Source organism: Prinia subflava, chromosome 1 (assembly GCF_021018805.1).
Source record: "Prinia subflava isolate CZ2003 ecotype Zambia chromosome 1, Cam_Psub_1.2, whole genome shotgun sequence".
Taxonomy (NCBI): Eukaryota; Metazoa; Chordata; class Aves; order Passeriformes; family Cisticolidae; genus Prinia; species Prinia subflava.
Window position 1 is genome coordinate 139,778,152 of NC_086247.1, and position 288,358 is coordinate 140,066,509.

A 288,358-nucleotide genomic window follows, 5' to 3' on the forward strand; every position below is an offset into this window, starting at 1 on the left:
GCTAATAAATATTTTCTTTCTGCTAGATAAATGCTTTGGCAGCAACTGATTTTTCAGAAAGAAAACCAGAAGTGCTTGAAAAACACCCTCTAAATAGTAGAATTGTGTAGCTAGAACATATTCATCTCTAATTCATCAGTATTTTACTTAAGTAAAAACTTTTCTTTATCCTACTCACATTATATGTTCATCTGAGAATGAATTTTTACTTGCTATGGAAAAGAAAATATATTGTAGATTTTGTAGAAAAGGAAAAAAACCTGTCAGCATCCCAAGAGCTTCAATTTATCAGTCCAGATTCCTCATGTGTAGGTGCTCAAGACTGCTAAGGCTGCTTTCCAAGCAGCCTCAGAGGTAGTTTAAAGTCAGGAGGCTCCACATACTGTGGCAAAATTAGTTAATTAACAAACCATATGATTACAGGGAATTATTTTCTTTAGCTGACTTGTATTTTTGTTGTTAATTTCTATCCAGGATAAAGCCCCCTGATTATTACAACTGCCATAAAATAATTCTAGCTTAGCCCTTTAGTTACTAGACAGGAGTTGAGGAAATGGATGAAGGATAGCAAGAGTGTGGGTATATTAACTGTGATTATTTTAAAACAGAGAAACTGCTGGGATCTGACGTGGCTTCTGTGGGATCTCACTCTTCCGAGCTGATGCACTGCTATTGACTGTAAGCGTTCACTGCTTTGTCAACTGGCAGAACTCAGGGAAGTACCTGAGGACACTGGTTACAAACCAAGGAGGATTCACAACTGGTTCCCAGCATCTAAATTTTATCCTGTTTGCACTGCATCTTCTCTCTTAGCTGGATCATCCAATCCTGCTTTAAAGCAAATCCCACAATCTGTGACACTTATCTTGAATCTGCTGTTGGTGGAGGATGGCAGCTGTTCTCTCATTTAAGCAACTGTTCACTTGGAGATATTAAGCAGCTTCCATCTGCCTGGAAGTGTCTACTGGAAACCCAGTTCAGACAAGGGTTTAGAAAAGCTCTCTTAATGGGCCACTTAAATTCAAAGCCCTCAGGATCTCTGTGAAAAGGCAGCCTACCAATCCACAAAAGCATTTTGAAACCAGACTTGTTAAGGAAACTGCAGAACATGAAACATACTGAGTGCACACAACCAGGTTAATGCACATGTAATTAAATATTGGCCTAATTTGGGAGCACTGGTGGTGCTGTATAGAGGTCAGTGTTCCTAAAGGTCACCTTCCTGTGTGACATTCATTTGGCATAGTTTAGAATAGCTCTGCAGTCTGGGAAACATGCACAGGTAGAAAGAGCGATCTGAAGGGAACTTTGATACTGTCCAAACCAGAAATTGGTGATTAATCTATTCTATAAGGTTGACAAACCAACAGCCAAAAATGTCAGAAACTCTCTTTTCTGTTCAAGCTGCTTTGTCTCAGTTGCTGTGGACAAGTAATACAGAACATGTTCAGAACAAATTTCTGCATCTTTTCTAATGCAGGTATTGAAAATCCTCAGTGTTCTAGGGGAACTGACCAAAACATTAGGAAGGGAGGCAAGTTCTCAAATGTTCCAAATAACATCTCATCCATTATGGAGGTGATTCTGTAAAGCCAGTATCAAGAGGAACAGACAACATGAGCTGCACATGCAGGTGCAGCTGCCTCTTGTAGCTAATCTTGGGCCAGGTTAGGTGGTTCTCAGGCTGTTTTGGTTCCCTGAGGTGGGACTCTGTCACGAAGCACCACAGGCTAAATTACTGCACACCTTCCCCTCCATGAGTCTGCTCTCATTGTCACCAACTGTAATAGCCCAGATGAGAGCTGTGGCACTCCCAAGCAGCTCTTAGTAAAGCTGCTGTTTATTGCACAGATGAAATTACAGCATTCTTGGGTTGTGGGTAAGAAGAGCCAGCCTAAAGTTGCCAGTCACAACTGAAAGCATGCTTGAGAGACCCTGAAGATCTGGTTACAATCCATTATATCTTTTTCTGTACTGAATATGCTGATTTACAACACCCAACCAGTAAAAGACACAAATCCTACAGAATCTACATACAGCCTATTAGAAGTACTCCATTACCATACCGTGTTACATTTTAAACCCTAAAAGCTACTTTCTAGACCCCTTTTTTTCTTTCTTGCCACATTGGTAGGGTCTCTCTGAGCCTTGGACCCTTCGGCATCCCTTCATTTGCCAAGGACATTGTTCAATCAACAGGGATCTTCCCTTCAGCCCACTCAACCATTGTCTTTTCAGTTGTTCCATAACTGACTGGCTTGGCATCTTATACCTCAAGACTTGCTTTCATTTCTATTTCACTTCTAGGTTTCATATTCTCAGAGTCTTTGGCCAAGCAATCATATCTGTAAGACTTTCCTGTATCATCTTCCCCAACAACCAACTATCCGAAAATGCTCCTGCTGCCAAATCCAGGAGCCCACAAGCAGCCAGACTGCAGCAGCTCTGCATCCCCAGGTGCAGCCAGGTGAGCTGGAGTGTTCATTCCCAGCAAGGCTGTGCACACACAGGACATCTGTGCACACACAGGACACAGCACTGGGACACAAACAGGGACAGCAGCCTCCTCCCTGCCCCCTTGGCCCACGGGTGGGAAGAGCAGGCACACCTACAGTGCCCATCCCTCCTGTTGCTGGGCTGGCACAGTCAGCCTGGACAGGAGCTGCTCCTGGATCTCTGCTTCCCTCAAGAGACAGACAGACAGACAGACAGCTCCCATCCTGCCCTCACTCCCCTTTCCCACTGCATGCAAACCAGGCTCCTTCTGCCCTCGGATGCTAAAGGGATGTTCAGAACAGATTCCCACAGTGCTTCAGCACAACTGAAGTACCAAGAGCATGGAATCATACAGATTCCATGAATATACTTCATATTTAATTACAATGCGTTTGATAATCTATCTGAAAACATTATACTCTTCAAAAAATTCAGAAGACTTTATTTTCCTACAAAACACAGCAATTTTTTTCATTTGCTATGTGTTGTGGAAGAGTACTGACCAAACAACAGCCCATTTGCTGGAACAGTTATTAAACTACAGAACTTTTTTAGCACACAAGCAAATGAGCTTAGGGGGCTTTACAGCAACAGCCCCTGCACATAACAAGGTTCTGCACCCAACCTCTGGGCATTTTACAACAGCTTGTGTTTCTTGACCAAGATCAACTTAATTCCTTTCAGGGCATATTTGGGATTATTACAATTATTACCTTGCAGAGACACAATTCTCAGTTTTTTTAAATAGTATCGATTTCTACAAGATAAAGAGACAGGATCAAGGATTTTAAGGTACTTTTATTTAATAAATAACTTCAGTAATAGCACTGTAAAAAGTGAACATCTGTTAAAATAAAAAGGCACTTAAAACAAGAATATGAGTATGATGAACTTTGAATGGGCAGAGGCAAATATACATGTCAAGAATGATGTGTGACTCGTCGCATGACAAACTATGCAATCTTAGCTACAGGGTAAAGGCAAATTTACAGCTAAGACTGCTCAAAAAAAAAAAAAAGAGGAAAAAAGCTTGTGTTGATACAAAAATATTACAAAAAGAATCGCAACCAAATACGTTAGAAAGATTAGAAGGTGACAAAGCACCAGGCTTGAAAGCAAAGAAACATTACAGAATAAAGACACAGCATCACGTAAGGCCCTTAGGTGATCTGAGGATGTCTTGGTAAGGTACTTCATGATACTGCCACCCAGGGCTTGACTTTACAAAGAAAAACTAAGCAAGTTACCAGTCAGCAACTTCTTCAGTAATGGCACATGTTTTAAAGCTATTTTTTCCTTCTAACATTCTTCTCAAAACCTTTCATTTTAACCACAACCTGGCAATATGCAACTTGAAAATGAAAGATAAGTGTGCACACGCTTTTCAGTCTCTTACACTGCTCCCTTCCAGCTTACTCAACTTACCAAATACTTAATCACACACCTAGCAAGTCAAAGACCAATTAACCACCAGCTCCATGCTACATGAGTTTAATTACATCTGCAAACTCAAGCCCTGATTTCCCTGTAAAGCTAAAAAGTTTAATACTAAATGGCTAGGCAGAGCCCTCATGCTGATTGCTTTAACCCCTTCCCTCCCAGTCATGCCATGCAGCATCATGCCCTGCACAAGACCTGGATTCACAGCATGGGAATGGGAAAGGTCAGAAAGGCACCATGTGACCTGGGCTTACTAGGCAACACAGTCTCAAGTTTTTTTTTGTCCAACCTCTGGCACCAAGTACTCTTATTTGCAAAAAAAAAAAAAACCAAAACAAAACCAAAAAACAAAAAACCTGAAACAAAAAACGACAAAGAAAAAAAAATTAAAAATTTAAAAATAAAAAAAATTACATATGGTACATTTTCACACAGGAAAACAAACCTATATGTAATGAATTAGTAAAATCACTGCAGTTTGCCCTAAATCTATCTTACTGTGACTACAAAAGTTGCTATACTGCATACAGTGTTGTGAAGTTATACAAGCAGTGTTCATTTTCCCTCATATTTAGGATTGACCACAGTCGTCACTGCACTCTTGTAAATAGGATTTTCACCCTAGAAAAAGAAGAAAAAAAAAATTAATATTTAAAGATAAGAAAAAAGATGCATGTTTGCAAGAAGCATAAAAATTAGCATAAGAAATTATAAATTAATGCTTTGTTTGTACACACAAACAGCTTAAGTCAAACTAGTTTTCCTTCTAGCAACTTGGACAAAGGCATGCACAGCTAATAAATAAAGCAAAGGGTTAGCAGGATCCTGTTCCATTTGCACCACAGAATTCCTCGGAGGCAGCTGAACCTTGCAGGCTCATCTCGGGGCTGAGCCATCACCCAGGGCATTTTATAAAGATTAGAATTGTAAACAACATTGTTTGACACCAGGACTGACCACAGACCACATTCTGCTATAATAAACATTTAAATAGCTTGTCTTACATTATAAGTGAATTCTAGAAACAACGTGGAAAGACTTCTAGTATTTTGCTAATACACAGTCAATATTTACAGTGAACATTCAGTACTCGTCATTCTCATTTTATTCCTGCAGGTCTCCCCACTCCCATAAGGGCAAAATGTACAAATAAAACAAAGAAACTTCTGTACTGGTACAGATGCTGTAACAAAAAAATGATTTCTACTGGTATGAGACAATCCTACAGAACAATTGCTTACATCCCTCTTGCTGAGATTTAAACCCCCCTAAATTAAGCTTATTTTAAGCTTCCTTTTTTCCCAGGTTTCCTTCTATCTCAGTAAATCTTACTCTATTTATGATTTCCTTGCATGCCTCAGATGAACAGCTTGAACTCAAAATTAATAGATAAATCTTCACAGGAGAAAGGACCACTGGTGGAATGGCCTGGAGCTGCAGCTTTGAGCTCTTATCACAGCCTGAATCTCAGCTTAAATGAATGTTTTCTGCCAGCATGAAGCTCTTCTGTGCATACACAACTGATTCCTGAGAAAATTCAGCTCAGTGCAGATATCAGCTCAAGTGCTGCTCTGGCCAGGGCTGCATCTGACTTCAGCAGCAGTAAAGGAATTTCTGCCCCTTCAAAATTCCTTCCCCAATCTGAGATGTGCTATACAACCATATTAATTTAACTCTATTAATATTTGACTCTATTTACAATATTTCAGGTTAAACCAATTTTTTCCTGCCCTCAATTAAAGGACACACAAACATCAGGGGTCTATTTTTCAGGGTCATAAACCTGGAAAATCAGCTAGGAATACCACAGAATGTGCCAAAGGCAAGCAAGAACCTCACTTGCTGAGAAATTTTCAAATATTGTCCAAGTTCTCTGTTCAGTCTTCTCAAGACCTGAGTCAATGTCCCCTGGACAGAGGTGAAAGAGGAGCTGGCTGTTCAGTGCTGGCTGTACCTCACAAATACAGCAGAAGAGCAGAAGTCCCTTCCCTCTTCTGTCAGTTCCCAGGCAAATGCTGTCTTGATTTCTACCTACTGGTCTGGGAAGGGCTGAGGAGTAAGATTTGGTCGGGTTTTTTAAACTTTGCATCGTGGAGAATCATGTGATGTGGCTGGTTCTCAGATGGACTAATTAATCAATGCAAAATTACGACCTTCCCCAATATTTTTAGCAAAAGGTTTGCAATTGTAACATGTAAATGAAACGGGAAAAACATCCAAGGATGAGGGATTTAATGCAGTATTGAAGTATCTCTTTATGCCTCAAAGCTCTTGGCAATCGATGTATATTGCTTATTTCCTTGACAAGTTTTAATGGACAATTCTTAAAAATATAAATATAAACCAATAAAGGTTATGATACAGAGGAATCTGTAAGTGTAAGAAGCTGCATCATATGCAGAGTGGAAGTTATTGTACAGCTCTTCCATGGCAAGGCATTATGCAATACTTGTAACACTGTGCTGTCTGCCTCCAGCATTTTACAGAACAGACTCCCCCAGCACATACAGGGGGCATACACTCACATCTTCCAGCTGTAGAAGGGAGATAACTTCTACCAGATAGTCTAGGAATGGGTCTGAAGGTAAGGACTAAAATTTAGAAATTCGCTAGATGCTACTCATACAACTAATTTGAATCTGAAATCAGGCTTAAAATACGATTTTTAAAGTAAGACTGCAAATTTTTTACTATATTGCTATTTGAAGAGAAGTCAGAATTAAACTTTTCATGCTCTTGATTTCGCATAAGTGCTGTAAGGATACTGAAACTCTGTCCTGCCTTCCCTTGCACTTGCCCTTCTCAGAAGCACACAGTGGGATTTAGGTCACTGGATAAAACACTTGACTAGCTGTCTGCCCATGTCAAGTCAGTGACTCAGTTACCACCACAAATAATGGAGATTTAGTCAATATTCACAACTTTTCAGCTTAACCCAACCTGACATTTGCAGAAAGCTCTTCATTAAAATAAATATCCACTAACCCAACTTGATGCTCCCCTCACTCAGGGCCCCTCACAGCTGGCACAGGGTCCACATTTTCACACGTTAGAAGCATTCCAGTTTTTAAACTGGTCACTAAAACATGGGATTCCAAACTTTCTGTCTTAGACAAACAGTATGGTTTTAAATATCTCCTTTTCTTTATGGCACTGCAGAGAACACAGTGCTTTGAGCATGCCGAGTTAGGGAAAACACATTTGCCACATGCCCCTACAACTGAAAACTCCATGCACATTTAAACCAAAATTAAAATTAACAAACAGTAACTACATACAAGACTCAGTGAAATACTGAGTAAAATAAAGATGGAGGTACTTTTAAAAAGTATCTTCAGCCAACAATAAAGAGCTATGTTCTTGCAACAACATTCACTTTCAACTAGACTGGGCTGTTCAGAGGACAACAGTTCAGCCGAGTGTGTAAAGATGAAACTATGACAGAGGATGCTCGATTAACCTTATTCCTTCCTTCCTTCTCAGGAATAACAGGCGCTCACTGTTTCAAGTCACTGAAGTTAACACCATGTAGTGGGTTTAAGACCTAAGTCACTGTAAGGAACAGAATTAAAACTCATGCACACACATTGTTCAAGAGCTGGTTGTGACTATTTCCAGTCCAGTGCTATTTCCTAGGAACACGGGGCTGTGCCCAGCCCGGCCCCGCGGTGGCCACCCCAGGGATGGACACAGCCCCGGGGAGGGACGGACACGGCCCCCAGGGACGGAGGGACGGACACGGCCCCCAGGGACGGAGGGACGGACACGGCCCCCAGGGACGGAGGGACGGACACGGCCCCCAGGGACGGAGGGACGGACACGGCCCCCAGGGACGGAGGGACGGACACGGCCCCCGGGAAGGGAGGGACGGACACGGCCCCCGGGAAGGGAGGGACGGACACGGCCCCCGGGAAGGGAGGGACGGACACGGCCCCCGGGAAGGGAGGGACGGACACGGCCCCCGGGAAGGGAGGGACGGACACGGCCCCCGGGAAGGGAGGGACGGACACGGCCCCCGGGAAGGGAGGGACGGACACGGCCCCCGGGAAGGGAGGGACGGACACGGCCCCCGGGAAGGGAGGGACGGACACGGCCCCCGGGAAGGGAGGGACGGACACGGCCCCCGGGGACGGAGGGACACAGCGAGGCCGCGGTCAGGCCCGGGCGGCCACCAGAGGGCACGGCCAGCCCCATCTCCATCCATCCATCCTCAGAACCACCAGGCAGCGCTCCCTGAACACAGGAATTGATACAAGAGGGATTGCAAACACGGCATCTCCGCTCCCACGCCCAGAGCACCTTCAGCACTCGGCACCAAGGGAAGTTACAGGCACAAAATCCAAGCCAGGAGAGAAGTCCCTGTGATTTTAAGCGCTTTGAATTGTTCGTGGTTTTTTTTTAACCAGTAGCTACTAATAAGGCTAACCACATTACTGCAGACTTAGTGTCTAATATAAATGTTTATCACTTGTGAAATACAAGTGACTGAATTTGGAGACTGAAGATGCTTTGAAATGCACAAGCTAACCCCATGCAGGAGTGGTAATGGCATTCACTACAACCAGCAGCTTTGTGTTTTGTGATGCAGCTTTTCAGTCCAGAAGAAATTCATCCTTAGACTTGTTTGAAGCATGACTGCACCAAAGCCTGTACGGCTGACTGGGGTAGAACCTGGTGAACAGAACTCTGTTTGACCCAGCTGCCTTGAGCATGGACCCCCGGATGCCGTGGCATCATCTGCACCACCACGGAGCAGCGCCAGGGAATATCCGAGTACCTGGTCCATGACAAACTGCACGGTGCTGCAGTTCCTCACCACAGAGCCCCAGCTCGGGTGTGCACAATGGCTGGGAGAGAGGGGAAACATCACACAAACTGCACAAAGTTAATTTGTGCATGCACATACCTGGAGGGAATCCACTGTGGTGTAATTTTAATATAATGGGGTTTCAGGTGACTTTCCTGCCTTGACATTACAAGGAAACTCTTAATCTAAATGAGAGGCTATGGCAATAATCTAAAGCCACCAGAAAATCTTATCCATAGGGAAAAGCAGGACCTTGTTTTATATCTCAAGGCTCACCTACTCTGACAATTCTGACCTCCCACTTTCTGGTGGTCCATAAGAATAAACCCACCTCCCTTCTCTCCCCAGACTCCTAAAATTTCTATGAATACAGAAAATTATAAGGTCATGTTTAAAAAAACCCAAACCACACCCTTTCACACTTTTAACCTTCACATCTGAGTGAACCAAAAAGGCAGAAGGCAATCCTTCCATTTACACCAGAGTAAAGCTTTTTGCAGGAAATAAATTTTGAGGAGAATGGCAGCAGCAAGGATATTACATCCTGAAGAGTCACAGGGTAGAGAACAAGAGCACAGAATGGAAGTTGCACACAGTATGGTTTGTTAGGTGCTTGTCCTGCATGCAACAGAAAATACACAATTAAGTGAACAGCAGAACAGGGAACAGAGTGGATGGAGTATATGAAGTGTTAGAAAGGACCAAAAACCCCATTTCCTCCCCAGAATAATTGGCTCTGGGAAGAAAAATGAAAAGGAGGTGAATGTGATTGATGTAGCAGGCAAAAGGAACGTTTTTTACAATCCATTTTGGACACAGTGGAAAGTCAAATGATTGCAAAGAGAAAAGGAAAGTATATTTCACCAGGAAGGGCTCAGAATGCTACACAAAGTATTTGGAACTGTTGTCACTGAGAGCAAATAAGAGCTTAAATACTCTCAGTTTCTGCTTTCTGCTTCTCCCCTTATTTTTTCTTTACAAAATCTTTTGAATGCAACACTGAAAAAGGGAGACGGCAGACAAAATTAGAGATACAGAACCTTCCCCTTCCACTGGATTCTGAAAAAAACTCCATGGATGTTTACTGGATGTTCTGCCTTCCCAACTGCTTCATTCCCCTCCCTCTACTCTCATTAGCACTACTTTCTCTTAGTGTTCTTCCCTATCTCAGCTCCCTTGCACTCCTTCCCCAGCAGCTGGGGGTCCTGGGGACAGAGAACCCCTCACGCAGCCATGGAAGGGCAATCTGAGTCTGCAGAAGGAATCTACTCATCACTTCTGCTTCACTCACTTCTCCTGGATACTGCTGCTACTTCTGGTGTGCTGGGTGTGAAGAGAACTGAACTCAGCAATTCCCATCAAATGAGGTGCTCAGGCTGAGTTTAGGAGGGAGTAAGAAACTGAGTGAAAAATGCACCTAGAGGGGACAAGAATATTTCCTCCTGTCCTATTAATGTTTAGTTTCTATGGACACCCTAAGGCTGGCTAGGTTACAAGGACTGTGATATTGCCAGTTTCAATAGAAATAAGGATGAAAAAAGTAAGGTGCATATTTAATTATAAAATTAGTCGAGTATATGCATTTCATACCTTAATTACAGACTAGGTCTATACTAGGTTAATAAGTCAAGGCAGTTGACAAAAAAAGTAATGCTACTCTGCATGTTCACAGAGCTATTCTAATACAAACAGTGATATTTATAGGCTGGGATATTTTAGGAGTATCTAATCTAGTTTAGCAAAAATATTGATTTTGAGCAAACTGACTGCTTATTTGAAGAAACAGAAGACAAAGCATCCCCTGTGTGTCTCTCTACAATCCCAAAATATTCTTCAGTCTTAGGAGCTGTTCTATTATGTATCCACACATCTATAAAATAAATTTAACATCACTTTAAGAATAGTTTAAGCCAGTACTGGCAGTATTAGTAAGTAAGCAATCTCGCTGTCAAAACCAGTTAAAAATTTTTCAAGCTGCATTCTTGAAAACCCCACAGTCAAAGCAGCAGTAGATACACTGAGCAAGACTCAAACTGTGATTAACTGACTGTGACACACAGTGAGTTTGAAGTGGCATGCAAAGGGGGAAAAAAGGAAAGAAAATGAAAGGAGATACAAACTGAGACTTAGAGACCAGCTTTACGTCCATAGTTTGGATTCTTGAAATTGTTAATAGGGCTCTTGTATATTGGATTTTCTTGCTGAAGTAAAAGAAATGGTCAATGTCGAATAATTCACCAGGAAAAAAAGCAACATTCTCAACTAACACTGAAAAAAAATCATGCTATATATAAAGCGTTAATAATTTTGTTCCCCAGTATGAAATTAATCAATTTTCTTAAATAAAACCAAAAGGCTTCCCAGGGCAATTAAAAAAAAACTATTTTCTTATCAAGCACATGGGGGCGTTGACTTCTACAGAACTGTAGTGAAGGGGTTCTTGATTAGCAGACTCCTGACACTGCCCAGAGGCAGCGACTCTGTATTCTGTGAAAGCCTATACAGACCATAGAAAGCCATAGAGACCATTTCTTGCACATTTCTCTGTTGACAAAGAGCTGGGAAGATTTCAACAAAACAGCACTAACCACGATTTTGTGACTTTATGGAAGCCTCCCAGCTAACCCTGTGTGAGTATTTACAAGATTTCCTCAATGAGTGCAAAATTTTCTTCTTTGCTTTCTACAGAAGTGACTCATCTTTGCAATAAATGTTTTAATCAAATGTTGTAAAGTGTGGTAGAACTGCAAAGCTGAACTGTTCTGTCACCATCACATTTCCTCTCTGAAATGTTATTTAAATCCAAGTTATTACTGTTTTCTGCCTCAAGAAATACTTCTCTAAGAGGACTGAAACATAATCTGAAACACTTGAAAGCACATGAACAAAAATCTTCTATTTCTCCTCTGCAACTGCAGCTTTTATAGATAGAAAAGCTTCTTGACTCACCGTATCCCACTTAGCATTCATCTTCTCCTTTTCAAATTTAGCAAATTCTCTTCTGTCATGAATGATCATTAGTAGTTTCCAAATCAATAATAATGCAAGTCCAATAAGAACAATTCCAGCAACCACACCGGCTACAATGGGAATGATGTCAGGACCACTGGGGCACTCTGGGGAGCAAAGTAAGGAAACAGGATCTTACAAAGTGGTGAAAATAATACATATCCAGAAGCTGTTAATGTCTTTGTACTGAAAATTTTGTACTGAAGCCAGTATTGTGAATATCAGATATGCCAATACTACTTTCAAATAACAGAATTTTTGGAATATGTCCATCCTGTAACATTCCAGTTTATTTTTATCCTTCTAATTTGTGTTTGATCTTAGCAACAGAACAATGTGTTCTGATGATAATGTTTATACACTGCTAACACCCTAAGGTATTTGTTTACAGTTTAAGAGTAAAATAACTGGCAATTGTATTTAAACATGCAAGAACTCCAAGTCAAAGCTGTTGCAGCTGAAGCACAAATGCTGACCAGCAGAACAGGCCCCACATACAGAAAGAGAATATCCTGAGATGGAAGGGACCCACAAGGATCATGGAGTCCAACTCCTGGCCCTGCACAGGGAAGGCTCAAGAGTCACACCAGTGCCTGAGAGCATTGTCCAAACATTTCCTGAACTCTGTCAGGTTTGGTGCCGTGACCACTTCCCTGGGGAGCCTGTTCCAGTGCCCAACCATCCTCTGGGTGAAGAATATTTCCCTAATATCCAACCTAAACCTCCCCTGACACAACTTCAGGCCATTCCTTGGATCCTGTCACCAGTCACCACAGAGATCAGTGTCTGCCCCTCATCTTCCCCTCACAAGGAAGCTGTAGCCTGTGATGAGATGCAAAGTGATTTAAAGTGGCTGACACAGAAATAATAATCCTCCAAATTAATATCCAACTCCACTATTAACATAAAATTCCCAATAATCACAAACTGAAGAAAGGCTTTACACAGCTTAGTGCACAGACTGAAGGAGTGAGAAGCAAGTTAATCCAAATTCCCGTGCCATAGAAGAACTGTGGATAGAAAACAGCTTCTCCCACACTGCAGACTCCCTATCTTCACAGCTGCCTCTGCAGAGTGAGGGAAGTGGGAAGGGACACGACAGGAATTCCTTGGGAGCCAGTAAGGAACAAGTGTCTGCTCCACAGAACACAGCTCCACCGGCCAGAGCTTGTTCTCTCATCACCTGTATGGCACAAATTAAGGCACCTCCTTGTGCATGCTGGGCTTGATTCACCTCTGAGCTAAGGCAGCAGAAGGTTATACATGTAAAAAAGGTCAGATCCAAAAACATAGGGCATGTATGGCTTGTCCTAGGAGACAGAGCTCACGTTCTTCCTCCATACTGTGGACTACTTTTGTAGAGAATTTAAACCATTCTGAATTGAAGCAGTATTTATTTCTAAGAGCCACTAGCCACTGGACTGTGTTAAGTCATGACCATCAAAATGATCAATTCTGAAAATTCCTCAAGTACATAATACAGCACTAAATCTCTAAGGTGTGCATTTTCTATCAGGCTTTTAAAAATCAGGAGACCACAAACTGCTAATGTACAGAACCATAAATTTTGCACAATTAGATGCAATATCCAGTGATTCAAACTAACAATACTCTTGGTAAATAAATGGTAAATTACTGATGGAGCTATTTTTCTCACTTTTTTTCTATCAGAAGATTGATCTATTAAGAATTAACTAAAAAAAAAGATTTTGGGATCTATTACTGAAGGTACCAGAGTAAAGTAAAAACAAAGGTTCTCAACATAAAATAATTCAAGTGATTTGTAGCATAGTACACAATTTCATGTAAACTGATCCCAAATTATTAAGAAAAGGAAAGAAAAAAATGAACAAAACCCCACAGACACCATTGTTTATAGCCTACAGCAGAAGCCTAGTAAAAAAAACTTACCAAAATTTATCTAAATAGTACTTGCTAAAGGAGAGATCAAATAAGCCAGAGAGTACATCAAGTGCAAACAGGAAATGTTTCAACAAGTATACATATCTGATTTCTCTTTTGTTTTTTTAAAAATAGAATCTGTTTCTATCAGCCCAAGGGTTTGAAGAATCTAGAGAGATGTATGTTTTTCTAAAGCCACTCAGACATGCACTACTGTCCCTCGGGGAACAGGAACCTGTTCTGAAGGCATTTAACTCACCCGAATCATGCAGAGGTGCCCTGCAGCACCCAACTGCACAAACGAACAACAAAGGAAGAACAGAGGCAACACTGTGTTCCTACCTGGGGTCTCCACCACGTGGACATTGGCTTCACCATTTGAGTTGACAGAGTAAGTGAAGTAGAACCAGCAGTCATCAACGTCCTTCTCCTTGCAGTGAGACAGGGGGTCGGGCTGGCCGGGCTGCGGCAGCTTGTCGCGGCTCTCCACGCGCGTTAGGTTGAAATGCATACACTCAAACGAACACGTCTCCTTCTTCTCCCCCTTGTCAAAGGCTCTGCACTGAACACAGTCCCTGGGCAAGAACAAAACAGAAGCAGTGCTTTTCAATGTGTTTTCATGGAAGATTTTCTAGCATTTGATCTGAAGAAAGGTTAAGGAGAAAACATAGGGAAAAAAGCCCAAGAAAACCAAACCTTTTTCTGTATAGGTTAGGAAAAAATACAGCAAGACATGGCTTTGTCCCAGTCAGAACATTTATGTACCTTGAAATTAACAAATGCCCTTTTCATAAATTCCTCTTTCCCTGAATGACCCACAGGCTTCAAGGATAGAAAAAAACCCAAACTTTTTCAACACCTCTACCTAGGAAATGAATACTCTCAGAGAAGGCACTGTAAGAACAGGGTATTCACAGTGGAACACACACAGGTTAAAAAGAACAAACTCAGTGACAAGCTTCACAGTGGGGTATCACTGAATAATTCATTGGAAAAAGAAGATTGAACAGGATTTTTATACTAAAAAGACCAAGGTTTTGCCTCAGCAGAAAGCGAGTTGCACAGGAACCCGCTCAGCCACTAACCCTAAACTTATTTCAAGGTTTCCATGCAGAAAATGCTAGGCTTCTAAAAACCTGGACTTCCAAAGGGAAGGATGCAAATTTCACTGGCCCACACAGGTCTAGGTTTAGTTTTTGACTGTCAAGTTAATAATTTCAACAGTACTTCTTTTAAGCAAAAAGCTTAGTTTAAGTTTTAAGTATCCAAAGCTTTGTTTTAAAAATCCTCACATATCACAAACTCAAAATGCACAGAAGCTGGGACTTGGTTTTCTGGGTACGCACTTGTGTTCTGCACAGACACCGAGGCAAGTCTGACACATTTCACACGTGGGGCCTTGGAATTTGGGATCTGTGCAGTTACAGGTGCCACATTCACAGGTTCCTCTTCCATTGCAGATCTGCCCATTAGATGCCATACATGGTGTAGTGTCCAAGGAACAGTCGCAGGCGCTGCCAGTGAAGTTGGGGAAACACTCGCACACCCTGCACTTGCAGATCCCGTTCCCTGTGCAGTGAAAAGGTATTGCAATCAAATCAAGTCTAATGTAAAAAAATCTGTGACTATGAGAAATAATGTTTACCAGCACAGGGTAGATAAAAGAAAAAGAAACCATGGTGGAGAGATAATGAGGAGTCTAATGAATTAAGCGGTACAGAATGAATTTTAGCTCCTTGAAAGACTACTTGCAGGCATTTCTCCCTTCTTCCCCGTTCTCCTATACATTTGGATTTCCTTTCATAAACAAAATAACAAGACTCAGGAATATCAGATCAGGAACAGTATAATGTGATGACCATATCCCTTGGGTGCAGAACATTACAGCACTGCTTCAGTTCCCAATCTTGTATGCATACAGATAAATCGACCACTCCTGTCTTCCCATCTATCATTATACAAATGTATAAAGCAAGGCTTAAAAAGACGAGGAGTACACTAACTCAAGTACTCAAAACACAGAAAAATGAAACAGCTTTGGCTCCACAGGATACCAGTGTTCAGCTGCTGTACTTCTGACCTCACATACACAACCCAATTTCATGCTCCTTACACTCTCTGCGCAAGAAACAAGATGCCTTTATACTGATCTGGGTGACAGGGAAAGATCTTTGGCTACACCCCTCCTTCTCCAAAGAGAATAACGTGTTTCAGTCAACATTTATTGGTCACCTTTTATTCTGGAACATCACCACCACTGCTCCCATCCTTTGTGAAGCAATAGTGGATTCTGACCAAACCAGACAAATGAGGTATTCTCATTATTCAGTTAGAGCTTAGTGGCTTTTCTGTTTTATTTTTGTATCACAAACAATATCGAGATAGTAGTTATACTCCTACTGGATACTTTCACATGCAAAGCAGCAAAATAGTTTAGATACTGGCTGCTGAATGGTTTCTTAAATTGCTTTTGATTTCAGGAATTAGCTATCATTACAGTCTTGCTTCAAGTGCTTAAGGTGTTTTTCTGGATCTTGCACATTCTTCACTTATCTTTCAGAACAGTGTCAAGCAGTTCACTGGTATCCTGTCAAACACCAAAGTCACCAAAGCACTCACTACTTACTACAATTAAGCTGAGGGCATTCTCTCTTTCTGTTGACACAGTGGTTACACTGAGCCAGTAAAACATTACAATCTCAGGACAGCTGTCTCAGCCTTCTTTACTGTAATACCTGAGGGTATTTCTGCAATAAACAGCAGAAATCAAGTTCACTTTACACCCTTCTTGAAGCTGTGATTCAAGGAAGGTGAAATGTGCATTAACAGACTACAAGTTCAGAGAGCTGTTTTATTAATAGACAAGTGTTTGCAAACACTAAATCTGTGAGTATCCTCATCTGTTATCAAGTGCCTTTGATCTTCTAGCTAAGTGTCCCTACTCTGCTGGGTAGAGAAGACAGACTTGTAAACTGCTGTCCAGCTTTGCCTGCAGAAAGCTGAGGCACCTCTTACCTCCACAGATTAATCCATTTGATCGATCACAGTTGAAGTTGTCACATTCACAGTATTTTCCAGAATACACCTCGTTGGTGTTTTCCCTTTTCTTGCACACACATTGTCCACAAATGCATTCTCCATTGTTACTGCAGATTTCTGTGCTGTTCTCCCTCCTGCAGTAAGCATCCATATCCTCACTGTTTACTTCATCTGTGCTACATTCACACAGTCTTCCAATACGTCCTTCATTACATCTGCAAGGCAATTACAGTTACATGACTGAAAATGTAACCTTAACTGAAAGTCACACAAAGAAAAGGCCACAAGAACAGCACAAAGCACAGGAGTAAAAGTGACTACAATCTCAAGGGATGTTCCAACTTAAACTTCACATGAGGTTTCCAGCTGACACCTATGTACCAGTTCTTGAAGGCACTGCAGCAAACTGGACTAAATTGCTTTTATGCTGATTATCTTACCTGATATTCCAGGTGAGAGACTATGTGCCATCCTGTCTAACTGAATTGTCACATAATCATTATTAATCCCTCTCTCATGTGACAGAACAATTATTTCTCAAGTGACAGCAACTGTTCCCTGTATCTGTTGTCATCTTTCAATGAAAAGGTTTCCTATGAACAGCAATTAAGCAGGAGAGTAGATGATCTGCTGCCAAATGGAGATATTCAGGGATCAGCACTTCTTATTATCAGTAAGATACTGATGAGCAAATGGAGGGTGCTCTTGTTCCCATCAGTGACTGACAGATTGTTACATAGTGTCCATCAGAGAGGACAAATCATTGGGAAACAGCTACATTTACAAAAACAAAAGGCTGTGCTTCCCCACAGGCCTATTCTCACTCACATGAAACCAAGTGGACACCAGTGACAGTGACAACAAGTGTAAGAAGTTTTTCTGTACATAGATGGGAAAATCTGTTCTCTCTACTTAAAAAGGAACACCAAAACCTGATGTATATCCCTTAAAGTACTGACTCAAGGCCAAATTTGAATTCTGACTCATACAACAATGCTGGTCTAATGATCTATATTTAAGCATAGGGATTATTTGCAGAGATATGGCAGCATTTCAAAGTATCCTAAAAGAAACAGGCCTGTAACAGCAATTCTTGTTCTTTTACTGAAAAAAATTAGTAAAACCAAGTAAACCCTAATTAAGGAAACAAAGATCTTTGTATTTCTCTTTTGGAAAATAAAGAAAATGACTATTTATTTACCTGCACGCACCACATTCAAATGTCCCATTTCCTGCATGGCATGCTGGACTATTAGGTTCTCCTTCACTTTGACACTGACACTCACAGATGAACTGGAGATTAATTTCCACTTCTTCAGTGAATCCCAGTGGTTTAATTTTAATTGTTTCATTTTGTTCTTTCTTTGGACATTCATTAGCTGTTATATTAATCTCAAATCTAACCTGCAAAGAAAAAATGGAGTGTCATGTTACTATAAGCAGTTTTGTCTGTACTATTAAAAAGAAATGCTGTGTTGGACAGTAAGGACATTTTGTATTTGAGCAGCAGCACATATACTCTGAGTTACCTCATCTCCAATTGAAATGTTAGAACACTTCCTTCCATCTTCTTGTGTGTCATTCACTCCATTCTTGCAGAAAGACTTGTAACTGATTGTCACTCCTTTTGGTAGCTTAGTATTTTCCAGGATAACCTCTGAAGAAAGGGACTGAAACAACAGTTATTATCTAACTTCAAACTGTGTTGCAGAAGTGTTTTGTTGAAGAACAGACATTATCCATCTATGTAGTCTGAGTTAGCCCAGTCTGAGGACCCACCCCACAGGCACACTGGAATTATTTAAGCTCCAGTGTGCTGAGAAACACCAGCCCAGGGCTGCCCAAAGCAGTGACCCCTTCTCATGTCTGAACTTACAAGGTCAGGACAGGTTTCCACAGATGTTGGAGGCACTCCTTTACCCCACAAACCCCAAAGAGAAGTGAGACTCATTTACACACAATGAAGAAATGAAGCAAATGAAGAATGATTTCAGAAACGCAGAAGTGAAGCAATGAAGAAAATATTGTGGGACCAAACCCAGCAAAATGGCCTTTTTTGCTAACACTTGGAAAGAAGGTGAAAGTGAAGAAGCTGAAGAAACAGTGTGGCTTTTGGTTGTGAATTTTATTTTTTGAAAAGGAAAATGTGGATGGTAAGTTTTCTTTCTAATATCATTTTAAATGGCTCTAAGAGCATATCTTTTTACTCATCTAATCTCTTATTGCCATAGAGTCTCAATGTTTAATATGGTTTAATAGAAATGGAGTATGTTTATAGTGTAAAATACTAACTAATCCACCTTGGAGTCTCTGCTTGAAAAATTTAGGAGCAAGAAAAATTAATACATAAAATCTGAACTTACATTGTATGCATCAATGATCAGCTGAATCACATTGCTGGAATTTGAAGACAATGTTCCCACTGCTGATTTTGGTATCAGATTTTTCAGTTCCTTTCAATAGACAAAAACAGAAGGGAAAGTACAGTCTTACTAGCAAACAAAGTATAATTGGCAGTATAAATGGTGATACAATGTGTTAGTGGATTAACTAGTGAAATACTTCAGAAAACAAAGCTGTGTTGCCAGTGATGAACACAATTTTTGAGGTTATACACAGCCCTACTAACACAAACAAACATCCAACCTTTTCTTCTCCTTTGCATTTTAACTCTGCATTTGGTAACAGAATACTAAGCCCTTCTCTTGTACAAGTGGACCACAATCTCTCTTCAACCACACTTGGAATACATTAAAAATAGGCAGGCATCATTTTCCAACAAAAAAAAAGAAAAACAATTTGAATATAGTTTATAAAAGAACCCCAAAACCAAAAAAACAGGTTAAAAGAAGGAAAAATATGCATGTCCTTTATAGTCATTTCCTATTGTGCAATCACATCCAGCAGTTCAGTTAATTTTAAACATGGGGCATATAAATAGAGCACAAGAGACAAAATATGTTCTTTCATAAGTGTGTCCCCTGATTCAGTGTCCACACCCCCCTCAGCTATTTTGCTGTAAAAATGTTCACAAAAATTTGAACTGCAAATGTGTTCTCCACTCACTCATCTCTATAAAGAGCAGCAAGGAGAAGGGGCACTTTCTCACTGGAAATTACAGAGTCAATTTTGATTTGAAGAAATAAAAACAAAGCTTAATAATAGAGTATGTGGGTAGCAAAATATTACTTCCATGATCACTTACTTCCAAAATTACTTTAATTTCAAATAAGTCTATTTTAATGACTTCAGAGTAGTTTCTTTACCTTATAGACTGCCTGAAACTCTTCAGTAACAGCAAAGATTGTCTGAATATTGTTCTCACTAAGTTTCTGTACCAGATGAGCAATAGAGGGATAATCCTAAAAAAAAAATCGAGCATAAAATTAATTTCAAATTTGAGGCACGTTGCTAGAAAATAATCAAAAATACTCTGGCCTCATAAATACAGATCGTCTTTAGAAACATACATCCAGCTCCTAACTATGTTCATGTCAACAGTTCTAAAGCAAAACAACCTCTGAAAACAAACAGGCATTGGTAAGATTTCTTATATGCCTCATGAAGATAGGCTTTCTTCACATGTTCACTATCACATTCCATGCCATATAAAAAGTTAAATCCTTAATCTTAATGTTCTCAGAAAATTATCTTCAGTCCCTCAAAACCACTATTTTTTGCACTGTTTCACAAAGAAATGATGAAGTAAAACTGAATTAATTTTAGGTTTTTACTGAACAATTTTCACTCAAAATTAGGAATATACCAACACACAAACTTGGTAAAGCTTATTGTGGTTACCCCATTTGGTAAATGTTTCTCTTTGTGTTTTCTGTCTGATCTCCCTTCCAATAAACCACAAAGGCAATGTTAACCATAATCTTACCATAAACTTTGCATCATAAGATTTCAGTCTTAAAAAACTATTCAAGGAGATATTTTGCAGTATTTTTCACTAGTAAACTATTCTGAAAATGAAGACTGGTGAAATGATAAGATAATGAAACAGCCCCCAGTTTTCCAGTGGACATACAAGCCCATCACTTAGGAGTTGGACTCTATGACCCTTGTGCATCCCTTCCAACTCAGAATATTCTGTGATTCAGTGTGGCATACACGATTATTAGTCATCAAAAAGGTTAAAATCCAGCAACACATAATCATAGCCTGAAAGTTGTCATTTCTTGAAATTTTCCAATTAAGCCTGGATTAATTCTTGCACATTTGCTTTAGTTTAGCTAAAGTCACTTGATGTAAACAGATAAATTTTCTAAGACATAATGGTCTGAAACTATACCAGATGAATGGGTTCTTTTGAGTTTAAGTATCATAAAATATTCATTTCCCTAGAAGATGATACAAAGACTTACGTAATAGTGGCTCATTGTGTACACATTATTTTCCAGATGACATTTCCCATCATTTGGCAGAACAATTCCACCAAGTTTACCATCTCCTGCAAAGTGGAATCCAGCATCCGTGGAAAACACTAACAGTCTTGTAACATTCCTCCAGCCAATTTGTTCCTTGGGAAAAACACAAACAGATTTTTGGTATTTTGTACCAATTTATTTTAAAGCATTGGAGACTTGAGAGAGAAGTGTATGGAAAAGTAGACAGACTTAGGAGAAGCTACATTGCAAAAGTGTCACCCTGGAAAACATTAATTCATGCAAACCTTGGAAACACTTGTGTTTCATTAAACGTCTGCTCCAAAACAGCTGCTGCAGGTTGTTCATCAAAGGCAAAAAAGATTCTTTTTGAGACAGACCCTGTTCAGTTCTCACTGGAGTATCTGAAGAGCGACAGGGATCAGAAATCAGATCCACTCCCATGCTGTGACCAGGCAGCCCCAGGGCCCTGGTGTGCAGCACTGACCTGCCCAGCATTGGACTCTGAAGAACATCAGGCTTTGCCAGCCCAGTGCAGATCTGCACCCAGCACACACAGTGCTTGCCAGAGGACTGCCCCATGAGCATCCTGGCTCACAGCTGCAGAGACTGATTATGTAAACTGGCCCTTCCTATTTCTTTAAATTATTCCATGGAGCTGAAGCCATAGCTAATTCAACCAAAGACGACCATGTAAAAGTGTCATACACTGACAAGTTACCACCAAACACAACCCTAGAAGGCTTATGAAAAATGCTGCACTTTAAAATCAATACTCCAAATAATTTCAGAAAGTCTTGAATCCATTGATCAACAGCAAAAATAATATGGTAACAAAGCAATAAACTTGGGTATTGCTATTTTGGGTGTCCATTTGGTACAGGTACATAGAGTAGTCTGTCAAAACAACAGTAACAAAGTATCTTTAGGCCTTCAAAATAAGTAAAAAACCCAGTTTTCCATCTACTTTCTGAGAAATGAATAGAAGTCACAATACACCAAATTTCTGCAACCACGACCACAAGAAGCTTACAGACCTTTAAAATAATATGAGAACAATTGCTTACTCAGGATCTCATATGCTTTTAAGCAGAACATGACTCTTCCTCTACTGCAAACTTTAAAGTCTTTGTCTCTACGTGCTGTGATCGAGACCTCTGTTCAGCACTTTCACACTCAGTTTCATTCACTCTCTGAATTCCTCCTCACCTGCCCTGTGTTGCTTGCAGGAGGTGACATATTCAAATGCCAGCCACCACGAAACACTAAGGCTGCATTCAAACAATTTAATCTAATAGAACAGTAAAAAAAAAATAAAAATACACACTTACCCCACAAACTGCAACCTGCATTATTGCATCAAATCCACCTTCAGGAGAATCTAAGTTTCCAGAAATGTGCTGTTTACCTACAAGTTCATTGAATTTGTTTCCTTCACTGGTAAGGCTGAGCACATTTTTATAGCTAAATGGACTTGTACAGTTCTGGTCCCCTGTACAAGGATTTCTGAGTTTGGCTGGTGTTGTACTTATATAAGGCATCACAGTTTTCTCTACAAAAGAGCCAAAGCCTAAGACAAAAACAATAAAATCCATGTAAGCTGAAGAATGGAAGTCTCATTTCTATTATCTCACAACAGAATTCAAATGCATTATAGCTGAACTGACATCAGAAATAGCTCTTATAGTTGTTTATGTCCCACCTTCTCCACCAATGCCAAATACTTCTATGGTGTTCAACAGGTCCTATGTATTAGAACATCTGCCATAATACTGCTAAATTGAAAAAAAAAATACTCTTCATATACAATCATGTGAAAAACATCAGGAAGGAAAACTTGGGGGGGGGGTTAATTATTGTTTTTTTAGAATACACAAATCTTTCTTACCAATCCGAAAGTCTGAAGTTATTTTTTCCATCTCTAACATCAGAGCTGTTCCGAGACTTTTCACATTCTCTAAATCATCTTTCATAGAATAGGAGAGGTCCATAAGATAATACAGGTCAATGGGGTAGTCTTCAGCTCTCTTGAACTTTAATGAAAATGTCTGGGGTTCCCCTGTTTCAGAGATTAAACAACAAACAGAAACCATTAAAAATTCCATAACTGCACCGGCAAGGAAAATGCCTTTCTAAGGAAAGTCTTGTAAATCCTTATGAAGGTTCTGAATTGCAGGTGAGTTATTTTTTTCTTCTGTTGACTGAAATGCTTAACATCAAATTACGATGAAAAAAATATCAACAACTGTTTCTTTCAAATGTTCAGCTTCATATTTCTGAGGTACTTTATCTCCCCACAGAAAAATTAGCATGCCAAAACCAAAGCTTCTGGTAGTTGCTGCAATTTCAAATCTTCATACTTGCAATCATTCTAACAAAGTTCCTGTAAGACTTTAATAGTACAAATTTTCTACACCTATTTTCATCCAAGACTATTTCAATAATTCTCAAAAGTTAAAAATCCACATTGTTTTAATAGATTTGTAAGAAAAAATGAGTTCTGGGTGAAATACAGCAAGTTACTTCACATCTACGAAGCTCAGAGCACAGAAATGGCAGTGAGAAAATAGCAAGTTAGTATTTGTTGTGATTGTAAGCCCAGACCCTGCATTTTACCAAGAGAAGAATGCAGTCTCAGTCTCTGATGCTGAAAGGTAGTGCAGAAGGATTACACACACACCACACACCCCCTTTCCCAGAAACTGGAACTGTATCTTTTGCCTATTTTACATGAAATAAGGAATTAAATCCATAGGATTTCCCACTCCCCTTGGTCATTGAGCTTAAATGGTAGTATTGCTGCTATTTAAGTTTGCCTAATAATTAGGAAACATTTGCTAAACATGAGCAAAATTAATAAAGTGAGAAAAACATTAAATGGGCAAGTTGAATAGCATGTGGATCACATAGCTATATAACATGGTTTTCACAAAAAAAGCCTCAAGCAACAAAACAAAGGGGGAAAAAAACCATAACACAAAAAACCCAGCACAAAAATCTGTTTAGATTCTCCTTAGCTAGTATTTCAAAAAGCCTACACAGAAAGTACTCTGCAAGTACACAGTCCCTCAGAGAACTTATACCAATGGAAGTGCTTACAAACATCTTTGGGTAATTAGATTCTGGTTGCCCAGGTCCCTGCTATGTTCTGATGAAGAAACTTCTGTGTCAACACAGGAACAATAATTTGCTTTAAAGCAAAAAAGTTCACATTAGAAAGAAACAGGAGCCATACCAAAATTGCAAAATCATTTTCATTTCTTTCCTCTCTACATCATGCTGAGCCTGCTTCACATCACCTTCCAATTATTACTGCAACTACCATCAAGCAGCTGACCCAAGTACAAGCTCTTCTTCCAGGAAAATACAAGGCAGCTGTTCTGCCCTGGGTCTACAGTACCTGAGAACTCTCCTGGAGGACAATCTCCACTGTGCTCAAGTGAGCCACCAGCCCTGCTCCTCCTTGCCCCCCTCATTTGAATGAGATAAAGTTCTCTTCAGAGGCTAGAAGTGGTCCACAACTACTTTGTTTTCTCATTATTGTGGTTCTGTGTCCACATCTTTAGCCTCTGGAAGGTATTTTACATAGCAATCCAAAAATTGTGCTGCATAACTACAAAACCACTTTGTTCAGACATGCAGACTTCAGGCAACAGCAGTACTTCAAGCAAAAGGAAATGCTCTCATAACTTAGAAGTTTTTGCTGACTACTCTACTTTCATCCTACAAGCACACTGTAGAAAACCAACTACAAAATACTGAAAACAAAACAATTTTACCTTTCTGATATATCTAACAATCCATGTTGTATCAATTTTCTTCTGAGTTCTATTGAGAAAATAGAACAAGTGATAATATCTAATCTTTCTTAAAAATCAAATTTGGCAGACCTAAGCACCTGGAGTTGAACTGAATGGCTCTACTATCATTGACATTATCTGAAAAATAGTCATTTCTATAACAAAATGGTTACACACGCAAATAAAAAAATGCAGACACGTGGTGGTGACAGAAAAATCACCCCAAAACTAGAACGAAACTGTCCTTACCAACTCTTAGATGCAGTGATAATTTCTGTGGCTGGATTTGTGTAATGGCTTCTGGTCTCAGCTTCTCTGCAGCACCCTTCTTACGATTTGTTACTTCTCTGTTTTCGAGCACCTGCTTGCTGCCTCTGGGGTTTTCTATATCCTCCATAGGGCAGCCTTTACTCTTCAGTGCTGCCAAGTCATCACACCGGGCAGATGTTGGCTCTCCTTCTTGCAAAAAGTCCTAGAAAACAAAGGCAAAAGAGTATCAAGTTTACAGCTACATGCAAGTTGTTATATTCTACCCACAACTGCTCTTTGTACAATCATCACATTTTTTTTTTCTAAAGTTCAGTAATAAAACACACGGTCTTGAAATATATGAAATGATACTACATACATTCAGTGACTACTATTTACTTCCAGGAGTTTGCATCTACTTACACTTATCTGTGTATAAGACGCAAGCAAGAGGAAAAAAAATAAAGCCCAATATCACCTCCATCAGAAGAAGGACATCTGTTTAAATTGGCTACTCTAAAAGTAACTGCAAGTAGAAAAATCTTTCATTTTCACATAGTTACCAATAACATGAACCTACTTATACAGTCTGCTTTTAACATTCTTTCCTTTTAATTAAGATTATGTAAGTGTACCTTGGTACTCCACAACAAAGTAATAGCTATATGCTGACAGAGCAGGGCAAAGACAGACAACTCTTATTTTGGGGCAATTCAATCTGAAAGTAACACCCATAAGCAAAACCAATCCTTAACTTTGTTCTCAACAACAAATTATCATTACCTCAAACCTTAAAAAAGCTTTAACCTCAAATATAAATAAATAAGGCTTCTAATTGTGAAACTTGGCAATTCTGATTCTGCCCCCTTCCTGAAAATATGCATCTAAATAAATGCATACTAAAGCTCGTCAGTTTTTGGTGACACAGACCTACAGGAAATCTGATAGCTCAAGACCAAATTATAAAATCAGTCAGTTTAATTAAATGCTGCAAATTTATAAGCTGGTTTGGAGAATAGCATGTAGGCAATATATAGAATAAAGATAAATTATCATCTCCTAGCAAGAAACAGGAAAATTCCTCAGTTTCCAATATCAAACCAAAGAAGAACTATAGAAAACATTTTCTTCTAACTTGAAGAAGATGCATCAGCATACACTGGTTATATCTTATACTTCCTAGTTTCCTGAACTTAATTTTTCTTAACCTAAGAACATACCCTTTTTGTTCCATAATGGAACAAACTACTCACCAACACAAACCTATCTCCTACTCCTCAAGTCTACCAACAGAAAACTAAATTTTGAAAATCTTTGTTTTAGAAGAAAAATCCCCTTCAATCTCTTTCCCTACTCCACCTACATCTGTCTAAAATGAGCTCTTACTCTAATGTCACTGGAAGAATATAATTAAGCATACTCAGAGTCCACATTGGAGTAATTTTAAATAACTATGAGACAGCCTATAGGGCCTGTATATAGTTATGATTTAGAAAAGGGGAAGTAAACACATTGTGAAAAACATTTATACTCAAATCAGAAAAACCATAGTATTTGATTTTTAAAGTGCAAATAAGTATCAAATTGAAGAACTAAAGGAAACTATTATTCATGAAAACAGACCTTTCTATGTGGGTAAAGTATTCACTAAAGTTTGAAAACAAAGGGAAGAAACCAAACCATAAAAAGACTTTGCATTAAAAGTTTTTGCAACACTTACTGTTTTTTTACACCAGCCACAGTTTGGTCCTGCTTGTATACATTCCCCACATGACTTTGCATTAGCTTTTATGCAGTCACTTCCACCTAGAGAGGAAGGCAAATCTGTCACTTCATTTGTAAAAAGGTGTTTACAACAACAGCATCTCACTCTGGTTTTGTAAACTAAGTTCCAACTACAAACAGGTTATTACCTACTGCCATTAGCATTTGTCTAGTGAGGTTGTATTTATGCATATAAATAACTGCTAAACAGACACAGTTTTAAAGTAGCAATTAAATACTGCAACGCAAGCAAGTGCCTTACCTTGCTGGGCAAATCCATTCCATATCAAGCAACACAGGACACCAGCACACGTGAGCAATTTGAAATTAGTCTGGAAGACAAGAACAGAAACCAAAGCGGGTGATTTACTGTAATAAGTAAGTGCAAAAAAATAATTTCACGAAGCTGTGGACATACAACTGTGTTTCAGAGGAGACAAGAAACATGGAACAAATGCAAATCTAATTATCTCAGTTGTACCAGCTCACAGTTTTCCCCTAATACAAACCATGTTTGTGGGCTACACTGTATTTTGAAGACATCAAACAGGGTAGCTTTTTAAATTATTTTGAAATGCTCTTCTGCCAGGTAAACTAGCAAGCTATGAGAAATTCGGAAACATTGCTCACCCAGGGGAAGAACCCAGACCAATCTTTTAACACCTTATAAAAAAATACTCATGCTCTGGATGTTATCAGAGAGACACTTCTAAATAAAGCCACCACAGCAATAGGGGACGGAAACAGAGCTTCTACACTCACATCTCTGCTTCAAGATAAACACCAAGGCCCTTTACAAAATATTTTCTTCAGAATCTTCAAAGGGCATTTTACAGATTAACTTTGCACTTAATACAACAAACAAGAAATTTCCTCTCAAAATATGCATCATAAAGCATCCCTGACATAAACTCTGTTTTTTCTTCTTCAGACAACAGAAAATTAATGAATACCACCCATATCAAAGAAAAAACCACTTTGTTCAGCACTATAAGTATTAATGAATGGCTAAATTTCTTTAAATTTTTTTCCACCTTAATAGCAGGTAATCAGTCTGGGGCAGTTGTCTTTTAAATTTTGATACTATTTTAAATTCTATTTCTTTTTTATTCATTATATAAGAGTTCTGAGAACTTAGATGGTAATGGCCAGTTTAAAGCCTCTCCCAGACATCCTGGAAACAAAAGTATTCTTAATAACTTACTAACTTTTTGTTCTAAAAAATATCTTGCACTATAGCCAAGGAAAAGTGAATTTGGCAGGATCTCCTGAACTGAATATGTAATTTTTCTAGAAGAGGTACTATTTTTCGTATAAATTAGCAACAAAGTAAGCAATGCTGAAATGAGTCCAGCAGTTGAGCTTTGGTTTTTGCACACTGAAACACAATTGTTACTTTGCACATCCAGCCAGACCTATCACAGGAGGGATGGTCGCTCCAGAATCTGATGGGGAAAGTTTCAAACAGAAGCCAATCCTTTGCTAACAAATTGTATCCAACAACAGTATTAGACGGCTCATATTTTTCTGATAAATCATTTTGGCTCACTTTTCAGTGGATGCTATGGTTAGAGGACAGGCAGTGGAGTTTAGACACCGGAGAATCAAGAGAATATGCTGTTGAACTACTTTTGATAGATGTCATGCATAACCACAAAAGAAATGACTGGTTAAAAAAAAGAGGGAAAAAAATGAACTGCGAACCGTATCTTAACTTACGAACACCACTTACTGCATGTAAGCAAATCAAATTTCTCTTTGCACACTGCTGCAAGTGACCAGTCCTTCATTTACAAAAGCTCTCTTCCAGGAATACTCTCTTATTAAGTCCCTTTATAAACCATCACCTAAATTCAATTTGTGCAACCACAAACCTCAGTCAGAGGGGAACAGTGACCCAAGGAATGCGAGCAGGTGGAAGACAGATGAAGAGACTGAACCAAGGCTTGGGAAGTCAGTGGTTACATGGTGAGGAGCTCACCTGCCACAGCAGGAGTCTGGACAGCAAGTCCTCACCAGGCTGCTCAACATTTAGGCTTTTCCTTCCTGGTTTTATGGTAGGTATGTGGTGTTCAGCAAAGCTTGCTTCCCTCAGGTGAAAGGATATTTTGCTACTCAAGAAGCAGTTTTGCTTTTAGTACAGCCCTGAACGGGGTGGGTTTTTCAGGAAGAAAAAAGCCAAGCTGCTGGCAACAGGTGAGTACTATCTTTTCTGTCAGCCTCGTTCTGTTAGACGAGAAAATTATAAACAGTTCACCTTTTTAGGGCAGACTAAGAGTGGATGCACAGCCAGTCCACACAGACTATATAAATAAGTCAGCAAAGATGTGACACAGTGCTAAGCTATGATTAAGACCATTTGGAAGAGCAAGGTTCCAGTGGAAATGCATCCCATGACGAGTGCGGCTCCGGGCAGCGTCCCGGCGCAGGGAACACGGGAAATGTCCGTTCCCATATATGGCTGCGGCGCTGCCTCTCCCGCAGCGGCGCACGCAGCTCGCTTCCTTTCCCTCCACAGCCGAGCAGCTTTTCCAGCTGCCAAGCGCTGGGAAACACCAGCAGAGAGAGAGCTGCTGCTGCTTTGGATTCAGCTCTGATTGCTGTCCCGTGCAAGCAAAGCCATGCACACCCTCGTCCTCCGGCCCTCCGTCAAATGCATTCCCCTGCAGGTCCCCAGCCAGCACTGGGAACTGCCCTCTTGCAGATTTTTCCACTGAGGGAATAAATCCAAACAAATAACTCCCGAGTATGCTGGATTGCCAAAGGAAGCCTTTGGAAAGCCTTGGTGGAGCTACAACTGAATGTGGTGTCAGTATTCAACCACAGATGACTACAACAGAAAAAAAAAACCCCAATTGTTACAAGAAATAAATTACTATTTTTACGCAACACTGAAGTATTTTCTATTATTATACTTGTTCTCCCCTTTCTAAATCCTTGAAAAATATTCCAGAATCATTGAAAAGGAGTTTTTTTCCTCCCTGAAAATAATGCAACTTAAAGCCAAGTGACTGAAATCTCTTTAATAAAAACTGTATCACTACTTGGATCCTTTTTAAAAGGCTGCAAATGCTGTGCTGTTGAAAAACTGATTTTAAATTTTTTTCTGCACATTTGTGAATCATACTCTGTTTTTGTTAAATATTTTAGGAAAACAAACATGGACATAACCTTAAATGTTTAGATTTAATGCTTTCCAAGTGGTTTTTTTTTGCTGTCTCGACAAACAGTAATGCTTGAAGAAAAAATTTTTTTTTATAAAATCAGCTTTGATGGAAATTTCTGGAGCTTTTAATATGAAACGAAAGACTCATTAAGTGACCACAAAAAGAAGGAAGGATTTTTTCTCCATAGAATTCTGAATTTGTAAATTAAGTATTTAGAACTTTCACATTCTACTAATCATCAAGATATTTAGAAATTAACCACTCCACAATACTGAAGCCTTTTCAAATTTATTTATTGGAATGGCACTAGCATCCCTGCAGAAAATTAACTGGGCAAATAGGATCAAGAAAGGGAAGAGTTTTACAGATATTTATTCCTCTGAAATTAAATACTGATGGCTATGCTGCTCTCCTCTCATCACTCTACAGTTCAGCACTGCCATGGGCCACAGTTTATACAGATATTAAGGCAATATTAACAACAATGTGCTAGGCTCCTGCAGTATTATTCCCCTTGGCTGAGCTGCTCCTCATCTCACCCGGAAATGCAGTATCCACCAAGCTGATGGCAAGCACAGGAAAACACCACACGGCATCTGCCCCTGCTGCATTCTGAACCGTGCCTTATTGCAAAGCTTTCCATTGAAACATGCAACCAAACCACGGGGGAAACATTTCAGTGTGCAGTGAGAGCTGAGCTGCCACCTTTCTGAGGCAGCATCCCAACACTCACCTTCCTCATATCCCCACACACCTCTCTAAGTGCACTTATAAACCTAGAAATGAATACACAACTCACACTCCTGGACTCGCATTCGTGCTTCCCGCAGCCTGACGCCTCTTAGCATGAGCTGTACTTTCATGGCTTTAAATCCTGGCTCAGAAATGCTGCACAGAACTGGTTCCTCCCAGAGCTGATGTTGCATTTACAGCCACTTTCATGTAGTGCAAGGATGGAAAGTCACTTAAGAGAGCTGCCCCATCCTCCTTGTTGATTATTCGCTCTTGTTAATCAACCTCCTGGCTGATTATTCTTACTGCTTTCCTTTTTGATCAATGCCAGCATTACTATGGCCACCAGGCCACCAAGAAAACATCTGTCTGAAACTAGTCCAACAAAGAAGGAGTCTTGTTTTCTTCCACCTGGGTACCAAATCGCTTATCCTGGTGTGGCAGAAGTGGTCAGATGAAGATGCAGAAAAAGAGAAGATGGAGGAGGTGGGGAAGCAAAAGCTCCTGCTGCTCAGCCACAGCCTGTGGTTGTGTGCTGGACTACACTGGTCACACAGCCAAGCCCCCACCCCCAGGCATGAAGGCTCTGGTTAAAAAAGGAGCAGGAAGAGACACGTTTCTAAAATAAGCAGAATGAAATAGTCTCTGGAGATGCCTGTTTCAGAACTCGATGGCTACCCTGTAAAACAGTTCCTTCTTCCCTCCCTCCAGAAGGTTTTCTGGCAATAGCTGAGGACCATACTTTTCAGTGTGAATTTAATTGACCGGCAGAATGAATCCCATTGACATTTCTGAAAAAAAAAGTGGGGGGGAAAGAAGAGACTGAAGAACCAAACAACCTTAGTGACACGGGACAGCAATCACACTACAAACCTCTAGCAATGATCTGCAGATACTCTTGACAGAACTCCCACAACACATGTCATTAATTACAATCCCAAGTTGCCTGCACATGAAACAACTCTAAACATACCTGCTTGTACAATTATTCACTGTAAAGAAGCAATTCACTAGAAGTGAAAGCAGTAAAATGGTATCTTGCTGTTCTGAGAGAAGCATACCACCGAGTGAGGCACCAATAGTTTTACACAAAATTACTTTTGAGGAAAGCTTTCAAGCCTGTGGTATAGATTTTCCCACAAATCTTAAATTGGTAGTTCTTCATTTATCACCTTCACAGCTATCTTATCTACTTATTTAGGCAGTGTTACTGTGATACTGAAGTACAGTTGGAATACACTGCACAGTAAATTTCAGGACCACCATTAAGAGACTACATGATGCATTCCTCATTAAGCAAGCAGAGATTTGGGATAAACACTGGTGCTTGAATTGCCAGCAATTTTAATCGAAGAACCCAATCCTAAACTCACCCTGCAAAACTATTTGTTCCCTGGATGCAGACCAGCCCCGTGATGGCTGGCCTTCACAGAGGCCCAGCTCCTGAGCTTGCTTCATCAGGGATGAGCTAGCTAGCTTTCACCATGTAGGAAAAGTGAATTTGATGGGAAAAGTCAAGATGGACAACAGAAGTGCAGTCCCAAGAGCAGGACTTTGCAACACACCAATCCAAATGGTAATGCTCAAGGTAAGCCTTCCTCCAACAGCCTATCTACAGCCTAACAGCACGGCTCAGGACCACAATGTTCCTTCTGCCCCTGGTAACTTCACAGACATGAACGCAGCAGGTTTTGGACTGCTTGCAGTAATATGGAAAGAATGAGACGTTATCCCAGACTGAAGTGCAAAATAAAAAATTCTTTAGTACTGAAATAACTTTTACACAAGAAGTTCAGCACATCAAGACTGCTTACTCAAAATGTTTCCAGAGAAAACTAAGACATAACAACTTTTGCTACCATGATGCTACAGCATAAAAGAACTAACAGTATTTCACAGTGGACTTAACTTCTGCCAGTTATTTCTAAGTTAATAGAATAAAACAAGTCTCCAAATATTTATGAGAATCGCTTTCATAAACACTGCTTTAGCAGGGCACCATATATTAAAATAATAAACCAGTTAGGACTTAAGTTTCAATTACAAGAGAGTTAAAAATCTACAGGAAACTGATTTTCTGCTTAGGTTTGGGAGACCAGCTCCGTCATTCCAGTATGGTTCTGTAAGGTCACCTGCCACAATTAGTGTATGTCACTGTTAGTTCAGAATATTCCCCTGGCAGGCTTGGGAGTCCAAAAAGAGATGAGAATACACATTTCTGCATGCCCAAACCATAAGAAAAGATATCACAACTCTACAAGTCTGACATCGAAATTACTGTGCCCTGCTCCCATGCCCAGCAAAGCAGACCAACATGAAGAGTAATGCAACTGCTAAGACTCTGAGTTACACTACATTACTACCCACAGTTTATTCATACAGCTCTAAAAAATTTCCCATGAAATCAAGTAGCTTAAAATTCACCAAAACGGACTGAATACAGTGGGAAAAACCAGTAGGTGTTAGGTTCTAAAATAGCCTCTTGTCTTTTGCTGAAATCCCAGCATGGGCACCTACATCACACGGCCTCTTCAGCAGAAAAATGAAATGTTCAAGTACAAGTACGAGCAGGCTGAGGCCACAGCTCATGAGAACAGAGCTGGAAGGCTGTTCATGGTAACATCCTCTGTCCCCAGAGTATGGGGTGTTGTTAGTCTATATAGGACACAGCTGCTTCAAGACTGAACCACTAACTTCACAAGCACTCACATGGTTTGACCATACTTTTGCTTTTACATAGAATTTGCTGGTATTTTTTTCTGGGTTTCACAGGAGCTCTCAACTTTCTGACAGTTCTAAATAATGGAATGAAAAGCAACTGGGTATTTTTATGCAATGTATTTTTTGGTTTTGATTTGAATTATGGAATAGAAACAAATCTGCCCAGTTTAGGTGTCTGGCTGTAAGGAATTGTGGAGGGGAAGATTTTTCTTAATGGAAAACATAAATTTCGTCTATAATCAGAAAAAATTCAGGTAGCAGTTTCAGAACAACTGCAGATGATGAAGTTTTCTGGTATCTGACATCTCTCCACAATGAAAAAAATAAAATGAAGTAGATCCAGTTGGAACATGATAAAAGGTGGTATTGGATCCCAGATATTTTACAGTACTGTGGCACACACAGGAAGTGAGATAACAAGGCTCCAGTCCCTCCTCAGCCCCAGAGGGTTTGCATTCCCATTTCCTGGGAATGCTCGATCATCCTACAGGATATACTAGTAAGAGCTTTAATTAAACCAAAGCTGCTACACAGAACGAAAGGCACCGAGACAGAAAATGAACTGACAGTTTTGTGTCTAGTCTACCTAACTGAAGGGCTCACATAGCAAGAGGTAGATAAGAAGGTGTAAGTGGAGTTCCCTGTAAGTTACTGTTCCCTGTAATATTTACAGATTTATAGCATATTGTCCACAAGAAAAAACAGAGACTTGGGTTCATAATTTGGAGTATGAAATTTATTTTTTTTCACCAAATGCCCTACTCTGAAGGAAGCTGAGGGGAAACAGATGTATGTTCACACTCAGACACATCAGAGAGCCTCAACTGCAACCCCCCTGTGTCGTGGATGATGACTGACTAGTGCACACTGGGCTGAAATCCCTCTCTTGCAGACCTGACCAATCCAAACTATATGGACTTCTCTAGGGATTCAAGTTAAAAGTGAATACAAGGCGCTAAATGTAAGGAACCAAAAGCAGCCAGAGAGTTTCTGGAAAGCCAGAAAAACCTATAGAGTGTAAACTTTTATGAAACACAGCAAACCTATTAAAATAGGGTAAATTACATACCATGCCTGATTTAATTGTATTTCTGTATGTGTATCACTGTACTTCTGTGTTTCCACTAGCAAAACTATTGATAATTTCTCTTTATGACAAACTCCTGCAATCAGCTGCACACCTAAGTAATACTCATCACAAGTATTACAAGTGCCATAGCAAATTGTAAAGAAGACTACCGCTACTAAAGCCCACCCATTTATTCACAGAATATTCTAGAAGGGACATGCATGGACCACTGAGGTCCAACTCCTGTCCTGCACAGGACAATCCCAAGAATCACACCATGATTTGTCTTTACATGAAATAATTCTATTTCAGAATTCATACATGTCGAAATTTCATGCTGACGATGCTGACAGAAGGTAAAACAGGAAAAAGATGCACAGGGGCAAGTTGAAGATGCAGTCACTGACAAAGAGCCTTCCTCTTTCTAGTCAGCAAACCCCAAGTGCAACCTTGATCTCTTCCCTTTGTTCTCAGGCCTTTTGGAAAGTACTGTGGTGGAGGCAGGATTAACACTGGTTAGTCAGCACCACTTTTGAAGGAAGGACCTTTTTTCAAAAAGTGTGTTGTGTACACACTGCCATGCACAGCTTGTAATTCATGACTAGATCTTCACAGTACCAGTGTACCACAAATCATTACCAATTTAAGAACTCTACTTTGCTGTATTAACCATCCACGTCCCTGGCTTGGTTTTTACACACATAAAGAGACTATTTGTATAACACTTTCTTGACCTGTTGAATCATAATTTGAAGCCAAGATTCCACAGCTCAGGAGTTGCTTTGGAAAGCATCTCAACACTTGAAAGACAGGTAGTATTTAGACATGGCTCACAAGAACAAGCAACATGTGCATGATAACCACATATACAAAACTGTTCAAGAGCCAGGTCAGGTACTCTTTTTCATGAAACTATTCCTTTTTATTTAAATATTTTTACCAGGCAGTTATCCACAAACTGCAATTTACTTCGTAAACTCTGACAGCTATATTTTGGAAAACTAGAATAACAAACAGGTGTACTGTGCTTAATGTTCAACACTAAATTAGGAGAGACATACAATGCTGCATGTTCTCCATCAGAGCACTCAGAGACTTGCAGCTACACCTCATTAAAACATCAGCAATGTGCTTTACGTGTTGATTACCTATGGTTTATTCCTAGTTTAAGCAATAACATTTACATCTCTGACAATCCAGTTTGCAACTACATCTTGCTGTACACTTCTGAACCTCTTGTGCTTATGAAATCCCTGTGTCTGCATCCTGCCCTCATAACCCAGGGACTCCTAAAAGAATACCATGAAGCTCTTTGAATTTTAGGAAAGGACAAAACAATAGAACCTGTTCCTGTGCTGCTTATGCTGGCATGCAAGCACCCTGCGAAGGCACCTCTCCAAGCCTAAACCACTAAAACACGCCAAGCCCATTGCTACCGATACTGCGGTTGAAAGTGTTTGCTGCATCTACAGCACCTCTGTACATGCACACCTAGAAAGCTTCCTCTTTAAGGATAAATATACAATGTGGACATGTGCCAATAACAAAAATATGTAGTTTTTTCCCCCCGTAAAACTGTCACTGTCAAAAACATCCCTTTTCCACACTTTCAAACATAAGCTTCCAATAGCTCATCACAACCTTACTGACTCAAGGCATGTTGTCCCCAGAAATTTGTAAGAATTATCACCGCACTCAATCTTGCTGTTATCAGTAGGAATTTTTCTGTGACAAATATTTCAGGATTTTCATTATTACAAGCATCTCTTCACACAATTCTGATTAAAACAGAACTTTAAAAATCTGTTGTTTCTGTACTTTTCAAATGCTTTTAGAACCATGAGTTGTTTTTGCCATAATAAATTTCTTCTCTAGTCCAAATATAACACCATTTTTTCTGATGGGAGAAAGCGTAAACTGCATATTTAACTTGTTTACATAGTTTTTTCCAGCCTACAAGACTTCTTGGCTAAGTTTAGCACAGACAGATTACAATCAGGAATACCACATAATGATTTGAGCCATTCTAGTAGAAAACATGGGGGTCTGTTCTGTGTGGTAGTATTAAATTCCTGCACACTCTGCACCACTTACTACTCCCATAAAGACACTATTTAATTTTGTGCAACTTAAACCTCACATTTATCCACATGGGGAAATGAAAAGTTTAGTTAAGCATATAAATATAGCTCTTACACAGCTGACTGTAACTGATGCTTCCGAGACTGTACTGCCTCCATGACTGCCACAACATCTGGCTAAACTTACTTTAATCCAAGCTTTTCTGTTAAAGGAAAAGCAGAACAGAGGCAAGTATGTTCTAAGTAAAAAGCTAGAGAATAAATGCAATGTCTCACTCCTATTTCTTTAATGAAAAAACAATTGCAATGTGTTGCTGGCTATTGCTGCAGGTACTGCAGGAAGCCAGCAGCTGGCACACCACAGAGAGCAAACTCAGCGGAAACTCATCTGTCGTTACATGGCAGAGTTCACCCACCAGGAGCTAGCATTAACACTCAGGGTACAGTTTCAACAACCAAAACCCAGATGAAAGCTAAATGCAGCTGAGAGAATTAGCAGAGCTGCAGCATCTCCAAACCAGCAACCTCTGACCCTGCACTACCACTCAGGGACCTCCCTCACCTCTATCCCAGCTCCACTTGGACCTTGAGCCATCGCTTTCCCCTCCAAAATTCAAAAGCCACTTTCTGTGTGCCTCAGTGAAAACCAGACCTCCACATGGACAGAGGAGTGCTGAGGAAACAGCTTCTAAGAAGGGGCAGGTGCTGCCCCTTGAAAATTACACTGGGCTCTCTGCTGCTAAACCAGCCTAAATTCAGACTGTCACAGGCCAACCATCCTAAGCTGATCTTGGATGAATTGTTTACAAATGCTCTGTAACACAGCCAGCCAGTTTGGGGAACTACTCTGATTTTATTTTTACAGTTTATCAGAAAAAATTAGTTGGCCAAAAATTTCATGCAAGCAAAGAACAAAATACTCAAGGATTTTAGGTTTGTTGTTGTTTGTTCATAGTTCAGAATTTGACCAGCAAGCATATAAAATAATATTTACAAATAATATTCAAATATTTAACATCAAGTTTTTTAAAAGATTCACTATTCAAACACAATTTAGAATGAGACTTGTACTGAAACAACTCTCATCCTCAACATTATTTTAATGCCAGGTAAGTGTCCAGAAAAATGATCATGCAGAAATAATAAAAAACTGGTCATCCCACAGAATGACATACAGCCTTATAAATCTGTACCTGTGAGATTTTGAATATAATTTAATTCTCTATATATTTAATTTTTCATACGTATGTTATATATTTTTGTGTACGTAACTAACAATGATTATTAATTCAATGGCAGTGATAATTGGCTAGGCAGAAGCACAAACTGAAACCAACAGTGGACTTCATCCAGATCTCAATGCAAATTTGAGCACTTGCAAAAGACTCATCAGTCTCAGGAAAAAAATAACTTCAATCTTAAAAGATTTTTTTAATTAAAAAATCAAAACCAAAACCACCCAGACTCATCACGAAGTACTTCATAAGAAGCAGTCCTGGCCTGAAAAATCCGCCTATTCATACACTTCTGCTGCTTTCCAGAGGGGGATTTTAAGCCTGCAGTCCTGCTTCTAAGAGCACTGTAAAACAGAAGATGAGGTTTCTCCTGGTAGCCAAGTACCTCTACCAGTTTGCTCCTAGTGAACCCAGGAGACAGCTCAGCTTCTCCAGACCCTAAAATTCCCCCCTTTGCACCCTTCATCTCTTTGGTGCCAACTGCAGACCATACTTTCACCTCTTAGCTGAGCCAGCCCAACAAGCTGAGCAGTAACACCTTGCTGAGTGATTTCTCCCCTCATCTAGCAAGTTAAGATGGATTACTCAAGTCAGAAGAGCACTGAAGCAGGCATGAGCAGATGCTGTGAGGTTCCATGGCAGTTTATGCCAACTTATCTCTGGACTGCCACGGTGCCACCCGCTCTCGCTATGAGTTGCAGCTTTTCCCGTTCCTCCCCTGGCTCTGAAGCATGTCCCTTGCAGTGCATGTGGTCTCCCAGCTGCAACAGCTAATCTAGCTGAAAATTTATTTTTTGCCAAGCTGTTTTTCAACCAGAACAGTTATTTCAATAACTTAATGTACAGCCCTAGAACTTCCACAGCTGATGCAAGCAGGATGGCAAAACTGCACAGCTACAGGCAGGAGGGACAGTTGAGACCTACAGCTGGTATAAATTGCTGCAGAACCACATTCCTATGAAAATTAAACACAATTTTAGCTGAATTCATGGTTCAAAAGCCACTGGAACATTTTGGTAAATTTGAAAACCAATTGTCTGCTGCAGAGTTTTGAGTTATCACTAATGAGTGAGCTCTTCTTTCTTCTAATTCTGCAGAGACAGCATTACAAATGTTAATCATATTAAATACAGATATTATTAATTTAGAAAGTGAAACTGCATTGTGAATTATGCACCGAAGAGAGGCAGTATCTGTGCAAATTCTTTTATTACTATCCAAACACTCTCCAAACCCGACAGCTGGCAATGGTAAAAATGCTGGCAGCAATCTTACTCATATAGTTACTCCTTAAAGGTGAAGTTGAGTTTTTCACTTAAATGAGATATCTGTAACATGGCTGTGTGACATTTTAGTCTAACCTTTGAAAAGTTATGTAAACAATATGTGTAGTGGAGGGAGATAACACATACATAGAAAAAGTGTTTATTGCTGTTTATTGATTTTGAGTTTTTCACAACCTATAGCTGATATGCACAGCATGTTCTTCCAAAAAAGGAAATTTGCTGTTTCCTTTTTCATGCTGAGGTCCACACCCAGGAAAAAAATCACACTGAAGTTCTTGTACATTAATTTCGCATTGATTTGTATTTGCATAGAAGTGACAAAAACAACACAAAAAAAAAAAATCACTCCCCATTTTTGAACTCCACAGTAAAAGCAAAGAACAAGTGTTAGCTTCTAAAATGTTACACTTTCACATGTTTTGGAAATGCACATAAATTATACTCATATGTAACTGAAAGACAGATTTTTAATCTATTCTGACACAAAATCAGCAAATTGATAATTCAAGAACTGCCAAGCCTTGTCTTTTATGCAGATGGGCTCTAGCATGCCCTTCAGCTTTGGGACAATCTCCACCTGGCATCACAAAGTCAGCACAATGACACACACTAATTACAACCTTGGAAAAGCACAAAAGAAACCTCTGAGAAGGCAATTCTTGACTTTATCCTAAGCCCACTGAAACTAATTTCCTAATACACAAGAAAGTAAAACATCAGTGTAATAAGAAAAAAAGCCCAGCCAGAACTCACTGGCAGCACATCAACATGCTTACCCTAGCCAACCTTGTGGATAATGATAGCAAAGATTTCCTCATTTCTCCTTTTCATTAACAGAAGAGGGAGCATTTCACTTGCTGACTGGACAAGCATAAAGCCTTCAGCCACTCTATTCTTAAATATATGTTAGGAATATCAGAAGTCATCCTGATACAAAATTTATTCCAAATTTCTTAATAACCAACTACTGAAATGTGTCATCTTTTGACAGCTGTGAGAGTGCTTTGATTTAACATGAAAAAGATTACATTCTTTTGTATTTATCTCCACTTCAGAAACACACCTTCCTTTTAGCTGTACTCATCTTTATACAAAACTTCTTTACCCAAGATCTGGGAAACCAGACAGCTGAGGGTCTAGGATGTTGCCAATGTTGCTCTAGCTGGATGTTGCCAATTTAAGCAGCTGGATTTGTGGAGGATGCTGGCCAAGCTAGAGAACGCCAGGTCCTTCAAATGACCCCTATGGACCCCAGGATGCTCGGGTTACCCCACTGCTCACGGGGAGAGCATCCTCTGCTTCGTGGAAGATCATCCCCAGCAGGTCTGGCCAGCCTAGGAGGACCCAGAGCAGATGAGGACAGATCAGACGGCTTTGTAGAGCAGCTTCCTGCACAAGGGGAGGATGTGACTCTTGGTGCCACTGCCCGAGGTTAGCACATGTTAAGCCACATTAAACTACAATTCCACCAAAGAAAATTAAGAAACACCAGAATGACAACTTATCCTCCTTTTCCCCTTGCAGAATGGACACATCCTTATCTCAGTATTTACTTCAAGGTCAAGATTATGCCAAACTACACATCCCAGTCTCAGGTTTGTTTCCCAAAGACCAAGTATGCACGGATATCCAAGATACCACCTTTGACTCATCACTATTTCCTAAGTGAAATACTGACTCTTTCTAAATGAATCTAACACAATTACTTCTCTTCTAAATAACCACAAATCAGTCATCTTTAAATGACGGTAAGTTAAGTGTTTCAGTTCAGCCCAATATATAATTACTTTTTTTCATTCCACCACAAAGGATGAGAAAAGAAGAAAGATTTCTCTTTTTCAGTTCAGCTTCCATATCAAAAATGATTTACTTATACATCTGTAGTTAAAAAAAAGTATTAATAGCTGTAACAGAAAATTAACTACATGCAAGTACTTCTTCTTAATATAAATACTACAAAGAAATTTATAGTTTAAAACAACAAGAATTCGCACAAACAACAGCCCTTCTTCCTGCTTTTGCACTAGAATGTACCAAGAGCAGAAGTTAAAACTAAATGAGTCAAAACTAGGACTAAGTTAAGTATAAGTAAGTGATGTCATACAAAACACAAAGCAGAAATAAGAGAACTACAAATACGATGCCAGTCATTTGGGGGAGGAAATACTGGCATTAGATATTTATATTTTACAGTTTATGAGCATTATAAAGAGAAACCTGCACTTAAACATGGTCTTACAGATTAGAAATTTTGAGAGAGCGACTTTTATAGTCTAATGATTTGCTGACAAAACATGAAAATTGCATTAAGAAAGATTCACAAAACATTTTTCTGCAATAGAAAGGGATGAAAAGGATGGTGAGGAAAGATGAGAATCTCAGCTCTTACAAGTAATAACAGAGTTAAGATTCCAGCCTCAGCTTTGTTACTCAAAACTTTCCCCTCCAATAAAACCACAAGAATACTAATGGTATTTTGTTGCTGCTGTTGGAAAAGAAAAAAAGCACAGAAACTGCTTTTAAGACAGAAAGCATGTTTCATAACCCATTTTGCAGCTGACTGTAAAGAGAAATGAGAAAGATATAGCAAAAAAAAAATCACTAATATATTAAAAAGCCTCTGCTCAGTGACATTCCAAAGATGATAACAAGTAGGGACTCTATCACCTTTTGCTAAAGAAAATGTTAATATTATAGTTCCCCTGCCACATGCTTGGTTATGTGCAAGTTTTGTTATGGATTAGAGACTTTACCATCTCTCTGAACATATCAAATCAATTAATGGGAGAATACAACAGCTCAGGAAGTCTACTAACCACTCTGATTAGTTTATGAATAGAAAAGTAAGAGAAGGTGGTTATCACAAAAATACAGGAAGTTTAACAATATTCTGCTAAAGAGAGCACCTTTAGTAATGAAAAAGGCAATCATATTATTTAGTGATGTATAATGAGGTGCTAGTGCCTCATTTTTCATTCACAAAAGTTAAAATTTTAATTTTCTCTGTAACATTCCCAACAGAATCTGTTCAGCAAGCTTACATGTGTCTTAAATCGGGCTAGAAACTCACACAGCTAAAGGACACGACAATTTCTTATAATGAAGCTGTATATACTTTTTACTGGTACTTACACTAATAATCCACATTATTTCCCACATGGTGGGAGAGAAAAAAGTTCAGAGAAAAAGTCTTCCCATAAATTTATTCTGCTTTGTAGTTTTAGGAGTTTAGGTTACTGGATGACACCTATGCAGGACAAATTACAAAAGAAAAAAAAAAAGATATAGAATTTGTCTTCCCATTTGTGGGTAAACACACAAATGGCTTTTTAGGCTACCCCAGAAACGCCATAGCCACAATAACTGACAGATACTGGTCAATATTGTGGTCCCCTCTGGTTACCACATGACAAGGAACATCATCATTTTTAGAAAGTTGGCAACACAATACACCACAGAGCAGAGCAAGGAGGAACTGCACAGAAAAAAAGGAGAACATATCTACTGTAAATGACAACATTCAGCAGCATTACAACTATCCAACAGATTTTAATTTTCTGACACAAAAGGAGGATTAAATCAGACACAGGCATTGCCAACATCTGTTCAAGAGACAGAACTGCAGAATTTCTTCATCTATTCGTTTGTTCTCAAAGCTGTGATACTCCTTCCCTCTCGAAAAGCAAATAAACACCCTCTTCAGAAAAAAACCAGCTAACTCTCCCATACAACAAAAACTTATTGTCATGTGCAGCTTTGAGATGTGTTTGTCTAAAAAACATCCCTGCACACCTACGGCGGAGCAGAAGCCTGACAAACCTGGACTATGGAACCAGCAGCGTTGTCACTGGCAGTGAGAACACTGCTATTAGAACAGGACTTCAAGGCAAGGCGAGTGGGGCGAGTGAAACAATTTGTAGAATCAGCAATATAAAGACAGATGGGAGATGAGAGGCAGGAAAACACAGACTGAACTCCGAGTTTGCTGCTGCTGGGAGACTGGAAATTTTCTACCAGGCGCAGAATATAGCAGCTGACTTAAAAATCTAGTCACAGGGGAATAGTACACATACTGGAAAGTACTTTTTAATGACACTTCCAAAATAAATCTAACTACATATTGCCTTAATTACATTTTTAAGATTGATTTAATTTATGTAATTGCTTTATGAGCTCTACCAATAGAAGCAGCTTAAAAGGCAAAGAAAAAAAAAAAAGCACTCTCAACAAAGCTTCCCTCTCAGAGAGCTGACAGCAGCTCCTAAGAATTAAAAGGATGCCAAGGGGATTGGCCATCCTGAAAAAAAAATCACTTGACATTCTAGAGAAGCAAAAGAGGCAGAATAGGCTCTGCTATTGTAAAGTATGGATTCTGTCTTTTCTGGATCTATCTAATCAATGTCTTTTCCAAGTGCCATATGAGGTGGCATGAGCAATCTTAAAGCTAGTGATTAATACTGATTTAACTTCATTTATGTGATGTCTCACTGATTACAACAGTCTCTCTTACATGGAAGGGGTACAAAACACATTTGGAAAGGAATGAGGAAGAGGAAGGTCAGGTACACCAATGGCCAGCAAGCTCCATCCAGCCTTCCTCCACAAAACCCACTCCTCACACCATGTGAGAACCACCAGAGACAGCAGCAGCACAGCTCACACATGTACCACCTGTGCAGCAGTGGCAGGTGGCACAAGCAAAGGCTGCACGGGGCATCATGAGCAGGTCCACACTGAAGAAACACCGGCTCTGGGACCAGGAGAGGAACAACAGGGACTCTGCACGGCTGTCCACTGGAAGGAAAGGGAGCCCGATGCAGAACTAGAGCCCTTGCTTAGCAAGAAGGTCCTTAACAGCCTGCTGAGCAATCACAGCTGCAGTAACCTGTTTCAGTACCAAGAGCCAACCACGAGGCCTGCAGCAGACTGATGAGAGGCTGGGAGAACCACAAGCGAAGTGTGCATCACATCATTCAACTAAATCGAGACTGAGTGGAAAGGTAGGCATGACAACTATTCACAAACAACTGACGGGCACTCACAGCAGCAGCAGCAGAGAATTACACTCAGGGCAAGGGAGACCACAGCACGTGCCCACCCCATGTGCGCGTGGCTCTCCCCAAGTTTGCCTTTCTGCCACCCAAGTTATCTACTTCCTGAGCTGCTGCTATAGCAAACAAGCTTTTTTCAAATCTGAACTACAGCAGAGCTACTCAAGGAGAGGCATAGAGAGAGGAATGAAATCATGAATCAGGAAGAAAGAACAGCAGGGAAAGTTCTCAGACAGCTTTTTTTCAGCTTTGGGAATCACTTCCCAAAGGAAGTGGTGTAAGGCAAACCACTTGAGTCATTTAAAACACTCAAGACAAAACACAGAAATTCTGCATTCCCATCACAAATTCACGCATATTCTTACAGACACAAGCAATCCTCCAAATCAGTCCCTCACAAGGGTGGGCATTACTGGGGACATGGCACAGATGAGATGCCTGAACACAGCAGAATGGGCTCCCTGGCTGCACCCAAAAGACCATCAGAGTTTTAACTGCTGACATTTCATTTTGAAATAAATATGGTTTATTTATCATGTGGCTGCAAACAGATACAGCACTTACCAGCTTCACCTTTGATCAAGTTAGGATTATGCCTGCCTGTCAGCTTTTCACCTTTCAGCTGCCACATCTTTGAAAAGGACAAAAGTTGAAGGTGTTCACATCTTGAACTTGTCTTGTCTTGCCAACCTATTGCCAATGGCTCACTGTTTTTGCAACCCTTATAAACAGAGCCTTAGGCACGCTTGCAAAATGCTACTTAATCATTTCCCAGAGGCAAGTAATATTTTTTGTGACAGGAGAATGAATCATCGGTTTCGTCGCTGGGATGGATGTGGACAATGAATGTCTTTGCTGCTCTTAGTCTTGTTTAATTTAGTCTAATTTACATCTTTCTAGTAGTATAATACTACTTAAAGAACCCCCGTACAAACAACCAAGAACAAGAAAACCCCCTCACTACTACCAAGCTGTCTCATTTCTCAAAACTAATTTTTCTCATGCTACCACCATCACCTAGCAAATGATCTGTGTGCCAGGAGTACAAGTTATTTAAATCTGTTTCCACATATATAAAGTCCTGCTTCATTTCAACACCTTAGCACACAAATATCATTAGCCGTGCGTGGTTCCACTAATCTAAATGGGGACAATCCTTACTCCTACAGGTTTGTGTATCTTGGCATGAACAGGACTGTAGCAGCAACGGCAAATCTACCAGAAAAATCAACATTTTCACCCAACAGTTATGTGCACATGTGCTGGCATGAATGGACTGTTGTATTCTATCAAGGACAAACGAAGCAAACATCAACGCCGATCAACTTTTTTTCATAAATAGTCACAAAGACTACCTAATGAGTTTAACAGGCAGTCAGATACTTATTCCATAACTTAAAGACATCTGACATGGGCCTAAACAGTGACTCAGAATGGATTTCCCATCGCTTCATGTTTCCTTCCAACCACCAGTAAACGAAGGCAGTAACAGGAGACAAAGCACTGCACTACTGCTGTAAGATTTTTCAGAAATCCCATGTGGGACATGACATAGAGGCCTCACACTCCCACTTCCATCCCGACACAACTTTATAGCAAGCTATAGAGGCTCAGAGCCAGTTTGGGCGGATGGAGCAGCCAAACGCTGCACTGCGACCATCCCGTCATTCAAACTGCACATATCCCGCTCTCGGGTGCAGATACGTGCAGGTCAAACCCTGGGTACTCAAGTTCCTGCACTGCTCACTCCTCTCGTACCCATTCCTGTGTCTCCAGCGCCCGCTTCCCGCGGAAGGCACCTTCCCCCTCCGGACGCCCGCCCTCGCCCGCACTCCCGGGAAGCCACCCGAAACTTTCCCAGCCCAGAGCTGCCCCTTCCCCGGGAACCACAGGCGGGAGGTGGCGGCGGCACAGGGCACGGCACCGGCACGGGCTCCGTCCCTCTCGGAGAGGAGAGGTCGGGGCGCTGCCCGGGTAGGGCCGGCCCGAGCGGACAAAGGCCCGGCCGGCCCCAGCGGCACGGGAGGCCCGAGGCCGCCGTCCCGCCGGCACAGGAAGCCTCAGGCTGGGCCCGACACCTTCCCGCCCACAGCGCCGGGCAGGCACGGCGGGAGGCGGCGCCCCGTCCTCCGCCCGGGACGGGCGCCGAGGGAGCCGCACGCGGGGCGGCGGCGCCCGGCGCGGGGAGCGGCGCTCGCAGCCCCGCGCCGCCCGCCGGAGCCCGCCGGAGCCGCTGAGCCCCGGGGCGGCCGCAGGCACCGCTCGTCTCGCTCCGGGCTGGCTGCGATCCCCGCCCGTCCTCTCCCGTTACCTGGGCCATGGCTCCGGGCAGCGGGCGCGCTCCGGCCCGCCCGGCTCGCTGCGGCTCCCTCTGCCCCGGCGTCCTGGGCTGGGCTGGGCTGGGCTGGGCTGGGCGCGGCGGACGCCCGGGCTCGCTCCTCGCTGGCTGCCCGCCGCCGCCTGCTCCGAGCTGCTGCGGGAGCCCGGCCCGCGGGGGAGGGGAGGGGAGGTCCGCGCTCCGCTCTACCCGCCCCGGAAACACATTCCTCCCCGCTGCCGTCAAGCGGGCCGGGGAGGCGTCTGCGGCGCGGCGGGCAGGCACGGGGGAGCCGCGCTTGAGGCGGGGCTCGGTGCCCGCTTCCCTCCCGCTCCCCTCCGTGCCGCCCGCCAGCGCCTTATTTGGCGGGGTTTGCCAGCGGCCCGGCCGGCGGGCCCAGCGCTGCAGCCGCTGCCTGGGCGGGGACGGCTGGGGCTGCCCGCGGCCTCCTGGCTGCCGCCGGTGCCGAAAGGCTCCTGGAGCCCAGCCCTGTTCCAGAGGGGTTCTCCTGCTCCCCTCCGTGCCGGGTTCCACGCGGAGGCAGCGGGGAGCCTGGGCAAAGCGGGATCGCCCGCCCCTCCTGCTGGTGCCGCTTCCAAAAGTCACTAAGTGTTTGATGGGTGTGGAAGTCACTAAGCCATGAGTGGGCTTGTCTGGTGCTAAGACATGCTCAGAGCTGAAAAGAGGCTTTCCCCAAGTCCCTCGGCCGGAGCCTGCTGGTGTTCGGAGCGTGCCCTTGGTATTTTAAAGTGTCCCTTAAAGTAGGAACTTTGGAAATTACCGATTAAAAAATTTAAAAAGCATGCCATTCGACCCCTTTTGAAGGTTAGGTGTTGGGAAACGCTATGAACTCAGCTCAGAGCTTTAGGCACTGTGCCTTCATGTGTGGCTACTGGAGCCTGTGCCAGTTCTTGTTTTTGTATGGTTAACTTAACCAGCAGTGCTACAACTTGTTCATAATTTTAATCATTTTTCCCCTGCTTGCTTTCTAGCTGCCTTTTGAAATAAGAAAGGAATGATGTTTCTACTTTACTCAAAGTAAAGTGATTAAAAGTGGCCTGTGATCCAAACCCATGTTCCACTTGTGCAGTGCAGGGGTTTAGGGTGCAGTCTTGTAACAGCTGTTTGAGCAGAAGCTTTTAATGCTCGTACAGCTGTAATTGCAAAACTGTTTTAGTGGTGTTGGAAAATGAGCTTGAAGTGACAGACTGCTGCTCCAAGCAGCTCCATCAAAAGCAAGCAGTGCACAAGTGAAATAGTAGATAACTAACTTTGACATTCAAAGATAAGGACAGCAAGGACTATATGTTTCAATAGGTAAATCAATATATAATATGCATACTGCTAGGAAAGAAGAAAGCCACCAGAAAGACAAGTTTTAAAAATGGTAAAAATTAATGCCATGCAAAGTAAAAGCAAATGCTGGAGGAATAGTGATCTGCCAAAAACATAGGAAATTTAAATATTGGAAGATAAAAATTACTTTTATCCAAGGTATTCTTATCTGCTTCTTTATTGCAGGGAAAAAAGCACATCTGGTGTTAATTACAACAAGGTTGTGGATTTTGATCCTTGTAGGGGCCATTCACTTAAAAGATGGACTCGATCCTTGTGGGTTTCTTCTAACTCGGAGTATTCTGTGATTTTGCCAGAATATGCAAATAGTGAGCAGCCATCCACTATAGTGTACCGCAAAGAAGTGGTGCCAAAAATGTGCTACCAAGATGACTGGGGCTCTGAGGAGTAAATAAAACTGCTCAACAGACTAGTTCAAGTGCTATCCAATGCTCTGCACAGACCTTATTGTGTCAAGTAGCCAGTGGCTGGCTGTGCTGAGCAATAGGAAATCAACAGGAAAAAGTCTCACAAATGGCTGAAAAAAAATCACTGAATTATTTGGCTGCGTTCTGGACTCCTTTGGAGAGCACAGATGGGTATGAAAATCATTTATTTTCCAACACTTCTGAAGTACTAAATATGTCAGAAAAAAATTGCTGGAGGTGTCTGAGCCAGTAGACACAATTGTAGGTGATGTCAAAATGTTTAATGTAGCATCTCTGTACTGCAGTGTACATGACATCTGGGAGAATGAGTGAACAGTTTTGCACAGGAGGGCTCTAGAAAAGATGGGTTTTTATGGATTGAGTGGGAAGCTGGGAAGTGTTTGGTTCACTGTTAACTTATCTGGCAGATACAGATTTTATTATAACTTTTACATAAAGATGAATCCCAAACCAGGTTTTGGTCCAGTGTTGTCTTTGTAAAGAAGCCAGCTCTGTAAATCAGGGGTGCCCAGCTGCAGCTCCAGCTCCATATCCCTGTGCCAGGAAGCTCTACTGCAATCCCTGCCAGTGCCTGGCTGGGAACCTTGGGAGTGAGGGGTCACTTGGGTGCCTGGGGAGCCACTGCCTCCAGAGAAGCAGGAACTGGTTGGTAGGAGAAGCTGCAGCAGCTCCTAACCAGTTATCAGGTTATTTCCTTGGCTGCAGTTTCCCGTTCGCCACATGTTGCTGCCAGGCCGCTGAACTCTGACTTACTAAAGCGCACACAGCCAGGGAGGTGTCACCCTGTTCTCCAGCATGTACTCCACTCCTGCAGCTTGCAAAGGGTTTAGAGGGAGAGATTTTTCAACTGGGGCCTCAGTGATAACAAACACAGGACTGCCGTGGTTTGCACATTAATACCCAAATGCAAATGTCTCCCATCAGTGCGCTCATTAGGTGGCTTCATAATCTCACAAGCCACTAACACTTCCACCTTTACTTTGTCACACTGTACTAGATATCTCACTCACCTCTGCCCCAGGGAGTGGTAATTTATCTGTACTGCTCCACTTTCCTAACAAACTTTGTTACTGACAGCAGAGTACTTTTCCTTTCCACCCCTCTTTTCCTTCCCTGCCTCTTCAAAATGCTCCTACCCTACTTAAGGTATTTTTTTCTTTCCAAACTAAAGAAAACCAAGTTATAAACCTGACGTAAAAAATCATGGTCTAATCACAAAAGATAGATTAAGGATGGGAGAGAAAACAGAAAGTCAAAGTAATTTTCCCAAGGATAGCAATGGAGCCAGGAAAAGAAAGCAGATCTGGGAACACATCAGACTGCAGCCACCTGGGCTGAGCTGGCTGCAGGAGTACCCAGTTTTCCTGGCCGGACCTTGGAGCAGAGCAGCAGCAGCTGCAGCCGCTGTTTTATTCCAGCAGCAGCTGTGCAGTCGCCAAGGGGCACAGAGAGACCTGCTGGCAGCTGGTCAGCACTGGGCTCTGGCTTCCAGCGTGGAGGATGGAGGAGATGTTAGGGCTTGGACACAGGATTCAGAGAGAAGGTATTATTAGAAGGGTCACTTAGTACAGGAAATGATGGTGCTAAGTGGTTGTGGTAATTTTTTTTTTTTTTTTTTGATAACAGCCTCTATTTGTCTCCTCCTGAGGGACGAGCAGCACTTCTCTGGAGGCAGGCAGGGAGCATGTCCTGTCAGCCATGTACAGCGTGCCCACGGTATGGAATGTTGTGTTTACACTGGAGCCATGTTCTCCTGCTCCACACAAGGAGTGAAGTGAGTCACAAATGTTCAGCCAGGAGACTGCCATGGGTTGTATCCTGCGGGCAAAGGTTTGCTCTGCCAGATTGCCTGCCTGCTGTTCACGGGAGCACTATGTGGCAAGTAGGTGCAATAAAGCTGATATATCAACACCTGGTTTATGATCAACACTTAGATCTCTGCTTGGCTCAATCGACAGTCCTGTGTTTAACATGAGCCTGAAAAGGTCGGAGTCCGCCAAGCCCTTCCTTCAGCTCAGCAGCATTTAAAAAGCAACTTGTCAGGCAAGAAGAAAGGAGAGGTCGGCAGAGCACATGGCCCTTCTGGTGGGACTGTGCCCTTGCTGGCACAGAGCAGGCTGTGGGAATAGAGGGGCTGAGGGATAGCCTTTGTTACAGCTGCACTGTGCCTTCTGATCCTTCCTCTGGCTCGTTTTCGCACTTTTTCAGCTGAAGAGCTGCTCTCCCCTCTGTGTGTGTTGGGTAGGCTGAGCTGTTGCTGTTTAATGTTGCTGCCATTAGCATACACATCCCTTCTTGTTTGTCACGTGAAACTTATATCTTCCAAAGCACTTTTGTGGGACTCCTATGTCATTGTGAAGATCATTTGTTTTATGCAGAAATTCTGTAAGGTATTTTGATCCTCAACAGGCAAGGCAGGAATCTTTTTTCATCCTTAGTCATGAACCACAGGTTGTCCCCTGTGTTCCAAAGTGAAGTGAGCAGGAGTTAAGTGAAGAGATTGAAGTCTTTGAGATTTATGTTCGAGCACTCATTATAACACAGGGCAGAGAACTTCTGCACCAGCTCCTTATGTTGCTCGAAATGAAGCATGTTTTCTAGAGAACTAGATTTAAAAACTTCAGGCTTGAAGATATTTTAGTGTTTAATTACCCAAGAAAAGCTGCCTATGGGAGATTAAAAATATCCCCAAAGGATGGTAATTCTGAATGCACAGTAAATTTCTGAGATTCAGCAATTAGTTAATTCTTACCATGTGCTGCCTTTATTCTGTGAGACTCTGAGATCACGTGCTTACATATTCTGTTCCCTCCTTCTCAGGGGATTCCCACTGTTTGGACAAGCAGCTCATGCTCATTCAGGGAAAAAATGAATTCCCCTGCCCCCAAAGAAATGAGCAAGGACGATTGCAAGAGCTTTCCTTGAAGAATTCTTCGGCTTCAGTTTTGCCCAGAGGGACATTCTGCAACCTCAGTGCAGTAGTTATTAGTGCATAAAATTACTGAAATTTAGACTTTTGCAGGGGAGACGATGGATAGAAATGAGAAAGGAGGATTTTGGTATCATCAGCTGCAGAAAAAGTAGGAGATGGTAACAGTCTACTGGTACTGAGGGTTTGTCATGAGAGTGGGAATAAGGACATATTTCATGTTCATTGATATATAGGGGAAAGAGGAGCTATGTGGAAAACAGAATTTTTACGCAAGACTAGTAGGCAAGAAAAAAGACAAAAATAGTCTGAAAGAAATAAATAGTAATGGTACCATTGGGAAAAGAGATTTGGGCAAATAGAATCACTATTGTATAAGGTGATTGGCAGTTCCAGTAGAAAACAATGGAAAAAAAGCAGAATATTTTTCTTATATTATTTCTGCCAAGTAGAAGAGTCCTATATTGAGATTGTTTTGAAACTCCCAATTTGTCCCCCCATTATTACACACCTGAAGTTATTTTTCTGATTGTGTTTCTTCAAATAATTTCACTGACTCTTTTTAGAAGGTTTTTTTTTCAAGGCTCATATCTAAAATGCTTTGGCAGTAATGATGTTTGGATGAAGATGCCAGAGATTTAAAGCCAAAACCTCTTGCTTGTGCACTCTCAATGATCCCCATATGATGTCATCTTTCTAGAACAAGTGTCATCAATATTCTTTTTCTTAAGAGGTTGTGTCTGGACATTAATAACAGTTTTGCTTGAATATTGATGTATCCCTCTACCTTGCCATTTAAGCAGAATCTAATACAAAGCAATTCTAACTTTCTGTTGTCTGTCCCCCCAGGTTTTCTTGCCTTCTTTATGATTCTGACAGCAGTTGCAGTTATTTTACAGCAGTAAGCTGTGTAACTCGCAGGACTCATCAAGCAAATGATTGAGTTTCTCAGTCTATAGGTGCAGGCTCTTAAATTAAATTCATCATCAGGTAGGGAGTATTTTAGTTTGCTAGTATCCTTGGCAGTAGGATATTCTGGCCACAGCTGACATATTTAGAAACACAAAGTTCTGATTTTAGCTGGGTGTGATGAACAAAAAAGGAATGAAAGTGAAAATACAGTTGTTGATGATACAACAGAGAGATTCACAAGCAGTTTGGAGAAAGGCTCAAAAAGAACAAGGTTGAACATTGCAAGGAGGTGATCTGATCACTCTAGTACAGGTTAAAATGTATTTTAAAGTTACTATGATTCTAATGCACATGTAGGCCGTTCTGGATGTGCAATTGCTCAGGTGGTAAAAAGGCATTTGGCTTTCAGCCTTTTGCCTCACAGCTTACTCAGGATCTGTGGTATTTTCTGTAACCACATACTTGAGTATGTGGCATTGGCTTTCTGCTGTAGCTGAGGTTTAGCTAAAATTAAACTGTCTTCAGACTAGTAAACATAAATCTTAATTCTCTTTGCTTATCTGATACCTGTATCACAAAAATTCTTGTACCATATATGATCCATCCTCCATCTTACCCTGACTTCCTTTTTATTCTCCCCATTTTAATCTGTGATCATTCAGATTTCCTCACCTGCTTTGAACAGTCCTCTGTTTCTGCTCTGCCATGTGGGCTCTGGGCTGTTCCTTTCGCCAGTGGCACGTTCACCCTCGTGTTCACCCATTCCTGCTGCACTGATCTGTCCCTGATTCCCATGCAGAAAAGATGAATTCCAAGAGCTGTTGAGGCACACAATGTCTTCTGAAAATGAACCTGCATGTTCCAAGAGAACTCCACCAAGCTACTTTCTGATTGGAGTCTGCATGCTATAAACAGAGCTTTGGAAAATGTCAAATTCTAGTTTCTATCAAATATACATGTCCAGTCTCATAAAGTAGCCTCATTTACAATGCTGTCATAAGAAAGGCCAGGGATGCCTCTCAAGGCTTTAAGACCTTTGCCCTGAGGATGGGAAGTTGCAGGAATTATTTTAACTTCAGTTTTTGTATCTTAGTTTTACTCTATTGAAAATGGCAGGTCTGTTTTTACTTTCCAAAGGCAAACACAGAACTTCAGGAGAATTATTTTCTTAGATGCCTTCAGCCTGATGCATGAATATTGCAGAGCTGTATAATAGGTAAAATTGAGTTATAAACAGAAATTTGGCCTTTACTGAGGGCAGTAATACTTACATACTAATTTTGTAGGTTTATGGGGATATTGCTGAAGTCATATTAATAAATTTCCTAGAACTGAGATGGGTAAAAAGCTGTAAATTGAAAAGAAGATGCTGTTCAATTTAAATAATTCTCTGACATAGCTGTAAGATCACACGTAAATCTTAAATTAAAATTGGTCTGTGCTGTGTAATTTCATTGTCTAAGCAGATCTGACTAAGTTTAAAAGCCATGATTAATAGTCATATATATTAAATTAGCTTTGAAACATATCCATTTTGATAGTTTATCTTTTGACAGCATGTCTTAAAAAAAAAAAAAAGTTGTCATTTTTGTCCAAACCCCCGTTCTTTAATTTTTTTTATTTATGAAAACATCATAAAAGGCTAGCACCTTATTTAAAATTAATTTGCTTTCTTTTATTATTTTTCAAATATCAAAGCAGAAGTATTATATTGGTGTAAATATCTATTTGTGGACTATAAAACTATTCTACAAGGCATCCTCAAGAGCAGAGGATGTACTCAGGCCAGTAGATTCCCAGCTTGGTAAAGATAAGAGCATCTTTTCACCTTTCCACAGATGTGCTGGCCCCATCGCTGTTGTCAGCTTGACAAAGAGCCCCAGCCCAGGATCCCTCCTGCAAACAGCCAGCACCAAACCTTCCCTGAGATCTGTCTCAGCCAGAGGCAGCTCCTTAGATTCTAGGCTGAAACCAGCCAGTGGACAGAGTGATTCATGCTGCCTGAAGATTAGTGCCTGAAAAGTCTTACATCTCTCTCCCCTGACTGTAACAATCAGTTTGTACTTGGCACTTAACTCTCCATGGGCAAAGTGAAGTGTGGAGAGCCCTCCCTCCCTTTTATGTGCCACAGTAATGGATAATGGACCTGAGTACTGGGAGAAATGTGTGCAAGCAGCTGCAGGAAGTTGTGAGCTCTCTGCTAAGTAGATTAGAGACTGTAACCACGTCCTGAAGTTTTATAAACTTCTTACTCAGTTCTTATTCGGCAGAACTCTCTGTGGAACATTTCCACTTAGTCACTGGCTGTTCAGCACAAATGATTGATCAGAAACATTCCTCTAATGTAAATCAGCCTTATCTTGTTTAAACACAAATATAACTTCTACCAGCCAGGATGTTATGCATACTGGGAGTGGGAGGGATGCAAACAGCTGGAAGCATTCCCTGTGCACTGAATCCACATTGCCATAGTGCTGCTTTGCACACTTGGAGAATTGCTGTACAGAAGGAGCAGTTCACAAAGAGTTTAAAATGGTTTGGCCTTAAGAGCACATGATTTGCTTTTCATTTCATGCTTTAATTTCAGTCCTCTACTTGGACTAAAAATAAGGAGTCAGAAATGTTAAATATACCGGCATTTTATTTATTTCAGTAATTTCATTGCCATCTTATAGTAGAGAGTACCTACCCACTAAATACTGGTTTCACATTTCAGAGATTTCTTTTATGCTGCTGGGAGATGTATTTTCTGTCTTTGAAAGTACCATAAAAGTACAGTGAACTGACTGAAGCTGACTCATGGTTGGGGCAGATGATGCTTACAGCTCAGCTGATTCTGGATAGCATCGTGGGTTATTTATACAGCATGTTTAAGGCTTTCAAGTGACTTGTTTGTTCTTCCTTATTTAAAATTTAATTTTATACCAGGCAGGCCTTGGGTATTTATTTAACAATTTTATCTGCTACACCTCAACCTTTTACTGGAGGTAAACTGAATAAAAGTGGTGTAATTTTTGGTTTTTTATATTCTGTTGGGAAAGGATGGTACTGAAGTGAAAATAAAGGTTGTCATTCTTGTTGTCTGCACATTTTTGCTTTAGTCATACTCTCAGCCTTGACTTCTAAGTGCAAACAGGAACTTGAGTCACTTGTGGGAAAAGGTGCAGACTTGCTTGTGACACTTCACCTGCAGTGGAAGGTTTGTCCTTTGCTCTTATTCAGTTGTTGAAGTAAAACCAAATGACACAGCACTAATAAATCCATATACTGAACTACTTGTATCACCTTACTCTCTTTATCTTACTGAACTTACTGTCTTAAGAGCACTGTGGTATTTCTGGATGTAAGCTTTTTCCTGGGATACAGAAAAGTGAGCTAATTTAAAAGATTTTTTTTTCACTTCATCATTTTTATCATTTTTTCTTTTCGCAGAAGTCATTGAATCATCTAGTAAAAGAAATACTCAGTTATGAGATAATTTATGTCTAAAAGAAAATCCTAGGATGGTTATATTTAATGTCTTGATGTATGATGGAGGAGATCTCATCCACCAACTACACAATATGCAGTTAATTTCATATAGGAGTTCACTGACATGACACTCTCATGTGGTATTTAAGGTTTCATATCCTTAAGCTTATATCCAGTGATAGAGTGTCCCCTCAATCATACAGAGTGCTTTCCTGGCTGAGCAAGGAATGTGAATTCTGGTGTCTGGCTCCTTAAATTTTAGATGTCACCCCCTGTCATCTTCCTTTCTTTCCAGTACTGGTAAATAAAAGACAAAAATCTATGTGATTACATTTCTTGAAGTGAGGGAAAAGATGTGAATTAATTATTGTGTAAGTGGAATCTGAATTTTGATCTATTTACGTTTGTACATATATATGCATATACATAGATGCATACATATATGTATGTATACATATGTGATTTATAAAGGTTTTTCTCTTGTGCACAAAAATCTTTTTTTAAATTCTATCAGAGTGGTAACTCTCTATACTGTCTGGTTTTAATGCTGATTCAGAACATTTAAATAACTCATCTAGATGAAAAGCCATTTACTGATTTCTTAAAATTTTATAGGCTAAATTCTACGGGCTAAATTCAGGACAAAAACAGATCTGCTTTTGATTTCTTCAGCAGTGTTGTTACAATATTCTCTGAGAAGAGTAACAAGTTTCATGTTAGCATTTAAGTTCCCATGTTTCATACCCTCACTGGTGTACCCATTTGTTCTAGAAATGAGTAAGATTTGTTGCTCTTTATTTTGGATACGTAATTGCTCTAACTTATGCTGCTGTATGACCCTGAGATCCCAACACCGTTCATGATTTTTCTAGGGAAAACATGAACTTTAGTGAACACATGAATTCATGAGAAACTAGTGAAGCCTCTTCTGCTAAGTGCTTGTATCTTTATGGTTTGCCTGCTTTATAAATGAGCTATGGTAGCATTTCATTTTAATATCAAAATTTATTGCTCAACTAAACCGCTCTTCCCTTCTGCTGTGGGGCATTTGGGCAGCAGCATGCAGACTGTAGTATTTATGTTGCTGCACCCTGTTCCTGACAGTGTGAAGGATGGTGCTGTGCTTCTGGCATGGCTCAGCAGCCCTGGGCTTGTGCCATTTGCTTCATATTGGGCCCCTGGTTTGAGTTATCTCAGCGAGGAAATGTCCCTTGGTAACTGCCAAATCTTTTTGTTTCACAACCCTTTTTCTGCTGGTGCCCCAAGTCCCCACTCCAGGTCAGCCTCCCCACAAAGCCTCAGCCCAGGCTGCTGCTCTCAGCCTTGCTGCTGCTCTAAATGTTGTGCTTGTCCTTGAGTGTTTTTCCAGATGCTCAGCTGCTGCAGTACTTTTGGCTACTGGTGCTGCTGGACAACTCCGGTTCAAAATACATTCTTCTGTTAAAAATATTCCTCAGGCAACCAAAAATATTCACGTCTCATCTCTCTGCATTTGCTAGAGATCCACTTACGGGGTCCAAACACTATGGGACATACAGACATACACCTGTTTCTAGTGATGAGATGAAAAACTGTTCATGTTTTCATGTTAATTGGGCTAAAAATGAGCCAGTAGTGTAAAAATATAATATGGCTGTGCAAAATTGAGGTACTGCATATATACTACTTTCTAATATACTACCACCCACTTGAAATTATTATTCAAACGTGCAAACTGGGTAACCCAAAAGAAAAGCCTGGCCACCTGTTCTCTGTGGCCTGCTTATTCTGTTGTTCCACCATCCTTTGAAAATTATTTTATTGAAAACACTTCTGTGAGCTAGCTGGCTGTTTTCCTGGAAAATAGCTTCTGAATAAATAATAGGATGTGGTGGAAACTCCATGGAAACTGTGGGGTTGTCAGCTCTGTTTCCAGCTGTTGTCCTCATCCACATCTCCATTGTAACCAGTGGATCTATTAAACTGTAAATCTTGTGGTTTCCTCCCTGACTGAATTCCAAGTCTTTTCCTTCTCATTTCTACTTTTTTTGACAATTTTTGTTAGATCTTTTACAAGTCAATGAACTTTATCCAGAAGGGATGACCATCACTAATTACCAATTTGCTTGTAATAATTTGGTAAACCTGTTAATCTAGAATCCATTGGCCTCATAGACTCACTTAAATTGCAATACTAAAAAGGGAAATTAGTCAAAATCAGCATGGTTTTGATTTTTGCAAGATATCCTGTGCAGCTTTTTTTGCAAATGATGGGCTCATTTTATTCTGAGTTCCTAAATCTTGAGTTCCCTGTGAGGTTTGGTATCTTAGTCAGAGTATGTATTTAATATAATACTTATATAAAGAAAAAAAGAGGCAAATGTAAGTACTTTAGAACAATTCTATTTCACATGACAAACCCGACTTTTTTCTACTACCTTAAATACATTATTCTATGTTATATTTTGTTTTGAGTTTCTGTTTTCATAATATAAAACTAGTTCCTTATGTTTTATGTTCCTCAGTTCTTTAGACAGTGAGAGAAAATAACACCCTGAAGGTCCTGGCAGAGGCTTCTGAAGATAGAAACTGCACAATAGGTGTGGTGTGCTTTTCCTCTGGGCAATGATTCTGCAAGGCAGGGCAGCGTTGCTTCATGTGGGATTGTCTCATTTTAAGACTATTAAAAGAGTGGTTGCATTATGATTTCTTTTCCCACTAAATATTGCCAAAACATTTTTAAAATGGGATTTCATTAAAACAGGTCAGACTTTGTCCCACACAAATAATTAGAAAAAAGAGGCAGCAACTTTTTGAAGTGAATTAAAAGTACCTGAGTTTAGTATACAAAGACACTGATCTTCCACTGGAGAGTAGGGAAAAAGCATGGCTGGCATGGGCTGTCCTCCTGTCTCTCGTTTTCCTGAGCAAGAAGAAAGATGTTTCTCCCCTAGTTTTCTAATAAAACTATGAAAGAAAATTGAAATAGTGCCAACAGACCTGAAACTCTAGTATTCTTCTTCATTGCTGCATTAAATTCAGTCCAGTATGGAGAAATGTACCTCAGGGCTGAGCATCAACTGAGTTTACTGCAACTCATTAAAAAGAAGATTTTCCATTTGCAATACATCTCTATCTCTATCTAAAAAAAAAAAAAAAAAAAAAAGGCAGCTTTTTTTTCCCTTTTTCCTGAGCTTAATCTGAGAACACTTTTGTGAGCCAGAGGTTGCTGGGCCTGCCTGTCTCCCAGCTCAGAGCTGTACCTGATCACAGGGCTGTGAATTCTGCTGCCTCTGCTGTTGTCTGGCCCTCATCTGCTGGGCTTCCTCAAAACTCCCACTCTGCTGAAGCTCTGCCGAGTAAGAGATATTCCAGACAGACCATTTCACATGCAACAATGCAGAGTATTTTTTGACAAAACTTAGTAGCAGAAATGATTTTATAAATAGCTCTGTCTCATCTTTGGCTATGGCACCAAGCATGGAGATAGGAGATACTATCTTTTAGTGTGACCTTGGACTAGTTTTAGCTTAAATAATTATTTTAATAGGGCTTGTAAGTGGAGTTTCACTTTTCTGACCCTTCATAAAATTTGTGGTGCAGATATCAGCTTTCTGGAACTTGCTAGCATCCTTTCCCTGGCAGGAGTAGGAACAGGAGCTGTGACCCTGGGCCAGATGGCTCTGGAGCAGGACTTTGAGGGAAGTGATGGTGCCTGCTTGCTGTGGTTCTTCCCAAGGCCATTGATCGTTGCTGGAAACACAAAATAGATCGAGTGGCTGTGCTGTGATAATTCCTACTTTTTTAGTGTACAAGGTGTATAAGCCTTACTGAACCCTCTTCTGCTATTGAATAATAAAATATTCCCTCTTCCTGTAGGCTTGCTTCCAAATACATTTTCTGCTCCTTACCACAACATCAGCTGATTTTGGAGCCTTTGTGTCTGTGAGGGCATTTAACAGATTTCTCGCCTCTGCACATTTTTATAAGCACTTTATTTTCTGAAGAAATTTGTCTCTCTGCTGAGTTTTTTTTTCAAACTATATAAGAAAATTAAACTATCTAAATATGCAGAATTTGGTTGGCAAATGGAGGGAGGAGGATTAACCTCTTCAAGTATTCAAACATTGACATCAAGGAAATAGAGGAATTTGTTAGGAGTATCCAAGACCTTATGCTAGACTCAAGAATAACTAAAACCAGAGCAAAAATGTGGTTTTGGACATGTACAAAGAAAAAGCCTCCAAGGTTTACTGCTTTGTAGACTAGACTCCAGAAATAAAACCCTTTTGTCTCATAATTTATAAAGTTTTCTGGAATTCTGCAGATAGAAGTATGCAGTAGAAGGAAGGAAAAGTGACCCAAGAGTCATAATTGCAGTTCTCTAGGAAGAAACAAATTTGTTGTTGGTGTCATTTATATGATAGCAATCTACAGACAGAAAATAAGACTTAAGGGAAAAGCTCGCCCATGCCCTGAGAGAATTGTAGACTAAAGCTCTGATCTGCAGTTGGGTCTGTAGAGGTGAACCCGGAGACACAGGACTGTGGAATTCCAGTGCCTGGAGAGCTCTGCAGAGCCACAGATGTGGCTGCAGAGTAAGATCTGTGTCAGGAGACCCAGCTTCAGCTTGTATCTGCTGGGTGCAGGTAGCACCATCCCGGGTGTTGAGGTGTTTGATCTGGAGCTCTGGGAGCCTTAGTTGCTGATGACATCACCCATCTGCTTCATCTTTCCCATTCAATGTCTTTGTCCTGTTCTAAAAAGTGGCAGAGATGCCTCTTTGCTGGTAAAAGAGAGTCCCAGCACTTTCAGAGAGCTCAGGATCAGGTACACAGGTTGCTGGTGCGTGTTCAGACATCCTGACATGATACTAGAATGGACTTGTCTGCCTGACTAATCTGATCTGTGAGCAGAGAAGAAACTGCCCTTCCCCGTAATTTTTTCAAGTAACTTGTCTGAAAATGGTTGGCTCTTGAAAGTGTTTGTGGCTTGGCCTCTGAGTCCCTTTCTAGGAAAATGAGAAGCTTCTGCAAACCGGATGATTACAGGACAATGCAAAACAAGCCCCAAACCTGTGTTTGTTGTCTTGTTATGGGACTTGTGTACAAAGGCTGTACAGAAAACTGCTTGGGGGCACTTATTTTAGTTTAGGACATTTATTTTCTCATGTACAAAAAATGTTGGCTTTCTCTTTTTAAAAATTGTAACTGGAATTTCTCAATCCTATACTTACCTAGGGAACGTATTTGAAATTATATGAAGCCTGCACTGTTGAGATGGATGTATGAGATCAGTAACAATCTCTGTACTGCTTTCTGAGGCAGTGTTACATGAATTTCAGTACATTAAGCATTCAATTTTTTTCACTGTGGGATCAGAAATGCACACAGTGTTGAAAATGCAGCCACACCATAAAATTACCTATTTTTAAGATGTGAAATTGTATCTAGTGAAGCTTTCTCGTGACCTGCACTCACAGTTGTACTCCTTAGTTACTCATTAAACCCACCTTAGAGCCTCCGCATGCAGAGGGACATATTTTCTTCCCTGTTCCATATCTTCACATCTCTTTCTCTCTTCCTTCCTTTTCTATTTTTCTTGCACATCAGTTCCTCCATCATCTGTTCAGTTCAGTGCATTCTCCCAGCCTGAGCGGAAAAAATTTAAAAATCCTGAAGGAGTCTTACAGGATGGAAGCAGCAGGAAATGAGGGTGAAGAAACAAAAAGGAAGCTCTTACTCATGAAATGATGTGGCATTCTAGGCAAGAGGGGTAAAAATATGGTGAAGAGAGAAAGAATGTACATGCTTAAAATCCAGCCTGAACTGGGGCCAATCCTTTTCTGCTCCTTCCTAGCTTCTGCCTTGCTGAACTGAGGACTTTGGCCTTTATCCCTACAGTTAATGGACAGGAGAAACACAACCCCCCATGAAGCCAGCCTACACCAAAAAGGATGTGTACAATATGCTTATTTTTCAGGGACATCAAGAAATAACCTTTGAACTGAAGTTTACACCAGTAAACAAGACAAGAACTTGAGTTCTGAGAGTGGATTGTGAGAGTAAATATTTCTGCTTGAAATATTTTTTACATTCCAGAAATAGCTGTGGTGTTTTATATGAGCTGTAGATATGCAACCCATTCTAAATTAGTATAATTTTCTTTTCAAAATGTAGTGTTTATCCCCCTTCTGAATCTTTAACAAGTATTTTAAATAAGACTTATAACAATTTTCCTGTTGGACATGTACTGTTCTTTCAGCTCACGATTATTTTATTCAGAATTATTTTGGTTTTCATCACTGGCTACTCTGAGTATGTCTGTCTTTTGCTAACTGCTGTAACTAGTGTTAAATGAAAAATGATCTGAACTGGCTTCCAGTAGAAATTAGCTTAGTTGCTGATGGCTCTACAGCAGTGGCCAAACGAAGCACAGAAAGGTTTGCAGAAGACACAGAAAGGTGTCTAGGAAGGCTGGGAAGGCTCTGTGGTTAACTGGAGATGAGTTCTGTGGTGTCATGGTTATGTTCCTTGTAATATCTGAAGTAGCTGAGGAAGAGCTTGTTTATTCATTTCTGCACACCAGCCAAAATTACTGCAGAAGCAACAGTCAGAGCTTCTGAGGTTTCTGCAAGCCAAATACCATTTAAGATATCGTAGTCACTGTTTCAAATGCTTCCTAAAATCAAGTTGTTGCAGATAATATCCATGAAATTGTTTTCTTTTTTATAGTAAGAAACAAAGTGTCTTTGTTTGTCAGACGTAATCCCTTTTTATAACCCAGTTCTTCCATTGTCTAGACCCTATTACTGGTAGCTTCTATTAGTGGAGCAAATTGTCTCTAATTTGGAATTCAGAGTGGACAACCTGTCACTATTTCTATTTTACCCTTTAAAGAAACAAATCACTTTTCTGATCAGCTTTTGAGTGTGAAAGATTCTCTCATAAACCACATTTAATTCTGTTCTGAATTGCTCTTTTCCCCTCCAAACAGTAATGATCACATGAAATAGCAACACAGAAGACCTGTACACCTCTCACCAGTCACTAAAGACTTCATGTTTGTGTGGCCATAATATCAAATTTAATGGGTCCGTGGATATGTCAGTGAAAGAGATTCATAATGTGAGAAGTAAGATACTGTAATTCTTTACTCAGCCCAGCTTTGTGCTCAAACAACTGACCTGATGGGGCACTGAAAGGACTTCTTTCACACACTTGTCCCCCATTGTGTTCTGCAGGGGCCTTCACAGCATTAGGAGTATCTGACACAATTCCTGCTTTGTAGCAGTCCTGCTTACACCACTTTGGGTCCAAAGTAACTGAAATGCTGAGTCTCTTACAGTGAAAGAGGCTCTTTATTCATACACTGTAAAGCCATAAGGGATCCTTGAGATCAAACTAGATGATCTCCTACATAACACAAGCCTTGCATAAATTCCTATTTGAATAAAGCATATCTTTCAGAGAGCTTTTCACTTTTTGCTTGAAAGCCTCAGCTGATGAGGAATCTGCCACAAGCAGCTCTTGCATGTTCTTTTACTGTTTGCAATTTACAGCCTCAAGTCTGTTGCCAGTGTGCAGCCTAGATCACACTGCTCCTGTTTCCAATCTGCTCTTTTTTCCTCTGGACTGTGACCAACTCACATTTTTTACTTTTTCTTGCACAGTAGATAAAACAAAATGTAGAGTAGAATAATACCATATGTTTGGAGAAAAAATGTTAGTAAAAATACTACTATTCAATTTCTCTGTAGTTTTATTAAAATGTATGCTACTAAGTTTCTACTATCAATTTTCAAGATTTACAGTAGAATGTTAGTGAGAAACATTTAGGTGTGTATGTGTCACAGATGCAGGTAAACCCCAAGGGCATTTTCAGAGGAACTGGTAGGAATTTGACTCTGAGACCTCAATGCCTTTGTAAAGAAGTGCCTTTGAAAAGTAACCTTTCAGTCACTTGCCATCAGCCCAGTACAACTGAAACAGGTCAGCATCAAGTGCAGGTATTAGTGTGGCTCTGAAAATGGTAGAGCTGCATCAGCATTCAACTGGTCCCAGGCAGAGGATTCTGGTGCCTGAAGCTGCTTCTCACTGTCCTTGTGTGTGACACAGGTGTGTTTAAGCATTCCCATGCTGTTGGGAAGCTTGCAATCACTCTTCATTAATTTGATGTGATTAATGATGTGATGATGTTAAAAAAACATTTCAAGCAACAATTACAAAAGTAGCAACTACAGTTCCAAGTAACATAAAAAATATGAGTCTTTACAAATAATGTAAAATAAAAAAATAAACAAAGAATTGTTTATATGCTTCCATTAATTATATGCAGCTCTTACAGTAAACTTTTTTATAGTAAGAAACAAAGTGTCTTTGTTTGTCAGACGTAATCACCACACACTCACAACTTTGCAACAGTACTTTTGGAAGGGTATTTCCTGTAAGGATATTCCTGTGGATTTACACAGTTCTAAATTTTTTTTGTCAGTTGATTACCATGGCATCCTTGAAATAGATATTACTTAGCTCAAACTGGCTGGAACGTTTGGTAGGACAGGAATTTAACTTGAAACAAAAAATAAGATACCAGTGATTACTATTACATGTCCCTTAAAAAGCCCATCAATTTATCTGTTCTTCCTCCCCTCTTTTTCACTTAATGCTGAAGAATTTTCTAGGTTAATGATACTTCCAGGCATAAATTCTTCTCCCAAGGCATCTATTTTTCCACCTCAAACTGGTCCCTGAAACTATGTGAAAACATACCTTCTTATGTGTGGCAAAGAGGAGAAGCAGGGGAGAGGTATTCAGAACTCTGTTTCTTTAGGATGGCCATCATGGAGGACTGGAATACCATAAAGTTCAGCCAGTTACTCAGGAGTGATTCTTGACAGAAACAGGAGCAAGTTAAAAACAAACACAACTACTTCTTTATATAGTTGGAAAAAAAATCCCATGAAATGAAGAACACGCAAAAATACATGAACGGAAATGAAAGTAGAAAAAAACCCCAACACTCATATCTGGCAGGGGTTCTGGTTAGCACTGAATGTCTTTTCTCCCTAGACAAGTCATCTCTCAACCTGGTGGGTGCTTTGCACTGGTCTTGATTCGACAGCTTGAGGTTGCTTTCTCAGAAAAGTCCCCTCCTAGGAGGCCCCTAAGTCTCTTCCTAGCCCCCTTCAGAGTCAGGGCTCCCCTGCCCACCCCCATGTCAGCTAGGTAATGCAGGCAAGGAAGGATTTACACTCTTCTGCCAGTACACCGGTGTTTACAGCTTCCTGCTTTGGTGAGTTTAGGATGGAGCCTCAATTGTGTAACCGTGGACATGGTTCTCTTTTCCAAACAAGCTGTGCCAATTACTAGCAGTAGGCAGGAAACTGAAAGTTCACATATCTTCAGTTAAATAGTAATGTCACACATTCACAGAAGTTCGAGTCATAGAGTCATTTAATTTGGGAAAGACCATTAAGATCATCAAGTCCAGCCATTAATCCTGCACTGCCAAGTCCTCCACAAAACCATGTCACTAAGTGCCACATCTATGCAAATACCTCCAGGGATGGTGACTCAACCACTTCCCTCAGGAGCCTGTTCCAATGATTGACAATTCTTTTTCCTAATATCTAATTTGAACTTCAAATTCTAATTGAGGTCATTGGTGCAAATTGAGGCCATTTCCTCTTGTCCTATCACTTGTTGCTTGGAAGAAGAAGCCAATCCCAACCTGACTGCACCCTTTCTTAAGGCACTTGCAGAGGTTTGTAAGGTCCCTATCAGCCTTCTTGTCTCCCAGTTAAACATCCCCAGCTCCCTCAGCCACTCCTCATAAGATGTGCTCCAGACCCTTCATCACTTTATGCTTGTTGAATCTGTGGAGTAGCATCAGGAACTGATTGCTTCAATACTTTGGGAATGAAGTGTGAAGACTCCTCCAGTGAATGCTCTCCTTTGTTCCCCCCCACCCCGAATTAAAACACACCCATGGTAAGCACAGATCCAATAAACCATATAAAGTTGTAATAGCAAAATTTCTGTTTCTGGGCTTCTAGGTCTCTTGGGACAGGGAATAAAATACTTATAGCTATGTAAAGAGTGAAAGTGAGTACTTGACTTTACTTGTAAAGTGAAGCACAAGTCCCTTAGCAGAATCCCTGTGGTAGGTAATTATATCACTTGAATCTTGTCCCAGCAGTTTTATTTTGAACTGTGGAAGTTGCCAGGCCAAGTGGTTTTACTTTGCATGCCACTCTGTTATTTCACATTGCACCAAAATGAGCATCCCCTTGCCTGTCAACAAGCCACTAAATAAAGTACCTGTTTACTTTCCAGGCTGCCAAGTCAGGCAGGGTTATAAATAGAAAAAATAACTCTAACAGAGTAAGAGGAGTGAAATTTTATCGGAAAGGTTATCTGCCCAGTGGGGTTTAACAGCGTACTTAGGCTCATGTTTTGCTCGGTCTATCTAGACACATTCCAGGCTGATGCTTTGAAACAAATTTTTGGCTTCCGAACCAAAAAAGCGTCAATACAGCGGTTGTTGTGTGCCATCTAGTGTTCCCCATATGAAGCAGATTCCTGCGCAGGTTCGCCTGTGTTGCACGGGAAGGATGCCCCGCATCCTGCCCCTGGAAAACCATTGCAATCTCCTGCTCTGAGCAGCTGGCTCCAGGGCTGGAAAAGGGATGGAGGAAAGAGAGCCGTGGCAGGGGAGAGCACTGAAACAGCTCTTTCACATTATAGAGATCACAGTTTAAACATCCCCTGCAGCTTGCACTAGGATATAGCAGCCACTAGATCACATCACAACCACAGCACACTGGAATACAGCACATCAGTGCTGTGACAGTCCCTGAATGGGGAGAAGAGAAATTCAGCTTAAAGCAAACGGACTGAATGTCCCTGTACTGCAGCTGGATATAGGCTAAGTCTAATATGGACTCAGATCCTGTTTTGGTACTGCACAGGCCTGGCCTCCAGGGCCCCTGCAGGAGATACCATGCTCAGAATGAGGAGAGCAGTTTACACACTTCATCTCTAAACTATTTTGGCTTAGTCTGTCGCTCTTCCAGTACGTCTGTTTTTATTTATCCCAAAATAACTACACCGAATACCTTGAGGTGGATGTTCTAACAAGTAACTAATTTTAAGTGGTATAAAAAAATATGTCTGGTGAGCTGAGAAACTTGCTGGAAAGGCAGCAGCTCCAAGGTGGTTTGAACCTTACCAAGGTTAGTATGAAAAGTCTGTGAAAATTCAGAAAATTGAATCCACCCGGCCCACGTCTCTGACAACTAATCCATGGAGATTGTTATGTAGCTCTGGCACTGTTTATGTGAGTTTTGTGGATGACCACAGGGCAAACATTTGAAACCACACATTGTGCTGGGAATTAATGGGGAAGTGAGGTGTTGAGAAAGAGAATATTAAATGGAATTGAAACCATTTGAATTAGAGAACAAAAAATACTACTGGGTGGGAGGGAAGGAAGCAGACATGAGCAGCAAGTCTAAGTTCAAGCTGGATTTTGACAGGACATATTTTTGTCAGGACCCTTTGTTCCTGTTTAGGTAAATGTAAGCTATTTTGGAGAGATAATTCTTTATAAAAAAAGGTCAGCATAAGCATGTAGATAAACCATGTTGAAAGAAAGATGGAACTGGTAAATAATTTTCTGGGTATTCTATGGTTGTAGGTGAAATTCAGAAGGAATATGTTTTTAGTAGAATGCTTATTATTATGAAAAGAAAATTGGTTCAAGAAGAGCACTTGATAGAATCTCTAGGAAGGGTTGAACTGTCTGACATTAAGAGGGTATGATAATCTTATTTTTGGGATCCTTCAGAAACCCAGGGCAATCCACTGTGTGCATGCAATGAGCCCAGTTGATAAAAACAGAAACTCAAAATAACTGTGGTGATGACCACATGTGAGAATGTTGCAGATTTAGAAGCTGTCCTCATATGCAGTACAAAGCCCAAAATAGGCAATTTTACACCTTCACAGTGGTGTTATCTTTTATTTCAGTTGCTTTTGGCCCCTACAACCTCTGCTCTTCATATTAGAATCAACACTTTTTTTTTCTCCCGGAACTTACTGCTTTCAGTAGTTAAAGCAAAAAGTTAAACAGGCTTTGCAAAAATTTATTTTAAAAAAATCAATGCACTTGAACTAGCCCAAGGGATATCTCTTTTAGACAAATGAATAAGCATGTGCCTCTTTTTACTAACCACTTGAGCATTCTTTGGATTTAAGTCAAAATCCTATCGGAAATTCAGGATTCTTTTCCTCTTAAATATAGCTCCTCTAAATCATGGGCTTGTCTCTGACTTTTCCAATTAGTTTGTTGTTGACCAGAATATCTAGTCAGAGATTCACATGCAACCTGGGTTGCCTTTTCTGCTTTCATGATCCATGGGCAAGTCACAGCTTAGTGATGTCTCCCAGAATTCAAACAGAGGAAAACCTGGGAAGGAGTTGTTTCTAGGAGGATCATTTGTGATCATAGGTGATCGTTTTTAGGTCTGTACAAAAGGCAGAAGGTTTTTTTTTGGTCACATCCTGTGGATTTTGATTGAAAAATGGAACTTAAAGACAGCAGAGGATCCCAGCAGAGGATCCCAGCATCAAACTCTGCATCAAGAGAGTGTGTGAAGGATATAAATACACATGGTCACTGTCACCCAGAGACTGTCCCCAATATCACAGAGAATTTGTGAACTGTGTGTGTTCACAAATTTCTCCAAACTTTTACACTATGTATTCCCCTTTATTTTATGTGTGTTTGTGTATGGTATGCACAATACAGCTACCAGCTGATGAGGCTGGGCACTTCCTCCTATACAATGTTAGTAATGGGGGAAAAATAAACATTGCACACAGCAGTATAAAATGATAATGCAGCCAGTTTCCTAAATGTAAGATGAGATAAAGCTTGAGTCTGTAACTCAGGAAACACATCAGCATTTTCATCACACACAGCCTGGAATGCTAGCTATAAACAATAGGCTGGACACATAAGGGGAGGAAAGGAGAGAATTAGTTAGTCTAAACAATTTATCTAAGAGGATTTTAATGAGCTGCTTCTGTGTTTCAGTACAAACACAGGGCTATAGCTCAAATGAGCAGATTCTTTAAGACAGTACCTATCTATAGGATTGTTAGCAGCAGTGGAAGGAAGGGAGAATGGCAAGAAGGTTGTGCAGAGGAGCTTTGTCGTCACTTTGAAGAGAGGAGCTTCTCCATCCTGGGATAGGTCAGGAGAGGTAAATGTTTATGAAGTTATTTACACAATCCTCTGACCTTCCACATTGTTTGGTCTCAGTGTTCCTTCACTTCCTATTTTGTTCTGTCCAGCTCCAAAGATGCTTCCAGAGAAGACAGTGAACCATATTAAAATGTAGAACTTTTCCAAGGAAAAGAACACTAAATCTCTGAGAATGAGTTACAGCCACCAGTCACATTTGTGTGACAAGTCTCTCTGTTGGACAAACATACATAGATGAAATCACATGGTGGAGATCTTCTGAGCTCTGTAATGTGAAGTGGGACAAAGACTGCCCAGTCTCATTTATTTATTTTTATCTTGGTAGAGCTTAGCAGCCTTCATCTTAGACCAGTGCCTGTCAGAACAGCTCCAGCATGAAATGACAGGTCCTGCCCCAAAGGCTGCAGAAGCTGTGGTGGGACACAGCAAAGGCATGTGCAGCCAAGCAGTGAGTAGAGCACCTCAGCCAAAGATGACAGCCAGCCCTTCGTCCATCAGCAGGGTTTCATGTGAAGAGAGGTAACAGGCCTGGACAGACAGGTAATCTAAGAAGTGCTGGTGCAAAAGATGAACCAGGGCGAATTTCTCAAGGTCTACCATGGCTTTCTGGGCTCCCCTCTACCTTGGAATCAAGCTTTCACAGTGAGGACCAGGAGGCAGAAATCCACAGTAAACACAGTATAGTCATCATGGAAATCTTGTGGGCCTGTCAGAGACACCCTGACAAAGCTTCCTGTTAAAAAAGCTGTGGTTGTAGGGCTCCTGATGATCTAATTCAACAGGAACCTGCCTCCTCCAGGCAGCAGAGAGGGGAGAGAGGCACTTCTTCCCCAGTGAGAAGTGAGGGCACCCACATGACAACACTGAAGCCAAGCACATTTCTTTGCTTTGAAAGTTTTCAGGATACATAAATGGAGTTGTCTTTATTCCAGCTGTCTTTCCTCCTTGCAAGGCTGGTCTCATTTCTGAGTGCCTATCAGGGGAGCTGGAGAAAATCAGAACTACGACAATACTTGAATAGCTGGCAACCTTCCCATGCTTTCAGATGGCTTTTAAAACATAATGTTTTCGATGCACGCATTGCTAGGTAACACTGAGGCTGAAACTTCAATTTCAAGGTAATTAAGTTATCTGTTCCTCCTCATCAGGATTTTACTGACGAGGGCTAAAGGCCCCTGAGAACCAGAGATCACAGCAGAACAATGGAATTGCGAGGCTGGAAATTTCTGGAGTTTTGTGCACATTTATACACTCACTATGCACCAGCTATTTGTTTTAAAGAAGTGCAGTCTGGAAACTGAAACAATGGGTCTCATTAAATTGCCAGAAGGTCAGTAGTGGCTGCCAATTCGTGGGCCCTATCCAGGTAGTTTGAAAACTATCACAAAACTGTGAGGAAGCTGAAAGACTAAAGAGCTTTCCACACAGCTTTTCTCAGATCCCTGCAAAGCTCTCCTACCCTCTATGGGCAGCAGCCTCTTCCCTGCAGGAAAGCCAGTTGTGGCTGTCCTCATCCCAGCTGGAATCTTCACACAGACTCTGCTGGCTTCTCTGGGGAGCATTCTCAGGCTGCTTGTGTGCTCTTAAACTGACTTATTGGAGGATTCAAGGCTTTTCTTTAGGTGTGTTTAGGGGAGATTGGAGAAAAAGAAATAGTTCTTTGGAGATGAAGTAATGGCAAATATCCTGGAGTTGGAAAAGGGAGGCCACGATTTAGACCTTGACAACCTTGGCAGTGGAATAACCTCTACTACGTAGGACTTGAATAAATGCATAATGCTATTTTATGATCCCTTGAAAAAGGAAAACTGTCTTGCCAGCACAAGAATTCTCCTATCGACAGTATTGAATGTTTCAACAGAAAAGCCTTGATGAAGTGAAAGCCAAGAGCATTAAGGATGTTGAGGCCTATTTTCCCCTGCTTTTAGAAGCAGCATGAGTTGGTAAAAAGAGACACTTTGTACCAAAGTTTTTCTGGCTGTAAATATTTTAGGAAATATTTTCTAGTTTGTAAGGAGAATTCATACTTTGGGACAAAGGTTTTGCCAAAAACACATACCAAGAAAGCTTAGAATTATGTTGTAATTTGCAAGGCTTTGATTGTTCTGCCAGATGGTAGGACTTTTTGCTGTGCTGTAAAGTAGGTTAAACAGCAAATACAGGAATAGCAGAATATGGCTTACAGATCAAATATTATGAAAATCTATCAGATCAAAATCGCTTAAAAGTTTTAATAAAAGTATGACTATCATCTCACCAAGTGACAAGTGACCTGATTTAGATTTTAGGGCATAATGAATCTTAATTCTGACTATATGACATTAAAGATGGAAGTACTTTTAGAATGTGTAGTGTGTGGAAATATTTCACCAAGGTTCTTCTCCTTAGAGAACGCCCAAAGAACAGTTCTGCCTTCTCCTGCCCCTCCATTAGCCCTCCCCAGGCCCTGTTCCCACTGCATACACTCCCACGTAAAAATTTGTAGCAGGATGTCACAACCACTCTATTGCTCTACTCCAGTGTGAGAATTTTCTATGAAAAAATAATTAAAGCCATATATTGCCAGCGTGGTCTAATGGAGCTTGTGATTGTTCTCAGATGAGCTTAATGAGATAGTAAACAATACTTCTGTGCCTAAATACAGTACAATACAATGTTTTGTGCCTAGATACAAAGGGTGATGGGGGGAAGGGAAAGCATGGAAAGACAGAAAAATTAAGACCAAACATTAGAGAGGAAACAAGTAAATGTATAGCTTGCAACCACTTCACTCCACAAAAGGTCATCATGAGCAGTCACTTTTCCTACCAGGAAATTAAACTGAATACATTTTGGGGAATGATTCACCTCCAAGGACTTTTATGTGGTATTAAGCCAGATTCTGATCACCTACCATCATTACTTAGGCAGCGAAAAACCATGTGAGTGTTTAGTCTTGGCAGGGGGAATTCACACTGCTGAAATCAGGTGCACAGGATCCTGCAGTCACTGCAGGGACTGAGTACCTCTGCAGACCTATGTAGAGAACCTGAATGAAATGCTTTTTCCTTTGTTTAAGTTTACTCTCCTATGCAGGTTGATGTAAGGCTCCATGTGGAACAAAGTGCTCTAGGACCAGCCAACATCAAACATCACTTCTCTGGATGTATCTGATGTGCCTGATGCTTGACTCCATTTGGAATTGGTGTCTTGATGATTTGGAATTAACTGCATTTGTTTTTCCAGAGGAGGTGCCCCCTTGCTGTGGAGGATGTGATGGCATTTGCTTACCTTGGAGCTGATCAGGGCTGCTCATAGGCAGGTTTGTGGGTGGAAGGGTAATTCCTAAGAAACTTCTACACCCCCAGGATACTGGTTTTACCATAAAAGTCCAGGACACCAATGAAGAAAATGTTCTGAGGCCAAACCCAGGAATCCCTGAGGTTGATGCAGATGCTTTCTTTGGGGTCAAGAGACTGCAAAGTGGACCTTTCTCTTCCCTTGGAAGGAAGGCAAGAATGGAAGGTGTTGAAGGAACAGTGCATTGCTTTCTTTTATAAAGGGAAAACACAGCTGAAAGCTTTTTCTTTGTAATTGTGTTTCAAGTGGTTCTAAGAGTGTATCTTTCTAACCATCTAACCTCTTAATGCCATAGTGTCTGAATGTTTAATATGGATTTATTGCAATGTGGTATATTTGTGGTTGAGTTTATTATTTAAAACCTTATTTTAAAGGCCTGAAACTGTCATTAAGATGAGATGTGTGTGAATGAAACCAGCAGGATTTGTCTAGTAATGGTGTGTGGTACTATATTGATTTGTTTTCTGTGTGCCAGCTTTAACAGAGAAAAGTTGGAATTATTTAGGAGAAAGGACAAAGGAAATGACAATATATTAAAGCCAGTTTTGAAGAGATTCAATTTACATTCACCACTTCAGAGATTTTTGTAATTTGTATTGTGAGGAGGAGTCTGTTCTGTGACAGACTCCCCCTACACCTCCATGGTTTCTACTCCTGTCTGCCTGCCTAGTGGATTCTTAATTGTATGTGAATATTTTAACAGGAAAACATAGTGTATGGCTACACCAGGTCAAAGAAGATTTATTCAGTTCTCCCATATAATTTACAGGAAGAGCCTGTGAGAAGAAATCCTTTCTTGCTTTCCTGCTGCTTAAGTGGATGAAATGTGTGTCTTTCTTGCCCCTGTTTTATTCAGAATATTTATGTATATGTTTACTTATTAATGAAATTTCTTAGAAGCAGATGTAAGACCTACTTCCATTCTCCAAACCACTTACAGTAACTATATCAGCTTTTTGGATCTGTTGCTTACTCGGACACTGTGAGTTCCAGGAAAACCTGTGTGGGTGTTGGCAGGGAGAATTATTTCTTCAGTATGCATAAGGCAATGCTTTTCCCAAAAACTTTTGGTCTTGAAATACAGATACCATGGCTCTCCATTTACTCCTGTGCCCCTCCAGGGCCTCTTTCTGCAGTACAAGGGTTGTGGTATGTCAGAATGTGACATGGGACATGTGTGGCACATGGGGCAGGGAGGACTGAGGCAACTCCATTACATCTGCACAAATCCACAGCCATCCACAAGAGGCACATGTGGTCATGGAGCTGGAGAGGGAATATGAGACTGTCTTGAATGAACCATGAAAAAAAGAAATCTAAATGCAGGTTTCTGCTGTGCTGCAGCAGAACAGGTGAGTGTGCTGTGAAACTGTAGGTGTGGTGAGTGCTGCTCCACGAGCTGCTCTGTGAGCTGTGCAGTGAGCTCAGACAGACCTTGGCTTTCCTGGATCGCTGCTGGAATTTCCAGAATATTCTAGGGAGTTTGAATAACTACTCCCAAAGCACTCATGAGAGACTTTTCTATGCTTTTCCTGACAGAATGAATGGAAAATGTTCTTCTTTTCTGTGTTCTGGTTTACACAGAAATAAACCTCTTTCGAGCTGGTGAGTTTGATGATGAGCCCTCCACGGAAGCATGAATTTCAGATGAGCTCCTTGGGGGCAGCAGGAAACTGAAACATATGAACAGCACACAGACACATGATAAGTGAGAACCACACTTTGTAGCTCAAATAACTTCCACAGGAATGAGCAGAGGGACTAAAACTTTAGTGGGAGAGAAAACATCATGGAAATATGGAGAGGGGAAAAAACCAGTGAGAAAAACCAGATTATAGTGTAGGGGAAAATAAACTGATGGAAAGCTTTCCAGGCAGAGAGTTGGCTGAAGGGAGGTTTGGAGCTGTGACAGAAGAAGCTAGTTCCTCTTTGACTCTTATTCTATTCAAGAAGACAGGCAGTTATAAATTATTTCTAAATGGGGAGGTTTGCATCATAGTAATATTTTATTTTCTACTCAGAAAATAAAAGAAAAAGACTCCAGGTTGGCTCAAATAGCTCAGGTCAAATAGATAAAAAATATTTATCAAGACTTTGCTACTTGTGTCTTTACAGTGTGCCCTTGCTGGGGTTTATCAGTGCCAAGAGCATATCATAATTCTAGAAGGGAGGCAAGGGAGACCTAATAAATAAGTTACAGGGAAATTTATGCTTCCAGCCACCTGCTACCCAGTCAGCTGTGTTAATGCCTGGCAAAATCGAAGTCCCTGTGAGATTTCCTGTCTCCTGAATATTAGTTTCCCTTGTAGTAGGTAGATACCTCTCTAATGGGTTTCTGGCCACCTGCAGACCTGTCCAGCTGGGTAAATTGCATTGCATTGTAATGAACCTGCTTAAGCAACCAGGAGGAAAGTTGCTTCAAAATTATTTCCATAATGGGAAAACAACCCCCTTAATTAAAATATTATGCTCTAAAGTATCAAATAGAACAGCTAGAAACCCAAAAACACTTAACAGGAGCTTGCCTTTTTGTCCTATCCTAAATGGCAATGAGTGTAGCTGATGTTACCGTTGCAGCTCATATATTACCAGGACATGCTAAGTTGTGTGATCTGTGTAGTGAGACATATGGGGACATTGGAGGCATTATCTGGACATGCTGTTGGGATATTTTATTAAAATACATTTTCTAGGCACTATGTTATGCACCTGGAGCCTAATGTATTCATAGTTAATAAATTCTAATGGATATATAAATGTGCAAAGAAAGTAAGGTCAGTGAGAAGGTAGATGTGTCCCATAAATAGCACACTCTGGAGTTTTTTGTCTGTATGATGACAAATCTCACCCTCCTTTTATTTTCACCCTCCCCACACTAAAATACTCCTCCTGGGAAAAGTAACAGAGGGATCCAATGAATCTGTTATTCATGGAAGCATCAAGGAGAAATGGAAAGGATAATCTAGTTTTTCACATTGCCATGTGACTTGTCACAGAGAGTACTGTCACTGGAAGATCCTGACAGAAAAGGAGAATTTTCAAGCATGGCAAAGGTGATAGACAGGGACAGAGATGTCTCACCAGAACAGCTGAGAAGGTGCTGGCCTTACTGGAAAAACCCTGCCTTGTACTTTTCTGTCACAATTTTATTATTGCAGATCTCTGTTTTAATCTGTGTCTTACAAAAGGAAGTGGTCCTTGTCTTTGATCCCCATCTTGCAGGGATAGAACTGAGCTGCTGTTTCCAGCAGACACTGGACACTGTGGCTGCAGTCACTAGGGCTGTGGGATTTCTCCTGGAGCTCCACACACTGCATGGTTACAAGCCCCTGCAGGGTCTGTCAGGGAGCATCCATTTATCTGCAAATGCATGCTGTAAACTGGTAAGTTTGATTTTCCATAATTAAGAGGAGGAGAGTTTTCCAGAGGCTCTGTCTAAGCATCACTTCATTTGCCTTGTGATGCCTCAGAGGGGCTGGGATCCCCCTCTGCTCTGCTGGCTCTCTCAGCAGCCAGGTTTGTGGGTGACTTTGGGTGGCAGAGACGGCTTGTGAGGCAGAAAGGGTCTAAGGTTTGCAAAAAGGAAGCTACTTTGCCAGTTTTTCTCATAATCATAAGAAGGTGAGAAGAAAGATTGGAAGTATGAACTTTGCTGACCCTTAGGTGTGACAAAATCACTTTATGACCCTCGTAATACCTGTCTCCTCCCTGTGTTATGTCATTGCACTGGAGCTGGAGCTTTTGCTTTTGGCTCTGGTTGAGTAAATATTGTGATTCTCTCTGCCTTGCCATCCTTCCAGCTTCTCTTGAGTTTCTAAAAGAACCTCTGTGCTGAGGTGTTTCTCACTGGGCACGTACTCCTGAACACAGCATGAAACAGTCAGCAGCTACTGACAGCAACTACAAAAAAATCCATGCCAATTCCAACTTTGAAAGTTAAAATACAGGTTTTTTACTACCATTTCTGAGACTCTGCCCCTTTTGTGATCTTTCTAGGGCTACATGAAATGTGGTTAATTAACCTGCCATCACCTTCTTTTCCATGAATCTACAGCCACATTATCTATTTGGTACGCTGAAGCTTTTCAGTGATGTATGTTCTTCCCTGTGCAGACCTTTTATTTAACCTCTTGGTAATCTACTAAGTTAAGTTAGTTTTGCATGAGTTGTTTTGGCTTTTTTAAATTTTTTTTTTTCCTTGTGTGCTGGTATTCCTAGTCTTAGTGGTCTAACTATTAATTTTGAAGCAGAAAAGCCACATTACTGTAAGGTGCCCTGGAGGGTCTGGACTTGTCCATGCTTTCATGGGAGGAAAGGCTTCTGTGTCTTTGCAGAACATACCTTACAATACCTCACTAACCAACATTTTTTTCTTACATATTAGGGATTTTTTGCCTATTTTTCTATGTTTTCAGTGAAAAGGAAAACTGCAAAAAGAGGAAATTTGCATTTAATAAAGAGGCTATGAAAAATTGAAGCTTGAAAATGTCCTCCTGCTCGAGGGAACCTTACAATAGTGAAATGAATAGGTAAAATTTAGATAAAATGGAGAAAGATAGCTACCACTGCAATGCAGTGAAATGGAATTAAGGAGTCTGAGTGATTCTTTCTTGTAAAGGTCAACATCATTGACTGAATTTTTGTGAACCTAATAAATTCTAAGATATGCTATAAATAGGAGCATCTCAAGGGCAATGCTTAAGTCATTCAATTGAAAAATGGGACAAAATAAATAGTAAAATGATAATGAGAAATGGCAAATCAAGTTAAAATGGTACGTTTAGACCTGGCTTTCTTGATAATACAATTTTAAAATGTTACCAAATCAATTCTTATTTAGAATGCATTTTGGAAAGAGATTAATTGACTTTGGATACAAACCAGGTTTCTATACCAGTTTTCAGTGATGCCAACATTATGTGCATTTGATTATTTCTAAAGGCTGTCAAAACAGTGAAAATCTCTCTTTACATATTTGCAATTTGATATGAATTTTAACCTGTAAATCCAACATTTTATAAGAAAAGGAAATAATATATTACCACACTACATTCACTGTAGAATGACAATGTTTTTATTTTAATGTTCACAGATAAAAGTACAAGTTATTAGTAAGGAGGATAATTAGTAACAGGCTTGTAATAAATATTGTCAAACTATTTTTTAAATCAAGAATTCAGGGAATTCATATAGTTAATACCTTGCAGGAGATCAAAATAAATGATCATGGTGGTCCATTCCAGTTTTAAATTATATTCAGAACTTTATAGAAAATGGTCACCAATTTTACATTCATGTACAATGTTTATTTTTATTCTATGAATCAGACTTGAGGCTTGTCTTTTTTCAGGAAGAAGAGTGTCAGTTCTCAGCATCCAAAAATGTTCTGTTCCCAGCTCCTGTAAAAGCCCCTGTTGTGTGTTTCATCCCGACTGTAAAAGTTTCATTGTCCCAAGATAACGCGATGATTCAGAGATCAAGTTTGTCTTTGATGAAGCTGGGGCTTGATCAAGTAATTATATTATCAGGAGATGAACAGGAGCTGGAGAAGGGATTTGAGCTGGTGGCTGCTCTCTGCATCAATGCAGATGATGCCAGCTGACTCCCAGCCTGGCTGGCTCCTGGCTGTGCTCTGCCTCCACTGACGATGCTCCAGCTTCACCAGCCAGCCAGGAGCACCCTGCCCTCAGCAGAGCACAGGCTTTGACAGGCACCCGGCAGAGGGAGAGTGAAAATTCAGACAAACAGGGGCAGCCCTGGCTCTGTAGGTGTATATTTTACAAAGCTGCCTCTGATAATAGTTTATGTAATATTTCCTGAGCTAGTGCTCACTGGTCAGAGTGGTGAAGGACAGCATCCAGATCATCTCTGTAAGCTGAATCATTACGTTAAGCTGCATCAGAAGAAAAATAGGAAGCTGTGGACATGCTTTCTATTATGTAATCCACTTTCTTGATTTTGAGATCTTTTCCATTCCCCTGTCCTTGAGACAGATATGCTATACTTCCAAATTAATGCATTTAGACTACAGCTTCAGCCTTTTTCCACTTGTTTGTCTGCTGGGAGCACACGCAGCAGATCAAGGTAAAGCAATAACAGGAAAGCATCTAAGCTTAGAAGCACAATAACCAGAGGCACTCTCACAGAGCAAGTGGTAAGGTCATGGAGAAGTCACAAGGAGGGCAGGACCTAAAAGAAAAAAAGGACTGAAACAGGATATGTACACAGAAATAATGCTGATAACATCTTTGTCTTGTGTTCAAAGCACTCTGGCCCCTAGCAAACAAGAACAGTGTGACTCGATGGGTAGGAAATAAAGGATGGAAGAGTAGCAGGTGGCTCTGGGCATCTGTAATTCTTCTCTAGCAGAAGTCAGGGTGGTGATGGAGACTTGCTTACTCAGGTCAAAAGGATTCAGAACGCCAGCAGATGTGCAAGGGGCAGCAAAATGCCTGAGAGCACTGGGGGAAACAGCTGAAGCAGCTGTTGGTGTTGCAGGAGCAAAGGACCAGGACGAGCATCTGGCAATTATCAAGCCAGGAGAAGAACCATCCCTGCAGCAAATGATACCACTTAAACTGGCTCTTGTTCCCCACACTGGAAACCTTTAGTCAAGCAAATATCTTCCACCTAACTTTGTGAGTTTTACTTTATTTCTGTGTACTGGAGGTCTTCTGAGGTCAGCTAATACTAATTTGTGTCTTAAGCTCTGTAACATGAAGTCAAGGCTAACTAGGACAGAAAAATTGTGGAACAAGTTGTTTTAAGTTAATCTTGTTAGGTAGCTCAGCCTTAGACAGGCCCTGGCTCACAGAAGCTGGGCAAGGGCACCAGAAGGACAACAGTGAGAAAACACATGCTGCTACATCAGCACAACAGACCCCAGCTACATCCAGGCTGCAGTGGAGTTTGTCTGTTCTATACATCTTGTACATCCCTCCCACTAAAAATGGGCTTTTTTGCTTTTGAAAACCATTAGGAAAACATGTAGATTTTTTTATCTTTAGGGCAATTGCAATGAGGTACTCCAAAAGAGAAAATAAATACTCAAACTACTACTTTTCAGCTTGTTTTGAGGAACCTAACAGCCAGCCAGAGCTGTGCTCTATAATTATGGTATCCAAGATAGATGAACCTAAATAGTTTTTGTATAGATTTCTGAGAGATCAATATTGCTGCTTCTTTTTTAAGCCTCTCCTGTGACATAGATAGATACACAGCTAGAAAAGTTGTATATTTGGCTGCTGCAGATGTGGGAGAATTTCTGGCAGGTTCCCTAAATATACTGAAAGAAACAATTAGAGCTTTCATTATATTCTCGACATAGAGAAGTTTAAGATATTACCTATAAATTTAATGTACTGGTTTCTTCTATAAAAGTGGTCCAGCTTTTGGAGGAAACAAGGTTCTCTAAGAGTATAGTATTTGGGTACCTAAGCTTGTAACTAATAATTTGAAGGGGTGTTGGCAATGATGGGTGATTTCCTTTCTCTTTCACAAACCCTAGGGACAACAGAAGTGAAGGTCATCATGGCTACTACCAAGACCTGCTTTTGTTTCCAAGTCCTGTTACATATTTTCTTGGGATCTGAATTTCAACAACAAACTAAAATGCAGTTTGAATCCCACTGTTCTCTTTCCTTCATAGGGCGAATACAGAGAACAATGTCAGGAAACTTGCATTTATTTTTAGGCCTGTTCGTTAGCGGTTCTCCCTCCTCCCCTCCTGACAAGCTCCCGTTGAAGCCGATGACTCAGGATTGCAAAACCTGCCCGTTCCTTCTCCTGTGTTCTGCTCTTGGCTGATCTGAAGGCCTGGCCAAGTTCAACAGTTCAGTGAAGTAAATAGCAACCCCCTCCCCACCAGGGCAGTGTGCACTGCCCACATGAAACTGTGATTGTGATTAAAACAGAAAAGTGGTAGCTGGGAAGAATCTAAATGCACATTTCCTCCTGTCACTGTGTGGTTTTTGCACCTACCAGATGGCAGTTTCATACTTGCTGTGAATCCTCCCGTGTGCCCTGCGGACAAGAAAGGCAGTCCCGCCTTTCCCCCTCTCTGCTCATCCCCTTGCTGGCTCCCTTGGGCAGGAAATTTATCTCCCAAGAAAGGCACAGAGGACTGAAAGAGCAGCTGTGGTCTGGTTGGCTGTGTGGTGGCACAAGTGGCAATGCCAGTGCCAGCAGCGGGGTGGGAACGTGCGCTCAGGGATCTGGGACGGCAGGACAACTCCTGGTTGGTGGCCATGCAGTCTTCAGGTGGCTTCAACAATCTGTGACATAAAGTCAGGCAGAGAGGCTTAGGAGCTGGAAATGTGAATTACTGGGAGGTCTGTAGGCCCACAGGAATTCAGCAGTAGATGCCAATTAAAGGATCAAAGAGCAGAGATGCAAATGCCAAAATTAGGTGGTGATATTTGCAGCAGGGAATGATGAGAATAGTGAGGTGCTAATTTATGCACTTGGAAGAGAACTTTAGAGAACAGGTATGGGTGAAGTAAAAATAATTAAAGTTATATTTAACGAGAGAAGTAGGAAAGCAGGCTAACACTGCTCTCTGAGGAAATGAGAAGGAGAATAAATGAGAGTGAACAGAGAACATAAATAAGAAAAAAATGTAGTTAATGGAGGAAAAATGAAAACCACTATATTTTTTTCCTTTGCCTAATGGTATTATAGAAAGAAATAAGAAAAATATAATTGTAACATTAGGGGAATTTCATATTCCTTGATGATGAATCCATCTCAGCTCCAACAGTATTTGATCATCTGGATAGACATCAGTAGGTAAATCTTCTGTCAAAATTAATCAGTTTTAAGGAAAGAAAGATTAAAAAAACTGTCCTGTTCATCTGTAGCTAAGGTAAAGTTTGCTTTTTCTGGCTGTATAGCACCATATTTCTGCCAGTATGTTGTGGAAAAGCATCTGGCTTATTCTTGCTCACAGAAAAGAACATAACAGTACAGTGTATTGTATGGTGAAACTACTGACTTGAGCATCTGTTGCAATTAGGAAGGAATTTATTGATATATTGATATCAATGCCATATGGCTTATAGAGAGTTTCTTGCTCTTAAAGTTCCTGCTATGTATATGGGGCTGGTCAGATGTAACCAGCAAGTTTCTCCAGCTGTGGAAGCATTACAATCTTTTGTGGGTACTGGGGGGGTGAGAGCCCTGAAATAAAGCTGATGGCATGGAGGGAGGCAGTGCCAGAACTGGGGACAGAAAAAAAGCTCTTAATTTCCTGACTACAGCATTTTGCATTAACCTGATGTATTTCTTGGAAAAAAAAATGACACAAGGAAAACTGGAAGGTTAAAACAGCAAAATCAGTGTACTCTAGTAAATTAAAATTTATTAACATGAGAAGCCAGTGGGAAAAATGTCAGCAAGGTCTGAGTGCTCAGCTGTTTTTATGTTGTTTCTTGAAGGGGGAGAAAATCCTTCTTTAAGAGCCACAAAGGTGCCCCAGCAGCTACAGTCACCCTTCCATAGCTCACCCCTGTGTTCCCAATAATTCCTCACACCTCGAATCCTTGTCTCTGGATACCATCTGAAGAAGGTATCTTGTTCATCAGAGGAGACCATGAGTTTCAGGCAGTGTCTGGCCACAGGTAGTGTAGTTCAGCTATTGCTATGTGCATGTGATTGATTGCTCAGTACAAACCCCTAGATCCTGCATCCTGGTTTTTCTGGCAGGCTCAGTACCTGTATTTATCTCCTGGGCACCAGAAGGCTCTGCAGCTCAGACTTCCAGCATCACAGGTTGCCAGTCCTGCCTGCCAGCCTGTACAAAGACTTCTTGGTGTTTTATTCCTCAAGTCTCCTTGGAGATGGCCTTCTCTCACACTGGTGGCAGCAGTCTCAGGTGCAGACACCTCTCTTAGGCTGTACTGATGTCTCCAGACTTTGGTGCTTCCAGACAAACAACCTGTGTGTGTACCTGAAATGTGCTCAGCCACTCTGGTCTCTTTGTCCATTAGGAAGCAGTGTGTGTGTGAGGAGGGAGGGTAATTAACATGAACTCATAAGACTCTTTCCTTGAGCTCTGAGTATGTATTTACCTGGTGGTTTCCAGTCAGTGAGTTCTCTCATGTCTCTCAGGGAGGACACAGATCACCACCACATCCTCCTAGCCCTCTTAGCCTCAAAAGAATTCTCACTTTGCATGTTTTAAAACACAATTAAAGGTGCAATTTGATCTGTCTATGGTCTGTCTAGAATTGCTGTCTGCCACAGAGTATTCTCATTAATGTATAATTAATATTAATTAACATGGGTTGCAAAGAACCAGAAAGGCTTTAATGGTGTTTAGGGAATTCTGGAGACACAGAATGCTTGCAAAGAGAAATTTATTTTTGTCTTTCCCGATAAAGTGATTTTTCAGGTGTGAACACATATTGTCACACAGAAATACAAGTTAACAACAAATATTTAGTTGTGGTTTAACCCCAGCCAGCAACTAAGCACCATGCAGCCACTTACTCACACACCTCTGCCCCTGGGTAGGGAGAATTGGAAAAAAAATTAAAACTCCTGGGCTGAGATGCTAACAGTTTAATAATTGAAACAAAGTAAAACATAATGCTACTAATAACACAAATGAAAAGAACAACAACAATAATTGTAATGGAAAAGAGAGAGAGAAGGAATAAAACTTAAAAACAACACGTGATGCACAGTGCAATTCCTCACCACCCACTGACAAATGCCCAGCCCATCCCTGAGCAGCAACCTGTGGTTCCTGGACAACTCCCTCGAGTTTGTATTCTGAGCACAATGTTCTGTGGCATGAAACATCTCTGTGGCCAGTTTAGTGAACAGAGAACATAAATAAGAAAAAAATGTAGTTAATGGAGGAAAAATGAAAATCACTATTTTTTTTCCTTTGCCTAATGGTATTATAGAAAGAAATAAGAAAAATATAATTGTGACATTAGGGGAATTTCATATTCCTTGATGATGAATCCATCTCAGCTCCAACAGTATTTGATCATCTGAATAGACATCAGTAGGTAAATCTGGTCTCTTTCCAGGCTTCTTGCACATTTTCTTGCTGGCAAAGCATGAAAAACAGAAAAGTTCTGGATTTAGAGTGAGCACCACAAGCAACAAGTAAACCATCGGTGCGTTATTGACATTATTCTCTACTAAAGTCAAAACACAGCACTGTACCAACTACTAAGAAGAAAATTAACTCCATGGCAGCCCTAATCAGGTATGCATATGTACACATAGGCGTGAACCTTATCAGAGATCTTAGTAGAGAGCTCTACAGTGTAATTTCCTGTTTAGAAGAGAGCTAAGGGGTTATCAGTCATATATATGAACATAAATACTTTAAATCAAAAGAAATTAAACATTAGCAAACTAGAATAAAATGTTTGTTAATTTCATGGAAAATTTGAAGGAACTATTAAACCATATCAGTACTGTGAGGTGTGCTGTGTATTATTACATTATGATGTTGGCACATTGATGGATTTCTATGGTTTTAGCTGAGAACTTAAATTTGTATCTCCTCAATTTTAACCATACTGGAGTATTTATTTTTTCTTAGAGGCCACAGCTGAATTTACCTTGCTAGGTTAAATAACCTAACATTTATTGTGTTCAGAAAATAGAGAGCTGACAGCTTATGAATAAGATGGCTGTCTCTGGGTACAGTTCTACAGCTGCTAAAGGTCCATGATATTGTTAGTGATAAACCAAAGACTTCTTGATTTTTAACATCCATGAGTTGTAACTACTATGCTGTTATTGCATATGGGGCATTTGTCACAAAGCTGAGCCAGTTTGCCTTCCCTAATCAATCATTTGCTGTGAGGGGTTTCATTTCTTGTTTGAAGCTGCTGGTGTAAGTGTTTCTCTGAGACAGGATGCTAGACTTGATAGAAACACAAAAACTGCCAGGTCAGTTCAGCCTGCAAAATACCACAGGACTATTTTTAACCAAGCCTCAGCACAACCCTCGTGACTGCGCCTATGATACTGTGTGACAGAAATTAGGCTTGATTGCTGTTTCTTTTTATTGTGGTTTAGTTTTTCATCTGCAATAGTAACTTTTTTCCCTGTGTGAGTGATGAACATAAAATAATGTTCACTTCTAAATAGGTTTCTTCAGTGAGAGAGACAGAGAGGTTGTGCTCCATTTGGCTCAACTGAAGTCCTCCCATGAGCCCTCAGCAATTCTCTGCCTTTCTTATGTAATTTTTCATGTTCCCTCTGGTTCCCATAGAAAACCAGCAGAAACCAAACCATCTTTTTACTGAGTCTCTGGCTTCCATGCATAGCTCATTCATGATCCTGCTGATGTATTTATTTGCCTTTGGAGACTAAATGAGGCACAGATAGCACATACAGCTTTTGGAGATGAATTCCTTTATTCTGGCTATGTCTGGACCAGAGTTTAAATAGTTGATCTTGCACTAGTTCAGCTTGTTAATACTGGTATTAAAATCAGAACCTCTAATGTCATTGTATGGCTTGATTGGTTTAAAAACTCAAGAGGCTTGTTATTAACTAACACTTTTATTGGTGCTCTTCCGAGCCAGTAGGTGCAAAAGCTTTGACTTTCATTGGGTTTCTTCTCAGCAAAAAGAGCTGGAAGTGTCCCTGTGCAGTGTCCTGAGGCCAGCAGCAGGGCTCCTGGGAGTAATGCCAAATACATGAGGCATGGAAAAAATCATTAATTGAAAATAGTACTAACTAGGCCAATCTAATTAATACCTTCTAAACCCAGGAGTTTACAAAATTAAGGATGTAATTAGGAATAATGCGAGTCCTTTGAAATCCTGGCCTTGAGACACATGGATGTTATGTGGTGTAACTAGAAAACAGGATTGGGATCATTAATAATATTCCTAAAAGAAAAAGCAAGGCAGTGAATGGTAAAGACCAGGCTCAGGAGTCTGATGGTTGGGAGTGGAAGTGCTTAATGGCCAGGACTCCTCAACTCCTGTGACTGTGCTCAATGAGTTGTGCAAATTGAGTGTGGCAGACAGTATGAGACAATATGAGTCTTGGGCCTCTCTTTTACTATGTAAGCTATGAACATTCAGCCTAAAAATAATACATGCCCCAGTTCACAGGGAACCTGTGGGCTTTGGGTTTTTCACCTGGAAGGTGAAATAGGTATTGCTGGTAGGAAGCTGTGGCATCGTTTATAGCTTCACTGTGATTTAATGGAGACAGAGATTCCTCCTTGGGCTGCAGAGGCTCAGACTATGAGTGCTTGAGTGGCAGTGAATTGAGATTTTCCTTTTGAGGAAGAAAGCCTGTTGGTAGGATAATTCAGAGTGGAAATCACTGGTGAGATGATATTTTCTTTTTGATGTAGCCTGTGCTTGGGTTCAGTTTCCTTGAACTTGCACAGTAATAACACAGGCACAGAAAAGTCCTGGTTTTGGCTATCTTTGCTGAAGTATCCTCTGTTTCTAGGATGCATGGAAAACACAAGCAGATCCAAACGACTGTGAGCTTTCTCTCCTCTGTTAACCATTGTCCTTTCCATACTGGAACGACTCAGTTCAAAGGCCTCCTACCTGCCCGGTCCAAAAGGAGAGCTTTGCCATTAACCTTCCGTGTGCAGTTGCTTGGCAACACAAGGTAGAGATCTAAACAAAAGGACAAAGAAAAATTATTTAATTCCCAGGACAGCCTGAACAGCTTTGGAGGTAGTTGCTGGTGGTAGTCTTTCTGTTGTTTGGCTTATGCTACAAAATTTTGCTCACAAAGCAGCGTGCCACCCTCAGTTATCACCGATACGCTGAAAAAAATCCTTGTTGCAGACACACATATGGCTGCAGAGAGGAGTGTTTCCTGGCTGGGCTCTTGCTGTCGGGGGAGGAGATGTAAACAGAACAACAGCACACTGCAGCTTGGTGGCATATGTTTCCCCTCACCTGGGAGCCCTGAGAGCAGAGTCCCCTGCTCCTGTGGGCAGAGGAACATCCCAAGCATGTGTCAGCTGTGACCCTCGTGTCCTGCTCCTCTCATCTCTAGCCAGGGGGAAGCACTGGGGGCTGATCCATGCCCGTCTCCTCGCTGTCCCCAGCGCCGGTGACACGGCTCATTGTGTACGGCAGTGGCAATTGGCACTTCCACTCAGTGCTGGAATGAGATGAGTCCTTGCAAGGCGTGTAATGTATGCGCTACCCGTGCCAAAGTGGAGCCTATCTCTTGTAAAGTGGCTTTGATATGTCGATAAATGGAGCTAGCTGACAAAAATTCCTTAACAATGAAGTATCATTTCAAAGCCAATATTTTTTTAGAGTGCTGAAGGTACAAGGAGCCCTAATGACTAACAGAGGATCGTTATGTATGCAGGTGAAAAAGAAAGATGACAAGGATTTTAAATCAATCTATCACATTATGCAGTTACCTGCCAGCAGTGAGTTTTTCACCCCTTTCATTTTCCGCTGCCAAATACCACATATTCAGGCTGGTAAGCAGAACATTTGGGGGCAGAATTTACATTAAAAATGAACCTTTTACATAAATTATGACCTCTTTTGTTTCCCTCCTGACTGATGCACTTTAGCTGTCACATGCCCATTGTAGAGGGACTATTCTTTCCCTGATGCGTGCATGTAATTCTCATTAACATCAAGGCGACTTACAAGTACTCATTTGGGAAAGACAGAACCCAAAGTGCCTCTAAATGCTTATGACAGGGGTGCCCAGATTGCCAGGTCCTGCAAGCAACAATCCAACACGTTCATCTGGCTGAGAGCCTGTGACTCTCTCAGCCATCCTTCGAGTCCCTCTGCCCCAACACAGATGTCCCCCCAGACACTGACACAATCCCCTTCTGCTTCCCTCAAATCCCTCCAACATCCTGAATCCTTCACTGCCTCCTCCAAACCCCCACACCTCCAAACAGCCTGGCCAGCACACCTTGCTGCTGCTGGCCCAGCATCTCTGCTGTGTGTCCCTGCTGGTCCCTCAGTCCAGCAGCAGCACTGACACTGGGCAGGCAGTGCCAGCAGCAGCAGCAGGCACAGGCAGCAGCAGCACCTCCAGCAGCACCTGCAGGGCCACAGGCTGCTCCCTCTGAGCACCACACGGCCCAGGTGTGTTCTGGTGTGTTCTGCAAGCTGCTGGCTCCTTGCACATCATGGAGCTTCCCGAGCTGGAGAGAGACAAGCACATGTGAATTATCCCTCCTGCCTCCAGCAGGCCTCCATGAACAAAGTGGCCTTCTTACCTGCCACACACAACTCCTGTCCTCTAGTTTGGCCTGCTGTTCTCCCCAGGTGTGGTACATCTTGTGTAAGACAATGAGAGCATGCTGGAGGTGATGGTAATCCAAACTGTGTGTGGATCACACACTCTGCATTGTGGGAGGTTACCTCCGAAAGTGAGGAGCTGTTTACACTTTGAGAAACACTTTCAGCTTCACACCCAGCTGCCATGATCTCCGGGTTAGGCACAGGCAAGGAATTTGGCTGCCTGCAGTTTCTCCTATTCCCAGATCCTCTTGCAGCCTTAGTACTGCCACAGAAGGTGTGAGACCAAAACTGAGTCTCCTGCAGACTGGTGGGATTGGTAGGTGGGAGAGAGGAAAAACTGCACAGGTATTCCAAGGGGAAAGGGAAAGGGAAGGGGAAGGGGAAGATGACTAATGAAAGTTTGATAGGACTTGTGCTTAGTGCCTGTAACTTGTCTCAGTTGATAAAAGAACACTGAGACCCAGGTTCTCATTTAAGTAGGGCTATCCTTTCCTCCTCTGTAATATCTCCTTGCATGAGTGTAAAATAAAAACCAGCCCAAGTAATAGCCTAACTGATGCAGGGGAGCTTAGAGAACAAAAACACTTCTGTAACACTGATTTTTAAGGGCAGTCAGCTCCTATTCCAGCCTTTGAAGAAGCTGAGGATTAATAATAACAATAAAGTAACTCACAAAATAACAAGATATCTACAACTTTAGACAGAGAGGAGAGAACAGCCTCATGGAGGAAAATTCCCTGGCAGTGGTATTGGCGTCATCTTAAAAGTAGAAGTCATGAAGGAGAGAAGTATGGCAAAACTGCAGGTACGAATCATGATTTCACCTTTGGGAAGAAGTAGCTCTGTGAAGAGGAGAGGAGAGAGTGAGCTGCTCCCTGGACCACCTGTCTGAGTGCTGAGGCTGGGGTGATTCTTAAAATCAGGGGGATATTGGGCACTTGAGGTTTAGATGAGTTTAGAAAGCACTTTTTAATCCTTGGAATTTGCTCAGTATGAAGTCTCCTGGATCTACCCTAAATTAAAACAGCAGAACAAAACATGCTTCTGGTTATCTTGTAATTCTCTATAAAGATGAATCTGGGGATATGTAACTTTGAGTTAGATATTTGCCTCCTGCCAGGTAAATTAATGATTTTAGTTTCATAATATGTTGCAGTCAAGCAAGTTCAACAGTCCTAACAATGCACATTGTGATATTTAATTATGCACTTCTTTTTAGTAAGAAATGTAGCTCTCTTCCCCGTCCTCCTCCCTTAATATCTTTTCCTTTATCACTAATGTTATTTGGCGAAAATTCTTTTTAGCACAGAATGGATGGGCAAAATGAGAATGGCAAAATGCTCTTTTCAAAGAGTGAAACTGGCACTTGCTCGACAGATCGTAATTGTATTATGTGGCAGGGCTTTCAGGATGGTAAACATGTGCAATTCTCAGTATTTGCTTTCATGTGGGGAGGGGGTGTAGCCTCAGTGTTGCACATATGTCACCTCAGGGGAAACAGAGCCATCATACTGGTACAGACCAGGTGTACTGGTGCCTGTGCTGAGACCAGTCTGTTTTTCAGTAGCTCTAAAATAGAATGAATCTCATTGACTCTAAAAGTTCAAGTATCTTTCAAGAATTGTTTCCTATGTCTGAAGGAGGGACTAACAGGATGAGCTCTAGAAGTTGGATGTGAGAGAGGATCGAGGCTGTGGGAGTGGTGAGCAATGCATGTATTCACATTTCAACCCTGAATTAACCAAGAGGCCTTGATTCAGAGGTGGATGTAGCTACATGGCTGCTGAACATGAGGGATTGGTCTTTAATCCAGATAGACACCTGAGAATTGTGAGCTCAATTGCCATGTGGAGGTGCCCATCTCTACTCACAGAAGGAAATTAAATGGATGGTTTAGACCTCCCTTTGAATGACTAGAGAGTATGAATGTGAATCCCACTGCTGCGACCCAGCACTCGATCTCTTTTTTTGGTGTTTTGGTAGAGGATGTTAACTCCTTTCAAGTTTCCTGCTTCCATGTTCCTTTCTTTGCTGCTTTCCACCCTTGCCCTTTCTTCTTCCTCATGATATGCCTGAGCACCTCTTTGGCTAGAGACAGCAAATAGAATCATAGAATAGGATCATGGAATATCCTGAGCTGAAAGGTTGCAATATCATGTTTTAAAATTTGTAGCGGCAAGTGGCAAAATGGAGACCTCAGTTTTGGGTTGCTTTGTTTTCTTTTTGGTGACTGACTGATAGCCTGTTTTTTTTTTAATATTTACCTATAGGATTCAGAGCCCTTTCTGCCCTAAGATAACAGAAATGTCACCATGGGTACTGGGTTCCTCTCCACTTCTAGGAATCTGTCACCTATGGACAATTAACGTAAGAGTTTTAATAGCAGAAGTTTTGTAATTTCTTTGTTACAATGCCGCCTCCAAGAAAGCTACTTCTCTGAAAGCCTTTGTGTTTAACTAGTTAGGATTTTCAGAGATGAGTAAAATGAAGCTGCAAAATACTCCCCTCTGTTAATCCCACATTTGGGATTTTGGGTTCACCCACTCTGTGACTCTGGGTGGGAAATCTCTGTCCCCTTTGTTTGTGACATTATGAAGTCACTGAACCTTGTATAAACTTGTCCAGTATGATTTTGAAGTGATAACTCGGGTTTTGCTAGCAGGACAGATGATGCCTTTCTGAAGTAATTTAGGTTTTCTGTGCTGAGCTCCATGTTGTGGCTACACCATCACACTCAGTATGGGGTCAGAGTGTGAACACAGCTGCCTTCCTCAGACAATTGAGCATGTAAACAGTGTAATGCTTTAGTTTTAAATAGTAGCTTTGTGTTACATTCCTTTTAGGCAGGAGGCTGTCTATGGTCTAGGACTGCCTTTATGTGTGCTCAGATGCAAGGGGAGAATCACTGCAGCAGATCAATGAGAGCAGGCAATGGTAATGTCTGGAGCAAGAAGGAAAGAACTATATCCTATTGAATCCAGGCAGGTGGACTTGTGCCAAGCTAGAACTCAATTAAAACACTGGGATTAAATCCACTTTTCTTGTAGCACCCTCTTTAATTAAGTGTTGAAGGCAGTAATATGACTAAGCTGTGTATCTTCTCGTTAGAGTTTCAGTGGAAAATCTTCATAAAAGAGACGGATGAACCTGTGTGTTGAACAGTTAGAAAAACTGGACAATTTGCCACAGCCAAATGCTCTGTTTTCTGAAAAGGCAACAGTGTCGGTGACAGCTGGTTCTATTTCACAAGCTAAAGAAAACAATAGAAACCATTGTCTGTACAGAGATGAAGACATATGTTAGGAAACTGCAGTTACACTCATTGCTTAATGAACTATTTCCTTCACTTATATTTAATTATTCTATCGACGAAGAATCTAGGGTCACACATAAAATATCTAGTATTTTAACTACTCCTCAATAACTCTTTCAATATATTTGAGCTTGTGTTCAAACAGGTTTCAAAGCAAGCCTTAAAAATTTTCTCACAGTGCCAAATTCCTGCTTCAGGGGATCATTTCATCTTGATTGGCTGACAAGGTATGTTTTTATTCACTCCATGGGGGTAGTTTGTTTTAAAGGTCTAAAAATATCCATGGTCTTTGGAATAGTAATTCTCAGAGCTGAACCTGCATTGCTCATCATTGTTTGGAAAAAAATGAAGTCTTTGCAGTCAAATGATAATGATTTTTAGAAGGTGTAACTCAAGCTTCTAAGATCTGAACTATGGTGCAAATAGAATTCAATTACTCTAGAGATGAGGTGGAATCTAAAAAGACCAATCCTGTCACTACCAATGGCCATCAAATAGATTTTACAGTCATATGGTTTTGTTGTGTGTGGAATATTGAGATGATGCCAAACCTTACAGATATGTTTTAAAGAATTGTTCTTGATGCACATGATGGCTGCCAGATTCCTGGGTCAAAAATCTTGGATAGATCCTATGTCCATGTTAATCAACCTCCTCTGTTTTTATCCTTTCCAGTGAAATAAGGAGCAGAAGAGTTTAAAAAACCTGAAAAACTGCTGAATGATTGTGATGTGTTTGCCAATAGCAAACAGGCCAGCAAGTTCTGGAGACTTTGGCTTGCACTGAATAGTAATTTACAGTAGGAGTTGAGCACTGGAACTGATTTGGGAGAGAGGAGAAGATGAGACTTGTCTTCTAAAGTTTCTTTTCTATTGAGAGAAATAAGCTCTCACAAACTGTAATTCAGAACAGCTAAATTGGATGTTTAATGAGTTCTGTGAGTTACGTGCCTGAAGTGAACCCATATCTGCTGCAGTCGTGCACCAAACAGCATGTCTGGGGAGCAGAAGTTATTTCAACTGCATGAGGAATGAGGAGCTACTAACCTCAAAGAACCATGTAAAAAGTGGCTTTGTATATTTGTTAGCATCAGGAGTTGTTTGAAACCTGCTATCTGGGGGCTTCTTACATTCTGAATGCAAATTACAAACTTATAGATCCTGTTTTTCATACAGTAAAGTCAACAAATATACTGCATTGAATGTAAAAATAGATCCAGTGCTAGGAGCTATAGCTGAGCTGTTATTATAAAAGGCTGAAATCGTGATCTTGCAAACAGTTGTAATGACTATTTCATATTTGAAAGCCTGTGTGAATTGCTAATGACCAGTCTTCTCTGCTTCTCCAGTAGGTTAACATCAGCTTTGCATTTTCAATTTCTTCTACAGTCTTTTTTACTATGGAACTTACTACTTCTCTACTTGTAGTCCTCTAAGACACTGACATTGTTTTTCAGCTGGCAAGAGTGAACAGTAGCCCAGAGTATTTCTCCAAAAAAGCTCCATCTGAGTTTCTGTGCTGTTCTACTTGAGTAAGACCTGTCGAACTGGGTCTGGCAGCACTGTTAGCAGGAGGAGCAGTGACATTTTGATTGCTCTGTACTTTCTCCAGCTTCAGCATAGCTCCGCAGATTTAGGGATGTCTGATTACTTCAACTTAAAGGGCTTGGAAATGACTAGCCATTTTCCATTTCTCAATCATCTGAACATTTTGTTTGCGCAGTATCTTCCAGACATTTGATAACATATGCACCTAAGAGATCACAGATGTCTCCTGTACACGCTCTTATTTGTTTTAGAACATGCACTGACTTGAGACAATAATCATAAGAGAAAAAAGTGTATTTTTTAAAATTATTGAAGGGAGACTCAGAAAACCTTTATCTTCATTCTGCACATTGAGGATGGAGAAACAGAAACTGTGCTTGGAGGTGACTATAGGAGGAACCATAGAGATTTTCAAGCATATTGAAAAGTAACACAAAAATAATATGAATGCCTCTGTTTCTTTAATGTAGCAAGCACCAAAACATCAGAACAAGCTTCTTCAATATGGTGATTTATATGGCATCTACTATGACCTGTCCTTTTTGACCACATAAATGCAAAAAGAAGACGTCATGGCCCTTTTGTTAAGATGTATATTCAGATAAGAAATATGTTTTTTCCTAGTAAGAAACAATCAGAAAAGAACTTGAGATTTGCTGCAAGCACAATGGTGTCAATAATAATAACTGTAATAATTCTTACTAACACTTCTGGTGATAGTTTCTGCCAGCTCATTTCAGGGATCTGTCAGGTTTCATTAATATACTCACTAAGCCTTCTTCTGTATTGAAAGTGGACTATGATTTTGGGTCATCCTTCATGCTGCCTGTCATGGACATAAGTGTGCTTGTTGCTAAGAAAAATACTTAACAAACCATCTAAAGTAATGGTTAGAAATGTGTGCGAAGTTATAAAATAAAGCTGTAAGTTTCAGAAGTTTGAGACTTCCTGGAGAGAATTAAGAGCTTAACTTCTGAAATAGATGCTTTTTATTCACAGAGCCACAAGAGAATAAAACTGTAGGTAGAGCAAATCTCTAAGAAGAAAACCCTCAGCTTTATGTGAAGTTGCACACATAGATCAGAACAAAACCACAACACAAAAAGAAGTGAGAAAATGAATAGATGATTGTGAGGTAGGTGACTAAAGGTGTGAACTGCAGCACCGTAGGAAACACTATAATTACCTTGTAGAGCCAGGGCAAAACCAATTTAAGAAGCAAATTTAGCAGGCCTATAAAAAAACAGGTTGAATTCTTAGTTCTAGACTCTGAATAAAGACATGATTAGACCCAAGGCTACCTAAGTATGAGGGTAGGATAAAGCTTCTTCAAGGCATGTCATAAATCTGGATGTAGCAGTGGCTGACACAGTGATGAAGGATCCAGTATTCTACCTACCTTCAAACTACAAATTTGCATCCACTACTGAACTTGAACCAGTGGGTTTTGAGACTCCTACTGTGGCCTAAGTGGTGAAATTTTGCTTTTTCTCTCTGACTAGCAAGTGGACAATGCTTTCAGAGGTCAAAATTAACTGTGGTAAAAATTAGTCAAAGCAGCTAAAATCCTTGTCCTTGGTAAAAGCAAAGCAAGACACAGCGAGTTTGCACATAATTAGAAATTATTAGGAGTTTTTTTTTTTTTTCATTTCATTTTATCCATCTAAAATATAGGCCCTTAAATCCAAACTATTAATTTAAGCTACTGCACAGACAAGAGAAACTGGGGCTGTAAAAGGAAAATTCACCCTATCAGGTAGGTGTTTGAAACAGTGACTGTAACTCACACTTTGGAGATGATGCCCAACATAGCCAGTGATAGACAAGCTGGATGCTACTCTTGAAGACTAATTGACCACATTTTTCTTAGCATCCCATGCTTCTAATGTATTGCTCCTAAAATCCAGCAACTGCTCTGGAAAATGCAAGAGACAGAGTTATAAAGGTACTTGTCAAAGACACTGGGTTCAAAACCATCTGTGGGCGCAGCAGGCACATTACTGGTCCTGTCTGTGAGGTTTGATAGTACATTTTCTGTATCTTTTAATGTTGCTTAGCTGTACAGGACCATGAGTTGTAATCCTGTAGGGACTATCACAATATAAAAATTAAATACAAATTATTTATGTCAAGGAATATTATGAGCATAAAATAGTAGAGCAAAAGATTTGCCGAACATTAAAGAGTTTCTCAAATCTGAGTTAGGAAGTGAACTAAAAGAGCAGAGAGAACAGCCTGAAAATACTTCTGCTTGTAGAGAAGCCCTTTGCATTTATAAATGCATTATACCATCAGAAGGAATCCACAAGCTTGACTAAAAGCTTCAGATGTTCAATAACTGCACACACCTTTGCTTTTAGGCAAACACTCCGTTCTAGAGCTTCTACCCCTCCTGCACTTTCTGATGTGGAACCAGCTGCAGCTCAGCAGGTATGTACATGTGTGTGCTTTCTATATTTAATACAGGAACAATGCGACATTGGTTAAAATGTATATATTGTTAATCAGCAGCAGCTCTGAAGAAAGTTGGCAAACAAGGTTGAAAGCTCTATTGCCACTGATGTGTAATGAAGTGCCTTTAGCAAGTGTGTGCCCATATGAAGCCACAAAGGTCAGGCTGGTGTTGAGCTGTACATTGTATTTGAAACCCAGAAGAAACTGCAATCTCTATTAAAGTTCACAGCCTGTGTGAAATGAGACTTGATTAAAATTATACAAGTTGTTAGCTCTGAATTGGTTCTTCATGTGAAAAGAACAAAACTCACCACACATAACTGTTCAGTATAAAAAGCAGTGAGATCTTCTCGTGCATTTAAAGCAGTGCTTAGCATTGTAATAAAAGGCATGGCTCAGTTATAATGTGGGGTCAGTAATGCAAGGAGCAAGAAGTATAGCGTTAAATTAAAGAAAATGAGAGATCTGACTGACTATCAGTTTAGCACTATTACTCATGATGAGAAGTAAAATGAAGTTCATGACCCCATCTACTCTGCCTCTAGTCTCTGCTCCTCCGTGTCCTTCATCAGGAAGCACTTCCTCAAGGAGATTCATAAATCCATAGTTTTCTCCAATGAATTGGCAGACACATATTCTAACTCTTCTAACCACCATACTTCAGTAAACAGACAAAGAAAAGCTGCTACTCTGTGGCAAGTTACTGCATCTTCTAGTTGTGAGATGTTTGGTATTTTTCTCTTAAACCATATGGTGACATCCTCACAGCACTTTTCAGTCTGTCTATCTAGTGCTGCATGCATTTGCATGCAGTACACAACACAGAAGCAGAAAATAGTCCTCATATTAAGTTATAATGATTATTCTAATGCATGTAACCTATTTGTTACCCATAGTAATAAGCTGGTAATGGCTTATTTCACTTGGAGAGCAACCTGATCTTTTCCAGAATGCAGCTACGATTTAAGTTTTCATAAGCAGGACTGCTAACAGGATCTTTGGTAAGACACTTACCCTATCGAGAAATCCATCTTTGGCAATAATGGCTATTAAGAGCCATAAACTAATTGTAGATAATGGCCTCCCATTCAGCAGCAGTAATTCAGCCACTTTATCAAGATATATGGCTTTAAGTTGACCATTTTAAGACCTCAGTATGCATAAAGAAAAGGGTGTAGATTGTGAAAAGACTTGTTAAAAGTAGCAAAGATGATCCTTAGTCACCTGGAGACTATGGCAGTGAAATAAGAGTCCAGATTTCAAGTGAACTTCCAGTGACCTCCTCTTGCAAACAAGATAGTGATGGAAAACAACCAAGTCAGGAGAGGCTTGGTCAGTGAAGCAGCACCAGCTTGAGAGAATGGGAGATCTGGTCCCACACTGGGCCTGCAAAGCTGGTAAATGAGAGCTGGGGTGCCCTGCACCATACAAGACAGAGCCTTGTTTGTGGGGAAATGTGGCTTAATTGGCAGCCCTCATCTTAAGGGGAAGAAAGGCCAAAGAAATGTGAAAGGAAGATAACGTGGTGTAGGGCATGAAAAATGCATTTGAAATGCAGGTTATGAGTACAAAGTGGTATCACTTGGATAGAGCTATCTTTCTTTTATGTTGTTTGTTTTGTTTTTCTTGATGAAACACTGTAGTCTGCTTAGTAGTATCAAAAGGCAAAATGAGAGTGACCCACTGACCCACTCTGGTATGCTCACAGTTATAAGCTAGTAAGTCAATGTTTAGTAAGAATATTGATATCAATATTTAATTAATACAAAGATATCAGGCATGATGTTGAAAGCATTGAGGCTCCCTGAAAGGTAGATTATTTATTAAAGATGTAGTGCCTGGGTCTGTGACGTGGAGTACACATCCCTGGCAGGGATGTGGAAGAGGAGGTGTGGGACAAGGTGGGCTCTGCTCTCTTCTGACACATGGTATGTGTGGCATCAGGTGGCTATTTCATGCTATTCATTCCTTAGTTCTGCATAAGGAAATGTTATAAAAGCATTTGAGCTGTGAAGGAAGCATAAATTCCACTACAGAAAGATATATTAATAGAAAACCACACAAGCCAGTAGCTCAGCCCAGGCAATTTAGTTGGAAACAAATGGCATAAACCAACATGTTGCAGAGGAAAGGAAATAAAGGTGAAAAGATTTCAAGGTGAAAATGATGCATGAAGAATACCAGTCTTACAGCCCTGAGATGCTGCCTGGATCTTCAAAGCAACTCCACACCTGTTGCCTCTCTGAGTTTAGTAATCCACCATGTAGGTTCAGCTAACAGATGGGTTGGTACCCCCACTCCCTTCTTCCATGCCTGTGGATTTAAAAAGTATCTGGCAGATGCCAGAGACATTTTTATAGTGCAGATTTTTTTTAGAATTGTGAGGTTGTTTTTTTTATTCTGTCAGGGAAAAATGAAGTAATTGAAATGAAGGGAGTTTCCTGGTAATTCTCTTAGCAGCTCCTGTCACCAGAAGTACTTGTTTCCTCAGGCAAGGCCTTTATCCTCCAGACTCTCAACATCAAATCCCTCACTCTTTGTCAGGGCAGCACCTGAGAAACCCTGCCAAACCTTGTCCTTTCCTTCTAACCTTGAGAGAAGCACCTGACCCCTCTCTCTGGTACCAGCAGTGCTCCAGTAAGACTGCAATTCCTTTTTCAATTCAGACCCACCTCACCCATTATGGAAACACAACTGTCTGTAATAAAATACAGCGCATGGTGCACAGCGATGCAGTATGATGACAGAGACATGAATCAAATGTCTCAAAGATGAGTAAAAACAATGTAAATTTAAATAGGAGAATATGATTATTGAAGATGGAATTAGGTTTGGACACATGATAAGACTCCATCCATCTGTGAAAAATGCCAGAAGATTTTTTAATGAGATTTTCGGTTATAAACTTTGAGACGCCATCAGTCCTGAGGTGATAAGATTAGAGTTTGATTGTGTGTAGCTATGAGAATGGAAATGTATATAGAGAACTGACCTACTGTGGAAAAGCAATTAGGGACTACAAGGGGACTAATCAGCAAATAAAACAGCTATACAACATATCTCATGAACAGAAAAAAAAATCAGACATACTCTGTTATAATTTAACAGACACTTGTAGATAAAATTGTGGTTATGGGTGACTTGAGGCATAAAATGATATAAAATAGGAAATTAAAGCTTTAATAAATTAATGTTGCTTGAACCAATATGCTGTTAGGCATAATGTATTGCAAAGGACAGGACAATTAAGGAATGGGAAGGGAATTACTTCTGGGACGTAATGTCCAGATGCTGCAAGCCAGTTTTGACATTTGACTTTGGCAAAGTGGCTCAGAAGAATTGACTTGGGAAAGGACTTAATTGTACATATGAAAAGACTTGTCAGGGTCACAATTAGGGCTGTATTATCTTGCACCTGTCAGGTCTTCCAGTGCCTGATCAAAGGTAGGTTCTGAGGCTGGAGGAGCTTCATCCCCACAGGGACTGGCACAGGTGGGCACTGCTGTCATTTCCATGCTGCTCATGGGCCTCACCCAACCTCACATCAGCAGGGCTGCCCCCACCCTCTCCTCTGCATCTGCCTTTTGCTGTGCAATTGTATTTTATATCCTGACAAAAGGAAAGGAAATGGAACTGCCTGCATGGCTGCTGGACCTGGGATGGTACATTTGATTGGTGAAATAATAAAGGGGTTTGCTTTCACTACCTGCCAAAGACCCCTCTTACCAGACCATGACCCTCGTAGCTGTGCACTTCTGGCACTGTCTGTCTGTAGCTGACCCGTCTGTTATTTCCATCTGCTCTCCTTTTTCAAGTTTGCAAGTTACATTCTGAAAAGTAGTTCGGATTCCATTGCACCATTTTTGTTCTTGCCTTATGTAGCCTATTTAGTGTGGAAAACTAAAGGTTTAGTGCCAAGGACTTGTTAGCTTCTAGGCGAATTTATTTTCCCTGAATGAAAGAAAGAGCATTTTCTTAACTTTAAATAATTTTCCTGAACTTCATCCTCCACAGATTGACTTTAATGATTTCCCTTTTTCACTGATCAATTCCATTGGCATTTATTTTCCCTTGAAGAGCCCTGTGGCTGGTTATCACAGATCAAACAGAGTGCAATGAAGTACACCTCTAAGGAATTTGGATATAGTGATTCTATGGACAGCGACTTTCACAACCACTTTTAGGAACAATCCCCACTCTGAGTAGGGATTTTGCTCAGGTGCTTGCTGGAGTTCCATCTTATATTTCAAACAGGTACACACAGTGCTGCTCTCTTGAGGAGACAAGATTCAATATGTTCTTTTCAATTGTTAACAATGATCAAGTACATGGTAATAAGTACAGTATTTTTCCCATGAGTAGTAAAGTAGCTGAAGTAAAATGTTTATATTCCACCTAACGACAGCTGACAGTCTGTGCTTTGTTCATGTGTGCAATGTAAAGAAAAGATTTAATGTGCGGAGTGCTGAGCATTAAAAGGAAACAAAATAGGTAAATATTGCATAAAGCAGGAAATGTTAAATCTAAAGCTTCTGATCTGCATGCAAGCTTCCTCAAGGTCTCTCTGCACATGACCTTGTGTTCCACAGGTGAGTTTGGCACCAGCTGATGCCAAACCAGGCCCAGCTGGCACCCCTGGCTGCATTTGCTCCAACCATCAGCACGTGCTCTGCCTTGGGAAATTTGGCCATGGCTGAGGAAGTCCTGGTGACTCCCCTGGAAATTTGCAGGGAGCTTACTGGTGCAAACCTTACCACAGGAGCAGAGGCTTAGTGGAGTCTCATCAAAAATGGGCAGTACTTGGCAGTAAATCTCACCCCAGCCCAAGGGGGGTGTAACACCTGCACAGGGTGTTACTTTGGGTGACCCATGCAAGGGGCAGTGGTGGCAAATTTGTCCTCTTAAATCCCAGCTGTTTGGCTAAAGATCAGGTTGTGAAAGGGTTTTCCAGCAAGGAAAGAAAATGAGTCAGACAAGGGTGAATGCCTCTATTGTAAACAATGAACAAGCCCACCAAGGTGTCTCATGGAGCTGCCTACTAACAAATATAATTATGATTGAAACACTGTGCTTGGTGCAAGATGCTAAATAAACCCATCCATTTAATAATACCAATCCATTTTAGTATAATAAAATACATCAGCTATGGGATATTTTATGAAAATGTTTAATTCAACTGTTTCTTTGGAATGTAGTAGTCATAGTTTGGAAATTTAAGTTACAGTTCAGTTCTATGTGTTTTTTTATGCTACTCAGTGTCTGAGAATACAAATGTCATTTAAAGTTAAGGCTTCGCTGTTCATTTTGAAACAACAATTTACAAGTGTCATATTGTCATAGAAAATAAAAATTTCTGTAAAAAAAATTTGCACAAAGTTTTATGATGGTACAAAACATGAAGCAATAATATACCAGTAAAATGAAATCATTTTACTACAGAAGATTTTTATAGTTTTTCAATAAAGAAAAAAATATGTTATTTTACACTTTAAAAATTATGAAACAATCTAAAACAATATAAACTGAACATTTTGTAACACTGCCTTTACAAATTAATAACTTTATAAACATATAATTTTTTTAAATATATTTATCAGTGCAAGATACTTTTCAATGTAAAGTTGCAGTATCATTTTTCCTTTATTGAAGGGCAACTTTAATTCTATTACCTTCAGAGAAATCAAATCTTCAGTGCCAGATCCTCATTATCATAGTAATGTCTGAAGACCACAAAGGAGAGAAATTCTTTTTTATGTTCACTATTCTCAGTATGTTAAAAGAAGGAAAAAACCCACCAACTACCAGCTTTTCTGTTCAAATAGATCAAGACTCAGAGCTGGTCTGGAATCTATTGAAATCAGTGGGAATATTTCAAAAGGTTTAGGGCTTGGGCTCCCCAATGGGATTTTCTCTTCAAGGTGATATAAGCATGTAACTCTTAGTCAAGTGAGTGGAAGTTTTTTCAGCTAAGGAGAACAGACCCTTAATTCCTGACTCACACAGTAGTGGTGTGCTGAAAATAGTTTTGAAAAATCCTTTTCTTCTTTGGGTTAATTAACTAGCTGGTGCAATGCCATTATGGTCAAATTACAGTGGTAGAAACCAATGAAAATTCTACCTCTGACAAAGTGAGTCTGTCACTTTGGACATCTCATGGAATAACTTTTAGGCAAAACTTTCAGGCCTTAGGTGCACTGTCTCATCTTTTGGAGGACCCAAGGTTGAGAGGCTGGGGGAGGTAGCTCTTCCATCAATCTAAGGTTTGATGACCTGAAGTGGGTTTTTGGGTTTTCCTGATAGTCATTGCCTTTAGAACCCCTCTGAAGTAGCAACTGTCCATGTTTCTTTTCTATTGGGTCTTTCTTTAAAATATTTTCAACTTCAATCCTCATTTTCACCTACTGTCCCCCTCCTTCAGTTTCTGGGTTACTAGCGGATTTTCTACATATTTTTCTAATTTACAGTTCATACGGGTGAAATCATACACTTCAAAACACTTGGTGTATAAATAGGGGTGGATTCTGTTGCTCCAAGTAATTCAAGGTTGAATTAGCCCTTCTTTAATCCTAATCCCGGACAAGATATTTCCTTGCTCTTCTACAAAAGCAATTTGGAAAAGACTAACTCAGAAAGTCCCAATCACTTCCCTGACTCTACTCAGGAAATTCAGTGGGGGAAAGCATGAGCTCAGCACTTGGTAGGATGTTCCTTTCCCCATGTGTGCACCAGTTTTCTCTGCTGGTTGGTGGATACCCAGGGGAAGGCTGAAGCTGCCCCCAGTTATGGCTGTGCTGTGTGCAGGTCACTGCAGAAGCCCAGGGGCTCCCCTTGCCCCTGCAGGAGGGGAGTGACCCCTCTGCTCCCTCGCTGCCTCATATGCACCCCTGTGGGAAACATACTCTTGTTCCTTTTTACCCTGTTGGACCAGCTGCATAGGCTCTTGAATATTATTTGACCAATAGTATTTGCCCTAAAATATTTTAAAAATTGCCACATCATTGTCAAGCACATTTTTTCTGACAGCTTAGAGTATTCAGTTCACTGCACTGGTCACTGCCTGCACTTGTGGTCAAACAGAAACCTCCTGGCATGAAATGCCAATTGGATATGACATGATGGTAAGAACACGCCCTACACACATTGTGGGATTTCATTCTGCCCTTAGTACCCACTTGTAAGCTCAATTAGCATTGATTAGCATGAAAATACATGGTTACTGAGAGAACAGAACTCTGAGTTCAGGTAGGGGCAAGAGGAGGAAAGTTTCTCATTTTAAAGGCAATCTTTTCTGTACGGGAAGCATTTTCCCCAGTGTAATTAACAGGCAAGCTGTTCAGGATAAAAGACATATTTCATGACATCAGGAAAAAAGATACTGTCACTTTATGCTGTTAAGAAGAAACCCAAAGTTCGACTTTGGAGGATAAAGTTAAGAATTTTCCCTTATTTTTTAACACAAACTCTAATAAAATCCTTTGCCATTACCAGCAAGTTAAAGCTGAAGTTTTCTTTCCTTGGCAATGGCAAATGCTTATGCAACCTACTCAGAGAGACAAAGAGAGAGAGAAAGAGAAGAGAAAGGGAGAGAGATTTTACATTTGAAAATACATTCTATATGAAAGAACAATAAAAGGGGATATTGCAGCTTTATACAAAAGAGTCAAGAGACATGAAGTTGAAATACAGAAAGCAGAATAATCAAGCCAGGTTGTCAAATCTGATTAGCCCTTGCCTTGGCTGAGGCTGTTTCCTTACACTAAAATATACTTTTCTTTTAGTCAGTGAGCCATCAGAATATGATTAAAGACAAGGGCGTAACTGCAGAGAAGCTGTAGTTCATGTTAACACAATGAGAAGCAGTACAAACAAAAAGGCACTTGAGAGGACATACACTAGCCAGTGCCAAGGACTTTTTTTGTTTAGTTTTTAGGCAGTACACTTGGTTACCAGTTGTGTCTGATGATGGCACATACTCTTTTATGGAGTTCACAAGCACAAAATTTAGTACAACACTGAAAAACATCAATAAAATTTGACTGTATTGCTTCGTAAACAGAGCTGACACGCTATATCGGTACTGATGCAGCAGTACTTTCAAAAACATCCTAACCCTTCTTTGCCTATGCACAACACGAGCAATTATACACAAATACAGGTGCAGAAGTCCACTAAATTGCTGTTACTCCAATATTTTCTGGGCACTGAGCTACAGACAGCATGTCCATCCAAAGGACCCCACTGAATACATTTTGTGACAGCATCTTGGATTTTGCACAGTAAAAACAAAATTATCCATTAAAAGAAAACAAAAGAGAGGGAGAGAAAGAAAGACAAAATGAACTATAAGTCAATCATACTTGGTCTCAACACCAGCATTCGATTATTTCAAATAAAACCAACAGAAAAAGCAGACTGTACATGATTCAGGTTGTTAACACAGATTGTTGTCCATGTTCATCGGTTACACACTCATTGAAGCTCCTGAGAAAAGCTTGGCTCAGTGTCATCAATGCACTTTTCAGCCTGTACAGTAAAAGATCAACAGTTCCCCAGCATGACCGAGCTATGTCCTTCCATCCCGATTCTCTGACTTCTCCAGTTGCTTTACGCCTTCATGCTTCCGAGTATGAATTCTGTGTGTTTAGTTTATCTTTTTTCAGTTTTACACCATCGACCAGTTCAAAGTTATAATTCTCCAGTGCAGACAAGTTCCTCTCCGACATCCCATTGTGCCAACAGGCACAGTACAGAACAACTCCACAGATGGCTCCTAAAAGCACCCCGAGTGCGCTCATGGCTATGATGGTAATGAGGATTGGATCCAGGGTCTTCAGCACATTCCCTGGCTTCCTGGAGATGTTGTCATCGTAGTCGTCACCTCTACGGTATGGAGGTGTAAACCCTGAAATTGAATAAAGAATTGCAAGATTTTCAGAACTGATCTTAGGTAGGACTTTGTTTAATGAATTGGAAATTTTGAGAAGACCATCAATTTTTTTAACAGAAGTTTTTTACATAATTTTAAAACTTAGCTTTTTCAAAGTGGTCATAAATAGTTGAAAATTGTAATGTGGCCCAAATAGCTGTGGATTTTTTCCAGACTCTTCTCCAGTCTTTAAATCTGCTGCCTGTTAGTAGAGCTTCGGTTCTGCCTTGGATTAAGTGGGAGCCTTGGGAGTGAATAATGAGGCCTTTTGATTATATTTTGCCATGTTGCAGTATACAGCTCAAAAATGGTAATCAAATCCTACTCAGGTCAGTGTGAGAGATGTGGGAACCTTAGACACTGGTTGGGAATATCCAGCCATTTTATTTCTACTTCAATGACTTTAAGATTGGATCTTGAAGTGCAAATAGTGACAGAACTGACACAGAGGAGCACTCTGCCCTCTTGTGTAAAATATTCACTGGGTATCATAATGTTTTCCCTCAACTTTTTTAGTTTATGAAAATGATCCAAAAGCAGCAAACCCTATAATTGTTGCTGGAAAAGCCAAAAAGTCTTTTTGGACAAACTCACTCTCTTTCACTGAAATCAATTATAGCAATCCTGTTGACTGTAACAGAAAAAAATTAAGCTCATTGCCTGAAAAATGCAAGTATATTTTATTATTGTAACAATATGACAATTATGATCCATTTAATGATCCATTTACCGTTATCATCATTGGAAATGATAATGCTTTGCTAGACTGGTCATAAAATGGCATTTTCAGCCAGGTCTGTAAAACATTTAACCTGAAGAATTTTGAACCTAATTACTGAGGCACAGTGCGAGTCATAAATTGTAAGATATAATAATAGTGCTTTCTTCAGCAGTGGACAAGCCTTCTAGATAACAAAATATTGAGGGGCTATAATGTGCTTGCATATGTATGAATATAATGTAGCAAATTAGGTATATGAAATTTGAAATGTTTGAGATAGGTACAAATAATAAAAAGCACATAAGTCCATATGACTTGGAAGAATAAAACTATTACAACCTTCAAATGAATGTAAGTCTTATCATCTCATCCAGAAAATTCAAAACACTTTAATACAATATGCAGTTAGAGAACAAATCTATAAATAAATAAATAGAATGCAAAAATTCACATTAAAATACACATTAAAATTCATTTCATTTTAAAAAATAACGCATTTTTTACCTGTTTGATTACTTTCTGGGTCTTCTTCTTCATCTATTTCATTCTCCACATCAGTTGATTCTAATGAAGCAAAAGAATTGACATTGATTATTAGGGTTACAAACACTGATTGACTATCATGCTGGCAATAATGGTATAGCAGATTTTCCTGTGTCAGAGCATCATTATGGTGGCTTGACAGAGCTGTTCACTATAATGGGCTCTGAAAATTAATGGAAAAAAAGAGGAAAGATTAAAAAAACTCCTCTCCGCCCAGTCTTGGCACAGTTTTAGTTATCAGCAGGGGTTTTCCATACCTGGGAAAGAGAAATCAGTGTAATGAATTAGCATCTCATTCACTGTATTTACAATTTTGGAGCTCAATTCCATAACACTTCATCAGCATAGGCATAGTTAATCACAAGAATAGTTTTACTGACTGCAGCGAGGCCACTTGTGTTTGGATTTCAGACTGAGCTTTAGGGTTCAGCTCCCTCAGGCAGAATCTTTGCTCAACATTTGGTTTGAACAACCAAAACATGGAGGTAGGAGAGTTGTTTTCCTTTCTCATGCTGGAGTTGATTAAATACAGTCACTGTGGTCTCAGCACCTCTCTTGGCACTGGGAGCACTGCAGGAGGACTAAGCAGTGCATCCTGCCTCCCTTTCCTGCCAGCTGCCACTCTGGTGGATGAACCCCAGGGGTTGGACCACATGGTAAAAAGAGACTGTACAGTCTCCTCATCCTGCAGTGAAATTACCACGTAGCTGAAGACTGTCATGTTACCCTCAAAGGGATGTTAGCTACAAAAGGTGAGGAACACCCTCTATTATTGCTCTTAGTTGTATTGTTAACTTGCACAGAATAAATTTATCTTCTTAATGCTAAGAGTTCTCATTTCTATTCCCTCTTTTATTTATGAAGTAATTGCTTCATCTCTGCTATGAAGGACAGTGTTGCTTGTGTTTATCTGGCTGCTGCCAAATTACGTGCAGTATGCAATGTGCACATGATCACCAGTGACTGGAATAACCCAACACTGGCCAGGAACGAAAGGGCTCAAAGAGCATCTCAGGAATAGCCTGGCTCAGATATGGGAAAGGCCATGTCCTAACTTTGCTTTGTGTCCCATATGTCTGGGAGCTGACAGCTACAGCAAGTGAGCCAGAGCAAACTCAGAATGACAGGACAGCAGAGGACAGAGCAGGGCCTTTTCACCCTGTCTGCTTATCCTGTAAGGGTGTGATACAGTCCTTTAAAAAAATTTGAGAAGGCTTCATAGAAAGCAATCTAAAAAGGGTGAAAAAATAAAATTGGATTTGGTGCATTAGTTAAAACAGGGTCCTGCAATAGGAAAAGCAGAGAAATTTAACAAGGGCAGCAATATGAAATACAGGGAGAGATGTGAGAATGTGAATATGCTATGACCTCTGTCAGCTGGATGCCAGTTCTGATCCAAACTGCTGCCATACCAAGGTGACACCAGTGGCACTTACTATGAATAAAGCTACGGGCTGAATCGGGATATTTTCAGTGGAAACATAGTTAATGATTTTCTATCCCCTTTTCACAGATAAAACCAGCTATCAAAACAAAATAAACAATGTTTTGGATGAGAATTCTCTATGTTCTTGCTTGTCACACTTACTTCTGCAATCCTCTTGTGCTATGTGATTGTCAATTTTAATATCATCCACAGCAATTCCTCCAGTTCCTTTTCCAATTTCTCCCTCAATAACCACCTGGAAAAACAAGATAGTGTTCACATTGTTTTCGTGTTAGCACACAACTGCAGCAGTCAGGATTTTTTAATTAGTTGGTAACACACATCTTCACTTGCCATGATGTCACACTTGTGCTTCAATTGTGGCCTGAAAATCTGCATTGCCTAGCTTTATGAACTTATACAGGCAAATGTAAATTATGTACTTTCATGACTTTATGAAAGACTTTTACATCAGCAAAACTGTGGCAAAGAGGCAGTTTTGTGATTGATGATAAATGATTTATAAGGTATTTATTTGGCCTCTGATAAGAAAGCGCTTGCATCACAGTAATCTGAGATACATGAAATATTTTACTATTATTAGTCATAGCGAGCGTACCTCATCTGTAGGTGTAATCCTGTCTGCATAAATCCTTTTGTGACATCTTTTACTGCGGCGCATAAAACACGACCAGCAAGCAGCTGCTGGCCTTGGCCACGGTTGTCCAGCGAGGGAGAACCAAGCTCACCTGGTAGTGCTTCACAGACTTGTGAAGAAGAACACGTCCCTCCTTCCAGTAGTTAGCCTGGTGCCCGCTCAGGCTCCACAGCACCTGGTCGTACTCATCCGGCTTCTGGTAGCGCAGCTTGATCTTGAGGGTGCCGACGTGCGCGCCCGCCATGTGGTACCAGAACGTCATGCAGTGCGCGGAGCTCTGCGAGTAAATCACCGGGCTCAGCAGCCGCGCCACCTTGCCTTTCTGGGTTTCATCAGCTTGTGAGTAAAGGAAATTGCCATCTCCTACTGTGACAGAAGGACTGTGTTAGGAATAGCCACCAGCTTTAGTTTTCTTTGTTAGCATAAGAGCTTCTGACCACCCCCTGATCTTCTGCTTTCTTTCCATGCTAATGGGTCAAGCATCACAAACAAAGGAGTCAGAGGGTGTTGTTGTGGGAGCTCTAGGAAAGCTGATATGCTTTAAGAAGAGGGTCAGGAAGCTGATCAGAGGGCTGGAGGACCCCTTCTATGAGGACAGGCTGATAGTTGGGGTTATTCAGCCCAGAGAAGTGAAGGCTCTGGGGAGACCTTATTGCAGCCTTTCAGCCACTAAAGGAGACTTCTAACAAAGATGAGGACAAACTTTTTAAATAGGGCCCATAGTGACAGCCTAAAGGGTAATTGTTTTAAATTAAAAGAAAATAGATTCCGACTACATATAAGGAAGAAATTTGGTGGGTGGTGAATCATTGACACAGGTTGTCCAGAGGGGAAGTAGACACCTCATCTCCAGAAACATTCAAGGTCAGGTTTGAAGATGTCCCTGGTCACTGCAGGGAGGTTGGACTACATGACTTTAAAAGGTCCTGTCCAGCCCAAGCAATTCTCTTATTCTACACTTCTGGCTGTCTCCTCTGCTGTCCACTGGGAGTTTTGTCCAAGAGTGAATCCTAACAACATGCTCACCACGTGAAACACACAAGGCATTTGCTTTTGCTAAGGGAAGGAGGCACAAGCATGTTTGGTGAGACAGCATTATGTCAGTGTGCACCTCCTGAAAACAGCCAGCCCTGGTTCAGCAGGCTAAAGAGAAATCCCTGGAGCCTATCTATGTTAATTGTGCGAAAAGCTATTAAAAAATATCTCTGTTTGAAGTAATCTGAGCACAAGGGGCAAGATAAGAATGGGAAGAATTCTGAAGGGTGAAACGGCTTTGAACAGCCATGATCAGAGATCAGAAACTGAGATTTAAAGAATGTTCCCAAATAGAGGTTGAGCATTTTCAGGTGGTGCCAGAGTTATGCCCTTGCTTTTTGTAACAATATATTAGGATCTGTGTATTTGTGAGCCCTTTCCTGAAAGAGTAAGATTACAGCTGGTACGTTCTCAAGGGCATAATGGATTTATACACGTTGAAATCTGAACACCTAATAACCTTAACTTGGAAACTTACTTTCTTAATCATGCTAAGAGAGAAGCATGTGGGAGTGTGATTAGTTTGGTAACAGAAAATTGCTAAGTAAGACACTGAGTATAGAGAAGTGCTTCTGAATTACATCAGTCACACATCCATTCCAGTTAGCTTTTCAACAGTGTGTTTGAAAAGTCCTGGTGGAAAAACATGAAGTTCATCCTGGTGTGTGTAAGAATAGATTGCATGTGCAATGCACTCACACAAAAGGATGACTCAGCATTTATTGACATCATCCTATTGGGAACAGGAAGGATAAAATAATAATAAGAAATACTACTTCTCAAGTATTGCTGAAATAAGTACACATATTACTGTTTATACCAATCTGAAAAAGTAAAAAGAAGCAAAAGAAGATGGAAGGGTGGTATTTTATCAGCATTGGTCTTTGCCTATACATAACATCCTTGAATTTCATGTGAAATAGTGTATAACTGAGACTTGCTGGAATGCAGTGGTATAGTCAGTCCTCCACCAATGAAGACAGGAAGATGAGCATTGCTACTCTGGTAAGCATAAGAAGGACAGAGTAGTGAGATGGGTACCAGGAATGAAAAAGATAGGGTTAAACCCAGTGGCTGGACCAAATAAGTAAGAAACAAACATATTTCTTCTAACACAAGACAAAGGTGTTTTCTTTTGTTAGGATCTTTCTGTGAGCAGTAGAGGTATCCTGCCCAATATGCAAGTTGAAGAATTTTACAGAAGATAATGTTAAATTGTAAAAAAAAAAATTAGGCTTTTTTTTTCTGTCTTTCTCCAATAACATCTTGTCCAGCTTCTTAAGCAGGAGTGCTTACGTCTATACGCTCTTTCCAACTTTGCTTCTGTGCAGAGCAGCACAACATGTGCAAATCTCATCAAAGAATGGTAATAGAGAAATCCAGAGAGAGGCAAAAAGGAAAATAATCACGGCATTAGGATGGTTGTCTGAGTTGGAAGACATAACACTGGCCAGATTTCATCACAGGATATATAATTTGAAGTGACATCCAGTGTATCCTGCCATCTTCAAGCAGTTGCTGTTGAAGATTACTTCTGTGTATTTTTTTTAGCTTTACACATGTATCTGAGAGAAAGATGTCTGGGATTTGCTCACTGTGGTTCTCCCAGTTCACCGAGCAGCCTTGCAGTGCAGCTGAGGGTTTGTTTGGGACATCAGTGCCATTCAGACTGCTCATGGTCTGTGTTCACACCCACCCCACTCACTCTGTGCCTGCTGGCAGGCCAATCGTGGACCTGGCAGGTGAAGGTGCTCTTGGAGTTCAAGGAAAATTTTGGAAAATATTGAAAGTGTGGTAGAAGAAAAAGAGGCTGCCTATAAGATTTACTAAAGCTCATGCAACAAATAAGTTTTCTGTACTAGCAGGGCCCAATGGAAGCAACAAAATCTCCTTTGAAGAATATAATTTCTTCATCTCCTGATTGAAGACAGGTTCTCTCTCTATAATCCTTGATGGGAAAGTGCAGATAGCTCTCATTTTCAGAATATTATTGCAGTGCCAGGTCAGGAACTCTGTCTTCATTGTCTTAATTAGAGCTTTACTTATGCATGCCTTTTAGATTTTGTCAGTCTCTGGCTAACATAGCTTTTAACCTCCTTTCAATGTCAGATCCTACTGAGCCATTTCACTTTACTCTACATCAATTTTTCCACCATTACAGCCTTCACTTCAGCTAACTGCATTTAGTTAATTTGATGCCATTTATTTGTACAATGCCATTTACAGTCAAAGTATTACAAGTTTTTTTTCCCCTGAAACTACTGTACTTGTCTTAAGATTCAATTGAAAGTGTCTCAGAATTTAAAAAGTCCAATTTTGTCTAATTTCCTTGTCATTCTCATTAAGCAAAGGGTAGCAGAAGTGGGAAGGGGGATTCATCTCAACCCATTTGATTAATCTGCACGTATGCAAGCAAGAACACTGAAGTGAGAGGCTGTGCAGGTCACACAGTGCCCTCCCTTCTCCACTAGCCTGCAGCAAATTTATTGCCTAATTATGCTGAGCTATGAGTTAGTTACTACAAAACAAACCAATCAATTCCCCAGGGTGATATTTCTTGAAAAACTGTTTGTGAGCAGAGGATGGCTATAATCTCCAACTCCTGCTGGAAAGGAGAGGGGGGTGGTAACACACCCATCTGGGAAGTTTCACTTACACACAATACTTTTCTGTGGTGGAAAGTCCCTGTAACTACAAACAGGAATAATGTGAGGTTATTAACTGACTGACTGTATTAGTTCATCGTGATATTTGCAAAATACATTTTGCAAATTCAGATTCAGGTCATTCAGATATTTTTCTGCCCCAGGTGATGATTACCCAGAGGCAAGTCAGGAGAAAGCAGTATCTTCAGTTCCTGACAAGAATAAGCTTTATTCCCTAACAGAAAGGACAATTACAGTCAGTTGTGATTACCTCTAATGGATTAGGTTTATTAGAGAACCATCTTTGTGACTTTATGTATTTTAGGTATAATTCATTCTCCTGTGATTTTGGAAGACGTTGGTATTAAACAGAACAATCTCATCCAGTGTAAAACAGCTCCATCATGAACTCATGGTTACCTGTGTGGTCTTGAATCGGCCCAGTTTTGCTGGTCAGGATTGCCCACCTTAAATCCACCTGGTTGTCATGCTCCCAGTCACACAAAGTCTTTTGGGATCCCCAGCCAAAGCCACAGTTGTAGACTGGCTGCTCTGCAAGGGAAGATGGAAAAGAGAGGATGAAATGTGATTATTAATTGCATAATTCAGATTTTGTACTTCAAAACAAACGCATACATTTGATTGTTAACAGAATCATTCTTCCCCGAAACTCTGAGCAGCCATAGGAAGAACAGCTCTCAGGAAACAGATGAAAAATCACTATTTTTGGTAAAAGAATGATTGCTTCTTGTCTCTTTATGACCCATATTATGGGATTTTTTTTCCTGTGGTTAGAGTAATTCTTCTGATTTGCCCACATTATCTGATAACCAGATTGCAGCACACAAGACTCATAAAGAAAGCTTTGGCTTACTTATCAGATGTATTTTCTGGTTGTCAATATCTCTTTGCACCACAATGGTGCCACAATTTGCAACTCACAACCAGATTTGGACAAAAATAAGAACAACCAGAAACATTAATGGAATGTCCTTGGCAGGAAAGGATTTCTGGTGAGGTCTACAGCTCTCGGCTTCAATAAGGAATTTTTTCAGCATCTTCCAGACAGTTAAGTAGGCCCACAAGATGGCAGCATTGAAATGGACAAATTGAGAGGGAAAAGGGACAAATGTGGCTGATTGCCAAATGAACTCAAAATAAGCTTCAAAACAAGCTCTGCATAAAATAAGGGAAGTCTGGTATTATGGTCAGGATGAGATCATATCTTGTTTTCAGCTTCTTTTCAATTCTGCCCAAAGGTTTAATACATAGTAGCTTATTTTCTTCAACAGAACTTGGAATTTCAATGGGAAGATTATAGAAAGATAGCATATAAATCCTTTGCATTTCTTATTTTCAGAAGAAGTTTGAAATCTTTTGAGCATTTTATTCCTACCCCATTGGCATGAACTTTTATCTCACCTTGGGCGGTGACAACACCCAGTAGAGCAATACCCTCCCAACAGCAATGTGACCAAATCTTGGAGTATTTTCTCAGGCATGACTCACACCTTATTAAAGGAATAACTTAGGTTTACTTTAATGAGATGCTTTGTGCAAGTATGAACTAAGAACAAAGGACTCTATGCTTCCATCAATATCGGCTCTGGGGGAAGAATTGTGTTTCTTGCCCATTATTAATAAAAAAAGCCAGGAAAGATAATGCAACCCTTAGAATTTGCTTGTTTATTGTGGGAAAATAATGAGAAATATGGGAAGTGTGTTGAGACCTGCAGCTGGGCCAGACCTTTGAGGTGGAGCCCTTCCAGTCTGAAGAGGCAAAGACCTCCTCCATGCACTGAGCTGCCAGGGAAGACTGGTAAGGCTTTTGAACTCACAGCCCAGATTTTAATGGAAGGTAAACTAGAATAATAATTTTTAACAACACAAAACCTCAGGTGAGTAGGTTGAGACAGAATGGATATAAGAAAGGTTCATCTATCATTCTCTCCTTGCCTGCTGTGTCCTTGTTCAGCAGGCCCTTGCTCCCAGACACATTTTTTTCTCAACTCACTGGATTCCTGCATTGTGGCCACCATGCCCTCTCCCCTCTGGCCCCTAAAAAATTTCATTCTGTCAGCAGAGACATCTGAGCCTACGGCAGCTCCTGCCCCTCTGCTCCGCCTGTCAGTGCCTGGGCTGTGCCGTGGTGTCTCTGCACTGAGCCCTCATTCTTCACTCCTTTCTTTCATCCTCCCCATCCTGTCTGCCTCCCCCCTCTCTCCTGCTGGCCTCCAGAGGGGTCTACTCCACATTGTCACGAATGCAGCATCCTAGTTGGGAACAAATGAATTCAACAGATAATGTTTGGCACAGGAATTCAATGTGGAGGAAAGATGTTTCCTGGAGCACCCTAGCCCTTTCTAGGAAAAAAGCAGATTGTGGTGAATAATCTCTCTCTTTGGGCTCAAAATGTTGAAGAAGCAGAACTCAGTCTATGCACACATGAGTGCAGAAAGGCAATCCATTATGTCTCTTTCTTCAGTATATGAGGTATTTTTTTCTAGACAATGGGGCCATGATCAAAGACATCTCGCCCAAAAGGGGACATCTGAAAATCAAGGGGGTTTTTAAAAGAAACAGAAGGACATTGCAATGAATTAAAGAGTTTTAAGATTGTGAAAAATTGCCTTTCATTGTCAAGGAGGCCTAGGGAGAGCTATATTGCATGGCTTTGACATCAGAGCCATGAGACAGAACTTTAGAAAAGGTTTTAGAAAATGTAGAACAAAATTAATCTTATTAATCCCAAAGGATTATATCATGCAAAGTAGTGATAGCCTGTGTGGTATTCAAACCACAAGAAAGGAGAACAGTGGTAGATAGATCACATCCATCTGAAGACACCACACAGCATAAATGAGCACGTAGCACAGAGACATTGACAGGACTGGTATTGTTCAACTCTGAATAAAAATAAATAGCAGAATACATAGGAGAAGTGTGTAAGTGAGTGATGAATCCAGAGACTCAGAACAGAACAACATTCTGGTTTCTTCATTTCACAGCCTAAGTAATGTGAGATATCCATTGAAGCTCAATGTGGATCAAAGGAAAAAATTTCTCATATGATGTGAGTGGTACTTGCTTCCTTGAATGCTGCGAAGATTGAACACAATTCAAAGAGAACTGGACACTGACATGGATAAGGAAAATATCCAGAATTTAACTGTTAATTCTAAACTGCAGGAAGTGACAAAAGCCTCTTACTTCATGCTCTGATGACAGTTCTGAACACTGGGATCAGAAGGAGAGTTTCAAAAGAGCTAAATTTCACAGCTCCATCTAATAAATACTTTCTTACACTTTCATTTGAAATATATAGTCCAGGAAATTGGCAAAGAGCCTAAGTCTGATATGCTTTGGCCATGCCTGTGTTCCTTGGCTTCAGACTCAGAGACAGCATGGTATAGCATAAAAATGAACTTGTTTTCCACGCAGAACTAGAATCCACTGGAACTGAGGAGAATTTGACCAGTAACCTGCACCCAGTTAGCTGTTTCTTGCTAGGTTCCTATTGTTTTCTCAGAGGCTATTGTGTTACTATATTCCTTAGACAGTCACAGCAATGAGATTGAAGGTCAAAGGCAAGGCATTTCAGAGTGCTCTTATTTTATGAGCTTCTTAAACATGCCATCTCTTATTGCCTATTCTTATGTCCCTTCCAGCGCTTCTCACAGGGACCCATAAAAAAGGAAAAATAGGCCTGCTAGCCAATTAATAATGGACACTTGTAGCATCAGGATAGGTTCATTATGGTTCAGTATGGACAATGGATCTGCCCCAGAAAAGACAGGCTAGTTCAGCCCTTCTGTTAAAGGCCTCAGGGGGCTGATACAGTGGCTCACAGCAAGCTACAAGCAATGTGTCCTCTTCTTTGTCCTTGAACTATAGCTTGGCAGCCCTGGTGGAAGGAAGGAAACAAGGGACGAGTAGCAATTGTTGGGCTCCCTCTGCAGTGCTGGCCCATTCCCATGCTAGGATAATTCTCCTGCCAATAGGTGATTGATCTCTGGGTCTGTGTGTATTGAGAGGACAAAGAAAACCAGCTATTATGTAATCAAATAGCAGCAGCTCCGATGAGAATCTGAGAGGGAGGTGTGACGAAATCCCATATGCCTTTTTCAAAACGTACGTGATACTGAATTAAAACAGATTTATCCTCTCAAAGAATAACCAACAGCTGCACTTTTTGACCACATCTTGCTCACAGCTGGGACCATTACTGCACATGAACAAGAAAGTAATTTGAAAATCTAGTTGAGTGAGTTTCTTGCAAGTCCATTAATCTTTTGTGGCCCACAGACTTCGACATATTTTTATAACTCCTCTAACAAGAGGCAAGAAGAAGCATGATGGCATTAAAGATGATATGAAAGTGCTCTCTAAGATGCTCTTGCCAAAGGGTAAATCAACATTAAAATAGGAAATTACAGATAGAATTTGGACCACTTCAAAGTAGTATATTTGATCTGATTTGTGTTTGCGTTTCACCTTTTTATACCATTTATGCTGGCAGCACAGAATTACCTTAAATAATAGTAAATGATAATTTAACAGCCTTAACATCCCTTTACTGATACAAAGTTGCTCCAGGATAAATGAGAATCAGACCTATTCTACCTTTAAATTATTTCTTAGCAGAGATTTTAACTTCAGGATTTTTTAGTTATATTTTTCTGAAATAGCTATTACACGTGTGAAAAACAAGCTACTTCTCAGAACAGTCTGCTTTACAAAAGGGCTCAGATTACACACTGAGAGCACGTAATGTAAATGAACAGCTTGCTCTGTATGTAAATAGCTAAGAGACAAGCATTTCAAATAGTCCTTTAGAATTGAAAAAGATGTGTTCAAAAAGACTAGATGTTAGAAAGTCTTAGGGCTGAGGACTGAGGTATTTACCTTGACAGATTTGTAAAAGGCATCTTTATAAGTTTGAGGAGGAAAGTAGATCCTCTCTTAATAAAAAAGAAAAAAACCCTCAAACCTTTAAACATTTTTAGCAGTTTGAAATCATGATTGTTTTTTATTTTCTTTCAATTCAGTCCCCTTGAAACGAACTGTAAAAGGCTCCTTGATGGAACAGCTTGTTTATACACAGAGGCTTTCCAGCTATTTGCTCTTAACTGTTTCCATAGTATATGAAAGCCGGCTGGAATAGGATAATCTCAGGCTTTGACACACACAAGCATGTTAGTCTGGGATAACAAGATCAGGGATATCTGCAGGCTGGAATGCAGGCAGTGGGACAGCAGTACGTGGTGCTGGCACCTATTGCAGAGTACCTGTGCCATGGCAGGCACTGCTGCTGAGAGGGCTGGCCAATGTCTGTCCCTGTCACTGTGGCACAAGCTGCTGTGGCCACCACTGACACCATGCAGCTCGGGCAGGATCACCCTCTGGATCCTGCAAACTGCAGCTGATCTGGAGCAGCACCTTGGCTTGGAGCTCATCCTTGACCTCATGGTGCATTAACATCTTAAGGTAAACCAGGCCTTAAAGGGAATTAAGGCCGAAGCTGAAGGCTCAGTCCTTGATGTGTTAAATTCCTACCTTGGTCAGCTTGAGAAGAGCTGAAAGAGTGCACTTATCCTCAGGCAGCAGAGGGCTGGGCCCCCAGGCAGCCCTGGAACTTCAAGACTGGCTCCGTGTGCCTCACTGGGGCACTCGGGTCCAGCCATGCCCCTCCAGCAGAAGGAAATGCTTATACCACCTCCATGCCAGGAGAGGCTTCCCCATGCTGAGGGAATTTTCTGTCTGCCCCTTTTTGGGAGTTTTTGGCTGGTTTTCAGCAAGGGATTATGAGGCAGCTGGAAACCTTTACATCTTAAACTGGAAATTCTGGAAACCTTATTCTTATTTATTAGTGTCTGGCTGATCTCTATCTATGATCTTTGTAATGTGCTGCCATGTGGGAGCCTGGAGTTTGGGATGTGAACTCGTCCCTTATTCCCCGGAAGGAAATGGTTCCTACCAGCACAATGCAGGGAAGTAACATTGGCATGCTCTGAACAGAGCCCCAGAAACTCTTTAAATAGAGAGAAAAAACTTGGCACATCACAGAGTAAGCAGAGGTGGTGCAGGAGGAAAATAAGGAGAGAAAATGAGGATATCTTAATGAGTGCTAGTAACAGTCAGTGTGTTACTGGAGAGTCCCGCCCAAGCCAAGGGGATTAAACACAACCTGCAAAGCAGCTGGCACTGCTCAGGAGGGAGTGAAACTGCACAGCACAGAGGCACCTTCTAGATTTGTAAAACGATCATTTAAAAAACTGTAACAAATCCTTAACCTCATCAAAATAGAAACCTAACAGATCATTTCAGACACAAAGATTAAAATCCTTTGCTCTAAATCCACTGCACAGAATCTTTTTTTCCTCTGCATTCCCAACCTCTTTGCAGAACTGTGAGATCAGCAGAGGCCTTCCGGCCCTTCAGCAGCGCTGGCTGAGGAGGAGGGTGGAGAGGTGTCCCCAGAGGGGGGACTGGCTCGCTGCTGTGATTTTCATTGCACTGGTGCTCCATGATTCGCCTCTGCTCGTAAAGCAGGGCAGAGGTAAAAATAGTGTATGCTGACTTAGCCAATTGGGTGACCCTGGAGACAAATTTTGAGGAGAGCAAAAGCATTGGCCTCTGCAATATCTGAATGCAGAGGCTGAGGGCGGGAACAACGTCTGAGCGAAGTCAGCTCTATCTCTTAATCAGATCAACACCATCAGCGCCCTTTAGGAAATTTTTTACATTATTTGTCCCTGTCTTTCACTTGAAGCAAGAGTGGATTGTATCACACGGTTGAGGAAACAATGATAAACACTTACCCACCCTGTTAATAAATCACTTGCAGGACTGTGCCTGACTGTGCTTTAATGGAGGAAAAGGGAGTAACTGAAAACTGACCTCTTTACTGCTCCACAATTATTGATGCAAAGGATTTTTAACCAGTGCTTACAGTTTTTGGAGTTTGGGTTTTCTGCCCAAATCCATCCTCTCCCCCTCTCTCAGTAAACTGTACAGGATATTAAAAAATGGTATGAAAGCTGAGGAAGCAGCAAACTGAGGAATTTAAAAGCTGCTAGCCATTGTATTAAGTAACAAGGACCTGCTGCCAGTGACAACTTGGTTTTCCCTTTTCAAGTTCATGGTAGCAGTTTATGTAACCCCATTTCAAGAAAACTTGCTAGAAAACAATATTGTAAAACTGCCAGCTCCCTGGTGGAGAAAACTGGCAAACTTTACTTGTCTTAGTTTTGTAAAACCATGGATATAAATAGTGAGTGGGCCTGTGTGGCTGTTTTTGTTTTCCCAGAGTTTGCAAACACACTTTGTGTCACTGACATGCCACATTTAAACAGTGCACTGTGTGATTAAGTTAGTTTAATTCTGTCAGCACTTGGCATTTGCTGATGCAGAAGGAAATCTTGTTCTCTGCTGTATCTACATGTGGATGAAAGGAATAAAATATTTACTGTACAGAGCTAAGAGACCAGATGCTTCTTTACTTCAGAGACTTTAAGGAATGGTAAGTCAGGAAGTGCTGCAATTCATTATTTTGTCTCTGGCATGAAATTTGTGTATGGAATTTACTGTGGTTTTAATAAGATTTTTTTTACCTGGTTGTAATGTATTGTCAATTACTGTTGGCTTTTCTGTATTCAGCACTGTAGTCCCACCTGGAAAAGAAATCAGGCATATCATGAAACATGTGACACAACAAAGGACACAGCAGTCATTAGGAGTAACCTATATATAAACCTGAAATATTACTGTCTTTATTAGACATGTAGGTAACTGAGTATGCGAGCTTAAGAATGAAAATATGACATTAAAAGTCTGGTTTCCTGTTTCAAAAAAGAACACAAGAACTTTTCATTAAATAAAGCTGTGTATCTTTGGAGTCCTTGCAAATGCCAGCTAAATCATCCTCAACAGGTCCCTGTGACCGTCCTTGGTTTAGAGACACTGATTTGCTCCAAATCACATGGGAAGTGAGTAACTGGTCTTTATGGCACCTCCTAAGAGTCACTATTTTGTTCATTTACCCATGACCTGTTGTTTCTCATATCAGGCATGGGAGGTAAAACTGGGGCTTCCCTTTATGTCATTTCATAGCTGTGTTGTAAGACCAGCTCACAGGAGAGGTGCATGGGAATTGCCAGTCTTCAGGATCTAGTCTAAGGTAGGTTTCACTTCTGTCTCAAAGTAAAGGAAGAATTAAGGACTTCCCCTTTGTCCTTTTCTTCATGCAGATAAACAAGAGGTGAGTGGGGTCATGGCACTCTCCTAGGCTTACTAATTGATATTTTTAAAATACTTGACTTTTTAAAGCAAGCTTCGTATTCATAAGGAAATAAAAAGGAAATTAGTACAATTATAAATGCACGGTGGGGTGCTGATTACCAGTCAATGGCTCCTGTTTTCTCCAGCATGCTTAAAGCATTATAGAAAGGATGACTATGATGACTTCCAAAGAGAATGAATGCCCAAGCTGTATCAGCTTTATGTTTGTGAGAATGATCTGATGGGAAATGCTATAAACCACGCAAACAGAGTAGCTCTGTATGGGGTCCAAATAGAGCAGGAAGGAATTTGGCCTACAGCACAATTACAGTTAATTGCCAGGGAGGCTTCATTGTGGCATTCACATATGTGCAAGCGCTGTCAGGGAGCAACTCGACAGTGAGCTTGCACTGGGAGGGGTAAGAGAGGGGAAGGCACTCAGGAAATCCCCTCTGCACTGCCCTCCTATCCTAAATGAGCCACAAGACTTACACACTTGCCTTCTATGCATTTTGAAGGAGGAAAAAAAATGTTTACAATCAATTTATTGGTAAAATCAGTTCTGTGCATTTTACTGTGGTAAGTAGCACCATCCGTACAATGCAGCATTTCTCCAATGTCCAGAACAACCAGGCATGCACTGCCTAGGGTTTCTAGGTGTTGTAATAATAAATTATACTTAAGTGTCTGCACTTCTGTAGGAGGGCAATGCAGTAATTTTCAATATTAATACTGAAAAGCATTCAGTTCCCCAGAAGAGATGGTGCTCAGGAAGACTGGTGGCTGTTCCCTTGTCTTAGAGATTATAAATTGCCCCCTAAGCACAACCAGCAGGAACTGCCAGAAGGTTTTTCTTCTGCTCAATAAACGTTCCCTAAGGAACATGTGGGATGAAGGCTTGAGCTCCTTGAAGTGCAGAGACTATGAAGATTGAAGATGCTTGCATAGATCTCTCTGCTTTCCCTGACAGAGCCTCCTCTATGTGCAATATGTCTCTACCTACTGGGCTTTGCAAGACAATGTAGGGCTCTGCAGGAAGCCCTAGTGTTTCCTGACCTGCCTCTTTTTTTCTGAATAATAAATAAATAAATTACATTGTTTAGTAACACTGAAAGCTTTCTGAGCTACCTTAACACAACACAGACTATTTTATGACTCCCTTCATGGCTGTTTTCAATAAGAATAAGGTTCATCTGGGACACTGATTTGAAAAGCAGTGACAGTGACCATGCACTGTCTTTTCCACTCAAGAATTGTTTTTTCAATTTATGATTTGCAACACGCAATTACAGGAGACATTGGCAAAGCTCAGAAAGGGTTTGATATTGAAATTTCACTTTCATTTGTATCTGCTGCCTGATGTTCTACTTGGCTCATTGCAAAAAGCCAATCTCTTACCTAAGCTCACCCAATGTCCTCTTGGACAGCTATAGCCAGATTTTAATGCTATTTTATGTCATGGATATAAGAAGCAATAAACATTTATTAGACAAGCACATCAGGGAGCAGTGATGAAATAACTTGTGTCACTGCATCTAAAAACAAGTTCAATTACTGCAGATGTATAGATCTAATCAAACAGACACGGAGATTTGTGGAACAAGTGACCTCCAAGAAGAGATCAAAAACATAGAGATGCAGTGTCAGCTGTCTTAGAAGAACTAATGATTCTGTGCAGTGTGAGGTTATGAAACCTAGCAAGCTTCCTCTGTTCCAGATGCAGTCTATGTTACATCTCCCCCTCCTATTTTTCTGCTGATGATGGCAGCTTGGAGAACATCAGCCCCTCTGTGGCTGTAATACAGTGTAGTCAGGGAAGCTCATGGAAATATTTCTGGTAGTGTGAATATGTGACAGTATGCTTTGATGAAACAAATCTGTTTTGTTTCTGTCTGGGAGAGGTTTGGGGGTGAGATTTGAGTCCTATAGTAAGTTTTAGGTAGGAAGCCTGCACGTAAACCAAGCAATATTTCAAGATCTTCAATCTCAGACAATAAATCTCAAGAGTATTGTCCAGCTTTTCTTCTTAGTAAGAGAAAGTTTGATTAGAAGATTTGATTAGACACAATTACTGCTCAAAAAATTGCCCTCTCTTCCATCTAGTCACTATTATTTTCTTCAAAAATTACATAGCTGAGAAAACAATCAAAAGTATTGTCAAATGTAAAAGGCAGATGCCCATGTTTTGACAGCACTGACGATACAAACTGCATACTAATGTCCATTAATACTGAGTGGTTAAATTAGTGCAAACATTAAGCTGGTGATGGATATGAGCTACAACGAAGCTGCAATGGAATGAGGATGGTTTCTGCACCTGTCAGTTGGTAGTCATCACCTGTGCCACTGTGACAGTTTGCCTGGTCATCGTCACACTCATCCACGGGCTTGCCTTCGGAAACGGTAGGGACAGCGGTCGGAGCTGAAACAAAATCCAGTGTTCAGTTAAAACACGTGCCCGAGAACCAGCATGCAGCTGGAAGTAACATCCTGATGAGCAGCATATGCTGTGTCTGAGGATTGAAGCAACTCAGCCTTGCAGGTTGCTTAGTACTTTGGAATGGGGAGTATCTGTTCTGCCTCCTGCACTGAGGCATGACTGAGCTCGAGGGCTGAGCTGAGCCGGGCAGCAAAGACCCAGATTGTCTATTCACTGGCTGATGGGTGTTTGCTGTTCCTATCAAGGAATAGTGAAAGCCTGGCAAGGCAGAATGAGAGTTCTGGAGGGTTGTCTGCAGGGTAGAGACCCCATAATCTTATTGCTCTCCCAAGTCCCAGTGAGTGGGCCTGTGCAGAGGAGCAGGAGGGCTGCATGATCAAAGTGGTAATTCTTCTTCCTTGCTGAAGAAACCTCTCTGCAGAGCACATGTAAGAGAGGAAATGTCTGAGCATGGTTCTAGTAACAGCAGCAGGAAGGCAGTGTGATATGGAATCGCTTTGTGCTGTATGAGGACACATGGAAGGTGTTTCTTTTGTTTTTTTTTGTTGAAGTTATAAATAAATAAGACATCAGTGATATCAGTCCTCCCTCCCGGCCACCTGCCTGCTTCTCACTGGTGATGACTTTCCGGTAGCTGCTGCCTAACCAGTAAAAGTCTGAACTTTCCTATTACAGTTAAAAGCTTCATATTTGTGAAAGATGCCAGAAAACACATAGCCCAGTATCTGCAAAGCACACCACATCTGGAAAACTAGAACACAGAGACCTGGTGCTACGTTTCAGTTTATGTTTCATGCTGCACGTATAGTTCCCTGGCTTAAGATAAGCACTCCTGGAATGTGATCCAGGCTTTTGTCTCTTCTCACTTACTGTTATTTTCATTAGCAATCTTTTTCACTCATTATAGGCTATGCAATAATGTATGCCTTTTGCAGATTTTTCTTTTCCCTTCTACTGCTCTCAGTGTCCACTGGCCACAGAAGATCACATACATTGACTTCTTGGCTTGAAAATGTCAGGAGACGTGGTAGTTTTTGAAGTAGCTATACTATGGGATAAAACATGCTTCTTTAGGACCCTGATCTATGCTTTACAGCTCCAATATATCCCTAGTTAAAGAAAGAGTTCTGTACCTATTATGAATTATGAATGATGAACTTGTTACCCACATTGCTATAAAAACCCCTCTGGGGGATCCCTCTAGCTTTCTACATCCAGTTAAGTTCCTTATCTTGGTCTTTGTGTCCCTGTATAGCCTCAAGCTTGCCTACATCTCTGCCATCATTTCATATATGCCCCCCTGGGATGCTTCAAGCACACAAAACTTGCCCTTGCTAATTATTGCTGGAGAGCTGATTTCTGCTCCTCTTTGTGCCAACCTCCACGCTTCTTTTCTCATCTCAACTCTTTTCTTGCTCAGTAAATCTCAAGTGACTTCATTCATCTCCCTCCTTAAGATGCAATTATACAACATTAAGCATTATTGTGCTTCTCCCACAGGCAAATGGGAATTGACCTCACCTGTCCATGGGTGACCTAGAGGTGAGCATACACCAAAAGTACATCATAGCAGAAAGAAAAAAGTGAAAATATGTGTCCCAGCAGAAAAAAAATTATACTTCCTGTTTCAGTTTGCCTGAAAGCAAAGGCTCCTCCATCTCACTGAGCAATATATTCCTGTAAGGTGGTCCACAGGCCGACTCCTGGGTGGCTGGGTGGCTACAGGAGCCCTGTGCCTCAAGGGCTTTGCCCACAGGTTGTGAGTTTACACAAGGCAGGTGCTGGGTTCTCTTTTTTTCTGAGCAAGTAGCACAATAGTCTGCAGGAACTAAGTATTCCCACAGGAAATGAGGACTTCCTGCGGGAACTAAGAAGTATTTCCAACCTCCCCACTTTCCGGGCCAAGTAAAATCATACTTATTCAATCACTAAACTAAAAAAAACAACACAGAACTCATCAGTTCTCACAGCAAATGCCTCCCACACTTCCCTCTTGGGGAAGAAATGGTGAGAAAGAAATGGAGGTAAAGCAGTTGTTTCCATTCATCTTGGGAGCCTGTTCAGCTGCTTCTATAAGAGGTGTCATATGAAACCCCAAATAATGTGGTTTGTTATTCTGTGTATTTTTAAGCTGTGTGGTTTGTAAGCCTCACCACTGTACCATCATCCACCAGATAAAATTGTTAAATCCACATAGTGTTATCTGTAGTTATCTATGAAGTTAAATAATTATGTTTATATAACAAAAATCAAAGCAGACTTCATGTCACAGTCCAAGGACAAATGTCTAAACTTTGCTTTTCCTGGTCTTTCATCTCATACATACTCTTGCAAAATTAAAGCTTAGTAAAGAACAAAGAGGCCCCCTTTACCCCCCAAAAGTAACACCACTGACACTGCCCAGTCAAGTGATCTTTGGGCACCAGTTTGTGGTGTGACTTTCAGGTCCTTTGAAGGATAGAGGGACACAATTACTATATTTAGTGCAAAGCTCCCTCTGCATTCTCGGAAAACATCTCCTCCAGGGTTGTATCATGGTAACATAAAATTTAAGTTCCTGTCTTTATTCTTTCCTAATAGCTCTATGATACTCAAAAGTATAATCATAAGGCTACTTAAGGGAATGGAAAACCATGTGGAGAATATCACTGTGATTCAACAAAGGAACGGGAAAAAGAATAATAATTGTGCCTTGGGCACATTCAAATGTTGCAGAGAGGAACTGAATAGGCCAAGAATCAGCACTAATGGCAGTCATGGAAGCGAGAGTCCGATGTGCTGCCTGTGCAGGCACAGCAGCCTTCAGCAGCAGATCAAGTGGAGAATGTATTTATGAAAATAATAAAGTGCATTCATTTCTAGCAGAGCAATTACCTTCAAGTTCACAGCCCAGCAGCTCCATTCTCAGCCCCAGTCCCCCGTGCGTGGCTCTCTCGGGGTAGACGCGTATGAATCGTGTCGATACAGGTTCAAAAGTCCGCAGCTCAGGCGTGTCATAGTTGGTGTTGCCTTCAAAAGTCTGCAAAGCATGACAAATGCTACTTGTTAAAAAAAAGAAAAAAGAGAAGAAAGAAAAGTCTATTTTCCACACTCATCTTTTTTCCTTCATTCTCCAGCCTTTGAATTAGGTGAGCAGTAGGCCATATTCTAACGGCTTAATAAGTGTCAGGCATTCCTATCCTAAATGAGAATGGAAAATACATTGTTGAAGCTTCTCGGAAAAGTAATGCATTTCATTTTTCATAAACTCGGTAGCAACCAATCCATCAGGGTCATAACAAGAGCTGAGTGTTTAATGAGACATGTTTTTAAATGACGCTCTGATCTGAGGTTTAACTGGGTGACATTTCCAACACTTCTCAGGGAAAAAAAATGGCTGAGGTGAAGATCCTGTCACCTTTTAAGTGGTTACAATAATAATCCAACTATTCAAGAGAAAATTTCAATCTGATTTCCCCCAGTGACAGAGCTTCACAAGTTGTAGCTATTTCAAAAGGCATAAATTAAACTTCAGGAGCAGTAGCTGCAAGAGTTCTTCCACTGAGCCTGCTATTGAAGAAGAATTAGAAGAAAGAGAAGAAAGCTGCTTCCTGACAAAACTGCAATATAATCCAACAGGCAAGGCAGGTCAGCAAATGTACATTTCAGACAAAAAATCTCTTCTCTGAATTGCACTTTGGGTTCCTCAGACATAATACAATTCTCAATGGCATTTGTTTGATACCTTCAGTTTCTCCTTTTCAGTAATCGTTTGCATATAGAACACATTATAATTTGTACTTATAGCAACACCTCAAGTGCTTCCATGTAGATGATCAGTCCTTAGAAAGAATCAACTGAACAAAGAAATAGTCCTTGGCATGAAAGCTTTATAGCCCAAGATAGGCAAAAGCAGTTATTTTTGCCCTGTTTTATAGCAAAAAATGTCTTCAGAATATCATGTACTGAAGTCTCTAAAGTACAGAACATGAAAATGTATATAACAATGAAGTAACATATTTTCACATTTTCCATGAATTAGTGAAAGTGCAAGACTCTAAAAAACCTCTTTGAACTGCAGTTCAAATTTAAGATTAGAAATGTTACCATAAAATACTTCTAAGATATAGCTGTGAAACCAGAAGCATTCTTGGGGAAGAAAGCACCAGGTACCCTTAGTTTTGGATGAGAGCAAAACCCAACCTGCAATGAACTCCTTCTCTTCATCTGGGGCAGAGAAAACAGAGGAAAAAGCTGGCTGAATTCCCAAGGCAGAAAACCAGCATAGGTAAACCTGATTGCTTCTTGTATTTTCAGTGCAGTCCTAAAAGCCTTCCTTTTGTTTACTGTACACCTCTGCACTATGATCACAATCCTTCTGGCCACTGGTTACAGAGTGCCAGTAGGAAAAACCAATGGTGATGGGAGAGTGTGAACAACTAAACTGAAAATTGTCAACATCAATGCTGCTCCTCCTACTTCCCAGGGAAACTGCACCTCCAAGGTGGCTTCAAGGGGCACTGCTTGACCCAGTGTACTGCCAGTGCTTGGAAGACAGTTGTCACAAATTCATGTGTAGTGGGCCTGTCAGATCTAATTGACATGGAATTACATATTATTATATTTGAATAACAATATAGTGCAAATGATCAGAAAAGCTACTTACTATATGAAAAAGAATGAATGCCATTTTATGTGTAAAAGTAGACAGACACATGTATCCGAGGAATCCTTGCTCCCTTTTTTAATAGTAGTCTTAATAGCAACATATAATAATGAAAACTGATTTATAAAAGACATCACTATGGAGTACTGACACATAGACATTAGGATTCAATAGGCATCTAGAATTACATTGAATCATTGTCCTTTGTAGAGCAGAGCTGCCTGTGATTCAATTTTGACTGTTCATTTAAAACACATACTGATACTCTTTGTGGGAGAGGAGAGAGGAGTGTACAGCAAAACTTCACGTTGTGAGTGTCCTTTATACAAGCTATGTCACAAATTGCTTTACTCCACCACAAAGATAAGGTATAATAAATACTAGTTAAACGAAAGAGGAGCTAAGATGGTGAGCGGAAAAAAATCTGCCTAACATATTTTAAAATCAAAATAAACATTGCTGAAAAATTTTAAAAGGATGCTCCAAATTGCAGGACGTTCTGAAGTTTCTTGTACCAGAAATGATGAGAAGAACTGCAAAAACAACAGCAAAAAACTCCCGCAAAACAACTCATCCTACCCCCATAAAAAGTGGAAGAAGGAAAGAAGTATGAAAGAGAAGGATGACTCTATGGAGTAGGCAAGCCCATGGACAAGAAATACAATTTAGATCTCAAAATGGAGTTCTGCATGGTTATTTGCTGATTTGTGATTTTCACTCCTTTGAGTGCCTGAGCTAAGTTACAGGGGGAAACATTTTGCACACTCAAAACCAGCTGAAATTGGGTCAGTCAAAGAGGAAGGAGTTATGGTAGTCCTTGTGAAAGCAGCCGCAGGCATGAATGACAAGATCATGTTAAGAAACAAGGTGATTTTTCACCCTTTGGACACATTCTGTTGTTATGTTTAGCCTGTCACTGCTCTTTCTTCTCTGAAATGCAGTTGTTTGTTTGTTGAGAGTCACGACTTTAACCAAGTGAAACGATGTGTTTCATTTCATATAGCAGGGCTGTTTCTAATCCACGTTCCTGCTGTGACTCATTATAGCATCCTGTCCCATCCAGCTCTACTTACAGTTAAAAACACTACATTCCAGTATTAACATTTTAAATTCCTCAGGCTCCAAAATCATGAGATTTAGCCTATTCTCTTTAGAGAAGACTTGTGCTTTGGAGTAAAGTTTATTAAACATATTGAATTTTTGGGAAGGACTATAATTATGCCACAAGAGATTTGAATTCCAGCCCTCTCCGTTCCATTAATCTTGAAAGTTAATTTCTGGTGGTGATGAAAGCTGAGGATGGGCTCAGTGCATTAGTTAGCACACTAGTTTTCTTGTCAAACTGCTAACTTCTGACAATGATGGCAAGTGCCTGTATTAGAAAACAGAAAGCCATGCAGCAGACGGCGCGCTGCTTCGAAAGCATATGGCATTATTTTTTTCCCTCGTTGAGCCACAGTGTAGAAGTACATGTCAAAACAACATCTATTTTAGAAAGAAAATGGTAAGATCCCATTGTTGATTTACACTCCCTTCACACTTTATGATGAAGTCAAAACTCATGGTAACAAGAGAAAGGAGATGACTGCAAAGGCTGAATCCGTTTAGTTTTAATCCCCCAAACAAATGATGAAAAGTGAGAAAATGCAGACATATTCAGTGAGATTAAAACAGGAGAGGATGAAGTCCAATATTTACCAAATATGCCTGGAAAAGCTACATCCATGGGCCCACTCAGCTTTTCCTTTAAGGAAACACAGGTTCCTCCAATGGATGAGTCTATACAGCAAAACAGCTTTTACATCTAATTTTCAAACTAACACAGATGAGATATGGAGCAACTCCCAGGATTCCCATCTGCCAAGCACCACAATGATTTGCCTTTTGAGGGCACATTTTGGTATGTGATTCCCTGGTCATCTCAGTACTACAGCATCAATTTGTGAGCAGGGCTGCATGCCTACTCATTTCCTCAAGGAATTGGGCAGGAGGACTAAGAAAGAGTAGTCCTTTTTGAGGCAAAAATGCACTTTGTGAGCAGTGATAGTAAAATGGGATGGAATACTTCAGTGGGATTTGGTGGAAATAAGCTAGACCCCCAGAGCAATTTAGGTCCTGAAATACATACATCCAAAGACAAATCAAAACAGATACATTCCCAGAAACTCTTCTGGGACACAATAATTTTCTTTTCCTTGGAATCTAACCGAGCAATTAATTAGGCCCTCCTCTGGAAATGTCTTCCCAAGCCTCGTCCACGATGCTTCCCTTGTGACAGTACAATAGTATTTCTCACTTGGGATGGGATAACATGACAAAAACTTCATCACTTTCTTCTGGAGGGACTTGGGTCAGATCATTACAGAGAGCCTGTGAAACTCTCAAAGCAATCTACAGGCAGTTGAGAAATACAACAGGTACCCCATTGAGCTGAGTAACACCATTCTCATTCTTTAGCTCTGACAGAAAAGAAGCAAAATAAAAGTAATTCAAACCAATTTGTCTCAAATAAATTTGTTCACTGTCATTTTTAGAGTCTGGCTTTTTAGAGTAGACTTTTAAATATGATTTTGCAGTAAATTGTGGGCCACAGAGGCACTAAGGTTGGCAGGAGTCAAGCCTAAACTAGCTGTTGAATAAGCATAACTTGCTGCCAGAGAGGCAAATGTCCTAAGGCCAGCTCATGCCCTCAGGCATGGGACAGCTCCCACAGCATTCTTTCAGGGCTGCTGCCCTTGGAGTCCTCCTACTTGGCTTCACCCCAGCTGTGTGCCTCTTCTAGGGTCAGATAGACATGTGTAGAAATGTAATGCAAACTTTCTTTTTCAACTCAACTTTTCTTTAGTGCAGAGTTTTCACCCTTACCTTTATCTTTTTCTTGCTGGAATCCATGATCATTTTCCAATCGGATCCATTGTTGCTGTAGCCAATTTTGAATTTTTTCATGAACACTTTGTTTTCTCGGTGCTTGCCCCCTTGGACAATGATGCCCCTCACTATTTTTTCCTCGCCGAGGTCTATCTGAAGCCACTCGTTTGTGTAGGGGTGGGTGGTTGGTGGCAGCGCCCAGCCGGAACGGCTGGTGATGAGACGAGCGTTTTCTGGGATCCAGTTCCGATCCACTTGAGTAGATGCAGTAATCTGAGAGTCAGGAATAAGGCCAGACACCATACCCAGCATCCCAGAACAAGGATAATCTACAGAGAAAAAAAATCCAAATAAATTAAATAGTTACTCCCAACAAGCGTCAAAACAGAAACAGGACAAGTCAGTCAATTCAACTACCATAACTAATTACTTATTTATTTCTTATATTCAAAATAATCTATTTGATTTTTATATAATTTTCATTTGTTCAAACTTGCACTTCCTAGTTTTAGCAGGAAGTACCAAAATACCACAAGTATTTTTGGCTTGGTGGGAACCAAAAGGATCAGAAAACCCTATTCTATTCTTGTTTTCTATTCTTCTTGCTAAGGCAAGGAGTGCAGGGCCCCCTGAATTTGTGAATATTTCCTCACTGAAAACTCCCCAAACCAGCCAAAACCTGGTTGCAGATTACCTAATTTTGGTGACATTGGAAATGGAAATCTTCGTACATTAAAATATAATTTATTGTTGCACTTGAGATTTTCCTAGTGCATTTCTTTCATCTCTCAGACCTTTTCAGGTGACACAAAAGCTATATGATTGTTTCTTTTATGATCCTAGATAAAAATAAATTAGAAGTACCTTCTAACAAGGAATGAAGGATTCTAATATAGAATGTAACAGTAGTTCTGATTACTTACATCTAATCTGAAAAGATTTCATAGAATGATTTGGAATTCTCTAACAAAGTAATCAGCAATCTTATTTTCCTGCTGTATGGAAACCAGTTCTAAGAAACATTTTCAAGACTAAAGAAACACCTTAAGAGAAAAGAACATATTCCTAGAACTATTAAAAAATTAGTGGCTTTGAACTGTATTAAGTGCTAAAAAATGTGCTAGAAAAATCAGCTTTCTAAAGTCTAATAAATCATTAACATTTTCTTTTCAACTGTAAGCTGTATTTTTACTTTACAGATAAAGGCATTTCCACTGTGTAGAAATTATAGAAAACTTAAAACAGTAAAAAACATATTTCTAAAAAATTTTTGACAGGTAACTGTGTGATATAAAGGAATTACGTTACAATACTGATCATGACTGGGAACTTGACTACAAACACCATTACTTGCACAGGCTTCAGATCTAAGTGTTTGTACCTTGCAAACCACTTAAAACTAGTCATGTATGTTTGTTCCTTGAGAAACCTGCTGAGAACCTATGAATAGCAGACATAAGAGAGAGGAACTGGAGGGAAAAATAAGGGGGAATTTGCGAAATATCTGTGTATCTCAGGAATTTTGCATGAAGCTGTGAAATGATTGCAATAAAGCTAATTAAAACTAAAATATAGCATCAGAAAACTATTCAGATAACACTGGATCTTTGGGTTGTGGTGTTTTATTGTCTTTTTTCTAACATTTCTACATTCAGGTGGTGGTGAAAATCATGACCTTGAATTTTACTCATAAAAAATAAATCCCACAGCACAGACACAATACATTCCCCTGATTTTATAATCTTTCCCAAGACCTACCTGTTATCTTGCAGCCATACACTTCAAATCTCAGTGAAACTCCATTTTCCCAAGACACAGGTCTAATTCTCACAAACCGTGTTAAAACTGGCTTGGCAAAAGATCTGTAAACAACATCAGTGGGATTGCTATTCCCTTGAAACACCTTTGTGTGGAAAGAAAAAGGATATATTTGTTAAGCCTTCTCTTAAATGGTGTTTGCAATTCTGTGTTTTACAGATAGTTGTGATATGAGGTCTAACATGGGTTGGTTGTGGGGGCTAAGACAAAAGACTTCCGTGGGAAACAATTTCATTAATCTCCTAACACGATTTTTGCAGACAGGTTTGCTTTCCTTTGGGAGGAAAAGTGATGATGCAAGGTGTTCAATGATACTAAAAAAGTTGTTCTTAATGCCCAGATCTACATGCAGGAATTACAAACACTGGTCTTTGTCACCCAACGACTTCTGTGTCCTGGAAGAATCCCCCAATGCCCCACTAGAGCAGTTTTATTTCTTGTACACTCACAGAATGATGCTGAAAGCTACAGAATCTCAGGCTCAAATTAAAGATTCAATTAGACCATGTGAAAATCCTATATGGAGTTATGATAACAAATATTATTTTGCTGACCTTGGGTTTAAGATTTTTAAGGTGTAGGGTGCAAACTTTGCTTTGTTAACCTCCTGTTTTCAAATCCTTTTCAACAAGTTCTCAGAATTTCTTTCTCCTTGCATATTGAGATTGAAGTCTATTTAAAATCTGTGTAGCAGGCTCCAAGATTGTCCCTGCATCCCCCAAGGCTGGCAGTCAAATTAGATGAACAATGAGACTTCCACCAGAAGCACATGATTGTGCTGTGCTTTCATGTTGAGGATCCTGCAGACACACTCCTTCCTAGCCCAGCTGAAACCTTGCAATGTTCCAGTCCAAAGAAGGTGATTCAGCTTCCTGCTTCTTCCTCACGTAGAGGGGACCAATTTCCTGTTGTTTTCCATGGATGCAGACCCTTCTCCTTTTATGGGAGAGTGTCCCATTTCTTACACACACTGTCCTACTTTCCTGTTTGCTCCTTACAGTAGCTGCATTAATTTGGAGGCCAATGGCACACAGCTGCCAACTCATAAAGCTCAGTTACACCTCAAGTAATTTAAGATAAGAGTTTCATATTTAGTAAGAGATTTTTACTAACTGCATTTCTTTCCAGCAACTTTTTTTTCTTTTCCTGTGAGGACCTGCTATAGTTTTCTCAATGTTTGCATCCAACAGAGGAGTCTTTTCTCAAAAGTACACAGATTCTTATATGTAGTTAGTTCAACACTGGTGTATGACTGCCTTGAGACCTGCAGCTGCAAACTTTTAATTTGAATTTAAATATCTGGGATGAAGACTGCTGCATGCGTTTTTCTTGTCTTGATCAACAGAAAAAGACTCCCATTTTAGAAAATTGATTTTTTTTAATGAACCCTTTGTACAAATGACACAGGTTTAGGAAATGTTCTCACTAATTAAGGACAGCATGTGCAAGAGGAACTCATGTAAAATACACTCTTGGAGAGTTTACAAATTGAAGCTGGTAATGAAAATCAGGCATGGTCTGATTTTGAAAGAAGCATTTGTTCAGATTACAGAATCCAGAGCCAGGAAACCCTGTGTCTCATACCAGCCACGGTGCTGGCCCCTCTTGTGACTTTGGGCAAGTCAGTCACTGTATCTTTATATACATCACTGTACAGTGCCCACATTGTGTCATTTGACTTCCAGAACTTCCAGTAAAACCAGGATAATACGTGTCAGAGAGAAGCTTTAAGTATTAATTTTTTATTGTTTTCCAAAGTGCTTCTAAAAAGCAAGGTGTGTTTGTTAAACACTGCTACCATGTTGATTAGATAAATGCAGTGGACTTGGCATAGCATTTACAGATGAGTCAGGGACAAACCAGTAACCAAATATTTAGAGCTAGATAGGGTTACACTGATAGAGTTTGATATTGCACAGCTCTTCTCTGTCTTTACAGAAGGGTCACAAAAAAGCTGTTTTGAAGGGAGGTACCACAAAACTTTCCCAATTGCATCAGTCCCTGGCAGCCTCTCGGGATGCTGCTCTCAGGCACATCCTGAGCAAGGTGGGAAGGGAGGCACAGCCTCACTGGGGCTATCCATGTGAGAGCTGGAGCAGAACTGACTTCTCAGTAATGAGCTTTATGCTCACGGTAGCGGGTAATGACAATTTTCCTTATGAGTGTCTGAAGCTGTTTCATTGGGAGGTCACAGAGAGCAAATCTGCTGATAAATGGAAAGGTGATAAAAATCTATAAGGATGGAAAGATGTGCCTAATCATCTGTCTGCATGACCCCCATCACTGAGATACTTGGAAGTCTGACAAACCACTAATCACTTGCCAGCAGTCCTGCATGGCCGTGCACAGGGAGCTGAGGCACTGACACATTGCATATCCAGAGCTCCACTGCACAGAACAGACAGACCCATTTCTTGAAAAGTTCTGCGTAATGTTTTTCTCAAGGTCACATAGAAAATCTCTGAGAAACAGGGAAACAGCAGAACAGACCAGGAAAAAGACACAAAATTACTCAGATTATGGTGAGTTCAATAGCTAGGGCATCACCTTACACCATTTTCAGCTGCTCTAGGCTTTGCATAAACAATTTCTGTGGCTCATTACTACTGAGACATAAGCTGGCTTTTGGATTTGGGAAATAGTTGGTGCTGATCAATCTGACTAAACCTTATTCCTCTTTTTTAAGCAGATGACAGCAACTAAATAGTTCAACAGACTATTTCTCAGCTGAAGAGAGATAAAAAAGGAAAAAAAAATACTTACAACAGGTTTGTTTCCCTCCTTCAGTGTAATCCAGTCCTCTCCATTGGAGCTGACATCTACACGATATGTTTTCAGATAATATTCTTTCTTGGTTTCTTTTGAGATGGCTCCTTGGGTCCCAATTCCAGAAACAAAGCGGAGAAGGCCCAAGTCTACCTGTGGTAGAGAATAATTTGGAATGTAAGGACAACCAATTCAGAGCATAACAACACTGCAGCAGTGGCACCTTCTCTACCTCACCCTGTTTTACAAAAATAATAAGGATTTTCTATAAAGCAAACTGCAAAATATTGTTGACAATAACATAGACATAATCTCCTTTGTGAACAGTGTCATCACAGAAGACTGGAAATTTTGCCTAATTAGCCAGGAATGTTATTCACATGCCAGAGAATTCCCTTTCTTCTGTGAGGGAGGAACCAGAGATACCATCAGTGCAAGTGGGGACCACCAGTCTGCAGAGGGGTTACTAGAGAAATTCTCCAAGGACCAGTCTGCTGAACAATCTTACTTAATACGTTCATTAAGCACTTGCATAGATGTTAATGAAATTCCTTAAGGACCCCAAGCTGCAAGGTGTTGCCAACACAGAGGACCTCATGCAGTGAGTAACCCTTGGGGCTGTGGCAGTAGAAATGAGATGGAATTTACTGGGATAATGTCAAAGTCGTGCACTTAGGGAATGATAACAAGAACGCTGCTAAAACCCAGATCATCACTTGCAAATAGAACAGAAGAAAAAAATCTCAATATATATTAGTTGGTCACAAGATAATTACAAATCACTGTGTGATTTCGTTGGGAAAAAGGCAAATTATTTGCTAGTACTGTATGATGTATTTGAGGAAAACAGAAAGAGGCATTAGCTCAAGTGCAGTAATTCTGTCCCAACTGTCAAGTGCCACAAACTTCTATCCTTAGAAAACAATGTCATTTTGACACTGGAGAAATGTACATGAATGTGTGTTAGCAGTCATCTCTCTTCTTCACTCTTCTCTCTCTTTCTCCTGTCATGGAAGCACATTGTCCATTACAAATGGACAAGTGATTTAGGTTAACCTTGCTCTCCCTGTTATTTATTTTTCATTCAAGTCTTTTCCTTATCTAGGTCATCATGTGGCATCAAAGAAGTACCAACATATTTGGGACAATGATGTGGAGTGCAGGAATACAGCTACTCCAGTAGCTGGATACTCAGTGCTGCTGGCAAAACCCTCTTACCCCAGTGCACAAGTCCAGCTGCCAAATAGCTGAAACACACAAAACTCTCTCATGGTCGGGTTGGTGACCACAGTTTTGAAACCTCTGCCATTTCTTATGGCCTTTTTTTAGCCATAACAAAAAACTGATTAAAATCAAATTCTTCACCCCCTTTCTTCTCAGCTAGAACCTTCTCTTTGTTTCCTAAAAAAGGTAATTTAATTTCAGTATAAAATGACACTATTCACAAAATATTAATCAGTGTAATTTACTCTCCTAACTTCAGTTGTCCAGAATTTAGTAGGCTAATAATGGGTTGAATTAACCCTTCTCAAGTGAATGGCCCCATGAATGTCCCAGGCTTTTTCACTGTTTCCAAAGTATGTAGGATGCAGAATGTATATGTCCCGTGTCCCACGGGCATCCTTTTTCCTGGATGGATGTCATATATCCAAAGGCGCTGGAGCAGTTAAATCAGCATGCTCTGCATTCTCTCTCAAAAGGCTGAAGGAAGTGCTATTGAGGACAGTGTCTGCTCTCTCAGTGCCCATGTCATATGGAAGGCATTTTGGAGTGCTCCAACACAAGAATAGCAGCCTTGTGTGTGACAGATAGAACTGGCTTTCAGGGCAAAGCCCCTGCCCCGGTTTCTAAGACTCATAAAGTCTATATGTAACATTTTAGCCCTTGTCTTTAGGGATGAAATACTGCAACATTTTAGTTTTGTGTGATAAAAAAATCAGTCTTAAAAAAAAAAAAAAATCCCAGCACCACCTCACAAAAACAATCAAGTGATTTAAAGTAACTGGAGAGTCTCAGATGTTAGATTGTTGCAATCTGAAAGTTAATGGGGGAATCTGGGCATCATTGCTCTGAGCAATCTCAGCTTAACTTCAAATGCTCTCCAAGCTGTACTCTGCTGATTGTAAAGTGTGCTGCACTGAGTTATGTCCAATACCACATTCACTTCCAGGCTGAAGTGCACTTGAAAATCTGGAAGTCTGAGGGAGCGCAGAGCTAAGTTATTTAAATGATCTGCTTCTCTTACAATTTGAAACAGCTCTTCAGTTTTGAAATGATTAGGGTCCCAAGCCTGTACCATTCCAACTGATTTGAAATTATTCTAGTAGAGGCTTTTTAATATACAGTAAGTACTTCATTGTGAATAAAGTCAAGCAATGGCCTACTACAAGAGTTCTAGGTATTTGAAGCCAAGCTAAAATGTAACATTGGTGGCTTAGGAGATTCGATTATTTGATGCCTGACTTAACAATTGCTACCAATCACTGACCATTCAGACCTTAGGGTTGTCCTGTCAAAAAACTTCAGGCCCCCAAATTTTGCTTGGTCCCCAGTTCTGGGATTCAATACACCTTTTTAACTCCAGGGCACTGAATCTCCTACAACATCCATCTTACTGCCCAGGATTAAGTCCCAAACACACAATGGATATAGGCATGTACTTTCATGCCTAAAACCTGGCAGAACTCTCTCACAGGGAGAGAGGGAGACTCTAAGAGGACTTCTGATTTATTGCCTATAAGTAAGGAAGGAAAGGCAACTTCACTGGCACTCCTGGCTCCAGTAACTGAGAAAGACATTACTGGAGGAAGAAGAGCCCTTTGTTAGGAAGCACATCTCTTCACATAGATCTGCTCTCTCTCCAGGTCAGCAAATCTTTATGTGCTCTTGAAAACTGGAACTGCAGCAATAGTCCTCTCCTGGAGTGCCCGGAGTCTGACAGCTCGAGTGTTCAGCACAGCTTTAAACCCCTTGCAAAAGCAAGCTGTGACCCCAGACCTGCTGCATGCCAGAGGCTGTTTGCTCACAAGCTGAGAGAGGAAAGAAGGATAACATTTCTCCATCAGTGTTTTGTGAGAAAGAAGCAGTGCAAACAAGAAAGGTGAGATTAAACAACAGAGAAGCAGAAGGGTCTCCTGGAATTTAAGTGCTGACTCAGTGTCAGGGAAAATGTCCAGGGGAGAGGCAGGGTTTAAGGCATTTACTTCCTTTTGACAGTTCTTTGCAGTGGCATCCAGAGGGGAACTGCTCCCCTCCAGGTGCATGCAAATAGAATTGCAACACTGAGCACCCCTCTGTGGTGCCTAAGGATGTTTGTAAATTAAGCCCTAAATGTAGCAATCTTCTCTAAGTAAGGTGATAGAAATGAATTATGTAGAAGACTACCTTGGAAACCATATGACCCTTTTTAATGGGCTGTTAAGCTCCCCCTCATTAATCACTTTGTGATGTATTTTGTTTTTATTCCAAAGTTTTTTGAAACTTAGCTTTCTATAAAATGCAAAAAGTTGTCCATAAAACACAGATTCTAAATGTCACTGAGACTGTTCAGAACTGAAGTTCAACTATATCAGTTGCTGGTAACAACTGGAACTTGAAGGAACCAAAGTGTAGCTGTGATAAGACACAGCTCTTCTCTATTTTTCCCAGAGGAATCAGTGCAGAGGGTAATAGCTCTGGAACAGCTGTGTCACCACATAGGAATTCCTTTGCATCTTGAAGGCTTATGTCTGCAGAGTCCATCTCTCTGTATAAGTTCCAGTTAACACAGTATGTCCTCTCCAAAGTCTCCAAGTGTTAACATGACCAGAGGTAAACCATTTTTCTCAGATGCAGGCTACTCCAGCTATGATTGTAATATAAGTCTTTAATAACTAGCTTTTTGTTTTGGCCTTCTTGGTCCTTTTTGTTTCAAGAACTTGTGTTTCATGTTAGAGTGACTGTGAAGAGATGTGGTGTTGAAATACAGTACTTTTGAAGATGAACATCAAATGCATTTCCCTGCAATTATTTGACATTTAACATTCTGCACATATGATAAACAAACATCTGGTATTTATTTTAAAAAATGCAAGCGATTTTGTAAGTTATTGCAAGCCTTATGGCTGTGATCTGAGATAGGCAGCTGTCTCCAAACCTGAAATCTTCACATTTTATTTCCATGACCAGAGTTTCAGCTTTGACTAAGGGCATCATGTTTCAAGTTCTTTTTTTTTCCAAATTTTCACTTTCATTCAGAGCAAGAAGCATATCTCTCTTGGAAAATGATGCCTAAGGGCCTTATCCAAAAACATAGCCTTTGATAGTTGCCTGTGCTGCAATGTGAAGATCTTTACTTGAAAGTGCAATTCTGGGAGCAGACTTGCCTATAGGAATGGGCCTCTAACTTACAAAAAATGAGGAGCATCTCAAGTGTGTATTTTTTTTTCCAGGAGAGACATGTTCATGTTTTTTTTTTTCAAAAAGCCTCACTTGTTCCTATTTCTAAAATCAATTTATTTCCTACAGAAGCATATTGCAAGGCACTAGATGTTTCTGCATATGAATTACTTCCTCTCTGTTTATTCTGCAATATCTCCTAACATCCAGGAGAAATATTCTTATTGCTGTATTACTGTCTCCAAAAAATGCAGGTGCGTGACACATTTCTAAGACAAAGATATGCAAGGGTGGCATATGCATTTTATTTGAGGCCAGTTAACGAGAAGGAAAAAAATAACATTTAGCTCTGCACAATGCATCACAGAGCAAATCTGAGCAAACTGCTGAATAAAGAACGACACGGCTTGAAATGGATATTGCTGCTTCCTGTTGTCATACATAACTAGGCTGTAGTATGGAAGACCTTATCTTCAGAATGAAAATCTGCCTTGTTAAATAAAATACAGTCATTGAGGGAGCTGTAGCAGGGGAGCATTTTGCCAGCTTTTAACACTCCTACTGTAGGTCTGTTCAACAGCCTGAGAAAATAAAGCACTGAGTGCTGCAGTTTGATTAACAACAGGAAGCTTTTTGTTGTGGGCATCTCTTGTGGCTTGAGAAGCTGTACAATCCATCACTTGACACAACATACCAAAGCAAATATTTTTAGAGAACCGTGTCATTTCCCTAGATAGCATACAGTGCTCGGAGCCAGATTAACTGTTGTGATGCTTCACTGTTCTGTCAAACATTTAATTAGGCAGGAGTTGATCTATTTTCTTAACACTGCTGTTGATTTGGCCAATCATGCTTTCTCATGAGGTATATACAACTATTACTTAATTTCTTAGATTGTAATGCTAAATAAAAATGGGACAAGCTCCAGTAGAAATTCTGAAAATAGTTTAATTAATTTGGTTGGAAAATTACTTCCAAAAGTCTTCATTCTTGAAATGAGGAGTCATTACAAGAGCACAACTCCTTGATTAATGACAGGCTGTAAATATTCATCCTGGATTTAAGTGAAAAGAGTTAAGCCTGTAAACTATCTCAAATCTTTGTGCAAAACTCTCAGTGATACTTGTGGTAGCTCCATGAAGTGGGGAGAAAATATTGCTGTTATGAAGATCTCTCCTGAGTCACTGAAGTCTTTCTCATTGACCTTGACAGCAACATCCTGAAAGCCCCAAAAGGGAAAGCAGCTAATCTCATGCTCAACTTGTAGTCTGTGCCTAACAACTGTCCCCAGTCAGCGTTTCACTGAACTGATGCTTATGTGACTTGGCAAAAATGAGGAAGCATGGAAGAAGAGATGAGCAAACATTCAAGCCAAAGACATAGGAATTCTTGGCAGCAAAAGGGAAATGAACCTTTCTTTAGCAGTTGAAATATATATTCCTCACAATCTTCACCTTCTGCTCAAATCCCTTTCTGCTGAGGAAAAAAAGGTAAGTGTAAAGATTCCCCCAATTGAAAACAAAGAATAGACTCAAAAGATGCTATCAAGTTCAGCTATTGATGCTGGGGTCACAGGATTGAGTGCAGTAACTTCTCTCAGAAGCAGACCAGCCAGTTTATATAGGAGAAAATTTAGGATAATGGATAAAAAGTATGACTGATAAACATAAGAGAACCTCAGTCTTCATTATGAGGCCAGTTCAAGAAGGAAAAGATGCAGAAAGCATAAGAAAAATGAAATCCAGAAACAATAAGGAAAGAAGAAAAGACAAGAAAAGAATAAAAGAAAAAGCTTCTGTGTTTCTGACAGAGAAAAGATAATGCCTGTGTGGGCTGTGTTGCATCTGGATTCATGGCACATTCTCCCACTCTTATGTTAATTTTTTTTTGCATAAATCAGAAGCAACTAATTAAAAAAGAAATATTTAATTCTGACATGTTCTTTGAACTGGTGTTCCATCTGGTTCTGTTTGAATAGTAAAATCTGCTGTAGTCATAAAAATTGGCAAGCAGCACTCTGGTAAAGAGAAACAAAAGAGACTCAGTACAGCAGGTTAATACACTAGCATTTTAACTGGAGACATTTCCAGAATCCAGCAAAGCAAATCGCTCCAGTATGGGAACTATAAAGACCAAATGTGAAAGAGAAATGCTGCCGGGGGCCGGGAGGGGCAGTGCCACCAGCACAGGAGCCCTGAGTGTCCCTGTGAGTCCTTGCAGGAGCTGGCTCACAGGCCAGGGCAGGGCTGTGCTCCCCGGGGCGCGGCTGCAGGGGTGACACGCAGGGACAGGGAGCCATCCCCTGCACTCATTTGGGAGCTCCATCTCCCACACTCGTGTGGGGCTTTGAGGCAATGCCAGCGCTATTCAGGAGACTCAGAAAATACCTTTTTCCTAATTTATTTTTCTCACTTGAGCACTATTTAAAACCTGAACACCAAGATACAATAAACTCTGATAACAAAGGGAGGAAAATGTAATCGTATTGGGTTTTCTACAGACTTTGGGATCTAAGCAATCAGCATCTTATGCCATTCAAATCCTCTCTGTAGCAATGGAGAGAAAGGCTGATTAACTCCCAGTGCTTTAGAAAAAGATTGTTTTACATCTTGCAGGAACATATCTTGCTGTGAAATATTACTTCTTTAAAATGAAAACCTTTGCTTCAGCACTACATTAACTTGCAAATGGATAACCTAAGACATGTACAATGACTTGGTCAAAAAAAAGGAGGAGTGTGAATGGCCCCTTTCTCCAGCTAAGATACTTAGGAACCCTTGCTGAGCAATAAATGAGTCAGGAACGTAATACTTTTAATTAACGTTTTCTGAATACTTATTTGTAATTTACATTTAATTTTAAACCTGAGCTTAATCCTCTGATCTGGAATGAAGACAACTATTTAGTGCAGTTTGAATGTGACCTTCCCTGGTTTGTGTTAGAAACTATAGAAAAGGGAAACTCTATAGCAATACTTGCAGAGCCACTCTTTTGTGAGAGAAGGACATAATTGTAGGACTTTCTTTCCCCTAAATGTACTGAGCAACTAATGCACAAATGGGAAACAAGTAATCCAAAGCTTCTCTCTCAGACTTCTTCACATGTGAATAACCAGACTTTGGGTGGAAAAAACGGAATTTTGCCTCTATTAAGTTCATTTGGTTTTTTTGTGCCAGCTGCTGCCCTATCAAAATCAGGAGGTACAGGCAGAAGGGCTAGATTTATATAATTGTGGTATTTTCAGTATAAGTACAATATAACATATGTAAACACACAGTAATAACTTCTCCTTCCTGTTTTACAGCATACCTATGCTAATGGTAGGAAGCTGCTAAGCAAGGGATGATATATTGTGCAAAATAAAACCTCTCCTGTCTCAGACAGCACACCTTGATGGCATAGATAGATCTGACTGTGCAATCACTGTGTTCAGCACCAGTCCCACTGAAATAACTGGAATTTACTACACTCAGATATTTTTGAGAGTTCAGGCTTTGGGTTTTCTATAAAAAAATCACAGCAAAATGAAGAAAAAGTGCCAGTGTCTGTGATATAATACTTTTTAAGCCTAATTTCACTGGAATAGGTGTACAACTTGTGTCACATGGAAATACATGTATATTCTTTTGATCAGCTTTCTCATCTCGGAAAATCAGCACAGTCTCTTTAAATCAGTCATTCATCCACAGGAGTCTGCATTCATTTATTCTCTGTTAAATGGAACTGTCAGTTTTGTTGCACCAAAATTCGATTTTCTATTTCATACACATTGTATATGATGATTTTAATTTACTGCTGGGTCACCAAGCAAGTCACTGCTTTTTTAAAAATATGAGTTTTTGCTACCTTCTAGAAAAATATCAGGTAGCTGCAGCTAGTGTGGTGAGGGTGCTGTAAATGTATGGTGAAAAATGAGAGACAGACTGCACATACAAAGATTATTTCACTTTTCTGGTATGTTCCTCACAGCTCTGAGGAAATGAACACATGTAGATGAAATACTTCTGAGGCTGTGATTTGGAAGACACACTGCTGAGAGTGGTGCTCTTGTCCTGTGCTGGAGGAGGAAGGGGGACAGCAGAAGGGGTGGCACAGGTCACTGACTACCAAGACAACTTCCCCTAAGTGCTGAAGCAAACCAGGGGGACTGGCTGCCTCCAGCTCTGTCCTTCCCTCAGCAAAGCATGCTCAAAATTCAGGCAGGAGGATTTTATTTCCAGGGTTTCTTTGGCCAGATAATGGTGCCTGGTTTTTGTACCCTCACTCTACCTATCTAAAAGTTACTCTATCTGCAGTTATGTAAAGAGAAAAGCTATTGATTTTTAAGTACTGTGGCTTTCAAAAATAAACACAGGATGTATTTTCTTAGTTAAGCATGTCATGAAAGGGGGGAACCCTACTATGGACAGGTAATTTTTAAGGCCTGATAAGAACATTTAAAAACCTGTTCTGTGCTATGTTAACCCTTCAGTCCAGAGCCTGAAGTTAATAGTTTTTGCATTGGAGAAGAACTTGCTCCTGTGTCTGTTATGGCTGAAAGCCACTTTAGTCTTTAGTACAATAATCTGTAACCTAAACACAACCAGTTAAAATAGACCCTGGTCTGATATATAATAAGACAGATTGATCCTTTCCTTGTCTTCAAGAGGATCAACACCAGAAATGAGTTTAGCCTGAAGTGTTCAACACAAAATGCTGCAATGAAGAGAAAGACCAGACTACACAGGTACAGCTGGTTGGTGAAGTTACGTGTAAACAGTACTTCCCTGATGAGAAGCCAGTTGTGCCTGGAAACAGAGGAACCAAATCTCAGCTTAATGTTTGGTCAACTGCATTTTCTCTGCTAGAAGCTTTTGTTTACCAGTCAGCTTTGGAGGTTATTCTGGTGCCTTTTTAAAGACTTTTTTGAAACCGTAAATGAAAACATTAGAGGCACAGACAAAATGAAATTAAGTGTTTCCTTTTTGAAAGATACTTTTTTTTCTCTTTTTTTCTGTGGAGGGAAGAAGACAAATTGCTTTCTGAAGGGCAGGTATTTACCACTTGGAAGAAATCTCATTTATCCTTCCACTCTACCTATTTTGCTACTGCTGTGAAAATGTCACCTAATGGGCAGAACAGAATTGAACTGGGACAGAAAAGCAGGATGACACAAGGACAGGGGAGCTAAATAATAGCTCAGCAAGAGAAAATCTGGAGCATGGATGCTGGGATGGGGAAAGGCCCATAGGACTCATGAACTCTACAGCTTCATACTACTGTGCAGGTGTGGAAAGAGTGAATAAAAATGCATAATTATCTCTTAAAGCACTCAGCAGCACAGCTCTCATCTCCAGCCCAGGGTTGGCCCCGTGAGAACAGAGACCTTTAGCTCAGTAATAACTCTGCTTATTACAGCACACCTCAGCTGTGCGCTCCCACCCCAGGCTCTGTTTCCAGCCACTGCCCTTGGTCACTTAACTTCTAGCCTTGAGCTTTGCCTCACCCTCGGGCTGACACCTGCCTAGTCTCGTAGATTAATTTATTTCTGCCAGACTCAGAAAAATCTCCCTCTGAGATACCTTCCTTCACATCTGCAGAAGGTCCTGGCTGCAGTGTTGCTTAAGATTTGTTGCTTGGTACCGGGGCAAGGCTGCCTCAGCCCCCACAGGGTCTGCAAACCATCTGGGAGAGAGCTCCCCTGCCCAGCAGAGGGGCACAAAACACTGATTTCTTGGCATGCTGGCAGCTTAAAACCTAGCAAACTATAACAAATATTTTGAGTCAATCCAAACTGGTGAACCTGGTGAATGGAAAAATAAAAACAAAAACAAACAAGAGAGAAGAACCACTTTGTACAGACTAGGTGGATTTAATTTCTGTGAAATAAAGAAGAACAAGATGTGATTAAAAAAAAATACCAAAACCAAAACGAAATAAGCCTGTGGTGGTTAGTTTAAAACTAGTTTCAGTTTTGATTTAAGGATTTCAATTTCTTTGCCCCCTAGAACCAACTAGTGAAAGTGAGATAAATTTATAAAATTATTTTTAATAGTTGCTGAATCAGTGCTTTTGGTGGACACATTTTTAATTTGCTATCTCAGCTCTAAAGGGCCATCTGTCTTGCAGCCATTGAGGGGAAGTAGGGCTGGACTGGGAAGTGGATGCATAGGTAATTACAGAGCTACATACAAACTACTCAGATCTCTGCATAATGGATCCTCTGAAAAAACTGGAACTATTATAATGATTAGGCTGGCAGTGGAGGCTTGGAGGGGCTCTGCTTCTGCTGCTCCTCCATATGCTGCACTCAGGATTGCTTGAAGCCACACAGGACTCCCCTCTGTATTAGGCCTGATGTTGAAACATGTCAGAGGGAGGTAGAGAGGATTTTCTTCTAAACTGCATTTTGCACCTGCACTTCTGGAGCAATAAGGCTGCCAATGGTTTTGCACAATTCTCTGAGCATCTCTTCAGCCTCCCCGGCGTGATAAATCTATGGCTGGGAACTTTCTGGTACTAAAATAGCTCTTAAAGCACTTTGAATAATCAAAAAACCTTCATACTTTGTACGGCCCTTTTATTTCTCCCTCTCCCTCTAGTCTAATTTCAGTACTTGCCTTTGTGAAACTCTACCATTTATTCCCATGTCACAGTAAATAAAGGTATGAATGTATCCTGCTGGGTCAATTAACCCCGGTTCTGCACTGTGTCACAGTCTGTGCTGCCTGTGATTTCCAGAAAGGAATATTCTTTTGTCATTCTTTGCCCATGTGCAAAGCATGTTAAGACCGCTAAGATAACTGTAACACTTTTCCACACAAAGCTAACTCTCCTTTTTGTGATTTCTGGAGTGCAGTTATGAACTGTAAAATGACATGAACCAAATTCATGACTTGTAATCTGAAGTGGTAGAGAAGACAAAGGACTGACAGTTTTTGTGCTTTAATGTCAGTGTGCTCCTTAATGATGGGCAAGCCCCACCACAAAGCCTTGAACTCCAGCTCTCAGGCAGTCCTTCAAAGGCCAGGAGAACTGGGAGGCTGAGATTTCCTATTTTTCATGTTATTCTATGCTGCATTATGCTGCACTTCACTTCTGTACCAAACTCCAAGAGAAACAGAAATAATAATAAAAATAACAAGCTTTGTTGACTAGCACATCCATGAGTTTTTATGTACAATATTTAGATAAGCTTGCTGGGTAAATTCAGCCTAAACAGCTACCCAATATAAGAATAAACCTGTTAATGAGACAAATGTGCTGTGCAGCAGCAAATATAAATATTGGCTATGTTTTTAAGTGAATACCTGATAAGGAAATCAGCTATGACACAGATGAAAGGTCGAGACACCAAATGATGAACTGCAATTATTTTCAGAAGTGCTTTGGAAATAAATCAGTATTAATCTATATACCAGTTCACATCAGTGATGTATGCTCCTGGGTTTCACTTACAAAGGAGCAAATAATGAAGAATGTAGGTTAAAAACTAAAGGAATGAAGACAAATGTGGAAGGCAAATTCCATCTCAGAGTTCCCTCTCAATTCTGGTGAAGTAGTGTATACAGAGAAATGCTTTAAATCAATGGGAGTATATTTTCCTTGCACAGCAGAGTTAGTGCTAAATAAACAACTGATATTTCAATCAGTGAAGGCAAGGGGGATCTCCCAGGTTGTTTTTTGAGGAGAACTATTGTTACCTCTCTGGCCTTTCTCCAGACTCCCGAATGCTGCAAGATGCAGAGGGAGAAGTTTGCACCGGGATCAGCTGACATTCCTAGGGCTGATGGAGTAGAGGTCTCAAATTACCCCAGGGGTTGTGGGTGCCAAAGGTGGGGGGCAGTGAGGTAGAGACTGGCAGGCAGAGGCCAGAGGGAGCAGAGCCAGCCAGTGCTCCCTGTGCCAGCCCTGAGTCTGAGGTTTACACGTGGTATCAGGTCTGTGTCCTGCTGAAAAACCCAGCAGTATAAATTTGGGCTGGATTAGCTGGATTTATGTCCTATTAGCCAGAACACACAATAAGGAGTTCATCTTAATGTATGGCCCTATGGCAGCTGCAGAATGACAGATAATGCTCAATCCAGACCATAATGTCTACTTACTTTAACCCCCTGCTAACCTTTTTGCAGAAATTTGAGCTGGCAGAGTGTGTTTATACCAGACTAGTTCTTTTTGGTTTATGGCTGCAAAGTTTTGATCTGATACTAGGATTCTTAAAGATGGACTTATGGTTTTGTCCTACCCCAGCTATAATGTGAATTGAACATCTCATGCTATTAACAAGCTCATTTTGGTCTCTGGGCAAGCTGGAGGTCTCACTCACTGTTACAGGATGAGAGAAAAATTGTGCCACCCAGAAACTGTCATCCAGCTTGGTGGGAGCACAGAGATTTGTGTTATATGCATTAGAAGAAACATTTTGATAGAAAACATACAGATCCTGCAGTAAAAGTACCCAGAAGGTGTTGCTCCTTGTGGGTTTGAAAACCCACCCCAGGCAGGATTGATGGCAGCAGAGGTTCCCAGTGACCCTGGTAATAGGCAATCAGTCTCTCCTCAAAGCCACACACACGGGTTTCAAGTGTCTTTAGCTGACCACAGCTCTCCCTGTGGGCGATCCCCTGGACCTCCCCCTGCCCCTGTGCTGGCCACAACCCACCAGGCATCCCTGAGCCAGGTCTTGCCGTGCACAACAGCCTGTGGCTCCTTCTCAAAGGACTCAGAAATGAGATGCAAAGGGACCCCTAGGTATAAAGATTTTGCATGTTATTTTTTCAGATAAGTGCAAATGTAACTGCTTTCTTAAATACAAACATCAGATCTACTCTGTAAAAACAGAGTTACTGCTGCCATGGCAGGCGTCAGTCGTCCCTTCTGAAGGAATGCCTTGAAAATGCAATCAGAAAATCCCGGCGTATTATGGATTTCATTAACGTTGTGCTCCCCTAGGATTCCCAATTGCACAATAACAGGAGTTCTTTAAATTTTAAATACCACAGACAGGAACAATTTCACTAAAACCAGATGTGAAACCCTTGCATGGGCCTTCTTACTGGTTCTAAGTACTGAAACTGGCTGGTAATTGATACCTATTAACATGTTTGTTGTTCGGATTACAGAAATGGAAACACTATACTATTTTTCCTGTGAAAGGATACGTTAATGAGGGACAATGACTTACATTGCAATGGCAGTTCCCTGCTCTTGATTAAATTAAAGGGCTGGTTTTATTTTTTATTTTAAATTATGCTGTTTCAAACTGAAGGGCAGTCAAGTGTGTGTAACGTAAGTGCAATAAACAAGTAGGCTGAGCTTAAGGTTGAGATGCTAATAACATCCCATATAAAAATAAACTACCTTCACGCATATTTTTGGCAGCCCTTGCTCCCTCATGCATATCTTTATTCCATTGATATTGGAAAATTCACAGACTTATTAATGTGTTTTTAAAGAAGAAATTCAATCTAGAGTGTATCTGTTTCTGATTAAGGAGTCACTCCAAAGCTCATGTTAGTTGAGCAATTTTCAAAGTGTGTTTGAGGGTAAAAATAAAATGGAGAAAGTACTATGCAGACTTACAGTGTGACTGTACTATGGTTATTTTGAATTTAAGCTTTGACACTGATTTTCAAACAACTAAGGAAAGGAAGGGAAAGGCAACTTTCAGTTAACAGAGCCCTGTAAGCAGGTGGCACCCAGACTGAGGAGTTCATACCTGTCAGCCACAAAGGAGCAATCTAGCTTTTTCACAAAAGAATAGGTTTCAGGTCCACTCATGCAAATCTATTACTAATAGCAAGCCAACACTATTTTCCTAATTATTTTCTTCGAAATGGTCCAAAAGACTTCAACAGCTCAAAGGAGACAATAATATCTCATGTCCTCTAGACGTCCTCTACAGATACCAATCTCCTTTGGCTAATACTAGCGAGGTTTTCTGTTTCTTTTGTCTTAACAAAAACATTAACCTTGAAGGGAGAGGCAAAAGGAAGGGAAAGGAGAACTATAATATTTCCCCTATACAAAAATCCCCCAACACACTGAGGAAATTAATATTTGGAGCTGAATTTTCAAGCTGTTCTGCCCATGTATGACTTTACACATCTTGTATATATGCCCTAGTTGCATATGCACATAAGCAGCTCAAAGGCAGCTATCACTATTTAACCAGCTGCAGTGTTTGTGCAGGTATGGAAACCTGCAGCTATGAAAAAATAAATTATTAACTGATATACACAAAACCTCTGTCTCTCAGACAAAGGCAAACAGGCAGACATTTTCACTTTGAATGTTCTCAGTTCAGCATTGCTGTATCCTTCAGCTTTGTTTTTTTGCTGTTGAATATCTTCTAGAGTTCTGCACTGTGCAGCAAAAATCCATTTATGCTGCACTGCACAAAAGCAAATGCTTCACATAAATGACTAGTTTACAATAGCATGCACAACAAAGCAGAACAAAGTGACCTTAGTCCTTCACATACAAGTACCTTCCTCCTTTTTATAAAATATTACAATTTTTTTGTCTATGGGTAATTTCAGAGTACTTTATCAGTTACATGTCCTTGGTTGTTTGTCTGTAAGCTCTTATGGAGATGAACATCTGTTCCCAGGGATATTTGTGCCGAGGAAACATGGGACTTCAATATTTTATCCAGACACAAATTCCCAACACGCAGTTACTGCCAGTGGCATCAAGACTTTGCAGAAGATGGAGGTTCACATGCACAAGGACCCTCTTGCTGAGGTTTCTGGTGGTCTGAAACCTTAGCACTGATCTCATGATTGTCAATTAACAGGAAAGCATTTTGAACACAGTTGGAAGTTTCAATTATCAATGTCAGTATAGAATTAGACTATACTAAAATAAGCATAATCAGAGCCAAATAAGAATTATCTGAGCCAAGGTTAAGGTGTTGTACCTTGTGAAAGAGGATGATATACTAAATCTCTGAACTAGCTCAGCTCCTTCTGCTGCACGGGTTGAGTGATAGAAATTACTTAGCAGTTCTTCTGCAGCATGTGTAAGGCATCTCCACTCAATGCAATGAATCTTCAAGCAGGACTTGCAAGAGGACACAGCTACAGCCTAAGTGCTCTGTGATGAAGTCTGCCTTGGGGGTGCTGGTCCCTCCACACAGACCCTGGGCAGTGAAGGGAAATGCTCCGTGCTGCTTTTTCCAGACCAGGAGCTGGGTGAAGGAGATGAGAGATGTGGCATGAGCAGCACAGCATGCAAATAACCACCAGCCTCTGGGCAGATGTGGTAGCTGGAGACAGCAAAAAGCTGCTAAAATTTATGCTCAGTGGTTGTCTCATGCCCTGAGCACCCTGGTTTATGGCAGGAAGAAAAGGAGGCTGAGAAATTCATGTGCAAGAGGCCTGAGGTACCCTGAGCTGTTTTAAGCATGAAACCTGGACTAGTTTGAGTTCTGTTATGTGTCTGTTATTAAAGAAGTTTATGGTCAAAAGAAGTCCTTTGAAACTTATTCTCAAAAAGATCTAGTTCTAAGTGAAAGGATTAAGATATATATACATAGGTAATATAGATACATTGTTATCATAACTTAATAAAGTTAATAAGAGCACAGCACACATGAATGAGATTTGACTAACTCTCTTGTTTTGATTATCTGGTCATAAATGTGCAAGTGACAGCAGAAAAGAAGGAAACAAAGGAAAAGTGGCGGCCCTCTGACCAGATGTAACACATGGAATTTGATTCTGATGCATTCCACCCTTTTTCCATGTGCATTCCATGAATTGCAAGTGGCAATGATTAATAACAAGTCTTGCACTTAGATAAGGTTGAGGAGATCTTAATGTTTATTCCTAAGTAATGAAAAAGGATCAACAGATTTTTTTTTTCCCAGTCTGAAGTCTGATTAGGTCCATTGTACATGATTGCCAAGAGCTCAGGATGAATAGGGGCCCCTAAGCAGGACACCTGAGAGTCCCTTTGTGTGCCAGGGATCAGAAATGAAAGATTTCCCTCTCTTTCTTCCCTTTACTAACTACTACTCAACATGTTTTTGAGCTTTCTTGCAGACATCAAACCTCACAGGAAACATCAGTGTGAACATTTGTAGGAAAGGCTAATAAGGCATTGTTTTTATATGTCACTTAGTAATTTCCTATAGAAAATAACAGAAGTAGGAGGAATGTTTCAAATCTATGAGCAAGTTTTCAATATTAGTAATATAGATATAATGTACTTAAGCATTTCTCTTAGCTTTTGCCAACAGAAATAGAATCTAGGTTTCAAGCAAGTAGTATAAGTCAACTCAAAATTGAGGAAAATCAGTGTTTTTCCATATAATGATATTAATACTTGCCTGCTAGTGTAGTTTTTTTGTACACAGTAATTGGTATGAATAATCTGAACCTGTGCAGGAGTTATGCACCATTCAGCTATGGATCTGATAATATACAGACTGACTGAACTCAAGGAACCTCTTGATGGTAACAAATGTTTGCAGGATTTCTCCCGAGTTAACAGAGCAGAGCCGAGGCAGCCCATCTTGGTAATGAATGTTGTGTTTAAGGATGTGGAAGAATAGCCACCAGACAGAGACCATTGAACTCATTCTGTGAGTAACACATTCTAGAAGGGACACAGGTCTTCTGAGGTGAAATCTGAGTGCATGAAAACACCACTTTGTATTAATGCTTAACTGTAATCAGCTATAGACATAGCACATACTCAGTTTACTGGGACATTCCACTTTAAGTGCACGTTAAACTAATATTGACTTTTCCACTAAACCAAAATCTCTGTTATTTGTGCCCAGAAGACTGCAAAAACAATAGATGTGGGAAGCAGAAGAATTAATCTTCCTGACCTTTTCTTTCTCTATGCCTTTGGGAATAGGTCTTTTTTTTGTCTGTCTAATGGGGAATATGAGCTATTCACTTGCACTGATTCTTAAATTATGTAAAAGTACTCTATTGTGTTATTTTTTCTTTCTTTCTTTTGCATTCCCCGCATTCAATAAACTCCACAGAGTATTATTAATAACATCTTGAAAATGTTATCTTTTCACCTGAATCCATTCTCTGATGGAATCTTCCCCTGGGGTCCATCCATTCTCGGGGTAATTTAGCCGGGACCTCTCTGAAGACCAGATAGCGCTGTACTGGGAGGAGACAGTGATTTGATCAGAGTGAATTTCTCCTGACTCCATGCCTAGTGGTTCCATGCACTGGAAATCTGAAGAAAAATAAATTACCATCATTATTATGGTCAGCTTCTTGATTTACACTTTGAATAATAAGTACATTTCCCTGCTTTGAATATGAATATCTAAAGAATTTATTTTTATGTGACTTTGAATACTTAAGCAACTTTAAGTGAGGCAGTGTGGGGCTTAGGGTGTCATTCTTAATACTGCCATTCGAGTTGCCATGGCAATTCCTGCAATAATAATGCTATACAAATATTTTTAGCCCAGTATTGTGGCCATTTCAGTATAGGACAATAAAAGTGTTTATCCTAGGCTAGCACAGACACTCCTGTGGATTTATAATATAGAACAATGTATGATCACCTCAAAATTATGCACAAACCCAGGAAAGACAAAATAGACAGCTTTATGAAATAATTTGATTTTAAAACTATTTGCTTCAGAACAAAAAATATAAAATGCTAAAAAAATTATTAAAATTTAAGCCATTTTATTTGGGTTCTGGAGCCTGGAAAGAAAGATCAACAAATATGAATTCAGGCCACAAAATTATTGACCTAAGGAAATTACCACCTCTTCTGTAGCGTGGTGTATTGCAAATAAGTTGATCATCTCCATTCAATCTCTTTTTGTTGACACAAAAAGTACCTAGCTAATTTAGAATCAATTGACTTCTTAATCACTACAGTGAGTTCAAAGGTTGATAGGGCAGAGTGACTCAATTCTTCTCGCAGTCTTTAAAAATAAAGGCTCCAACCCCTACTAAGGTAGGAGAAGCCACTAGCTTCAGACAGCTTCTCACACCCAGGTGCTCCTGGGTCTTCAGGGCAGGAGAAAAAATGCCATGTGCCTATGCTTCTGTTCAAGGATTTCACACTGTAGAAATACAATTAATTACTTTATTAGAATTTAAGCTAAAAAACCTGTGTGAAATGGAATTGGATATATGTTGGATATATGCTCTTTTTTATTGCACCTTCTCTGGATCTGATGTTTCTCTAATATGGGTGGGTCCTGAGCTGGAATTTCCAACAACCATGAGTTGGAAAAATGAGCTTTAAATAAACAAAGTTTTGGGCTTTCAATGAAAATTAAAGTATTGTAAAAAAAGAAAACCTTAAATCTTTTATCAGGGATCCAAACATTTACATTCAGAAATGTTATCAGGGTATTTTTTAGGAACTGTAGTTGTGGCTTCCCATAACTGAATCATACGAACAATTCCTGTGGACTCTTTCCCCCAGTCCTGTGCTGCTTCAGTGTATTAGGCATGTGGTGAAGTACTGAAGCTGAACTACATTGGGGTAAGACTCAAAGGAAAGGAACTTCTGCTTGAAATCTGAAGGAAAGCCATAAGCCACTGCAAAGAATGCAAAACCTGATAGGTGGGAGTAATATCAAAATACCTAAAAAGTGTCTAGTTTGATCTAGACAGGCTGGCTTTCCCCGTAGTCTACTGAGAGGGCCAAGTAAGTCCTGGGGACATCTCACATGTCTGAGATAAGTAGATTGGGCTGTTCTCTGGAGGTGACCAGACAACACAAAGAGTAAGGGTGGCTGAAATTAAACAAGAGAATTCACTTCTCTGTCTAAGTCTGCAGCATATAAAATGCTTCCTCTTGTCATCCAAAAGGGTTTTTGTACACAATAACTTCTGTTCTGTTGTTCTGTGTTTAAGAGTTGAAGGCATCTCAGCACAGCAGATATTATTAATTCTGACTTCAGTGTGGTGGTGCATTGGCAGCCTAGGGAAGGTGACTCTGGAGGAGGTGGACATGGGGATAAAAGTTGCTCATGCTAGTTATGAAGAGAGAGGAGCAGCACCTACAGAAGGAGAAGCCAAACTAGCTGAAGGTACAATGCTTTCCATCCACAGAGGCTGCGTGTCCCCCATTGCCTCTTCCTGCCTATGTGTCCCTAAGAAAGCTGTTAAAAAGGCAAGGAGTGGAGGAGAGATGGGGAGTTACAGTTAAATTTTCAGTTTACTTATTTTTCTTTTGTCCTTTTTTGATTAAACAAGTACATCAAATCTGTGTGAATCTGCCCGAAACTCAGTAAGACACAGAAAGGAGAGAAAGTTTGATATAAAGTGTGCATTTTATCACTGAGGAAAACAATGAAATCTGCAAGGACATGGTGTAACACGTTATTTTCCTGTTTCCCTCACTTCGTTTCATTCTCTGTCCAAAGGGTAAGCATGAAAATGGGTCAACTGAGAAAAAAGTGTGAGACAGAGAACAAAGCTTAGATAGCTTATGAAATGGTTTAACAAGAGCACATATATTATACAGGTTCTTTTTATTCAAGAAATCGATCATCAAAGCCTATTCCATGTAATAAAAGAAGGCTTTGGATAGTGCATTCATTGTTCATGTTTCATTGTTTTAATACAAGTGTTCAATTGCTCTGCATTCCTGCGTTTCCTGGGTCAGCACAGTTTTTCACAATAATTATCACAACTTCCTGGCAATACAGTGGAATAAAACTGTAAGGAGAATTTTGCTTCTTACACTTCTTTTCAAAGGGCAGCTGTTCTTTAGAAAAAAAAAAAAAAAAGAGGAAAAAAAGGAAAACAGAACCAATCCTTCTCCACCATCTTATTTATTTAAGGTTTCTTTAAAGCTTCAGGCAACACCTGGTGTGCAAGAAGACATAACAAAGGGTATTTTCCAAGAAGCTCTGCGGGATGGATAAATACTGACCTTCTGAGACACTGCTCTGTGACACACTGTAGTTTGCTGAGAAGCCCTCCTTGGCTATTGCACTGTCGGTGTAAAATACCATTGAAAGAATCCCCGTCGAGGACCGGACACGGCCTGGGTTGTTCTGCCCACAATAACGCCCGATGTGTGGGCCAACTGCAAAGAAACAGCACACAAGAGTAAACCACCAGGGCTGCCACAACAATGGGTGCCACTGCAGTATCCTCCCAAAGAACCCCTCAGCAGGAAACGGGGAAGCTCTGTAACAATTCCAAATAACAATGCCATCAATAATTTGGCAACGAACAATAAATTTTTTATCCTACCCTAGCAATCGTACTTCTAAAATGGTCCAGATAGCACTCCATGAACTGCTGAAAATGTAAATTTCAGGATTTTAAAGTGTCCTTCAGAGTGTGCAGACAGGGCAGTGATGCACAAAATTACATGTACAAAGCACCACAAGTATTTTCCAAAGTGTGACTGAAGCACCAATTTATGACAAAAGCAACTGAATGGCCTGATTTGCCAACCCAGCACACAAGATGCTGTGAGGAGTTCAAACAGTGCCTTCCAGTCTTTATGCTCTGTACTGCAGATGATCTGTTAATTTCATCTCAAACTTTGCAAAACATTTTTGCTCATATTGAGGCTCATTTGCTCATATTGGCTCATATTGAGGCTATGACCAATGACTCTTCATTCCCCTTTATTTAGGCTTTTCAGATCCTCATAGTTCTTTTGTCCATATGATCAATATTAAAGAATATTGTAAAAGAATTTAGGAGTGAAATCTTAATCCTTTCAAAAGAGCAAGCATTTCTTGAGTATATCTCCATGTCACAGAATATACACATATACACAGTGACATGATCTCTCCTCATGTTAATACTGTATAAACCAAATTTTGGTATTTTTCAGCATTTCCTGTGCAGTGAGATAATCTTTTTCCTTAATTAGGCTACTCAATTCAGAACCAACATATGTGGCCTTCTAGCACTTGAGCATTCCCCACAGATAGGTCCCTAGGCTGTAGAATGGTGGTACATCTGTGCTTACAAACAGTAAGGAAAGATAATGCTAAAACCCACCCATGGAGTCAATCATGAAAATAATCAGGAGGCACCATTCTAATGCTTACACCACTGGCTTTCCAGGCTTAAATTAACACCTTGTCATTTCTCTAGGAAGTCCATTACACTTTTGGTTTAAAATATAAAATGTTTAGATATCCTAATTATTCACAGTTCAAAGAAAATCTACAGCTAACATAATTTTCCAGTCATTTATTGGCATTTTCCAACAAGAAAAACAGTTCCAGCTTGGAATAACTTTATTATGTAAGCTACACATTTCTGTAAGGCCCTAGAGTTGCCAGAAAGAGGGAGCTCAGATGTTACAGCTCTTGCTGCCAGCATGTGCTTTTCTATCCATATTCTGGCCACAGACAGTCTTTAGTTGCCTTGGCAATCCCATGGCATTTGAAATACCTGCCAATTCAGACTTTTTCCACTAAGGTTGTTCAATACGGCATTGATAGAATGAAACATCCTATAGAGGATATGAGTTGAATTCTTCTTCATCCTAGAAATTATTAAAGCTTCATGGTTTTATTTTTCAGAGAGAGAAATTTGTTTTAGACTGTTATCATTAATGGATTTTTAAAAACACAAAATAATGCCCCCACAGTCCAGTTGCTGCAGGTTTTTGGTTTTGTATTTGTTTTTGTTTTCTTTTGCATTTTCTGTGTGCAAACTGCTCTGACCTTGCTCTTTCTCAGAATGGCTTTCAAGATTATAGCTGCTGATGGTGGTCTAAACTGCAAGAAAATAAGGAGGATAAGGCTACCATGTTATGGCACTCTGAGCCTCCCTCCTCCCATTTCCTGGAGAGAAGCCTCTTTGAAATGACAAACAGAAGAGAACTTTGTTTAAAGCAGACAGGCTTTAAGATTCCCCATGAGTCACTGGTTTATAATTTTTAAGACATATTCAGTGATTATGCATTTGAGTCTTCTACAGATTGGCCCTGCCATCACAGTACTACTCCCTTTGCTAGCTATGTGGATGCAAGTGCCAAAAGTGTGCAGAATGTGACACAAAGAGGTATTGAATTTTTTTGAGCAACATGTAAACCTTAGCCTGCTGAGCTAATATGATATTGATCTGAGCACAACTGGATGAAATAGAGATTCTCCTTCTTCCATAAATAGCTAACACAAAGTTTCCCCCTTCAGTTTTTTTTTCCATTCAAGTCTTGAAAAGTTTTGAATGATAACAAATTATCAAAATATTTTGTGTACCACCAGATCAAATAAATGCTGTGCAGGAAACCCATCTGAGAAGTCATTCAGGGGGTGAGACTGCTGTGCCTTTAGGTAGACTATGCCACTGTTTGTTTTTTTTTTACCATCTTCCTGACAATTCCTTAGGAAACGAGATGGGATTTCATAATAGACTGTGTAGAGTTCCAGATGGGAATTTTAGGGCAGAAGGTGTTGAAAAGTCATTAGGCCAGCCTCTAACTGTGGACCATCATGTTGCCATGACAGCATCCCCCAGGGAGGGCTCCTCCACATGTGAGTCACTTGGGTTATGTCCTCACTCAGGGATGCTTCTACACTACCTGCAGAACAAAGGCTTTCAGTGAGCCAGCCACATCGACTGACTGCATTCTGAGACCTTGGCTCCTCTTTCCACTGCACTGTATTATACCGTGGAAAACTGAGTAACTTTCTGGTTAAAAGATGGAAAGACAACTAAGAAACCTATTTTGCCTGCATTTCCCAAAATGCAATATCTAATTCTATAGCTTGAATAAATCCTTGATTGTTCTTAATAAGTATTTTTGAAGGTTTACAGATCGGAGTCCAGAATATATAGAAAGTGGCTGGTGGTTCAAGACTAAACAAAAACCTTGTCCTTACTGATTCTTCTTTTCTTTACTATCGTTTGCCCTTCTGCACAAAGAATATTGATATGAGACTTACTGAAATACACTTTTATCCATCCAGTTGAAATGTTAGCTTTTGGAATTAGGTTAAAACCACCCCCCCCCCAAAAAAAAACCCAAAAAACACACACACACACCAAAAAAAACCCCAAAAAAACAAAACACAAAACCAAAACCAAAACAAACCAGAAGCAAGGAAAAAAGGTATATCAGAATATCAGACTTCTAAAACATTAAAACGAATTTTATGTTAAATAGCCATGTATTGAATTTTAAAGCTGTTTTTTATAAGTGTGCAGGTATGTTGTGAACAGTATTTTCACATCACTATGATTTTTATTGAAAAAATATTTGTGTACAATTTAGGATGCTGAAGAAGAAATGATTGAAAAATTAATTCCATCCTCACATTCCAGTAGTCAACTACACTGAGTTTGTGGATGCTCCTAGATCTTAATGGCTTCTCACTAGAGTGTAGAAAGCAACCACAACAGGAGAAACACAGATTAATAGCAACCTTCATTTGCACTGATGTTAATGGCTGCAGTAAAGCATTCTGCTTTGCTCTATAATTCAGTGGAAGCTCTTGTGGTATTGACTGAGGCAGCAATGCTTAGGCTGTGGTTCTCAAACCATACATAAACTTCTTTAAATTACGTTTGAGCTCTAGTAGACAGCCTATAGAGCTTCAAAGAGAGCTGCATGATGAATATATGCAATTCATCACTAAAACTAGTCCTCATTTTGAGTGGGCTATTTTTCTTCAGAGTCATCAATGGAGTGTTCTCAGCAGACGGTGGCTGAGATATATCTGTGCCTTGGGCAAAGATATTTTTGGTATCTAGTTTATTCATGCAAAATCATATCTTTCTATTCTGAGATCTACTCACTCTCCCTCTCTAAATCCAACTGTTATCTCTTTCAAACCATGGTCCCTTTTCTGTACAATATTTGCAACAAGAACCTGTAGTTCTCAGATATTCTTCAGCAGGGTTTTTTTCACGAAACAGAACGCCAGGTCTGATGCATTCCTGAATGTCTACATTCCCCTCTTGAAACAGCAAAACACTTACACCACTGTTTAACTTCAGTCCTGTAAGTGTCCTTGGTGAATTCCTTTTGGAGTCAATCTAACCTTTCACATGCTTCAAAGATAAGCACGTATTTTGTAGAATCAAGTAGCAAATACTCAACACTTGCCAACTTCAATCCACGGAAAGGACAGCCAGGTAGGCTGAGGACTCCATGATTGTGACAGAGCATTTCAGGATTAACGTCTTTTTGAATGACTGTTAGAGTTGCTGTCAAATTCTCTAACAGAAAATTGTTTTCCATCAGTGAAATGGAAATTACGTAGAAGTAAAATGTAAATGGAAGCTTACTGACTTTGACATATCCTTTTAAACATCATTGTGAAAATTTGTTTAAAAGAACATTTCTCTTCTTTATTTTTCACTTTTTTGAGGATAGAAAAAATAATCACAACTGTATAAAACAGCAAATTTATTTCCTGCTGATCTCTAGTAACTGTAGCGTACCAAATTCTATAGTGAAAACATTTTCCACTTAAGTTGGGTTTCATCTGCTCTAACTTAGGCATCTAAAGTTTACATCTGACTTGGGGGTTCATAGCTTCTAGTATAGTCAATGACACGAGAAACTCCAGAGGTCCATTCACTGTGCCCTGAAGAGACAGGTCAGAGTGGGAAGCAGTTCCCTGCTGGGAACAGAGGGACTCGCTGTGCCTGGCTCAAATCCTGATGCCTGTTCCCCAGAGATGCATGTTCAAGGGGCTGTCCATCTAATTCTGCTCTGGTTGAGAACACAGTTATTTTCCAAAAAACTGTTCTCTCTCCTATTACAATACTGCCACCATCCCAGGGAACCACAGCTGTGTTGCTGTGGAGCAGGAGTTGTGAACTGAAGGATATATATTTTTTCCACATATTTAAAAACTCCTTCTGTCACATCCATATCAATGCAATAGCATTTAACACAACTGGGCGTGTGAACAGCAATGCACTTCAACAAAGCAAAATAACTTCTTTTTCTATGGATAAGTCACTAAACGGAGCAGGGGACACCCTCTGGACCTGCAGGCAGTAGCCAGGGACTGCTCCTGGGACCAGACTAAGAGTGTGACACAGCTTGCCCCTATGGGGCTCTTCCCTCTGAAACTGGCTGGCCATGTCCAACTTGCCTGTTGAGAATGATCCCTGGCTTTCACTGTCTGCCAAATCATGCTTAGCAATTTCTTGGGAAAGTGCAAATTGATGTGTGCTAAAACTGTGTAAGGGAGTACACCAGCAAATTAAAAATGCACACAACCATGCCCCTGTTTAGGTTATTAATGTAGAATATTTTTGCACAGACTAAAGGGAAATGGACAAATGCTCAAGGACTCACCCTGGGTGAGTGTCCCTTCATCAAAGGGAACCATACTGTCTAATTTACCACTGTATAGAAAGTTACTATTTCTGTGTGGATGCAAATTAGATTTTTTTCCTCCAGTATCTCTCTTTCTATATTCTCCTGTATCCAGACATTGTCTATCTTCAGTTCATGGCCAGGTTGTACCAGTGGTTTCCTGTGCCAGCTTTGCTCTTCAGCTGAACTAGTTCTCCCTCCCAGGGATTCATCCTGCAATGCATTTATAGAAAAGCAACCACATTCCCTCTTTCTTTGTAGTGTTAAGTTAGACAAGAGAGACTGACTGCTGGCTGAGGATTGTCCTACATTTTCCTACAACTGCTGCAACCTTCAACAGTTTGTACCTAAGAAAACATTTTCTCCAGCCTACAAATTCTGTTGAATATTTACAAGTAAACATGCAAGTGCTGTAGTGGATATCAGGTTTATTTTGAGTGTAGAGAGTTTGTGAGACAGTTTGTGGAAGGCTGATAATGCCTGTTGATAATTGGTCTTCAGTATGGCTCAGCCACTTTCTTGAACAAAGAAATTACTGCTTTGAAACCTTCTACAGTGACAATAATGCATTTCTTTTTGGTTATATTACACATAAATTGATTTACTGAATCATCTTTTCAAATATCAGTTTAAATGCAAGCTCTACAGGACAGATTTGGCCTATATACAAATAAACCTATTATTAAATGTTCCAGACATCATTACTGTACTTTTAAAATATTGTTTTCCTAATTGAGGCATTAAATACTAAATAGTCTTTTAGCTACTGTTATGGGTCTTTCTTCACTCTTTATTGAAATGGATTGAAAAGAGCCATGATAAAGCCATTAAGCATAAAATAAAGAAGTGCAAATATATTTAAAAGACACATATTTCCTGCAGCATCAATGGAAGCTTTAAGTAAAATTATATCGGGGATTTATTAGGAAAACAGGCAAGTTTAATGTGTTATTAAAACATATTCCTGAAGTTACATATTTTCATTTAAATCAAATAATAATGTAGGATTAGCAGTTTGTAGAAACTGCCACTGCTGTTCATAAAACAAACAAAACCCCTCTATTAATATGGGTTATCACACTAATGGAAAACTGAAATAGTTGTAATTAATGCCCAACACAAACAACATAAATCTTCAGCCACTGAATTTTGCTACAAATTAAAAATTAAGAAGAAAAAGGACAGCTTCAAGATGCTTCTCCTTATTAGCTTATGCCAAACATAGAAACAGTGAAAAAGGCATCACTAATAATCAGCTTTACTAGCAGATTCCACAGCTCATGTAGGCATCTGGGCACCCTAAAGGTTGGGCATTCAGCTTGAACAATTCCTTTAAGGCTGGAGCTGCAGCCTTGGGCTCTGGGTCCTTGGAGAGCTGGTACATGGCTGCCCTGCCTCGGGGAGATTTGAACCTTGCAGACCCAAGATTGCACATGAAAAACAGAGAAATCATGCAGCTATTTCATTTGTCAGACTGAGTGTAAAACAGGGATGTGGGGTTGGGCAGAAGGTGAAATGAGGGCTCTCTGTCTCTATAGGGTTAGCTGATATCTAGCTATGCACTTAGTGAATGTGCACAAGGTCAGGTGTGGTCAACAGCTAAGTGGAAAATTACTGAGATGTTCCAGAAGGGTACCCAACACACCCACCCTGACACATGAGGCCATCTAACCAGAGATTATAAATTAACAAATTAAGATAAAACCTTTGGATTTGCTTGATCTGCTGGAAGAGAGAGCACTATAATGGAGGAACCCTGCAGTGCCCAGTCACTGAAGCCACCTGAATGAATAACTCAGTGACTGTTTACTGACCTTGGCAATTGTTTAGTCACTATGATTTCAACTGCATGGACACCACATTTTCTCTGGCAAAGAAATTCTCTGCTTTGACAGCTGCTCTGTAACGCAGCTCCTCTGCAAATCAGAGGGTCAGTACCCAAAGTCCAGTTTCTGCAATTTGTTGGAAATGTCTGGACTATACTCACGGGTTAGCTGCGAAAATTTGGGGACTCATTATAAGGCTTCGCATTTAATTTATTTTAGTGTAGGAGGTTTATCACATATTACCACTCAACACAGAGGTTTCTGCTAAGCCAACTGTTAAAACTGAACATATTTCATTAAAAAAAATCATTCACACTATGATATGCTTTCCTGAATGAATCTACAGAGCATTTTCTCCATTTCTTTTTAATTCAACTCACTTCACATAAATCAAGCAAGGATCTCTCTAGCATGACAGTTTAAAAAATGGGAATATGCCTTCTGCAGGGCACTACATAGTAATGGTTATGCATATTGCAGTCCATTTTTCTCTTACCATCGGGGAATCCGTCCCAGATTTCCAGTCGGTCATAGCGACAGAATGCTCCCCCTGGAGTATTTGAATCAGGTTCTAGCTCAAAGCTTTCAAATTCCAGTATAATCTCTGACATCTTTGGTGCAAAGATAATATAAGTGCATTCAAGGCTATTGGGATATTTTTCAGGGAATCCAGGGGACTTTATCACTCCACTTGAAGAAGTGAAGTTTCTGGAACATTCAGGTCCTGTAGGAGAAGGAGAAAAATCAACTGGGTTAACACTCTGCTACTAAGCAAAGCAGTTAGCTGGAAAACAAATTAGGTTGTATTGTCTCTCCAGCAGCAAAGGTGGCTTTTGAATGAAACACCTCATTTTAATCGCTGCATTAATCATTTAGCCAGCTTGTTCCTATTATTGATAGTCAGTCATTTAAAGCCCAATTCGCATATACTGTCTGATCTTCACTTTTCAATTTGTATGGAACAATATGAAAACTTGTACCAGCTCTAGAAAAAATTATGACAAACACAAAGTCATGTGGGAACAATGAAAGTGTAAGCTGCAGAAATCTCGACAGAGCCCTAGAGAAATAATTATAGCCCCTTCAAGCTCAAATCTTTAAATCTTATGGCTGACAGCCTTTTATTGGTGAAATAGAATTTTTTACAAAAGCGGGTGAGTGAATTCAGTAGAGGGAGTAGTGGTTTCAGATTCCTGGAGCACTGACTCAGTAACTCTGCCAGATGTGACCTATGCCTCCTTGACAAACTAAATGTGAAAGGTAATTCGTACATGTACAGAGGGTGAGTGACTCATTCTGAGTGGTGTTGACACAGGTGCACCAGTAAAATGTTGCTGTTAGTGTGGCAATGATAAACTGTGTGATTACAGGCAGTGTTGCTAGAAGTCACCTAATGTCAATGTTGACACACCAGCTTTCCGTGATGTTCCCACCATGGCATAATGGGATGCTCCAAACAGTGCTCTTGGTGGAGCAGGAAAGTGGCAGTAAAGATGTAAGGGTATAAAAGGCCAGGTCACTCACTGAATTTGCCTTTGTGAATACAGGGGACAAACTGGAATCCCTCTCTTGTTGGCAGATCTCATTTCTCCTTTATTTTGGTCCCTCAGGAATCCTCTCTGTGGATCCCACACCTGCAGGTGTGCTCAGAGGTCAGCTGCAGGCACTGCCCACACACCTCCCCACAAGGTCAGCATGGGTACCCCCCTCTGCATTTTGACACTCCAAATTGAGTAGGGTGATTTACAGGGCTTGGGGCACTGGTGGATATCAGTTTGAGTAGGATGACTCAAATGAAGGTCCTCAGACATGGAGGAGAGGAAGGAGAGCAGAGCTTGGTTGCAAGAGGCAGGTCTGTGCTGGAGGATGACGTGTGTGAGGCCCCAGTCTGGATGAGGATGCCCAGCATCCTTAGAGACTGTAGTCAGGAGCCTTAGAGGATTTCCAATGCCTAACACAGATCACTGAAGGAAAACAGTCTGGCTTGTTGCATATATGAATACTCTTATTTCACTATAGAAAATGTTTTCATTGTGAATGTGCCAAACATATTACCCCCCACAGATCTGGCCACCTCCCAGCTAAATTCAGCACGCAGGAGAGAGGTCTGAATGAATTTACTCAGTTCAGGTATTCTTGCCCTTCAACAGACACTGAAAGGAAATTCTTGAACTATCACATCAACATTCAGAACACTTCACGGCATATTTTGGAAGATGTGGATATCACTACTCATGTAACCTGACCCATTCCAATTTGGGAAATTACATTTTGCCTGTAATTAAATCACCCCCTTACACATAAGCCGAAATTCCTCTTCTCTCCCTGTCATTCCCTTGTCTCCTTGTCATGTAGGGGAGGGTTATATTCTGGTTGTTGCTCCTCACTCCCACCAGTAGCTGCTATTCCAGGATAAAATAGCTTTGCTATGCCATTCATAGTATAAAGTGCTCTGTACTCCTCTTGGAATCCAATAAAAGATGCAATATAAAATGTAAGCCAGGATCATTATTGCTTTATTAAATACAGCCAGATCCTGGCTCCGAGTGTGCGCAGTCGTCAGGCTCCTTACATTCACACACGGTATCTTGATGCCAGCTTGCTTTATTTTAAACATGTTCAAGTCAATCTGGTGCAAGAACAGAAACTGTTTTCAGGGGAAAACTGTCTCACTAAAATGCCCTCCAAAGATTTTGACCCTTTACTGACACTGTGAAGCAGATGCAGGAGTTATATCAATACTGAGGCTACGAGGAACTCCATGGGGCAACATGCCTGGAAAACTGGCAGAACAGGAGATACCAGAAGTAGATACTTCTGAGGTGGAGAAACTGCATGTGTACATGTGTATGAAACAAAGGAAGATATATGAACTGAAGGAAAGACAGAGAGGGGGCAACAGAGAGAGCAAAGAAAAAGAGATGACATTGGGGATAATTTAATCTGTTATCTGTGGGTGTCACTGAGCCAAAAAACATTTGCCTTCTTGGTTGACACTTTCTTTTCTTTCAGTTTACACCATAAATTTAGTTGACTAAAGTTAGGAATGTTGAATGTGAACTGTGTAGATCCTTTTCTAGTGAATACGTCACTCACCCACCCTAAAATAGGATGTCTGCGCAAGCCAAAATGATGAACATTTCATGTGGGCTAAGTGTTGGGCAAAATGTGTTTCATGTTTTAGTCCTCACTACAACTTCTTCAGTGTCTTTCTGGCCATGGAGCTGAATGACAAGTAAAAAGTAATGAGCAAAAATATACTGTGTGCTGGAATGAAGCTCAGCCTTCGGCTCAGCACTGCAGGACCTTGGGCTTGGGATCCTTCTTCCCAAACCTGGGAAATGATGAGGAAGTTGTGAATATGCTAAACCAGACATACTTGTCTGGTGTGAGCAGCTGAGCTTCACCTGGGCAAAAGGGTGAACTGCTTTATTTGGCACAGATATTAAAATGCAAAACGGGTATAGTGTATATGCATTTTTTTAAGAAGTTAAATGGGGCTGTGTTCCCACAGCAATGATAATTTGTATCCTGTGTATACCATGTAATACACATGGTATTTTCTAACACTGCATGGTGATAACTGTCCTGCCTTAATATACAGTTCATGTGGAATAAACTGGAGTTAAAGTTGCTCTGGGAGCCATAATTTTGAGTTTCCTGACTTCCATGTGTGTAAAATCACATTCAGAATGCTATCTTAACATGGTAAATGTGTATCTTTGAGACATGTAAATGACCACACAAGGAAATAAGCACAATGTTCCTGTCAGAGTTCTGAGTTGTCATTACACTGTTAGGAAATAAATAAAACCTTTTTCTTGAAAGAGTTCAGTTACTAAAATAGATTGTTTCACAGATCATTCTTTCACTTCTTCTTGTGTTTCAGCTTTGCTCTTTATGAAAAATGGTACTGCATATATAAGCACTGAGAAACGTCAGAACACATTTTCAAGAGCTTAGGCTCCTAAGGACATCAAAATAAATAGAGATATTTTTTCAGGAAAGCTCGGTGTCATTTGGATGCTGAATTCTTTTAAAAAATGTGACCCTGAAGGTCAGCAAAAGAATTTCTGGGAGTCAAGAGTGGATTTACAGACAGGGAAGATGGTGAACAAGAGGTCTGTGGCCCCAATTAGCACTGTGCCGAGCAGCAATAGCAAGAGAAAAGCGACTTCACTACTGCTCTTCTCCTCATTAGCAGTACAGCTGCCACCAAGAGAGTGTGCTGAACACAGCCGAAAATCTGGCTCTGGTTTAGGTGCATAAAAGGGACTTGGACTGGTTCTGAAAATGGGGCACTGACTGGGAGTGGTGTGCATTCAAAATTTGAAGTTTTGAGCTGCTTTTGTGAATATGACCCTAAACATTGATGTTGAAGTCAATTTTTTTTCTATAAAATGAATGTTATTGTCTTTTTATATATTATGAGTTTTGGTCCTGTATTCTCCAGGAATGGAATATATGAATTATTAATCTCCATCCAGCTATAGGAAAGATGTATGCCAAAAAGAGTGACCTTACAGCCCTTCTAGCTATTGACTCAGGAAGAATGTTATAACAGAGGGAGTGTCTCTGTGTCTGGTTAATCCTACACTCTCTGCTTCGCTGAGCTTCCTCCCTGCCCCATAAAGCTAATTGTGTTCACTGGCACTAAATCCTGGCACGAGCATCCAGCAGGTCATGCCTGTGATCAGTGTGAGCTGCTTCTTTCTACCTCCCAAACACGATCTGTGAAAGCAGCATCAACATCATCTGCTGCCCATGTGTACTCAGGTCCTTTCTGAGCCCACAGCCATCTCTTGGGAGCACAGAGCAAAACACCAAAATCAGCCAGGGACTCAGAAGGTTGCAGCGCTGCTGAGGCAGTAACATTGTAAATCATACAGTAATTATTATTATTAAAAAATTAAAGTAATAGAACTAATGGTTTTAAGATGGTTGAAACAAACAGCTGATAAAAACTACCGTATTTCATGCAGAGGAATCAACCCTCAGATACAGCTGACCCTCAGGATTCATGATGATTTACACCCACTGAACATACACCCCACCTTGGAACGACTAGGGTAGTAAGATTTTCTCTTTCAAGCATTTTCATGCATTTTCCCCATTCCAAAGGATTATGGTGAACTTTCTGATGCAAATAAAAAATCACAGGTTATGAACTATGCAACGATGAATTGTTTCTCACCTCTTTTGAAAACTTCATAACGGATAGAAAATCCTGCTCCGTGCGTCTCGTAGTCAGAAACAAATTTAATAAAAAGATATGGTCCTGAAGACACCAAAGGAGGGGGAGCAATTTTTCCACAGTACTTTCCCCATAAGCGTCCTTCAGCATTATCTCCATCAATCACTTCAACATAATCATACCTGGTAGATAAATGGAAGGAAGAAACTTTTAACTTCCAGGAAAGAAGGAGACCTAATTAATTTAGAAACCATAACACAACATAGATAATCAAGAAAAATGCTAGCTTGCTTGGAAAATGCATTATGCTGAAAGATGTAAGCAAAATGAAATAATTAAAATGGACTACATTATGTCTGTAGACATCATCTGGCAACATGGAACTATTAGGAAGAATGGTGTCCATTATGCTGGCAGACAATGTCAGCTAAAGTAACCAATTAACAAAAAAAAAAAAAGGAAATCTCACGAGCACAATTCTGTATTATTAAATTGTGTTCCTTTGTCTGTGTAGTGTTGTTATCAATACATAATGCATAGCATTCTTTTCAAACTGTGAAGTTCTGTTATGAATTCAAAAATGTCTTTTTGGCTGTAGCTCTTTATGAACAATACTTTGATTTCCATATGCTGTCCTCCAAACATATGTCCACAGAATAATAAATACATCCCTGAACATTAGATTTTGTTCAAAACTCCATCATGTTGCAGATCAGTGGTAGAAAAATCTGCTATTTTCCTTATTATCTGGACAGTTTGGAGGACATCACAAAATCCACAAGTCAGTCACAGCACTTGGTTTTTCTCAGACAAAAATTGTTTCAATACAAATCACCTTCGTTTACGTATTTGAATCAAGAATTACATGTTCCAACATTCACATTCATACAGCATGTGATTACTAGACAGAGTGGGCTAAAATCTCTGTGATTATTTGCATCAGACCTAAGACTGTATGAGGAAAAGCTTGTAATAACCACATAATGATTGGTAGTGAAAGTTTGCCTGTGAGCAACACGTTAGGGCTCCCCAGCCCTGTCACCAGAGATGCCAATGTGCAGCGTCTGGTCTGACAGATTTGGTGTTCAAGGGCTGAGGAGAGCAAGCCCAGCAGGTTGGTGGTGCTGAACCAGCCCAGGGAATACAGACAAGAATTAAAGTCATGGGAGGGAGAAGCTGCAGGTGCAGAGTAAGGTCTGTTCTTAAGTTTTATTAGCAGATGATTTCACTTGACCCCAGACAGGAAGGAGGATCAGACCCAATCTCTAGAATCAGTTTAATCTTGTCCTAGAAGGTGGTGGCATTTGGAGCTTGGGTTGTGTCCTGTGACTCTTTCAGACAGCAGCAAAAGGCTTTTCCCTGCCCCTGTGCCTCTGTGTCTCAGCCACGCTGCCCTTTCATTTAACAAGTTGCTGTTAGCCAGACAATCTCATTTACTTTTCATTATCTTACTACAACTGACATTAAAATGTTGCCATTAATTTGTTTAGACCTTTATATTCTACTGTTATGCTCACTGAAATGTTCCAAGCATATTAATATACAAGGAAGAGTTAAAAATGACAGGACAATAAAGTGTGTCTGGCATTTTTAAAGAGATCAAAGGAAAAAAATGTCTTCATGATGACCAATGTCATCTTTAACAGCTCTGCTCCAAACCATCCAGGGCACATTACTTATGTTTACATGAAGTCCTGTGAGACAGCTGCAAAGATGATATCACTAGTTAAAGTGGACAGCTTAAGGCTCCTTAAATTAAAAATGACATTACCTCATCAGTTAAAACTGTGTGCCAGCTTTGGTGTATATCAAATAGAAAATAAAGCTGACACTGATGGAACTGTAAGCATTAACATATGTGAAATATTGTGTTAACTGCATTTCTTCTTATGTATTTGATTTCTCTAGTAGCAATTGCTCAGCTCACTAGCTTAACTGTCCTAGTGCAGATTGGTGGAAAGTGGAAACATTCATTTCTGAGATGATTTTACAGATACTTAAGTAGCCTGTAGTTTTTAAAATTAGACTTCTGTTTCTATAATGTCTTTATCATATGTGTATAACAGGATTTGAATGTCAGGAGAAGAGTTGTAAAGAGACCTCAGAATTGTTTGGGTTTGTCTGTTTTGTTTTTTTTTTTTTTCCCTTCTTAGAAATATCCTTAAAATTGCCAGCTCTAGGTTTCCTGCAAAATCTATTGAAAGTACTCAGGAATACGTGCTAGTGGTTTTTAGATTTTAGGGAAAAAATATATGTTGAGAATTTTTAACACGACAACTTTTCTCCAAATAATCAACTGCTTGTTAAAAACACATAAACCCACAGCATCTGAGTGATAGTCTTTGCTCCATTTACCCCATGGTGATATTATTTCATCAGTTTTCCAGGTACCATTCCTTGCTCAAGCTTCAAAACTAGACAAATTTTCAAATAGTATGAAAAAAACTAACCAAAAAATGCTAAGCAAATTTTACATCCCTTTTTCCTTCATATATAAAGGAGATAAAAAATCCTGAAGGCTTGGTGTTTTTATTCTGCTACATCTTAAAAATAAACGTTATATAGTCTTGCTAAGTCTTCCATATACAGCCAAAAAATAACTAACCTGTAAGTACCCATTTTGCTATTATATGAAGTAGATTAGGCAAAAAACCCCATTCAGATTAAATTCTATCACTCTCCTAGTTTTCCTCCTTTATAGCAATAGCCTGCCCACACTTTCCATTGTCCCTTATAGTGACAGAAGCGTAATTTATGGTGCTCTTCCTGGCTGCTGTGCAGTTGTAAATGACACAATTTGGTTACTAAAAGGCTTTCTTCTAATGGATTTTTGCAAGCTATAGGTCATGCAGCCCCATGGAGGACTGGAGGATTTTTCATTTTTTTTATTTCATTTTGAAAAATTACTGACAGACAGAGAAGTTTAGCTGTGAGACAATGGGTAAGAAGTACAATTTGAAAAGAGAAAGCTTTAGAGATCAGCCCCACACCCTTCATATTCTAACAGTCATGTTTTTCAATTGGCAGATAACAAATGGATTTGGATCCTCTTGCACTGGTGGCAACACATGATATCTGGGCTGCATTAAATGAGTATCTATATTATTTTTTTCTTAGAGAAATAAAATTACTCTGGATTTTACTAGTTTATACTTGGAAACCAACATCCTGCTGTCATTTTTGCACTTTTCAAAATCCTACCAGAGACCACAGCATATCACAAACAACTGGTCTTGTAAATAGGAGAAAGTACAGTCACAACTTGGAAATGGAGTTGCTGCCAAGGAAGCTCAGAAAGCAGCTTGCATGTCCCTCTGGACTTGGTAGCAGTTCTTTTCCATAAGTTTGTCAGAAGACACCGTGCCAGGGATACAGTTGGCACATTGGCATCCCTGTGAGAAGACTGAATGTGTCACCTCCACAGCACCCAGACAGACTTGGCACACAGCCCAGAATACTGAGTTTGCAAATTTGGATTTCCCATTTGGCAATTCTTCACTCAGTTACTGCTGTCAATGGTGTGGCAAATATTTCTTGTAATTTTATAGTCCTTTAGGGCTTATGGCACAGAAATGTAAATATAAACATGGCGCTAACCATGGAGTGTAGTTTCGGGTGAAAGACTAGAGCATGAGTTCAGATGTGCAAACAGGAGTTGCCTGCCCAGAAGAGAGGACAGTCAGTGAATGTGTTCATGGAGATGCTTTGCCACGATGCAAAAAGCGTTCCCTTTTTGCTTGCCTGTGTCTTTCCAGATTTCCCACTTCTGTTTGCACCCTCTCTAGTGTGCAAGGCCAGAGTGTGGCTGTCGGCTGGGAGACTGATGAACAGCAGTGCAAGAGTTCACACACACTTCCTGCTCCTCCCAGATGGAGGAACAGGCCATTGCTAGTTGGTTCTAATTTTATGGTTTAGTAAAGCTATGTCTGGGAGAGATTCCCAGTGGAAAGATGAGGGAATCTAGAATTCCTCTAATTCTTTAAGGAACTGATAAAAATTTGTTCTATTTTGGAAAGCGTAAGTTATGGTTTTGAGGAGGACACCAAGCAATATCTATAAAATGAGTCCTGGGCAATGAAAAACGTAAAGAGATGCAGAATTTAAATTTTGGTGAATTTTCTAGTACCAATTTCTAGTAAGTGATGACACTGGGGTTCAGTTCTGAACATGCCAGAGACCCCTGAAATGCACCATTGCATGTTGTACTGCAGAAGGTGAGGTGCAAGCACTGGAAAGCCCTGCCTGCTGCTGAAGCCAGCCATTCTGCCGAGCTACACTCTGCTTCTACACATTTGCCTGTTACCAGGGCAGTGAGATCTTGTGCCTTTTTCCTTAAAAAAATCCTTCTCAAGAAATAGACAGAACTCAGCTGAAATCGAAATATATGCCATTTAATCTTATGAAACAATCAGTGAAGTATGTACAACTATAATTTACATTTGGATGTAAATTATACCATATTTTATATATGTATACCGTGTATAATATGTATACCATATTTTTCTGCAGCCTACTGTGATCTATATGGTTGTTATGAATACTTTGGCTATTCAACTGTCAGGATGAAAAAACTTTCCAAGTCTCTCTTTATTTTATTACTCTGATTCCACATCCAACCAAGCTGCTAATTTTCTCCCTGACGTGAATTATCCGCCCTGGTCAGACTATCTTTGGTTCTGAAAATTTTCTTCTTATTATGTATCTTTCTTTTGCCTTTATTTTACAAAGATTTTTTTTTTTATTTCTCACAAGCCTCCACTTTAGTCGAACAGAAGGCATCGCAAGAAGAAATCTAAATAAAGAGCTTCAAGTTGTTCTGCACTGTGGCTTTGTGCCCCATTAGTTACTGAGGGTCAGAGGTGTGGGATTTACTGCAGTGCTTGTGGCACAAAGCAATCTGTATCCCAGAGCTAAAAGCTTAAAAACTGTAGGCACTTGAGGGACACCAACCTTAATCCCAGTTTATTAGCAACAAGAAAAAGAAGTACATGTTATTAAAAATAAAAAATTAGGCACAGGCCTGAATGGGCTGATTTTCTGCCTGTAACCACAGCATCTGTTGCATTTCTCTTCATCTGAGCCTCCTCTGTGCAGCCTGACCAGTCTCCAGGGCCTCCTGCAAGGTTACCTCTCTCACGGGCACTGGGGGACTGACCCTTCCTTTGAAGACACACCAGCCTTCCGTGTAGCTGGGACTGTCAGTGCAGTCCCTTGTAGCTGGGACTTGGTGCAGACACCAAGGGGATATAATTCCTCACACGTGGGCCTCACAAGACACCTTGATGGAGGCGAAAGCAGCCCTCAGAGGATCCTGGGTGACTGCTGTGTCCTCAACAAGTCTAAGCACAAGTGCTCCCTGATCACCGGGTGGCATAGGAACTGCAGGGTTTTTTCCTTTTTAAGCCCCTTCCCAGTCTTCTCAGTGGAGATGCCCTACTCCATCTTTATAAGTCTCCTTCCTTCCTTCCTTCCTTCCTTCCTTCCTTCCTTCCTTCCTTCCTTCCTTCCTTCCTTCCTTCCTTCCTTCCTTCCTTCCTTCCTTCCTTCCTTCCTTCCTTCCTTCCTTCCTTCCTTCCTTCCTTCCTTCCTTCCTTCCTTCCTTCCTTCCTTCCTTCCTTCCTTCCTTCCTTCCTTCCTTCCTTCCTTCCTTCCTTCCTTCCTTCCTTCCTTCCTTCCTTCCTTCCTTCCTTCCTTCCTTCCTTCCCTCCCTCCTTCCCTCCTTCCTTCCTTCCTTCCTTCCTTCCTTCCTTCCTTCCTTCCTTCCTTCCTTCCTTCCTTCCTTCCGCGCCTTCCTTCCTTCCTTCCTTCCTTCCTTCCTTCCTTCCTTCCTTCCTTCCTTCCTTCCTTCCTTCCTTCCTTCCTTCCTTCCTTCCTTCCTTCCTTCCTTCCTTCCTTCCTTCCTTCCTTCCTTCCTTCCTTCCTTCCTTCCTTCCTTCCTTCCTTCCTTCCTTCCTTCCTTCCTTCCTTCCTTCCTTCCTTCCTTCCTTCTTCCTTCCTTCCTTCTTCCTTCCTTCCTTCCCTCCTCCCTTCCCTTCCTTCCCTCCCTCCTTCCCTCCCTCCCTCATTCTCTCTTTCTACCTTTTTTTCAAGTCTATTAAAACTCCCAACAGATCATGTCTCTGAGGATGGACACGCATACAGTTGAATTAGGATGAGCCAGGCAGTGGCAGCTCCATGAGAAGAAGGGAAGATGGGAGTCAGTGCCTGTGGCAGAAGGCTTTTAAACTGGTTTTGTTTGTACTGGATTCATGGTGCAGATGCAGCCCCCCAAGGGAGACAACATATCATCTAAATCCCAGAGTTCTCTAAAGTGCTGGATATTTAAATGCATGATTTGCAATCGATTAATGATTTGTAATTTATTGTCAGTCTGGGGGGCCTTTGTTTCCACTGGTCTTTTGTGAGCTGGTGTTTTTATGTTGTTCACCCAGGGCCAAAATTCACTGGAGTTATTCATACAAAGGTCCTGTCAACCTAAGAGATTTCTGGGAATAAGGCCATTGGGATTTGGCCACTGTTCAGTAATTTAGTAATGCCATTAGCTGACGGTGGGTCTCCATTAAGAATGAACTACTGAGAGTCTATTTTAGTACAAGACAATGCTGTAGTGAAAAAGAGAAAAGATGTAACAAAGACATCAATGAAGATCTACAGTTACCCACTGCAACAGTTTAATTCCAACTAATGTTAGCAGCAGTCTTGTTATTACACTGGTTTCCAGAATAACTGAATGCACTGGGATTTGTGCTTTCGTTTAAAATTAAGCTCTTAATTCTCTGCTGAACAAAGGAATCTGAAATGCAACATACCTGAACCAATAACATTTCAAAACCCAGAAGTAACAAAAGCAATCATTACTATTTTAAAATCTGAGTATCCTTCATCTTATCACATGCTCCTTGTATTTTGGCTCATGTTTTTTGAGTATCTGAGACCGGCAGAACCAAAGATCTGAATCAAATGAGCAAGATTGTATCTGCACTTTTATCTATACAGCTCCACTGAGAACAATAGCCAGATCTTTAGCTGCTGCAAATGAGATTAGGCCCTTTATACCAATGGATCTAAGTCGCTTTACACTGACATATGGCTAAAGAGGGTGCAAGTGGTGACAGAATATTTTACCTCGTATTTACTTAGTTCTAATCTATTAATATCAAATAAAATCTGGAAAATTCTTCAACAGAAATGAGAACACCAGGATTCACTTTTGGAATGTATGGAACATTGTCATGCGGAAAATGAAGAAGAACCAGAGGTTATGGACTGGGTTTGGACATTTTAGCATTACTATGTCCTAAGGGAAGTAAAAGCAAGATTCATCTGCTAAGGTCTTCAGCACATCTATCTGCAAAAAGCATTTCACCAATGAAAAGATTTGATCTTCAAGTTACAGTAAATTCCACTGATTTCATTTCTTGCCACGTATTGTAATAAATTATAATATAATGATTCCAGTATATAAAAATGAAAACCTCTTCTGGGAAGAAACATTCAATTTTAAACCTCTTCAGTGAGAAACTTCAGTTCATAACTTTCTGGCATAGAGAAATGCTATCTTTTCATGGAAAAGGTTTCTGTCTGTCAAATAAGACAAATTTACAAATGCTTGACTTCCACTTTAAGTGGGGGAAAAAGAAACACTTAGCAGTTTAAAGACTTCAGAGAGGAAGGAGCTTTCTAGTGTCAAACTGGTGAAGTTTAGTATTTATAGGAATTTCACATGCCTCTAATTACTCTAAACTCAGTTCCCAAGTAAAATATGCCATCTGGAAGATATTAGAGTCATTTACAACTTGTTCACTTCCCTATTTCACTGCAAAATCTTACCTCTTGCCAACTTTCCAGTGTTCTTCACAAAATGAAATGCAGTCTAATTTTTGCTGGTTGTTTGATAGTTATTTTATCTATGTTGAGACAGCTAAGGGTTTTAGAAACTAGAAGCAAGTTACATTTTTTAGAAACTAACTTTCTTGTTACTCACTGTACCTCAGGCTTTTCATGTGGATGTTTCAGGTGTGAGGGTTATGCCTTGGCTTAATTTAGTACTGAGCCACTAATTTGACATGGTCAGACTTGGAAAGATATCCTAGGTGATAAGAGAGGGAAGAAGGATGACACAAACAGCCATCATGCATAAGAATTGGCTCTTGTAAGCAAAAAAACCCACCAAAAACAAAAACCAAAAAACTCGACTATATAGTTTTGGTTTTGTTTCTATGACCTCCCAAGAGATGCCCATCAATCAGAAAACTTCTTGTTAGCAGAGAAACTTCATCCAAATATGCCAATCTGTTTATAAGCGAAGCTTTGTGACATTCCTCCGAGGTAAAGTTGTCATTCTCATTTTACATGTGTGGAGACGCGAGGGAGAGACTGGGTGCCGGCAGCCTCACAGAAATTTCGCAAACAGTAAGGAACAAAGTCGAGATAGCCAGATACTGTGTTTTCAACATGAGGGCCCAGTCTAGCTTCTCCTGAAATAATGGAGAGATTCCTAGTGGCTTCTGTGGGCTTCAAATAAAGCTTCTTAACAGAGGCTTGGAAACTGGGAGTTTTCCTAAGCTGTAGAATGACTGGAAGAGGGGGCTGCGAAGTCTCACATGGAATCACAAATACATTTCTGTAGGAGAACTAGACTAAATAACTTGCATACAGAGACTCATGCATATATACACACTGACTGTACACCTCTATATCCATCAAACATTGTTTTCACGTGCCTAACAAGTTTAATGATTTGTGGTTGGATTAGTGCTCTGTGCATGTACTGCTGAATTCACTAAAAAGCCTGCCTAATTGGTAAGTTATAGAAGCCTTGGGTTTGCTTCCTCAAATGCCTAAAGAACAGAGAAAGAGCTGTATCAAATGGAGATCAGAACCGGTTGTGATTTCTTTTTCTTTCCATGAAAGGAGGAAAGAAATGCTTTAAAGTTATGGCAACCTTACAGCACTCCATTTGGGAGTTTTGAACCGCTGATTAATTTGTAATTATCCTTTGGGGATCTATGTAGTACATTAATCACAACCTTAGAAACTCAACTTTTAAAAGTATAAGGTAGATGTTAGTTTTTCACAGAAACTGTGAAAGTTCAGAACATAAAATAAGTTCCACACCTTGGAAACTCAGATATTTGTCCCATGTGGGCTGTCTACAGCCTCTCTGACCAATACCTATAATTAATGAAACTAAAAGAGGGTAAAGGAGAAAGGAAATTACAGACATACATATCAGCTTTAGATCAGAAGTTATGGCAATTTTCTTCCATAGCAACCACATCCTGAAGCTCAGTAAATACAGTAAAATGATGGGCATTTTCACTTATTTCCAGTTAGGAACTATATAAAGGAATATTAAGGATGCAGTGTTAGGCACTTGGAGCTCAGTATTTCTCAGTGTTGTTCCCTTTGTTGTGATTTCTGCATCACATGCCCTGTGGGCAGACCTTGGGCCAAGTGAAAAATCCACTGTGGGATTAGTTTCTTCACATACTTAGTCTGTAAAGATATAAATGACTGCGTGGGTCTTCCTTGCCTGAAAGTGTGACACATGTAAATGATTGGATTGATTTTTTGCTGAGACTGTATCTCAAACCTGTATATAGCCACATGATTAGGCATATTGTACAAACAAGTGGAGTTATTGGAAAACGTCCAGCTTTGCTTCTGAAACTTTTGGCTTGTCAGTGTTTCATTATGTGCATGTATTTTTATTGGGGAAAGGGGGATCAGACTCTCTTGAGCTCTCACCAAGGAAAAAGAGTTCGAACTACATAAAGGAGATCCAAACTTTCAAGTCTTTTCTGTATTGAAAACAGAGTCCTTAAGTGTGTGAGATACGTGGCATTATTAGGTAAATATTCTCATAATGCTGAGACCTTTGGCAGGCTATTGTAACATCTAGATGAAAACCATCTCCTTATTTCTTTCTTATAATGCAAACTTGGAAAGGCAAAGTGCCTGGCCATAACATCTAGGAGTGCTCTCTGGCACAGGAGGCACACAAAGCTGAACAAGAAACATTCGTAGTTCAGAGATCATCCCACTTTCAAAGTCTGCATGTTTCCTGGCGAGCCGTTATCTCAGCACAGAATCATTCGGTTGTGTGCATTGCCACTTTAACAAACAACCCTTAAGCACATGAGTAATACTTAGTGCTGGCACCTTTAAAGGAGCCCTGGCTTTGTGAAATCTGAATGATATTTCCTAAGAGCAGTGCAAGGAACATTTACTCAAGGATGGTGCTTTCAAATTCCAGATTTCTGATCTGAGTAAGTGTGGTTGAAGAGCTGCCTGAAAAAGTCCCATGGCTTGTCTTCTGTTTTGCAACTGTGGCGTGTATGCACGTATATGTGTGTGTTTCTGTGTGTATATTTTTGTATTCTTTATACAAGAAAAGACCTGAATCATTTCAGATGTTTCTTCCCAGAGTTCATTCTCAGCCAGAGAAGCAGCTTGGGAAACTCAGCCTGGAAGACGCTCATTTCAAAACCACTAAAGCAGATGAGAACAGAGAAGCAGAGTGTCTATGCAGATTTAGACTATGGTAATTGCTACCAACATTTTTCTATTAATTTGTTGCCTAATTTCAGTAGAAATATTATAAATAAAACTCCTGTTGGTAACTTATGCATGTCTTATAGGTGTAGTTTGATTTTGCACACATCAGTGCGTTAATCTGACACGAGTGCAGACTTCTCCCTGAGATTCTGCTCTTGAAATCTGCATTAGGAAATTCAATATTACCCTCAGAATTATAATTTTCTCATAAAGTACATGATTACTTAATGTTTATTACAAACAGATTACTATTTAAACTGTTTCAGAGTTACTGTACTTTTTGTAATACAGCTCACAGTTAAACTGTACCAATTTGAAACGTCAGTATATAAGTTTGTTCCATTGAACAACTTTATTGCCATTTTATTGTATCATAGAACTGAAAAGTATATATAACTTAAATAAATGTATTTATCTCACGATAAAATATACCATAGATGCTTAAAGCTGCTAAGCCTGAATTTAGTTAATTTGTATCCTATATCACAGAGAATGTCACAGTTTTTATGTGTTTTGTGACCTTATGATTTATATGGGTCTTGAGGAATAACTATGTGTTTAGAAAGGAGGAAAACAGTGGCCAATAAACATTCCCAGTAGCCTAAAAACAGGAACAGCTTGTTAGCTGAGGTCAGCCATATGACCCAATGCCCAGTGAAAATGCATTGTTATAGCTGGAATGTGGGGCAAATCAGCCATGCAAAAAGCCCCCACCCCAGTGATTTACCTCTCATAAAAATGTCTTTCTTAGAAAGGGAGGCATGTGATAATGACTTATAGGAAGGAAAATGTGCACAGCAGATCAGCATCATCTCTGGTACGGATTTACAGAGTTTAATGGCATTGCATCTGAGGTGCATTGCCCTACCCTAATTTAAAAGGGAAAACTAAGTGAAAAACCTACCAGAATTCACAAGTGTTTGCTAAAAATTTTTGCACAGTTTTCTTCTGGTACTTAATACTTTGTAAAGCAAGCAGGGTAATGGACATACACACAACACAAACACATACACAGCTCATGGGCTTCAGTAATTGGGACCACACTGAATACATGCGTGCCAGCTCAAATCCCTGGTGGGAGCTGCACAAATGTCAAGGAAGTATTCATTAAATGGGACCAAGTTTGTCTTCTTTCCACTTCCTTTTCCTCCCTCATTGGTGCAACTTCTTGAGATATACTCTCTCTTAAATTTGCTGAGCATTTGGACCTATACTCAGTGAACACTAAATCTATTTTGGGGCAGCATGGCTGTGAGCTGACCCTGGCCTTTGAAATCAGGGCAGTGGAAAACCTAAGTCAGGAGTAGAGAACTCACAAAGAAATTGCTGAGGTCAGAAGTAATGTTCTCCTAGAACCACTCTCCCATTCTCGTACAGGCTGCTTCGACAGCTGTAATCAAGAAAAAGACACTCTTCTGGAAAGAGCTGTTACTGGGTCCAAGAAAGTGTGGATAATGATGTTGGTATGTTTTCTGCATTTCATGGGTCATGCCTTTGCTTTCTACTTAGAGAAATGGACAGGGTGACATGGAGCTATAAGAATATATTACCTCACAGACCAAGAGGATCTGCAAATAACTCAATGAATTGCAAACAAAAATGGCATTGCATCTTCTTTCCTTTTGTAATCCATAAGGGAGTGGTGTTATAAGTCTTCTTTAATAATTACAATAAATATGCCTAGAAAGGCAATAAACCATTATACTGCTGATGAAAACACTTACTCTGCAATTAAATGGATAAAATACTGTTTTGATGGTTTTTGTTTAGTTTACACTTTCAGTAGCTATCTAGAAATGCTTTTACTTTTGCCTGCTTAGTGGTGATAAGCACTACATCCAAGAGCAACCTGTGTAAGGCTCTGTGGTATTAAGCATTGATTCTTTCCTCTCCTCCACTCCTGGCAAGCAGCACACTAACTCAGACAGACAAGCCGTGAAATGTGTTTGGGCCGGATCCTCTGGTACGTGCAGAGAATCTGCGCGAGATAACGCCAGGCTTCCCTTTATGGTTTAATAATGCAAAAGACAGCCTTTCACACACCAGGGAGAACAAGGTTTGTTTGCCTTATGCATTCTTAAAGGTATAAATTGCCCAAAACAGTAGTAGGAAGTCTGGGAAGGAAATGAGATAATACACCATCCCTTTCCTCACTTTGAGCCTCCTGAGTGGCTCACAGAGATGTCTGACTCGCACAGAGGGACTCAGAGACTCCTTTTGGCAGCACAGCCTCCCCCTTCTGTGGCAAACACTCCCCGTGCTGCATCTGAGGCGATGCAGACCCCAGTGTGGGCACACAGTGCCCCTCTGGAGCTGCCCTCCCTGCCAGCAGTCCTGCCAGACACTGTCACCTGGCAGTGTGGCAATGAAAGAGAAACCTGAGGGTTTGCTCTCTCAGTACCCAAATAACCAGCGGAACACCCAGCTTTGAGCAGGTGGTAAATGCATCCTGTTCAGCCCCTATTCTGAATAAAACTGTTGGTACCTGGCAGGGGAGAGCCTGTAGCTGGAAAAGTCTCAACTTTCGTGTCAAAATCATTTGTTTTTATCTCAGACTGAAACCTTATTTTCATGATTTTTAAATACAAACCCTTCCTGTCCAAACAACTCATGGGTTTCACGCTGCTGAGCCTAGGTGTCCCTGCTAGTCCCCATTTAAAATTTTACAGTGTAACATAACCTCATTTTGTTACACTGTAAACATTTCCAAGATACAGGATCCTGGTTTTTATTATTGGGGGAAATGGTAATAACCCCCTCTCTTTCCTGAAACATGCAGAAAACCCCTTCACAAATTAAACTGATGCATTCCTCATTAGCCTTAACCCGGATTTGGTCTCGCAGGCACTGTAAAGCCAGTCCCTCTTTCTCTTGGAACAAAGGGATATCAGGAGGCTTACAGACCATTGGAGAGGCACAATCCTGCCTGACTCACAGTACCATCACGTTGTGATGAACAGATTCCTGAAACAGCTCCACCAAATTGAATTTTCACATATTTGGTGCATAACATCCCGTTTTTCAGCTTTTCCTAATAACTGCACATTTCTCCTCAAACAGATACCACAAAGTGTCCTCAGTCCTCACATGATTGCTCCATGGCTACTATAGGAACCACTCCAGCCAGACAAATTTGAGAAAAATTTCAAACCTTTGTCCCTTCCCCCTGTAAAAATTCCACATGGAAATTCACAAAAATCAGAACTAGCAGATAGATAATAGACGAACTGATGAAGGATTACCTCTTTTTTCCCCACAGGGATAAGGATCACGGAAACATGTCTCATGCCAGCAACAAAAGGATATGTCAGCTGGAAAGAACCTGAGTAAGGTTTCTACACAGCACTGTGCTCTGGGAAAATCACAGTATTGCTTGTTAATGGTGCTGCTCAGAGCAGTGATAAACTCTACCAAAAACTGCAATCCTTGCATTTGGAGATGTGATTACAACACGTCTGAACTGTTTTTAGTTAACTGGCTGAGGTACATATAATGTCATAGACTCTGCTCAGTGCTGAATGTTCCCACCAGGAACAATAAATCCTGTGCCACCACAGCTTTGCCACTAACTGGGTAAGAATCTGGCACTGCTATGGATGTTGCAGTCACGTCCTTGACTGCAGTGCAGATGCAAATACCCAACCTGCTGCAGGTGGGAAGCTGGGAGTCATTCTGCTCTCATCAGAGCCACTGTCTGGGGAGGCAGGAGCATTGGAAAGGAATTGGGCTGCCCAGGGGTTGCCTGTTCTGTCAGCTGTATGCATTTTGGTTTGTTACAGTTCTGTTCTGTTCACACAGCAGTTAGCGGGGCCATAAAGCTGTGAGATTAGAGAGACAGTTGAGATTTTAACCTGCAAATGTGAGCTTAGATGACCCTCAGTATGATGGGGCTTAGTTAGGTCATTTAGGGAGATAGGAGCTGATGGGAGAAAGTGGGCAGACACTGGACTGGAAGTCTGAAAGCAAGCTCTTTACATCTGCCATGGCTATTCAGTGGAGCCACGTGTCAGCTAACTTCCCTGTGCCACAGCTTTTTGGATTGGAAAATAAGATATTGATATTTTCCTGAAAGAGTTTGTAGGCACAGGATGAACTGAGATGGCCACATTCCTAGTGACACTGTCATTAATTTTGTGATTCAATACATCTCTTGTAAATAGATATATTTAGTTGACAGCTCTTCATTCTTGCTTCTAACCCTTTTTAGCTGTGATTCCAAATTTTTACCCTTGAAGAAACACAATAAGAAGAACAAAGAGACCTAAAATACTATGTATTTTTTGTGATTCTCCATTCCAAAACATTAATAGTGAAATACAGTGTTTTGCTACTCTTGCCACTACATCAAACCTTCTTCTATTAAGTCCATTATAACAAGCAACAACATTTCTTTATAACTCAGAAATAATCATTGATGTAGCCTTGCTTAGATGTGCAGGGATTTAGCCAATTAATACTCAGAAGTATTAATAAGCCCTCTGCATAAATCCCTAGGTGCGGAAGAGGCAACCATGTATGCCTAAGTTCCTTAGGGCAGGCACTTACAAGGAGCCTGAAAAACAAAGGATTTGGGGCACAGTCTCTGTTTAAGCAGAAAGTGATTGTTTGACATCTGAGGGACCAGGAGTTACTCTGAGTTACCCTGAGTAACCTGTTGCTTTGGAGAACTGGTTATCTGAGGGACGTGCTCTACTGCATCATGGTAGGGTGCCCCAGCAGGTTATCCACTCTTGTTTCACTCTTGAATAAACACATTGGGCAAGTGGATTCAAAGGATTTCTGCTTTGACGAGGAGTATTTCCAGTACCTGAGCTCAGGTGTGAGAGGTTGGCCAGCTTTCCCCCAGACTATCTAAATAAGTGATGATAGTGATTATACTGCTGTCAGTAAAACAGAGTAGGAAAAAACAGAGGTGTGCTACCTCCTTCATAATCCTGGCAGGATTTTCTATTTGAATCTCATCTTATTATGCTTTTTTACTCTTTGGTAATCAGCATACAATCCAGTAATTTTGCCGTGAGGTGGAGTATTTTCACATAAAGTTATTGCAAAAAACCCTCTTGTTGCATAAAAGCCTTAGCTAAACTGTATACAGGATAGATTGCATACACACCATGGAGTTGTCAAAACGTTGTGATTTGATTAATGAGGCTGTTAATTTTCAGATTCATCTCCCTTACAGATCTCAAGCCTCTTCAGTCACATTGAGACTGGTGAGGTTAACGATATTCCCTGCCAGCCTTAGCATGAGCCTGTCACGTTATAAATGACTCTCCCTTCATTTGTCTTGTAGGAATTGTCTCAGATACCTGGGACAACACGAGAGGATGAGAGCACATTAGCAAACACTTTGCTATGGAGAGGCATTCTGAATGTGAAATGCCTTTCACCCAGTATAACCAGCACCTTTTACACCCAGAAGCTTGCTCCTCTTCAAGGTGCATTTTGTCTCCTGATGCTTTTAATCCTTAGGGATGAAAGTCCTGCTCAGTTCAATTTTACAGTCTCCTGCCCATCTGTATTTAGCCAACATAATTGTGAGAAGAAAATCCGGGAGTTGCTATAAGGTAAGTGAACCCGGTTTTGTGTGAATTGAATCCTAAAAACTGTCTGTTCTGTTTTCCTAAATCTGCAGTATCTATATTATTCTGTAAAGAATCTCAAAAGGAACACAGAGCAGTGCTGAGATCCTTTTTCCCCTTGGTTCAGCTCATCCTTCATACAGACAGACACACAGACATACAAATCCATTGTTAGGAGGCACGGTTAAAACTGCTTTTAAGTGTGATTGTTAATCATGTGTATATTGATGACCTTCTATTTGTATTTCTTTCATTTTAAGCACATAAGCCTTGACTGATTGGTACTTTTTAAAATCAGTACTATCCACTACTTGTACGATTTAGAAACACGAATTACTCACTAAGCTGGGGAATTTCAATATTCAGCCAGTCTCATATTCAGGCCATATGCTCTGCCATACAAAATCTGAGATAAAAACGACAGCAGCAAGAATTTATATGAACATGACTTATTTTAAGAATTAGACTGTGCAGCCCTGCTTTTGCTGACGTCAGTGAGACTATTCATGCACAAGGATTTAGCAGCATAGAGGTTACACACAGAGCTTGGGAAAAAGGTTTTAATGTTCCGCAGTATGACATCAGGTTGGAAATGTATCTGTCTTTCTGCAATAAAGCCAATCGAAATAACAAGAAAAAAAATCTCTGCTTATACCGCTTTAACAATTTCAATTGTTGAAAACTCAAAAAAGCCTTTTAGCATATGGATATGAATTAGAAATGCACAACTCTTAAAGCTGAATCACTTAACAGAATTACAGATAAGCCCTTCTGCGTTCCCCAAGTGCTTATCAGCTTCACCTAAGGCAGGTTTCTGGGTTATTTCTCATCAAATAAGTTTTATTTCAGTCAATACTGGTTAAGAACCTGTTACAAATCCTCCAGTTTCTGCATGACTCAAATACCTTTGAATATTACACTGTTGTACAAAAACACATTTTCAAACGGTGTCCAAAGAGATGCTGGAGAGCAGAAATACAGTTTCTACATGCAACTGCACCAGCCTGTCAAAATCCGCATAAAGGGAGAGAAGAAAACAGGCTATGTGATATGTTTTGCTATTGTCAAGCCCAAGAGGGCATCTCACCTAATAATTTAAACGAGATCCTGTTGCCTGACATTTTTAAAGCCTTTTGATCTCTTTCTTCTGGTTCCCTGCATTGTGGCTCTGTAGGGTGCAGTAGACAGAAAGCCATGGATTAAACACCACGTTGCCTATGTCCCCCTTCACTTTGCCAAAACCCCTGTTAGTGGTCAAAATGAATGTTTGCTTTTATGAAACACTATTCCTCTGGAGATGGTGGAGAGCAACCTTTACTAAAGGGTTTTAGATATGGGCCAATCTGTAAAACTGCCAAGTTCAGATTTTCTGTTATTATCAAGGCAATAATTCTTAGGCCCTTTGTTAAGAAGCTTTGACAATTTTGTTGGCACAAATTAGGGATTGAGATTAATCTGATTTTGAAAATCAACTTAATACTCATTGGATCCCCAAAATCATGTAGAGGCTTTTGTTTTGCAATTTGCTGCACTTGGATATAATGTCAGGAAATGACAAATTTTATCTTTCCAGAACAAAGACAGAAAGAAAGATACCTTATTATCACTGGTTCAGTGAGACCAGATAAGCCTGAACAATTTGAAGATAAAAAACTTAGCAGACTGTTTAGAACTTGAGCCACGCATCTAATGTATGCATTTTCTCAATGTCAACACAATCATGAACTTTAATAGAGGAAGATATTGCTTAAAAACTTAGACATATTAAATTATAACAAGAATTTTGTGGAAAAAAAAATGAAATAGGCATGAGAAATCATAGAGATTGGGAGCAGACTCTTCCTCTTGTAACCCAATTAGTGTCTAAAGAATTATATGAAGCATTACTACAGACCCTTGTATTTCCAGTGGGTCAGATTTAGTGTAGGAGATTGTAAATTGCTTTGTGGCAAACAGCTCAAAGCATTTGCATTCCATTTACATGTAGAATATGTAACACAAGCTGAGAAGAGGTTGTAAAAGTCCTTTCAGAAAGCTCCATTTTATCTGTACATAAGCATTAGCTCCAAGCATGTCTGTGAGATCCGTCGGCTCCTTTGGTTTGGCAGAAGCCTCTGGGGGAGCCGGGTGCCACTCCCCCTTCACAGGGAAATGCTTATTAATTATTCTCCCAACCAGCACTGATAGAAAAGTGTCACTTCCAGCTTTGACTGTCTCCCCTGACAGCCTGCTACTTTGTTTAAGTGATCTCACAGTTACAACATTTTTCATAATATTTAACCTAAATTTTCCTTGCTGCAGATTAATCCTACCCCTTCTCTTATCAAGTACAATAACTTCACGGCTCGCAGATAGCGTTTCTAACATGAAACAGGGATCTAAGCAAGGGCTCCTTCTTGGAGTGCGTGATGTCAAACTGACCTTTGACTCTCACACTTTAAATACATCTCTTGGCATCCTGTGCAGAAGAAAACAGACACCACTTGTTTCCTAACGATTTTACAACTGGCTTGGGCTAATTAATCAGTCTCCAGCACACAGAGCTCTGTGCTTACCTGGCTGGAGGAAGTGCAGATCACAGGAGCAAAGTGAAGTTTCTCAGATCTGTTGTTCTCCAGGTACTTCATTAATTACTGAACGGACAAAGGGAAATCTCCTCATGGCTTCTTCTTCCTTTCTGCTACTGTGCAGCAATCCCATTACCCATCTGACTATTTCATTATATGCAAAAATAGATTTTGGTTCCACGGCCGATTTCAATTCCTGGTGTAGTTTAGCCAAAGCCAGTGAAATTCCAGTAGGAACAATTTGGCCCACTGTCTTCAAGCATTTACCCATCTGCGCAAAAAACCACAAAAGAGACGCCCAAACCAAAACCACTCATTTACATAATAAGGATGTGAACCTACTACAGCCATTTGAAACTATCATTTTTCACATGTGCTTGTGAATCTTTTCCCAGGCTTTTGCAGAGGGAGGGGCAATCTGAGGGCAATATGAAGAGAAATGTGTGGGTGGGTAAAACCAAGAGTTTTAATTTTTTTCCTTTTATTCTTTAAGAAGTATGCAGCAATTACTTCTGTATTTTAAAGAAATGGTAAAAATACCCAGAGGTCATAGAATGATGTTTTTCCTTAATGTTTATACAAATATAAACATTCATCTAAAATAAATACAGAAGTAAATGGAATACACCCACCTCTACAATTACAAAATCACTTTCCCATGGGTAAATCTCATTGTATCCCCATCTGTTAGAACTTGGATTTGCCATGAACCATTATGGCTTATATCCCTTAATTATTTTGTATCATATGAAATGTAATTGTGGACATTCCATGTCTTCATTGCAAATCCTTAATTTTCTTTTGTAAAGCTACCTATATACTTGGCCAAGTTCTGTGTTGTGGAAATGAATTCCCAGGGTTAATTAGGTATAACAGAGTAAGCTGCAGTCCTGATCCCACAGTCTCTACATAAGTTAAATTCCCACAGAGAGAAAGGAGTGTTTTCCAGAAGAGAAAGAGAAGAAATTAAAAAGGAAAAATACACCTGACACTCTGCCCCGTGTCTGAGACCAGGAGCCCCAAGGGAGACATGCAACAACTGTCCTGGGCAGAGGACCATGCCAGACACCTCACCCAACAGGGAACCCAAAAAATCTGCACTCTGCAACCACACTCTCCTCACTGGCGTCTAGCCAAACTCTTCAGACTTTGGTAGCAGAAGGCATGGCAGCATAAAGGTGCTGCTGTCAGGAGGGGAAAAGATGTTACTGAGTGGAGAACCTCAGCTCTTAAAGAGCTATTTGAATGTCTGCAACTGGAAAATACATTCAAGTCTTTCTCACAGAGCTTTTCTGGTCCTGTAGGATGTGCATCTTGTCCCATCCCACCAGTCCAGCTCCACCAAAGTTGAAAATTGACACAGCTCCATTAGTTTAAGTGCAGGCAATTTAACCTGCTGGGATCTAGCTCGAGGCAAGTCCTCCTAGTGCACCTATAAACATGTAACAGTAGGTATATTTAATAGCTGCTTTTATACCTTGCAGCTGAATTGTGGAATTCCTTGAGTGAAGAATGTGGAATTCATAAACTGTGGTGGTTTGACAAAACTCACATAAGACCAGAAACTGCAAACCTCCCAGTGTATCCTACGAGCAACCAGATATCTTGCTTCTGAAGCAGGTATGCCAGACTCCTAAGAGCAAAAGAAGCAAATCTATGCTCCTGGGTTGAATACCTAAAAGAAATAGTGCTTGTGATATTACCAGGTAGCTGATGAAAATAAGAATTTTGTGATTTTGACTTGAAGACATGGATTTTATTTTTCTAAGAACATTCTTTCATGACTTTGAACTCATGCCTGTTTTAAAGCCGTGCCAGTTTTCACATACTGTACAGCTGCTTTGCCCCCTTGGTCAAAAAACCAGGCTTATTGTGGCAGACATAAAAACATCATTAATGTATTTTCATGGTAGTTCAGCAGAAAGCCTCAGATCCTCAAATCCAAAAGAAGATAGACAGCCTCTGTTTGAACTACAGGGCTCTTCTGACAGAAAAGAGGTAATGGATTTCTTACACATAATTTCTTACTGGATATTAGATGTCCTCTAATAGACTCACAATAAACTACAGTAGCTGTTTGAAAAGCACATAATTTGCAATTGATTATACACATATATCACAAATCAAATGCTATACAAATAATAGTTGCTCTGTAATCATATTGCTTTTGTGAATGAGATTCAACTATTCAAGTATTGGTTGAATTTTTACAACTGGTCTTCTACAGTATAATAGAATTAATGTTCTTCCTAGTGGGTTGGACAGTGCTGCATTTTGAATTTATGATAAAAATTGTGTTGATAACAGTGATCTTTCAGTTGTGGATGAGCAGTGTTTATGCTAAGCCAAAGACTTTTCTGCTTCTTGTATCACCTGACAAGGGAGTAGGGCTGGGGGCCCAAGACCTGGGAAGAGACACAGCTGGGACAGCTGACCCCAGCTGACCAAAAGGATATTCCAGACCATACAGCGTCATGCTTAGTTTATAAACTAGAGTGAAAGTTAGCCAGTGGCTGCATGCTCTTGGCTGGGCATTGGTCAGTGGTTGGTGAGCTACTGCATTGTCCATCACTTATTTTGTACATTATTATTATTATTATTATTATTATTATTATTATTATTATTATTATCCCTTCCACTTCTCTCCTATTAAACTTTCTTTAGCTCAACACATAAACTGTACTTTTTTTCCCCACATTTTCTCCCTTATCCCACTGATAGGGGGAGGACCAAACAAGCAGCTGTGGTGTTTAGCTACTCACCAGGTTAAACCAAGACATACAGGAAATACAACTCTGAGGTACTTAATACCTGCCAGCTACAGTGACTTTTAGGCTACACAAAAAAAAAAAAAGCTGATGTGTGACTTCCCTGTGTGCAAGCATGCTTTTTACCTGCAAAGTGAATCATGCATATGAGAGTAGCTGTGTTTACATAATTTCACCTGCAATTTATTACTAAGTGTGGGGGATCTACTCAGCTATATGGATAAGATGCAGTAAGAAAAAGAGAAGGTATTCTGTCCTGCTGTCAGGCAAGGAGGAAAGACAGTATCAGGGTTTGGCCTCCAGGCATGAATCAGCTGGAGGAGAAGCGGGAACCCAACACCAAGAGCAGAGTGTCAGGCTGGAAGGGTTGGAAATAAATTTCCCTCCACTGGTTGAAAGCTGGAAATGGAAAGAAGGTATATTCAGAAGATTTTGAAAAGAAGAATAGATGCATCATGATCATTTCAGTATTATTCAGCCACTTTGACATAATCTTTGTCTCCTTGGTTTATTCCTGTCTGCTTTCACATGAACTGAGAAGTGTTGAAAATATACAGACATTTCCACACAAAAGAGCACAAATACATCATTTGAATGTGAAAGTGGTGCTAAACAGTGCTCTCACTTAAATGACGTGTAAAGCCAAGAGACACACAGTCTAAGATATATGAGAACAAGACACAAAGCTATCTCTACCATGTTTAAAATCACATTTGTATGACTACTTCATGCTGAGATTACATTCAACATTTTTCCCTAGGCCTGGAGTTGCTGAGACAGACAGAACATAGCTGACCTTTGGAGTGGGATTTTTGCAAAATAAATAAACCGGATGGATGAGCATAAAAGTTACAAACCTCTTTAAAACGCCATATGTGAAAATCTTGTAAACAGTCCATAAATATCACCTGCTGGGTAAGATCTGCAGAAGCTGTTGCAGAATTCACCAATAATATCTCCTCACCAAAAACATGGAACCATCATGTAATGGCAATTTGTTCTATAGCTTTCCTGTTTTCATGTGCCTATAATTATAAAACATATTATTAGCAGCTTTGTTCTGGAAGCAGCACCATCCCACAGCCTGGGGGACATTTGACTGAAATGCTGGTAAGGCTGAGGCACCCCTGGTGACACCAGCACAGTGTTTGTCTTCCTCCCTTTGGAGGCAACTTTGCTGATATTATAGGTGACAATTTTAACAAGCATAGTGATTGTAAAACTGAGCTCTTAGTTTTTCTTCCAGACTTCAGCTTCCTGAGGAGGAAGTTAGCATTGATCTAATTCTCACTGAAACAAATGAGGTTTTTCCATTTGTAAGCCAGAGCTACACCAAGCTCAATACTGCAACTTTTTGTGACCATCTCTACTAGGACTGATTTTTGGAGATAATAAAACCACTGACTGCTTTAAGGCCTAATTTCTTATTGAGGTAATTTTTGAAGTAGATTTACTTTTTAGTCACAGATCTATGAAAAATGTTTGAAGAGCTTATTCTTTTTTACACATGAAACTTCTTAAGTGTAAAAATTATGCCTTTTGATTTTATTAGTTTGGGTTTAAATATTCAGTCATTGGTTGACTTTTATCCTGGGAGTGAATTTTTATGGCTGATATTTAAATCCTTGAAAACAGGGTCTTATAACTGAATCTCCAATGTGGTTTAAACTAATTTGCAGCAGTCCTGGCTGGCTCTGCTTTAGGTAGCACTTCTTTTAATCTACTGTTTGAATATACAGCTGAAGAAATACTCTGGATTTTAGAGGGCAGAATAGTTATAGATCCTAAATGACTTGACACGAGAAATGGAATTAAGAACAGTACATATGGTTTAATAGCTTTATCATTATGAACAGGCACAAAGGCTGACCTTTGAAAGTCATTATCCTCTTGCACAAGCTGGTACAATTTTACTTTTAATCAAGAATTTCTGCTTCTTTTGTAACTTCCTGTCTTTCCAAGTTCCTGTGATATACAGTTCCCATTTTGGCCTCATCCTGTTTTTCCCTGCTTCTTGTATGTTAAGGAGTCTTGCTCTACTGTAGGCTAGCATTTTTCAAATATAGCAGCATACAATAAACAGGAAAGATTCCCTTAGAGACACTGTTGTTTTTAGCTGATCAAAAGGCCATTCTGACATCCGCTTCTTGCTCAATAAAAATATTATTTAAGGAAAAAGAGAAACAACCCCAGATTAACATTGTGTCCCTAGCCAGACTAAAGCCTCAGCAAAAGAAACTGCTGGCGTCATTACTGCTTAACCTATTGGTGTTCAAGTCCACCCTATTTCAGTTACATAAGGTAGAGTCAACAAATCAGACTTTAAATGAAAATGCAGTGTCCTCTATTTTTCCAGAATTTTAAACAGAACCCCTTACTACTGTTTAGCAAAACATCACAAACTTAAGGACACTGCCCTGACAATATGCCAAGAGCCCATGAACTGGGTCCAGTTTGCATGTTTCAAATCTGTGGGAGTTTTGAAGCAACAGGAACTTCAGGATTTGGGCTTCATAAATTGGGCTAAGACAGTCATTGCTTTGACCCTGATTAAAAAAGAGTTCTGAGCTCAGACCCAAATGGATGCACATGAACAGTCTTCTGAGCAGAAGCATTTCATAGTGCTTCATTATCCATGTGGTGTGGGCTGTAGTGATTACAAATCCTAGCATGCAGTACTCCATCCTAATGGAAACAGTCTTGTTCATGTGTTAAAGCAGGAATATTTTGGGCCTTAATTCAGGCACATTACTAATGTAAGTTGGCTATGTTATATTAAGCCGGATTCAAGCATGTGTTAAACAGGACTGAGTGTGTGCTGAGAGAGGAATGAGGAAGTCTAAGTGAATTAATGGCTTTTGTTGTATTAGGCAGCCTGTGTTGTGCGCACTTACACTCCAGTATTCCTCTTTCCATTCCCTTCCACTTCAGGGATGTTGCTCGTATCATTATCCTGCCAAGGATCTCTGCTACAGAGGATCTCTGACTGCAGACCACTGTGATCCTGCTGTGCCTGTGCTCTGCAGGAGTGACTCTGAATGCTGCAGACCAGAGAGCATAGCTCTGTCAGTCTGTCCCACTGAGCACAGTCTGTCAGTCTGTCCCACTGAGCACAGGTCTGTCAGTCTGTCCCACTGAGCACAGTCTGTCACTCTGTCCTACTGGACACAGCTCTGTCAGTCTGTTCTACTGGACACAGCTCTGTCAGTCTGTCCCAGCGAGCACAGCTCTGTCAGTCTGTCCCACTGAGCACAGTCTGTCAGTCTGTCCCAGAAAGCACAGCTCTGTCAGTCTGTCCCACTGAGCACAGCTCTGTCAGTCTGTCCCACTAAACACAGTCTGTCAGTTTGTCCCAGAGAGCACAGGTCTGTCAGTCTGTCCCACTGAGCACAGCTCTGTCAGTCTGTTCTACTGGGCACAGCTCTGTCAGTCTGTCCCAGCAAGCACAGCTCTGTCAGTCTGGCTCACTGAGCACAACTCTGTCAGTCTGTCCTACTGGGCACAGTCTGTCAGTCCGTCTTACGGGGCACAGTCTGTCTGCCTGTCCCACTGAGCACAGCTCTGTCAGTCTGTCCCACCGAGACTCCCACAGGCTTTGAGCCAAGCCACAGGCACTGCAGGTAACACTGCCTAAGCAAACACAATCTGAATCTGACTACATCAATGTGTGAGACATTGGACCACAGCGGTTTCACTTCTTGCAGAACAGTTTACTTTTATAAGAACAGAACATAAAGGTCTCGTGCTCATTTTCCATTTTAATTTTCACTTGTTAACCAATTAAGCCACTTGTTGTGCATTAAGCCTGTGACACAACAAAAATTTTCAAAACAGTGGCAAGACTTTTTTTACCTCATTGACAAGGGCAATACTGTGCCAGCCTTGGCAGTCTGCTCTGTGTCTGCCATGACAGAAATGAGTTCCTATCTAAGTTTGACAGCTTTCCTGTCCACTTAGGGCAGCCATTTCTGAGGATTTTGGATGGAATTTATTTCACCTTATAATAGTTGTCTAAAACCCAGGGAGATACTCTGAGCTGGTTATCCCTTGGTAGTCTGGGGAGAGAGATAAAGGCACCTGGAAAGAATGATTTATCCTGGTGATCAGTCTTAAGGTAGGATTTATTTTTGCTCTATAAGCCACATAAAAAACCCACATACCCAGATTAGAGAACACACACATTTTTTGGAAGTTGAATAAGGTAAAATTATGTGTTTTTCAATGCTTTTTCACAACTTTTCTCATGGTTATTTTTAAATGACCCTTGCTTATCATTCTTTATGACTTGCCTCACTTGATTATGCCTCGCACTTCCATCTACACAGCAACTCTGCAGCAAAATACTCTGTTTATTTCCTACCCATGTGTCAACACTGTTTGCTGCTACATGTTCCCTCTACAATGAAATTAATACTGGGCAGAACTCCTTTTGCCAGGAAAAAGCTTCTTTGGCAGATCACTGTTTCTCAGCTGTTCAAAAGGGCCTCATTAAGCACAGTTTTGAATTGCGAGATGAAGAGAAAAAGTTGCAAGGGAACAACAGGTAGGATAGTTTCAGACATTAGCAGCACTCTTCTGAAATCTAAATTGGAAATGCAATTATAGATGTGGATGAGAAAGGCGTAATGTTGGGGAAAGACAGGAAATTCAGCTTCTGAGTTTGGCTTATGGCTCTGATTTTCATGTGTGCATCACACAGTTACTAGACACCTGTGCTTGGGACTTGAAACTTGGCTGGTGTTGCATCCACGTGGTATAAAATGGCAAAATAGGACTTTGATCTAATGATATGACCTAATCTTGCAGGAAGGACAGCTCTGGTCCTGACACTCCAGGTCTGGGTGAGCTAGCAATTTTTGTGGACGAACGTGCGGTGAGATCGGAGAGTTCAAAAGTGAGGGTAGCTGCTCTCGTGGACAGAGCCAACAAAGGCAGGCGCTTGGCAAACACAGCCAATTCCTGCCTCTCTTATCTTTGACATGCTGCCACAGCTCTCCAAACACCTTTCAAAGGAAACGTGCTGCAGTCGGGCCAAGGGAGCGCTGTGTGCTGCCACTGGCTTGGACTCATTGGGTGCTGAAGTGGTTGTGCACGTAAGCAGGGAGGATGTCAGGCATTCACAGAGGAGCACGTACATGGCTGGCATCAAAGGACGCTGAAACCCAGGAGCTGGCCCACAAACCATGTGTTCCTGCTGTTTGTGGCCTGCAAAATGCAGTGAAGCACTCCCAAACAACCGAGGTACAGATGTGGGAGCTCTGGTTCATGAGACAAGACTCCAGAATCAGTCTAGGAGCTACAGAAATGTTTAAAGTCTGATTTATTGCAAATTGGCTGTTTGGCTGTTGCGTGTGATCAAAATGGGTCATCCTTGCTGAAGAGGGCAAAAGCAATTCTGTCAAATAGCATCTAAGTGCTTCCTTTGCTAAGTGGAAACAATTGCTTCTCCTCACTTTGCATACTCCTCTTGGTATTTCCTTAGGTGGCACTGACACAGTTCATAGACCAAGCATGCCAGTGCTGCTAATATTAAAGAAATAATTGGAACAAAATGCAAGAATGTTGGTTTATTATTTCCCACAGCAAAATTTCAACTTCTTCTACAAAGAAATAGGCAATAATGTTACCATCTGTGTCGCTCTATTCAGGCCCTATCCACATTGCAGCTAGAAGAGTGTTCCCATGCTGAAACACTGCTTCATTATTAGCAATTACCAACGTAGCTGCGTTATTAGCAAGGGGATGTCTACAGCCAGTTTGCATCCTCTGTGCTGCTCTTATTTATTTTGGGGAAACAATGAACATAAAATGTCTCTGCAGGACGCTGACATGGTGTGTACAAAGGCAGATGTCTCTTGCAATCTCGGAGGTGGACAGGGAGGAGGTGTCTGAGGGAACTGCTCAGGCATTGAAAGATACTTTCATCAATGTTTCCTTTGGAAAAAGCTGCTTAAAAAATGCTAGGGGTAAGGTGGAGGGAAGCAAAGAGGAGAAGGAAGGAGAGAGTCAAAAAAGCCAAAGATGAATAGTATTTTTCTTCCTGTAGTCAGCTCAGAAGGTTTTTTGACAGATAATTGCTAATTATTTGAGAGAGATGGGCATTTTTCTGCAGGTAACTGTCTCTCATGCCTCAAAACCCTGTAGAGCTAGTCTAGAATAGCCTTTAACACCTACTTTAAAAAATCCTAAAGACCAGCAGACAGCAAATGGTCTACTTAACACCTGGGAAAAGCAGATACACTGCAAGAAAATATTAATCTCTTTTCAAAACCAGATGATTTGAGAACATATTTTTAGAGTGCCTTTTAACTCAGACACCAATTCAGTGTTCTGGTTACTGGGTCAGGGTGCTTAATGGCTGCGTCAGACATGGGACGATGCATGAGTGAAATCCTCGGCTCAATGGCAGGGAATGAGATCTGCTCTAACGTCTGAGTGCACAGTTGTGACTGCTTCTCTTCAGAATTTGCCAAGAATGCACATTAAAAGAAGCTGCAGGGTAAAAAACTACAGCTGCCTGACAGACAGGCAGCAGCCTCATTTTGCACAACTCTTGTCTGTACTCTGCTGAAATAAAAACAACAGGCTGATTCATAACTTCTAAATTATCCATGCAAGAAAAGTGGATTTTCCCTTGCCATAATGAGAATATAGGAGCTTCCTTCCCCAGCACCATGCTGGGGCAATGGTCCACAATCTGCCCCCTCACTGCAGCTGGTCCAGACCATACACACTACAACAGGCTTTAACTAATTTGCTACAAGCCTTTCCATTGACTATGCTTGATACAGTCCTTAAGAGAAAGCCTATTTTTTGACCCTTTTTTCCAGATCTCAGTCTTGGTTCCAGATACTCTGGGAGGGTTAGCCATGCTGGCTGCAACCATGACCGCATGCTCTTGCCATGGGTGGAGGCACAGTGGTGATGCCTCAGTACAGGGTGGAAACTGTCAGACAGCTACAGCCCTAATGATTGGGAAAAACCTGCCTCCACCTGGCCCAGTGCTGGTTATTTTTGTCCTAAGTCCTGCCTGCCCTGAGTCTTAACACTGAGGTGTCCCATCTTCATGCTCTTTTTTAAAAAGGTCTTTTCTGGCCCGGCAGGGTCCTGCAATCCCTGTGTAGGGACGTGCCTGTGGCCTCAGCCCTCCTCCCGGGGAAGGCCAACCCTACAGGATACTTCCATGTATTTTAAAAAAGAAAAACAGAAGGGAATCTTCCTTTCAATAAAAACATACCATCGAAAATTTTAAAATTAATAAGCAGAGCTGGTGACAAACCAGTATTGACTTATGCAGAAAGGCTGGGATAGTCAGTGAAATAAAGGTTCTGAAACACTGTAACTAGATCTTCTTTGTTTTTATGGAAACAAACATTTGGTTTACTTGGATTACTTCATTTTATATTTTGCATTATATAAAATGCAAATTCTTTGATTAGTAAGTTGGATGAGGTGACCTCCTAGTCCCTTCCAATCCAAATGTTCCTAGGATAGGGTGAAACAAATCTAATACAATTCAGTAAAATTTTATTTTCATATAAGAATAAAAAAAATCAAATTGAAAAGACATTTCATCATTTTATCATCAAAATTTGAATGAATTTCATGAAAAAAACTGAATGAACTGAATGCTTCCCCTTTGCTTTATGGGGGAAGAGAACAGGACAGTTGGAATTTAAGACATTCCAGAGTCAGACAACTTATTTTTCCAGGCTTATACAATACATGTTTACAATAAACTTCCTAATGTGATTTAAACTAGTTTTTCCCATGATAAAGACATTTTCTACAAAAGTCTTTGACTGCTAGCAATTGTTGCAACTGTGTAGCATTTTTCAGTGCAGGTCCCCTCCCCTTCCTCAGTCAAAACCTGCCAGTCATCTAAATAACACTTTCTCTGATGCTGAGATGGAACTCATCTGGAAAAATCTTGTAGTACTTTCCTGCCAAAAGCTATCTAAGATTATACCTTACTAAAAAAGCATTTTCCCTCTGGGTTCCTTAGTGGCAATACAGCAAAAGAGGAGTTTCTTGGGACACAATAAATAAGCACGTGCATGCGTAGATGTGCGTAGGTGTGAGATTTCCCCAGCACAGAAACATACAATTGAGGTTACAGCAGTGACAGTTCCATTATAAACCCATTTTCACACATTTGGAGCTTTCTGAGCTGTATTATTTTGTCACCAAGGTTTACGTTTGGCCCCTAGCTTGTAGGTGATATTTTTTTTGTAGTTTCAAAAAGTCTATTAATCCATTTTTGAGTTACCAGAGGGTAAGGAAATGCTTTTCCCACCTCTAAGATTCTTGTAGCCCTGTTATGGCATTGATTTTTGCACAGAAGTCTCTTCAGAGTTTAATAGCAATCAGCAGCCTGATGTGCCTTAATGACTTCCTCTGTGCGTTCAAAAAATGGCTAAACTTGACAAGCTGAAACCTTCCAAGGGGCCAGTGCTCACTGAGTAATAGCTCCCAGGCCAGTTTGGGATTATTATTGTAAAGTAATAACAGAATAAAGACATTAAGATTTCCTTGAGTTTATAAAAACGTTTTCAAAAATTAGTTTTGTCTTCAGAACAGCCCCTGAGCTGAGAACTATGCATCCACTTCTCAGCTTGTGCACATCAGATTAGACCCACTGCAGTTATTGTAACTGCAGCAGGGAAGGATCCAAAACCATTAAGGAAATACAAAGTGGTTGGCCACAACTTAATTTACTTCACTAGAAACATGCTGACAAAAAAATGGTATAGTTAAGTGCAGGATGGGCCCCTTAATGTCAGCAATAGCTACTTTGCACCATATTTTTGTGAATATCTGAATGAGAACAATCCCCTGCAAACATAAGACTGCACAACACAGAACAGAACATGGCATAAGGAAGATTCTTCTGTGTCAGTCATTTATCTAAAGCAGGACTGGCAGAGGACAGCTGAGGCAAGGGAAAGGATCTTAAAGCAGCCAGTGTGATCTTTGTACCAACCATGCCAGCAATTTGCAGATCAGGTTCTTCCTGAGCCAAAAGTCATGCCCTGGTATTTAATGGCTTTCAATCAAATTTTTTCTCCTTGGTGTAATCTGGCTTTGAAGCCAAGCAAATAGGTAGCCACCATATGATTTGACTCCCATGTGTTCTCAGTAAACTCAGAGGGGGTTTTTTCCGGGATGAATTTTGATTTCTGCAAATTTTGATCATAGAGTAAGGGGTCAAGAAACATAGGCAGGCAGTGAAGTCAATATAAATTAACACTTCCATGTTCTTTTGGTTATATTTTTCTTCTATAAATCTTCCCTTCAGTGGGAGTTTCAGGGCCATGGCTGAGAACAGAAACAGCTTCAGGAAATCGTGACTTTAGGAAGAATCTAACATTACCAGTTCTCATTATTTTTAGCATGAGTAGCATGAAATTTGGTTGCATATTTTAAAGCATCAGCTGATGCTGATATCATGGGATTGCTAAATACCATGCAATATCATGGTATTGCCAAACTTCTCATTTATGGCAAAGGCAAGCATCTAAAATATACTTGATTAAATATGAAACAGGAACCAGCAGTAATTTTTGAGATACAAGGATTTTTGTAAAGTTTCACAATTTTTTGAGGCCTGAATTATGATGCCCAAAATTTGGAGTGGACAAAACTGAAAAAGAAAACTGTTGTGTTTTACTGAGTTGAGTCTGAATTTTCACATCAACTGTAGAGAGGAGATAGGGAAGGACAAGGCATCAGGTGGAACAAGTAAACCATAAACCAGCCTAAAATGTTCTGAAAGGAGGCTAAGAAACAAGGCAGATGACCCAGCACAGGACCTCATGCATTACGTGTACTCTAACAACAGAAAATGGTTGTGGGGTGTTTTTTGGCTTTGTGGTTGGTTATTTATTGATTTTATTTCATTATTGTTCTAGCAGTACAAATGCCTTTGAATAGTGTGCATTGAAAGGAAAATAATGTCCAAACTGAGAAAAATCCTACAAGAGACACTGGCACCACTAAAGTGTTCTTCAAAAAAGGATTTTCTGGGGCCTAAAATAATTTTTTTCAGTCCAAGCAAAACAGCGGAGAAATCTCGTCATTGGCTTGGAGGAAGTCAGAATTTCACCTTATGTTCAAGAAGGAGGAATGCTCCCCCCACAGCAGACAGAACAGGTCCAAAATGTTCTGTGTCATCTGCTTCCACCCAATAACAGCTTTATAGAAGTAAGTTAAGAATGAATAACTTAACAGCTGCCCAAGGCGGCTCTAAAGTGCTGCTTTCCCCCGCTGCACATGAGAAGACAGCCATTAGTGCTGCTGCTGCGAGGTTCACTGCTCCTTGGGGGGCTCTGCATTTGCAGAATGGCCTGGTTTTGTACTGGCAATATGCACACATCTGAAATTGCTTGCGTTTGGATGCTGTTTGCTGCACAGTTTTGACTTAGTGCCATGTCTGTTACAGATTCTCCTCATCACGGATAATGTGTCTCTTGTGAGCACAAGCCCTATTCTTTATTTTGTTTGGATAACACTTCTCTCAGAACATCAGAGGATTGCCACATGCATTTTTACATAGCAGTATATTGTTAAAAAAAATTAACAGCTAGAAGATGAAAAACACAAAACAATGGCAAATTACTATATACTGCTCTACATTTCCACCAGCAGTCTCTAAGGGTTTTGCAGACACTAATAAGCACATCCTCAGATATTTGAAAACCAGAGAAATATTATGCTCTTTGAGGAAACAGAGGCACAAAGATCATGATTGACTCTCCCAAGATCAAGCAGTAGCAGAGAGTTAGCACTATAAAGTCACAGCACCACAGCACCCAACCCTGCACATTTCTTTAAAGATATTAGAGGAAAGAGAGTTTTGTACACATACAGAATTACTTTGGTCTTTATTTCATCTACTCTTAAGAAGCTTCTACCCATTCTGCCTAAGTACTAAAGTGCAATCCTGATGAATAGCAAAACTTTAACTGACTTCACTCTGAGTTAACATTTGCTCAGCTACAATACTGACCTTTCTTCTGAGAATTTCTAGGGAGCTGTGGAAGTGTAGAGTCAGCTCCTCACTCAGCTGATATAAATCACTGGGGTTCTACTATGTTCAGTAGAGTGATCTTTAAAGAAATTAGGAATATAGTCCATGAAAAACAACCTCCTTTCTTTACATATTTAAATCAAAATTATCTGGTATATCTCAGACAAGAAAGAGCTGAAGCTGGGATATTGAAAGGAAGGATTTACTTTCTTTTCTATGCTGAGCATATGGGGACATGCAAAAGTTACTTGGTGATCAGATATTTATTTTCAGAGTACTCAGAGTTTGATTTCAGAGCCTCAGATGAGCTGTGGTTACACCTATGAGCATGTTTTTACTTTGTAATTTCAGGTATGGGGGAGGAATAACTAAGAAACTTGCATGTCACGTAGAAGATCACAGGGTGAGAGTGTGCACATGGATAATTTCCATGGAGTAAGTGAGGTGCTTGAAGGTCACACCACAGTAATTTATGTAGCTGCCTAGTAACACAAGTTCAAAAAAAACCTTCCTGGAAAGCATAAGTTACAGCAGGCAGAGGAACTGCTTAGCTTAGACACTTCAGCTAAGCTTTTGTTTGAAGACTAAAAGCTGGGAGGAAGTGCATGTGTCAGGAAGGCCCTCAATATGCACATCCATGTCTACATTGCATTTGCAGCTTGCAATCAGTAAGGCAGTGCAATTAACTTCTGCTGACAAATTTACCTAATACAGGATCCCAAATCCTCTACTAGCATTGGTGACTAGTTATGTCACACAGAAGTAGGTCTATACATTGTTTTTACAGGCACTGTAGCTTCACCAGTTTAGAAACCTTTTGAGATAAAGCAGTACAGTCTTAGCTGCAAACTGCTGACATTAGCAAGGTTTATTCTGCAAAAGTACTGACATTAGACATCTTTATACTAGAATATAAATATGCATGCTGATTTTAACTAACACAAAAATCTTAATTGAAATCATTAAATTGGTACAAAAATCAGTGCATGAAGACTAGGCTTAGAAGACAAAGAATAAAATTCCAAGGTATACACAGGTATAGTTAGTAAAAAAAGTGTAAGAATGTGCCAAGTTTAAATGTAATAGCCATTAGAAGGAGTCTAATTTGCAAATGTGAGACTGGAGCTTGGAGGTAAGTTTTAAGTTTAGTTTGGGGGAGAGCTATTTGTGTGGGAAAGGATGAACAGCACTGGTTTCTTGAATAATGACTTACTATAATGAGTAGAATGAGAAGCAATTTGGGCACTATTATCTACACTGTTCAACAGTAATAAGGAGCTTGAAAATTATGTCAGAGAAATGAGATAAAGATGACTATTATACTGTTGGAAGGCCATCATCTAGCTGTGGAGAATAAATGAAAATGGAAACCAGTAAGAAACATAATAAGATATAGTATTTTGTGTTTGAGCTATTAGCAGGTGCAGCTCTACTGGCATCAATGGAGTTGTCTTTGCTTGCTTCACAGCTCAATGTAGTCCTGTACCTATTTTATACATGCACATTTTATAGTCTATGTGCTATAAGAAAACATTGGAAAACTTTTGAAATGCATTAGAGCATTGGACTATGTGGAATGGTTAAAATGTGTACCTGATTTAACTGCTTGCCATCTGGAACACAAGGAGATGAACCTAAACTGACTGCTGTAATGCATGTAAAGGGGTTTTGGATTTAGGCCCAGATATGAATATACAAATAGATGAAGTTTACAGAACTGTGACACAAAGTCCCAGGGGTTTTCTGGGAATGTCAAAAAACACTCAGCAATCAGAACATATGCCTTCCATGTTAATATATCTTATGCCTCTGTCTCAAAAACAGATTATGGAAATAACTTTGAAACACGGAAAAAAAAAAGTTTTTATTTAAGAGCTACCTTTGCATATTTTTCTAGACTTAGCTAAAGCTACTCAAATGAAGCGACAGCCTAGGATTTCCTCTAAGAAGGGCTTTTAGCATGAGGGATGTAAGCCTCTCATTTTGCATCTGGCAAAGTGGTGTGATCACTATGGAAATAGGCAGTGTAGCCTGCATTTCTACATGGTGATCAAGCTAAACCTTTTCTAAATTGCTGATCTGCTTTCCTTGTTACAGATGAATACATCAGAAAAAAGTCAGTAGAAGTTGTCTGGCTTAATGACAGATTGGCACAAGAAAGTAAACTTTGATTCTTATTCATGCACTTAGGAACTTGTCTCAAATATTCACTAGTAAGAGCTAAGAGCTGGAGAAGAACTAATAACCTATTTATGGTGATCTATGAAGTATGAGGCTGAATCTTCTACTGTACTATAAATTACTCTGCAAACATCTGAAAACCACTGTTATAAAAAGCAATTATCAATTTGTGTAGTGCCAGAAATGTATGTCCTACTCATTAGCCCTGCTCAAGTAAGTCTTCTGTTGTTTTAATTGACTTCAGTGTGACTGTTTATGTGAATGAGCAAAATTTGGGCTTTGAGGGATCATTCCTCAAAGCTCGAGGCAGAATAATCACTCTGGTGTGAACAGACCTCTAGTTTTCTCTAGGTTATCAACTTCCAATTTAATAAGGAGTCTTGTAAGAAAAAAAAAAAAAAAGGAAAAGGACTACCAGTATATTTTTTTCAAAGAGTGGCATGTCCCCAGCACAGGGCTGAGATGTGAGCTCAGTCCTGCCCCACCTGCAGTGGGGTGCTCCAATGCCACTCCCACACCACAGCTCTGATGGGGCATGTGGGGGCACAGAGCAGCCCAGAGCACTAATGTGCAATGGGGCCCCAGTGCTGGAAGAGCAGGGAAGGGAAGGGATTAACCCAGGCCTCACTCAGCGTGAGGCTCAGCCCATTGGTATTTAGAGGAAACACGGGACGTGTGGCCAATGCAACTCCACGTCAGTGTGGAAGGCAGCAGACAACTGCTGCCCAGTTTCTCCTGAACAACAGCTGGTTATTGTGCTTCTGGGATGTGCATAGTTTCTTCTGGAAGAAATCATCACATTAAATGGATGTCTCTTCCACATATGGAGATATTTTCTCAATGGTCCTTTTGAGCCATCTAAATTCTTCATTTTATAGCATTACGTAAAATACTTTTAATGATATTAACCTGCAAGATGAGTCCAAATATGCACAATCTGATCATGTTTAAATAAATAGTTATGAAGTTCACTCAGTTCATAACCAGCTCTGTGGATCAGAGTTTCACAGTACCTTATGTGTGAGAAACAATCCGAAATTCGATTTCTGAGGTTACACTTTTAAAAACCTTTGATATTGCCCATGAAAATCAATTTCCTCTATGGAAGTTTAGGACTTGGGAAGGGGGTTATTCTCACATTTTTGTGAATTCCTACAGAAAAGCAAATGACCTATGCTCCCAAAAAGTTGGCAGGTGACTTATTAAACTTCTCTCAAATCTCCTTCAGGAAGTTCATTAAAAGTCTATTTGGAAATGGCCAGGTGCTTGCTTCCCACAGTGCAAGAGGGAAATCTGTCACCCTGTTTAAAAAATTGTTTGGTTACTCAGGATAAAGAAATAATCATTATACCAAGCTGTGTGGTTTTATGATGGAAAACTGTGGCTTGGTGAGAAAAGCACCAAGGTCAATGCAATGAAAAAGCCACAGTGAACTCAGACATGATTTCTGAAGTCAGTGGTGGATAGAGGCCAGGAGAACAAAGTCTTTCCTGTGGTTCACTTGAAAACAATTTTTAAGATTATGGATAAAAATAACTCTCCAGCTTGAGAGAGTTATTAGCTGGAAAAAAATATCATTAGAAAAGATTTTTATAAGGATTGTTAAGGCTGACAAAATTACCTTGTTTGACACTGGATCCTGTCCTAAAATATTATGGCCAAGTCAACTAACAGGAAAATAGTAGGGCTAAGCCTTTTTCATTCTTTATTCTGCCAAACCACTGCCTCTTGCAATCAGGATTGATTACAAACACCCAATTAAGAGGCATTTGGAACATGATCTGAACACTAATCCTGTCCCTTTTTCTCTTTATACCTAATTATCAGCCTTAAGATGGGTATTAGCGCTTTAATTAGTAGATTTACTTTAGGAACTTCTACATAAACTAAGAGATCTATAACATAGACATAAATACGTGTATATATGCACAGCCCTAAAGGTGCACATAACATATACCTATATCCAAGCAGTTTGGTGTGATATATAAGCCTAGATATATACATGTGAGTGCATGTATATTTGTTTTCAGACATAATTTCATTCTTTGGAAATACAACGAAAGAAAATAATTTAATTTGGTTTTGCATTAGCTGTAAAAAGATCTCTATATCATAATTATCAAATTATGATCCAATGTTATAGCTTGCAATAAACTATAATTAAGAAACTAGGAAACTAACAGAAACACATAGGTTTTTGTTTCAATTAGATTAGCACAGGAGAGGAGAGCAGTGTGGGGTTGACTGAAAACATTTTGAGAGTTTCATGGAGCTGATTCCAACAACTCTGGGTTTCAATTTAGAAAGGACTTAGACCCTTGTTCTGATTTTATTTATCTCTGTCCACAGAAAGGATGAAGGATTAGGCTTAAGGGAATCCATATTTGACCCTCAAATTTTTCCTGTCTGAAGGGCATCTGGTTAAAGCACACCCAGACAGAATTCTCCTCACAGTTAAGTGTTCAGAGTAATAGAAACGTCCATATATGACTGGGTTTATAGTTTTAATGTGCTACTGTACAGAAACACAAGATGCACCCATACACAGAGTGCAACACTGGCTCTGCATCCCATCCCTCAGCCCTGAACACAGCACAGACTCTCTAGCTACGACCAGGCAGTTTGCTCATGGATTCCCTAGCACCTTTTCCTGAGCAAAATCAAACTCAAACCACTACTCTAAAGAACCAAATTGTTAAACAGTTTGTCAATAGAGACTTTCACAAGAGTTAACTGCTTGGATAAAAACCAAATGAATTGTTTCATTACACTGTATAATCAGAAAAATAATACAATTTCCAATTCTTTTAACTTCCATTTAGCCCCTACAATAAAATAACAGCATCTTTATCTTCAGATACTTGCATCTGTGTGTGCGTATACATGTGGAATTTTGTGGCAAAGAGAACGTTATATATATTTTCATAATGCAAAATCTCTAAGATAAGGAAAAAAAATTGGCATACAACAGTTTTCTGCTTCCCTGATCCTGCACAGGATCTGGGCTGACTCCTTTCCTTGACAGGAACCTTTCCTGCAGCCTTATGGAGGGAACCAAGCAGCAGTGGTCTCCAGAAGGGCTGTCTGGGTCTAGCTGAGTGCTCCCTTAAAAAGCCTTTCATGTGCTTTACATGAAGCAGAGAAATGCCCTCAAAGTGCACCCAGAAACATGAGATACCACATGGCCCCCAAATCTACTGCAACAACTCATCTCAAACTAAGCCAAAACCACTTATTTCTTGTTTTAGGAATAGACTGAAGGATCTCCCTTCATCCCTTTAGTACTTCCAGTTAATCTCTTGGTAACCCCAAACAGCTCTTCAGGGACAGATTTTTGAGGGAGACAAAGAAGATAAGATGCTGCCCCTCCAGCCAGGTATGTCCTTCCCAGTGTGTCGGTGCCCTGTGCCACTCTGGGTCTGACAGGGATGCCCAGGTCACTGCCCACCTCTGCCCAGGCCGTGCAGCTCACAGTGGGGGCTGCATGGACTGGTGAATCCAGTTCAGAGCAAGCAGGTGAGGGTGGGCATCCTTCCCACTGCCCTCAGCAGTGAGGAGGGGGCACTCCCATGTCTCCTGGATACTTTGTCCTCCTGAAATCCACTAAAAGGCCGGTGCTGATGCTTAGCTGATGGGGCCAAGCCAGTCAAGCCATATTTCTGTTGGAAAGCTCAGAGGCCTTGGCTCCTTCCAAGCTCAGCGGTGGGCAAGCACAGCCCCTGCCTTCCACAGACCTGAAGAGCTCTGCTCCTGTGCTGCTCTGCTGCCCACCCTGCTCCTCAGCTGCAGGCACTCTCTGCCTGCCAAGCCCCGTGGTGGCCGGGCACAGGGAATTAGGAAGCTCCGACTGACATTTGCTATCCAAATCTCTGGTACAGCCATTAGCCATGTTACGGGGCCTGCGCTGAGCCCCACAGTCACTGAGAACTCCCATCGATGGGAGGCAGCTCTGTGGGAGAGGAGGACAAAGCTCCCCCTGCGTCCATGTGCAGCAGGGCTGCACCGGGCCGGGATGTCCCTGCCCGAGGTGTCCTTGGGGCACTTTGTGGGAGCAGCTCAGGCTGTCCGGGCTCCAGGCACACCTGGGGCAGCCAGGAAGGAGCTGCTGTGTGCAGCTGATGGCAGAAGCTGTGACAGGCTCAAGGGCAGCCCAGCGGGATGGCTCATGGGTGGTTCCGCAGGTGGGCAGCAAGGACATGGCACTCTCAATCCCATCGGCTCAACCCCTGCACAAAAGGAACCAATGCCAGGCACAGGGCCTGCACAAAGCAGACCTCGCTGCATAGAAGAATAGGAACCAGGATTTAGACAAAAGCAAATGAAAGCTTAAACTATGCAGAAACTAAAGAAAGGCTGAGCCATGGTTTTGCTTGCTCCTGTTTATTTTACCAGTCTGAGTTTGTTATACCTACAGATTTGTAGCATAAATCCATTGACATTATTTAGAAATAAAATGGATGGATGAATTTCTAACATCATTAAGGTCTATGGGAGTTATATAGAGCTGTACTTTCACTCTCTAGTTCTGAATACCTATGCTTTCTTCCTTACCTAGGGATCTGGAGGAGCCATTTTTTTCTATATAAACAAACATAGATATTTTTTGCTCTGTATTCTATAACTGACTGCAATTTCTATACAGCTCTACTCTCATCCATGTAACTAATCTCTAGTAAATGCAATATGAAGAGTAATTATCTATCACATCTCTCCTATAACTTAAATGTTTGCAAAATGGGCAATTTTTCCATTCTAAGGGATTTGACAGCACTGTTGTATATAATCCACAAGTGTTAAGCAAGAATTACATTTATTTTCTACATCTATAAATTATGGCCATTATAATAATAGTGCTGTGTGGCATATCTATGAAAACCTTGCAAAACAATATAGTCAAGTCTGGCAACAAAGTCAATAATTTGTCAGTAAGGAAACCACTGTTGGGCTTTCTCTACCCAACCCTCCACCTTTCTTAAGCCCTTTTCTTCTGAAGCTTCACATTCATTTTCTTAATGTTTTTAACCTAGTGTCTGTGAAATTTTTATTGCTCCCTAGATAATGACATCTGATCTGAATGTAACCACACACCTCTTTGCTCAGCAACATTTGTCACAAACCATTATAAATTATCATGCTGATAGTGTGCATTGCTGGGAAACCGGAAAAGTTCCATAAATTCAAAGTACTGTATCAATGACATTCTTGTTTATTATCTAGGTATAAAGTTTTACTAGATTCAAGATGGCTACATTTTCACAGTAGGATACTTCAGCAACACGAGACTTGTACAGCTTGCACTAAGTGCTGAAAAGCATTTACCACATGCAACAAACAGTGGAGCATTTTAACTAATATGTGGCCATATGTTTTGCCTCTTCTATTCATTTTAACTGTGTTCCTGACTCCAAGAATGCATGCTTATTATTTGGATTTGCTTGAGAAAAGGCAAAATGGCAAACAAAAACTACTTTTCTCCAAAGTGCAACCATAATTTCTGTTTCTTGGCTTCCTGAAGAGGAGGCATAACACTCATTAAAGTTAAAAAGAGACTGTGAATTTTTTCATTATATATGTCCTTGATAACAATCTGTGGTTGACATGTTTGTGTACTTCCTGTCGAAACCCAGTGTTTCATAATGCTGGTACAGTAGTCGTGTCTAGAAGATTCTTTATTAGATGAACCTAGCTTGTGTGAACATATTTTTAATTATTTGGATATCTTTATTCTTCAAAACTGTGAAAGTTGAGTCCTTTGGAATGCTTCCAGAGAAAAAGGAATTTTCACCATGTTTACTTGAAATTTAAAACAACTCAAATGGTTCTGATTGTCAGAAAAACATACATATATGAATTTTATTAGCAGTCATTTGAGAAATACTTATTCATTAAAGCATGGCATAATAAGTAGGTAAATCAAGGGCATATTCCTAAATTAATTCCAAACCCTAACATACAAAGAGACTAACTGGGAACAGCTTCAGTAACAGCTAATGCTTAAATGTGCTGCTTTTGATTCTCCTCAGAGAATCAACCTTTCACCAGTTTTACATTTCAATACATCTAGCCCTCTATATAGAGAAATATTTTTAAAGTTAGGCAAAGCCTCTTGATTTTCTTGTTGGCACTATGAAACAAGAAGGTAACCTTTCCAAAGTCAAAGTGTTTCCCTTCCTGGGCTCAGGGGGTTATTAAAGGTGTTTATGCTAACTAAGGTCCAAGTTGCAATGAACAGCATTATAAAGAGGATTTTGGGAGCTAGGCCAGCAAGCTAATCTTCTCTAGTCTACTCTAATTGTATGGGACATTTTTTGTTCCCAGACATGAATTCCCTTATCTCTCATTTTCTATCTGCATTTCATATTTAAGTGGTTATTAATTTCCAGTGCTAAACCTTTCAATAAACTAGAGTGTAACCTAAATTACACATTTCTAGAATGCAGACTGAGTTTCTAATAAGCTAAGCCTATTAGAAAAACAAAATGTACTTAGCTGGAAAACAAAAAATCTTGTGATATATTTATTTCATTAATCGCTTGTTGTATTCAATATTCAGTACAAGGACTGTGAATTTTGTAAGTAGATGCTGAAATTTCAGACCACGGAGATTGTTGACAAATTCCTGTTGCTGAAACAATTGTTCTGGTCCTAAGGCTTTGGGTTTTTTCACAAATACAATTCCACTCAAGTTAAAAAGAGCAATTTTCAATATAAATGAAGTAGCAGCTGAGTAATTTAGCATAGCCTAGAAAATTAGCTTTTCAGCACAGACAAAATAATGGTAAAGTCATCACCATCATACACTGCAAAGACAATGCAAACAACCCTGTTGAGAGACTTCCTCCCACCCACTACCATCTCATTACGGCTTTGGGCTCCATTTCAGGGGCAGAAATAATGCAGCAGGGAGAGTGGACAATGAACACTGAGAAGGAAGCAACAGAGGGAGGGAGTCAATCCTTTCCCTGGACCCAGTTCAGCTCAGTCTAGCACTGTTTAGCACAACACTGTGCCACAAAGATTACTTGTTCTTCAAATAATTGTATGCTGTACACCATTTTACTGCTGCCAAGGACCATGTTGGTTTTACAGAGTTGGAAAAACATGCATTCTAGCAAGGGAGAAAAAGGATTTGACAATGAAATATGCTTGATTTAATATCCTAATTTCTCTCTAAAAGCCAAAGAGTGACAAATATTTTGAAGCATTAGCAGTGTTCCACAGAATGAATGCAAAATCTGTATCAAGAAGACACAGAGAAGTGACCCATTGCCTGAGTACAAGACATTAAAAATTAAAGAATGGGAAATCAGCGTGTGAACATATGGTGTGAATACGAGCTGCAGCTCCAACACCACAGCAAAAACTCATTTTTGCAAAGTTTAGTTTTATGAGCACAGGGTTTTCCTGCTTTATCACTCAAGTACAAACTAAAATGCTGATCTATAAGTAATTATAAAATACCACAAAAGACAACTAAGCACCACAATGCATCATTAAAAACTTCATTTTAAGAGAAAACAATAATTGTGATCTAAGTAATCAACTTATTAAAATAATAGGACAAAGACGTGTATGGTAAAAAATTAAGTGTTTGAATACAGTTGCTCTCTTACCCTAAGTCAAACACTCTCATCTCATGGTCTATCACAACCACTCCTGATAAACTGAGCATCATTTTATGAGACCAAATCCTGTATACTCCCTTGAAATGCCAAACACCACTGGCTAATGAGTTTAATCTTTCTGACATGCAGAGAAAACCTTGACTGGTAGCATTAATGAACAGCAACTCTCTTGCAGTTATCAGTAGGGAATTGAAAATTATGGTACACAAGAAATACTTAAATAACTGATGCTCCAGAAATATTTAAGTAAAGAATGACAAAAATATTTTCTTCAGAGGGCATGTTGAAGGGGGGAATAATCTGACCATATGTTGCCTTGTGCAAGCTGTGAGATTTACGGATTTGGGAAAAAGTGGAAAACAGCTTCTGGGAGGTTCCGATTCTCCGTCTCACTTTTGGAACGGGTGGTCAAAGGGAATGTGAGGACAGGGGACAAAGGGAGCCTCAGCTCCCTCCTTCCTCCTCTCAGGGCACTACAGGGGAGCAGGAGCAGGGAAAGAAAAGCTCCTGGCTATAAATCAGCAGCAAAGGGAGAAAGAAGGAAATGTGACTTATCAGTTCTCCAGCCCACCGCCCCTTGAAGGGAGAGGTAAATGCCAGACTAACTCTGCATTAAGAAGATTTGGCAATTTGTAACTGGCCTGTCTCTACCATGTTTGTAGCCGCGGGGGTACGAAAGGAAAATCAACTCCTTTTTCAAACTCAAACAAGAGACTTACAAAAGCAAGCGGCCCAACAAACGGTGCCTCACCACATCCGCCCCGCGCATCACCACCGCCACCCGGGCGGGCGCAGCTCAGGCGCAGCTTTCACGCCTCAGAGAGCTGCAGAGGCATTTTCAGCACGCACACTCACACGCACACACTCACACACACTCACACGCACACACACTCACACACACACTCACACCCCGGCCCCGCTGCCCGCGGCGCTGCCCGCGGCGGCCGGCAGGTGTCGCCGTGGCGCTCCGCAGCGCCGCTCACTCACTTGCAGTCGCGGTCCTCCAGGTCGAAGTGCGGGTTGAAGTTGATCATGATGCGCTGGTAGGGCTCCGGCGCCTGGATCAGCCACTCGCACTTCTGGCTCGGGTGGTAGGACTGCGGGTAGCCGGGAGACGTCAGGTACCCGGGGCTTAAAATTTTGATCGTGTCGCCACACTTGTCTGCGGGGCAAGCAAACACATGGGCTGGTCTGAGTGTCCCTGGCAAGCGCCCGAGCAGCAGCCGTGGGACCAGAGCCTTCTTCAGGCTAACTTAGCATCCCTCTGCTTTTCAAGGCATCTATGCTACTCGCTACCGGAGGGAAGAGGCCTCCCTCTCCGTCCCCCATTCCTTAAATCCGGTGGCTGGACAGGCAGCAGGTACCAGAAGCCACCCCCTTTCTGAACAGTATCCTTTAAAAAGCCCTCCACTCCAAGAGCGCCCCTTACAGTGTTACCACCTTGCACCTTCATAACAGTGTTAATGTTGGCTAAGAATGGTTCCTGGGACACAATTATCTCCAAAAACTTTACTCTTCTTAAGTATGAAGCTTTTAAGAAGAGCTGGGAGGAGATGTTAAGGGATGCCATTTGACCCCCTGCCCAGCTATGGGATAAGTCTGGTCTGTGTCAGCGACCGCTGGGATTGTATTGGTGGATCCAAGCTCATTCACAGGAGACCCTGCCTTTGTTTTATCAGTCCATAAATCTAGGCAGGTTGAAACTATCTGTGCTCTTCAAACCCCGGGTAGAAGAGAACAAAGTAGCTCTAGTGAAGCAGAAATCATCCGCTATTTACTCTTTCAAGGAAGTTTGTTCATGCTTGGAGACTGCATCAAAGTAATGGAGCAGAACAACCTCCCTTCCTCTTCCCTTCATTCCTTCCTCCCCTGAACAACAACAAAGATTTATTTCTAATAGCAAAATAGTTGCAAAAGTTTCTAGAATCACAAAGGGTGACTGTGAAATGCGGTATGCTGCATCTTGCACCTTTGGTCAGTGTTGTCAGGGATGCACTTTAAGGTTTATAGGACAAATAAAAAGGGACAAAAAAATCCAACCTACACAGTCACTCACTTCACTGTCCAGTGCAGGTTTGTGTTATCACTTTTTTTACTACTATGGATTTCTTTCTGTGGACCTTCAGGTAGGAAAACTTTCTCCAAGCGTTGGTTGTTTAATTTTGAGCAATAAAATATGACAGTAAACTATGGCAGGAAGATTGTCCCCACTAAAGCAAGACTATATATCACTACATCTCAATAATGGTATATACCGGCTGCAGAGCTCTATCTAATACATTCCCTGTGAAAGCAAAATGGCAATCCTTGCTCTCAGCATGAATTTATAAATATACAGGATTTTATTGTAGGAAAAACAGGTCAAATGGAAACGAATGAGGAAGCGCACATCAAAAATGCATAAAGCAACACTCTTTATAGAAATTATTTGCCATAAATTAGGAGGGAAGGGGTTGATAGGTACTCAGATGTATGGTCAAACCCCAGATCCTGCTAAGCACATTGCTGGGAAAGGCTATCTTATTATATTTGTGCTGTGCCTTTGCAAAACAGGCTGTTTTCCTCTGACCAGAACAAAAGGCATCACTGCTCAAAGCTCAAAAGCTGTCACTGGTGATCTTGCTAATCCGCTGTCTGGGGCTCTCAGGGAATCTTGCCTTTTCCTCCCTGTGTAAGCATACTCGGAAAGTGATCTTGTCTCATTAAGCCCACTCCAGCCCTGCAAACAACATGGCAGAGTCTGGCATCTGTTAAATGCCTGAAATAAAGCAGTGCTGCTTCTAGTCACTTGACAGAGTCACTTCAGAGGATGCTGAGGTGGACTCACTACCACCAGCGCTCCTTAATCTGCAACTTCTGGGAAAGTGACAGTGTATTAAGATAATGCGGTCTGCCAGACTCCTTGGCTCTGTGCAATCTCTCTCACACTTGATTAAGAAGAGCAGTTTCTAATGACTTTGGACCATTAGTTCCAAATAAGGTTAATGAATTAATTTAGTGGACGCTAACACTGCAGGTAGGTGAGGGTGGCATTAGTAGGTCTGGTAGGTTATAAGGGAGGTTAATGGCCTTGGTGACTCCAGCAGGAGCCCCACATTAACCACTCGTGGTGGAGACTTCTGCCCAGCAACTCGCTCTCTTCCCCTTCTCTTCACAGGGAGAAATGATCAACAAGAGCAGAGGGGTGGCCTCCTGTCCCTCGGAGGTACAGGGTGGCAATGTGGGTCTATGTGGGAGGCAGCTGCCCACACCCCGAGCTGGGCTGGGGGGATGAGCAAAGGGCACCTCTCTGAGCATCCCCACACCAGGCTTGGTGCACCTCGCTAGCACCTTTGCTCCTGTGCCACAGCACTGGAGAAGGAAGATCATCCTGATTAAACTAAGCAGCCTCCTCAAAACATATTGGGAAAGAGATTAACTTCCATCATAAAACATGCAATTTAATACTCTTGCTTGACACTCCACTTGAGGTCCCTTATTAAAACAATATACCAGGGTAAGTGGAGGGTGTTCTCTTCTTTTAATTACTTTGATTGAAAACCCAGGCAGGCAAAAGTAAATATTTGATAATTAGTTAATAATAATTGTTCAGGATTTGTCAGGAAAGGAAGACTCACATGAGGTCTTTCATGTGCAAGAGCTAAACGTTAACCGGTCCCACAATTAGACCATCTTTAAAAACGCATCCTGCAGTGAAATATTCACAGTGCCCTGGCATTGTTCGGGGAAGGAGGAGCACGCTGCTTTTAATTAGTTGTGTTTTCAAGGGCTGCCTGACAGTAAAGTAGCCACATCACTCATTTGTTATGGGATTTCTCCTATTGGAAGGGAGTCCTGAGCCTTCACAGAGAAGCTCAGCTCCCCTCTTGGCACAGTGTAAGTTGCACGTAAACTGCAGACTTGGGAAAGGGGTACTCTAGAGAGTTCTCTCTGTGGAGACTGTTCGCAGGTACACACACAGCTAGTAGGAGGCATGATCTAAAATTTTACGCTTTGGAAAACAGAAAGGGCGGGTGGGGAAGAGAGCCTTCCCTTTAAAGTGTTCATTATCTTTCAGATATCGAAGGAGAGACGTTTAATTGCCTATGGGACGGGACATTATTAAGATAATTTGCTGTCCTGATCTAGTGAGAATGGGCAGCCTGCCTTATACAATAACCCGAAAGAGCAGAATATAAACTCGGGAGGCAATGTCAGGGCGGGAGATCCTCAGGCGAGGACTGTACCGCATCCCCCCTCCGGCAGAAAGTTCCCCCAGGCGGGTTCGTGTCGCTGCCGATCCCACGCCCGCCGAGCCCCACGCCCGCCCCCGAGCCCGGCCCCGCGGCTGCCCACGCCGAGAGCCGGCGGCCCCCGTGACACTCACCGCTCCGCAGAGCCCTGGCCAGGGTGAAGGTGAGGGCTGCACACTGCAGGAGGAGTCCCCAATCCATTTTCCCTTCCGACAGCAGGGAAAGGAGGAAAAAAAAAATAAAAATGCTCTCCACGCAAAACTCTTCCTTAAATTGTCCAGCCGGAACGAGGAGCAGAAAGCACGGTCCGCAGGGGCAGTCTCGGGGGCAGAAGGAGGCTGGCTTCTCTCCGTGCCTCAAGCCGCCCGCATCCTGTCATTTAGCTCCGGCTCCCTCTCCCTTTCCCCACACTTGTTCCTTCTCCAGGCGCCGCTGCCCCTGCCATTCCCAGCGAGACTAGAAAGCCAAATGAAAACGAGGGGGGAAAAAATAACAAAAACAAAACCCAACAAACACACAAACAAGACAGACAAAAAATACTGGCGGCTGCCGGCACTTCGGGAGCGCTCCGCTGGGCGAGGGTGCTCTGCAGAGGGGAGACAAGGAAGGGAAAGCGGCCGTGAGCGGGGAGCAGCCGGGCTCCAGAGTTTGGCAAACTGCGTCCCCCCTGCCTGCCCCGCTCTCCCTGGGGCTCCGGGGCGCGGTGCCCGGCGGTGCCCGCACTCACCTGGCCCGGCGGAGGCCAGCGAGCGAGGCGCTGCCGCCGCAGGGACTCCCGGCCGGCCGGGGAAGTGGGAAGCGCCCGGGCGGCTCCCGCTCGCAGCCTGAGGAAGAGGAGCGCAACTCAGCGGCAATAAGAGAGGCCGAGGAGCTGCCGTCTCCCAAGCCCCAGTCCCCTCCCCCTCCCCGCCCTCCTCCTTCTCCCTCCTCCTCCTCAGCCCCCCAAGACATCGGCAGCGCGGAAGAACGAACAAACAAACACGGCAAGCCCTAGCTCTGGCACTCAGCCGAGGCGGGGACTGGCGAGGGGAACGCGAGGGGCAGGGGGGGCGAGAGGCGGCGGCCCCGCCGCGGCAGGTAGAGCCGATGGGGCGGCGGCACCACCTGCGCCCGGCGCCCCGCGGGCTCCCGCCCGGCCCTGCCCTGCCCTGTCCTGCCGTGTCCTGCCCGCCCGCCCCCGTGGCCCCGGCCCCACACGCAGACACGCACACACACACGCATCCCTGCCCACCTCCCGGCTCGCTCACCTCGGCTACCCCGTGGGAACCCTGCCCCATCCCTCCCCGGGCCATCCCCTCTGCCACCTTTCCCTCCTCCGCCACCTTTCCCCCTCCCAACACTCTCTTTTTGTTTCGTGCCAGAGTGCGTGTCCCTCGGAGTCCCTACCGTTTCCCCAGTGGGACACCACCGTTCCTTCCTGTCCTAGGGGAGGCTGGCGGAGCCCCCGTCAGAGTACCCCAGGTGTCAGGCTCATCTGGCCACTGCCTATCTGCATCTCGGGGGGAGGCCTCCCTGTATCCCCTCCCTTCCGACCCTCTTCCCACCTCCCTTCTCACCCACTCTTGCTGTCATCCCCGTCTCTCTCAGCTTCTGTTGCTGCTTTGCTCCCCTCTGTCTGTCTCTCGTGAAGCCTCTTGAGGGGCTGGGGAGCTGCTGGGGTCCCCCAGGGCCGGCTCTGCTCCCGAAGGAGGCTGTGCAGCATGAAATCCCCACTGGAGAGTGTGTGTCTCCTCCTGAGCGTTCTCCCCACCATCACCACTGGCACCAGAGGACTGGAACAAAGCGGGGACATGGCAGGCTCTGAATCCTGCTGCTCTGGCTGCACGGTCTGGTGCTCAGCAGCTATGGGCCCTGTCTCTTCCTTGCCCTATTGCCCTGCCTTTCAGTCTGTCCCTGCACCTGGGGAGTGATCACCTTGCTGAACCTGACAGCTTCTTTTATGTGGAGTTCTTTGCACATCCTCTGTGTGAAGGCAATCCAGTCGCTGGGGTAGGGATTGCAGGAAGAGCTCCAAGCTGAAAGCTGAAACACAGGGTTAAATAGTCCCCAAAGATGGGGGACCATTTAACGCTGGTCCCCCAGCGTTTCCTGTGCTAGGAAAATGACCTGCAGCCAGTGGTGGGTGTCAGCCACTCTCATCTCCCAGGGCAGTTTGAAAACAATTTGTTACTGGTGCACAGTCAAGGCAAACTCTGTTAAGGCTTCATCAGGAAAAAGGCCTGATAGAAGACCCACTCCATAAGGAGTTTTCCTGAAGGATGCAATGGGAAAAGAGCTGGGCTTTACTGAGGACAAGGTCATCCTCCAAGTCTAGCCATGGCAGTAAACCCCTGTTATACTCCAAAGATATAACCATGTTTGAAATAGTTTTCAAACATAGTTGTCAGCCTGCAACTACACAGATTAACTACAAACATGTTACATCTGTGTACAGAAACCGTACATAAATCCAGTCTCCTCCATGCCTTTGTCTCTAGCCCTGAGTCTGAGATTTCTACTCTCACTCTCCCTTGCTGCCCTTTTGAAGCCCTGAATTTAAGGTCAGCTGAAGTCTGGAGATTAAGTCTGTAGGAAATCTGTCTGCTGGTTTCATACTGCACACTCTCTCACCACTACTTTCTGAGTTTTTTCAAGACATTCTCCTTCTCTCCCGTGATTAAAATTCTCTAATATTGTGCACTAAAATGCAGTTTGATCATGTTATACTCTCTGTACACTTAATTCTTCTGCTTCTGCCCCTGTCTGTGCCCCTGCTCCTGCCCATGCCTGTGTCTGCAGGCAGGCTAGAAACCAGGCAGGCTGGAACTAGTCACATTGAGTTATTGGGTTCAGTCTCATTTCCCTGTCTTTAGGCAGTCTCTGGATCATAATTTGCAATACTTATGCATTTTCCTGATTGATTGGGATGTATATTTTATGGGCAGCACATTAAGCCCCCTTTATTTTTTTTTTCTTTTAGAGACATTCCCAGAACACGGGGGAAGGGGAAAATTAACAGTGCTTTCTGATTATTAAAACTCATTCTGCTGGACAGTCCTTGAGATAAATGGGTTCTGACCTGATCATAGTTTGATTGTTTGACCAACAATACAGCTTTTAAAATAAAGTAAATCTATTTATATAAATAGAAATTACCTGCTGATGGTTGCTTACTAAGGGTTTGCAGAAATATATGCATACATGTTTGTTTTAAAACCTATTTCAGAAACCAATATTAATTCTCTAAGTGACAGATACCCAGAAAGCATGTACATCAAAAAATACACTTAGTGCATGACAGTGAGGGCCCTCTTGCTTTGGGATTAGCATTGCCTGTCAGGTGATTTCTAGGAATCAACAGAAAAGAAATAATCATTGCCAGCTGTATGCTGTAAAGATGCTCCAAACCAACCAACCAACCAACCAACCAACCAACCAACCAACCAACCAACCAATCAACCAGCCATTGTGTTTCATTCATTTTTCCCCCTATCTGATTAATAAGTTGCTTTTTGCAGATGGAGACATAGTTTTTAGTAGCTAGTGTATTTTAAAGAAATTCCTTTCTCTGGAAGAAAACACTTAAATGCAGACAGGGAAGATGGTACAATGCAATAAATTGTAAGGTAATGAAGAATGTTGCTTTTATCACTTGAGCCTAGCCTGTAATCAGTAATCTGTACACCAAGGTTTATTTCAACATGCTTATGTCTCAAAAATCAGTGCTTCCTCTTCTTGCAGAGAGAGAGATGTGCAACAGGCTGCAAAGACAGCTGAACAGGAATGGCCTCTGTTGGGGCTAACATGGCCCGTGGAAGAGGATTTCTGCCCTTCCTCAGCACTGTGTGGGTATTTTGGATTCCACAAGTCTCAATGCCTAGCAAATACATCAGAGTCTGGTATGTTAACGTCCTTTCCTATCATAACATGAATGACACTAGTCTAATTTTTCCATCCATCTTTTTCTCTCTAGTTCATGAATAAAAGCACAGTTTTCTTCTATGTATGAATTGCCCTGGAATGATGAGTGAAGACACTCCATCCTTGGCTTACATGTATTTACCTGAAAACGTTTAATCTTTAATAATCTTGAATATAAACGGGCATTAAATGAAACATTCAGAAGTCTCTTCTTATAATCCACTTCTCACATTTTAGTCATGGAATTTTAGGTCCTGATCCTGCAACTGCTTGCACATTTGTTCAGCTCTCCATTTTCACATCAGTAATGGGATTTTATGGCAAGGATGAGCCAGTGTTACAAAGACTGAATCTGAATCCAGTGTATGTAAAAGTTAATGGAGTGGCTAGCTTTGGGGTTTGGGTTCAGGCCCATCTTTGCTTCATAATTTGACTTGATGTTTATAATGCTTTTTTGAAGATTGTCTGCACTTCTGTTATAAACCTGTTTCTCAAGAAGTTTATAATTCAGCCATAAAAAATATTTGCCTTGGGCTAAATCATGTAATATAAAACTTAAAATTCCAAAGGAAAAAAACATTTTTCCCATTTTAACAATAGCAGAACAGAGCAACTTTGATGTTTATTCCTTTATGTACTCACATAGCACATTTAATTAAAAACTAAGTTTGGCAAATGATTAATCAATGGCTGAAGACACCTTTATTTGGTATTATTTTGAAAAAGAAACACAACAAATTAAACTCATCCATAATATTAAAAGCCTGAAAATGGAGACTTCCTACGAGTATTAAGTGCAGATTATTAATATATATGCTTTATGACTAGTGTCTAGTAATATCTTCATATACAGTCTGGTGCTCATTTATATCCTTTTCTCTAATGTTTTCCTTTTTTGTTTTCACTTATCTTCCCCAATAATCTCTCCAAAACAAGGCTTCTGTGTCATCTCCTCTTCTGTTGTTTTGGCCATATGAATCACTACTTGGCTTCCTGTTGCTTACTGTACTGAACCAAAGCTATTTACCCTTATCTTTAAGATCAGACACACATTTTACCTTGTCTATATCTCTCCTCTCTCAACCCTTTTATCTCCTACATCTTTTATCCACCTACTCAGTCTCTCACACCCAATACTTTTTTAGCCTGTCCTCTCACGTTACACCCCTTTTCCACACACAGCCACGTACATCTAAATGATCCTTCTTCTTTTACTGCGCATCTTACCCTTCTCCAAAGAACCACTACAAATACATTTATTTTCATAAACTGTGCCATCCGATTTATACATTATTTAAATTTACATGTGTTGCAATATACACTCATATCCCAGACTCCATAGGTTAGAGATCAGATTCATTTGCTTTTACATCATCTCCACACTGACTACATTGTTAAGGTCAGATTCATTTTAGAAATATCTTACCAAACTCTTTGGAATCACAACTGTGCCAAGACATAAATGTCTTATCAATGTCCATCATCCTGTCTAAACACATTCCACTTCAAAAAATTAGCACAGCCCCAGGCTTTATTAGCTGATTATCTGATCATAAGAAGTCCAATGTTTTCATTTGTGTCAAAGGCAAATTATCTCACATAACATTATACTCCCATTTTCAATTTGACAACAAGCTCGTCAGGTCTCTCCACAGCCTAATTCCTCTATTGCTTGCATTGCTATAGCTGCCAAAATCTAAACATGGTCACCATGTTTCTCCAAATTGTCTCACTCCTCTTTTTTTTTTTTTTTTTTTTTTCCATTTTTTTCTTTCTTCAGTAATATTTGTATATTCTCACAGTAATCTGCTTTTATCTAAAATAGGAAGTTGACAACATATACAACATATGATTTACAGTAATGTTTTTAATAATAATGCCTGATCAACTCAAGGGGTTCTGAAGTAGCTGTTTCTGTGATTAAGGAAGTAATATATAGCAAATTCACCATATGGACTAAATATCTGACTATATTTCCATTGGTGGCAATGACAAAATCTCACTGACTTCAAAGGAGAAAAGCAGGCCCTGTATGATGATAATGGACCCTTATATTATAAACTTGTTTTTATCAGCTTCAGTTGTTTCCATTTACTTGAAAAATGGGTATATCAGTGTCTGTGTTTACACTGAGATAACTGCTGCAAAAAAACAAAAATAGCAGTTCTTTCAAAGTAAGGTTTTACCAGACTGAAGGTCTATAATCACTAAGAAGTAGGTAAAAAACAGTGTTAGATGTACCTCTGTATTTCTTGTCTTGCTCTATTTTTGGCTGGAAAATTAGTGTTCTGCTCATATCATCTATTCATCCGTAAAGGTCCATGTGATTATATTATATTATTAGAATTATGTGCACTACTTTATACATGCTACATCTGATAGAATAATACTAGGAAGGGTGCAATGTTATTAGGGAAATGGAAGCTGTCACAGCAACACTGCATGGTTGTCATGCACCCCTCTAGCTACAGTGCAGCAATCACTGTAAACAAGCAGTAGAACTGCATTCATTACAGATCAGATTCCCTTTCTCTGCCCTCTCTCATCTTCTTCAGGAGATGTTCTCTATCATAATTTTCTTTGTCACTTATTACAGCTGATGTTAAATGGCTTTTCAGCTAAATGCTTGTTTGGGTTATTTATTAACTAGGGAACATTTACATTGGCATACTTTGATGTTAAACATGCAATGGAGAACCCATTTGAAGGCTGTAGTGGATTAACTAGAAATTCAGGGAATCGTATACAGAGGGATTAACTCTCAGGCAGTGGATTACCTCCAGTCATTAACTTCACTGGAGGAGATGGAAGCAACCCCTAGCACACAGATCTTTATTCAGGTGATTACATATAATGGTAGGAGTATTATTCAAACAAATAGAATATAATTAGTTTATGTGTCTGCTGCTCTTGTTCTTGCAGCACAAGAATTCGGACTGAGATCTGGAAGGAGCTCTTAGGCTCTGCATGGGAAAAATTTTGTTTCATATCAGTGCTTGAATGTGTAAGGCAAGAAATGTACTGGTCTGATCTACTGGGTTCATTTCCAGAATGTTGGCTTCTTTCAGCATTTTCTCCTTGTTGCTATGTTTGTAGGATTATTGCTCTTAAATGTCATGTTTCAAGAAATTAAAAAAAACAAAAACAAAACAACCCACCACAGTGTGGACTTTTTTACTTTATCAGGAAGACACAATCAAAACAGAAAGGCATTTTTTGTATGGAATACATGCGGAAAATTTTTTAAAACTGAATTTACAGGGGGCAGTAGAGAGATGTTAGAGAAACTCAATAGGAGTGTTAAAAAATTGGATTGGAAAACTCCCTGGTATAGAATTAGAAAAGGAAATTAAGACTCTGAACAAGGACTGGGAAGTCATGTTTTAAAGGCCTCACATTTATTGGAAATTTGTGTTTGTCTTTTTTTTTTTTTTTCAAGTCTCACTTTTCTTAAAAATTTGTTTTGTTTGTGTTTTTTCTCCATCCTGTCTTTTCTACTTTATTTTTAGCTGTGTTGAGACTACTTGGTTGCCAATAAAGTCAACAGAAGAACTCCTGTTCTGAGCTTTACCTAGTTTGCTGAGGAAAAAAAGTTTGTAAAAGAAGCATCAAAGCAATAACCAAAGCAGTTTTCAACATCCTCATATTCTTCTAAATATTATTTCATGAAAAGGGTAACAGAATCCTTATATTAGGTTTTTTTTGTCATCTCCCAGGTATAGTTTAATGTTTCTTACAGACCTTTCTGGAATCCATTTTTCATTGTGGGTTCATGATTTATATAATTCAGACAGGTTGTCATGAGGAGCAACACAGTTGTTCAGGTTGTCATAGCAGCTAAAACTTTCTTTTCTGTGAAACTGTCACCAGGCCTTTGGCTTCTTGTAACCAAATCACCAGAAACATTATTAGTTTAATGAAGAAGCTCTCCAACAGGCTGTTTCCAAATCTGTAAGTTATCTGTCCAACAAGTATGTCACTGCTGTGTGCAGTATTTTATTCACAAAGGCCATCTGGACAGCCTTGACAAAGGATTCATATCATTTGCCAGAGAACATCTTGTTTGCTGTGAAAAAAAATTAAATTCAATGTTATTCTAAATCTATCCAGAAACATTGCTTTTTTTGTTCTCAACTGCTCTGTTGGCTTTACCGTGTTGAAGCTTCTTTGTCATCATTGCAGAATTTATAATCATGACATAGTCTCTTTTTTCATCCCTGCAGTTAAAGTCTTACGCACACCTTTGTTCTTTAAGATTGTTTCAGACTCTGATTAGTAACAGTCCTTGACTTATTCTAGTGAGATTTGTGTTTGGATGCATACTCCCTGACATTTATATGTTATGTTGTTTTTGAGATTTCCTTCATGGCTTGTTCATCATGCCATAGCATATCATAAAACCTTCAATTATTTTCTCCTCCTTTGGGGCAAATTCTTCAATCACAAAGATCTTAATGAGTAATAAACAGACAAAAACCAGGTACCACATATAGACTAGAAAAAGGTCAAACCCCACTTTAACAGCTTGGCAATTGCATGTAGTGAATCCAAAAGGTGCTTGGGTTTTATTGACTGGAATGAAGATGATTTCAGCTAGGCAGAAAATAACATGCTGTGACCAATGGCCAAGAACCCAACTTCAAATTAATCCTGTAAGATACTGAGCAATCTTAGAAAAAAGTGAGTAACCTGAACTGCCATACAACACTGAACAGGCGCTGAAGTTTTTTCAGCTCCTTAGTAAAACACTGAGCACGTTGCTGGAGAGCTCTGCATCCTTCGTGCAGAAAGTTCACACGTTAATATAAATTCAAATGTTCTTTCACCCAATTACCCATAATTAGAAAAGGGCTTTCAGACCTTTGTGATACAGTACCTGGATGAAACATGAGAAAATTAATGAAATTGATTTTTTGACATGTGCAGTATCACTTTTCTGAGTCTAATTGAAATAACATTTTTGAGAATGACCAGAACGTACTGGATTTATTGAAAGGGCTTCTTTTCTATTTGCTGCCTTGATTTCTGTCTTCCAAGATCATTTTGTGGCATATATATATAGTCCTATTGCAATCAGTAAAAAAATAACACATTTTTTCATTCATATATTCAGAATCTCTCCAAGTCTCCACTGAAGTAAAGTATAAGTACACTATTTTGAAGAGTTTAAAGTGAATTAAAATTTAGAACAAAAGTGTATAAATGGTTCTTAATTATGTAAATGTGGCACCTGAAGAAAAAAAAATCTGTGACGAGACAGTGGACAGAAAAAAATTTCTGCTTTTATACGTAACCTTTTTATATAGCTAAAGAGGACCACACACATGCTGGAACTCATTTTTCCAAAGGCCCACACTTTTGCTGATGAAATGAGTTTTTCTGCATTGACTGTTTAAGAAAAAAAAGTAGCTGAAAGGCTTAGTATCCCTAAACAGAGTGACAAGAATGCATTTAGATGCTAAAACCAAGCAGAAAGACAGCAGCAGTTATTTAGAGAGGCTGGGGATATTTGGTGTAATATCTCCCCTGGTGAAGGGAAGCATTGGGCAGCGAAGCTCACCACTACTTTCTGTGGCTGCATCCTGCCCCACGCTGCAGCTCTGCCAAGACACACTCAGGGTCTCTAGCCAAGACATTAACCTACTGACCCACTGCCTCAGGATGAGAATGCTGCTGCCAGCCATAGTCGGCTCTCATCGAAGAGTAAGGTATTGCAAACATGGAAAAGATACCATTCCTTGGCAACTCATCCGAAGATTTACCTAAGGAACACTCGCTGAACTAAGTCAGTGTTTCTGAGACCCTGCTGCTTGCCTATGCCTGATGGAAAATTGTCTTCATCAAACTCAAATTCATATATATAAATACAGACTGGGTTAATTTTGTTAAGTTGATAACCTATTTTCCAGTCCAAAGGAAAAATTTCTTTGTCCAAAGGATAAATCAAGAATAGAGTGTTGCTTTGTAACTTGCAGTCGTTCCAACCCCTACTCATATCAACTTGAAATAGCTTCATATTTCAGTGAATTAAGCAGGCCATAGTCAAACTGATATACTGATGAGGGTGTGGTGTGGACCTGAGCATTACTGATAATTGTCATCATGATTTCAGTGTGGTTTTATTCACTGCAAGCTAGTGTGTGCAGGCAGCACCTAGGACACTCAACGTAGGTCAGTAACCATTCCCCAAAGGAAGTCTGGATGAAGCTGTCCTGCATCAATGAGACTGAGTCAGTTGCCATCAGGCCAGGGCACAATCTCTAATCCATTTGGTCAACAAATCTAGACACAGCTTTAGTAGCTGTACAGAAAATTACTACATCTTTGCAAAAACTGATGCTTTCCAGCAAACAGAACACTATCAATGTGAGAGTTAACCAAAATGAAGGGCTACTTTTGATGAGCATATTTTTGGTAGGGGGAGGAAGCAATCAAAGTGAAGGGTGACCCTACATACTACCACTTGTTGCTCAGCTGCCCACTGTGCAGAGCAGTCCCTCTGCTGATACCTCAGGATCAGGCCCTGCAGATCCTCCAGGCAGGGTTTCTAGGAGGATTTTGAGCATGAGGACATGCAAAGGATTCATCATCCCTCCCCCTCCCAAGTTCTTATTATTCATCTACTAGGTGAGAGCTCAGATTTCTGTGTAAAAGCCAGGGTACACAGGGCTTTCAGCTGCTCTGGCTGGCAGGTCCAGGAAGCATTTCAGTATTCCACAGTGTGAGATCTTGCTCTTTGGCAAGGGGGTGTGGGTACTGTATCTGCTACTTCAAATGCCCTGGAAAGAAGGTGTCTTTGAGAGGGACAGAGGGGCACCATCCCAAATTGCTGTGCAGATCTGCTCCCCACCACATCCAGGAGCTGATCTCACATTTGCACAAGAGGGGCCTGCATATGTTTCCACCACCCTTAGAGGGACATCTGTGTGATGGTGAGTTCTGACAAAGCACTGCACTCAGTGGTAAATGACCCTTCTCATGCCCTACCTCCTGGCCTCCTCTTGCAGGTGTCCAGCCTGCCCATCCTGTGCCCATCCTGTGCCCATCCTGTGCCCATCCTGTGCCCATCCTGTGCCCATTTGCTGGATGACTCACAGACATTCCCCAGGCTTTGTGTAAGGCCCACCTGCATCCTCCTAAGCTCACCTGGGCCAACTGTGAACGAGTTAAACACTGAAGTGTGAACAGGTATCAGGAAACTGTAAGGGGAAGGCAAAGAATGACTTTTAGATATTGCTGTTGGGATACTCTTGGGCTAACCAGTGTTTTTTGAGCTCGTGTGGTGCTACTGGAACGGCCTGTGGATGGTGCAATACCCTGATGATTCTTTCAGGGCGTGTGGCTGGCTCTCCCCTCCCGGGCTTTCCTTTTGCACGCTGAAAGGAGGGTTGCTGTCTCTGTGAGGCCAGGCTGGCTCCACAGTGCTCCTCAGACATCTGTTGACATGGTGTTAACAGCACTTGTCGTCAGGCCTGGGTCCACAGGCCAGGCTGCTAATGAGGAAACCGCCCTACAGCCTCAAGAGTGGGATTTTAATAAGTGTGATGTGGAGAGTATACACATGCCCTGGAGTGTTGTGTGAATATTTTGGGTTGCATGTGAGAGTACGAGGTCCTCTGGGTTAATGTTGGAGGATGGTGACAGATGGAGTCACAGTAAACACAGTATGGCCTCATCCATGCTGCTCCTTGGTGGAAGCTAACCTCAGGATGAACCCAAGCCTCATGTTGAAGAGATGTAAGGGGAATAGTCCAAACCACTATGAAAGAGAATGCAGAGTAGACATCAAGGGCTGAATGCTCAAACTTGCACCCTCAGCCTCTTTGATTTCACAGGATATGGATATGCACTGTCAGTCCTCCCTGGAACTTCTGCCTTGCCTTGATAGGAAACATAATTTTACTGATTTAATAAATTACAGTATTATTTCTATCAGGCTAGAAACACAATCTTAAAACAATTTAATTTAAAGACTTACTACGTTGCCTATGATCCACCTCTGTGTACCGACACAAGAGGGTGTCTGAATTTCAAAGCTGGCGTTGTTTGACTCACATCCTGGTGAACCACATTCACTATCGCTGCTGTATACCATGTTCTGATTGCTGTTTTGCAAAGACATTAATGAGTTTCCCAGATCAAAGCCGGCTCTTTCTCAGCATAGTTTAACATATATAAACAAAATCTGTTGCAGTAACTGTGAAATCATTTGCATTCATAATTATAGTGGTTTTTCTCATAAATTGCAATCATGTCCAAGAAAACATATAAAAATAGAAATACATTACTTATGCTTTATTGTTCAAAGTGGGCTTCTGTTTTATCAAGCTGCAATGATAAAAAATACTTTACTCTAAACAAGAAACCTGGAATATCATACAGTGGCAAGGTGGTGACAGATCAAAATCAAGAATAATGCAGTTATCTCTTAAAAAGGAGCTAGAACCTTTGAAATCACTATCACTGTAGCATTAAAAGCCCCCAAATAAAAACAACACCATGCCATGTAGACATGAGATGACATTATTCTAACTGAGGGCCTCAACTGAACCAAAACATTTGAATTTTTTATAAGGTTTTACATTTTTGATGAAAATATCTTAGTAAAGAACTGTTAGTAGATTCAAAAATGTGTCTGTCAGATATTCAGGTCTGTAGTGTTGTGAAAGCTCTTGGAAGTGATGGTAAATGTGAAGTTGATCAAAAGTCTCAGCCGATTTAAAATGCTCAGTAAAATCCAATTAAGCAAAGCAGAGACTAAGGGATCGAAATGTCTACTTTTCCATCCAAGCACCTGCATATCTTTAGGAATTTAAATTATTACTGGCATATGTAGTCCATATAGGAAGTAATGAAATATTTTCCCTTCCAATTATTATAAATTACATCTAAATCCCATTTACTCAGAGTATTTGAGACAGAGACTTTGTATTCAGATAACAATGTCTGAACTGGTCAGCTGGAGTAATGGAGGAAGGAATTAGATTCTTGGGTCTATTATCATAAAAACCAGATTCTGCCACTGTTGCTCTCATAAAGTCATGGCTCAGTCCTGAGTATCTTACACCATTTTGGCAGTTTCACTGCTGATGGAGAATAGCATTATCTGACGTGGATACAGATAACAATATTTGTCTAATAGGAATGTTTTCATATTCTGCATTAGATACATGGTAGTAAAATTTCTGACAGGGGTATTTTGCTTAAGCTGTCCCGTGTAAAGGATGATTTGGCTGCAATAAGAAGTGACTGGCTTTTCCTATCTTAAGACTAAACAAAAAGACCTTATGGAATTTGAGAGGATTTTTTAATGTCCTAAGAATTTCTTTCTGTAGGTCCTGGTTTTAGCAAGAACTAGAAAAAACAAGTGTTGAAATGCAATAAATAAGGCTACTCTCTTGAGCTTTCCAAACCACTTTGCTGACCCAAGAGGCAGGTCAGAAAAATATTGAATCCTGAGAGTGCTTATCTGAACCACACATTTTGAGGGGCAATGGGTCACGGATGGAATCTCTAAAATAAGAATCCAAAGTTCAAACTCTTGGTGTTAGTTTAGTATAATTTCATGAGGAGTCCATAACTCCAGTGCAGTATTAATGATGTTGTTAAAAAGCTCATGAATACAGAGGCAATTACGATGGGATTCTCAAACCAGTCCATTGTGATAAGTGTGGTGATAATCGAAAGCTAGGGAAAAGTGAAGGGTCATTTACTGTGCCAAGCTTAACACATTTGGGCTCTGTTGGAGTAGTTGGGGAAGCCAATTTTGAAGCTGAGAGCTGTTTGTTTTAAAAGCCTTGCTACTGCCTCCTATTTGTTTAAATCCAGAGCTCTAACATTATACTGTCAGAAGTTGCTTTGAGACTTCACTTGGCAGAAGATGTTTTTTCAAGAAGATAGGACCCAGGTCATTTAACACTAATTCAGTGTAGAAGCCAGTTTCAATAGGGAGGGAACCATTCCTTTGATGGGGAGAAAAACAGAACTTTTGCCAGAGAAGCTATCTAGTTTGTGCTCAGTGGTTCCCGTTGCCAGCCAGGCAAGCAGCTGGTTTCAGCACGCACTATTGTTTCCAGTTGGTCCTCATCTGTAGCCCCATATAGAGCACATCACAATAATTAAGTCTAGAATTTAAAAAGGCATGGATTAAAGGTGGCACTGTCCAAAGCCAAGAAGAAATGTGATCGATGTCTAACTGAAGCAGATATGAAAATCTGTCTTGGGCCCTCAAGCCACCTGCGATTCCAAATAGCAATAGGAATCCAAACTCACTCCAAGTCAAAATCCTCTCAAATGGGAAGAGGAAAAGAAGTAAGATCATGCCTATTTTCCCTTACACAATAGCCCCTCCTCCATCTTGTCCAAATGAAGCTTCTGTCGGCTTGCCCTTATCTAAGTATTTATCTCTGCCAGGCACAGGCAAAGCAAAGATGCTGCACCATCTGGGTTTGATGAAAATGAGGCATAAAGCAGCGTGTCACCTGCATCTTGAAAGCACAACAGCCCAAACTGTGTTATTATCTCTCTCAGCATCACAGAGAGAAGGTGCACTAAAATATAGCCTGGCAGAACCTGCGTGAAAGTGTTCTTTGGGCAGATGAGCAATTGATCAAAATCACTTTCTTTCATCTCCTGGGGCCCAAACCTGTTTTAGTTGAAGCCTAAAGCAGTTTTGCAGTTGAGTTCAGTGGGAACTGGAGTTGATGTTTGGAGAGGAAAGAGCAAAATCACTCAAGTGAGTGATAGCATAAAAGCTTTGCTGTTTACCACAACCAAGGACCGTGGGTATCAAACACCACTGACTGATCTAAGAAATTACAACAGACATCTCAGATTTTGTCCACTGCTAAGGAGAAACCAACAATCAGTGAGACTAAAATAGTCTCTGTACTATTCTCTTAACACAAATGGACCTGGAAAAAAAAAAGTTGAAGGATACATTAAGGTTCCAAACTGGTTTATTTATCCTCATCTTCCTTCTTAAAGACCCTCAAAAAGGAGACTCTGGAGCAATATAATAGCAACAGAATTGGAGTCTCACGGACTGAGACATGCATTGTTTAAGAGAACTAATGGTTATATAGTTTTGCAAAAATGCTATCTTTAATTCTTATGAGGAATCAGAAATGTCTGGTCTAATGCATTTGTGCTCAACTCGGTTCCAAAATCCAAGTTGCAAAATTAAGTTGTTCCTCAAACTTCCAATCTGCTGCTTAAACTGGCTGACATATTGCCAGAGAAGAAGTCACATTTATCTCTTGCAGTCCCAGTGTGACCACAGGTGGATACACCGCCTGTCTTGGAGAGCACTGAGGGTGAAGAGTTCATTTGTCCATCTCCTTTCCCCCAGGTAATCAATTACAGAGAAGTAGATTGGCTTGGCTTCCTCTGCAGGGTCACCTTTATTCTTCTGAATGGAAACCCAGCTCTCACTACCCTTCAGTGTCTGCACAACTTAAAAGCCTTATGTATTTAACCTAGAGTGACACCCAAAATGTTTATAAAAAATGAGTGATAGACACAGAGAGGATGAAGAAGAAGGGAAGAAATAGCTCCTTGTAACCAGATTTCCCCAGTTCTTACTTTTTTGTTAGCCACAGCATGCGAGGTGTACAAATGTCCTTGTGGAGTGAACACACATGTACTACAGATCATGCTTTACATGTATAAAAGGAATAAAAGGTTTGCTTCTCAGCAACCTGGCTTACAGGCTCACATGGTTTGAAAGGAAATCTTTGTGGTATTTTAATCCTAGCAATTTTCTGGAAATTTGCAAGCGGAAAAAAAGACACAGATTAAAAACTTAAGCTCTTATACTAGTTAAGAAAACCCAGCATTTTAACATGATTAACATTAATAAGTAGTGATTTTAAAAGCGGCAGAAGTGGCTAAGCCACAGTGGAACTGCATTTTAGGAATTTTAAGATAATAATTTGAGTATTAAACTGTGAAAAATTGGTCTGTACCAAGAAGGAAGCAGCAGGTTTGATAACTAATGCAGAACATGAAGCGAAGAAGACAAAATCCTCCTCAGAAGTGGTGATTTAATGTAATAATGATGTGGGGACATATATGAAAAGTGTGTACTGAAACACCTATGTCAGAAATGGCTATTTCAGAAAACAACTAGTTTTCTTCTGATCTCTGAGAGATAAATTATTAAAAGAATGAAAGAGAAAAGAACACTTAAACTCATGCTAATATCTCTTTTTAATTTAAACACAATTTTATGAAAAGCACTACTTCCTTGGAGCTGTAATGGTATTTAAAAAAGGGTATACACATTAGCTTTTATGGTGTCATCATGACCTGTAAGTATTCAAATGAAGAAAATGTTCTAGTTTTGTAATTATAGAAAGCAAAATCATTTAATAGCTCTTGGAGAGTAAAAAGCATTATGATTTGTATAGGAGGTAGGAGAAGGTTCTGAGTCTGCCTTGCATTACCATTCTTGTATTTTGTATAAATGTTTTCAAAACTTTTTTAGTATTTATTTTTAGATTCAGTAAATACCTGGAGTTGTAAGAAATAACACCAAGAAATGAAATTTGTTTTTCACAAAATCATCCACTTTTGCACAGGTGCAATTTTTATAATGTGATATGTTTCTTACACTTTTAGGCTTAGCTGTGCGGGCTGTATTCAATATACTTACATTAAGATTTTGATGACACAAAAGTTCAGAGTTCATTTTGCCTAAAGCATTCTTTCTCTATTGAGATTTCAGAGAAGAGCAGTGAAATGTGACCAGAATAATCAAGTAATGACCAACCCCCTAAGTTATCAGAAAGATAAAAAGGATTAAAGTGGCACTTTGAACTATAGTTCTGAGTGTGGAACATACTGAAGAAAACATTTTTGAAGAGAGAAAAGAGTTTATAAACTACATATAGATTAGCAAAGTGCTGTTTAAAGAGGTGGTTGAAAGGTGAGTACAGTCCTGTCAAGAAAGGAAATAAGCAGAGAAAAACAAGACTTGCATAATTTGAACAACTCTGTATGATCCACACATACTTACAGTTTGTATAAATTAAACATCTAGTTGTAGAACATTGATGGAGAAACTCATCATACAAATTAGAAGCATTTTCTAGCCAAAAAACATTTTAAGGAAGATAACAGATCTCCTATCCTTTTTCCCTCACTGGAGTAAAATAAAATATATCTGGCTGGAATCTACAAATAGTGAACAATCCAGGGATGAAATCAATTCCTTCAAATTTTCATGCTTACCTATATGCTTTTTTATATTTCCTTCTAGTAGTGGGTATATAAAATGCTTGTTCTTGGAACATTTAGCAGCATGAAGGATATGTGGTTGTTTCCAAAGGATTTAGATGTCCTACTGATGGGACGAGGCTGCAGGTGCCCTCCATATACTGGGATCTAAAGATGACGATTTAGAGTGAGGCAGGTGTAGAAGGAATTAAAAGTAATATTTGGAATCATTGTTCTTGCAATTACATGGTCAGCATGCATATAGACATAATTACTTCTATCTGCATAATTTTCTCTTTTGAAATTACCTAGAGCAGACAAATATGAGAAATTGTTTGAGATGAACAAATCTGGCATTTCTGCCAATTCTTTCCTAAAGAACCCTGTTTTGTGGGTGGGTTGAAAGCACACCTAGCACACTGGCAATACTGACATCCACACTGCATGATGTTCACAACAAGTGTGGTTTGCAGGTCACTAGAAACAGTTCCTGTAAAAGCCTGTTGAATAGCAGTCTACTCAGAAATTAAAGACCTGAAGTTTGGGCATGGGGGAAACATCATCCTTCCATATTTAAACTAGTCCCAGAGCTAGAGGTGAGGATTTGGGCTGAAAACCATGCTTTATGTTGATGTCCTGTTCAGGAAAGAGAGGTAAGAGCTGTGAATTTGAGATGGTCTGACCTCCAAAAACATAGGAAAGGAGCCATCTCTGGTGGCATTCTGCAGGTGTTAGTGCTGGCATCCCCTGGTGCTGAACAGTGTCAGGAGGAGATCAATAAAGTGATCAATGTTCCCATTTCTAATGTACTCAAGGCGTAACAAACAGCAATTTCTTCCTTCCAGCCTCAAAATACCTGAAATCGTTGTCTTTTACAAACAGAAATAATGAACTGGTTATGACAGGGTTGCCATAAGGTGTCTCTGACAGCACTTACTGAGATCAGTTCTGTTTTGTCTCTGAGTATTCATGAACTTTTAAAAATAAGATTTCTATAACTGTGTTTACTCACTGACCATGTTTACCTTCTAAATACATGAAGTTCATCTTGGGAGAAACATTCACAAAACAGTGTGAATAAGGTGTAACTTCTGATTAATTCTGTTACTGCCTGTTTTCTCTTCTGTAGCAATTCTAGTTCAAGCAGTTTTAAGTTATTTTTGAAGAATTTATGATGACAAAAATGAAAAAGTAAAATCAAACACACTCACATAAGAAAGGTCATAGTGGTATCCATGTTATCAAATTAAAAAATTAAGGTAACCTGCATATCAATTATTTTTGCCATTATAATTTTAAATTATAATGATGAAACACATGCAATGAATGGTTCACAGATGAGTTAGCAAAAAATATTTAACAAATAATTCAAAACAATAGTTACATTGAAGGAAGTTGTTACCTCTACATTGACAATGCATAGACATAAAAGAAAAGGCAAAATTAGTCAAATAAATTATGCATTGCAAATCAACGTCTCAGCCCTTATGATATCCCACCCCTTTATGTAGCCCCGTCTCTCACCATATGGAGAAATAAAATGCATTTCTAATTTGTTTTCTAATAAGTACTAATTAGTTCAGGCCTTTGAGATCCTTAAGGAAATAAAGTGTGTCCTTGTAGCCTTTCAAATAAAGCTCTAAAGCTGCAGCTGGTACAGTCCCACATTGCTTTTCCTTCCATCTTCCAAGTAAAAACTCAAATCATCCTTTATTTAGATTTTAATGTGAGCTTAATTTAAAATCAAATTGATTAAAAGTAGCAGCAGTCAATAGGCAATGTATGGAAGCTACTCCTTTGTGGTGACTAAAAGATGATGATCTGAAGGAACACACCGAGAAAATGTTAAAGTAGAAAGAAGCAAATGATTTTAAACTGCTTTTGTCAGATGATATTATTAGCAGAAATAGTTTAAGGGGGACAGCCCGGTTTGCTGTGCAAGTGTCTGCTCCCTCTGCAGAGCCACTGAGGCAGTGATGTGTGGGGCATAGGGAGCACCTCTCAGGAGTCATGGCTGGAATGACCTGTGCATTCCTGGAGCCCATCTCCCTTGGCCTACTGGAGAATTTCATCATGTGTCCTTCAGCAATCGTCCAACTAAATTTTATTGTAAACCTGACTCTTTCTTTAAACTGTGGACACTTCGTAAGGAATAATACTGTAAGGATTAAAGTACTGCAACTTTTTCCTCTTCTTTCAGTGCTGGGCTGCTTTCTGGGGTATGTACTCTGGTGTATTTTTAGAGGTTTATTATGTCATACTGACAACCTCCTCAAATGTACTCATGGGGTATGAAAACGAAAAAAGAAAGTGCTTTATCACATCCGCTACTTCTCCACCCCCTTAAGCCAACTTTTTGGGGTGTCCACTTTGTGAGGTGAAAAGCTGAAAAAAGGCAAAAAAGTTGAAAAAACACTTGGTGATTTTTGCCTACTCCACTCTATTATTTTCTAGTGTCTATTCTGATTCATGTGATCGTTCCAGCTATTCCCTCCAAAGATTTGTCTCTCACTTCAAATGTTTCCTAAAAATCTGTTTTTGATCCAGGGATCTGCTCATTAGTCCATTGTACAGAAACTGTGTAGAGAAAGGCAATTTCACCTTTTAGAAGATTTTAAAATTTTAATCATTTTTTCCCTAGCATTAATTTGGAAAACAAAACAAAACACGATGTCAAAACCAATCCACTTCTGCCGGAACTTTCATTTTTCTACAAGTCAGCAAGTTCTTAGGCAAAAACACTTCCCTGACACTGCTGTGACCTTAGGAAGGGTGGCTGTATCTCCTGGGTCCTGGGTGGGCACTCCCCCTGGCCTGAAGCAGTGCTCAGTAATTGCTGGTGTGGTGGGGCACGAGCTGCTCTCTCCACTCTCCCGTCCCTGCTGGCAAACTGGGCTCTGCAGGGCTCTGCTCCACTCAGCTGAGCATTAAGCACGTGCTAAACAGAAGCACACGAGTCATCCTGCTGACATGAACTTGAGCTGATGAACAGCAAGTAGGGGAAAAGAAATAAATACTTCATGCATGAAGCCCTTTGATTGTGCAGGGATGCTGTTATCTGTGTGAGTAATACCATATCCAGCAATGTTTGTCTGAATGCCTGAGGAGAAATGGGAAAAGGGCAGGGTACTGATACCACAGAATTGGAGTTCTTGGAAATTTTACAGTTAAGGTCACCAACAAATATTTTTGTTACTTGGTCATCTCTTGTAAAGACCATCAGCAACATTTTCTGGCATGCCTAATTTCTTTGACTTTGCATTCCGAACTGGACTAAGCCAAATTTCTACTTTCACCTTCTTAATATTATAAGTGTACCCAGAGTTGCTGTTCTTTGGTGGCACTAAATTTTTCTAGGTGCAGGCCCAAGAGTTTTGGGGTAACTCTGATATGGACATCTAGTGTTTGTCAGTCTGGACATCCCCAGCAAGAAATAAACCCTAGGTCATCTGGTCAATAACTTTAAGTACTACCACACTTTTATTTCCTAGAAGATTATTTGCCGCTGTTTCTGAAAACAAGAGTGTCTTCGTTTGCTGAGAACATCATTCCATGCTCCAAAGGAAGCTTAGATGGTTAAATATCTATTTCTACAGATAGAGATATTATCAATAGAGTTTTACAGGAAGTAAAATTTGAATATGTAGAAACAAATGTCTGTAGGCACAGAGGGAACTTTGTAAAAAAATAAATCTCTAAGAAATTCTGGCTGGTCTTGCGTTAGGAAGTGACCAGGGAAAAAGAATTTAGAATAGCACTTAGTGTTAAGGTTGCTCAAGCCCCATTGTGTACACCTACATCCTTTGCTGTATCTAGCCAGTGGGGATGTGCTAAATTTCATTTTACAGTCACTTTTGTTTTCCTCTTCTCTTTCTGAGGATGATAATTTTTAAAAAGAACACTGGATGTCATATCCATTTTTGGTACTGGGATCTTAAAGGAGATAGACTGTGATGTGAATTCCTAAAAACGGGTTGTGATCCAAGTTCATGTTCTTTGCTTGTTTTTCATTTTTGCTGGTACCTATTTGGCTTCTAGCTGGTGTGTTACTTTTTCTGCTCATTTCCATAAATAAAATGTTCTTTCTCTGCCATGTTGCTGTTCCCCCTGATTATTTCCTGCTGTGGCCTTGGTGTAATAGTGTTTCTTCTTTTACTTAAAACAGCATGCAATTGCATTTTGAGTTAAGTTAATGGGGGATGGAAAGGATGTAGCCAAATCTCTGCAGGACTCCCTGAGTCTCACCACAGCATCTCTACAAAACCTTTCTATGGACCTGGCTCAGTTTTTCTGCTGGTTTCTGCTGGCTTTGTTTATTACCGACCAGTGTAGAATGTTTTGTATGTCACTTGCTATTTAATGAAATACCCTGCAGTAAGTTGGATTTCTAGTATTAGCTTCCAGGGAACCAGTAAGAGTCCAGTTATTGTTACTGCTATTAGGGGTGTATTGGTTCTTTGCCATCATTAAAAGAATGAAGTATTACATCTGCTAGGCTTGCATTACAAAGCAGCTACATAAAGCTCAACGTGAGCTTTATTATCTGTTGGACTTCCCATAATGTCTAGCATACAATACAGTGCACCTATTTAGCAAAAAGGTTCCCTCTGCAATTGAACCTTCTCTTAGAAATAGAAAAGGATTTTCAGGCTGTGAATCTGCAGGTAGTAATTTTAATAGCCGCTAATGTGAATTAATAATTCTAATAGCCTCATTTCTGATGCATTATCAGAATACTGGAGAGTGGGTTGCCATGGCTGCTATATTTTATCACTCACAGCTGTGTAAACTCTTTTAGGCCAGCCTTTTTTCTTTTTTTTTCTTGTTTTTTTTTTTTTTTTTTTTTTCTTTTTTTTTTTGTCCAAGAAACCATTCATGTGACTTCTTACTTTTAGAGCCCTCATTCAACATGGACTAACATGGCTCCTAGGAAAGTATTTTTTCCCCCTCTGGGAAACTGAACCATATTATTATCAGCTTAGAAAAAAATCACTATCCAGGGATATATTCAAGGTAAAACCAGTTGTCATCACGCTGGCATATTTATCATTAAGAATGCATGGTCTGCCCAACACTCCTCAAGAAATTCAGCTGTGTAGTGAAATAACCGGTGTGACAGAGGAATATATTCTCCATTTCCCAGGATGCAGCAAGCTCCAAAAAATACAACACATTACTAGATTTGAAAAACTGTTACATGTGGATAAATTTGCATGGATATAAATTTTGCATTCTTTGTCTAATAGCAGAACAAATATTTAAGTACATGTGTAACCTCATTGCTGCTTGGCAAAGCACTTCAGCATATGGAACTTAAGTCCTTGCTTAAAGTAAGCCCTTAATTGCTGTTTGTATCAGTTGCTCATCTAAGGTAAAAAAGTAAAAGCTCAGGAGGCACAGCACTCAGTTCACAGGCCTTTTTATCTCTGACATTTTATTTATCAAAATAAAATTATTTCTGTGCCATTTGTGGGCAACTCAGTGGTAGCGTTGATTTAGGGAGCATCTTAATCATGTTGGCTGGCATCACTAGTCCATTCATATTTATAAATCTCTTGAAAGCAGTGCTGCAAACTCTCATGTCAAGGACACCCGACCAGATTTGTACAATAGTTATACATCAATGTACTTCAACAGCCTAACCTGTTAATGGATGGACCTTAGAGTGGAGATTTGCATCTGGTAATGAGACAAACTTTCAATTCCTTATCTGAAGAACATCCAGATCTCTGCAGTCAGCAAAACATCTCCAAATCTTACAGCAACAGACTTTATAGAGATAACGATGGCATTTCCCAGAAGGGCAAGAGTGGTGTTTCTCACAGAATTTTGGCACTGCTATTTCTGGCTCTGGATTTAAGAACAGAAAGGGAGGGGAATTTTAAAAAATGTAATTCACATTTTAAAAAATCCCCTTTGTTTCTGTTTTGGTTCTACAAGTAGGCACAGGGAGAGGATGGGACTCACTCTCCCATGCGTTCTATAGACCCAAACCTACATTACCTCAAGATTTCTAGTGAACAGTTTTCAGGCAAATCTCTTCTGTGCTTATCTGAGGGTGGGATGCATTCTCAGAAACCTCTCTGTAGCATTGCTATTTTGGGGCAGTGGAAGAAGACCTTTCTCTACAGCTCAGGGCTCTGTGATGCAGACTGCACTGCTGTTAGCTGATATGCCAGTTCACTTCTCAGCCTCTCTGCTCTCATTTACACCTTACTCACCTTCACATGATGACTCATTTGCTTTCACAGTTGTTAAGAGTCACCTCAGGTTTTGTACGCACAGTTACTGTACATTTTGTACCCTTAAAACCCTCAAAGGATGACCATGGCAAAGCAGGGATTAAAAATGTTTGATGGATGACACCTTTCCTCTTCACAGAAAGCATTTTGTCTATTTTATGTTAAGAGAGTTAGACAAAATTACATCCCGAAATGTCCCAGACAATGCCCTCTGTTACCATGAATCACAGCAGCTACATAAGGCAGGCTGCACAGCACGAAAACAGATCCTCACATGACACATCTAAACAACTGTGCCTCCACTTACTTGGACTCAAAAAACCTCTTTAATGTAGTATAGATATAATGTACAAAATACACGTATACATACATACAGTTAATTTGAAATACAAACTGAAAGGCATACTCTGTTTTTTAACTATGGAAAAATTCTTCAGGTTTTTATTTTCTTGACACTTTCTGTCCCCCCGAAAAAAGAGTTGATAATGGAATCCTTTTAGATTACAAAAAAGGATATTTTCTAGCAAATACAGATGCCCACACACTGTCCCTCAAGAAATAAGTATATAATCGGATTAGAAGATATTTCAGATTTGGACAACTCTAATTGAATTACTTCTAACTTTTACTGGCCTCTGTAGATCAATCTCTTCTTGACCTTCACAGTCCATCAATATAAGCAAAAGCAAAGCAAAAAAAGTCTTCTATCTGAAAAAAGTGTGCCTTTTTCTTATTAAAAAAAAAAAGCCTGTAGCTGACTGGATTTGTTTGGCACTTGACCTCATCATGCATTAACATTAGCTTAAAAAACCCACATCTATATTTTTACATTGACTTTATTCCATGGTACAATCCCTGTGCAAAGAAATTTCTTGTGCAGTCTGGTTTTCTTTTGCATACATCATTTACCATCTTTCAAGGTAAGGAATTTAAATGTATGCTGATGCCTTTACCATCTTGACAGTTTAAGGATAAAAGTTCTGTCCAATGTGATGAACAAAAGATTTTTTTCTTTTAAATTTATAAAGTAGAAGACATTTTCTTTAAATCTCTTGGAAGATTAAATGTCACATAATATTTTGCATAACATTTAGGAAATCCTTTACTTGAGAAGCCCAAGGTATATGTCTTTGAGGTCCTATTCTGATGCTTTGCATCTACATAGTGTAATGGTAATCTGATCGTGCATCTCCTCACTTGCCACAGTAATGAATGAGGACATACTCTGCTGGAATTCTGTCCTTTTGATGTAAATGATGTGCCTCAATAGTAGCCAGTTTAAGGGGTCTGGACGTAGGACTGCATATTTAGTTCCTTGATTCCTGCTCTGACTATGTGTGTTTAAATTTTTCAATTTTAGCATTTATATAGAAAAAAAAGTAAATTAAAAGTTTTTTTAAAATTAGCTTTCTTTTATGAATTTGATTTAATTACAGTGATGCCAGTATGCATTAAAGTGAATGTTGCTGCTATGAAACCACACAGCCAGAATCAAAACAGTTCCTAGTCAACAATGTACAACCACTATATCAAATTTAATATTGAAGTAAGCAAAAGCCATCTCAATTAGCGATGTGACATTCTGCCTGTCTCAAGGCAAATTTTTTCCCCACCAATTTTTATGCAATGTAATGAGTGTATCTGGAAGAAAAATGCAATCTCATGCCTTTATCCCATGTATGGAAATGATTTATCATAGGCTTCATGCTGAGGATACTGCATTGATCTTGGATGACCCTGGTTCAGAAGGATGACCCATCTTCAAAAGTTGAGAAGTGTTCATTGTGTCAAATTTAGGAATGTACAAAATATTCCTTTGGACTGATAAAAAAAATTTAAATGTTCAGTGAAGTTTTGAAACTTCACTGAAAATGAAAGCTACTTTTTTGTTAAAAAAAGAAGACAATTGTAAATATCTTACTTTTTTTTCTGCTCTGAAAGATGAAGCTTGACTGTAAAAATGAGATTTTCCAATGAAGTTCAAAGTCAGAACATTTATTATTTATTTTTTTCCACATTTATAACTTGTCAGAGAGAAAAAATCTTTAGTTGCTAGGACAATGTTACTGTCTTTGCTTCTAAAAATGAAAAATGGCAGATCAGGCAAACTTGAGGTTTGTCTTTTGCAACAGAGACTTCACAAAGACATATAACTTGGAAAAATAAGATAAATAAATCATTCCTTCACTTCTGTTGATCACACTTTTCTGTTTCCCTAAATGCTAGTCTACACTTAGCTGTAGACTAATTATCTTCTTTCTCCAGATATTTATTCTTCTTTTCCAGTTTCTTCTTTCTCATCAGGCACTGAAAACATCTTTACTTGTTGCCCTGAGGGAATGCAACCATTTAACATAAAATTACCCAGGGATTCTCCAGATGGAATGCTAGGGACATTTCCTACAATACCAAGTGAACAGTTTCTCTGCTGGTGACCTGAGAAAAAAGTCCATGCCTGATCAGTTCCAAAACTCATCCAGCTACAGTATGATGGATATTGGGTTCATGAAACCTCAGATATCTTGCAAACCACTTACTCCTTGAACTTCTCTCTTCCCCTTTCTCTTAAATGATCACTATTATTGTAAAATCTAACTACACACATGCACCATCCTTCTGCTGTCTGCACCATGACTAATGAGGAACAATTCCTCATGAAGCTTGTGGTCTTCCTAATTTTAATCTAAGCAGGGCTAACACAAAAGGAGTTTTTCAGCAGTGACCATAATGACTCTTGAATTAACCCCCATGGGCCAATTAGTTGCAGCACAACTTTGCAGCCGTGTGAGCTGGGGTTCTCCTGCAAGCTGTCTCTTGGGCAGCCCTGCTAACAAGACACAGTCTGGGAATGTCACCAAAATGTCTTTTCCTTTGTTTCAAAGACCCAATTGGTAAAGTATTCTCCATAAAATAATAGTAAACAGTGATGTGGGAGTAGTGGGAAAATCCGCAATAAAACTTCCATTAGTTAATGAAAGTGGCTGTCACAATCATGTGAAAAGTTCAAGGAGACAATCTTGTTAAACAGCCATTTTGCATAGAGAAATTTATCTTGCTATAGACCTTTTCAAATAACTTTGAGGTTTTCCAGAACAATTTATGAATGCTGAGCTTTGAAAGAAGAAAGATCGATCCACCACAAAATAAAGTTGGCTAACAATGGACATTTGGTCTCAGCTTAGACACTCTATGTTCATTTATAACATACTTCTATACAGATCAGTAGGGATTTTTCTCTGCTGAAGAGCTTCAATTTCATTTTGTATTGGAAGATGTTTTAAAACATCTCTGCAATCACATCAAATGCTCAAGCATCAACACAGAGTTCCTAGCACTGATGACAAATTACTCTTAAATGAACAGTACCAAAGCTGATGGCCTCACCATCACTGTGTTTTCATTTGTATCACCCTCTGAACCCAACAAATCTGTCCTTGTCTTGAGGTGACCAGTCTTCTGAGGTTAACATTCTTACTTAGGACTCTGGAATTCTTGACCTATCCAGACAGAAACTGCCGACTTCAAAGACAAAGGACAAAAAGGCAGAGTTTTAATCTATTTTTCCAGCCAGTCATCTCCCATGCACCTAAATTTAACAGCTATTCCTCAAAGGCATCCAGACAAACCAGCCCAATGCAATTAAAAAAAAACCATTAACCCAAACACCCAGACACAGGTTCCTTTAAAGGTTTGACTCAGACAGTATTTACCATGTAGTGGGCATGTGTGGCTCTCAAGCACAGGATAAGGGCAACCAGTTCCTCCCATGGCAGTCTTATAACAAACACACCTAACAAACAAACACCAGCCCATGTGTGGTACCTGTTATGGGTACAGCTTCATCACACTTTTACACATCTGTGTCAGTGGGTGATGTTTGTCTGGTCTCTGGTCCCCTCCTCTTCCTGCATTCAAGGGTCTCTGGTACCTGGTTTTCTGGTGCTCCCTGCTGCATTGTTAGGATTGATCGCTCCTACATTGGTCCTGTTCACATTTCAAACACCTCCTCATTACAGAGAGATAATTAGGTAACTGTGGTCTTTTGGTTCATGAGCCTAAACCATGCAGCCTCTAAGCTGCATTGCCTGGTTATTGCTGTGTGCCTCTTGCTTGGACAGCTTTGTGAATGCTTTGGTCCTGTCTCACCAGATACTTTTGATAATTATTTGCAAATAACATTGCTGTATTATGCAAAAGTTTTTGATAAACATTTTAATACTATAATGATACCTAGAACATTCCCAACCTGTATTATTAAGAATATAGTAGGTGGATGAAATAAGACATGCAGTAGTTTAGATAGTGTGGAACTGCAAAATGTGTGATCCTATAAAAACATCACTATTGTTTCAAATTGTAATGCCCATGTTTTAACATTTTCCTGGATTTATTGAAGCTTCCCTTGATTTTGCTGGAATTCTATTATTGAATAGTTCATTATAGATGTAGGTAAAAGGTTTTTTCCATAATTTCCTCCATCCATTGGCTCAGTTGGAGTAGTTTTAAATGAACTTAAAGCCAGAGTGTTATTTTCAGTTACAAAAATGGGAAATGTGAAAGTTTTATTATGCTCTTGAAGCCATCTAACTGAGAGCACAGAGCACCAAACATCTTCGGATAAAGTTTGCTTTTCAATTACAAAGTGTGATCTAACTGCCAAGATACCACATGACAAAGTACATAAAGTGAGTGTTTTTTCCAGACTGAAAAAGATAACTTCTGCATTGAGTGATTTTTCATGGTGATGGATATTTGCTGTTATTCTCCCGAAGCAAGAGAACAATTGTTGGACATTTCTAAAGCCACTTGATTAGTTCCTTGAAAGTGAAAGAATCTTTCTACTAAATTAGTACATGCTTGCACATACAGATTTGTAGTATTTTCATTATCAGTACATCTCCACAGCTAAAGAATTTATAGCCCCTACCATTTCTTGGTATTTGTTAGAACAAATGCAAGGCCTTTAACTTACACATATCACATAGTTATTTTAAAATAGTCTCAATACTACACCACAGAAACTGTCCTTGATCACAAATAAAATGTTATAAAACTTCATGTAATGGTGTACAGCCTTCTGAAACAGAACTTATTGAAGCCAACCTTTTTTTCATTTTTACTATTTTTAAGTTTTGGAAAATTTTCTTTTGTAATAAGGTTTGCATATACCAGATCATCACACAGTCCAGGTAACAATCCAGATAGATTCTCGTGCTGTGTATCTTGAATCTAATGAAAAGTGGAAAGGACATGAGCCTACTTTGTAATGTCCTAGAATGTACAAACTTCCATTTTCCTATATAGATGCTTTCATAATGTCATTGCCCATCAAAGATAAATGCAAATATAAGCATGTGAAATCTATACTATTTAATGCCCCACTCACTACCCACCCACTTTTCAATAAAGTACTTAGGTATCTATTTTTCTATCACACTCATATTTTTTTAATCCATTGTCTGCATGGATTTAACCCAAAATATGTTCCAGTCGATAACCCAAAAAAATGTGTTCAAAGGAATATTTAAATTGATTTGTGCAATATGCAAGTCTTTAAATTTGAAAAACCTTTCAGTTTTCCATGGTGACTTCAAATACGTACGCCTCTCTCCATGGATTTCACATATGTCTGAGAATAACAATAAAACACTTAATTGCTCTCTTTATTCCTTTCCTGTTTCTTTTGCCATCACATGCTTTTGTCTGCAGTATCTTTTAGGACCATGCTAACACTTTCACCCTGTTTGCTGGATACACAGCTGCATCCATTACAGTCTTATCCATGATTCTATTCGCCTGGGAAATCTTTTTGACTCTCCTACCTTTAGGCATTGATTAGAGAAGACTACCACTTGAATAATTTTGTACCCTTCCCCCCCACTTATTAACTTGGTAGGATTTTAACTTTCCATTGTTCTTGTGAAATTTCTTCAGCTCTTCACATAATGTCTACAAAATTCTCCAATTTCATGGTTACTGGATTTAATGAGCTTAGTTGTCTCTTCAGCCTGCTTCAGTGCTTTGTGTATGGCTAGTGTGGAACCCTCTTTACAAAAGTTCACCAATGTCCTCAGTAACTAAACCCTGGCTCTGGTACCAAATAATTTATTTTCCTGTGTGTATCCATTGGTGATTTTAATTTGCTCTTTATTCTACAGAGTGAAAAAAATGTACCAAGAATTTACCAGCACCTTAAATGAACTGCCAGACCTGTCAAGTTCCCTTCCTTAATACACTTTTACCTTTTGGGTTACTTTGCATTTTTGAGTAAGTAAACCCCAGCTGAAATTTGTTGGGTCTGGTTGATCAATTAAAGGTTGATCTTCAGTGTTTTTAGCCCTAGATATTCCTCCAGTGCTATTACCCAACTTGGACGGTTTTCCTATTTAAGGATCCTATGTCCTTTTTCAGTTGCTCAAGCATGATCAGTATCCAGTTCTGCTGCAATGGTGACTTGTTAATTTGTCCTTGGTTTTGAAATTAATTTGGTGATCACTAGTTTTGCCATTTCTTTTTTTGTTTGTGTTAATGTTACTAATTTGCATATTCTTGTTAATGAAGAGAGTGTATAATCTTGTAGATTCACACTAAGTTCTATGAAATTTGGGTCATACTAGATATCTCCATTCAAGTTGTTATTCCTCACTTGTACAGCTGTTGCAATATCTATTTTTTATGCTTATGCTTTTAAGTTGGTATTTTAAAAAATGTTTTCATACTGTCATATTTCCTGGTAACACAGCATGTGACCACATTTCTCCTCAGATTCTGCTTTTTATCTTCCAGCACAACTTGAAAGTAGCCTGGGTGTCACTTAATTTTGCTTTAGCTCTTGCTTCCTCTTACAAGGATTGGTTACTCATTTTTGTTATGTTACATTCCTTTTTCTAGAAACCTCAGCATTACTGCTGCTCAGAGTCGTTTTCTGCTACATCATCTGTATTCATTTTTTTCTACCTTCTGTTTCAATTCCCACAGTTCACCTCATGGTCTTTGATTCTGATTATTTTTTAATCTTCTTTTGTTTAATATTTACCTTCTTTGTTCTACATTGTTGGGGTTCTTTTATCCTTCTCTTTTTTTTGCCTTGTTGTCTGTGGTTTTATTTTCAGTGTCTTCTACCTCTGGTTCCTTCTCCTGTACACTGTGATTCCCAAATGTCTCATCTTTTGAATACATTGTAACTGAATTTCTCATTTCATATTAACAGTTAGACATCAAGAACTCGTTATGCATTTTATAATGACCCATGGAAAACATCCTCTGTTCATGTACTGGGACCCCATTGTGAGATCCATGATTCTAGCTGAGAATTCATTTTCCCAATTCCTACCGATGTCAAGACAAAACTTGTAACCAATTCAACCCATGGCTCAATTTTTGCTGTTATGGGTCTGTTACAGCACCTGGTACCGATTCCTGATTTCATAGGATGGCTGGGTACCTAAAACTGTTAGTACCCAGTGGTGAAGGTGAAAAGACAAAAGTTTCAGTAGGGTACTTGGGCTGTGGAAGTGAACTGCAGCTAGATCACACAAGCAAGGTAGAGGAGGTTTCTGTCCTCATGTCACATTTTCAGTATAGCTTGGTTTCCTAGGTTGTCTACATCCTCATCAATTGCTGCAAGCAGAGTTAAGTCAGGCCCCAGGAGGAGCTGATCACATCACTCATGCATAATCAGGCACCAACACACTGTTATGTTTGTGGTGGTAAGACAGTAATACCTGGGTAATAAAAACCATCATGCCACTACCACAGCACTAAGAGAGGAGTCCAGGATAGGACCTCAGCCATAAGCTCTGCACACCTGATTCTGAAGTACAGCACAAACACAAAAAATTGTTGCTGTTGTATAGATAAATCTCAAAGACACTCTACCTGTGCTATCCTTAGGGGGCACCTACACATCTATGTTAATCACCATCCCTGTGTCTGTCTGCTGGGTCTCTGGCCCCCTTTTCTTCCTGTGGTTCCAAGGTCCTTGCTCCTCAGTTTTGTGGCTCTTTCTTTTGCACACACCCTTATCCTAGAGCCACTGGTAGTTTTCTCCGTCTGACCATGGTGTTGCAAAGCACATATGTATGTGCATATGCAATGCTTCCTTGACTTGTCATTGATATCTAATTCTGGTAATGTTATTATTACAGATTTGGATTTGGTTCTTTTCAGGTTGTAACACCCAGAAGAGTAAGCACAGAATATTTACACTAAAAATGAACAGTGTGGAACTGTGACAGATGGGCATTAATCTGTCATCAATTACATCGGACACAGAACAGAACAAAGTTGGGAAGCTGTAAGAAAATATGAACCCTCTCTTTTTTAAAGGGAAAGATGAACTGGACACAGACTGAAACCTCTAATCAGAATAAGTAGGTTGTAAATCCTGATTTTTTTTAAGGGAGGATCCTGATGCAGATGTGGAAGCCAGCTTTGAAGAAAAGGCTTTATCCTCACTCAGAATCCTGTGACACAGGAGAAAAAATCCAGGATCGAGAATTTCCCACACAACTGTGGACTGCTGGTAGCATTTTCAGAGATATTTTATGTAACTGCATTTGAGGGATGAGATAATGGAGGAAGAAAAATTTGATACTAAAGAGTATGACTGGACTTACCAAAAGAATGTGAGGGGGCAGTTAACCAACAGCATTGGCATCAGTGGTTTTGGTAGAGCTGGGGGGTATTTGTGGCAAAAAGATCAAACATCAATTAAGAAGCTGGACTGTAAGAGACTCTGTTATTGCAGATTTTCCCTCACAGGGTTAATGTTTGCTCTGTGTTAGTTGCAACCATAGTTTACTTTATCTTTCCTTTTCCTGTCTTATTCATAGTAAATACTGTATTTCTGCAGTGTTTGAGGCTTGTATATGTCATAATAGAATTGTCTCAAACATATAAAACCACCCTATCTACCTGTGTGTTTTGAGTGATGTTGTGTTTCTATTACTTTCCTGACATTTTTTGCTCAGAGAAGTACAGAGTGAGATCTACCCAGCTTAGGATACTTTGCTGTGACATCTGGGAGCTGACAGGTGAATGTACTGTGTCCTGAGCTCAGAGGAGAGCTGAGCTTACAAGTTTATAAAGGGACAAAACTGTATTTTGTCACATGTGTAAAACATATTAGTCATACCTGCAATTACTTGGATAAATGCTTGCTCTGATTTATCCAACGTATTTGTTTTTTTCTGATATAAATTGAGGACTATCCTTACATTTAACTGGTAATTGTTTATAGGCTCGCTGTAAAACTCTACCATTTTTGAAGACAGAAGGAACTCCAGGGTAATTATCAGTTCACATAAAAACATAAACAGATGCCCCATAGCAACACATATTTTATTGCTGAGAATGTAGATTTTATAAAAATATCCGGAGACAGTGCTGTGAGTAAGCAAGGCTTGTGTGACTAGCATTCCAGATGCCCTCATGATATGGGCACTGCGTCTGATTTTCAACAATATTAAAGTTTCTACAGAATTTACAAGGAGATTTGGAAACCTGGAGAACCCAGACTTTCAGAAACTCAGTCTGCTTCTTTTGTGGATGAAAATGTGGCACCATTTCTACCAGAGTAAAAACTCCTCTGGGTGAGGCTGTTATTGCTGAGCCAATGCCAGGTCCCACTTTGGGTGCAGCATTTGGAGCGGGCTGAGCTCTGGCTGGTCACACAGCAGAGAAGCAGAGCTTGTTCCCTCAGGCATGGAACAACACTAATGTGATTATGCAGCTTTTAGGACTAGAGCTAATATTTCCAACAGAAACCAGAGCTGTGTTATACCAGAGTGGCCAGGACTAACCCAAGGATCTCTTTGTGAGAGAGGATGAAGACTTTTCTGATGGATACAGGGATATCTTTCTTGTTTGTGCCGACACCTGATTTTAAGCAATTATGTTACTGATATTGATGCTATCAGCAGATCTCACTGCAAGTGTTAAATATGGGACAGGAATCTCTCTTTTTAATAAAAAAAATAGGATTAGATTTAAACTGACTCCATGATATGATTCTGAAAGGTAAGACTGGAGGTATATTGCTGGGCCTGAGTCAGTAAGAACTAACTTTGCAGTATTACCTGTGAAAGAAGGGTACCCAATTACCTGTTAAAATCATCATCAGAGACAGAGAGAAGGAACAAATTCCTCATAGGTAGGATATCTTTCTGAAAATACTATCTCTGGGTTTTTTTTTTGTCATGAGTCTGTCCTTATACAATTTGTTCCATAAAAACAAAAAAATAAGGAACTTCTCTCATGAGTAACACAGCAGGACAGAGTCATATAGCACAGCAAATTTCAGAGCCATCAAACTGAACAAAGCCTCCTTAACTATCAAACTTACTTTGTTGTTGGCTTTGTACCATCATATCACAATTATTGATCTATTTCTGGGCATTCTTTTCAGATACTGAGATATTTTGTGCAATCCTTCTACTGCACCAAGAAGTGTTTGCCAGGTCAAGCAACACATACATTTTCCTGTCAAACAAAGAGATGTGTCCATCTGTTCAACCTTTAAAGGCATACTCTGTTTGATCTTTACCTGACTAATACTTGAAGCCTTGGAAACATTTTGGAGATAAGGAGTTAAATAAGAAGTGGACTGTTTTTTTCAAAGAGACCTCACAGTCTGAGCAGGCCTTCTGCTTCAGGTCACTTCTATTGTGCTCATGCCTGCATGGATAGAGTGCATCTCCATCTGTCCTTGCCAAGTGTCATGGGTTGACATTTGACAAAATGCCAATGCACCCATGAGGGTATATTTTACCTAATGAACTCCTGTGAGATGTGGTCAAGAACAGAGCAGAGCAGGCCTACTTCTTGAAACAGACAGACAATTTATTATATTACATAACAATGGACAATAGAAAAGGAAAGAAAAACCCAGCCACCCAAAAACAGAAGAGAAAACCTCCCAAAACACTGCTTCTCCTCCCCCCAATTTCCATTCCATACATGCTCACTCAGTTGTCTCCAGCACATTACCTTCATCTACTTGCTTAATCCCCCAACAACCCTGGGTTCCTAATCCAAACCATCATCCTTTAAAATTCAGACAATCCACATTCCATCCAGGACGAGAGGAGTCTCTCTCGCACCACAGACCGCCCCCCCCACAGGAAACACAGGTCCACCATCCCGTGTTCCCACGTCACCCATGGCACTGCCTCGAAGAGTCTGCCAGGGTGACACCCTCCTTTCCATGTCCGGCACTCTCACTGCCGTCCATGGACCTGCACTGCAACAGGGCTCTTTTTAAGGATGTTTTGGCCAAGTACCAAAAACCAGCCATCTTCTCATTTTGGGACTCAGGTCCCCCCCATTTACCCCTGGGGCCGGGGGCTCCACGAAGCAGGCCAAAACGTCTCTGGGTTTGAGCCCAAAACATCCACCCAAACACAGTCTTATTTATAGTCAGGAGGGTCCAGGGTCCGTCTATGGCTATCATTATGCAAGAAAAGTCCAGCCTCATAAGCCACTCCTCTTCATTCCGGCCATCGAAGGGGCTTCTTTTCATCTCACATTACCCTCTCAGTCCCAGGCTGTCCTCTCTCTTCTAAAACCACCAACTATGAGAATACAGCGTCCAGGGATAACTCTCTTCTGCCTTAGAAAGAGTTAAAAGCTTTTATCTCCCACCACCAAGGTCAGGCACAGGCGATCGCAGACACTGCAGCTCTCACAAGCAGCTCCAGCTCGGCACCTTCTCTCTGTGGGGGGAGGAGAGAGACGGGACCGGGGGGGGGGGGGGAAGGGGGGGGGGGAACGGGATGGGACAGGGAGGGGGACGGAAGGCACCTCCAAAGTTCTCCCTCCACCCCTCCATTCTAGATGGAAGCTGGACCAGCTCCACTCCAGCTCCCTCTGTTCCCCACCCCAAGGCCCACCTTGCTAAGCCAGGCCCACCTTGCTCCCCTCCCCCACCCGGCCTAGCCAGGCCGGCAGGGGAGAGGAGAAGACGCTCCCTCTCCGAAAGCAGAGCAGGAAAGAGAGAGTCCTGCTGGGAAATCCGGCTTTTAACCCCTCGTGTCCTCAGAGGCGTGTCCACCCTCTTAGTGGCCAACAAAGGTGCCAATATTCAGATCTAAAGACTAATTGGTTTGACCACTACTTCCAAAAAACTCACTTCCCTTCAAACCACGACACCAAGCTGAGGTAGCATGCTATTTTGCCCTACTTTCTAAGCAATGATTTTTTGGGATGCTTTTAACCTCAGTAAATCTTTTAAGTGATAGGCAGGATCCTGGTGCATAGGACTTTGTTTTACAATTCTGTGTACAGGTGATGCTTGTACCTCCAGTAGTTTTACCTAACTGTAAGTGGCAGTGAAAATAGAGTAATGCAAAAGCCACTTACATTTATATAACATCTTTCAATCACAGAGCTATAGAATTGTAACATTACAAAGCAGTGTGAAATTTCCATTTATTCCATCCCTGCCCAAAGACCACATTGATTATACTTGCCAGTCTTGGCAGGTGTCTTATCCTTTAAACACTTCAGTGATAAACATTATCCTCAAGAAATCTGTTGCATTTCCTTGTTTGTGTGTTGCTAGAACACAGTTTATACACATGTAGCTTCAGTCTCCTTTTCTCGTTCACCTGGAGGTTGTTATCCTGTGTCACCAAAGACTTCCCTGCTTTAGGCTGTACATTTCCTTTTCTGTCAATCTTTCCTGATAGCTCATATTTTTTGTTCCTCTGATTGTTTTTGTCCCACTCCTCAGGGCTTCTACATAAAGTCCACAGCGAGCTTTTTGAGTGTAGTAGGCAGAACTAGTAGAAATATTTCTTCTAAGTCCCTGTCGTTGTTGAAGAGAAGCCACAGATTATTTAGTATATCCTATAGGCTACATTCCTGCTTACAAATTCATATCCTAGCAAAATGCATACAATTTGGACAGAATTTGGACTCTACAGAATGTTATATGGAACATTCACTAAACCAAGCTGCAACTGTGATGCATAACAACAAAGCAGTTTTTGTTTTAAAGTTATGTTGTCAAATACCTTGTCCAGTTGTTACACAGTGAATCAATACCAGCAGCATCCCAAGAGTTCTGTTTTTTATTACCCAAAGGTAGACTTAAATCACACTACAATCATATGACAAGCCTGGTCATTATTAATTCTGAGCAACCTTCAGTTGTACAATTTGTTCTCCTGTCATTACTGAGACTCTTCACAGAGAGGATGACTACCATGGAGGTGGCCAAAGGATTAACACTATCTACTTTGAATGGATATCAACCTACGTGAAAAATGAGGAAGAAAAAATGCCAAAATAGCAAGTGGCAGAAAATTATGCAGTATTTTCTATATGATGTGCTGATATCTCTCCTCTGTAACTGAAAATCAAAGATTTAACATGCAGTGTCTGACTGAAGCTTTCAAAGACCTTGAATGCAGCTTTACTGCCATTGGGTTTTTATGCAATTTGAGTCTCTAAGCCAACACAGAGGTCTTTGCCTTAACTGGAGGCTTGGTGGTTATTGATAAGACGTTAGGAGAGAGCAGACATTAATTATCTGTGTTCATAATTCAAATTCATTTTTTAAACACTGCAGCATCTTGTCATTAAAAATATAGATGCTGAGTGATTGGAGCCTAGACCCCCACAGAACTCATCAGCAGATTCCACAGTAGCTATTCCCTTTGGAATCAATTAAAAACATCTTCTACAAATCCATTTCTTCTTATCCACATTTAAAAGGAACGCACAAACACTGTATTAAGAAAAAAGACTTTAACATCAATTACATCAAATTAGGTAAAGATTCTCCAATAAATTGCTAAGCTTGACATGATGTGAACATACTTGACTGAAACCTTGACTTGATATATTCAAAATATTCACTGTGTGTCATGAAAATAATTTTAATGGGTTTGCCATTAAGACTTCCACTGTTTTAGAAATGAAAAATGGACTTAATATTTAAATCGCTCCTTCAGACCTGCTCTTTATGCCATATTTAGAGGTGACTACAAGCAAAATGTCTGATTCTGCAAGTGCTTGAGCATTTCAGCATCTTAATTTCTGTGACTAATGGAACTCAAAGGTTATTTGTTTGCCTGGATGTTTATGGTCTTACGTCTGTTCAGACTGAGGTCATCAGGACTATTCTGGGCCTCTTCTGCTTTAACTAATTTGTAATAGTAACTGAGTGTAAGCAATCAATGAAATAATAATACTTCACTACATTTTGCTTGAGAAATTACAAATTATTTTTCCCTTGCAAGTGGCAATATCTGCCATTAACTGGAAGATGTGCACAAAGGCCTCTCTTCTGAGACAGCTGAGGAATGGAGCAATGTCCTGGCAGCAATCAGCTTCTGCTCAGGCCTCTGTGTATCCTCAGCATTAACAGAGACATTGCCCCATTGGTTCTGTGTCCTGCCCTACAGTCATTAGGAACTGTGTTTGGGGCCAACTGGAGTAGCCTCCCTTGCTGGCTTCAGTTTCAAGATAATGACTCCAAGTTCAGGGTAGTGTCCCCCCAAAGCAAGTCTGATTTCTGTAGAACTGTCCTGCCTTTACGGACTTGAAATCCAGGCCCTCGGGGAAGTCTGCTCCAAAAGGAACAAAGTTTATCTTTGTTAGGTAGACTACGGAGCATAGAATTGAACAGATTATTCCCATAAATAAAGAATTGATTTTAACAAGAAATGGATATTATGGCAAAAAAAAAAAAGATAAATGGAGAATTATACTGTAGCAAAATTGTATGCTGAAAGCAATGTTGAAGCTCCAGGGTACTGGTCTCATTAGTATAATGCATCTAAATAGTTGCTAACCTTACATACTGTTGTGAAACTATCAGAAAAAAATTGTGAAAAAATGTTTTCCAAGGAAAAGAATGTATCCTAGGCCTAATAATTTGATCCATTCATTAAATCAAGACTTAGGATTAATATCAGAGTTTAGTATACTTTAGGACAAGGAAAAAGCCCTTCAGTACAAAAGCTCCAAAAATATTTTCTCTTAAAAGAGGAAAAAAATCCCCCAACCCTGTCGATACTCTCCTATTCAAAGTTCTCTTGGAACAGACATGTTTTCCACTTGCTGCCCCTTTTCCTCTTCTCAAGGGACTGCTGAAGACATTCCTTCCTGTCTCCACCCAGGATAAGGAAAATGACCTGGAAAGCAGAGACACACAGGATTCTCTCATGGGAAAAAGTGCAAAAGGAATCTCTAAAGAGTTTTGAGACTTAAATATATATGCCACAACATATCAGCTGGTTTTGTCGAGATCTGAACTGTGGATCCCAGCTCTAGGCATCTGGGAATACTTTCAGTACTTCTGCCCACAGCCCAGGGCAAAATCACTGATGATCAGATATATCCATTTCACAACTTCCACACTCGTGTGTGCTCAGATTTCTGCGTGGTCAGTGGGTCTCACTAGCCGTGTGTGTGGCTGTATGAATTCAGAGAGCAGCCACTCATGGCAGGGTAATGGACTGGACAGTAAAAAGGAGAGTGCTGCTTCTCAGAGCTGTGATAAAAGGCTTCTATATCTGGCAAAGTACAGAAACTGGTGTGACAAGACATTTCACAGTCACTGCTCACCAGAGCAGAGTGGGGAGTCAGGAGATCGAGGCCTTTGGTTAAATTTTATCACTGATCCTCACCTTCATATTTTTTAGTCCTTTAACTACAAAATGAAGAAAAGACACAAAATACTTTAAAACCTGGTTTGCTATTGAGTGGTAAAAAAATATATGTATCAGAAGACAAGAAGATATATGAAGTGTTCTAATATTTATAAATATCATGCAACCCAGAAAATAGCGTTTGTGATTAAAATACAAATTAATCTTTTCTTTATACCTTCCCATGCTGTGATGATCATTCAGATATTAAATATCATACACTATTCTCACACAACCAAATGTATAACCACCATTTTTTGTCAAAATAATTACCTTTTTCATATTATTCTCCAGCAGTTTTCTTTCTTATTATTTTCGTTGTTATTGAATGTCAAGAAAAAAAGGCACTCACATTTGGTTCTGTATACAGAGTCAATAAAAAATTGTGTATGCACAACAGGGGAAATCAGAACACTGTAACTGTCTTGATTGAAGTTGTTTTGATGCAGATATTAAAAATAAAAAAATAGCATAGGAAGAGTGTACTTCCCATTGTGATATTCCTCATGGAGAGATTAACCTGTCTAAACAAAGATGTCCATTTGAGACACAATCTGGGGTGTCCAGGACAGTTGTAGGAGCCAGCAGACACAAATCACATTCTGCAGATACTTACACCCTCTTGGAGCAACAACTGGAAACCGAGCAGTACACCCCAGTGTAAACTTCTTTCACATGTGTACCTTAAAACTGAGGTATTTTTGACTCTGAAAATCTTTATAGGAAGGATAATAGATACAGTTCACATGTAACACTTCACATGAGAAAGACACCACGAATCCTTCAAAGGATCTTGTCATATATTTCTTCTGTAAGACAGAAACATACACCAATTAACTACCCCTGAAATATGGATCCAAATCAAGGTCTCACAAAATGTGTTGTTGACAACACATACTGGTAGTTTATTTACATTGCATCAATTGTTTTAGTGATAAATAACACTCACAAAATGCAATGGCTTGTTGAAAGACAAAAGCACCATCTAACAATGTACTATTTAGATTTGCAAATGACAGAACTTAATTATTCCAAAATAACATTTCCCTGTTAAACTATGATCATTAAATCCATCATCCTTCAGTTTATATGCATGAAACATTTATCATGTCCTCTACAAACAGGAGTCAGTCATCTCAATATAGATTTTTGGACCATTCATTTCATCATGGCATTTCATCAAAAGCCCAGGATTTCATTTATTTTCAGTTACAGAGATAAAGTGTTTGTAAACGATGTGATAAGGCCATAAAGAAAAGTGAAGTGAAATTCTGCTCCGTACAAAGATGATAAATACAATACCTACTTTGAACACTGGGATTATTGTGTGAGAAAAATGAGATATTGGAAGTCAGTAGCTATGTTTAAGATAAGAAGTTTTTTGTCTGTGAATTTTTCATTAAAGTCAGGGGCAAATAAAGAATTATCTGAATGATTCAATTTTTTTAAATGGCTATTACAGACCTTAAACTAAAAAAACCCCTAACAAATGTAGAACAACTGGAACTAAAAGCAAGCAATTTCTGTGGTTCTTTACTTCTGGTGTTGTGAAATTAGTAAAAGGACAGTTTTTCAGTTTCGAAAAAAACGTTCCTATTGCATTAACATGTGCTCTGGTGAGATGTGTGATTTTCAGTGCTCATTCTAGACAACCAAGCCAGAATCCCTTTTTCCAAACAACATCTAATCTCTGTGTTTCTGGGTGTTTCCAGCAGAAGCCTGAGCTTTCAGTTCAAAACCTTATTTGGGCAGCTTGCTGACACACACATTTGGGACATTCATAAGAGCATTTAATCTGTACCTCTTGGCATTTTGGCTTCACCTTTGCATGAGTTCATTTTGGCAGGATTTATTTCTTTCATTGCCCCCACCCCTTTCCTCTCTTTTTCTATTTGGCAGAGTGGCAGCTTCACTCCAAATCACTGCACCCAAGCCTCTTTAAATGATTGTTTTTACTTTTGTAATGCAATCTAAATCATAACTACCATAATGAGAATGTGCTTGCACAATTCCTGTGGGGCTTATTTTGCAGAAACTGCACAGTGGAGAACATTTTTATTTTATTTGCCAAGGTAACAAAAGTAGTTTTTTATGCTTTTTCTTACTGCAACTATATAGCAGATTAACTTTTCTCCTCTTTTTACCTGTGTTTTTTTCTTTATAGAAAAAACCTAAAGAAGAAAACGAAATAAATAATGGATGTACAGAATGTTCTTGGCTTCTGTGTATGCCTACAGGTGTCCTTTCATCATATTCATTTGGCTGGCAAAGTGGAAAAGTGCTTGCAACCTGAGGGTTAGCTTGCAAAACAAACAAAATTCAAAATATGCTACAGAAAGGGAAGAAAACATTAGGTTTGGTATATAGTTCTTTTTGGAGGGAGAGGGGGAATCTGGAAATTAAACAAAAATGTCTGTCATACCAAATATCATACTAAATACCAAGAGATTGTCAGAATTAAAGGATGGTTGAGGTTGGAAGGGACCTTTGTATGTCATCTTATCCAACACTTTTAACAGAGACAAGGATTAAAAAGTGAGGAAATACTAGTTTTTAAGTGGTCTTAAATTGTCTTTCCCCTGCGTATGCATTTAAACAGAATGTTGATTATGTGTGTTAAACTTATTTTTTCCATTTTGCCCTCATATTATTTAATGCACTGGATTCAAAAGAGGAATTAGATGCTGATGTTTTTTTAAGCTGACTCTGTTCACTTTGTGATGTTTCTAAGCCTCTGCTTTTAATACACACTACTCAAACCTTTATCACTAACAAAAATCATTACTCTTCCTCTTGTGTGTTTATATCATGATCAGAGGGTGGGAGCTCATTAGGATATTTTGGCCTCTAGTCCTCGTTTTCAGTGCTTACAGAAGTGTAAGTTACTTGCTCACTCTGGAGCTCTTGAAAGGACAATGATAATTCAAGCACTTCATCACTTCTGAATCCCTCAGAAGTTAATGACCCTTCTATATGTTAACTGCTCACCCTTTTTCCTATGGGTTCCTCAAACTTTTTTGTAAAGCACCCTGTGAGCAATACCAAATCCCTCCAGAGAGTTCAGCGAAGTTCAGGTCAAAGCAGTTGGTGGCTGTGGTCACAGAGACTGATCAGGGCAGCCCTCAGTGCTTTTGGGCATGGCCTCTTTGAGACAAGAGGCATTAGATAGGTGGGTTCACTATGAGACTAAGAGGCATTAACGGGTGGGTTCACTATGAGATGAAGTCTTGAGTAGGCTTAAGCATCCTGATTCATGATGCAGGTGTTTTCTGGTCCTTGTTGCAAGTGCTAGTGTCCTCATGGCTGTGACTAAAATCCTCTACATAGTTCCTGAGATGAGCTGAACTCTGATACAGTGGATAAATGGGTCTATAGGGCTCTCATTCGTGGTATATGCAACCTGTACAAATGACAGGGAGAGCCCTTGGACATATTTTTATATACATATACGTGTGAATATTCTCCACAGAGAATGCAAATTTACACTGTGCTTGAGATGTCACAGTTGTATGGAAAGATAGCACACTTACTGCAAATAGAGTATTTGGAGAATTTACATTTTAACAGAACATGAGTGCATGAGAATTTATTTTTTTAGGAGATTACAGCTGGATCAGATTTTCACAGGAGTGACAGAAGATAAGTCTTGACATCAAAGTAATTTCCTTATGGAGTTTCAAACTCCAGCTCCAAAACTTCGACATGCTAGAGACTCTCAATATGATGGTTGCAAGAGTTCTTAACATGACTAAAAGGATGTATTTTTACTAGCTGTGTTCTTGGAATTATCTGAGCCATTTTAGTCAAGACTTTCCAAACCCAAATCAGTTAGAGACAGATACCCACCATGGAAAATTTAAGCTGTAGCAGTTAAATTTTGGCAAACTGCATAAGTAATTGAAATGAAGTTATTATAAATGAGCATTAGGCAATCTTAGCTAAAGGCATTACTTCTCCCATTATGTATAAACATACATGAATAACTAATACATTTACTCCTGCTATGCATGTACATATACATTATATATGCATATGCATAACAGGGAATTAGTGTAATAGTTTTTAATGCAGCTGGCAGTCAGGGAGAGACAGCTTTAGGTGGAGGGGTGGCTTGTACTCTTTAGGCAGAATCCTGAGGTTATACACTGACTTCCAAAGCCTCCAAATTTTTAACATAAATTTAAAGTTCATGAAAAGTGTCAGCCCAATGCTTGTTAAGAAGGAAGTTCTTTGTTTGGGTACAGCACGGGGCGGCACAGAGAGCAGCAGCCCAAGCTTCCTATGCAGCTCTATCAGATGTCTCATCCCTGACCTGGAATGCAGGGAGGGAGGTGAAAGGTTAGTCCATTCTTCATGCTCATTCAATAGTTCACTTCTCTGTTGAGTGCCAGAAGAGTATCAATTACTGCCAGTTGTGTGTTGCTTTTTGTAATGTGGACTTATGTCCATTAAGAATTGGACTGAGTCCACAAAACCATCTCACTGAGCCTGTTGGAAAGTCATCTTGATGGTGATAGCTCTTCCATCATTTCCACAATTGTTGAATTTGAAACAGGTACCTGGATTTAATGTACTTCATTACTTGAGTCATACAGCTTCCCAACTTTTCATTTGTGTTTGTAGAGGAGATGTCAGGGCAGGAATTCTCTCTACTAATACTGATAAAATAAAATGGTAATTGCAATCTTTCAGTACAGCCAGGATGCCTGGTAAATCTGTGCTTTTTTAGTCAGGACCTTTTTGCAAGAAAGGTCACAAAACATTATTCAGATAAAATTGCTCTAGTCAGGCAGTGTATGCACATACTTGATACTCCCTGCAACAACCTAATTTATGGGATACTGCAGTGAGAAACAGGCTGTGATGGTGCTAGTGTAACAGTATCTTAGCAGCAAATAAACACAGTGTGAGAAACTCTTCCTTTTAAAAACAATGTAAAGGAAAGACATTCAATCCCTCGGGCAATTTCTTTTCAAAGCATTTGAATTCTACAATACCAGAGAGGTTCTCAGTGCATCACATTGGGGATATGGACAAATGCCATCTATAAGTTAATTAGTTTTGCATATGCATTTCACAGACATGATTTCAAATACTTTGCCCTTACTTTCACTACTTTTTGGTCTGTGTGCATGTAATTTATCCTAAAAAGGCAGAACTGCATTTATAAGTGACAACTTTATCTAAGCAAGAATGCTGTACTAATTTAAGTCCAACCATTTCCTAATTGGCCATTGTTACACTTTTCTATAAAGCTATCATGGGTATCCTAGAGCCTGGGATTTTCATCTTTCCAAGCACAAGCTTTCTGCAGCCATTCCTCTTTCTCTCTTTTGTTCTTCCCCATGATCCCTGTTCAGACCTGCCCTTCTCAGCTCTCTCACATGCATATATAGCAGCACTGGGATTTTACAAAGTCTCTCTTCCAAATGTTTGCCTCGGGAGCAGGAGGACCAGGAACAGCAATAGGTAATCCAGAAAGGAATGGCTGGAGCTGACAAAGAAAATTCTCTGGCAATGCAAAGACTCCACCCCAGTGTGCTGCTGATGGTGGGGAGCTGTGTCGGGGGAATACTGCTGTGTTTGCCCTCTTTTGTTTCTGTACTCTTTTGTAGGCAGTGGCTGTGGGACAGTGTCAGAGCCAGGACACTGCTGGCAGCAAATATTGAGTCCCTTTCTAAGCATGAGTACAGCTTGTTAAAGCACAGCACACGATGAGAGGTTGAAACTTTGGCCTGCTAATCAGCAAGGGCCTCAAACTGTGGGGCTCAAATCTGGATCCAAACTCCTCTGGATTTTCAAGTTATTCAGGTCTATGGTTTTGGCTCTGGCTCATCTGTCCTAAAAACAAAGTGGAGCTGACAAATGTCTCTCTTAGGCAGCTGCCCCAAAGGACCGAATATCATTACAAAAAAAGACATTAAAATACAAAAGGCCTTAGTAATTTGTATTGGGTTTAGTTTCCAGTAAAGTTGTAAGAAGCCTGCCAGCATTTTGGTGAAAAGGGACTGGAGCACAAATCTTGTTAACCAAACTGAATGAGGAACAAAACAGCCTGGCTATGCACTCCCAGTGAAGTCAGTGGCAGAACTCCCACTGGCCGTGGCACTGCATGATCCAGCCTTTTCAGTACAGAATACAAGCACTTTCCATTTATTACCTGGTCAATAAGTTACCAAGGACTTTTCATTCAAAAAAGCAACTCCATTTACTGCCCTATTTATGAACCACATTTGGGAGTTTAATATGATCTGAAATATAAGTAGATATAAACCTGATATTTTTTCTGAATATGAATCTCAGTGAATAGCAGTAAAAAGTGTAATGAATTAAAAGTGTAATACAACCCAGGATCTGGTCATCTTTGTAAAAGACCAACCCTGCTGTATTCCAAAGTGAAAACTATAGAATACTTTCTACTTAGTGCTCAGTCTTCACGAGGACAGGGTGAAGCAAGACCTACTTCTCACTCAAAAGCAAAAACTACCTTACTGTACTGCTTACTGACTGCTGGATCCACTGAGGTATTTAGGAACCAAAATCTTTCTACCCTCAGTGAATCTATGTAGGATAACAACATCCATTCAGAAAGTGGGAGAGGTGTACTTGTGCTCTAAATTGATGACCTGTCAGTGAGATGATGGAGCAGAGTTATTGTTGGTTGTGTTGATGGTCAGTACACGCCTGCTGGTGCTTACTGCAGGTACCTACCAAGTCACTTCTGTCACAGCAGTGCACCAAAGGCTACAGACAGTGCTGGACAGAACTCATTTTTTCCCAGGCTTCTTGCAGATCATGCTGATTAAAAAAAAATCGACATGATTTAAATCAAAATTTTGACATTAATGAATTAATTAAAAGAACATCCTGTCCTGGATTCCAAGTTATGTTCATTTGAAAAATGCAATTTACTCTATACTGATGATTAATTTTTATTTATTTTGCTCTTTTTTAGTTCAATGATCTTGTAAAATCTTTTCATTCTCTCCAGTCTTCTTCCACTGCCAACATAGCTCAGTATAACCCAGACTTCTTAGCAAACATTACTACACATGCCAGTATTCTGTCTAATTTTAACTAAACATTCAATAATTCTAAGCTATTTTAGTACCTTGGGCCCACATTCTCCAAGGTATTTAAGCACAGAACTCCTGTGAGGATCTTAGCTTTGTTGCTTTCTAAAAATGCTAGAATTCTCATACGTGCTAACAGGGCAATGGTAAATGAACTAATTCTACTGCTGTATTTACATAAACTTTTATAAATTACATTCTTTTAGTGTGGAACATGATTATTAATCATCCCATTCAGTTCTGCGTAATATGCAACTAAATAAGGAACACAGTGGACCCTTTGTAATTACTTACCCTAACTTCACTTTTAAAGCCAAACACATTGTGACCTTGTACTGATTTGGGGTTTATTAAACAGACTCCTATATTGTATGAAAGAAAAGAGATGAAAATGTTTACATAAGATTTTTGACATTTATTAACCCCTCAAAATCTCTCTTATACAGTAGTCAGTAAAACGTGCTGGGTGTACATATGGGCACAGTAATTAGCATGTATGTCAGAGTAACAAATGAACTCTTTCTGTCAACACAGGAAAGGCCAAGAGAAGGGTAAATCAAGATTATTCTCTAGTTATGTGGAATCCAAATAATTAAAAATAATCTGCTGTCCTTAAATGCTGCAAATTATTAAAAACACTGAAATACTCAGGTTTATCTTCGTGATTGTTTGTTCACTAAATTATTAACTCCCAAAGCTGTCAAACTGCTGACCTATCTCTCCCCTTCCACTGCCTGCTCCCCAAATCTGTTGCATTGCCTAATTTTCTCTTGCTTAATTAACATTGGCACTAAATTTAGAATTGTCAGAGCCTGAAAGGACAATTTACGATCTATGCATTCCTGTATTAGCACTAATGGAAATAGTGCTTGGGGAAGTATTAATCTAAATTTGAACATTAGTTTAGGGTCACATTTTTCTCTGTCCTGTCTGGTATACTTGCAAGCAGATGACATGGCCATGCAGACAATAGACTTCAGATAAGAGACTTTCATCCACAGGAACTCTAAAACATTGGTTTGCATACAGAAATATCATGCTTTGACTCAGACAGTCAGGGGTATTTACAACAGTGACAGCCAGGGGAATGCAGGAAGTTGTGTTGACCTAGGAAAAAAAGCCAGGCCTCTTGGTGTTACACTTTCTGGAGGCTACAATAGAGATTCACAAACAGTGATAATGACTAAAGCAGAGAAACCTGCATCTCCTCTGCTCTGGGGCCCATTGGGATGGGAAGCCGGAGAGTGCAATCCCTGCTTGGCACTGCCAGCACCCAGCTGCAGGAGGGGAGAGATGCTGCTCCTGTGTTCCTCCCACACTGCCTGCCTGAACACTGCTCTCCTGTAGCCTGGCCCATAAAACCCATTTTTTGAGAATCTGCCCCGTGTCTGGTTGAAAGAATCGGGCTTTCTGAGGTTCAGCATGCAATAAATCCTGCCCCTAGGCAAGGAAGTGAATGGCCATTTCATGTTCCCTGCAGCTGCCCTGCCAGTGTATGCAGAGCAGCACAAGGAGGGAGAGACACGGACAAGAAGCAAACAATGATACAGGAAGAAGAGGGTTTGTGCTTTTAAAATCATGGACCAAATGAGGAGCTGAAAAATGTCTGTAGGCCTAAGAAGGAAGGGCCATACATACAGTACAGGATGTTTGGAAGAGTGAGAGCCCTGGAAAATAGGAGTCATATAAGTGCCCTGAAAAAAGAAAGGGGAGGGGTGATGGGGAAAATGTGATAGAGAGATTAAATCTTGGAAGCAGATTTAGATATAGTGATGTTAGTGAGGGAGCAATAGGAGAAGCAGTGAGCAAATTTTAAAAGTGAAGTGGACTGAGAAAGAAGGGTTGTGCACAGTGCAGAGAGTATCTGTTGTGGGAAGTACAAATAAGTTCCAGGCAGGGAAATCCAGGAATCAACACTGAGGATCGTGTCTTGGAGGGCTTCCTGTGGGGCAGTAAAGATATAAATCTGTGGTTTCTTTTAATGTTGTTGTACCTTCTGTGTGTGTTTGTTTGTTTGCTTTGTTATTTCCTGTGGCACAAGACTAGTTTCACGAGACATAACTGAGAATTTCAACACATTTCTGTGAAAGGCACCCAGATGATTGACAGGTAAAGCTTTCAGAAAATGTAGAGTCTTCAGGTGTCCTGCTAGTGGTTAAAATATTCTTCCAAGGAACATATTTTGTCTTAGAAAAAAAAGGTATGCTTTCAGTCTTGTCAGAAAAATAAGTGAGCATCTAGCCTGATAGCCTGTTTAGTTGCAAGTGAGCAACAGTTCTCATGGACTGAATACAACTATGTGTGGCTGGAAAGTCCACTCAAAAGAAAAGAATAAAAATTTCTCACATATCTTCAAATTTGATTTGCTCCTACAAAGAGCAATGCTTTGAGATGTATGTGGAGATCATTAGCACATCCTCCCACATACAGGTTACTTGGACTACAACAGCCAAGTAGACAAAAATAGTCTTCTTTGATACAAATTCTGAGAAGTAATAAAAGTTCATTTCCCATTACAGTAAGAAAACCCAGAAATAGTCTCCTATCATTGGACTACTCTTTTTTTATGCATTTTTGATCATTACTTATTATGCATGGAAAACATGCTCATGCTAAAAAAACCACATTATCTTCTGCTTCAATGGCCTGTGGTCAAATGTATTTAAAAGCCCAACACTAATTATATATAATGTCCTCTCTCTTTTTTTGCCCTGGTAGGTAACCTTAGGAAATGTTCGGAAATATTTCACATAATTTTGCCTCAGGAAAATGCAACGTTCATTGAGTACTGTTGGCTAAACCTTTTAAAATTTCTCATTTGGGTATGCCACTGTTTCTCATCTCACTGTCCCTGAGATAATACAACTTCATACTCCTTTGGTTTTCTGGGTCTGACAAAAGGTTTTTGATATTTCTTATGAATTTTGAATTTGCATCTCAATCATGTAGTAGCTGAACAGCCAGAAGTTTGAAAGATTCCAACTATTAGTCACCATAACTAATTTTTTTAAAAAAGAGCTTTATGCCACATATGAGTGACTCCTTATCTGCAGTTTGCAGGGGGAAAAAAAAGTACAAGGAAATAAACATAGTGATCTGTTAAATTATGGATAAAGAATGCACTATTTTATGGCTATTTATAAAAATCATGAGCAAAGCATCAAAGAAACTTTGTTTTTGAATTCTAATGAAGAAGACATTACTTCATTCAGTTCTTCCCTATCACAGTACACACAGAAAGAAGGACAAAGAATGCAAACCTGTAAGAACCACTAATGGATTTTCAAGAACTTCTCCACAAATTGACCCAGGAGTTGCTACCAATGTTTGGATTTATGTATGGATATTAACCAAACACTGGAGAGTAGAAATACATGTCATGGACCAAGAGGGAAAGACTCATCTGGTAATGTGAGCAATGAAGGCAAATAGTGAATTGCATACAAAATATAAGCTAAACAAAAACACCAGGTCAAATTTTTGTCTGCTTTTCTCTGCTCAGCAACAGAGATAAAGCCAGCTTAAACTAAAGATTTCTGGTTACTGGTTTTATTTTCTTTTATTATTCCACTGGAAATGGATTTCTGCTTGGGAAGCAGTCACCACATGTCCATGTCAGTTTATTTTATAATTTCCTTTATAGTAGTTACACCTCTTCTAAATCTATGGGGTTAGTAGGTGCTTGTAGACTAAAACTGGATGGTGGACCCATAAGAACAGTATTTGGAAGCGTGGTGATCCATGTCCAAATCAATATTGTCATAACTCAACATTTTCACCCTGCCTGCAGATACTGATAGGAAAGATGAGTGTTGATGTCTTTACAAACAACTCCATGGGTGAGGGTCTTCAGAAGAAATGGGTGTTAATGTCTTTGAAATGGGTCTTAATGTCTCTGCCAACCTCAAGCCCCAAAAGTTTGTTACAGAACTCGAGACAGTTTGACTACAGTTTGAACTCCTGGACTTCAAGGCAGTAGACAAATGGGTCCATGCAAAGCCTTTTGCAGAGCCCAGACAGCCTGAACTTGAGAACTTTGGGGCAAAATGATATGTGCAAGGGGGGAATATGTGGTAGGTGGATCAGGAAGGCTGTCTTCCTAATGCCTCAGCCAATGGAGAAAGGAAGAGGGCAACATGTGACCCAAAGTTTAGATTAAAGGAGGCTTCCTCCTCTGAAACCTCAAGAGAGAAACTCCACAGGGTATGCCCAAGTAAACTCCCATTATTCAAAAAAAGTTGAGGACTCCTTTGTCTCCTTCATGGACTTTGGCTTTTCATAGTGTGAGTCTCCACACAATGCTGACTGTAGGTGCAGTGGCTCCAACAGCAAACATGCAAGAGTAGAATAAAGCTGGCTTAAAATGATGGATGATTTGGATAAGGAGCCAAACCAGGGTATGTGCTCTGTTCATTAAATGGCTGAGTTCCTGTTGCACATTTGTCCCATGTACTCAGTGGAAGGCAAAACACCCCACTCTTCTATGTCTTGCTATAGGTAGGAATCATCGCTTCTTCCCTACCTAAAATTTGGCCTTGGCTAAGGATTTAATGAGCGCCTCCATTCATTACTGGTGACATTTCCTGTACCTGGGACACTGCAGGAAAAAGGTTCAGAGGCTGTATTCAGGTTATTGCTGCTCTAGGCTACAAGGAGCACACTGCTGCAGCCTCAGCACTGCTCAGCATTACCCTCCCTTGGCCTCGGTCCTGCAGCTGCTGCCAACTCCAGTTGCTGCTGTCTCGGAGACTGTCTGCCTGTCCATAGCCCATGGTATCCGTGGGGATCCTACAGCTTGGCAGGCAATATTAAAGGTGTGTCTGGCAAGTGATCACAAAGAGTTTTCGTCATGTGTGTGCTGACTGGTTTGGAGAGCCCCAGCAGATCACAAGTGCTCTTGCAGTGTTGCTTTCTCCCTTAGAGTGGAGAGCCTACAAGCTCACCCTGGGCAGCCAAGCACCACAGCCAGCTGCACATTGCAGTTGAAGACTGGCCTCTGTGAACACTCAGCAAAGGTCAGTCTCCAAAGCAATTATGGAAAGTGAAAGGATACAGCACACCTGATGGGAGCCCATTAATGAAGCCGCAACCTTTTTTTTTTTTTTTTCTTTTTCTTTTGGCAGTGTTACCTCCAGCCTGGATGCTTTTGGCATAAAAGCTATTCCAGAAGTGAGGTTTTTCCCTTACAGCACAGGCAACCAGGTGGTTTCCCCAAGGCTCAGCATCAGTTGTGAAAGGGGCTGGCGGTGAATACCAATCCAATAGCAGTAAGAGACAGATGATTTCAGCCAATGCAACCTTTTCATGTTAATGTTATTGCCAGAGAACTGAGAGTTTTGGTAAATCCATTGCTTATATGGCAAAATGCATTGCTAAAAGAGCCCAGCAATATTTAGAGCAGGAAGTTTATTTTTCCCCAAATTGCTTTTGTTATTCCATCATTATAATATTTCTTCTGCTTCCTTTCAACATGATTGTTTTTCAAATCCTAAACAAAAGAATAAGGCAAATTATTCTGCAGCAGTATATGAGCTGGCATAGAGTAACAGAAGGAGCTGTTATGATCTGTCAGACAACTACTTATTTAGGGACTTTTGAAACTACTGATAATTGACTTAGTAGAATAAAACAGCTTTTCTGGAACTGATGGAGCCTATTGTTTAAGTACTTACTACGTTTGCTGCAAGTCATTTAAAAATACTACTGACCCTGGTTAAACTACTACAGACACGGAGGAAGGGTGATAATGTGAGGTGCAATGGTGCTATTTTATTCCATTTTACTAAACTGTATAAATAAGATTTGGAGTGTAAGGTGGTCACAAATCTATACCCCAGTGGCAAAGTCAGTAAGAGTCAGCTGGAGACTGGAAGAAACAGATAATAATATGCAAGGCACTCGGCTGTGTCAGCCTGACAGCCTCTCTGTCTGCTCCACAGGACTCCTGTGAAGGTTGCCATGGGCTCAGATCCATGTGTCCCTAATGCATATTCAATACCAGACCCCATCTCACTCTCCAGAACAGGGTACGTTGTGCAGACATACAAGACTGACACATGCACATAAGCAGCCACATCAGCTGGAGCAGGGAACTGGATGCTTAGTAATATCAAAAGACCTGTGGGAATCAGTGCCCTAAGTCCCTTGGAAACATAGAAAACCTGAGCAGGCATTTGTAAATCTAAATCTTGAAATCTGGGCATCCTGTCAAACCATGCTGCACAATCCCATGGCAGTGGTTGCTGTTCATGGAGACAGATGTGGCCTCACTTTAGTGCAGCCCAGCATAGCTGGGACATGCATTAAGGAGCTCAGAGGTTCCTCATTTCTATTTCTGCGGTTAGGACACGCTTCTGGGAGGTGCAAAATAGGAGTCTGGATAATCTCCATCTGAGAAAGACACCAAACAAAGTCTCCCACATCACAGGCTCCAGTCTCTGACAATTTTGATGCAAAAGATTCTGGTGAGAACTGCCTGTGCTTTGTGTTAGAGAAGATAACAGGATCAGTTCCCAATGAGAGGCTATTGCTCTGCTGCATTAATGAGGAGAATGCGGGTAAAGACTCGCTGGAATATTATTTTTTATGTTTTCTCAGACAGAATGAAGTTCACAAGCCCTGCATGTCCTGGCAGCATCTGATCTGTGTGGTTTACACTCATGTGCTCCCACAGCCATTCAGGATGTTTGTGAGAGGTGCAGTGCTGTCTGTATTCTTTCTAAGCATTTGCTGGCCTCTTGATCCCCATACATGCTATGGACACGTCCAGGATTCCTGTACTCCTCTGTGGCTGCTCTGATTTGATTGTTGGGCAAATCTTGTTTCTAATATGATCATGTGCACATGACATGATCTAATATGATCATGGAAAATCTTGTTTCTAATATGACCATGTGCAGAGTCCTCAAATTCTACTTGAGCAAAAAGTTCCTGTATCTGCCAAAATATAGATTAAAAACACTAAAAAAGCTTAAAAACATGAACAAGATTTTTGAGGAATTGTAAAAAAAGAAATAAATTGTAAACCCTTTGTGGCTATTACAAGGGTGAAATATTTTGGAACAAAACCTCAGCATAATTTGGCAATTTCAGGTTCCAGTACTAATATGGACATCTTCCTACCTGAAGTATGAAAATGTGTATGGAGGTTCATGTTTGTTGAAAGTATTGTCAGTTACCACTAAGAAAAACAGAGACCCATCTTTTCCAAGTTCATAGCATGGCATTGGGTAGCAATGAAGAAATTATGAGGTCTGAATTTATCTTTACTGTGCTTGCACAAATCTGACTCTCTTTACTTTCAGTGGAATTACTCCAGATTTACATTGATATGAGAAGAGAATTTACCTTGCCTAGATTTTTACCTACACAAAACAAAATAAATACCAGTCTCAAATTCTGGATGCCCTTGACTGTGTTTGAAGAATATTAAATGAAACTGACTGGCTCCAGCAATTATCTCCAAATCATAATACCTCAGTTGCAGCATAAATGTAGCAAAAATTTAATTAGTCACACCAACAAAATCACTAACTTTGTTGCTTGCTAAAAGTGAAATATCTCTCCTCTCTGTGACAGTGTCAATGTTATGGGTAAAACTTGAATTCTTGCTATATATGAAAGCAATAATTATGGAAGAGGCCATTTATCAGCTAAAGACAACAAAGACTGTGACTAAATGCATAGGCTGAGACAGAGAAAACAATACTGTTTTTATGAGCATCTTTGCAGGATTTTACAGATATATTGTGCTGACACTCTATGGATATATTTACCTACATGAAAGTCAACATACTAACATCTATATATCTTAAAACTGGATGCAAAGGAAAGAGGTATTAAGAACACGAAAGTTGAAGACACACTGCATTTTTTGACTGCCTCTTCCCAAGAGAAAATCTGGGGTAAGGGCTAAGAAAGCAGGGCCACACTCCTTATTTTTTGGGAACAGTCTGAGTGATCCACCTGGAATCTTTTAGAAAGACGCTTATCTGACAGCAAAACCTATTCAGTGGCAAGCACCAGTCAGTGACCACCAAGCATAATCAACATTCTTCAAAGCAATTCCATGATTCCCTTGAGAGGTCGATACATCCACCTTTGTTAAGAGATCACCAAATGTATAAAATGATGAGTTATGGGGGAACTGTATTACATTTCTATCACAAAGCTCATAAGCCATCAGTGCACATGCCTTTGGACCTGTTGTTTGCAGCCTCTGGTTCAAATCTGGTGTGTGGGCATTTCTCTGGAAAGTGGCCTTTCCCTGCAGGAGGAAAGAAGCTGTGATCAGAGGAGCCATTCACATGCAGCTCTCAGGGCCTGTTCCTACCAGCTCTCACTACAGGCTGCTGTAATGAGCTTTGCTTTTCTGAGATACTCTTTTCTCTTCTCACTATTCTTGTGGTTACCCAGGAATGTCAACATGTTCTCATGCTGAAATTGCAACACCAATGTATAAGCTCTTTCAAATAAAGGAGTGAAAATGAAACAGAAGGTAGAAAATAAGAGATAAGAAAAAAGATGAAAAAAATGAAAAAGACAAATTGTATCTATTTTCATGTCTTTGTTTGGTTTAGTTTACTTACTTGTTTGTTGTATTTTCCTGGAAAGAATGTTCACTTAAACAAGAACTTTGTTTAGAATTGGTGAATAGTGTTGAAAATCCATCAGCTTCTAGTAACATGCCAGGTACATTTTAGTCCATTTTAAGCCATAAATTATTTGGTCTGGAATGTATTAATGAATGTTCATTATGAAATAATTCTCAGAACAGACAGAATTAATTTGTAAATAAAATATTCTGTGAAAGAACATTGCATAAGTTTTATAGCACATAACTTTCTCTTTGTCTTGTCTTTTTTCTTTTGCTGTTAAATACAAACTTTACCTACCTGTTTTCAGTTAAGTCTTAATAACAAGTTTTACAGTGTATTTATAAGACAACTTATGTACTTATGTATGTAAATATATTTAGATGTACATGCAAATTCAACACAACCCTTGGTCTGTCAGAGTGATAAATGTTATATTTTGCAGCACAAAAGGCTAAGGACCTCTGGCTCAGAGGGAATTTTTATAGATGTGTAGTATGGGATACTATCATTATCCTAAGTGGTGGCACTCTATAATGTTGCTCATGATTATTTCTTAGCATTAATTAGGGAGGGACAGATTAGTTTGGAAAAACCACAAGTGTAAATTAAAGTAGAAATTTTAACCTTGTGCTGTTATAACTGCCCTGGTGAGAGTAATTTTCTGACTCCACCTTCCACAACTGACTTACCCCCAACCCAGACTTTTCCCTTGACGTTTGACCCTTCTGTTGAAGAGCCTTAGCCCTGAAGGGAATCAGCTCTTGGCTGTCTGCTGATGAACAATGTTATATGCAGTGTGAGCCAGGGAAAAAAAATATACAGATTCAATAATATTATTCAGACTTTTCAGCATCTCTTACTGTCTCATGAGCAGTATGGTGGGACAAAAATTAGAAGCTCTGTGGCGTTTGTCTGAAGACAGATGAGGTTAAGGGTAAAAGACAAGCCTTTAAAGAGAGCAAGAAAGGTCTGAAAGACCCTACATGAGTCAGCCAAAATACTTATTGAATTTACAATTCCACCAATAGACACAGTTGGTTGCAAGGCCAATGACAAAGTCAAAAATATATAAGAAAAAAGACAAAGACTAATGCTCAAAGATGATCTTCCTTAAGAGATATGTGTGACAGAAGAGAATAGTTAGTAGAAGAACCAGAAAAATACTGGGACACACTCAGGTAATCTTGTGGTTCCCGAAAAACAAGATTGTTCAACATTTTGATGTTTTCATCTTTAAAAATTATATGAATATTAACCTTAATAATATGAAATTGAAAAAAATCTCTTTTGTAGGTGGCAATTAAAAAGCAGTAAATTACACACTGGCTGCTAAATATTGTCAGAGATATAGGGAATCTATTAATATAAGAATCCATTTTATCTGTTAGTTATAATAATTCTTCAGTTTTATCACATGTGAACAGACTGTAAATTATACAGAAAGCTATATAAACCTGATTATTTTAGTAGTCTTGGGTGAATGGAAAAACTAGGAATAAGTAAGGTTCCCCTCTCTTAAAGCTATCAACAAGGTGCCATTAGAAATGGCTTGAATCTTAAATTTCAACTCTGAGATTTGAGTTTTGTTAATGAGATTTTTAAGGCCACCTACTGCTAATTCACTTTCATAAGTGTAATAAAACATTATTTAAAGGTACTCCATTCATACCTGAAGATGTGGAAAACAAACCTGTTGATGGTGTGGTCTCTGCTCAGGTAAAAGGATATCCTTTCTCTTGAAGAAATTTTGTGTATTCATATTTAATATGTAAAAGAGAAAGAGTTCTCCCGACCTTCTAAATTTTTAAGTAAAGTGGAAATTTTAAAAAAAAGGCAACTAAAGGAAATGTTTTAAAAAATAATTAATTGAATAATAAAGGAGAAAACTAGACTGAAGGAAAAACAAGAAAGCACAAATATATGGGCAAATTCTGGAATAAGTCTAAAAATCAAAATGTGAAAAACATGGCCAGGAAAGAAGGTTTAAAAGGACCAAAATCCTTAACAAGTTAAAACCAAATCACAAAAAAACATGCCAAAATTTTGGAGAAACTAATCTTTAGTGAAGAAAAGCTGCTTCTTATTCAAACCTATCAGAAAAAGAAAGCCAGCCTAGTTCCAAGATATTGTTAAGAAAGAATATTTTTCTAACATGTAGTGATTGCAGACAGGCTGACTGGATCATTCCTATATCACAATCATTCTATAGAGGGAATGAGCCTGAGGAAATGTTTCAGACTGATCTGTCAATGAAAAAGTTTTAAAATAAGCTAACCCACTTAAGAACAACAAATCACTAAAACTTAGTAGCACTGCCTCTAGACTTCTAAAAAATGGTAAATACAAAATTGTTGAGCTGCTAATTAACACTTGAGATTATTGTTTATATCTGTCACACTGTCAGAGAAAAGAACATGAGAAGCATGTCACCAAGCTTTAAAGTAAAGCTCCACTCATGATTCTGGGAAATACGAATCAGTAAATCTGATTTGCACAAACCCACTGAAATTAAATGATCTGATAATGAATAAATTCAGTAATGCACTGAAGAATATGACATATTTGGGAATAGGCTTTTGGTGAAAGTCATAGTTTTATTACAGTTGAGAAAAGAATAAATGAACATGTGGATATGGCTGATCCAAAGGATACAATATATGTGGATTTTCAAAAGGCATTTGACATTATCTCTTTTGAAGAAACCAAGCACTCCTGAGATAATGGAGGAATTTTTCTTATGGATTAATGGGTGATCAAAGAAGGTTAGAAACAAATGACATGTTTATACAATGGAGAAATAGAGAAGGTTTATGTACCTAAAAATTTGCAAAATCTTCTTAAGATCAGTACTGGGACATGTAAGTTCCACATAGTCTGGAGCTGAAAATGAGGATGAATCTGTTGTCAGTCACTGTTAAGTCTCTTCAGCACACAGACATTTCTGGCATAGTCTGTCTTGAAGCTGACTCTGAAGAGTTACAAAAAGATCTCACAGCCGTGAAAAACTAGAGAATAGCTTATCAAATTAAATTCAATGTCAGTGAAAACAGGGAAGTGTGTGCAAAAAGGTAAGTTTTGCTCCAAGTACACTGTCAAGGGTTATAAACATATTTTTATGAGATGTAATAATTGTGGGTAGTTCTCTGAATGCATCAACCCAATATGAAATGGCAGTTAAAAAGGTAAAAAGAAGATTGAGCAAATAAAATTTGTGGAAAAAGGTCTTTCTCTTTAAGTTGACCAATTCACATATTTTTTAAAAAAAGGGATTAAAACTATCAGGAACACTTCAGGTCACAAAATTCAAAGCCGCTTATTTAAAGAAAAAAGGCATAGCACAAGAGATGCCAATCATTAGTTAATTATACCACAAAATGATGGAAATGTACTCATTGAACCGAGAGTCTGGTTTCCAAAAAATTCTGCTGGCCCAATCATTCCTTGTCTTGGAGAGGCATGCTTTCAAATGTGCACTAAGGTTCTTTATCTGTTTTCCAAAGTATTTTTCCAAATTCTGATCCAAGCAAGTCAGCACCTGGGAGTGTCTCCCACCTCTGAAATGGGATGTTTGTAAATGCTCCTCTCTGTCTCAAAGCCAACACTCAGCTGAGCACTGGTCCCTGGGTAGTTGGGACCTTCACCCCCTGTCTCCTTTCTGCTGGTGTTCTGTCACCATGAGATTTTACTAGTTGCTGAGCGTTCATATTAAAGTAGAAGGTTTGCACCTTCTCACGCTCCTTTCATGTAAACACCAGCTATGTTCTATAAACAGAGCCATTGTTTTCACATTCCTTGCTGGGACAAACAAGACTGTGTGACAGTCCCCTTGACCAATGTGGTGAGAGGTGGGAATGCCCACTCTCCAATCCATGGTCACCTTGCTAGAAGTATAATTTAAGAAGTATTAAACAAAGCAGGGGAATTCTCCCTGCTGTTTTCTGATGTCCCCGAACTCCAGGCTCCGTGTGTCTTTTCTGGCGAGGCTCACAGCAACAGTGTTCCACCTAGAAATACTTGTTCTAAAGACAACAAAAAACACAGTCATACTTTTAAATCCTTTTTTTTTTTTTTTTTTTTTTGGCCTGTAAGAAAACGCTTTTGTACTATCAGGGCCCTGAGAGCACCCACAGGCCTTCACCTCTCCCCTGTCCTGCCCCATCGGTGGAATGCTGTCTCCAGCGGTGCCACAGCTGTGCCCTGCGCAGCCTCCTGCTCCAGGGAGCTCCCAGAGCTGATGTCCCACCCAGCCCTGGCCATCCCCATCCCCATGGAGCCTGTCCTGCCCACTGCTGTCTGGGATGGTTCTCCCTGCCCACCCCAGGGAGCCCTGCAGTCCCAGCCCCTCTCCAGGCCTGCCACAGCTCCCCAATACCTGCATTACTTCCTCATGCATGTATACAAAACAAAGTGAGTCTGGGAAATGTGGTTAATGTTACCACCCTGAGAAAAAAATCACATTCTCCAGCCTGAGTTCAACCACAAGTCCCAAGCAGTGGTGGCCTGTGAGTCTCTGAACCTGAACCTTATTTAGATGCCAGCAAACAGGCAGAACAAAAAGGGTATAAAAGCAGGTTTCTGTTGTAAGAGGGACAGTGGGGTCCTCAGTTTATTACTCTGCTGTGTAGTGGCATTGTGCCTTGTTGAACAGCAGCTTTGTCTTTACACAGAAAGTGGCTATTATTTTTCAAAAGAAACATAGTGATTTCTGTGCAGAAGTGTGTATTTTTGTGCAGCATTTTTAACTTTTGAAGTATGATCTTAATAAGTAACAATTCATAAACATTTCATCCCACTAGCAAATCCTGAAACAATCATTATACCTAAACCATAATTAAAAAGAGGAAAAATAACTGGTGCTACCACTCCAGTTTTATATTTGCATAACACAATTAAAGATTTTTCCCAGTGCGTGTCAGGACTTATGCTTTCTTTCTTTATAGGAAATACAGATACTCTTAAACTTCCCTGCCTATTTCACGTTACAAGACCAAATTATGAAAAAGCACTGACCAATCAGTTGTTTAACGTACTTGTGTATCATGTTTTGTAAATAATTTTCATGTTTTTAAATAGAGAAATCATCTAAGAGACAATATACTGAATTCCAAAGTGGGAATCTCACCACAGATAGCAGGAGACTAAGTTATAAAAGTTGAGACAAGTAATTTCTACTAATACCTGAATGGCACCCTAAAATTCAAAGGCGCGCATTCTAATTGGGGATTTGGTTTCTAAATATTATTTCTTTAAAATAAAAGACAACTTGGCAACATGGTTTGCAATGTATTGTGGCCTATTTAATAAATAAACACAGAAATCACTGATTGAAGATATTTAGTTAATTAGTGGAAAAGAGCTTTGACGAATGCCAGGAAATAATTTCACAGCCGAGGCATAGTTCTATCTCTGTTTTGAATAATTCATAGAAAACACTCCTCTAAAATGCCAAATATTTTATTCCTGGATAAAGCTGACTGCCTTATTGTCTACTTTATAAGTCAGTTATAGATTATGTCTACTTTTTAATTCCCACAAGGAAATGACATATTTTCATCCCGTTAAAGATTAACATTCACTTTGACCCTGTACTTTATGAAAATAAATTTAAAATGTTACATTTTTTGATAGCACTACAGCTCTAAATTTGCTGATTAATATCCATGGGGATATGCAACTCAAGCTGCAAGCTAGTTAAAATAAAAAAGTGCTCCTTGTGCTTTGGTTGCAGCTCAGAGAATAGCAGGTGGTCACTGTTTACCCTGCTAAAGGAAGCCATTCGGTGAGAGAAAGCTCATTTTGGACCAAAGCTGAATGCCACGCCTGAGTGATTCTACTCCTAATAAAGTAGCCCAGAGTCTCATTCACGTTGTTTCATTTGAATGAGAATTAGCTACTGGCAATGGCATGTCCAGGAGCTGCTGTTTTAAAATGGTTCTCCAGGCATGTTTATTAGACTTTCAGTGTAAGAATTTGAGAGTAATGTGGTAATGAGCCCACACTTTCCACGTTTGACTTTGCCCGTGAAAGTCAAGCAAATGCAGCTCAGGAAGGAGCAGGGGGAGTGGGGACAGAGTGTCCTCTCCCAGTGACAGCCACCCTTGCTTCCTGGAGGGCACCACGGAGGTGGGGGGCCATATATTTTCATTAGGTAAAGGAAATGTAGCTGCTCAGTGTGATTGCAGTGAAACTAGACAGGAACCCGTGCTCAGGGAGCACAGTGTCAATGCAATCACCATACATAATGCCATGATCACTACCAGATATCGGGCAAAATGCTGAAACAAGCTGAGATATGAGTGCTTTTGATTTTGTAGGTAACAGATTCTCCTACAAGCATTTGAAAACATCTGTCCTGGAAAAGCTGGTGATTTTTTCCTGGTAGACCTTTGCAGGGCAGGAGTTTCCCCCTTACCTCTCTGAGACCTGGTTGTGTAACAAGAGGGGCTGGGATGTCTCCTCTTATTTGAACAGCGTGTCAGAGCTCCTCAAAAACCGCAGTTCACATGCTGTAATCATGTGTGGCATACTTATCTAACCAGTCCACAGCAAAATGAAAACTACTGGGGTCTAATTTCACCTTCTCACAGGCCACCAAAAACGAACTAAAAATTCTGCATGCCTCATGACCTCGCCTTTTCAATTTGGATTACTATTTTTTTATTTTCTGTAATTTTTTCTCCTTCCATATAAAATTAAAAATTAGAAGATACTTAGACTGTTGCAGTTGGTCAGCTAGCAAGAATCTCTGAAGTTTTTGACTGTAGGGAAAAGAAGAAAATGGTAAAACCCCTTATTTGAGTTCATTCTAGGTACCTATGAAATACAGGTCATCAGAAATATGTTAAGTAGCTTCTAGACATGCAAAGTTAAATAAATAGAAGGGAGGTTAAAAATCCAACTCTCCTAGCAAGTTTGAAGTGGTTTAGTTGAGATCTTTAATCCAAAATGGAAGAATTGTTTTTAAATAACACATACAAATATGATTGCAAGTGAAAACATCAAAGTACTCTTAAACAGACTTATATTTTGAGAACATTCCAGATTGCGTGACAGCAACTAGTATTTGAAGTCTTCTTAGAATTTGTGGGATTTGCAGCTTTTCAATCACACTGATGGCTAAAAGAAATGGATTGACCTTTAACACATGGAATGGTTATCTGAAAATTTCTGAAACACTCAGAATTTTACTTTAAGCTGGGTTTGGTTATTTCTCTCCCCCAATGTTTTTCTTTCTAAACATTTTTTCAATACTAAATTAATTTAGTCAAAGACTTCATAGAGTCTTTGACAGTTTCCTGCCATTTAAGAAATGTTACAATTTTAGCTAACATGCTTATCATTGCAAGAACAGCACAATCTAATCAATCAAAGGCAAGTATGGAAACTTATTTGAGTGTTTTCTTTTAGTTTAGATCACATGACACTGCCCTGTAGCTCTTGTAATGTCTTATCAATAAAGATTCACTTCTTTTTTAGATTATTTTTGCTTCAATTTAACAGCAGAAGAATACAGAACTCCTTGGTAAAGCAGTCTCTGATTAAATGATAAAAAATACTTTGTGAGAATTAGGTATTACTGACCCAACCACCAAAATAATGGTGGGTACAAAGAAACTGGCTTATTATGCTGTCAAACTTGAAATCCTTCCATTGACTTGCAATGAAATCCTTTATTAACATTAAAAGTTTGCTTGATAACTCAGACGTTTTCTTGGGTTCACATGTTTTAGAGCTGCTGGAGCGACACACTCCATTTCTCCCTCTCTGATCTGCTGACTCATTCATTTCCTCTTATCAGTGAAGATAAGAGGAAGACTGCTGGGTTAGAGCTTTTACTGTTCTTGTCCTATGCATCTGGCACTCTTTCCTTTAAAGATTAGACTGTTTCCAGCTGAGGAATTTTTAAAATAGCAAATTAAAATCTCTTTTTGGTTGATAAAGTATTTGGTTACTGAAACAATAGGATGAGTTATAGCCTCAAAAGTTTTTGTAAAAGGTTTTTTCTCTCCTTTAATATTTCATTTTTATTCACCCTTGAAAGAAATGAAAATAATTTGTTTCCAGAATATATACACTGCCAAATTCCTTGATCTTCTCTGCTACTCCCCTTCTGAAGATTTTTGCTTTTGTAATTAGAAATTGAGACACTTTCCCCTCTCACAGGTCTTTATGATAACTTAAACATACATCAGCAATAGAACTTTCAACAGTGTATATATTCACAGAGGTTTTGACCTTCTTTCCAGATTAGCAACTGACAAAAAAAGTCATGGCTCTTAAAAAAAAATACCACCCACTGTGAAAACTATTGAAGGGCTCTTTAAAATGATTGGCAGGATTGAGGATTTTCTGCAGCATTTTTCAGAGGGATGACTCACAGCAGAAGGTGTTGGGTGGCCAGCTCTGCTGCCTGCGTGTGACAGGTAGGGAATAAAAAGCAAGATGCCAAGAGTGCAGGAGGAAAGGCACAGCTTGACAGGTGGCTGGGGATTCTTTCAGTCTCTGCAGAGGGGGAGCCATAGGAGAAAGAGGATGTGAGTTGGGGAGTGTTCTGTTCCAGTGCACTTTCTGGCAGCGGGTGGTGTGAGTTAGGAGCTGTTGGGAACCTCAAGAATCTTTTTGACCTGAGATCAGGTCTGGACACTGATTGGGCTGGTAATCAGAAGTTTGGTCATTGCTCTATTTTTAGCCATGGACTCCTGTTTTGATGGCTCCTTCTAGCAGATGAAAGTCTTGCTTGGACCCCAAGGAAGATAATTTCTCCTTCTATTGGCACTTTATTGATGGATTTTAGAGAGAGTTGGCTCTTAGATAACCCCTCTGTGGTACTTCCCTTGCAGATCACACTGATTGTGGTCATCCAGAGCAGTTCCAGAGGCCCAGAAAGCAGGCAGTGCTGGGGGATTGTCAAGCAAAGATCATCTGACTGCAGCAAAAATATGGTAGAAGTTCTAATACCCCTCACAACATTGGAACCGAAAAAGAAATTCCTTTCCCAAAGGATTTACTAAATCCCCCAGTTGGTTTAGGTTGCAGATATCTAGGAGGAAAATTCTACCTGGCTCTACTCTGTGGGTTTGATATTTTTGGGCTTCTGAGATTTTAGCTGCTTGTTGCTGCTAACTCTTTTCCCAAGGGAAAAGTTTCTTAGGAAAGCTTCCTCTTAAAACAACCTTGGCAAAAAACCTATCTTTTTTCAAAACAATCTTTCTCTAGGTGGTGTTTTGCCTTTCTAGTTCTCAGAGAAAAACATTTTAGTCGTTTCTCTAGTTTGACTAAAGGCATTGGGGAGGTGTCAGTCTTGCTCACCAATCGTGTTAAGTCTGTATCAGAACACCTTATAAAATTAGACAATTAAAGCCTTTTTTATGCCTTTTGCCTTCTGGAATATTTGGAGTCTTTTTTCTTTTGTTCCTGTCCTATAGGGACACTACTCCATGACTGACATGAGGTACTTGAGAGCAAAATCAGACTGCTTTCAGATGGCCTTTGCCACTGTGGAGTTAGTGCACTATTTCCCCAGCAGAAAATGCTACAATATTTCTGCCTAATTTTTGTTCTTGTCATGCTCTGTGTAGTAGGGAAGACATTGGTGACATTTGGGTCATGACTAGGAGGCTGAAACCATGAGTTTCACAGCTATTAAATCCTAGCAGGAGGCACTAGGTCCTGTGTAAATGAAGTAGTTACTTCAAGAGCCCAGGTCAGTCATTTCACTTAAAACAGCAGTGATATGACTGGTGAAGCTTGTATGGATACAAAGCTTATTGGCAAGGTCACAGTGAGATAAAAATTACAGGTTTTGTCTCTGTATACTCTCACATATACAAATGCTATATATATATATATATATATATATATATATATATATGTAATCAAAGACTGTCAGGGCATAATGTGAAGGCTGACTTTGCTGGACTGGCAAATGACTTTTCTTCTCCTGATGGATGAAGTCAGAGCAGTTGTGCATATCCCCTTGGCTATTCACAGGATATTGTTAAAACGTCTGTAAACCTGAGTGGTGTGCACTGCACTTCTCTTATTCTTTACCCATTGAAAGAGTTTATCCTACTCTGTTTCCCTTGCTCAGCTTGGAAACAAGCTTTTGACGGTGCTGGTGTGAAGTCCTGGTTAGCTGCCTTCATTGAACAGACACACGTCAGCTTTTATCTTTCCTTTTCTCTGCTCCAGATGGTCCAGTTAAATTCTTGTTCCTGGGTCAGGCTGGTATTGCCACGTGGTTATATGAAGCTTGTGTTGGATGATGTTTACTCTACTGATATCTCCACAACTACGTGCATTTTCCCTTAAGAGAGGTGTTGGGAGATGTGGGGCTTGGGGGAAGGGAAGGTGGTTTTTCCTCATCAGGTCTCTGAGCACGTTTGGACATGGAGTGATGAAGAGAGTGCAGGATGAACCTGGCAAAGAACAGGGAGATGGAAGCCAGAGAAGGAAGCTGGGAGAGGACAGCCAGGCCTCAGAGGTGAGAAAAATAACTCGTCTAGGACCCAAAGTGTACAGGGAAGAGTGTACTACTCTGTGTGTTTCTACTCCACAGTGAAGAAGTTTCCTGGAAGCAAGGATGTAGTGGATGATGAAAAAGATGTACAAACAACAATTCTGTTCATTTGTCCTTGGTTACTTCATATTCCTTATTTGAAAAGTTACATTACTGGAGTTTTTTCCAAATAATTTTTTTTATCTTGTCTTTGGTGTTTCTTGAGGATTTCTTAGTATAGCAATGGTCTAGACCCAGTCCTATTGTAGCCAGTTTGGCATCCTGTCACTATGCCCAAACCAGATTAAAAAATGAGATATTATAAGGAATATACCTGTCTATTGGATTATTGGATTGCAGGTGTTTGTCAGCCTTTTTTTTTTTTTTTTTTTTGTTTACCAGTGAGTAGTCTGATTTGATTCTCAATTATTCCATGATTGTCATAGTAGCAGCTGGAAAAGCTTTTTTTATCTTTGTATGCAGACGAGTACAATCTTCATGCATAGGTGCAGACTCTAAAATGATCTATGTAAACTCTGCTTCTTAAATCTGCTGGAATAATTTTGCTAGAACAGAGAAAAGGACTCTAGCTATTCACTGGAGAAATGTTGGGATTATTATATTTTGGGTGCCTTGTGATTTACGTTGATTGCTTATTGATTTTTGGGTGGAGTTTATTGTGTTGGTTTGGATTTACAATATACTAACTGGCTTCATTCGTCCCTTGAAACTACTTTCTCTCTGCGTGCTGTACTGCTGCAGCAGAAATCTGTGCAGATGCACATTTTATCTTCTGAGCTCCATAAAACAGGAGCTGGTGAGTGGAAGTTTATGGTTCATGAGGGGCTCTGTCTTCAGAACTTACTCATCTTCTATAAGGCAACCTCTAAGAAAACCTGATTTTAAGATGTCCATTCAAAGCAAGGCACTTTGGGTGTGATTTTGAGGAAGAATTTATTCATTGAGGAATGGTGTTGCACTTCGGGTTTGTGTGTTGGAAAGATTAACTTGCTTGTATTCAAACCTACGGTTCCACTAAGTCTGAGTACTTCAAACCCAAAGCTTAGCTGAGGCTCAACAAACAGCATATAAAATAAAACAGGCTCACTTGCTTAGTTTTTGAGATAAAAAGAGGCTCAAGGTTATCAGAGAAGATAGTGGAAATCAGGAGATACTCATTGTTTGAATAATGCATTAGAAGGCCAGGACAAAAATTACAAACAAATATCAGTAGGTAGGAATATTGATAAAGGTGAAGAATGCATACAAATATATTATGGACATTATAGGGCTCAGAAGATAGTAAGTCTTATTGGATTTCTCTAGTTCCCTTCTGTGATGGCATGTGGAACATTATTTGCTGTATATTAATTTTCCATTATTTTTTGCATTTTCATTAAATGTATAAGTAAGCCATTTCACATACAAAAACATTAAAAAATGAAGCTTCAGAAATAAATGGACAGAAAAAAATGTTCACAGGTGAAATATAACATGAAAAATAAACTACTAGCTCTTGATAAAAGGCATAATATCTATATTAAAATAATAGTAGAAAATAATATTTTAGACAATTTACAATTCCTACTTGAACAATAGACTCTGTTACAGAAGAAGAATTTTGGGTCAAAATACGGCATCCACTATTCTGCTATAAAGAAAGGACTGTGAAAAACATCTCTGGCTGGGCAGTTGGAGATTCTCTTGGCATACAAGTGCATCGTGACATCCAAGGGATTGCACTGGAGGATGTGCTACAGATACATTTGGAAAAGGAAGCAGGGGCAGCTGTGAAATTCTTCCTCAGGACATCTCAGTCCCAGACCAAACCAGAGTCCCTGGGGGATGCTGATCTGTTCCCTGGATCTTACTGTACTGCTGCTGCACCCAGCTTTCCCCAAACACATCTATGGCAGGATTCCTTATGCTCCTCTCACAATGAACCCATGTGCTGGTTTGGCCAGATTGAAAAAACGTGTCTTTATCAATGTGCTGTAATAGAGAATATTTAAGGAGCCAAAAATGTTTAGCTATTTGCTCATAATCTGTCTGCCTATGTAAAGGAATGGTTTAGTCTGAAAATGTACAGTGGATTTCCATCTGCTCTTCACTGCAGTGATGCAGCCATTGGGAAGACAGAGTCCTTAATAAGGAGCAGGTAACTGAGTCATCCTTGCATGCATTCTCAAGCCCTCTGTTATGGGCCTAGCTTTCCAAGGCAGATCTGGGGCTTGTTGCCAAAGGAATTCTATATCCCACAAGAGAGAAGACCTAGAGGCCCTCAAAGAGAACAGGTAACCTGAAATGAAAGTCATTCTGACCCTTTAATGAGCTGTGGCACTGCCACACAGCTTGCTACAAATGAAAACTGACAAATTGTCTTAGCAGGATACAGGCTGTCAATTTGGTGTGGTCTCACATTTTAGCAATTCTGAAGTACAAGGATGACACATGCAATTAGCATCTGTTATGGATGGACCTGTCCAAGGCTGGTGTGGGTTCAGCTGGAGAAAGGGAAGAAATGGGGGCTCCTGATTTTGCCATTCACTGGCAATGGAAGCCTTGCACATTCCTTTCTCCTGCTCTGAGAAAAGACCAGGAAAGGGTTTGGGAAGCTGAGAGCATAGAGATGCTATAATTAGCATGAGTTCTTTTGCCAGACATTCACATTCTAGAAAGTGAACCCCTCCAGGTCCACTTGGAAAAGTTTGCAAACTCTTTTCTGTTTTTCTCTTAGATTCAAGGGGGAAAGCAGGTCTAAAGGCTGCCAGTACTTCTTTATTGGAATCAGCTGTTTTAGCTGAATCTGAGCCCAGCCATATAAACAAAGAAAGAAAAAGTTTTGTGAAAGCAAAACCAAAAATAGCTTGTTTGAAATAGTCTTCTCTACTTTTCTCTCCCTCTCTGCCCCTTTCAATTGATTTAACTTAATTAGAATCTATTTGCTCTCATAGATTAAAAAAAATCCAAACCAACCATCACTACCAAAAAAAATAGACATGTAAAATAGTAAGAAATATTTTGCAATACTGGGCTTAGGTTTACTGGATTTTGTTTGCCAAGATAAGCCTCAAGAGAGACAGCACCTCATTTTCACAAATATCCCTGGAGACAGCAGGTGCTTTCCAAATTGTCCACATTTGCATCTGTTGAGTTCAAATAGCCAAATTAGTCAAAGCACTACTTATCCACTAAATCAAATATCTAAGAGCCTTTCCTGTTATGTCCCAGATGAGAAAATGTCATGGAAATGGACAGCTGTCCAACTGCAATTCCATTTGAAAGCATTGGATGTGAACAAAAATCTGTTCAAGCTGAAGGAACAATTCCCATGAATTATGCTTTATCTGCTTCACTGCAAAATGGGATATTTTCCTAAGTGTTTATGGGGTATTTGAAGATGTCTAACCAGAAATCTCCAAGATTAAGGGGCCAACCTAGACATTTCTGAAACATTCCATTTACCATTTGCATCCTTTTCTGGAAGGATGATAGCAATCTGCCCAAAGATGTGAACGTAAACAGACACCTAATGAAGATGGCTTGCATTGATATTCTCTCTGGTCTGTTCAGGATACAGAAAATAAAGGTGGATTTGCTGGAAGAGATTGCACTGCAAACGAACACATTCAGAGTCATCTCACTTAATCTTAGTTATCCTCAGAGCAGACATCTGCATCCATACTGCTCACCCCAGGCTTCCATAAAAACTAGATACACTACCCAGATACTAAGGATGGCCTGGGTAACAGCCACACTTGCATTTAGCAGGGAAATTCCCCTTACAGTCTCTGACACTGTTGATGAGCATCATGGTTAAGAAGAGCCCCTCTGTGTATCGAGTTGAGGCTGAAGCCCCACAGACTGGCTGCCATGAACTTTTTGAAAGCCACAATGCTTTCAATTACAAAATGTGAGCAGTCATAATAAAAGACTAGTAGTGGTTTTTCCTGTCAAAAAACCAGCCAATAAATGATAAAGATCTTGTCACACATTGTTAATGACTGTGGATGTCTTTTACTATTCTAACTCCCTTGTTACTCAATTAATTTTTAATTGTTGACCTTTCCCCATGTGAAATTTCTGTCCACTATAGGTGAACTCCTCTGCCAGCAATCCAAGTACATTTGGTCAGTCTGCCACAGATGAACAGGCCACTGCATGGAAACCCCCTTCATTGGATGATTTCTGTAGATACTGAGTGAAATGACCAAAAAGTTGTTGATCTCCCAACCATTTCCTTTTCTTCATACTCACAAATATTTCTTATTTGGAGGTTTGATGTCTGGGAGTTCTTTTCAGCCATAACAGCTGGTGTTCTGGAGAGACACCCTGAGGCCTGTGACATTTCAGGGTGTGGGATGCACAGTGCTTTGTGAATGACACCCTTTCGTGAGAGAAAAATAGAAGAGAGTTTCCAACTGGTCAAAGATCTTTAATGGGGATGGTGCAGGCAGGCTGACTGCACTAGAATCATGCAGGAGATTGGTAGCACAGGACTACAGATAATTCCCCTTATAAATGCCATGCTCCAGGTCAGTGTGACAAAAGGACCCCTTTACAAAGATTTTCCCTGATTTGGTTAGACTGCTGCCACCAGACCTCTTGCAGAGCTGAAAAGGGGATGTTGCTAATTCAGGAACTGGGGACAGGCCAGGCATCCCCACAAACATTGTTTGGCCAAAGCACTTCCTGTGCCCCAGCCTCCAACTTATCTCCCCAGCAAACATGACCCAGCGCTGTCAGATTACAAGTGCTTATCTGCAGGGAGTGATGACTAACTGTGTTTTTACTCTCCTAAACAAGTTATTTTGGGCTTTGGGGAAGGGTCAGCATCACATGGGCATTCTCTCAAAGAGAGGGCCTATGTTTGCTCTCTCCAGCGCTCATGGAATGCTCAGGCTCATCACCGTGACTCCTCCAGGAACCCTGGGGGGTATTGCTATGATAAACAGCTGGACTCTGGATAACTGAAAACTCAGTTTTGGAGTTTTACAGCCTGGAGAAGTCAGGGGGAGGTTGAGAGGAGAACGAGTGCATGAGACATGGCTGGTTCTTGGCATGCATGCTGAAAACTTTGAAGTCTGAGGGGACTTGGGTGTCTGCCTAAGCCAGATAACAAGTCTGGGAGAAGGGAAGAGAGTTTTGTATGCAGATTTGGCCAACAGCTTCTATGTGAGGAGGAGACCAGTGGAAAAGAAAATAAGAAGCCAAAGGAAGGTAAAGGAACATTTTCTCACATCCGACAACAATAATCTAAGTGGTTCCAGCTGTTTGTGTGTTGGCAGGAAGGAACATCTACTGGTTGCAGGATCAGGATGCAAAAATTCCTACTGGCTGGCAAAGTCCTAGTTCCTGGGAATCCAGACACACTGTTTTTCCCCAGTTCTACCCAAGTCAGGTGCTGAATCTGCAGCAAAATATGATTTGAGATTATGCCTTTGCAATCTGTACCACCTTACTGTTTGAAAGTGATGGTGGCACCTTCAGACTGAAATGATGATTAGTATCTCTTGCCCATCTCAGAACTCACCTAAGTCCTTGCCCAAAGACTGACTTCTGGCATCTCCCTGGAGTGCAATATGTTTTAAAAAATTCTACATTTTAAGGCCTGCTAGCCTTTGCGTTCCTCCTAGCAAAGGAGTGATTTTGAAAATCTTCATAGGGGCCCTGAAGGGATAGATTAGGATTAAGGATATTTAGTTATCAGGGAGGTAAAGGTATAGGTGGGATCCCAGAGTCTCCATCACTGGAATGTTTGTGGAGGTGGAAAATGTGCTTCTGTGCCAGAATATGAAGTAGAAAATTACAGTCCCTGAGAAATTAGAGTGTTAGAGAGCAGAAGGTGACTAGGTAGGCCTGTCCTAAAGGGTGCAAAGGAGTGGAGTTAAGATGAAAATCATTAGGTGATTTAGAAGGGGAACATGTATAAGCACAATAGAAAGCAGTGTATTTTAAAGAGGTAAATTTGTTCCTGATATAACATAGTTTGCTACTATGGCTTTGTAGAACTAATTTGCACCTTTTTTGTTTCAGATTACTTTATTTTGAATGGACCATAAAGAATTTCCTAGTCAAAGGCCTGAAAAGACATCACCATGACAGGCACAATCACCAAGAGCATGGAACATAATGCTTCCTAGAGAGGAAGGGGTTTCTTAATGGAAAGCTGCTGCTGATGAAAATCCTCTGTCAGGAGAACTGGGCAGACAAGTGAGGTTGACCTTTTAGGTTTCTACTAGTTTTTGTTGTGGAGTTTTTCTATATAACTAAGATGATCATTTCAATGTTTTGATTACTTCACCTTGCAAAACAACATGTAAAAGAAAAAGTTAAATGCTTGGCAGCAGTGCTGTGGCACTACCCCACAGCAGTGCTTCCTTGGGCTGAACCACAAAGCACTCCTCCTGATTTTGTGGGCTGGGTGGTTGGGGAGGTCTTGCCACGAAGCAGATCAATGAATTAATCTGCTTTGGTCCAACACAGAGGAAGCCTAGGCTGGGGTTTTTCATGGCCTTTCCTCCTGCTCCCCCCAGGACGATTTCCTTTGTTTGGTTCAGTCTGTAGCACCACAAAGACTGGCGGTGGTAGTGCTGGGCTAAGGGTTGGGGGAAGAATCGAGCCCCAAGGACTGCGAGGGAGCCCCAGGAGAGAGGCAGCCACAGCGGCCCAGCTGAGCTCTTTAACCGAGCCATAAACAGCTCCGGGCCAGATGTGTAATGCTCCTCTACACTTTACACTCCTCTCCTGCTGTTTACCGCCCTTTACTGGTCTCATTTTGTCAACACTAAGGGGCTTTAAATTCCAAGTGAGACCACACTTGGGGAAGGTTTTTCAGCGGCAAGGTGTCTTCAGTGTAGAACAAGCAGGTACAAAATTCTGCAGACTTTTGTTTCCAAGCAATGGATCTTATTATCCTTTCCCTTAGATTAAAGAGACCTTTAATACCGAGAACATTCTCTGCACAGACTCTAAACCAATCAGGGTGTAATGTTTAAAGGTGCTAATGGCCTGCCATTAAAGGTCACTGATGTATACACATGCAGACCCTAATTAAAGGGGCTGTGTAGGCTAAAAGAGAGTCTTTTGTCTGACAATTAAAGCTCAGAGGTTCCTTTGTATTGCAAAGTGGCACAAGGGGAGAGCTGATATTCAGATCCCACCTTTGAAGGTCACAACTTTCCAGCAGTTTTTAGGTGAAGGGCTTTTACAAGGGGACAGGAAGTTCTTGCCGAAGTCTTCGATTTAGTGTGAAACTTTAGAAGAGATAAGAAATCTCAAGCAGCTGCTTTTTGGTGAGGTCTGTGGTCTCTGTGAGAGGCAGGCTGCCATTTGTTACCCCTGTTCACAATCTGCTCCTCCCCACAGAGGTGTGCTGATGAATACTTTACAATAAACTAATCACATCGCAAAAATGGCTCTTTTAATATTGCCGAAAGGAACCCCTGATTTGTGATTTATGCTATTGTTTAGGAAAAACCACTACTGATCTACAAAGCAGTAAGAGTATTAGCAGTACTGGAAGAAAAAACACAGAACATTTCAATTTGTCTTTAGATGCAACAGAGGTTTTTATGTAATTTTCAAATTTCCAGCTACTGTGGAGCTGAGGGTAATTATCCTCATTTTAAAAGGTGGAAGGTGGAGGGGCTAATTTCTACCTTTTGAAAGTTTAGCACAAAAAAATGAGGTGCTTATGATTGTATACAAAACCTATCCAAACTGATTAATTCTGAGAGTCCTACAAGGAAAGGCTTTCTCACATATCCATGAAACCTACCACTTTTGCTGGACTTGAGTTAAGAGCTGTGAAAAATGATTGTTTAGGTAATATATAGAGCTACTAAGAAAGGTGGATTAACATTAGAGATAAGATGATTTAATATATTAGAAAACAAAAGAGAGGGGAAAAAAAGCAAACTGAAAATTATACAGACCACGTGCTTTACCAGAAAATTGAGATTATGATAATCTGTCGTCACGAGAACACTTTTTAGAAAATCTGTTTGATATGCTAATTTGATCAACCCTACCTAAAGTGTAATATTCTGAGGAATTTCTTTTGAAGAGTTATATGGTGTTCACTTGTCATAAAATTTCTTTTTAAAGCACATCAAAATCTAAAAAACTATATTAAAAAATATCAAGCAATCCAGATTCCAATCCTCTCCTATCAGTTTGCAGAGTAAGAGAATAAGACATAAATGCAGACATCCAACTGAAAAGATACTTGGGAAAAGTTTTGAAGGTAGAAGAGGTCAGTAGATATCCTCAAGTGTGACATTCCAGCTCTGATGTTGCTCAGCTGCTCAGAGCCTCTGAATGAAGGTAAACCCAGGCCTGATTAGCACATTTTATGTCTGTGCCCACCAATTTATAGGTGATTTTTCCATTGAAGTAGTTTTGAAAGCAGACCCACTCTGATGCTGCCTAACTCAGGACTTTCCTCAGCTGGTATTTTGTACCTTCATGATGATACAAAGTGTGCTGTTCTAAGAGCAATCTAAACAATAAAAGGATTGGCTGCTACTGAAACACTGATCTCCCCTTTGATTTCTTTCGCTACCCTGTTCCTAGTCCTATGGCCCTGCTTTCTCCTTTACACCTGCCCTGTCCTTTTCCAGATGTGTCCCTGGACTGGTTTAACTCACTGAGCCAACAGAAATCTAACCCTCTGCTAGTCCTCTCCCATCTTGTCCTCACTCTCTTTGAGTTAGTTTCCTGCCCAAGCAGTGAATTAAACCAGCCTGGGGAAGGGAGGAGGGCTGTCCAAACCTATGCCACATCTAGCCTTGAACAAGGTAGACTTGAGTGGGATCTACCACTGTTAGCAGGAGAATTTTACCTCATTCTACAGGACTATCTAGAAATTATTTTAATGTTAAGAAATCTGTGCCACTAACTTCTTGTAATGTGAGACAAAAAATATAAATTGTGATGCCACATTTCTCACCATTTGGAACTATTCAACATCCCCTTTCCCTCCCTCTTCTCCACTTGGTGACCAGTGCCTGAATAATGCCTCACATGCAAATCTCACACAGGGTTCCCTGTCTGCTGGGACAGAGAGAGCACAGAATATGAAGCTGGACAAATCAGGAATTTAAGACTGCTCTTCTTTGAAGGCTGATCTGATGGAAACCTGTGCCATTCCCATGGCATTGGGATCCTGGCAAAGACCAGGCCTCAGCACACCAACATGCTGCTCTTAAGCTGCCAGACCAAAATTCAGTTTGTGGTTAGAATGTGATTTATAAATTGACCTAAAGCCACACATCAAAAGAGAAAATGAAATCAAACTGCACTTTTCCCTAAGCAGAAAAGATGTGGAGTTAGAAAGCTGGGGAGAAGTAAGAGTTGCAGCAAGGGGGAAGCAGTTCTGCTGGTGAAGATTTCTTTGGCATTAGCTCTTCCTTCTCCCTTCCCAGAGGTGGAGAAGCTAGCAGCTACTTGAGAAGAATTGCTAAAAGGATGGGGGGAAGTGTTCTGCTTTGCCTGTGATGTTCCCATCTGTAGGAAATGATGGACCCTAATTATGCAGATTTCCTTAGTGAATCATCTCTCTCCACTTTCTCTTACAGGAAATAATAGAAAGTAACAGTGTTCATTAAGCATGTTGGGCTGCTATCCTTGGAGACTAAAATCTCCCTGGAATGGCTCATGTGGTACATACAGTGCAAGCTCTCCACATTAGCATGCTTCAGCCCTCCACAATTCACTCTGGACAGCCACGGGAGGAAAGTGCAATTTAGCACATGGAAGTGCACGCATATTACTCCAGGAAACCCACATCTGCCCCTGGAGAAAATAAAAACTACCACAAAACTGCCCAGATGGCACAGCCCCTTGTCCTGAGGTGAAACTCTCAGAGCTCAAGAGACTCCAATCTGCATCATTTCCCCCCAACACACCTGTATGTGTGTGTGAGTGTGTATGTGTGTGTGTGTGAGTGTGTGTGTGTGAGTGTGTGTGTGTGCAAGGCAGTTGCCTTGTGATGCCTCACATTGTGCCAGGTGGTTTCCTGTGCTGGGCTACCTCTGTGCAGTGGGACAGAACCATGGGAACACTTTTCCGTCGAGGACAAACAGCTTTCACCCTTGGCCCTGACTCCTCTTTTGCTCCATTCATCTATCCTGGTACCTCAGCCCCTGCTCTTTGCACTCCTACAGACTTCAGCATGCAAAACAGACTGGAATGGCCTGGAAGGGGAGGGAGAAATCTCAGCAGTGTAAGGGATGACAATGCAAGGGGCTTGTGGTACAAATCCTGTGTGTGGCTGGAGATGATGGCAAACCTTGCTGCCAGTGGGCCTGAGGGGAACTGGCTGCCTCCCTGTCCTCTCACACATCTCCCTCGCCTCTCTCTTCAGGCCTGTGAAACCATTTCTCTCACAGCCCTGATTGCTTACCAAGTGCCAATTAGCA

General features: G+C 40.3%; 2 protein-coding genes and 1 long non-coding RNA gene across 3 annotated transcripts; all 3 read right to left on the reverse strand.

Annotated features, from left to right (window-relative positions):
- Window positions 1-3,276: 3,276 nt before the first annotated feature.
- Window positions 3,277-46,786, reverse strand: ITGB1 (integrin subunit beta 1). The gene is made up of 16 exons (XM_063414980.1): window positions 46,551-46,786; window positions 27,160-27,229; window positions 26,854-26,939; window positions 25,134-25,356; window positions 22,973-23,143; window positions 22,416-22,654; window positions 21,064-21,219; window positions 19,960-20,055; window positions 19,057-19,146; window positions 18,223-18,363; window positions 17,895-18,097; window positions 16,670-16,908; window positions 15,001-15,223; window positions 13,997-14,229; window positions 11,693-11,859; window positions 3,277-4,557 (listed from the first exon to the last, which is right to left on the reverse strand). The coding sequence occupies exons 1-16, from the start codon at window positions 46,557-46,559 to the stop codon at window positions 4,492-4,494; spliced, it is 2,412 nt and encodes an 803-aa protein (XP_063271050.1). The 5' UTR covers window positions 46,560-46,786; the 3' UTR covers window positions 3,277-4,491.
- Window positions 46,787-99,943: 53,157 nt separating this feature from the next.
- NRP1 (neuropilin 1) lies at window positions 99,944-213,642 on the reverse strand. Its single transcript, XM_063414993.1, is given in 19 exon segments — window positions 99,944-103,694; window positions 104,944-105,003; window positions 106,571-106,664; window positions 107,158-107,432; window positions 111,167-111,298; window positions 118,360-118,419; window positions 121,344-121,448; window positions 124,341-124,485; window positions 128,977-129,308; window positions 130,738-130,882; window positions 133,561-133,716; window positions 150,962-151,128; window positions 153,805-153,960; window positions 161,506-161,733; window positions 166,204-166,385; window positions 209,503-209,677; window positions 212,882-213,023; window positions 213,025-213,333; window positions 213,475-213,642. Coding segments are annotated over 18 exon segments (2,946 nt in total). The 5' UTR covers window positions 213,127-213,333; window positions 213,475-213,642; the 3' UTR covers window positions 99,944-103,404.
- A 33,286-nt stretch (window positions 213,643-246,928) lies between these two features.
- LOC134563208 (uncharacterized) lies at window positions 246,929-248,249 on the reverse strand. The gene is made up of 2 exons (XR_010083341.1): window positions 247,999-248,249; window positions 246,929-247,821 (listed from the first exon to the last, which is right to left on the reverse strand). It is a non-coding gene; the product is annotated as an uncharacterized LOC134563208 (long non-coding RNA).
- Between the last annotated feature and the right edge of the window lie 40,109 nt (window positions 248,250-288,358).

Excerpts from the sequence above, each read along its gene's own strand:
- ITGB1 (XM_063414980.1), bottom strand. Across the intron at positions 20,056-21,063 it reads ACACAATGAGCCACTATTAC|GATTATCCCTCTATTGCTCA; the intron begins GTAAGTCTTTGT and ends TTTTTTTTTTAG. Across the intron at positions 4,558-11,692 it reads TGAATGCTAAGTGGGATACG|GGTGAAAATCCTATTTACAA; the intron begins GTGAGTCAAGAA and ends TTCTTTTTCTAG.